This window comes from Lepidochelys kempii, chromosome 2, assembly GCF_965140285.1.
Source record: "Lepidochelys kempii isolate rLepKem1 chromosome 2, rLepKem1.hap1, whole genome shotgun sequence".
Taxonomy (NCBI): domain Eukaryota; kingdom Metazoa; phylum Chordata; order Testudines; family Cheloniidae; genus Lepidochelys; species Lepidochelys kempii.
In genome coordinates, this window is record NC_136381.1 from 158,326,822 (window position 1) to 158,615,179 (window position 288,358).

The 288,358-nt window shown below is 43.1% G+C and overlaps 2 protein-coding genes and 1 long non-coding RNA gene across 15 annotated transcripts; 2 read left to right on the forward strand and 1 right to left on the reverse strand.

Moving 5' to 3' along the window:
* Positions 1-36,356: 36,356 nt before the first annotated feature.
* TPPP (tubulin polymerization promoting protein) lies at positions 36,357-146,090 on the forward strand. Of its 6 annotated transcripts, XM_073332591.2 has the most exons (7): positions 36,569-36,620; positions 52,505-52,617; positions 59,218-59,529; positions 101,232-101,309; positions 120,175-120,328; positions 134,347-134,537; positions 144,124-146,090. In XM_073332591.2, exons 3-7 carry the CDS (start codon positions 59,222-59,224, stop codon positions 144,170-144,172), a joined length of 780 nt encoding a protein of 259 aa, XP_073188692.1. In that variant the 5' UTR covers positions 36,569-36,620; positions 52,505-52,617; positions 59,218-59,221; the 3' UTR covers positions 144,173-146,090. The 6 variants fall into 6 exon arrangements, with proteins under 6 accessions (XP_073188694.1, XP_073188695.1, XP_073188692.1 ...); XM_073332593.2 differs by lacking the exon at positions 52,505-52,617 and having other exon boundaries at positions 36,357-36,620; XM_073332590.2 differs by lacking the exons at positions 36,569-36,620; positions 52,505-52,617 and adding an exon at positions 36,790-37,485 and having other exon boundaries at positions 138,895-146,090.
* On the reverse strand, positions 122,656-202,232 carry CEP72 (centrosomal protein 72). 8 transcript variants are annotated; one of them, XM_073332584.2, is made up of 15 exons: positions 202,155-202,232; positions 195,321-195,448; positions 193,573-193,765; positions 189,749-189,863; positions 184,878-185,056; positions 184,016-184,119; positions 181,084-181,135; positions 180,209-180,421; positions 177,495-177,802; positions 174,749-174,887; positions 170,708-170,910; positions 160,868-160,994; positions 156,520-156,631; positions 152,887-152,978; positions 122,656-123,764 (listed from the first exon to the last, which is right to left on the reverse strand). In XM_073332584.2, the coding sequence occupies exons 1-14, from the start codon at positions 202,213-202,215 to the stop codon at positions 152,927-152,929; spliced, it is 1,986 nt and encodes a 661-aa protein (XP_073188685.2). In that variant the 5' UTR covers positions 202,216-202,232; the 3' UTR covers positions 122,656-123,764; positions 152,887-152,926. The 8 variants fall into 8 exon arrangements, 7 of the variants coding, with proteins under 7 accessions (XP_073188685.2, XP_073188687.2, XP_073188684.2 ...); XM_073332581.2 differs by lacking the exon at positions 122,656-123,764 and adding an exon at positions 153,120-153,317 and having other exon boundaries at positions 152,922-152,978; XM_073332583.2 differs by lacking the exon at positions 122,656-123,764 and having other exon boundaries at positions 150,365-152,978.
* Positions 202,233-221,710: 19,478 nt separating this feature from the next.
* LOC140905984 (uncharacterized) lies at positions 221,711-226,174 on the forward strand. The gene is made up of 3 exons (XR_012157013.1): positions 221,711-221,856; positions 221,936-222,005; positions 225,948-226,174. It is a non-coding gene; the product is annotated as an uncharacterized LOC140905984 (long non-coding RNA).
* Positions 226,175-288,358: the final 62,184 nt, after the last annotated feature.

Below are 288,358 nucleotides of genomic sequence, written 5' to 3' on the forward strand. Positions count from 1 at the left end.
TCCTGCCCATCACTCAGCCCTGGAACCCAGGAGTCCTCTTTGACTCCGAATTCTCTCTAGATCCTCTCATCCAGGCTATGTCTAAATCTTGCGGATGCTTTCTGCATCACATCTATAAGATATGGCATTTCCTACCATCCGCACAGCTAAACTCTCCTCCAGGCTCTCATCATCTCACATCTCCGCTACTGCCACATCCTCTCTCCCCTTAACAGATGCAGTCTTGCCCACCTCAGATCCTGTCATGCTGCTGCAAAGGTCATTTTCTAGCCCATCACTTGGACCACTCTTGGAATCCCTCCACGGTCTCCCTCGCATCCAACATAAGCTGCCTGTCTTCACTTTCAAGGCCCTTCACGACCTAGCCTCGCCCTACTTATCTCTTATTAGTATCAAAAGGGTTGACTCCCCCCTCTGGTGGGCCCATCGTGTCTGTCTCTGTCACCCATTTCTTACATTTTCAAGCAAACATCGTTGCGCTTTCTCCCTTTCTGCACCTTATGCTTGGGAGGTGCTCCCAGTAAACATCCCCAAAGCTACCTCATTCTCATCCATCTTCTAACCTTCCTCAAACTTTCCTTTGCCACAATCCAATGCCTACAAAAACACTTGACAACGGTTAGGTTGCTGGTGCTGAGCCCACTGCCTGTCATGCTGGCCAATGCTGTTTCTTCATTTGCCCCATTCATCTGTCTGTATCCATGTGTTGTCTCTTGTCTTATACTTTGTAAGCTTGTTGAGGCAGGAACTGCCTTTTTGATTGGTGATGGCACAGTGCCCGGCACAATGGCATCTTTGTCTGATGTTCAGTGCAGACTGGTGAGAGGTTGTGTCACCGCTCATCCTGTAACTCGAATGCCTTAAAATGCTCTGCTGTTTTAGCTCTGTCTAGATGACCCTAATGAGCCTACAAGCATGCACTGAGTATCAGTGTGTGGAGCAGCCCTGGTTCAGCAGCCTGCTTGTTATACCACAGTCACACTCTGGTCTTCACCAGCCTTGGTTATTACAAGTCTGAATTTCTGCAAAACCATCGGCCCTGAAATGTCCTGCCCTCTCTTGGAACAGCGAGAAGTAATCAGGTCCATTGCTCTTTTAAGGAGAGAAAAGCACAGCAGCTTGTTGCTTTAACTGGAGTTCATAATCACGTCAGGTCAAACACAGCATTGGGCGGATTTAGAATAAAAATAAAAGAAGTTGATTTTATCAAAGAGAGATTTAAAATGAATCCAAATATAAGGGATAAAGACAAAGGTTACAAGCAAATAAAAGTAAAATATGCTTTCCAGTGGCTAAGACTTAACATAACAAGTCAAAGTCTTATGTAGCACCCCCATCCACCTGGTTACGTCCTTTAGCACCAATCTGCTTACGGGTTTTGATGGACAGGCCTGGATACTTCTGGATCCCGCCACCCACTCAGCAGGGTGTAACTTTTTCTTCCCATATGAATTTATTTGCCAGTGCCTCCAGTCCCCATTGCTCCATCCTGACAGGGTCACCAGGGAAGTTTGGGAGGAAAATTCTAATCAAAGGGTAACCCCCCGTACTTGCCAAATAGTTGGAGACTTCCAAGAGATTTTGACAACGGTGTGTTGGGTGTAACGAGTATGTCAGGCCTGACAAAAGCTGCTGACAGAGTAATGAACTACCAGTGGGCCTCTGAGTCACACCTCGTCCATGATTAGGACTCGTAAGCACAACAATCCTCTTCACGGGGAATCTCACAGCCCGCCGGTGCAGATCCTGGAACCCTGGCTGAATGTGTTTGCAGTTTCAGAAACCACTTCAGTTTCAGGATAATGTTAAGGTGTAGCCCCAAGTGCAGTGCAGTATCTAATCTTGAGATGACAAAGGAACTCATAACAGTCACAAGGTCCACTTTCAAAAGGAGGCAATCTCCTGGCCATTCATAAATGATAAAAAGCTGACCTGGCCATGTGACCATTCCTGTGTTCCTTAGTAATCAGACTTTCTCCGCTCCAGTGTTTGCTTGTTTAACAAGATCAGTGATTGCATTTAGTTGTTGGATAACATCTGGATGGCTAGCATAAAAGTTTGAAATAATAAATATTCAGCTGAACAGTTCTAGCTTTTTTTCCAACTCCTGTGCTGTATTTGTTCCTGATGTCATTCTTCATTGCATCAGTTTCCAGCTTTAGCTGAGCAATGGTAGCACTGTCTCTCTCTTTCCCAGAACAAATTCATGGTCTGATGGATTGCATGTGAAAAGGAGAGCTATGTGCACCCTCCAGTTTTAGAGGCAAAATAACATCATCTTTTGATAGACCTTAAGGGAACTCACATAATGTGTGGCTAGTGATATTCTGGGGAAAACTCTAAGCAAATGGGGTTTTTTTTAGGACTGTCAGTTAATCGCGGTTAACTCACACAATTAACTGAAAAAAATTAATCGCAGTTTTAATTGCACTGTTAAACAGTAGAATACCAATTGAAATTTATTAAATATTTTGGATGTTTTTCTACATTTTCACATATATTGTGTTGTAACTGAAATCAAATTGTATATTATTTTTATTACAAATATTTGCACTGTAAAAATGAGAAACAAAAGAAATTGTATTTTTCAATTGTATTTTCGCCTCATACAAGTACTGTAGTGAAATCTTTGTTGTGAAAGTGCAATTTACAGATGTAGATTTTTTTTGTTACATAACAAAAACAAAACAATGTAAAACTTCAGAGCCTACAACTCCACTCAGTCCTACTTCTTGTTCAGCCAATCGCTCAGACAAACAAGTTCGTTAGCATTTACAGGAGATAATGCTGCCCACTTCTTTTTTTACAATGTCACCAGAAGTGAGAACAGGCATTTGCATGACACTTTTCTAGCTGGCATTGCAAGGTATTTACATGCCAGATATGCTAAATATTCATATGCCCCTTCATGCTTCAGCCACCATTCCAGAGGACATGCTTCCATGCTGATGACACTCATTAAAAAAAAATGTGTTAATTAAATTTGTGACTGAACTCCTTGGGGGAGAATTGTATGTCTCCTGCTCTGTTTTACCCGCATTCTGCCATATATTTCATGTTATAGCAGTCTCAGATGATGATGTTCATTTTAAGAATGCTTTCACTGAAGATTTGACAAAACACAAAGAAAGTACCAAAGTGAGATGTCTAAAGATAGCTACAGCGTTTAAGAATCAGAAGTGCCTTCCAAAATCTGAGAGGGATGAGGTGTAGCGCATGCTTTTAGAAGTCTTAAAAGAGCAACACTCCGATGCAGAAACTATAGAATCCGAACCACCAAAAAATAAAATCAACCTTCTGCTGGTGGCATCTGACTCAGATGATGAAAATGAGCATGCATTGGTCCACACCGCTTTGGATGGTTATTGAGCAGAACCCCTCATGAGCATGGACGCATTTCCTCTGGAATGGTGGTTGAAGCATGAAGTGACATATGAATCTTTAGGGCATCTGGCACCTAAATATCTTGCAATGCTGGCTACAACAGTGCCATTAGAACACCTGTTCTCACTTTCAGATAACATTGTAAACAAGAGGCGGGCATCATTATCTCCTGAAAATGTAAACAAACTTGTTTGTCTGAGTGATTGGCTGAACAAGAAATAGGACTGAGTGGACTTGCAGGCTCTAAAATTTTACATGGTTTTATTTTTGGATTCAGGTTTTTTTGTACACGATTCTACATTTGTAAGTTCAACTTCCATGATAAAGAGATTGCACTACAGTACTTGTATGAGGCGAATTGAAAAATACTATTTCTTTTGGTTTTTTTACAGTGCAAATACTTGTAATCAAAAATAAATATAAAGTGAGCACTGCACACTTTGTATTCTGTGTTGTAACTGAAATCAATATATTTGAAAATGTAGGAAACATCCAAAAATATTTAAATAAATAGTATTTCATTATTGTTTAACACTGCGATTAATCACAATTAATATTTTTAACCGCTTGACACCCCTAGTTGTTTTTTTTTTGCACAATTATTTGATCAATTGGAGAAAAATGGTTCATATTTGTAAAATGTGTGTCAGGGATGCTTCATCCATCATTCAGTTTCCTGCCACTCATTGTCTCCTATCAAATTGCCCAGCTTACTCCCTGTTCTGACTTTGTGGGTTTATGTGGTGGCAGCAGTATCACATCTTTCACAAACCTTAGACTCAGTCCATATGCCTATTAAATTCAAAACCAATTTATCTGGCTCTTGTTACAGAAACCAAGCCAGTATTCATAGGAACAAAGGCATTGCCGTATTGGGTCAGACAGTGGTCTACGCAGTCTGGTATCCCATCCCTGACAGAGGCCAGTGAAAAATGGAGCAGAGCAAAGTGTAAAACTTTCATAATGGACAATTATGGAATAAGCAGCTGCTCGAGGTAGTGTCTTCCTAATCTTCTTCCATCGGTGCTTGGTTTTTGCCCTGAAGCCTGGGGGTTTATACCTTTGACACAGTGAGTATTCTAATTACCCAAGCAAATGTCTAAGAGCCTTATGAAACTTTTGGACTAAACGGTGATTTCTGGCACTGGGTTCCTATGATTAAGCGTTATGTGGGTTGGGTGTTTCCTTTTGAATTTAAATATGTTGCTTTTCAATTTCACTGGCTGTGCCCTTGTTCTCTTGAAATGAGAGTGGGTAAACAGGAGCCCACTGTTAACTTTCTGTGTGCCATTCATTATTTAGTGCACTGGTTCTCAACTGGGGGTCCATGTCGGACTGCAAGCAGGTTTCAGGAGGTCTGCCAAGGACTGGGCAGCAGAGATCAGGGAGCGAGCGCCACCTCCACTCCCTCACTCACCTCAGTGGGCCACCTAGCCTGTCTGGGTTGGGGGGGGGGCAACCAAAATTTGCAGCATCACTGCGGAAGAGAGATCTCTCCCTGCCATCAGAAGGGGTTGCCTTACAGCCACTGACTCCGCAAGCAGGCAGCAGTTAGCCAAGGAGAGACACCACTGCTCTGTCCTGCTACATCAGCACTTCAGGGAGCAGAGCCAAACGGAAGGCAGAAATCTGGGGGACACGTGACCCCACATGCTCCCTTCCCACATAGTGCCTCTGGTTGGGGTCTGCAGGTTTGTCTATTTAATTTTCAGGGTCCTTGGGTAAAAAACGGTTGAGAACCACTGATTTAGTGTACCTCTATCATAGAATCATAGAATATCAGGGTTGGAAGGGACCTCAGGAGGTCATCTAGTCCAAGCCCCTGCCCAAAGCAGGACCAATCCTGAATTTTTGCCTCAGATCCCAAATGGCCCCCTCAAGAATTGAGCTCACAACACTGGGTTTGGCAGGCTAATGCTCAAACCACTGAGCTGTCATGTCCTCTTCTGTTTTATATGCTCTCTTAAACAGGCCTAGGGACTTAAATCTCTCTTCATAAGAATCTCTCTGTGATTCCATTTGTTTTGTTGTCCAGCTCAGGTTCCATTCTATTTCTGCTCTGTGTCTGAGGCAGGGTGATCAGAACTGTCCCCACTATTCCATGCGAAGGCTCACCACTGAGATCTATAATGGGGTTATAAATGTTTCCATTATTTCTTACTGCCTCATTCTGTCTACATCGTAACACCATTTTGCTTTTTGACTACTATTGAGCAGGCATATCCATTGGAATGGTGCCCCGGTGTGTCTATTTCCAGACCTGCTGCGGTTAATTCAGACCCCAGCAATCTGGATGGGCAGTTCAAATTCTTTCTTCCAGAGCAGTACTTGCATTTGTCAGCAGTAAACGTTATCTGATGTCTTGGTACCTGATCATCCAGCTTTGTAGCTCTCTGGACTTACAGACTCTCACGATCCTGGCAGACTGCAGTGTTGGTATGCTTTCCCTATATCATATATATTGGGTGACATCCTGGTCCCATTGAAGCCAATGGAAAACATCGCTTTAAGTTCAATGAGACCAGGATTTCACTGATGATGGTCATCTATGTGTGTTATCATTATCTTGGATTATTTGTTTCAACAATCCACCTGGTACCAAAATAAGACTCTCGCTGGCTTGTAATTCTCAGGACTTCTCCAGGCCCTCTTGTAAAGACATGCGCATCATTTGCTGCCCTCCAGTCCTCTGGCACAGTAGCTGATTTTAAGGGGAGAGTGCTGAATTTTTAGTAGCTTTGGCCACTTCATTCTTAACTGCATTCAGAACTCTTGAATGTATACAATATCTGGTCCTGGTTGCTCTTTATCAGTTTGTTCCTGCACAATCTCTGATAGTGCCTCTTCTTACCTGGAAAGAGAAGGGGAAGGCATCTCTTCAGCATCATCTGGGGTCCAGAAAGATGCACAGAAAACATTTAGCTTTGCTGGAGGGTGTTTATCCTCCTTAATTGCCCCCCTGGTCTTTGGTATTACAGCAGACCCACTGATTCATTCAGCACTGGGGCAGCAGGAGAGCATAGTAGTCAGAGACCACCTTACAAAAGACCACTTGGAGCAAGGGTTAAAAAGTAGGCTTGGGTCTCTGAGTCAGAGATCTGGCCATAGATGTGTCAGTCAGTGGTGAATCTCATAGAATGCTTTCTCCCTGGCAATTGTAGTGCACTGTATCAACTGTCCTCACTTTAAGGTTTTCTCTGTCATTTCTTTCCCCCTCTTAACATGATTCTACCAACAATGGATCCTAATACACAAATACATGATAAGGGGATGAAATTTCCATGCTTATCAGGCTGAAAATAAATCTTGTGGGTTTATTTTACTCTTGCTTTTAATTTTGGAATTCTTGGGTTTGAAAATCCCACCATTTCCCAATCCAGAAGAGTCATTTCAGACACGTTTGGCTACTCTGGGCCTATCCGTGGCTATCCTGGCAGTAGGCTGACAGTCATACAACATTTGTTGACCGATGTATCCAGACTATTTTGCTCTGAGTATCCACTTGGTTAGTGGTGTCTAATTACAATCCTGTTGATCTCAAAGGAACTTTATACGTGTATGGAACTAAACCGAGCCCTAAAACTACATGAGTGAATGAAACACCGTAATGGGCCACTCTCTTACCACTTCAAAAGTTATTTCTCCTCCCTTGGTATCCTGCTGTTAATTGATTTATCTCGTTAGACTGACCTAACACTTTGTAAAGCAACCCACATCCTTTCATGTATTTATACCTGCTCCTGTATCTTTTACTTCATACATCTGATGAAGTGGGTTCTAGCCCACAAAAGCTTATGCCCAAATAATTTTGTTAGTCTCTAAGGTAGGGGTGGGCAAAAAAATACAGCCCGCAGGCCACATCCAGCCCGTGGGACTGTCCTGCCCGAACCCTAGGCTCCCGGCCAGGGAGGCTAGCCCCCGGCCCCTCCCCCAATGCCCCCTTCCCCCACAGCAATGCCGCTGCATGTCCTTGCCCACCTCCCAGGCTTTCAAATAAGCCTCTCCTGCCACTCTGAGTGGCATGGTAAGGGTAAGGGGGGGTTGGATAGGGGGCAGGAAGCCCCGGGGGGCAGTCAGGGGACGGGGTGGTTGGATGGGGCAGAGGTTCGGGGGGGGGCAGTCAGGAGACAGGGGGGGTTGGATAGGGGGTGGGGTCCTGAGGGGTTGGGGGGGACAGGGAGCAGGGGGTGTTGGATAGGCGTGGGAGTCCCGGGGAGCCTGTCGGGGCGGGGTTGTGGATATGGGGCGGGGCAGTCAGGGAACAGGGAGCAGGAGGGGTTGGATAGGGACGGGGGTCCTCGGAGGGGGCGGTCAGGGGACAAGGGTCCTCGGAGGGGGCGGTCAGGGGACAAGGAGTGGGGGGGATTGCCGGACGAGTTGCATCCGAGAGTGCTAAAGGAATTGGCGGCTGTGATTGCAGAGCCATTGGCCATTATCTTTGAAAACTCGTGGCGAACGGGGGAAGTCCCGGATGACTGGAAAAAGGCTAATGTAGTGCCCATCTTTAAAAAAGGGAAGAAGGAGGATCTTGGGAACTACAGGCCAGTCAGCCTCACCTCAGTCCCTTGAAAAATCATGGAGCAGGTCCTCAAAGAATCAATCCTGAAGCACTTACATGAGAGGAAAGTGATCAGGGACAGTCAGCATGGATTCACCAAGGGAAGGTCATGCCTGACTAATCTAATCGCCTTCTATGATGAGATTACTGGTCCTGTGGATGAAGGGAAAGCAGTGAATGCATTGTTTCTTGACTTTAGCAAAGCTTTTGACACGGTCTCCCACAGTATTCTTGTCAGCAAGTTAAAGTAGTATGGGTTGGATGAATGCACTATAAGGTGGGTAGAAAGTTGGCTAGATTGTCGGGCTCAACGGGTAGTGATCAATGGCTCCATGTCTAGTTGGCAGCCGGTGTCAAGTGGAGTGCCTCAGGGGTCGGTCCTGGGGCTGGTTTTGTTCAATATCTTCATAAATGATCTGGAGGATGGTGTGGATTGCACTCTCAGCAAATTTGCGGATGATACTAAACTGGGAGGAGTGGTAGATACGCTGGAGGGCAGGGATAGGATACAGAGGGACCTAGACAAATTGGAGGATTGGACCAAAAGAAATCTGATGAGGTTCAATAAGGATAAGTGCAGGGTCCTGCACTTAGGACGGAAGAACCCAATGCACAGCTACAGACTAGGGACCGAATGGCTAGGCAGCAGTTCTGCGGAAAAGGACCTAGGGGTGACAGTGGACGAGAAGCTGGATATGAGTCAACAGTGTGCCCTTGTTGCCAAGAAGGCCAATGGCATTTTGGGATGTATAAGTAGGGGCATTGCCAGCAGATCGAGGGACGTGATCGTTCCCCTCTATTCGACACTGGTGAGGCCTCATCTGGAGTACTGTGTCCAGTTTTGGGCCCCACACTACAAGAAGGATGTGGATAAATTGGAGAGAGTCCAGTGAAGGGCAACAAAAATGATTAGGGGTCTGGAACACATGACTTATGAGGAGAGGCTGAGGGAACTGGGATTGTTTAGTCTGCAGAAGAGAAGAATGAGGGGGGATTTGATAGCTGCTTTCAACTACCTGAGAGGTGGTTCCAGAGAGGATGGTTCTAGACTATTCTCAGTGGTAGAAGAGGACAGGACAAGGAGTAATGGTCTCAAGTTGCAGTGGGGGAAGTTTAGGTTGGATATTAGGAAAAACTTTTTCACTAGGAGGGTGGTGAAACACTGGAATGCGTTACCTAGGGAGGTGGTAGAATCTCCTTCCTTAGAGGTTTTTAAGGTCAGGCTTGACAAAGCCCTGGCTGGGATGATTTAGTTGGGGATTGGTCCTGCTTTGAGCAGGGGGTTGGACTAGATGACCTCCTGAGGTCCCTTCCAACCCTGATATTCTATGATTCTATGATTGGATGGGTCAAGGGTACTCAGGGGGGCAGTCACGGGACGGGAAGTGAGAGGGGGCACAGCCTTCCCTACCTGGCCCTCCATACCATTTTGCAACCCTGATGTGGCCCTCGGGCCAAAAAGTTTGCCCACCCCTGTGATACAGACTAACACGGCTACCACTGAAACCTGAAACACCATTGTGAGACAACAGATCCAGGGTTTCTTTCTAACTCCTTTTAACCCTGCTTAAGAAGGCATGAGATCCTCAATTTTTTTTAAGATTTACATCTGTCATAAAAGGGGCTTTGAAGCTCCCACAGTGACACAAACGCATGAGTACCCACTCCAGGGCAGACTCTTTAAAAACCAGGACACAAATCCCAAACTGGCTGTGAATTCTAAACTTAGATTTCATCATCTGACTGCACCCAGTGAAAACTCAGGCATTTTAATAACCTTAACACAGAGTCACAGACAGGCCCTTGGATATTCAGGCCTCTGTCTTGCCACCTAGGTAAGCATCTCTCTATAGATGGCCCTTTGCACCCAGAATCTCCGCAATATTCATGTTACTCCAGATCCCAATGGACCACTTACTCCAGCTAAACTGTGCTTTAGGTCTCACACCAAAGAAAACACTTGCCACCAATCCTATAATAAACTATATGAAGATTCCTTAAATAGGAAAAGGAAACTAGAGAGTGATTGCTTTAACCTTGTAAATAAAATATAGACATGTGAATGAGTTAGTCTTAAATTTCAAAAGGTAACATGAGCTTCTATAATCAGCAAGCTCTATTTGACTTTTAGAGCTAAACCAGGCTAAGCAGCCGGGGATGTCTTACTTATTGCCTAGGAACCCCTTACTCCCTCCTGCCCCCTGAGTCCAAGCAGCATAGAGATACCTAGGTCCTTCTGTTTGCGGGTTTTATTCCCCTCCTGCCACATGCTCTGCAAACTCAGCTGATGAATGGGAATCCACTTGCATGATTTATCTTCCCAGGGAGGACAGCAGAACAACAAGGGTTTTAGTTCTTTTGTTGATGGTTTCTCAATCCAGATGCAGGGAGTTTTCAGTTGTAAGATTCACCCATCGCTTCTCTGGCATTGATGCTCTTTTGGGAGGGGTATAACAATTTCTGTAGAAAAGCAGCTCTTGATGCTTTGTGCCTCTCTCCTGTATGGTGATTCAGACAGTCACAGAGACTCACAATATGCCCACTTAAATCTTACATTAAAATGTGTGATGGGGTCCCTGGGCGCAACCTGGACTGTGAAAGGTCCGTTTGGCTCATTTTGCTGTTGGGACAATGTTGTCTCACAGCTTTAGTTAACGTATCTTTTGCAACTAAAGAGTATGGATGCACTGAGTGCATGGCCAACTTGATTGTCTTTCCTTCCTCCTTCTCAAACTGGCACTGACTGGCAGCCAAGCACAGCACTCGTTCTGTCACTAATAGCATGACATAATATGCTTTCAGCTCTGGTATGAGTCAAAATTGAGGAAAGAAAAATCTGGCGAGCATTCCTTTCCGAGGCATGGGATCAACCTTTCAGTAGGCCTATTGAGGGAAGGGAAAAGACAGTACTTTGTAGTCCATGCACTAGGGTTTAGAGCCACTTAATTTTTCAAAGAGCCATCAGGTGAGAGCCAAAGAGGAGATTTCACAAATTTGAATTCACCACTCCCCTATACAAGTGCAATCTCCAGTAAGAGGGGCAGCTGCACCTGCAACATTCAGTAGTAGATGTACCAGTCCATGGCAGTATCTACAGCCCACTTATCTAGGCACAAATGGCATCATATGTTATTGTAGAGCCTTCATTGGGAATAAGTGTAAGCTGGCAGTTAAGGCTCTCAAGTATGAGAAGGGATTCCCTCCTCTATGGAGAACAATAACTGCATTATTTCCTGATGTGTGAAAACAGATTCCTTGTGTTAAATCTGGAGTTTGGAGGAGAATAATGAGGTATTATTTCCCATGCCTTCTGCTGAGTATCCTACAGAAATGTCTTTCATCCTTCCCACTGAGATTTGCCCCCATCCCTAATCCTCTGGCTTGTTTAGATGAATGTATGCTTCCCAATCTTTCTCCATTTCTTTATAAAAGAGAGGGCTGATTCTTTTCTCTCATCTTGGAGCCAGTCTGATCTATCCCTTGCCTGACCAACTGCTTTTTCAGTTTGCCTCAGAGTACTTCTGTATATAACTATGGCACAACAACAGGAATTGCTCCCTTCCTGGGTGCAGAGAGAAACTGGTGCTCCATGGACATTACGTAACATCAACTCGGATTCAGGTCTCTAGGCTTTTTTCCTTTATAGCTCCAGAAGCCAGTACTCTTACAGGACCCACTCTTTTCTTTCCCTACTCCTTGTGGCTTCAGGGTGTGCTTTTGTCTAGGACCCTGATCTACGTATTTACCGGAGCAGATCAGCAGTGACTACAGGGCTGTGGGTGAAGGAGTAGGGGCACAGGTTTTGTTCTTGTCCATCTTCCAAGTTCAGGGTAAGGCCCCATGCAGGGACACGCACATCCTGGAGATGAATGCATGGCAGTGCAGATGGTGTTGATGGGAGGGTTTCAGCTTCTTCACCCATGGGATGCTGTTCTGGGAAGAGATGGGATCCACCTGACCAAGAAGGGGAAGAGCATCTTTGTGCACTGACTCACCAATCTAGTGAGGAGGGTTTTAAACTAGGTTCAAAGGGGGAAGGTGACAAAAAGCCACAGGTAAGTATAAAAAAAGGTGACCTTAACAACAACCTAGATGTTGGTGGGGACATGGAAAATTACTGTATGGTCATAGGAGCAACAAGAGGGAAATCAGTGGAGAAATCTGCTCAACAGCTCAGATATCTATACACAAATGCAAGGCATTTGGGGAATAAGCAGGAAGAATTAAGTCATAATTTAGTTTATATACTAGCTGCCATCACAAAGACTTGGTGGGATAAATCTCATGACTGGAATGTTGGTGTAGAGGGGTACAGCTTGTTTGGGAAGGACAAGCAGGATGAAAAGGGAGGAGGTATTGCCTTACACGTCAAGAATACGTACACTTGTAAGAAGAAGGTAGGAGGCAGTTGAAAGTCTCTAGATATAGATAAAAGGGGTAAAAATAGGACTAATGTCATGACAGGGGTCTACTACAGACCACCAAATCAGGAAGGGGAGGTGGATAAGGCATTTGTAGAACAAGTAACTGAAATATCCAACACACAAGACCTGGTCATAATGGGGGACTTGAACTACCCAGGAAAAGTAAGATGATAAAACACAAAATTTCCAATATATTCTTGGAATGTATTGGAGACAACTTTTTGTTTCAGAAAGTGGAGGAAGTAACCAGGGGAACAGCCATTTTAGACTTGATTCTTACTATCAGGGAGGAATTGGTAGCGAATCTGAAGCTGGAAGGCAATTTGGGTGAAAGAAACATGAAATGAGAGATTTCATGACTCTAAGGAAATGGTGGGGGGACCCCTGGGGGGAGGACACTGGGGGAAGGGACATAAAAGACAATAAAAGAGGGTTTTTTTTAAATACATTGGGGCAAGAGAAAGATGAAGGAAAGTGTAGGCCCTCTACTTAGAGGGAAAGGAGAGCTAATAACTGGTGACTTATAAGAAGTCAAAAAGGCTGAGACATATAATGCCGATTGTGCTTTAGTCTTTACTAAAAAGATTAATGATGACCAGGTACTCAACCCAATTAATATTAACAAAAAGGGGAAAGAAATGCAACCCAAATAGGGAAAGAACAAGGTAAAGAATATTTAGATGTTAGATGTATTCAAGTCGACAGGGCCAGCTGAAATGCATCTTTAGGTACTTGAGGAACTAGCTGAAGCAATCTGGGAACCATTAGCAATTATCTTTGAAAACTCATATAGGATGTGTGAGGTCCCAGAGGACTGGAGAAGGGCAAACATAGTACCTATCTTTGAAAAGGGGAACAAGGAGGGGCATTATAAACCAGTCAGCATAACTTCGATACTTGGAAAAATACTGGAACAAGTTATTAAACAATCAGTTTAAACACCTAGCGGATAACAGGATTATAAGGAATAGCTAGCATTGATTTGTCAAGCACAAATCACACCAAACCAAACCTAAATTCCCTGTTTGATAGGATTACTGGCCTAGCGGATAGAGGGGAAGCTGTAGCCATGATGTATCTTGATTTTGTACAGCTTTTGACACAGCCCCACATGACAGTTTCATAAGCAAATGAGGAAAAAGTGGTCTAGATGAAATTGCCCAAAGATGGGTGCACAACTGCTTGAAAGACTGTACTCAAAGAGGAATTAGTTGTCAAACTGGGAGGGCGTATCTAATGGGGTTCCACAGGGGTCAGTCCTGGGTCTGGTACTATTTAATATTTTCATTAATAACTTGGATAATGGAGTGGAGAGTAGGCTTATAAAACTTGCAGATGACACCAAGATGGCAGGGGTTGCAAGCACTTTGGTGGACAGGATTAGAATTCAAAACAACCTTGGCAAATGGGAGTGTTGGTCTGAAATCAACAAGATGAAATTCAATAAAGAGAAGTATAAAGTACTTCATTTAGGAAGGAAAAATCAAATGCATGACTTGAAAACTGGCAATAACTGGTTGGTGGTAGTATTGCTCAAAAGAATCTGGGGATTACAGTGGGTCAAAAATTGAACGTGAATCAACAATGTGTAAAGAACAGGAGTACTTGTGGCACCTTAGAGACTAACAAATTTATTTGAGCATAAGCTTTGGTGAGCTACAGCTCACTTCATCGGATGTGATGCAGTTGTGAAAAAGGCTAATATCATTCTGGGGTGTATTCATTGGAGCGTAGTATGTAAGCCATGGGAGGTAATTGTCCCTCTCTACTCTGTATCGGCGAGGCCCCAGCTGGAGTACTGTGTCCAGTTCTGGGTACCACACTTTAGGAAAGATGTGGACAAACTGGAGCGAGTCCAGAGGAGAGCAACAACAATGATGAAAGGCTTAGGAAAGATTAAAACCTATGAGAAAAGGTTAAAAAATTGAGCATGTTTAGTCTTGAGAAAAAAAGGGCTGAGGGGGACTTGATAGCAATCTTCCACTAGGTGAAAGTCTGTTCTGAAGAGGACAGTGATCAGTTGTTCTCCATCTCCACTGAAGGCAGGACCAAAAGTCATGGGTGTAAGCTACAGCAAGGAAGATTTAGGCTAAATATTAGGAAAAACTTTCTAGCTATAAGGGTAGCTAAGGTCTAGAACAGGCTTCTAAGGCAGGTTGTGGTATCCCCATCTTTGGACACTTGTCAGGAATGGTCTAAGTTTATTTCATCCTGCCTCAGTGCAAGGGGCTGGACTTGGTGACCTCTTGAGGTCCCTTCCAGCCCTACTTTTCTTGTTCTTTTATGGTGCTTAGCAGCATCTAAACTGGGGTGGTCAGTAGAGCGACTCCTCTTTAAACTTCTGGGGCACCCCTCTTCAGGCCCAGACTCCAGTAGCTCCAGCCTCCTACAGCTCTGTTAGAGTTCCACAGTGGTTAGCGTAAGTGACTGTTTGCAGCTGGCTAATCTTCACAGACTTCATTCGCGTGGAGGGACTGGAGCCTTTTGGCCTGCCATTGTGCAATGCCAAAGCTCACTAGGTGAGGGCTCCATCCTGCTTCATTGTTCCTCACCAGTGTCTCTCCAATAATAAACCCAATGCCTATGACCAAGCCGACCTGGTAGCAGGCTTCATCTATTGGGTAGATGGCAGGCTTGCTCTTAATTTCCCACACCCTGGTATGTAAGAGATCAAGACTGAGATTTGCAAACCAATCTAGAAGATTTGGACACTTCCACAATTAATTTGATTGGAAAATGTCTAAATCCCTTAGACTGCTTGAACATCTCGACCATAGAGTTCTAAGGCTGAGGGAGTGGGGGGAAGTGATTTGGTTTTGGAGCGAAAGGAATTAATTGGTGGGGGAGGATGACAGAAGGATGGTCGTTAGATATATACACACAAAGCAGGCCATGCAATCCGCATTGATCAAGACTAATTGGTCAGGGGTTTAAATAAGAGCAAAATTTAACCTGGTCACGTTCAGATGTCGTCTTACGGCAAAATTATGAGGGCTGCGTAGATGATATCATGCAGGCTGCCTGAGACTATCAATCTGGTCCTGTTCACTGGAATTGCTGCTGAGTTTATAGCATAGAAATGGATTCGGTTGCCTTGAAATGTCGCTTGCACACCTTCTGTCTCTGTTCAATGCTGATTGCAAACCCTGTGTCCATAAATCAATTCATTTACTATTTTAAAATACAGAGAAGCCATCTCCTTTAGGATGGCATGCCATTACATTTGCAAAGGGAGTTTAATTTAGGCTAGTTTAGAGAAGATGGGAGGGATGTAAAAATACAAACTGACATGCAAAATTAAATGCTCAGGAAGTCATTAAGCAATGTAGCCCCAGGAGATCTGTGCTTGCAGCTTTCTTTCAGTTCTATGTACTGTGCATGCTGAAAAGACTAATGAACACTGGAGCCTCAGATGCTTCTCAATTCTCTGTAACCTCACTCTTGTCTAAATTCCAGTGTGATTATCAAAGAAGATGAAATATTCCCTTTCCTAATTTCCTGCTCTCGCCTTTCCCTCCTGCCCTCCGCCCCCAACAACTCCCCATGCAGGACGTTTCTAGTACGCAGTTAAAATGTCAACACTTCTGGTGATCATTTTCAAAGGGTACGGTTCTTGAATAATAAGGTCGTAGCACTCTCAGGAGTCTTCTGGTGCCATCCAAAACCATACACATTAGGGTTCTGTGGTTTAATGTGGTTAGTGGCCTGCTGTAGTAGTAAGGGCTGTTGAATAATTGTGGTGCATGTAATTTTTTAATGACTGATTAACACAATACAATTTTTGTTTATTTGGCACCCTCTCTGCACAGCATAGCTCAAAGCAGCTGAGAAAAGAAATACTGATAGTATTTGTTGGCCTCTTGTATTGATGTTTATAAAGTATTATGCCCAGCATTATAGAAATCCAAAGTCTGGTCATGTTATTTGAGATAGCACCCTTCATCCAAAGGGTTTTACAAAGGTGGATAAATATCATCCTTGTTCTACAAATGGGGAGACTGAGGCACAGAATTTTAAAGGTCTGATTTTGCAAGGACCAGCTGTTGTAGGCTTTTGGGGGAGTTGCTGGCTTCCACTGTGGTCTATTCATTATATTCTTGCTGTTTATTCTAAGTTCATGTTTATCCCATAACCAACTTCCTAATAAAATTAGAGGAGTTAAAGGCCTGTATTTTCACTTAGTTAAGATACAGCCACAAGTTTCTCATGCTTAATACACTAGAGAACTTTTTTTTCTGATAATACTGAAAAAAGCATGTTTTTAAAAATTCTTCTTTCCTTCTTTGAAAAGCAAAAAATTTGTCTCTGTACACATCATGGTCTTGTAAATTTATTCCACCTTTTTGATGGAGAGCCATATTTTAATATTTTTGGCATTTTTCCTAATAGCTATAAAGATGTTTGTGCGTGCATGTGCACACTGTTAAATTTGATCTCAACAGAGAGGAATATCTTACAATCATATGTGGGCGGATGAGGGGAAGGCATACAGGCTGAGAATGAATGTATTGTGAAGATCACCAACTCATCTGACAGGTCTGGCAATTACTAAGATACTATGTGCTTTGCTGCCAGTGGCTATTCCTAAATGAAATTTAATAGAATTAAAATTTTAGTCCAGATGTAATCTGTCCAGATTCTTAGACATGCATCTCTAACTACCTTATGCGTCCTCATTATTTATTTCTCAAAAATGGCTCTAAACTAAACATTTGAAAGAGGCACAGACTCAGAAATCCTCCAGTGCTCTTGGAAATCATTTATTAAATTGGAAATCATTCATTATACTTACTCATCTATAAGTTTGTATGACATTTTACTAAATGCCTGACCGGGATCATAGAAAACAACTAGATCCAATTTCACTTTAGTTTTAAAAAAAATCCAGCTGTAATTAAATCTAACTCTTCTGATTAAAGATGTCCATTATGCTGCTGCTGTGGAAAACTGGTTCGCGTGGTAGAGAACTGGATTGTTTTATCAGGGACTGGAATGGCTAATGAGGAGAAATAGATTGACAGCATTAAGACTTGTATTGTGTGCTGGGCCTTAATTCACTGTAGTATGGGAAATTAGGGTGCACTGCAACAAAGCAACCCACCACGCAGTGGACCATTTAAAACAATCTAATGATGGACATCCAAAAGAAGACAGGGTGGGGAGAAGGAGACTGAGAGAGAATAATAATTTTCAGATCTTACTTCAAGCAACTGAATTGCTTGGGAACAAAGATTTTCAGCCTACTTTGCCACACTATAAATTCAGAACTAGCTAATCTAATTTTGTTAGGTAGAAAAAATTTCCATCTCCTTAGGCCACAATGGAAAATGGGCCCTTCCCCCCTGTTGACTGTATACAGTAATGGTTAACTGGGGAGCTGGGAAAGGGCAGATCTGCCTACAAACTTCTCACAAATAAAAACAGTTATAAAATCCACCAGGGACATAGTACAGTCACACAGTTCTAATGGGCCTGCACTGTTCTAGATGCCAATCAGTTTGCCAACTGGGATATAAGGCCAGAATCTATGCATGCTCTGGATAGAGGAGGCAAATCCTACACCAGTGATATCAGTATGGGTAAAATACTGTAAGGAGAATCTCATGAGATTTCCTTCACCTAGATTTCCTACCTGTGATGATTATACTCCATGGGTTCAGTCGTAGCTTCACCATTCCTATTCCTATCAACCAGTGCAACTGCTAGCAGCAAATATGCCCAGCAGGCAGCGATGGGTCACTAGATGGGGAGGGCTCTGAGTTCCTAAAGAGAATTATTTTCCAGCTGTCTGGCTAGAGGGTCTTGCCCCACGCTCAGAGTCTAACTGATAGCCATAGTTGGGGTTGGGAAGGAATTTTCCCCTGGATCAGATTGTCAGAGACCCTGTGGGGGTTTCGCCTTCCTCTGCAGCATGGGCCACTTGCAGGTTTAAACTAGTGTAAATGGTGAATTCTCTGTAACTTGAAATCTTTAAACCATGACTTGAGGACGCCAGTAACTCAGCCAGAGGTTAGGGGTCTATTACAGGAGTGGTTGGGTCAGGTTCTGTGGCTTCCAATGTGGAGGAGGTTAGACTAGCTGATCATGATGATCCCTTCTGACCTTAAAGTCTATGCGTGCAGGCTGAGCATGCTGGTTATGCATGACTGGGGAAATCTGGCTCCTCCAACCACCTGATTCACAGTGTTATTACTATGCCAGCGTGATAAAGGCCATGATGCCAGCGCTCCAGTGGCAATTTGTACGAATAAGGTGGGTGGCTTGAATTAGAGCAAAATCACTTTGGAGTTCAGAAAAATGTTTAGGAGTCATCCTCCTCCCTTGTTACATACTTACCATTCCAGCCTTAGGGACTGTAATCAGAGTTTGTATTGCTATAGTGGTTTAGAAATCAATACAAAGTGGTACAGTCCTCCTAGCTCGGACACAGTTGTACATGTTTAAAGGTGCATATATTGGTATAGCTTATTCCCATTCTGGAATATGGACTATATAAGCACCTTTAAACTGGTATAGCTGCGTCCACACTAGGTTTGTACCTCTTTAGCTATACTGGCTTCAGACTGATATAATAGACCAGCCGTTAGGTGGTATGGCTCAGTTTGTCAGAGAAGGGGGAAACGCACCATGTCTTATCACTGAGTGGTAAACCTAATAACCATTGGAACTTCACCCAGTCTTCAAAAATTGTGAGTCCATTTATGTCACTACACACACCTAGTTCTCTGTTGTGTACAGGCCATTTTGGGTTCTCATGCACTAGCATAATGCTGCCACATTTGAGTTGCAAATACAGAAGGAGAGTGGTTTTTGGTTTGTTTTTTTTTAAAGTGTTTCCAGTGGAGTTAAAACAATTCTGTTAGTTGTAGCCTTTGTAAAATGTTGTTTACCAAATGTATTTGGCATCAAATTTCACCTGACTGTTCCATTAAAAAAATGATGATTACTCACATCGTTTTGCATGTTTCACCTTTGTGCCCTGTGACAATGGAATTTGTAGGCCCAAAGGGAGAAAAAAAGTGGCACTCAGCCCTAATATGCACAAGCCTGGGGTGGTGGGCCTGATTCCATGTTCCTTATTCAGGCAAAACTCTCATTGCCTGCAGTGGGCTTTTTATCTGAAAAAGGAGCACAGAATTGGGTTCAAAACCATGATTTGGAACTGTGTTCTGATGCTGTCATCTCTAGCATCTCTCTGGGTTTTTAAAACTTTCTCTCATCTTATTAGTCAGTTATATAGAGCAGAATTGTTTTGATCTCAAATGTTGTTTACTAGTAACCATTTCCCCCCCATTTGGTGCCATGTTATGAAATATTAGAGCCTGATCCTACAGTCCTTCTTCAGCAAATGTCACATATCACCCCATGCATCTGGCTTTCCATGCTTTAAATTCTGCTCCTGTCAGTTGTGCTAATTGGAGAAGAGTTTAACATGAAGGCACCTGGATCAACCAATGAGTAGTAGGTCTGTGTTGCCACTTGTGACACCATGTGCTGTACCAATATTTCCCAAACTGTGCAGTTTAATCCTCCACCTTTCCTTTTTATCTCTTGTTATGTTTGCCTGCCTACATGAACTTTTGGGAGCATTCGATGGCTAGCTTTGGCAGGTTATGTTTTGTTAACTTTCCATTCTTTCTATTTTGTTTGTGCAAGTGAGGTGAATCAGAAAAGATCAGAGAAAGTACCTCTCTCCTGCTTTCCAGTCCATTACCAATATGCAGGTGGCTTATGTGTAAAGTTTGCTTGGTTGTAGACTCCTGTGTAAAGTAATTTTTCTGTGTACATGATTGTGTTGTATAGAGAAAAAATTTGCATCATTTTGTCTTCCAGAGTTTGGCGTCTTACATGTATACAGATAGTTTAACTCTATACATTGTTTTTTTATAGCAATTGGTGTGTCTATCTTATAGTAGTTTATCTAATCTGCATTTCTCACCACAGAGAGTCTGGGATATACAACAGTTTGTTCAGAGGAAGGAAGGCCTGTGGGTAAGACTTGGGACTTTCAGCCAGGAGACCTGGGTTTTATTTCCAACTCTGCTAATGAGTCACTGTATGACCTTCAGCAATTCATGTAATTCTCTGCATCTAAATTGTTGTAGGCAGCGCAGGGAGTTGCACCTATAGTTAAGATGGCCTCATACTTCCTACTTAAGACACTCTATTCAATTGTTTATAAAACTTTGCTAAATTTAAATTATTTGGACTGACATTTTCCGTGCCAGGTTTCTGCCTCAGGCTGAATTCTTTGGGAAAATGTCAACCAAAACCGGGTCAGCTGTTTCCGAGATTAAGATTAGGAAAAAATACAATTTCCCAGTCAGGAAAAAAAAATTCTCACAAGCTTTTCTTTGAGAAGCTCTAGCATCTCCATGTGTTGAAAAAGGGACTTGAAATTTGGCAGGGTGTGTGCGTGTCAGCCTGGTGTCAGGAATGTGTCTTTTGCTCTTCCTTTGAAAAAAATGCTCAAATTTGGCCAAAAGTCTCAGTTCGCATATGCTCAATAGAGACTTGTTAGAGTTCAGCAGCTAAATTCTCCAAAGATTATGTCTGCACTGAGCATGCTCCAGTTTAGGGTTGCAGGATCTGAGCAGGACTTTCCCTGCAATTGCCCCTCCCAGCTGCTAGGGGGTCCATGAGTTCCTAAGTAATTCTTAGGGTTTTGTTTTTTAATCAGAGCTTTTTATTTCACCCTTATACATGATACCAGTGCCCAGGTATATTTGTTCACTGAGAAATATTTATGCGTTATCTGATATGTAGAAACTAGCCTAGGCTGCCTATGACCTTACTCAATTTGAAATGGTTAATGACCCTTGCTGTTAGAAATTTGTCCCTTATTTCTAATTTTAATTTGTCTGGTTTCAGTTTTCAGCCAGTGGTTCTTATGGTTTTCTGCATTATATTAAAGAGCCTTTTTACATCTGGTATTTTCACTCCTGAAGGTACTTATATATTATAATCAAGTCACCTCTCAATTTTCTTTTTGATAAGCTACCCACAGTGAGCTCCTTACATCTCCCACTGTAAGGCATTTTTTTCCAGCCCTCAAATAATTTTTGTGGCTCTCTTTTGCACCCTTTCCAATTTTTCAACATCTTTTTTTAAAATGTAGAGACTAGACCTCGACACAGCATTCCAATATTGGTCTCACCACTGCTGTACACAGAGATAAAATCACCTCCCTACTCCCCACTTTATACATCCAAGGATTGCATTAGCACTTTTTGTCACACTGGGAAATCATGATCAGTTGCTTGTCCACTACGACCCCTAAATCCTTTTCAGAATTAATGCATTCCAGGGTTCGGTCTCCATTCTATATGTATGGCCTAAATATGTGCCCCAGGGATTTGTTCCAACACTTCCAAGTCCCCTAGCAACCTCAATCACTCCAGTTCTTCAGTAACTCTACAAGTTTCAGAGTAGCAGCCGTGTTAGTCTCTATTCGCAAAAAAAAAAAAAAGGAGTACCTTGTGGCACCTTAGAGACTAACAAATTTATTTGAGCATAAGCTTTCGTGAGTTACAGACTCCTAGTTTATTTCAGGATCCATTTCAAAATTGCTATCCTTGTTTTTCAATCCCTTACTTGCTCCAGTTGACTTCCTAGAGCTAACATAGCTTCCCTTACTACTGTCTGTATTACCCGAAGGCCCCAGTCGAGATAGGATCCAACTGTGGCTAGGTGCAGTACAAACAGAGAATAAAAGACAGTCCCATGCACTGCAGATGTTATAAGCTAGAGTTGAGACAAGCTGCTACAAGTAGGTTTGACATGCAATAGGCAGGAAATGCTGGGGGAAAGATGAGAGTAACACTGCTAAGATTTATACGATCTGAAGAGAAACCAGAGTATGAACAGGTTTCAGAGCAGCAGCCATGTTAGTCTGTATTTGCAAAAAGAAAAGGAGTACTTGTGGCACCTTAGAGACTAACAAATTTATTTGAGCATCAGCTTTCGTGAGCTACAGCTCACTTCATTAGAGTGAGCTGTAGCTCACGAAAGCTGATGCTCAAATAAATTTGTTAGTCTCTAAGGTGCCACAAGTACTGCTAAGATTATGCTTTTACAGAGGGTAGCTGGCATAGGCAGCATGTAATGGACGCCAGGGGAGGCTAAGCCTCCCCAAACCTCACACCACCTGGGGGAGGGGAAGAGGGGAAATGGTGGATTTGCGGCCCCTGGAAAAATCTCCCCGGAGCTGCAGTGGGGGCACAGAGCTTTTCCAGTCGCGGGCCGCAGAGGGGGTGAGAGGGTGGAAGGAGCAAGCGGGGGGCAGGGCCTCAGGGGGGAAGAGGCAGAGTGGGGGCTGAACAGGGCAGAGCTGCGGGGAAAGAGCTGGAACTGGCGAGGGACTCTGGGCTCTAGCCAGGGCCGAGAGAGCTCCGGCGTGCTTCGGCCAAGCTCTCAGCCTCCCTACTCCATGGCCCCGACTGAGCTCTCAGCCTGCCCAGCTGGAGCCATGGTGGGAGGGGCTGAGCTCTCAGTACCTCACCCCCCCCCCGCCCGGGGCCATGTGGGGCTGAGAGTAGCGAGCAGGGGTGGGGGCTACCCTCCCCAAGAGGAAGCTTCACCCACTGCCCATAGTAGCTGGTGCATGACCTGATTTCTGAGTCAGGTATTAATATTCTTTTTATTTTATTTTATAAAGACCTCTCTGCCTCTGATTATTTCTCAAGTTTTATACATACATATTCTAAAATTTCTTTTATGGCCTAATTTTGTGAATTAAAGCAGACAAAAGGGAGAACCGTTGCCACCCTGTGTCCTCAGCTTTTCTAGTACCGATCTCTTTTGGAGCCCTTCATGGACTCTTGACACTGTACCTTTGCATCGATAACTGAGGAGAAGTGAAGAGAGGAAAGGAATGGGAAGTAGTCACATGACTGGGATGACAAATTCTCAGCTTGCTTGCTTTTGAAAAGCTGAAAACTCTGCTGATGGAAGTGCCTATATTGGCCTACTCTGACTACAGTTTGTCCTTCAGAGTCTACATAGATGCTAGCAATAAAGAAGGGGGACTGTATTCGCCCTAGAGCAAGACAGTATAGAGAAGTGACTACCTATGCTAGCAGAGGTTTACATGGGTCAGAACAGAAAGATGAGAGATACAGCTCTTTCAAGTTGGAGTTCTTGGTACTAGTCTGGGTTATCACTGAAAAGTTTAAGAATTATCTGACGGCAACCACCTTTGAAGTGCATACTGACAACCACCCATTAGCACATTTAATACAAAAAGAAAAGGAGGACTTGTAGCACCTTAGAGACTAACCAATTTGAGCATAAGCTTTCATGAGCTACAGCATCACGATGCATCCGATGAAGTGAGCTGTAGCTCACGAAAGCTCATGCTCAAATAAATTGGTTAGTCTCTAAGGTGCCACAAGTCCTCCTTTTCTTTTTGAGAATACAGACTAACACGGCTGCTACTCTGAAACATTTAATACAGCAAAGCTACAGGCGTTGGAACAAAGATGGGCCTCCAGATTAGCCAACTTCAATTTTGTTGTGAAATGTTGCCCTAGGAAAAATAATGCCAATGCTGATGCACCATTCAGACTGCCTACCATGCCAGAAACAGAACATCATGATGAGGTGCAGGAGGATTTAGAAGTGCCACCTTTCCTTAATGTACCTTTAAGAAGTTGTACCGGCTTACTGTCAGCATTGTGGTGTTCCAAACCATGAGATGAGAAAAGAAGCAACTGAAATTGAGGGGTCTCAAGATGTATGGGCATGATTACAATCTGAAAGTCGGGTGTTGCAAAAGATTAAAAGGATGCCTTTTATGAGGAGAGGCTGAGGGAACTATGAGGAGAGGCTGAGGGAACTGGGATTGTTTAGTCTACAGAAGAGAAGAATGAGGGGGGATTTGATAGCTGCTTTTAACTACCTGAAAGGTGGATCCAAAGAGGATGGATCTAGACTATTCTCAGTGATAGCAGATGACAGGACAAGGAGTAATGGTCTCAAGTTGCAGTGGGGGAGATTTAGGTTGGATATTAGGAAAAACTTTTTCACTAGGAGGGTGGTGAAACACTGGAATGCGTTACCTAGGGAGGTGGTGGAATCCCCTTCCTTAGAAGTTTTTAAGGTCAGGCTTGACAAAGCCCTGGCTGGGATGATTTAGTTGGGGATTGGTCCTGCTTTGAGCAGGGGGTTGGACTAGATGGCCTCCAGAGGTCCCTTCCAACTCTGTTATTCTATGATTCTATGATGCTGATTGAAAGGTGCAGGGTTACCCCTGAATACAGAAAACAGGCATCTGATGTGATATTAAAGCTGTTGAAACAGAGAGTATCTCTGTGAAGAACTGGGAAGAATGGACAGGGAAACTTGAGATCCACAGGCTAACGAGGAGCTAACCCAGATAGTGTTGACAAGAGTGGTGTGACCCGAGGTGCTTAGGGTAGCCCACACTGAAAATGTCATGGGCAGGGCAGGCTGCAAAAAGGAGAGCAGATTCTCCCAAAACTAGTGGTTAACACTGTAGTTAGATTTACCAACCAGTCACAAACTGTGCTCCTGATCTCCCACACTGGTTGTCAAGAAAAGGAGTACTTGTAGTACCTTAGAGACTAATAAATTTATTACAGCATAAACTTTCGTGAGCTATAGCTCACTTCATCAGATGCATACAGTAGAAAATATAGTGGGGAGATTTTATATACACAGAGAACATGAAACAATGGGTGTTACAGACTGTAACAAGAGTGACCAGGAAAGGTGAGCTACTTGATTACAGACCTAAAAGTGGCAATTCTTCAACAAAAAAACTTCAAAAACAGACTCCAAGGAGAGACTGCTGAACTGGAATTAATTTGCAAACTGGATACAATTAATTTAGGCTTGGATAAAGACTGGGAGTGGATGGGTCATTACACAAAGTAAAACTATTTCCCCTTGTTTATTTCCCCTCCTACTGTTCTTGTAAAGTACTGGAAATGGCCCACCTTGATTATCACTACAAAAGGTCCCCCCCCACCGCCCTGCCCCGCCCCTCTCTCCTGCTGGTAATAGCTCACCTTTCCTGGTCTGTATGGTAACACCCATTGTTTCATGTTCTCTGTGTATATAAAATCTCCCCATTCTATTTTCCACTGTATGCATCCAATGAAGTGAGCTGTAGCTCACAAAAGCTTATGCTCTAATAAATTTGTTAGTCTCTAAGGTGCCACAAGCCCTCCTTTTCTTTTTATGGATACAGACTAACACGGCTGCTACTCTGAAACTGGTTATCAAGAAGCTGAAAAAAGAAATCAGACAGCCCCCTTTATTGCATTACAGTTCTCTGGCTCCCAATCAGCAAATAAGTCCAGTAAGTTGAGGAGTTATTTAAAACTGTTCACTATACAAAATGTTCTTCTGATCCCCAAAGGGCCAGTCACGTTACCAGATCAATACTAGTTTGGATCTTACCAAAAATACATGCTGCCAGCCAATCCTTTAGTATCTAAAACTAAAGGTTTTATTATAAAAGAAAAGAAAGAGAAGAGAGCTGTTAAATGGTCGCAGCAATCAGATTCATACATATGACTTCGGAGTCCATATATCAGGGCCTTAGCAGCACTGGCGAGTTTGCTGGCTTTGTGAAGTCCCTCTGAACACATCCACAGCTTGGATCGGTCTGTCAGTCCTTTTATTCAGAGTTTCAGTTTGTAGAGAAGTTACTCCAGAGGTGAGAAACACGACTGAAGACAAAATGGAGAAGATGCAGCTGCCTTTTTATATCCTTGCCATGTGGCTTCTACATTCTTTGTCCCAAACCCAAGCTCACAGCACATGAGCATGGAAAAGCATTTGGAGTCCGCTGTCCACCAGCATGTCCCTACATGTGCTGCTGACTCATAGGTGTAGCCCCCCCCCCCGCTTCTTTTAATGGTTTGTTGTCAGCTGATTGCCCTTGATGGGCCATCCTACAGGCTAGATAATGCTGATGCCAATCTGTCTGGGGTGTCACCCAGAAACACAGCACAAGTTTGAGATATCAATATGCCATACATATTTATAACTCACTCACAAAGATGATACATATAAACAAGATTCAGAGTAACAGCCGTGTTAGTCTGTATTCGCAAAAAGAAAAGGAGTACTTGTGGCACCTTAGAGACTAACCAAATAGCTCATGCTCAAATAAATTGGTTAGTCTCCAAGGTGCCACAAGTACTCCTTTTCTTTTTATAAACAAGATTATCATGCTTTGCAAATCATAACTTTTCCACTGATACCTTACATGGCATATCTTGTAAAATTCATTGCAATTTTGCAATATTGGTATCAAGAATTTGGTCACCCAAATTCCATACAGCATCACAAGCAAATTCAAAAATCATATTGGAAGCATACCATAATTCTTCTGGGCATTTTGGATGCTGACAAACTGAGCTGAACATTAGGGGTAGGGTTAAAAGATGACATTGTTCAGTGGTCAAACTGTCAAATTGTCAAATCTGCAGTGCGAAGGACAGCAGCCAATGCACTATTAACCTCTCTGGAAAGTAATGCACCATTAGAACTGGTAGCGCTGGATCACTTGAAATTGGAACCCAGCAGAAGTGGACCATCCTATGCATTAGTGGTGATAGATCACTACATCAAGTTTGCAGTAGCTGTTCCGGTAAGGGGACATGACCACCAAACCCATGGCAAAAGTGTTCTGGAGACATTTTGTGCAGCTCTGTCGGTATCCAGTGCAGGTATAGACTGATCAAGGACCTGCTTTTGAGTCACAGTTGTTCCATGAATTGTGTAGCATGTATGGAGTCACAAGCTCAGAACCACTGCAGATCATCCCCAAACTAATGGCCTGTGTGAACACATGAACCAACCTATCATCCATATGATCAGAAGTCTACAGGAGGACCATAACATGGACTGGCCTGAATTGCTCCCTGAGCTGATTTATGTGTACAACACTACAAAACAGACTTCCACCCAGTATACTCGATATTATCTCATGTTTGGCAGACATGGCAGGTTGCCTAGGGTTATTGTTATTTGGAGTGACAAATGAGCCTCAATATAAAGAAAGGAGAGAGGTAACCAAATGGGCTGAAGAACATCATAAGAGGATGAAGGAATATGGAACAAAAGTAGCTCAATACCTAAAGAAAGCAAAACAAAAACAAAAGGAACAATGTGACTTTACAAAAATGATGGTTGGAGAGCAGGTGTTGCTGAGATGACAGAGGTGCAATAAAATAGACAGCAGATGGAATCCTGAACCATATGTTGTGGTTGCAGTTCCCTATCCTGAGTTACCAGTCTACAGAATACAGATGGAATCTGATATGGCTGTGACCAAAGTGGTACATTGCCACCTGCCGAAGCTTGCTGCTTTGACATGGATCCTGGTGCAAATGGAAGCAAGGCTGACCATGGAGCTAAAAAGGAGAGGCACAGGCAAACGGGAGGGGAAGCAGTAATGCTAGGCGTCCCAATTGTGCAATGGGACATTGTGTCAGGTTTCTTCCAGCTCACAAGGAATCTATAAGTCTAACAACTGACACAGATGAGGTACCTAGATGCTCTGAATGCACTACAAAAGGGGTACCTCCAAAAGGGTTGCTACAAGAGGCAATAAATGCACAGTAACCAAAAGAATGGGAGTGGTGGAACCCCACCAACCTTATGACTGTATGGTACCTATGGGGAAAGTGAACAATAAATAGAATGGTTCTAATCGAGAGTTAACATAAATGATGTTAGGAGTATAAGTTAGTTTAATGGCGTGCCACCTAAGTATACATGGGGACATGTACGTTAAGGGGGTGATGAGTGTAGTAACTCACATCCTGGCACTAGCACCTGCTGCAGTTGTGATGCAGCAGCACAGAATGCTGTCCCGGGGAGAGAGACGTCCAAGGAGAGCGCAGCTCGAGCTGGGGAGGGCGCTTGGAATCCACCCGAAGGGGCAGTCAGAAAAAGCCGTTAGAGAAGGGTGGAGATGCTGAGCGAGTGGAATGAACTACAGCTGGGGTAGGAAGTGAGGGGATACGATAAAAGAACAGGAGAATAAAAGCAGGGGACTTGGAAGTGAGAAGGAGGAAAGAATACAGTTCAAAGGTGCCTAATGAGCAAGTGAGGGCCACAAAAGAAACCCCGCTTGTGGACAAACTCGGTGAAAAGAGGGACAGCCACAGGAACACTGAATCTAAGGAGCACTTCAAGCAGAAGAGAAGCTAAGAACGGGACAGCAAGGCTTTGTCTACACTGCCAGTTGAACAACAAAACTTTTGTCATTCACAGATGCTTAAAAAAGCCCCCCCGTCCCCTCCAAAAAAGACAAAAGTTTTACCACGGCAAGTGGCAATGTAAACGGCTCGTTGTCGGCAGGAGAGCGAACCCCGCTTGTAGGGGGTGGAAGTATTTTGTCACTAAAGGCTGTGTAGTGTAGACAAAGCCCAAGAGTGGAGTTGGATTTCCAGCCAAGGAGAAGAAAAGTTGATTCTTCTCTGAAGCGACACAATATGCTGTAATTTCTTTTGTTCATTTTAATAACAATGCATGTGGTACTAACTGCACAGCACAGAATCATAGAAATGTAGGGCTAGAAGGAACCTTGAAAGGTCATCAAGTCCAGCCCTCTGTGCTGGGGCAGGACCCATTAAACCTAGACCACAGTTTATTATTAAAAGTCAGCCAATCTTTGGTAATGTTCTATATTATTTATGCTTCTGGTACAATTTTGGGGGTTTCCCTTATAAAAGTTCTAAAAAATTAAAATTATTGCTTTTGTCTTGGTTTTCCTCAGCCACGCCTCACAGTTAGCCTAGCCTAGCTAGGTAACTGCACAGCATCCCTGAAAATCTGGCCATTTATTTAGGAGCCTAAATCTAGGATTGTGAGGCCAGATTTTTAAAGGTATTTAGGTACCTAAAGAAACAGACAGGTGCTTAGTTGGATACCTTTTGAAAATCCCACTTCAGGTATCAACATTTGGTCTAAATCAAATAATGCTGTAATCTATTAGAAGGTTTTCAACATGTGGATAAATGTTATTGTGTACAGCTTTCTGATTTCTTATTAAATGGAACCACTGACTCTGAGAAAGATACTTTGCAGTAAAAGATGAAATCAGTTTTTAATACTTTGGATTTCCTCTGGCTTACATTTAATAGCAACACAAAACACTGAAATAAAATGTCACTGTAGTAAATGAACTCTAGCCCATACAGGTTTGTAATGTCATTAACCTATTTACACTCCATAAAGTTACAAATGCTAAAACATGGTAAAGCCTTCACAAATGTGGAGGTAAGGGGTGGCTACATATCAAGGATGAAATCCTGGCTTCACTGAAGTCAATGGCACTACTCCCAAAGACTTCAGTGGGGCTAGGATTTCACCTGTGTACCTAGTTTCATCTACAGTAAGCCCACTTGCTGTATCAGTGTACACTCATGCTGAAGGGATGAGCCCTAACAAAGCTCTATTTGTTTTACCTCAAAAAGAACACTGAGAAGTAACCAAAGGTACAGAACAGCTTAGCTAAGAGTTCTGGAGGTGGTTGTGGGATATCTTAAAAAGGAAAAAAATAAGATGTGACAAGATAGCCGTTCACAAAACAATGAATGATTTAGTTTAAAAGTACTCCACAAAAGTACTTCCATCCACTTCATCCCATCTCATAAGAACAAGGAGCACTTAATAACAATTGTCTGCTACCAAATGTAATATTGAAAGGATACTAATTTACACAGCATATAGGAACATCTGTGGAATTCAGTGCCAAGGAAAATCAGTAAGATTTGAGACAAAGAAATTAGTGGGATTGGAAAGAACACTTTTTGTATATATCATAAAAACAGATTATTGTAGGCTAAGATGTTGAATAAAAAGGCAGTCTTCTCATGCTTCAGGGTAGAGCAGCTAATTGCTCACAGTGGGACAGAAAGACTTTTTTTTCCTCTGTGAGAAATCCTGGTATATTTGGGAAAGTGCAATTATTTTCTTTTTTCCACCTTCCTTTGAAGCATCACATATAGGTCACTGTTGGAACAAGGTTACTGAATGAATGTCTCCACTATAGCAATTGCTGTGGGAAGCTTGGTGTGCTCATTTGCATATGAATGCCCCACATATTTGTCCAGGTTCTGTCTATTGTTCCAACACAGCTGATGCCTAAGTTCTGGCCAGGGGACTTACACTGATGTTCACTCTCCCTCTATTGGCTTGGCAAATTCCAGGGCTGCTATTTCTCTTTCCAGGTATAGGACTGCAGGAGCAAAGACATTTATGGCTTGCTTCTCTCTAACTGATGGTAGTTTGACACCTGCAAAACATAAACTCCGAGTAAACTAAAAGGTGAGGGCATACTTGTGAGTGTGTGTAATGAATCAGATCCAATTTACCAACAAAAAGCTACATGAAAAGATTCTTCAGGTTGCAAAGTGAAGCACTCAGAAATCAGAAAATTACAAAGTTAAAGTAGCTGGTGCAAACTTAACCATTAACCTTTGTGAAATATGATACAGGGTCTGATTTTCAAAATGCCTAAGTGACTTGTACAAATCCCATGGAAAGACATGTGCTCCTAATTCAGTAGGTGCTTTTGAAATTCCACCTACAATCTTTAATCACATAACTACGTTATTTTTTCCAAAAGGATGCCTGCCATATTCAGAGCACAAGATGAACAATGCTCAATGAATGAGGCAGCTGTTCAATATTTATTTTTATTTTCATTATTCAGTGGCTGGTCTTGTACTCTGCACAACAGCCAAGTTCTCCCCTGAATGAGAAATTTTTCTCTATAGGCTTTTCTGTAGTATCCATCAGGGTAGTATCTGAGTGCTTCACCAACATTTAATGAATATATCCTCACCCAACCAGACCAATGGGAGATAAGGGAGGATTATCATCCTCATATTACAGATGCAACACTGAGGCATAGAGAGATTTAGGTTCAGATCCACAAAAGTACTTAGGGATCTAAAGCCCAGGCTTAGGCACCAAAGTCCCAGTTTGGCTCCACTGCCATCCAGAAAACTCCCACCTGAACCCTGTGGTACCTAAACTCACTCAGCACCTAAGTTCCCAGGATAAAGGATCCCTCGGTGCCCAAGTTTCTGCCTCTGGGCATTCGCACTGCTGCCTCCCCCTGGGTGTCCAGATGCCTATCTCCTGCCTAACCCCCAGAGTGATTCACAAATGGGGGAAAGATAGGGTATGTGGGGCCCAATCTGGTAGGCATCCTCAGTGGGCGCCTACCGGATCAGGTTCCATTCAAAATCCAGTTGGAGGAGGAGGTAGTGGTGGTGGCAGCTACCTTATAAGTTTTAGCCAACTGGTTAGGACACTTGCCTGGGATGTGGAAAGCCAAGGTTCAATTCCCTCCTCTCTGGCATAGAGGGAAGAGAGGATTTCAAAAACGGTCTCCCACCTCTCAGGAGAGTGCTCTAACCACTGAGCTATGGGATATTCTGATGAGGGGCTTCGTCAGTCTCTCCTGGTGAAGCTGTTCCACTGTGGACAGCTACTTAAATAGTCACTGGGCCAGAGAGAAAAACACTTAAGCCCCTTAGTGGATCCAGGCCTTAGTGACTTGCTCAAGGAAGCATGTGCAGATGCAGCACTAGAATTCAGATTGCTTGATCCCAGGGTATTGTCTAAATCACAAGACTGTCTTTTCTTTTCTAGAGGATCTCTGCCTTGCTCAGTGCACATCACAACTTGTGCACTCAGCCACGGGTGTCATGGACTCCAGACTAATTAGTTACACAAATGTGCATCATTCTGTTTCCAGTGTACTCAGTAAATTAGATGGGTCTCTGAGGAAACAAACAACAAAGTATGTGATCATAGATTCATGTAAAGATTATGTTGTCATACATATGCATATCAGGGCAGACAACAGTTCCACAGGCAACTTTAACTTTGTCAATTTCTAAGTTTTGCATGCTTCATTATTTTTAATGTCATTTTTCGTATGGACATTCCAACCTATTTTTAAAAAGAAAATTGACTAACCAGAAATTCCACCATGTTCAACTATTGTGCTTTGTACTGCTCAATATGTGCAATGAGTGAGACAGAAGCCTATACATTATTCCATGCACACCTTTCTGTACCACATGGAAAAAAGGCAGGACTTCTTTACAGCTCCACCTCCCCCATATGCACCTTAATTATTATTAATGAAAAGTAATTACTTATTTGCATTGCAGTACTACTGAGGTTCCAATTGTGAGCAGGGCCTCCTTGTGCTAGCTGCTGTACAAAGGCATAGGAAGTTGCAATCCCAATATAAAGTACTTTTGATACTCCAAATCCCCCTGCTTACGAAAACTGTAATTCTATTCCATTTTGTTATGCATTGACATCTACTGGAAGCCTCAGACACTATTCAGTTTCCCATTCAGTTTACATGTGTATTGCAAACTGTTAGTTTTACCATTTAACATAATCCAGAGTTCATGTTTAAAAATCCTTACAACTTGGCCACAACATACCCAATTTTCACCAGATCAGTGAAAAATGCATAAACCCAGGGACTGTTTCTGATAATTTTCAAGTATATATTACCATTGCCAGAGGTGCTAGAAGATTTTCAGAAACTGATTGCAACACATTTCCTTAGCAGAAGAATTACATATTTGTTTTTCACTTCCTCTGTGATTTAAAATGTCTCAACCATTTTGATGGAACTTGCACAAAAACATTTGCTCCCTGACTCAAAATCACAAATTTTAGCTGTAAAGGGAAAACTTGGAGAAAGTTATAAGCAGCTGAAAATTACCCTTTCGAATAGAAATACTTAGGCAATCTTCACTATAAATTTCCCTACCCATGCCATTTATATTTCCAAAGATTATTTAGAAGAGGAAAAGAATTTAAAAGAATTTAAAATACTAGGTCAGACCAATGAACGATCAGGTTCAGGTATCTTGATTTGTGCAAGGGCCATGAATGATTTATCAGAGAAAACATTCATCCTCCAGCTACATTTGTGGCCTACAAACTCAGCTGTGATCCTCTGGGAAAATGCATTTTACAAAGCCCAGGCTGAAGATGGTGAGAGATGGAAATAAAGATTTTTGGGATTTTGGCTATGGAATAAACTTCCAGAAGGGATCAGACTAATCCAGAGTCTGACCACTTTCAGGGCTTGCTGCAAGATCCCCCTCTTTGACAAAGCATTTCCACCAGAATTAGCATGAAACTAACCAAATACATTCTTCCCTGAATAGGGAAGAATTCTTCCTACCTTATGCAGCGAGGAGAGAACAGAAAACTCACTGACATTTTAGGGACCTCACCATGTAGATTTAATTTAGCTGGAACATATTTGGATGCTAACATTATGGGTGCTACAGGAAACCATAATAAAGATACATGAGTTTGCTGCTGGATTTATCTTTATGCTTTGATTTGAGTATTTTAAGAAATTTCAAAGGCACATAAAGCCTAGGATAGCAGCCTTCTTATATTCTAAATCTAAAGGACTAAATAATAAATGTAACTGCTTCCTTTGACAGTTCTAGATTTAGAAAGATAGTCTAATCTTCTGGCCTCAAGGATGGGAGGATTTAATCTGTTTAGTGTGGAAATGATCTCATGATTACATCACTTATTGCAGCAAACTTTGAGATATCCCTTAAAATGGATTTTCTGGAATTTTCTATGTTTATTTGGAGAGGGCAGAAGATCAGTATTCAGATTAGCAAATTTGGGTTAAAGAAGGAGAACAGAGCCTTAACCCTCTTCTATCTACTTTATTATTAATATTATTGTAAGGTTTCTGTCCCTTGAGGGTTAGCTTGCTATCTGGCTAGATGGTTGTGAGAGGAGTGGGGGCTAGCAAGGATTAGACTGGCAGAACATGTTTGTCTTGAGGTACGCTTGATCACTCTCCTATTGATGACTCACCTATCTTCCTCAATTAAAAACTGTCTGGTGGTACATCCTTCAATAGCATATACACTTAAGATTTGCTTTGTGAAAGGAGGGAGGTTATCTTGCATGGCAACTCCTAGGATCCTTCATATTTGTGGGTAGGAGTTTTCAAAGTATGGTCAAAAAGTAAGCCTATTTTTGTTTTAAAAGGTTTCAAGGACAAGGAACTACTCAACTGTGATAAAATGAAATAAAGTGGGTTCTTAATGGGGGTTCAAGTATATAGGCTGGATCAAATTCATACCTGGCATTAATTTATGCCAGGGCTTAATCTGCCCCAAGCACTACACTTCTGTGGTTGATCCTAGAAGTTGAGGCCACGGATCTCTGCATGCTGTGGAAAGTCCTATTAGAGAAATATAATTTACCAGAACACCAGGTATACTGGCACTTGACTGGAAATAGGGATAGGATCAGCCACAAAGTCAATCAAGTAACAAAATCTAAAGGAGGGAGACTGGTTTGATGCTAATAGGGTCCTGATCTGGCACAGATCTAGAGAATTACTGGCTTGACTGCTATAGCATTACCTTCCCTTGCTGTAACCCTTCTGAAAATAGGTTCTCAGCATTACTAAGAATAATGACCTCCCTTTTATTAGACCTGAGGTTCCACTTTCAGTCTTCTAAAAAGTGGAAGAAAACTTTTTAGAGTAGAACAAGGGTTTACTGGCTCATTTTATGTCCCAGTTCTAGCAATCTATACCCAGAGGTTAAAGCAGATTGAAACAGGAGGGGGAGCTCTCACAGTACCAGCTGAAGGGGAGCTGGAGCTGTGAGGCAGCACTGCTTACCCAAACCAAATTTTAGTAGATCAGGGAGAGCTGTTCTAACCCGCCCCTGGGACACCTTACTTCAACTCCTGCCTGTCCCAGAGTCTGGTCACTGGTCTATTAAAGGAACTACAGTGCAGTCTTGGAAAAATTATCAGCCAACCTGCCTGGTAGGGAAGAGAACTTTGATCAGCAGTGCACAGTCTTCTGGGGTTTTATTAAGCATTAAGAGAACACCTCCTTCAAATGGTGATTTCTAGGATGCTCTCTGTATCCCATCTCTCTGCTATTCAATGGCATTTCTATAGGGATCATATGGCTGAGTATCCTCATTATATAGACTTCCTCTACACTTGCCCCTTTTCTTGCCTTTGCATTTAAGGGCTCCAGCTCCAGGGTGCTCCTCCCTGAGTACCTTTGTTGTTTAATCACACCTGTGATATATGACCTCTCCTTACCCCTAGCTAGTGCCTCTGAGACTAGGTTCCCTGTGCCCATAATGTGAGGAAGAGAGGTCCAGGCTAGGTCTACCTGGATCCTGCCAAATTTTAGACCAAAGTTCTCAAACTGTACTGCCAAAAAGAAAAAACAAATGTAGTCACCCCCTGCTGTGTTCCAGCACAGCAGTACCACAAAATCCAGGATGTGGCACCTGGATCCTGCCAATTTTTGGCCCTAATGGCATAACTTCCACTGCTTACATTTGTTTAGCTGCTTCTGCTGCATCTTAAAAATCCTGACCCCAGGGCACAAACTCCAGATTAGCCCTTTTCCCACCTTCCAGGTACCAAAATGTGCTGGGGGTGGGTGGGGGAGGGAAGGTGTTTGGTGATTTTCAGAGGAATAGGAGAAGCAACACTTGTTCTGGAGATTGATGGAACCATTTCTGCATTTGTGGCCAAACTCGGCCAGGCTCCCGAGGCCAGGTCCCTGCGGTGCTGGGATTCTGGGAACATCCAGGGTCAGATTTCCAAGGCGCTGGGAGCAGCAGCGGCTAACCAGGGTCCAGCGAGGCCGAGGAATTTGGCCGGCCCCAGGGCAACGTGGCCCCCTCTGCAAGGATAGACTTGGGGGTGGGGGTTGCAGGAGCAGCTCGGCTTGCGGCCAGGGGGCGCCGATGCCGTGCGAGGGCTAGGATGCAAAACGCAGCCAGGGGCGCCGAGCTCCAGCCTTCCCGCAGCAGAGCCACCGCCCCCGCGGCGCTGTGATTGGCCTCCCGCTCGCTGCCTGCCCCCTACCTGCCCGGGCACCTGCCGCCGGGCCCCGGGCGCAGCAGCAGCAGCGCCGGGGAGGCGCGCGAGGGGACAGCGAGCAGGCGCGGCGGGCCGGCCCGCAACCAGCCATTTAAGGCAGCGGCTCTGGGCGCGCTAATTCATTACCTCACACCCGACGGGAGCCAGGGCGGGGCCCGCCCCGCTCAGCCTGTGGGGGCGGGCGCCGGGGCGGTCACCAATGCCAGCCCAGCGGGGGCGGGGCGGGGCGGCGGCGCCCGGCTCGCGGTGGCTGGGCTTCCCTGCGTGCGTCGGCTCCCGGGTGGCTGCCAGGCTGGGGGGGACCCGCTCCCGCTCAGAGCCGAGGGGTAAGTGGGCGCCTTGGCAAGGGGGCGAGGGCAGCGCGAGGCGTCCCCGCGGCCGGCGGAGCGCAGGGCGCTGCCGGGGGCTGGCGCTGCGGGTGCCGCTGAGGCGAAGCGCGGGCTGCAGCCCCTCGCCATCCCCCGGCGCGCCGCGGCGAGGGCGGCAAGTGGAGCCGCCGCCGGGCTCCGGGACTGGCTGGTGGCGTTAGCGGAGCGGCCCGGGATGGCTTCTCCTGGGCTGCCACCGCGCCGGAGAGCGGCGTTTGCGGTGGACTTTGCGCCGGAGCAGCTGCAGCAGCCTTTGCGCCGGCTCACCGGCAGGATGCGGTCGCTGCGCGCAACCTGCCCGAGGCGCCTAGGTGCGCTTGTTGCACGTTCCCGGCGTTATGGAACCATCTGCCCCCGGGGGGATAGAGAACCGGGCTGGGAGCTCGTCTTTAGCACCCTCCCAGCCTGGCCTTTCGCCCTCTTTATTGGGGCGACGTTCCCTCTCCCACTGGGGTAGGAGCAGGAGAGAGGCGCAGTGTGAAGCTGTTTCCCTTCTCTGGATCGGCCACCAGACCAGTGCCAGGCAGCTGGGATCTTGCTCCAGCTGCATCTTGTCTAACAGTGCAGGATGGAGCCCGTGAGCGTTGGTAGCTGCATCCTTGAGTAGGACGCCTCCTCCCGCTCCCCTGCTTGGAGGACATGTGACAGCACCTGCCTTGGAGGGAGCTGGATTCTTGCATGGTTGATGTTAGTAGCACTCCCTGGGTGACTGTTTAGCCCGCGTCGAGCAATGCTCCCTTCATTCCACGCTGAAGAGAGCGCTGCCTTCACCGGACTTGTTCACCCAAATGTTCCAGATGATATCTGGCTCTGCATTAATCGTGTAAATGTTTTAATTTTATTTCACCTTACTAACGTAAAACTACCTATTCCTGTTTCCCCAGAGCTTCTTAAGTCCCTCATTATGAAATCCCTTGTGTTTTGATACAAGAACAGGCAGTCGCCTTATAAAGTGTCTGGTGGGTAGAAAGCATCCAATTATTAAAAACATTTCAGTATTAGTTCGAGCTTTGTCATATAAAGCTACACAAAGCAGATCTAAACAACCCTCCAAAAATTCCAGCTTCCAGCATACAAGAATGCTCCCAGAGAACAGACTGACAGCAGGTAGAAAAGCAAAATGCCGTATATAAGAAGGAAAAAAGTGAGAAAACACACAATATTTTAAATTAGCCAATTACCTTTTTCAGAGCTAGTTCATTATAAAAGTAAGTAGTTGAAATTAATACTTCAAACTCTGGTAAAACTAGTGGTTTGTGAATGGCTGCAGCTCTACTTTGGGCAAGTAGGATTTTTTTCTCCCATTAGTATTGCAAAATATTAGTGTTTGAATATTCAAGTATGAAAACAGATTTTTTTTAAGTTCAGAAATTTGGTACAGTGCATACTTTTTTAATTGTTCCCTGGGAAACACAGCTTTTTCACCATGAACGCTTCAAAATGTCACTGGGGCAGTTTGTGCAAAGACTTGCCTTTCATTTTGACATAAACCAGGAAAACTTTGAAATGTGATTACAAAAAACGATTTTATTTTCGCTGATCTTGCTGCCAGGGGAGAATCTTTTAACACAGCTCTGTTTATGTCTTTAGATAACTTGTCCTTTATAATATTTGCATATCCATTCTCAGTGGGATTTAAAGATTCATTTTTTCTGTTAAAATGAAAAATTGAGAACAAATGGGGAAGTGCAAAGAATTTTTATTGTAGGCTGTGTTTTCAGGCTTAAATGATTGTTAACAAGAGCACAGATATGAAAAGTTTCAATTTTGGTTCTTAACATTTCAGCAATCGTTTCTTCTTGCCAGTAGCTACATGCCTTTCAAAATTAGTTACAACTTTTTTTTGTCTAATGGCTGTATTGAGCTCTTTTGTGTCTGTGACCACAGCCATATGACTGCAACCAGTGTGTCACTTGTGACTGCCTAAGTGCAATGTCCACTGTTAAGTATTAAAAGAGCGTTCGGTTTTATGGAGCCATGCATAGAACAATTCACAGATAATGTAGATCCTCCCCCTCACTATTATTATATTTAAGATTATTGTAACTGGAAAAAGGTCATACATTGAAGTTTATGTATGGCAGTTATTTATCGTTCTATCTTAATACATGTTTTAGGCTACAGATTGACTGACTGTGCTGAAAATGGAGCTATTTTTATTTATGACATTCTAGCTACACTACATATAGCTAAATGCAGTGTGGCTTTTCCTAAACATTGTTTTGTTAGAGCCCTCAACTTTGTACTAAAACAACAAAGACAAACTAGTACTCTTAAGGAGGAGAGGCCACTAAGCCTATCTGATGGTTATGTGTATCATCTGTGCACAGACTAAAAGACTTAATTGTATGTCAAGGTATAGACTGACTAAAGGATAAGCCATCTAATGTTTCAATTTGGGTAACTAGCTGGACTGAAATGTGCGCTCCGAGAGGAAAAGCTCAATACAGTTACCAGGTAAAATAGCAATGCACCATAGAAATTCAAGCATTCTCTTGTATTACATAGTTTACTTGTCATACTAGTCTGATTTTTCTGCAGTATATGGATGTGCCAATATTTGCAAACCAATTCTGATTTTCTTTGTGATGGTTCCCATAACAAGAACATCACTTTCTTCAGCATAATAATTGGCTGACTTACTTCACCCTCTTACTCATGCATACCTGCTGACCCTATTTAAGGAAGAGAGACATAGTGTTTAGCAAAGTATTTTTAATTTTTCCCCTCTCTCTCTCTTTGAAAAGACCTTCTCATGCAGTGGATTTCAATGAAATTAAACTAGTTTGTCTCTTTTTCACTTGAAATGCCTCTCTTTGTAAATATGGTATGTGTGTCATTTTGGTGGGTCAGAGCAACAATTATCACCTTTTGCTTGTCATGAATAGACAGTTCTCTCAAACTAGTGTTTTAAATGCTTGCTTTAAAAGTGGAGAAAAGATTGATATTAGTTGACCTGAAGACCTGCTATAGTTAAGTGTCTGTTACTATTGTTCATTTTAGAAATCTCATGTGCTCAGACATCTCCCCAGTGAAAGTTATCTTTGGCCTCAAATTGGCACAAGTCTGGAGTAGATTATGTGCAGTAGGTTGAGGAGGAACTTTATCAGATTGAAAATGAAGATCATTGTGTACATATAGGCAGGAGAGGTTCTTACATGCTTCTACTAGCCAGTTAAAATGCTTGAGTTTAACAGCTTTCATGATGGGGATGTGCATGTGCTGGAATCCAAAATGGCTCTGCTTTCTTGTACACCATTTCTGCTCTGTGTTTGGGTTTTTTTTGCTTTTGGATTGTCAGCTGCTTTGTTCCTGGAAATGAGATCTGCTGGTTTTCTGGGTTGGGTGTGTGGCTGAATATCGGAATGCACAGGTACTAGCAAGCCTTGCCAGGCTGCAAGGGCCTTTTTCTACCTAAGGGGATTTATCTACAGTACTAGTGATATAGTGTCTCTCAGGCTGATTTTGTGCTGGCCTTGTTTTCTTGGCATGCAGTAATTCAAGATATGTTTACTCTCTAAGGACTATACCCTAGGGGTATGCTGGCATAACTCTGTAGGGTAGACAAAGCATACAGTGATGGATGGGTTTTCTGTCTGTGTAGGAACACCACTTTTCTGAGCTAGGTCTATGGAAACATTCTTCTATTGACCTTGTTTTGTCTACATTGGGGATTAGGTTGGCAGACCTATGTCACTCGGGTGCGGATTTTTCACACACCCTGATCAACGTAGCTATGTTGACCTAAATTTAAAATGTAGATGAGACCTAAGTTTGAGTTCATCTGAACAAGTGGAAAATCATTCTCCGTGTGCTTGTGGTGCATGAGCATGAGACAGAGAGAGGCGGGTGGGGCAATTAAATCAGCTTTTCCCAAGAAGAGGAGCTGTTTCAGGACTTTAGACTGGGCAGCAGGTATACAATTGGATTTTTAAAAGATAAGTAAATAAGAGGGAGCCTAAACTGTGCCGCTCTTATAGGTTTCTTTGCTGTTCCTTCTTTTTCTGCTATTCTTTTTGCACATATGTGCATGTGTGTGCATGCACATGTCTTTTGTGTGGTCTGGAAGCATGTAAACATGGACTTTATCTGGTGCTGGAATAATGCCAAAGAGCAAGAGTGACAACCCAGACTTCTTCAAGGTCCGTGTAGTTAATGCAGATGCTGAAGCTTTCCCTGCATCTACAGTGCTACTGTCCTCCCCAGTGGTTCTCAGCCAGGGGTCCGGGGCCCCCTGGGGGGCTGTGAGCTGGTTTCAGGGGGTCCTCCAAGCATGACCGGTGTTAGACTCACTAGGACCCCGGGCAGAAAGCCAAAGCCCCACCGTACAGGATTGCAGCCCGGGTCCATGAGCCGTATCGCCCGGGGCTGAAGCCAAAGCCCGAGCAACTTAGCGTCACGGGGCCCCCTGTGGTGTAAGGCCCTGGGCAATTGCCTTGTTTTCTATCCCCTAACGCCTGTCTTGGCTTTTATATGCAGCAAAACAGTTGTTGTAGCACAGCTGGGCTGTGGAGGTTTTATAGCACGGGGGGGGGGGGTGGCTTAGAAAGAAAAAGGTGGAGAACCTCTGGTGTACTACAGCTGTCATAGAGCTAATTGCTGGCAAATATTACTTTCTTCAGTGTACTTCTGTCTCTCAAAGTTTAAATGTAGGGGACATCAAACAAAATGAACATGTTAGAGAGATGTTTGAAGAAAACTGACCATATAGTGAAGCCCCTGAAGGTAACAGCCTGTTTCACTGAGGGAAGCGCATAGAAACAGTATGCCTGTTCCTGTCAAGATATTAAAGGCAAATTTAAAGTACAGCATTGAATGGAGTATTTAGCCTAATTAGTGCTTTGAAAGTGCAAGTCCTAACAAATTCTGTTGACAAAGGAATCCGTATATTGGAAGGACCTGAGACCTTTTGGTTTTGAAGTTAAATGTTAAAGACTCTGTTTATCTTGAAAGGACTTAAAGGAGCACCTGGTAAAGACAGTGTCTGTAACAGGTAACAGTCTGAGTTCCCTCTCAAAAGAAAAGGACTGGAACAGAATCCCTCAGGGAGCCTTTATTAGGGTATGTCTGTACAGGTAACCCAGGGAGGCATAACCATGCTAGCTTTAATTTAGCTAGCCCAGGGAACGACAGCAGCATAGACGCAGTGGCAGGGGCTAGCAACCATAGTACATACCCATGGTTGCTGGAGGGCTGTACTTGCACTGCTAGCCTGTATTGAAGCCTGTGCCGACACATCTGCATGATGTGGTCATCCACACTAGCTAGACTAAAGCTAACACAGGCTATACCTACCCCATCTATGATCATGCCTTCACTTGCAGTGCGGACATACCTCCCCACTCTCCCAAGCTAAGCAATGTTGGGGTGCGCCAGTCACTGAATGGCTAATCTTAAAGAAACTCACAGGTGGTTTCAGAAAGCACTGCTGATGATTCAGTGATGTCTTCCCCCCGCCCCCCATCTTCTTTGGTACTGAACCACTGCCTGCACAGTATGCTGCTAGATGTACTTGCTCTTATGGATTAGCGGTAAAACTGATGAGGCCATTCATTCATAGAGTTTAAGTCCGGAAGGGACCATTAGATTATATAGTCTGATTTCCTGTATATCACAGGCCATTACATTTCACCCAGTTACACCTGTTTTGAGACCAATAACTTGTGTTTGACTGATATACGAAGGCATTCAGTCTTGCTCTGAAGAATCCACTGCTTCCCTTGGTAGTTTGTTCCAATGATGAATCGCCCTCACTATTAAAAGTGTGTGCCTGATTTCTAATCTGAATTTGTCTGGCTCCAGCTTCCAGCCATTGGATCTTGTTATGCCTTTCTCCACTAGATTAAAAAGCCCTTTATACTTAGTAACTTTTTCCCTTGAAGGTACTTATACACTGTGATCAAGTCAGTCACCTCTTGATCTTCTTTTTGATAAATTTTACAGATTGAGCTCTTAGTCTCTCACTGTAAGGCATTTTCTCTAGCCTCAAATCATTTTTGTGTCTCTCTTCTGCATCCTGACCAATTTTTCAACAGGTCATGACTGGCCATTAAAAATTCCACGGTGCTTATTGTAATAATAGGGCTGTTAACTCCATTTTCCTGACCAAATTCCATTTCTGTTAATTACATTCTGACTGATTTCCTGCTAGATTTTTAGTTGTTCACAGTATTCCATGTGCTAACTAGTTGTATAGAATTGCTGTACGCTTTTGAACAGCTGCTGTGCTCCTCCCCATTTTAGTGGTGGGTGAAATGATCTCTTATCTACCTCCTGGAGAGCTGAGTCCTCATTAGGCAATGTTTTGGAAAAGTGTTTTAAGATCCCCAGATGAAAAGGTGCTATAGAAGTTCAAAATAGTAGTATACTACAGAAAAGAGGTCAGAACATGAGTGGTTCAGGCTGATACGGAAGCTCTCCCAAGGTTAGTGGCTTGACTTAATTTGGCCCAGGCTCTTATCTGGAATTAAAGGCTACTGTTGCTGGAACTCTGGAGCTGTTTATTTAATGAAATACAGGAGACAGTTGAGAAGAGCTACCAGGCTAAAATAGAAAAAAAAAACTTTGAAATTATCACTTTGTATGACTATTTTGTCCAGCCGCTTCCTCACAGCATAGCAAGGAAATGACTGGACTGAATAGTGGTGGCTCCTTTCATGCTGTATTGTAATCAAGTGAATTTGGACCCAGCCTTTTCATTGCAAATAGTGGAATATTGTTCATATATTTCTGTGAAACCTGTAGTGGACCTGTTGGCTTGCTTCCTTCCTATGCATGGACAATTGCAGAATATTGTGGGCTTGATTCTTTGTTCCACTACAGTCCGTTGGAGCTACTTTGCCAGCAAATGGCAACCCAGCAGATCTGGGAATAGACTCAATGTAGGAGGAATCCTCAGGTGATGCAAAGCTAGTAAGGTGGAGAATAACTCATCATACAATTCACCTGTGTACTGAGGTGCTGATGTTGCCGGTTGGAGTAAAAAATTCTTGTTACAATGTGATTGTGAGGAATGTTGTGTGTGTATGATATTACTGTACATGCCAGAGGTGTATGTGACTTATTTACAGAGCGGTGGAATTTAGCTGTGTGTGTATGTGTATGTGTGTGTTAAGGTATGTTAAAGAAGGATATCTTAACTGGATATAACCTTGCTTTTAAGGGTTAATATTGTGGTGTGTTCCCCCTTTAAGCAACCTGAGGAAGTTTCTGTTTTCTTTGTGGAAATTGAACTTACTTTACTTTATGTACATCAGCAATCTTGCAACATTTATAAATTATAAAGGTAGTTATCTTTGGTTTTTGTAATAAAACAATAACAACCATTTGGTTCTCAGATCAGAATCAAGTCTCTTTTTTTTGTTTCTTTTATCTAAAGCAGTTCTCTTGAATGGCATGTGTAACTTCATAAAAGTCTGAAATACTATTTTGCAAACTAAAAGAAGCATTAGGAAAGGTGTGTAATCAGTATTATTATTATTTATTATTATTACTGTGTATGTAAATTGGCGGCAATGAGCATTTCAACAGTTCAGGAATGAGGAAGGGACAATGTGGGAAGAGAATGCTGTACTTTGAATGGCCACTCTAAACCTACATGCCCTTGACTTCATGCCTTACGGACCTGTCCTTTTGCCTCCATGGTGAGTGGTAGCACTTCAGCTGGTGCCTGACAGCCAGCCTAGCTGTTCCTCCAAGGAAGGGCAGCCTGGGCATGTGCTGATGTATGATCATTTATACCACAGGGTGGGAGGGGGGGGGAAGCAAGTTGCCTTGTGGGAACCTATTCCACCCTCAGGGTCCTGTGGGTGTAAGGACCCAGGGACTAGAACCCAGTTCTGCAGAGTTTGGGGTGTCTGATATTCCCACAGTGCCACCCCACAGCCAGGCAGAGCTGCATCCAGGGATCACTGCAGAGACTAGGCACTGCAGGAAGTACCACCCAAGAGACCAGGAGTGACAGTACCCTGTGGCCTGGTGATTTGTCCAAGTGCCCTTCCTTAACCCCAGGGGTTGCCCCAGGAAGTTGTCTGGGCCACCACACAGACTTCAGACTGCTTCAACGCCGGAGTTTGCCTTGTCTTCTGATCTCCGGTCTCTCATTCCAGTCTGGATTCAACCCCTATTCCTGCCTCTTGATGCTAGCCTGGTACTGCCTCTGATCTCCAGTCTTCGACCTTGATCAGACTCTGACCTGGTTGCTTACGGGACCTGGCCTTGCCGCTCCTCCAACGCCTGCCTGGTGACTCCCATCCCTGGTGGTCAGACATCATCCCACCTGAGACTTCTGCACCAGACTGCCTAAGCCTGGATCCCTTACAGTGGGTTGGATGCTGGGGATGCTCTCAACCAGTAGGGGACCTGGGTCTGCTGCTGGAGATCTGCTGCCTAGAGTTGCCCACCTTGCTGTGGACAACAAGGATTATTTTTTGTTGGGGTTTAGAGAGCATGGCCCCTTTAAAACTTTGCCCTGAGGGAGAGGAAGGGCTGTTTATTCCAGGGGGAGGGAAGGGAAGGGAAGATAGAAGGACCCACAGGGGCATGTGTGTGCCAGTAGCTTCAGCCAAGAGGGCCTACAGTGAGCAGACCCTCATTTAGCAAAGCAGCCAAGCATGGACAACGGGTGTTGTAGGCCAGGGGAGGCTTAGCCCTGTCCACGCTCCACCCCTGAGGCCCTGCCCTCATTCCCCCACAGGGTGGCTGAGGCAGGCAGGCTGGGGCTCCTTTGGCCTCAGGGGGAGGTGGGGCTTGGGGATCCTCCGACCATGCGGGGGGGGCCTCGGGCAGAAGGGGTGGGGCTGGGGGCTAGCCTCCCCGAGGGACCGGTTCACTCACCACCTATGCAGCTAAGAACTGATTCAAAGCCCAGGAGGGACACAGCAGCTGACCAGGGATGCCCCAGGATGGGAGCCAGATGAGCACTGTGCCAGGGAGGAATCATCTGAGAAGGATACTCTGGAGCTGGACCCAGTATCACTATCGTGCACAGCCGTACGCGGCTGTGAGTACTGGGGGTTGTGACTTGGCCTTGGGCAGAGACAATGTGTAACTGTTGATAGTGGGAGGGCCAATTTAAAGTAGCGGTTTTCAAACTTTTTGAGCTAAGCTTCCCCTTTGTGTTACAAATTTTGGTTATGCCCCTCCCACCCAGACAAAAAGAGGTGAGTTGGGGGTGGACGTGGCACTCCCGCCCCGAGCCCCGTTGTGCTGGGCTGAAGCCTAAGCCATCTGGCATCACCGCTGGCTCCCCTGAACTTTCCTTTGTGCTCCCCAGGTGGCGTGCCCCATAGTTTGAAAACCTCCAATTTAAAGGTTCTGGTGGTATGCAGCGCGGTTTAGGGCAATGCATATAAACCCTGGCAGAAAGCTGGGGAAGGGGGAGCACGTGACCCTCCTCCCCCTAGGCAGCACCTCTTGGGAGGTTGTTGCTCTGTGTGGGTTTGCAGAGAGCGTTTGAAGAGGGCACTGCAGGGTTTTGCTGGAGAAAGTTTACTGGCACCAAAGACAGCCAAGACTCTGCAGGACTGGAACTCTGCCCAGTATTCCGGAACGCTGAGTCTAGATGCAGGGCTTAGTCTCCGCAGGTCCTCGTGTTGGATGTTACCTTGTTCTACCTCTCCCCCTATCTTCTACCCCTCTTGTTTTTCCCCATTTATGACTCTGCACATCTATATTTCCCTTCACTATATTTGTACTATATTTGTACTATTCAGGGGTGTGTGTGTATATATACTCCGGGGGCTTAGGAACAGGTGCTGCTGGGGCGAAAAGGAGCTTCTTGGGAAGGAACCGCCCCGCAGAGCAGTCTCCGTCTTGGCAACAAGGGCACTATAGTTACAACCAATTAAAATCTCTCTTGTATAAACAGCATGTAGAATGCTCTGTTAAAAATTGTGTTTCTGCCTTTTGCTTAGATTGCTCGGAAGGATATAAGCAGTGTTGGATGCACCTGCTAATTGTGCCGAATATTTTTTAAATGAGGACTGACTAACGTGATGTTTTGATCACTATTTTGCTTCAGAATTTGAAAAATTTGAAAATTCTAGCCTATACGTTCCACAAATTGCCCAAAAATATGGGTTCTGATCCTACTTGCATTGAAGTCAATGGCATACCTGCCAATACTTGAAAATAAACAAGATTGTAAGGAACATAAAACTCGAGGGTCATACACTTGGCTACTGATGAAGGCTGAGCACTGTGTATTATCCAACTTAAGTACATATGGCTTTTCAGTTTTAAGGACCAGCTGAGAAGGTATTTGAGGGGGAAGAAATCTTTGCTTGGCTGGCCTCAGAAACTGACAGTGTAGCTGTGGCAGGTGAGGCTGGAACTGTTGTGACAGTGAAATCAGACAAGAAGAGGAAAATTCCAAGCAGACTTGGATGGGAGTAAAAATGACTTGTGAAGGCGAGGTGAAAAATGTCCTGACAGAAGATTATGCACTCCTTGTTTCTTCTGTAGGCTGAGCTTATTCCATACACTGGGGCTCCTTGCATCCATCCGTTCCACTCCCCCCCCCCCCTCCAAAAACAAACAAACAAACCTCCCTCTGTGCAGATACCTCCCCATCCTCCTCTGTTTCAGGGACTCCCTGCCATGTGCCAGGGGCTCTGTGTCCAGTACGCCACCTGCCCCCCTCATTTCCCCCTTCCCACTATTCTCCTCCCTGCCACATACAAGGGGTTCTGTGTCACCCCATGTCCCCTGCCCCCCATACTATTGTCCCCCATTCATCCCTATTTTCCTTCATACCAGGGTTACCTATTTGTCTCCTGCCCCATGCCAGGAGCTGGGCCACTCTTCCCCCCACAGCGCGCCCCCCCCCCCCCTCCTACCGCTTTTTTTAACTCCCTTTCTGAAAGAGAAATGTTTCATGGTGTCAGCATGTTAAACTAGTGGAAGGCTGGGCAGATATTATGCTGGAAGGTGTTAATGGCTGCCATCAACCATTTCTTTGATCTGTAGAGAATTACTGAGATGGCTGAAACTGCTGGCTCTGAGGGTGTGTTCACATTGCAATTGAAAACCTGTGGCTGGCACCTTTCAGCTGCCTTGGGCTTGTGGGGCTTTGTCGAAGGGGCTGTTTAATTGCGGTGTAGACATTTGAGCTTGGGCAGGAATCTGGGCTCTAAAGACCCGGGGATGTGTGTGTGGGGGGGGGTCTGTCTACACAAGCCCCGTGAGCCCCAGTCAGCTGGCATCACAGGGGTCTACTTGCAGTGTAGACATACCCTATGCGTGTCCTCCCCCCTCATTTCCTACCTTTTGGTTTTTCTGATTTTTCACTGAAATTGAGTTCAGCTCACTGATACCTAGGATATTCCCTACCATTTTGGAATTGATCTCCGGCAGTGTTCAAAATTTGTCATGCTACAGACCGAGAAATGCCACCAAGTTGCCACTCAGCCAACTAAACAAATATGCATATAGAAAAGGAGTACATGTTTTCATTGATCTGCATAAAGACTGTTCCCATTTATCCTATTTAGCAGGCAGGGAAATGGGGCAGCCAATCAGATGGGATTTCCCCATAGACTAGTTTTTTTCCTCTCCATAAACTCATAGTAGGGTCTGAAAACTCAGAGGGTTGGTATCTATGCCTGGCAATTTTATCTTCAGTGGAAGTAAAAGAAGGCCTATGATCTGAGGCTTACAGTTGTTTGGGAGGCATACACTGACTAGAGGTGAAGTTGATAGTAGGAACCTATTGCCCCACAAATTAGAAAAAAAATGATCACCCTGGGATATAATGCTTGAAGGAATTGTTGCAATCTGAGATGAAGTTTTCCAACCTGTAGGGAAATAGATTTTCTTATAAATGTAATCTTTTCACTGTGGGCTCAACTCTTCCTGTCCCACTCTACAGGCATGGAAGGCTCAGAATTGCCACAGTTCTCTCCTTTGGGTGGGAAGCAGGCTATGTAGAGGCCAGTCAAGGGAAGCTGCATCTTTGGTGTCCCATGGAGCAGTGGTTCACAGTGGCTCCCATGGAGCAGTGGTTCCACATCTGTGTCATTAAAATTTAGGGTTTGGAGTAAGTAGGGGCTGGAGGCAGGGTGGATAAGCTCATGGCAATTCCTTTGCAAGGGAGAATGTAGCTGGTAAAACTGCTGATTCTTTTTCTCCCAACCTCAGTGGAGAGTCCAACCAGGATTTGTCCCTGTGTGCCTGTCTTTAAAAATGTCTTCTGTTCCTGTAAATAATGTGGACTGAAAACTTTACTTATTTAGTTCACAAGACTTTTGACCTTGTCGCAGCCAGCTGGTGAATAGTTTTAGAGGGAAAAAAAAATTACTGATCAGCGAGGAGAGTAATAATTCAAAACTGTTTTAAGATACACAGCTCTCTCTCAGCTTAGCTGGATTGTGTCTAAGAAATTGAGGCTGTAAATTATACACTGCATAGTTAGTAGAATAAATTGGCTGGATTGCTCTAACCCCTTGACTCCTCTATCCTAGAATGTACATTTCAGTTGATACAAAAGCTAGTGTCTCTCCATAGTTAATGTTGAAGCAAGGCTTCCATTATAAACCTGTGGTGACACCCATTTGAAAGCAAGCTACTTGAAATCTTAGGTGTGGTCCGGTGCCAGGCCAGAATATTTCTGGAAAGCTGGAGACAAATTGGACAAGGCATTTGGGAAAGGAAATAGGGAGGTTCGAAAATGTAGGTGATCTCACTTTAGAGAGTTTTCTAATGCTGTGTTGTAATGTCGTAACTCAGAAATGGTTTGGTGTAGATATCTTACATTTGAGTTAATAGGCTGCCATTGGTGAGGAGTGATACCTTTGTCTAGTTCTGTGTGGGGTGGGAGAAAGAACAATACTTACACTAGAAACATCAATGTTCCGAATGCTTCATGCTGGCTCGTGCCTCTTTTACACAAAATATACTGACTTGCTCTGCTGCTTCCGAAGCAATGTCAGGGCCTTGGTGCAGCAGGTCACAAGGGGCTGGGCTGGACACCGTCTGCAGTAACTGCTTTAAAACATGCAAGACCCACAGATGTTTCTGTAGAGTTTATAAACTACTGAAATTATAAACCCCACAGGAAATTTAAAGCCAGTGAAACCCACAGGTCTTCCATATTTGAGGGTTGGTAAATAGAAAAGACAATCTCTGCTTTCATTTAAAACATCCCAGGGCTCTAGCCATAAGTGTACAGCCCTCTTTCTAGCAAAATAAACAGATGCAAATCATTGTAAACTGATCACTAGGGCTGAAAGTTTGTGTCCTAAAGATCACAGGGTATTCGTGCGTCTTCTAAGGCTACCCAGCACTGGCAGTTGGGATGCACGGACATGTTAGCTGTAGGTTCCTGCATTTTTGGGAGGATTCCAGATCATTATGCAGCTTCCATTGATGGTACTTGGATAACTATGCTCTGGGCTGGTTGCTTGCAGCTGAGTTGGCACCTCTGCAGTGACTAATCTGGGCAATCTGTGACCACAAAGAAAGGCAGTTCAGTAACATGGGAGGGAACGTGATCTAGTGGACTAGGCATGGAACTGTAAATAAAGGACGTCCACATTATAATCCTAGTTCAAACCTGAATCTTTCTGTGGCCTTGGTCAAATCATTTAACTTTTACAGCTTACTTTTTCCATCTCTATAATGGGCAATAATGTTTACCTACCTCAAACTGGAAGGGGGAACAACAGTTTGTAGTTTGTGAGAATGAAATAGTATTTATAAAGCACAGTATATGTACGATTCACTGGGCTGCACACACAATCCTCCAGTTGTTTGGGCCAAAGGCATCCTGGAACCCCAGTTCATTTGAACAGTTATTTCACAAAGCTTTTTTAAAATGTTGGCAGCTGTGCAAAGGCTTCAGCACAGAGATGATATCCAGCAATGGGAGGCTTAAAGGAGCAGAGACCTAAATGCACATAATGTTTTTATGAACATGAGTCTGTTACATTTGTGGTGCATCCCAAAAACTAACCTTGTTTCCTCTCCTCCCTGTCATCATCCCCCCCCCCCCCCCCCCCCCCCAGGCTGGCTCCAGGCACCAGCGTTCCAAGCAGGTACTTGGGGCGGCAGTGTTTCTGTGGTGGTGGCAATTCGGCGGCAGCCCCTCAGTGGTGCTGGCCGGGGCGGCAGTTTGGCGGCAGCTTCTATGTTCCGCCGGCCGCGGTGGCAAATTGACAGCAGCTTCTCCCCTTTGCCGTCCGTGGCAGCAGTTTTTTTTTTTTTTTTTTTTCAGTGCTTGGGGCGGCAAAAACTGTAGAGCCGGCCCTGCCCCCCCCACACCCCTCGCAAAAAAACCCAAACAAACCCAAGAAGGGACAAAAATATCCTAAGGCCATCTTTGTTGTGTAGTAGTGTGAGCATGGTGGACTGATGTTTGGGTGGGGTGGGGGAAAGAGAGTGGTGGCAAAACATTGGTTCTCAGGCCTGCTAAAAAGTGCTCAGGCTGGCTCTGTGGAGTTTATAAGTTTTAGATGACTCTCCCCCCCCCCCCCCATAGTTCAGTAGGCTTTTTGGGTGGTGTTGAGGGAAGAAAAGCAAAATTACAGTTGTTTGGGTAACCTTAATTATATATTTTCATATTTTGTATGTGTGTATTTAATTCAACCTTTATTTAGAATTTCTTGACTTTTTAATGTTCAGGTTTTTAAATATACAGTGCTCTCAAGTTCTTCTTCCCTTAAAATTGCACAGAAGCTGGTGTTTTTGTTTTCCTTTTCCGCTGCTTAGAATGTAAAGGAGAATCAAAATCCTTTTTAGTTAATCCTAAATCAGAGATGGGCAAACTACAGTGGCCCGCGGGACCGTCCTGCCCAGCCCCTGAGCTCCCGGGTGGGGAAGCTACCCCTGGCCCCTTCCCTGCAGACTCAGCACGCTGTGTCACTGGCAGTCTGGCCCACCGCTCCCGCCAGGCAGGGCAGTGGTGTGGCTGTGAGCTCCTGCCGCTCTGAGCAGTGTGGTAAGGGGCGGGGAGGGGTTGGATAAGGGGCAGGGGATCCTGGGGGGCAGTCAGCGAGCAGGGTGCAGTTGGATGGGGTGGAGGTTCAGGGGTGGTGGTCAGGGGACGGGGAGCAGGGGGTTGGATAGGGGGTGGGGGCATGGATAGGGTCAGGGCAGTCAGGGGACAAGGAGCAGGGGGGGTTGGATATGGGGTGGGGTCCCGGGGGCAGTCAGAGGGCGGGGGTATGAATAGGGATCGGGGCAGTCAGGAGCAGGGGGGTGGTTTGATAGGTGTGGGAGCAGGGGGGCCTGTTAGGAGGTGGTTGGATAGGGCAGAGGTTCTTGGGGGGGCAGTTAGGGGATGGGGAACAGGGGGGTTGGATAGGGGATGGGGTCCTGGGGGGCAGTCAGGGGGCGGGGGTGTGGATAGCGGTCGGGGCAGTCGGGAGACTGGGAGCAGGGGGTTTGGATAGGGGCAGGGGTCCTGGGAGGGGGCGGTCAGGGGACAAGGAGCAGGTGAGGGTTGGATGGGTTGGAGGTTCTGAGGGGGGCAATCAGGCGGTGGGAAGTGGGAGGGGACAGATAGGGGGTGGGGTCCAGGCTGTTTGGGGAGGCACAGCCTTCCCTACCCGGCCCTCCATAAAGTTTCACAACCCCAATGTGGCCCTCGGGCCAAAAAGTTTGCCCACCCCGTCCTAAATTCATAACCATGCTTGACTTTTTAAAAATATACAACTAGTCCATATTCACTTTGGAATATAAATCTCGTTCCCATGATTGTGCTGGGTTATATAGTTTTTGATAAGTTAAATTGAAATTATGTTTTTGATTAATGGGAAATAATGTAAAATTAATGGAGTTAGTTTCTTAGCTTTCATGTTTTGCTATTCTGTGCCTGATTAAGTCTCTTAATTTTTGTTTTCAAGGGGTTTGTGAACATTTGTCCTTGAAAGCTTACTGAAGTATTTTATTTGTATTGCTTGGAAGGATGTAGCTTCAGTTGATGATGAATCAGTGTTTTTCCTAAACAAGATACAAGGTATTCTTTTTTGCTAAGCTTCCTAGTGTAACCAAGGATTTGTACAGATAAATTATAGATAGGGCTATCAAGCGATTAAAAAAAATTAATTGCGATTACTCTCACTGTTAAACAATAATAGAACACCATTTATTTAAATATTTTTGGATGTTTCCCACTTTTTCAAATATATGATTTCAATTACAGTGCTCACTTTAGATATATTTTTGATTACAAATATTTGCTCTGTAAAAAAGAAACACAAGCAGTATTTCAATTAACCTCCTACAAGTACTGTAGTGTAATCTCTTTATAATGAAAGTTGAACTTACAAATGTAGAATTAAGTACAAAAAATAACTGCACTCAAAAACAAAACAATGTATAACTTGAGAGCCTAGAAAGTCCACGCAGTCCTATTTCTTGTTCAGCTAATTGCTAAGACAGACAAGTTTGTTTACATTTACGAGAGATAATGACACTCATTTAAAAATATGCGCTAATTTGTGACTGAACTCGTTGGGGGAGAATTGTATGTCCCTGTTCTGTTTTTTAGCCGCAGTCTGCCGTATATTTGATGACCCAGCACATGTTGTTCGTTTTTAGAATACTTTCACCTCAGGTTTGACAATACACAAAGAAGGTACCAATGTGAAATTTCTAAAGATAGCTATAGCACTTGACCCAAGGTTTAAGAATCTGAAGTGCTTTCCAAAATCTGAGAGGGACGAGGTGTGGAACATGCTTTCAGAAGTCTTAAAAGAGTAACACTCTGATGCAGAAACTGCAGATCCCAAACTACCAAAAAAGAAAATCAACCTTCTGCTGGTGGCATCTGACTCAGATGATGATAATGAACATGCATTGGACTGCACTGCTGTGGATCGTTCTTGAGCAGAATGCATCATCATCAGTATGGACACATGTCCTCTGGAATGGTGGTTGAAGCATGAGGGACATATGAATGTTTAGCATATCTGACGTAAATACCTTGCAACGCCGGCTACAGAAGTGCCATGCAAACACCTATTCTCATTTTCAGGTGACATTCTAAATAAAAAGCAGACAGCATTATTTCCTGTAAATGTAAACAAACATGTTTGTCCTAGCAATTGGCTAAATATGAATTATGACTGCGTGGACTTGTAGGCTCTAAAGTTTTACATTGTTTTGTTTTTGGGTGCAGTTATGTAACAAAAAATCGACTTTTTTTAAGTTGTACTTTCATGATAAAGATATTGCACTACAGTACTTGTATGAGGTGAATTGAAAAAAACTATTATCATTTTTACAGTGCAAATATTTATAATAAAAAAATATAAAGTGAGCACTGTGCACTTTGTATTCTGTGTTGTAATTGAAATCAATATATTTGAAAATGTAGAAAAAATACCAAAAAATGTAATAAAAACTAAAAGATAGAAAACAAAGGGTAGGAATAAATGGTCAGTTTTCAGAATGGAGAGACCTTACAAGAAGTGGAAGATTGGACAAATGACCAGGGAAGAGTATAAAAATGTTGCTCGGGCATGTAGGAATGAAATCAGAAGGGCCAAATCACACCTGGAGCTGCAGCTAGTGAGAGATGTTAAGAGTAACAAGAAGGGTTTCTTCAGGTATGTTGGCAACAAGAAGAAAGCCAAGGAAAGTGTGGGCCCCTTACTGAATGAGGGATGCAACCTAGTGACAGAGAATGTGGAAAAAGCTAATGTACTCAGTGCTTTTTTTGCCTCTGTCTTCACGAACAAGGTCAGCTCCCAGACTGTGGCGCTGGACAACACAGCATGGGGAGGAGATGACCAGCCCTCTGTGGAGAAAGAAGTGGTTCGGGACTATTTAGAAAAGCTGGACGTGCACAAGTCCATGGGGCCGGATGCGTTGCATCCGAGAGTGCTTAAGGAGTTGGCGGCTGTGATTGCAGAGCCATTGAGCATTATCTTTGAAAACTCATGGCGATCGGGGGAAGTCCCGGACGACTGGAAAAAGGCTAATGTAGTGCCCATCTTTAAAAAAGGGAAGAAGGAGGATCCTGGGTACTACAGGCCAGTCAGCCTCACCTCAGTCCCCAGAAAAATCATGGAGCAGGTCCTCAAGGAATCAATCCTGAAGCACTTAGAGGAGAGGAAAGTGATCAGGAACAGTCAGCATGGATTCACCCCCAAGGGAAGGTCATGCCTGACTAATCTAATCGCCTTCTATGATGAGATTACTGGTCCTGTGGATGAAGGGAAAGCAGTGGATGTATTGTTTCTTGATTTTAGCAAAGCTTTTGACACGGTCTTCCACAGTATTCTTGTCAGCAAGTTAAAGTAGTATGGGCTGGATGAATGCACTATAAGGTGGGTAGAAAGTTGGCTAGATTGTCGGGCTCAACGGGTAGTGATCAATATCTCCATGTCTAGATGGCAGCCGGTGTCAAGTGGAGTGCCCCAAAGGTCGGTCCTGGGGCCGGTTTTGTTCAATATCTTCATAAATGATCTGGAGGATGGTGTGGATTGCACTCTCAGCAAATTTGCGGATGATACTAAACTGGGAGGAGTGGTAGATACGGTGGCAGGTAGGGATAGGATACAGAAGGACCTAGACAAATTGGAGGATTGGGCCAAAAGAAATCTGATGAGGTTCAACAAGGATAAGTGCAGGGTCCTGCACTTAGGACGGAAGAATCCAATGCACCGCTACAGACTAGGGACCGAATGGCTAGGCAGCAGTTCTGCGGAAAAGGACCTAGGGGTGACAGTGGACGAGAAGCTGAATATGAGTCAACAGTGTGCCCTTGTTGCCAAGAAGGCCAATGGCATTTTGGGCTGTATAAGTAGGGGCATAGCCAGCAGATCAAGGGACGTGACCGTTCCCCTCTATTCGACATTGGTGAGGCCTCATCTGGAGTACTGTGTCCAGTTTTGGGCCCCACACTACAAGAAGGATGTGGACAAATTGGAGAGAGTCCAGCGAAGGGCAACAAAAATGATTAGGGGTCTGGAACACATGACTTATGAGGAGAGGCTGAGGGAACTGGGATTGTTTAGTCTGCAGAAGAGAAGAATGAGGGGGGATTTGATAGCTGCTTTCAACTATCTGAAGGGTGGTTCCAAAGAGGATGGATCTAGACTATTCTCAGTGGTAGAAGATGACAGGAGAACGAGTAATGGTCTCAAGTTGCAGTGGGGGAGGTTTAGGTTGGATATTAGGAAAAACTTCCTTCCTAGGAGGGTGGTGAAACACTGGAATGCGTTACCTAGGGAGGTGGTAGAATCTCCTTCCTTAGAAGTTTTTAAGGTCAGGCATGACAAAGCCCTGGCTGGGATGAGTTAATTGGGGATTGGTCCTGTTTTGAGCAGGGGGTTGGACTAGATGACCTCCTGAGGTCCCTTCCAACCCTGATATTCTGTGAAATAGTGGTGTCTCCAAGGGGTCTGTACTGGGGCCAGACCTATTCAACATATTCATAAATGATCTGGAAAAAGGGGTAAACAGTGAGGTGGCAAAATTTGCAAATGATACAAAACTACTCAGGATAGTGAAGTCCCAGGTTGACTGCAATGAGCTACTAAAGGATCTCTCAAAACTGGATGACTGAGCAACAAAATGACAGGTGGAAATTCAATGTTGATAAATGCAAAGTAATGCACATTGGAAAACATAATCCCAACTATACATATAAAATGATGGGGTCTAAATTAGCTGTTACCACTCAAGAAAGAGATCTTGGGGTCATTGTGGATAGGTCTCTGAAAACATCCACTCAATGTGCAGCGACAGTCAAAAAAGCGAACCAAATGTTGGAAAGCCTTAAGAAAGGGATAGATAAGACGGAAAATATCATATTACCTCTATATAAATCCATGGTATGCATGCAGATGTGGTCACCCCATCTCAAAAAAGATATATTGGAATTGGAAAAGGTTCAGAAAAGGACAACAAAAATGACTAGGGGTATGGAACAGCTGCCATATGAGGAGAGATTAATAAGACTGGGAATTTTCAGCTTGGAAAAGAGATGACTACTGGGGGATATGATAGAGGTCTATAAAATCATGACTGGTGTGAGAAAGTAAATAGTGTTGTTTACTCCTTCTCATAACACAAGAACTAGGGGTCACCAAATGAAATTAATAGGCAGCAGGTTTAAAACAAACAAAAGGAAGTATTTTTTTACCACACAATACCCACTCAACCTGTGGAACTCTTTGCCAGATGACGTTGTGAAGGCCAAGAATGTAACAGGTTTCAAAAAATAATCAGATAAATTCATGGAGGATAGGTCCATCAATAGCTATTAGCCAGGATGGACACGGATGGTGTCCCTAGCCTTTGTTTGCCAGAAGCTGGGAATGGACAACGGGATGGATCACCTGATGATTACCTGTTCTGTTCATTCCCTCTAGGGTACCTGGCATTGACCATTGTCAGAAGACAGGATACTTGGCTAGATGGACCTTTGGTCTGACTCATTGTGGCCGTTCTTATGTTCTTATTAGTATGAAGACCTCTCCTTTTTTAGTGTAATTTATTTGGCTCTCTGAGTCTTTATTTAAACCTTTAATATTATACACTGCCGCTTCACAGTCTGAGCAATATCCCTTATGGACACATTATGTGGTGCAAGTTTATTATGTAATGGCAATACAAAGCTCCCTTTGTTGTAGTAGTCTTTGTTACAAGATTGCCTATAGTGTAGGGCTGCAAAATTCTAGCTTCAAGAAGTTCATTATAACCTCCTACTTCACAATAGATTGCTCTCTCAGCTCTCAATAAGACTCCGACAGAGAGGATGCACTCTGTTGAAAATAGGTAAAGATATATGCAATAATTGTGTATGATTTTTTAAGGGAGCCAATATGATGTCTGGAAAAACCTGTGATGGTCTTGAGAGTTGTGTAGAACTAACCTAGGTGCTTTATTAAGAGTATAAATTCTGAAAATGTATTGTCCTGCTGGTAAATGTGAAATAATATAGTGATTTCTTAAAGATTTTTGTCCGGGAAGTAACTTTAAGAACGAGTTAAGGTAGAAAATTCAAATGACAATTACGTTACTATAGTTTACACAACAAATCTCAAATACTAGAAAAAAGGAAATTTACTGTTCCGGTACTAAACTTTGTCCTTCTGTTTTCTCCCCTCTTCTGCCTAAGAGTGGGAGATGCTAATCATTGGCCACATGAAATTTATGTGCCTTATTGAGAGTGTGAATTCCAGTGGTACAGTCTTTAGTTGCATGTTGTTACAACCTGTACCCACGCTACAAGATTGAATACAGCCTGGTTTCTGCTATGCATCTGGTGGGTATTGGGGCAGGTTAAGGGTATGTCCTTGGGACCCAGGTTCTATCCTGGAAAATGCCCCAAATAGATCAGCAGGTGTTGCACAACAAATAGCTTATGGTCAGCTGCGGTTCCAGAGTGCAGGACCCAGGCTGAGTAGGAAAAGGAGAAATATGGGTATGTCTGAGTCCTCTGAGGTTACATCAGATAATTTGGTGACTGGCCTGAGGGGAGGCAGAAACTGAGCCAAAATCTAATCTAGGCATGATATCATATTCATTGCTGTCACATGTGAGCACTGGGAATCAAACAAAAAGAATTTTGCACGTAATTCAGAAGTAAAACGCACACTTGGGCACATGTGGTATTCTCTACACAAACTAACTAAACTGTGTTAAAAGGATGTGGTCTCTTACCCATTTCAGAAGCAAACACACAGTTAGTACAGAGTTTTCCGCCCATATCCAGAGAGGGTTGGACTGGATTGGAGTTGTGTATTTTCCCCTTTCCACTGATGAGTGCTCTGATGAGTAATCAATGTTGGAGGATTCTAATTGTAAGAAATTGTACTGCTTTTTTGTATTGTTGCTTCTTCTTGATGCTGCCTGCAAACAGCTGTTACGCTAACTAGCAGCGTGCTAAAATTTCTCCAGAAGGGCATATCAGACATAGGTGCTGGAAGTAGGGGTACTGTGGGTGCTGTCTCACCCCCTGGGTTGAAGTAGTAATAACAACCCAGATACATGGTTTCCACCTTCAGCATCCCCACTATAAAAATTGTTTTAGCACCCCTGATATCAGACTGTGAGTGAAAGAAAGTAAAACAGATGGACCAGATGAAATCAAATCTGAATGGCGTCACCTGGAATAGGAACATGCTTTTCTAGTGCTACTTCCTGCAGGTGTTGAATCCAACATACTGTAGCAGGTCAGTTCAGATTTTTTTACCTCGTAGTAGTTTTGCTAAGAGAAGGGTACCGTCCAAGAATTTAACCAGAGTCTCTGGCCATGTGGACCTTGCTTCCAGGCACTAAAATTTCCATAGTGTGTTTTGATGTACTACTGTTTCAAATATTTAGTGTGCAGTAGCAGGGTCCATGCTGCCATTTAATGTTCAGCTAGCGTGCTGTAGATTTGCACCCTGGATTGTCCCGCACTAGGTCTCCATGTACATAAACACTACTAGAAAGTGCCAAGTTACTACTAACTGTGTAGCATAAGTGCCCTTCACAGATTGTAACATGGACTGTAGCATGTGGAAAGTCTAGTTCTCAAGGGACAACCTAACAAAGAGGGTAAACTATGCAAATTAAACTGCAGGAAATGCAATGATCTTTTTTCCCCTCCTCTTTGCAGCACGATGGCTGACAAAACAAAGTCCACTAAACCTGCAAACAAGACCCCTCCAAAGTCTCCTGCAGATCCAGCAAAAGAGAGAGCAGCCAAAAGGCTATCTTATGAGTCCAACAGTTCCCACGAAGGGGCTATGGCAGCAGAGCTTAGTGCTCTAGAAGAGACTTTTAGAAAATTTGCCATCCACGGAGATACCAGAGCCACAGGAAAAGAAATGCATGGGAAAAACTGGTCAAAATTATGTAAGGACTGTCATGTGATAGATGGGAAGAATGTGACAATCACAGATGTTGACATTGTCTTCAGTAAAATCAAGTAAGTTCCTTCCCTTTTCTCGCTCCCTTGTCTTGTTATACTTTGCACCCACCTCCAGGTTTATATTTATATTCCCCTCACCCCACAAAGCTGGCGTGACTTATAGAATTAACATTTTATTGAGCAATAGCAGGTACAGCACACAACATGTACCTCTGCCACAATTACACCCTGGCTCTGGTTCAAGTCAGGCTATAGTCAGTGGTAAGTGAGGGGTTAACCCATGCATAATTCTACAGGTTTTAAACACACTTGTAAGCCAGAGGGCAGATTCACCAGCTGGGGCAGTCCGAAGAGCTGCCACAGACCCTCACTAGTTTTTGGGTTTTTTTCCCACCTTGGAGGCTAAGAATCCAGTTTGACCGAGGTAATAAATAAGATTTTCTTGGTGGTCCCAAACTTGTGTGGCATGGGCATGCATCTACATCGCTAATACGCCATGCATTTTTTTGTGGCTGAAGCCTTCTACTTATCAGCCACCAAAACTTGGATGGTGTACTGGTAATGAAAATGCATGTGCATGCTGCCCATAGATTGGCACTGCCAAGCAAATTTTATTTATTACCTTTTACCAATTACCACCAAATTGGAATCCTAACCTCCCAGGGGAAAAACTAGTCAAGGCCTGATCCAAAACCCAGTGAAGTCAATGGAAAGACAGTTAGTTCAGTGGACTTTGCATCAAGCCCTAAAATTGCTATCTTACTTGCCTCCCCCCTCCAAACTGCTTACGTTTGATCAGATGTAGACACACAAACATATTGGCTAATTAGGCCCTCTACTCCATTACCTTAGAAGTTGTTTAAGTTGCACAACACTTAGTTTTATTTAAGTACAAATTTTCAGCAAGGTTCCTTAATTGTGCTAATAGTTTTCAGGAGTATATGTTTGGACATGCCCTTACCCACAGTTTCATGTGTAAATGCTGGTTTGAGGCCATGCAAACTGAGGCAGCTGCAGGTTCAATTAGGGAGACTTGCTGAAAATTTGACCCTTAGAGCCCACCAAAGATAAGAAATACAGAGAAGAAAGGGCCCTTTACCCTTCACGGGTTGTCCAATGTGATGTACACGAGTCATAGGACATCATGTCATTAATTCTTGAATGAATCCATTGTTTATGCTTGAACAACCTCATCCACTGGCTTTTTCCTAACATTTGTCATTTTCCAAGAGGGGAAAAAATGCTGTTTGTGGTGAGTGTGTTTCCTCTCATGGCTGTTTGCTTCTTGCTCTGTCTTCAGCTGACAAGCCAGCGTAGGCACTCGAACCCTTTTGTTCTTGGGTTAGCCTCTCGCCATCTCTGCTCCCGTGACAGTATTTTTCTGGAGATTCTGTTACTATAACCAAGCTCTGTATTTCAAGTGGAATCTTATCAGTGAACTAGCCCACTGTAGTGGATGGCTAAGCTTGGAGGTGTTTGGCCTTTCAGTTTTGTGTTTTAATTAATTTTGATGGAAGATGTCAATGTTCTATTTTCAAGTATTCTTTGGTTTTGATCAACTTAAATATTTATTTGTTGCTAGCCTAACAGGAAATGACAAAGGACTACTTTCTCAGGCCAGTTTCCATGCAGTAAATGATGTGATAGGCCCTTAGTATTGCAGAAACTGGCTGTGCACAGGATTGATGGATCCCGAGGACTCAGAACTGATGCCTCCTGGGGTGGAGTGGATTCACTTATGCTCTGTGGGAATGAGGTGTGGATCCAGTGGTGCAAGTAGGGTGATATGGTACGCCATACCACTAAGCTATTTATAGCCAATACGGGGTACCGGAAAGACACAGGAGGAGCAGAACGTGGGGCCACCGGGTGGCCCCAGGCCAGCAGCTCCTCTGGTATGCTTGTACCGTCACCAGCTGTTCCACCCAGCTGCATGCATGCATACATCTCCTCCTGTCCGGGGTCTATACAGCAGCCCCATTGGAGGACAGGACTGGGGGCGGTACAGCTGTGCTGGAAGAGTTGCCGACATGGGGCCTCTTGGTGGCCCCAAGTTCTGCTCCTTTCACCGCTGCAGTTCCCGGGAGAGCCCTGAACCTCGGGGCTCTCCCGGGAACCACAGCAGCGAAAGGAGCAGAACACGTAGCTCCTCCAGCGCAGCTGTAGTGCCCCCCAGCCCTTCCACACAGCTGCGTGCCTGCGTCTCTGGTCTGGGGTCTGTACAGCAGCCCCGCTGGGGGCGGGGCTGCCGTGCCGGAGGAGCTGCCAATGTAGGGCTGCCCAGTGGTCCCATGGTCTGCTCCTTTCGCCGCCGCGGTTTCCAGGAGAGCCATGTGGTTCAGGCCGTCAGCGCCTTCGGCACGGCTGTACTGCCCCCCACCTTGTCCCCCCAGCCCTGTCCTCCAGCAGGGCTGCTGTACGGACCCCGGACAGGACTCAGGAAATGCAGCTGTGTGGAAGGGCCAGGGGAGGGGCTGGGGGCAGTACAGCTCTGCCAGAGGAGCTGCCGGTATGGGGCTCAGTTGCCAGCGTGTCTGAAAAAAATATTCTTTGCTGTCAGAGGGAGCTGGTTTGAAGCTCTTCTGCTGGCAATTCCCAAAGCAGGTGTGACTGTGAAGTGGCTATTGTTCCAGGAGCAAGCCCCCTCTTCTCTTAGCAGCCCACACAGTAGCTGTGCTCTGTCCACCCACTGGGAGCGCTCCCCGCCCAGGTAACGTGGGATGGATCATGAGGAGGGGGAGAGTGCATGGCCCCGGGTTGAGGGTGGATTGGGTCACGTGGGGAGGTAACGCACCCTCTCCCCCTTTAGCCGGTGCTGTGTACCTCTAAGACCTGAATTCTACTTGTACCACTGTGTGGAGCGTTAGGGACATGGGGCAAGAGCAGGGGTCTCAAACGCAAATGACCATGAGGGCCACATGAGGACTTGTACATTGGCCCGAGGGCTGCACCACTGACCACCCTCCCTTCCCCCCGCCACGCTGCCCTGGCCCCGTCCCTGCCCTGCCTCTTCCCACCCCTTCCCTGAAATCCCCATCCCAACTCTGCCCCCTCCCTGCCCCCAGGGGGTGCAGGAGGGGCGCAGGGTGCGGCAGGGGGTCGGGGTGCAAGGTAGGGCAGGGGGTCAGGGTGCGGCAGGCAGCTCATGGCAGGGGGTTGGGGTGCAGGAGGTGTGCGGGGTGCAGCAGGGGGCTCAGGATGGGTGTTTGGCTGCAGGAGGGGTTTGGGGGGCGGGTTTGACCCTCCCTGCCTGCCTACACTGCCCCTGTGCCGCTCCGGGAAGCGGCTGGGACCTGGGGGCGGGGGAGGGAGGGTCGGGGCACAGGAGTCTCTGTGGTGCCCTGGCCGCTCCTCCAGGTACCTCCCCCCAAAGCAGCCTGGAGGAGCAGCCAAGGCAACACACAGACCCCTGTCCGTCCCCAGTCCGTCCGTCCCCCCCCTCAGGTCCCGGCCACTTCCCGGAGTGGCGCAGGGGCAGGGCAGGCAGGCAGGTGCGTGCCAAGCCGGAGCCGCTCTAGGTAAATGCTGGGGGCGGTGTAGGGGGGCCACGGGGAGCTGGCAGGCCACAGAAAATAACCCCTGGCCCGCGGGCCGTGTGTTTGAGACCCCTGGGCTAGAGGGAGAATGCACTGATATAAACACAGGCCACTTCCACTCCCCTGTGATCCCTATTGTCAAGGAGGTAACCAATACATTTTTTTGTTGTATAAAAATAGCCCAGGAATTCCTGATTTTTCAACCTTTGCTGGAATGACAGAGCTGCAGTAACTCCCATGCAGCTATTACAGGGTTAATTGCTTCCCCCTTTAGGAATGGGGATCACTGGGTTCTTCCTCTCATGACTGCCCTGGGGTGCTGGCTCTTCTGGCTCAGAGGGCCCTGTCTTCCGTCTTTTTTCTCCTGGCTGGCTGCTTCCTTATGGAGCTCTGCAGTGTAGTTGTAGCCGTGCCAGTCCCAGATCTATTCAGAGTGGGTGAAACCAAACAATCACTATGCTCTCGAATGAACTGACACAGAAAACTGATAAAAGACAAAACCACCCTCCCACCTGTGGGTGAACACATTTCAGCAATCACTTCATATATGACCTCTCAGTTCTCATCCACAACATGTTCCAAAGACAAGCCTGGGAGCTTAAACTCCTAACTCTGCTAGACACTAAAAATCATGGACTGAACAGAGATGCTGGATTTATGGTTTATTACAACAACCTATAAGCTACTAATTGCCTCCTTTTGTCCTATGACTGCAGAGGTGTCAACGAGCCACTTTACCTTGAATGGTCCCTTAGCATATTCGCTAACTACTTATGCTAAACAATCTGTTCCACCTTGCATTTAGCTGTCACACTCTTGAGTGCCTTTCCCAGCCCTGAAGGAGAGCTCTGTGTGGTTCGAAAGCTTGTCTCTCACCAACAGAATTTGGTTCAATAGAAGATACTACCTCACCCACCTTGTTTCCTTTTGGAGCTGTCAGCCAAGGACAGTGCTGAAACAAGGGAACTTAGCCTCTTACCCCCCTGTCAATCAACTGGAGAAACCAGTCTTCCATTATCTTGGGAAACCGTGTGCATACTCATTGCCTCTTTAATGTCATTCCTCAGTGCCCAGGTGAGGTGGAGTCATAGTAGGGTGTAAGTATTGAGCAGTGACTGCTGGTTGGGTGGCTTTCAGAGGCTCCTACGCAAAGGTGCCAGGACCCAGGATTAGCCTTCAGGTACTGTTTTCTGTTGATACCTGAAGTCACTGCCTTTTTAATAGTTGGAAGATAAAATAATTTATTTTAGAATATTAATTTCTTATTAACAAATTGCCCACCCATTGTCGGCAAGTGCAGCATAAGTTTTGAAAGTTCCCTCTGTGTAAATTAGTATTTTTAGCTATGACATTTCTTTGTATTTTATCGGTGGAGAGAGAAATAAGCAAAAACTGACATTTAACTGTGAAAACTTCAATATTTCAAGCCTTCCTTAAAAGATTCTACCACATCATTTTTGTACACCCTTTTCAGTAGTTATTTTTCCAACTTGTTTTTGTGTTTTGTATTTTTTTTGTTTTGAGGAGTTGGTTCATTGTGATGGAAGCTTTTATTTTCACTAGAGATCACATACATATTTCATGTAGCATTTTAATTATGATGGGTGTGTTAACAGGATCAGTGAAAACATCAGAAATGCTGAACAGTGCACACATTTAAAAAGCGAAATAAAAACTCGAATGAAATCTTATGTGTAGAAGGCTAACAGGCTCAACTGCTAGAACACTGTCACTGTATTCACTTTGTGGACACCTGGGAGACATGTGCGAGCTTGGTGTATACTGAATGTACTGGTTGTGCTCAAACAACTGCAATGTCTCCTTTCCTTCTCTTCCCCTCTATACCCAACCAAAACATCAATGGGCAGATTCTGTGACCCTTACTCATAGATTGAGTAGAACTGTAGTTTGTTGTGAATAGTCCTGTTTTCCCCCAGTGGGATTATTTCTAAAGAAAGGTAATAATAATTAGTGTAAGGTACGTGGGTTCTAGGCAGAGTTGGTTAAAATTTTTTAATCTAAACTGTTTTTCAACAGAAAATTTCAACATCAAACACCTGAAAATGGAAAAATTTTGATAGAGGGAATACCACTGTGGTGCCTCATGGGAGTTGTAGTTTAGGTGCCTAAAGATCCCATTCTCCTCTATGGGTTGGGTTCCCCAGATGGACTACATCTTCCATGATGCATCATGGCCAAGGACTGCCAGGGTGCATTATGATGGCTCAGCAATAGGGAAAGCCATGATGCACCATGGGAGATGTAATCTAGTCAGAGACCTAGGCCTATAGAGAACAATGGGGCACCATGGAGGCATTTCCAAATTGGATTTTCAGATGAAATTTTCAGGAGGGACAATTTTCTGATCCAGCCATACTCTTAGGGTATAACTGGAAAACTTTGTGGAATCTGGAGACAATTTAAGCTTAGTGAAATCAGTCTTCAGTCAGAATCACTATATCCTACATATGTATGGCTGTAGTCTGGGATGAGGGATAGCTTCTGAAAATAAGGAGTAGGTGATCACTGCTGACTCCTTTGCTCAAAGTCATCTGAGTGATGCAGTTGGTTCCCGTTCTTCAGAGATACTTTTTACAAAAAAAATCACAGTAAAGCATTTTCCCTCCTGCAGAGTGCTGGTACTGATAGAACACATTGGAACTTTCCCTGGGAGGTACTGAACACCTTGTAGGATTAGTAATCTTTTCTCAACGTGAACAGCATTTATTAGTCTAAGCAAACTTAATCTATGCAAGTTATAGTGAACCTACACAGTTTGAAAGGCTGGAAATGTCTGTCTTTCTTTCCTTCTAGCTTTTAAAGGAAGCTCAGCTAAGGTTCATTATATTACTCAGCATTGGTGATGAAGCCATGTGGTAGCTTAGTTACACTATTTGAATTAAAATGAAAAATTCGGAGTCACTGTCCGTCTCTAGATGGGAACATAAATTCAGACTGGATTGTAGCTATGCTGGTGGCCTCTTGTGGGAGGATTATATACAGGGTAGAAGAGAAATTGAACAGATCTGGGAGTGTATGGCTTCTGAATGTACATTAAGGTAAGAGGAAGCATAGGTATGAAGAACACACAAGTTGAGATGATTGGAAAAATAAAAAAACATGTGTGTTACAAGAAGACGTGAGTTGAGTTAATTGTTATTTATGGGAATGTATATTTTGTTTGATAATCATCCAGATATTTGAAGACACTTAAGAAAACACTCACAAATCCCAGATGTTTGATGGATTTTAGAACAAATTACTATCATCTAAAATTTCATTCCAGAAATGCATTATTTGTAAGGCCCTACTTAATTTGTGATATTGCAGAAATTGCAGATTCCTCAATATTAAGTTTCCACCGCACTTTTGATTTTTATTAGCTTACTATGCAGTCCACAATTTTGCATACATTTTCAGGTTTGCAACACACTTTTTTCCCCATTAGTGCAATAGAACCCCATTTATCCAAATTGATAGCCCTGTTGCTGGCGGTGGCGCTGCCTTCTGAGCTGGGTGGCCAGAGAGCAGCGGCTGCTGGCTGGGAGCCCAGCTCTGAAGGCAGAGCTGCATCAGCAGTAGGGCAGAAGTAAGGATGGTATGGTTTGGTATTGCCACCCTTACTTTGGTACTGCTGCTGTCGGGGTGTTGCCTTCAGAGCTGGGTGCCTGGCAGAGAGCAGTGGCTGTTGGCCGGCCGCCCAGCTCTGAAGGCAGCACACAAGTGAGGGTGGCAATACTGTGACCCCTCCCCACACACCTAAGATAATCTTCAACCCTCCTGCAAATCCCTTTTGTGTCAGGATCCCCAAATTGAGAAGCACTGGTTGCCCCTGTGAAATCTGTATAGTACAAGGTAAAAGCACACAAAAGACCAGGGGAGACCAGATTTCAAGGTCCATAATGTATTTTTTCATGGCCATGAATTTGGTAGGGCCCTATTGATGAGATCTTTTCAAGGTCATTGAATCATGACCATGTGAAAGTGCCTGAGCCTCCTGGGTCAAGTGGCGTCATGCACACACGTAGTGCAACACGTGAGACTGACTTAGACCTCTACAAGCCTGGCTAGCCACTGTCTGCTACCCTTCTTGCCATCACCGGGACTCAGTGATCATGGGTCTGGTACAGGTCCTCAACTCGCTGACATGGCGGCTGGACAGCCAAATAGTCTGTGTGGGGATACCCTTCTCAAATCCCCAGTCATCCTTATCTCTGATATGCAATGTGTCGGCCCTCGGCTGGGGAGCCCACCTTTAGTCCCTCAGAACTCAAGGTCTTTGGACCCAAGAAGAGCTCTCCCTGCACATCAGTGTCAGGGAACTCGGGGCAATACGTCTAGCCTGCCAGGCATTTCTGCCCCACCTGGTGGGAAAATGAATTTTGATCCTCTCAAACAATATGAGTGCTATGTTCTGCATGAACAGGAAGGGCAGGGCACATTCTTCCCCCGATGCCAGGAAGCAATCTGCCTGTAGGAGCTCTGTGTCAATTACTCCATCAGCCTAGAGGTATCTTACCTTCCTGGGACTCAGAACCAGCTGGCAGATCTCCCCAGCTGTGGCATTCTCCTCTCACCACAGGTGGTCTCTCCGTCTAGACATCATGACGGTCATCTTCCAGTGGTGGGGGACTCTCTTTATAGATCAGTTCGCCACCTGAGCCAACAGGAAATGCTACTAGTTCTGTTCTCTGAGAGGTCACAGCCCGGGGTCTCTTGCAGATGCATTCCTGCGATCCTGGGCAAGGCACCTATACTCTGCATTTTCTCTTATCCCGCGGATTCACAAGGTTTTGATGAAGATCAAGCAGGACTGAGCACAGGTCATCCTCATAGCCCTGCAATGCCCCAGGCAACACTGGTTCCCATCCTCCTAGGCATGTCCGTTGAGACACCACTGCAGCTCCTGCTGCACCCAAACTAGATATCCAGGAAATGTGGCTGGCTGCAGCATCCGAACCCCACATCCCTTCATCTGACGGCTTGGAAACTCCAGGGCTGAATGTGGAGGAACTAGTTTGCTCAGAGCAAGGCCGTGAGGGCCTAATGGGCAGTAGAAAGCCATCCACCAGAGCCACCTACCCAGCAAAATGAAAGCAATTCTCCATTTGGTGTTCCCAACGTTAAGTCCTGCCCTTGCAGTCATCTCTGCGACTTGTTCTAGATTACCTCCTTCTGCTCAGACAACAAGGACTAGCCCTTTCTTCAACTGCTAAATGGACCTTGACTATGTCAGCCTTCCATCTCAAGATTGACAACTGTTTGGTCTTTTCACATAACATGGTCATCCAGTTTCTCAAGGGTCTGGAGAGGGTATACCCACAGGATAGGGGTCCCACCCCTACTTTCTCTCCGGGAAGGTAGCTTTCCTGGTGGCCATAACTTCAGCCAGGCAGGTTTCGAAGATCTGAGCCCTCACCTTGGAGCCCCCATATACGGTCTTTTTCAAAGACAAGATCCAATTGAGACCACACCCATCATTACTTCCAAAAGTGGTCTTACAGTTCCATTGCAATCCAGCAATTTTTCTGCCAGTGTTCGACCCTAAGCCACATGCACATAGAGAGAAACATTTGTTGGACGTTCAGCATGCCCTGTCTTTTTAGATACAAACTGTTCCGTGGATCCACTCACCTGTTCATAGCGATAGCAGAAAGTATGGAAGGTCTCCGGATTTCTGCACAAAGAATCTCATTGTGAATTACTTTGTGTATCAGAGCATGTTAGGAGCTCATGGATATTCTGCCCCCCCGGCGAACCTAACAGCACATTCTACAAGGTCTCAAGCCTCCTCCGTCGCCTTTTTGGCATAAGTTCCAATTCGGGACATCTGCAGGGTGGCAACTTGGTCGTCGGTTCACATGTTCATGACCTGCTATCCCATTACACAACCGACCAGAGACCATGCTGATTTCAGCAAGGCCGTGTTACGGTCGGCCTGTCCTTAATCTTGGAACCCACCTCTAGTACTGGTGCTCGTGTGTCACTTACATTGGAATGGACACGTGCAAGCACGCAAAGAAGAAAAATGGTTACTAATCTTTCTGAAACTGTTAGTCTTCAAGATGTGTTGCACGTGTCCATTCCAAAACCCACCCTCTGTCCCCTCTCTCAGAGGTGGTCGGCAAGAAGAAACTGAAGGGGAGCAGGGTTGGTAGGGCCCTTTATATCAATGGTATGAGTGTGTGACACCTGGGGGCACCAGAGCTGACCCAACAGATACCAGTAAGGGGGGAAAAAAGAATTGGCATCTGTGCTCAGAGTGTGCGCACACCTACACTGGAATGGACACGCGCAAAACATCTCAAAGAGCAACATTGCAGAAAGGTTAGTAACCATTTTTTTCATTGATTTTTTTTTTTTCTAGTCTTATGTCATGTCCTCAATGCTGACAGTTGATTTGTAAAATCTGTTCATCTGCATTTATTGTAATGGCTAAACCATGTACCTGCAGGGAAAGTGTGATGAGTTTGGTGGCCCTAGAGAAAGCTGGCCAATTGATGACTGACTAGAAGTGGAAAAATACAAAATGTGTCTGGATTTCATGTTGATCCACCAAAACATTGAGGCTGTGACAGAGCAGGTCTGGGAGTGTTGTTTTTTCATGCCTTGGAAAGCAAAATATCTAAGAAGAATAGATGTGATTACCCTCTGACCAGCATTCCAACGTGTTGCTTTGGGAACATAAATTTCTTTGTTTATTGGGATCAGCAACTGCTCAGGGGAATTTGATACAGTAGATATGCCATACACATGCTCCACTTGTTGGATGCAGCTAATGTGGTGTTGGTAATAATAGCCCTGATATAAATATCTTTGCCCTTATTTTAGAAGTGCAAGCACTAAACACTGTAAGAAAATGGTGTATGCACTGCCATAAAATTGCTAATTCTATGATATTACTTTATAGAAAAATCAAAATATTTCTGTTTATACTGGCATGTTACTATGGATGCAGGCAGGCCTGGGTGACGTCATGCCTTGGCTCTCTTGTGAGCATTTATTTAGGTAGTTGTCTCCATGGAAACATTTGTTTGTTTTGATGTTACTATGTGTTAAATTTTTTAAAAAAATTTGTGTGTGGTTCTATACCAGTTTGTTACTGAAGACTCCTTTTAAACTAGAGAAATCCTGTAAATATACTTTACCTCTCCTACCCTCCAAAAATATTGTGCTGCAAAATATCAATCAAAAGCATAATTGTACTCTTAATTCCAGTAATAGCTTCTGACATTGCTTTGACATGTTTCATTGTTGCTGAGGAAGCCATGTATTCTAAAGACCAGAAAATTCTCCTCCATGTTTTTAAGAAAGGAATTCTTTTGTTCCCATGGAGAACCCTCACAATATACTGTGCTATGTCCTGACCTGAACAGATCCCACCCATGTTCTAACATACTTGCAAGTCAGCTGTTTAGCCTAGTTCCCACAGTCTGGGTCAACTAAGTCTCACAAGTAATGCTTCTACCTGAGGCCAGCTGGGTTTTAATTCAACAGTAGCTAACTGCTGTGGTAAAATCATGGAAGAATTAAACCAGATGTGATCAGCCTACACAGCTACTTAGTTCAAACTCCTGGCAAGGATGATAATATGCTTTTCCCACTTGACAATCGGAATACAACCACAGCTGTCGTTTATTTTCATTGAAAAGTATTACTTCAAACACTTGTCAAAGAGCAGCACTTTGAAACCTGTGCTCATTCAAAAGTCCTCCCAAGAAGCTGGACTGAAGTACTTCCTGTTTAACAAACACTTTCTGATGCCTCTTGTGGCTTTTTATGAATACATTGTGCAATGCAGTGAGACTTCCAAATCAACTCTCCTAGGTAAATGAAGCATATTTATCGTAATACACAATTGAAAATTGTCATCTTTCCTATTGGAATTATTCTCAAAGTGGTATTAGTATTTTGATTTTAGAATCCCACCTGATAACTGTTCTACCTGTTTTATGTGATTTTTGCACATTGTATCTGACTACATGGGGAAATGAGTACTAATTGGATTTGGAATGGTACATAGGGAATTATCTGTGTTAATCAATCTCTGACTTTCAGGCTGAGTGAGAAAGGGCACGACTTAAGGCTGAAAAAGCAGGTCAAATTATAGCAGGAAGTGATTCGAAACAGTTATTTCTTCCTTCAGCACGCATCAGATATTTCTTTGTTAATTGAAATTACAATTCAGATGGGGCTGCCTAATCCACTGTAGTATCCAAGAAACCAAAGACTTAAATGAAGGTTGCTATTATGTATGTATACCAGCAAATGGTGGTGGTGGTGATGGGGGTTATTGTTTTAAAATAAAAACCCAAACAACCTAAGTATGTACAAGTATAGAAGTGGGCAGTTCTGGGAAAGTAGATAAATATTCACATACACTGTCTAATTTGTACAAATGTAAAATGTATAGGTCAGTAATGTATGGTATTTATGATTTTAAAATCATAGGATTTTGTGTAAACATATTTCACATGAATACTTATCTCTGGCAGTATTTGTGTTTTCTTGGAACTTCCCAGCTCCTTTGTGTGCTTATATGACATCACATATAGTACGTATTGTCCAACAGCTTTGCTGTTCAGTACAGTTTGCATGAAGCAGTTCTGGATTATAAGGGCTTTTTTTTGGTTTGGAATACGAATAGGGCTCTGATATTAGACAGTCTCTCATATAGCTCTCATCACTTCAAGTAGAACTTCATTTTCATATTACTCCACTTAGTCTGTAACTTTTTTCTTACCTATTTAATCAACCAAATCAAATGTGTTTTTAACTATAAAAGCTAAAAGCTGGAACCCTGTTTACTGATAACAAATAAGTATTTTCTAGATCTATAACAAGGTTTGTGTCCCTCCCCTTCTCCATGGAAACAAAACGAAAACAAAATAAGATATTGGCCAATCTATAAGGAACCTAGCAGGATTAGTCTACCTGTAAGGAATTTAGCAAAACAAACTCTGCCTGGATAGCCTGTCTCTAACATTTTGCTCCTTCCTTAAGCACCTTTTTCACAAAAGTGTTGGTTGTTTTATGGATAAATGTAGGTAGAATTCGTATACCTAGAAAAGGAAGAATCCTCAAAACTCACATTGCTCCCGAATCCTGATTAGAATCTTAATAAAAATGTTTACTCTAAAATCCCCTCAGATGACTTGCTGAGATCCTCATAAGGTATGACTATAGGTGGTGGGATTTATTATTAGCCAGATTAATGTCTTGCATTTATACCTAAACCTAATAATGCAGAACTTCATACAACACACTATACTAGATATGAAACAAAGTTTCTGGCCAGTATGTATTGCATGTGCAACCGAAGTTGCAAATATTCCTGATTATATGCTTCACACTATTCCTGAAGGTTTGTACAAAAGGTTAAGTACTGTCTTGAAGTTATTGGAGCTAAATACATGTTGTTTTTTTTTAGATGAAAAACATTAGTGGAAGAAAGATATATATCTAATGTTTACGCATCATAAAGTAACTAGATCAACTAGGAAAGGTTACTATAACCACCTGAAATAGATACTTTAAATAAATTCCACGTTACTGCTCTAATGGTATGTTAATCTGCCTTTGGCCAGATAGCCGCTAAAAGAAATAAAAGATATGGTCCTGCTCTTGGGAAAAAGTGTGTTTCTGTACTAAAGGAAAAATGCATGTGCTAACCTGAGTCAGTGGCACAGCTGTTGTGCTGTTCCTGTTATCCAGAGCTGCTTCAGGGGTTTGTAATAGAACCAGAAGACGCTGCATGGCCATGCTTAGTGAGGGAGGCTGTGTTGTACCTCTATTTTCAAATGTATTTCTGAACCCATCTTTAGATATTGATAGCACTCATAAACTGAGGAAGGATTAGCCAAAAACCCAGCTTGAGTGATTGCTGGAGCTTCTGTGTTACATGGTCTCCCACGTCCGTTTCTGTCATGAATGAATGTGAGGATCTCTTGTGGAAATAGGTTGGCAGAAGAACATTTTCAGCTATCAGGTTTCAGAGGAACAGCCGTGTTAGTCTGTATTCGCAAAAGAAAAGGAGTACTTGTGGCACCTTAGAGACTAACCAATTTATTTGAGCATGAGCTTTCGTGAGCTACAGCTCACTTCATCAGATGTTACTGATGAAGTGAGCTGTATATATGTATGTATGTATACAGCTATATATAAGCTCACATTAATCATGCTATTGGAACCCTTGGTTTGTAACTGGTTGGGATCTTGGGATACTTGAGAGCAGGAATCTGGAGCTAGTGTTACAGAGGAGGAATGGAAAAGTTCATTTGTAAATGCTAACTGTGCAGGACATGATCTGGCCCTTAGAGTTGTATACTACATGACCTTACATCTGCAGTGTTGGATGTAAGCCAAATGAGTAAAGTGTAATTTATTAAATTCAGCATGGTACTGGAAGTGATTGCCGTCAAGAAGATACCTTCTTTCCATAATTTGGTCATGTGCTAGCTTGGCTACTTATTGGTGAGAAGTTTTGGAGGCTGTATATAGAATTACTTACAGTGCTGAAACACTGACGTTAATGTTACTTGAAACCATTCCTGAGGGTGTTTGCACTGACTTTAGTAAAATGGCTAATTCTTACCCTTTTCAAGTAATTTTCAAGACTTCAACCTTATGCAGCTGTGGTTTATTTTTTAAAAAGCATGTACACCTTTTGTACGGGGCCCTGATAGAGCTGGTCAGAAAAATGGAAAATTTCAAAAATGTTCCATGGGGACAAAACTTTCCTAATTTTTGATCAACTCTAGGCCCTGGTTATTCACTAAGGTTCCTTGCTGCTATTGTAATATAAATAATTTAGTAATAATAATGCTGATATTGCTTGCACTTATACAATGATGGTAATCCTGATAGGTCCCAGAATACTTACACTGTGTATATGAGTCTCCGTGACAACCTGCTCTAGGGTAAAATACAGCAGCTGTTTTACCACTGCTAAACAATAGGTTTAGGGCAGCAACTGGCGGAAGCTATTGAATTTAAACTTAATGAGGAATTTAGGTAGATTGCACACAATTACTAGAGCTGGAATGTAGCCAGGACACCTGGATTAGCATCTCTCCTCTCCCTGAAAAAATGCTATGGGGTTTTTAATGACCGCACTATCCAAAATCAGCATTTTCAGTCCCAAATAGCACCATGCTGTTACTGTGCGATACAGCACTGTTCCTGGGTTAAGTGTTACTTTGGGTATGTCTACACAGTGAGCCTCCCAGGCTGACTTGACAGACTTGGACTTGCAGGGCTTGATCATCGCGCTAAAAATAGCTGTGTAGACAGAGCTTTGAATTTGTGGCTCAAAGCTCACCCCTCCCCCCCTTTTTTTTGGGGGGGGGGGCTGGAGCTTGGGCTCAGAAGCCCAATCCAAAACATCTACACAAGTATTTTTAGTGCAGGAGTGTGAGCCCCACCACGAACAGGAGTCTGTCAACCTGGGCTGGGAGTCTCACTGATGCGGGCTGTGTAGACGTACCCTTAGAGGAATAAAACCACCTATTGAGTAGCCAGTACTGCATCCTGCAGCTTTCCCATCCACATTCTAATTTAGCCAACTCTCTTTATGCTGTGAATTTAAAAAAAATTTTTTTAAATTTTTTGTTATATCCCATAAGCTAAAGTTTAAAAGGTGGTATATGTATGCAGGTCGCTACTTTGGTCTGACTATAATTCTTGCCTCCACTACTCCATTGTTAGACTCCTTCTTTGAGATTGAAATGACGTTTGTTTGTTTGTTTGTCTTTTTAAAGCCAGAAGGAACCATGATGATCATATAATCTGACGTCCTGCTTAACTGAGGCCAAAGAACTTCTCCCAGTAGTCTCTGCATCAAGCCCATAGCTTCTGTTTGAGCTTTGGATAGCTCTGAAAAAGTGTTTTCAGTCTTGACTTAGACTGCAAGTGATGGGGAATGTACCACATCCCTATGGAATATGTTTTAATGGTTAAATGCCCTCACTGTTTTAAAAAATGTGTCCTATTTCTAGCCTTCATGTGTAATATTATTGTAGTCCAACACCTTCTAACTCTAGACTTCTGAATTAGTTACACCAGTATTAACTTCTAATATACACAGGTACAATTTAGTTTGGGAAATTACCAGATTAAGCTGTACTGAAATCAGAACATGTTTTCCTCACAGCTTCCTCCTCCCCATCCCACCCGCTTTCTTTTTACTTTTAGTCCCTTTGCAGTAAACCTTTGAGTACATTTCTCAAGGCTGATGAAAACTGAATCTCTCACCCTGCTCTGCCTTTCCAGCCTCCTCCTCCTCTGTTCGTTTATATCTTGTCTAGAGGTGGAGAGGATAATAAGGAAGGATTCTTTAAGCTTAATCTCCTATATTGGAAAAGGAGATGGGGGGGAATGTCTGTGACACGGTTAAAAACTTCTTTTCTTCTTTGACTAGTGTCCCTGTCATCCACTCCCAGCTTCTGGCAAACAGAGGCCAGAGACACTCAGAGCATGGTTTTGCAACCCTGACTGTCCTTTTAGTTTAGAGTTGTTAGTGTGTGTTAGTTAAGGTGAGAGGACTGTTTTCCTTCTCTTTTCCCCCAGGAGACTTGTCCTCTCCTGGCAGGATATGCCTAGTTTGCTGGGCTTCACATACTGCCTGTCTTGCCGGGAGGCTATACCAGTGAGCAGTGGACAGTCCAAGTGTGTCTGTTTCCTGGGGGAGTCCCACATCTCATAGAAGTGCTCCTTTTTTATGGCCCTTAAGTCTGGAGCTAGGAAGAGCAGGGAGATAAAGCTCAGGATGTTGACGATGGAACATTCACTGCTCTCTGAGCCAGGTCAGAAGACCCCCAACTGCCCTCTGCCCCATACATCTGTCCCTGAACAGATCCAGTGGCCAGTCAGCCTCGTGGAATGCTTCTCCTAAGAAAGAGAAGCCTTTGGCATACCCTGGGAAGACTCACAAAAAGAGGAATCTGTATCTGAGGAGTCTGCTCCAAAAAAGACCAGGTCCCTGGTTTTCAAGGGTACTGTTGAGGCCAAGGACACTTTTTTCTCTGGTACCTATGGGCCTGTGAAGCCCCAGAGATCCAAGTAGAGGAAGCATGGCTCTAATAAGGTGCCTGTACCCTCCACTAGTAAGGAGAGTAAGCACAGGGTGTCATTGAGCTCAGTCCTGTCGTCAGTACTGAAGCATCCCCCGTTGATCTGTTGTGTGCTTTAATCCAGCCATTAATGCCAATGCAAGTAGCTCAGCTGGGGATGCCTGTACAGGTGATACCCTCGGTACCTAGTAAGTTTGTCTGACAAAGCTCATGGTACCTTTATTGTTACTGCTACTGTCAGCTTCTGCCACGTTGGTGTTGGTACTTTGGGGTTCTCTCTGGTAATGCAGGAGTTCCAATACTCCAGGGATCTCTGTGTCAGATGAACCGGAGTCCCCATTGTTGTCATGGTACCAAGACCTTGGACTCTGAGTTGGCACTCTGTAGCACAGGACTCTGTTCTCATTGGCTGCCCCCCAATGTGAGGATGTGGAGGAAGAACAGGACTCCCAGTCGGTCTCCATGATTTCTGTTAGTGGTTCCCCTACATACTCCTTTGGGAATGCCCCCTTCCACAGGGAGGACTTCCAGCTCATCCAGGATGGTGCTACCTCTGCTCCTTTATGCATCTCTGCAATGGCCATATTGTGACCTGTGGGTTGCCTATTGGCAACAATTCAGTAGAACACCGGTACCATCCCTGTGGGAGACCAGGGTTTCACATCCTCCCTCTACCCTTTCACAGCAGAAGAAGATGTTTGAGGAGTTAGAAGCTAGTGTAGATGAGGAAATCATCCCAGAGACTCCCATTTCATCGTTGTCACCAGATGAGGTGGGATTGGGAATACCTCCCTTGCCTTCCATTGCTGATGATGTCAGATGATTCCAGGACCTCATTAGGTGGGTAGCTGACACTCTGCACATCCCTCTGGAGGAGGTCAGAGATCAGCAGCACAGACAGCTTGATATTTTTCAGTCACCAACACCCTCCAGAATGGCACTATCTATTAATGAGGCTCTCCTGCATCCAGCTAAGTCTCCATGGCAGATGCTGGCCACTATTCAACTAACATACAAAAGAGCTTCCCTGAACAAGAGTGTAGGAAGACCCCTAGGAGGACACAGATTCAAAACTAAATGAGAGAAAAATTAATCCTCCATAGTCACTTATTTCTTTGTCCTTGCTGAGCCTGCCAACAAGGATGACAGTTAGTGCTATTTGTGATGGTTAGCAAATTGGGATAGATAGGCATCAGTGACTGATGGATGCAAGGCTGTGCATCTCATTACAGCTACTCACTGCACCATCCAGTGTTCTAACAAAACATCTTTGTTCTCATGCTCTCCATCTGCAAATATTGTAGTTCAAAATAATGTAGACTAATAAGAGAAGTAGTTGTGGAGTCAATGGATGTATTTTTCTTAGGCTCTATGGATCCTATCATCAATAAAGATGGTAAATTCTATCATCATCAGCAAAGTGTGTCACAGGATAATGGTTTCTTGCAGCAAGCAATAGCAATGAATCCATGGAATGGTACTGTAATGTGACAGCTGCTCATTGTGCCATTATTGAAAATCTGAGTTCTGACTGGTTTAGAAAACAGACTGGCTGTGTGCTTAATAATCAGAAGCGGATTATATATACAAGTACAATGTCTTTAGATATACTTACCATTAAAGCGCTACAGGGTAATGCCAGTTAATCCACAGTTTGGCTGCCTGCTGTGCCTCAGAGGAGTTGATTATTAGGCATTACCCCAACCCTTCACCCGTGGTAACTGCAATTTTCACTAATAAATGAGTGTGAAATTATGACTTTGAGACCCAGAGTGATGTGGAATGTGAGGCGGCCTACCACATGAGCAGTAGTGGCCAGAGGCATTTGGCCTGCAGAGGACAGCGATGGGCAGGTGGCTTCAGGAGTGCTGGGGACAGCCATGGGATTGTGTCCGATGTGTACTAAACCTTTAAAAAAGGGCTGAATATGCTCTCCTCCCCCAGTGCAGCCTTTTAGCTTTTGTCTCAGGACAGACAGTGCCTGAACTTGTCACCAGCCTGCCTGATCATTGCCCTTTTAGAGTGCTGAGTGTTGCCTTGCCATGCTTGCTCCTCCTGCTTGGAGAACATATCAGCCCCATTCTGGCTTCTTCCCTGGGAAAGAGGCCCATGTGCTCTTATCACCTCATGTACCCAATCGGGACAGCGAACACATAGCCTTTCTTCCAGCTGTGCATTCTTAAGTTTACTGTAATTTCAAAGTGGATGGTGCCTGGATGCTGGGAGTGTGCCTGATGCCTGAGGCACATGGTAGCTAGGAGGGGAGTGGTGTGTGGTGTGGGTAGGTAAGTGAGACAGGCATGTATGATATCTGGTTGGGATATGGTTGAGGGAAGGCTTTGACAGCTGGGAGGATGTGGTATATTGATTCATGTTGATTACTCTGAGGAGTCTCTATTTAGAAACTATTATTGCTTTCGCCAATCTAAATCAAGATTTTTAGATTTATTTAAAGTACATCTCTTTGAAGAGGCTGTTTCCTTCAATTTTACCAAGTAAATAATCTTGAACCGGTTAGGAATTTAATTGAAGACACTGATTTCACTTAGTATAATCATAAATGCACCCTTTGAATTACAAACCACCTTTATCCTTTACTGCTGGTAATGCCTGTGTAGTGGCTGCTCTTAAGCTTTTCCCCAGGGCACTCTGTGCGGAATCACAGAGGAAGTATGAGTTGCCAAATTTTGGATTGTCTTTTTCCAGCTCTAGCTCTGCAAGGGCTGTTTTTAATATCTATCTTAAATACTTAATATATTAGCCCTGTTTTACAAATGGGCAACTGAGGCACAGAGAGAATGAGTGACTTGCCCGATCACACAAGAAGTCTGTGACAGAGCAGGGAATTGAACCTAGGTCTCCCAAATCCCAGGCTAGTTCTCCAGCCAGTGGACCATCCAGTTACTATCCTCTTTCACCTGTGATAGCCCCAAAATATACCACGCACTGTGCCATTCCAGCAGAGCTTTCTAGTGTAGCCGCTCTAAGTTGACAGGAGAGAGCTCTCCTGTCAATTTATTTAATCCGCCCCTAATGAGTGGCGGTAGCTATGTTGGCGGGGAAAGCTCTCCCACTGACATAACTCTGTCCACACTGGCGCTTAGGTCAGTGTGACTTATGTCGCTCCGGGGGTGGCTTATTCATACCCCTGAGCAACGTAAATTATACCAACATAAGTGGTAATATAGACATAGCCTTAGTGGTCCATAGAAGCAGTTACCTAACAAACAGTGCCACTAGAGAAAGGAGGCACAAAACATTGAATCCATAGAAATGTGTTAGTTACTACAGCTGTGCACATTTCTGCTGACGTCCCCAGTAATGCGACAGTGATAATGTGTGGGTATGTTTGTGTCTGCAATAGTAGTACAATAAACTCCCCAAACCATCTTGGTCTAATCTTCTGTTGCTAAAAAGAAAAACAATGGAAACGTTATTAAATTGTGTGAGTCTTCAAAGAGGATTTTGCAAACAAGAGTTTGTCCTGTGATTAAGATTTTTAAAAAATTCATAGTTTTAAGGAAAATGTTAAGTGTAGTTGATAGTCATTTTAAGCGAAGATGGGAGATTCTTATCTAACTTTAAACAAGGATCCATTATTAAAATAACACTGCTGCCACAGTCCAGCAATGATTTTTAGCAATGCAGCCAAGATTTTCTAAAATAAGTCTACAATTTCAGGTTCCTAAATTCATATTTAGAGACACAGATAAGTAGCCTGTTTTTAAAAGGGCTGAGCACTTAGCAGTGCCCTCAACGTTAGCGGGAATAACAGCTCAAAGCTTCCACCACTCTGGGCCAAATTCTGAAAGGTCCTGCACACCTGCAACTTCCATGTCTTCCACTGAGAAATCACAGGTGCTCAGCACTTTTCAGAATTTTGTATTTACAGTTTTACTATGGGCATCTCCATGAAAAATACTTTCTCTTACAGAAATGTGCTGGCATTTCTTAAGAGGGCAAATTAAGACACAGATAAAGGAGTTCAGAAGGCAGTGCAGAGATCATTTGTATTTCCAGATTAAATGAAAAAGAAAAATAGATGCTCTGTACATGTGAATCACATTTGGATGATATTCTTCAGTGTATCCAAGCCCATAATTAATAGGTTGTAAAACTTTTCCATTTAGTTAGTAAATGGTATCTGGTAAAAGTAAGCAGAAAAGAGAAGGATGCAAGCTTAGATATTGCACCAATGTGGATTAGAAGGTGGTATTGATTACAGTAGAGTAGACTGGGAAGGGAAGTGGATCAGTTTAGCAGAAAAAAGATATTCTGGGGCTTGCTGTTGGGAATCTAATGCCAGTGAACCAAGAGAACTTTGAGTTCATAATTTTCTAGTTTGTAGGGTGGATTTTTTTGGGGGGGCAGGGTGCAATCTAATGGGTAACACAGAAAAGAATAAATTTTAGGGAACAAAATCTTTTCTGCATGGGGAGATTCTTTACTCAGTCCAGCAGAGATCCTAGTTTAGAGGAACTAGGAATGTTAAAGAACCAAGCGGAGGATCACTGTTGGCTGGGGTTAGGGATGGAGGCCTGCATGTGGGATTTTGGTTGTACCCTCTGCACCTGATTCTCCATTTCTTTGCACGTTGAAGTGATTTACTCTTATGTAAAGTGGATGCAAAATACTGCTGAAGAAGAAAGTTACAAAATGAGATTTCACTTCAAGTTAATAAAATTATTTTAAAAAGTGAAAAGTAGAGCTAATAAAAAAATTTCCCATAAATTAACATTAAAAAATTAACTTTTTTCATTTTTTGCAAAAAAAAAATTGAAATGAAATTTTTAGAAATAAACTTCATTTCAAGTTTTGATTCTCCTTTCTTTCTTTTTTTAATTTCAAAAGTTGTGGGAAAATTCGCACTTTTAAATATTATTTTTATTCATCCCCTTTTTATAAGTGGAAAAGTATGTGAGTATACGAGCATGTGTGAAGTTTCTCAAAATACAAAGGATAAGAGAAAGTAATGCTCTTATCTCCCTTCCCATTTGGAAATAATTTTAAAAAAATAGTGTGGGAAATTTTGCATAATTTTAAAAAAAATTTCATTGCAACATTTTATATAAAACTGTAAATAAGTAAATTCACTTTTTTTCTTTTTCCTGAGGTGGAGGAAATTTTTTTCAGAGTGTTTGACTAGCCTTAGTACAGAGAAACACATTGATTCTGTGAGTTGGACGAGCCTAGAAAGCTCTTGCTGAAATATTTCTAGGAGGGGGTGTTAGCGAAAAGCAAATTTAGAAACTAATTTGCAACCTGAAATAGCACTTAAAGGAAAAAAACGTTAATTATGGATTGCATACAAAGCTTTCTGTACTGGTCTGGTGAGATTCCAGCTGGAATCTCTTATTTATTTCTTAGAACTACAACATTAGAAAGAAATTGTCAAATTAGAAGTTCTTTAGAGAAGAGCAACAGAATTATTAATGAATTGAGGGACTGAGTTAGGAGGAAAGAAGAAAAAGCTGAGCTGTGTGTATTTAGCTGAAGAGATTACTGAAGAGGGGATGATTAGACATTTCAGGACACGTTATTTTATCCAGGGTGATGTGTAAATTAGTGACATTGCCCTCAACCCACTTCCCCCAAAGAAAAAACCTGCTGTGAATTTCATCAGATTTGAAAGTTGGATTGGGATGAGTGGGTACTATAAAGCAGATCAGATGGACAGAAATAAATACTCCATCATTGATAACCATGTTGGATGATATTCCTGAATGTATCCAAAGGTGAACAGGTTACTTTTTCAGGCACTGTGATGAAACCCCCCTTTTTAAAATCGGGATTCTGTGAAGTTACATGGTGGTTTGTCTATGGTTGGATTTGTGGCTTTTTGCCCCATTAGTTAAAGGTGGTAAGGCCACTGATAAACACACGTGCAAATCTGAGCAAGATGCCTATTAAGTGGTTGAGTAGAAGGCAATCTGCTTGTGGCTCACATTAGGAAATGGAAGTGCTGGTACTAGTTGAGAATGCATTGCAGTGTGTGTTCAGTTTGATAACTGATGGGATTTTGACAAAACCAACCAAAGCATTCTGTTCCAGTGGGCCAGTTTTTACTAGTATGACCATAAATGGTTTGGGTCTATAAGCTGTCATTTGCATTTTGGTGAGTAGTTTTATCGTACAGATAAACAGAATTGTTGATGATACAATTGCTTCTTTACATAAGCAGATGAGGGGGAAATGTCAGATCTTCTTTGAAACTTGCATCTCCCTTTCATCAGAACTTAAAACAATTCTTAGTAATCAACAAAAGGAATCATCTAGTCATATTTAGAAGACACGATTGCCAATTTTGGAGATAAACTGCATTTTCCTAGTAATTGCCACTGCAGATACCTGTATACTAATCCAACCATCTCCAGAGAAGAATGACATGGGAGAAATGTAATTTGTTAGGAGAATTACACTTCACATCACGATGAGTATGATGAAGGAGTTGGTGGTTATTAAAGCAAAATGCAAAATTAGCTTGGTCCCAGTTTCTGCCGAAACAACTGTGTCTGACTTATTGCCTGTCCTCCAGCCCAGTCAAGAAGGTCTGTAGAAAGGCCCCAGAGCAGCCAATTAAAGAAGCTTCTTTGCTCTCACCCTGTCACACTACTTAGAAGAAGTCCGTGCTCCCTGCTTTGATTTCTAAGTCTGTTTTTAGAGTTTGACCTCCTAACCCCTTTGGCTCCATCCCCAAATCACAACTTGGTCACTTTAAACAAAGCCATTTTGCCTGGGTTGTATCATTCTGCTTAGAATTTGATACTTTATTCTAAAGCCAACAGCACAGATGTCCAACACACACGTCAGTCATTGGTTGGTTTTTCCCTAGTTCTAGGGATAATAAATATTAACATTGAAAGGTGTGGTGAAGGAGGACCATCTGGAGTGAGGGGGGAATCTGAATTTCTTCTGTTCTGGGGTTGCTTTGTGTTTCTGCTGGGGACAAACATGAAAGTTCACCACAGCGTCAACAACTGCCCAGGGTATAAGGATTGCCTATAAAGAATAGGGTTTCTTTAGAGGGGAGGAGTTCAACAGCTGTGAAGCAGCTATAAACTTGGAAGTGGAATGTTGATTTTATTTTAAAAACATGTCTGAGCCATCTTATGTACAAGGCGCTTTTCATTTTATCAGTTTCATTTTGTGCTTTGTATATGTCATGGCATTTGTGTTTAAAAATGTTTTCATCTGCATTTGTCAGTGCTGAGATAATAAGATGATGGTATGAAGCGTTAGGATACGTTTACCCAAATGCTTTCTTGTGTAATAATCTCAAATATTGTCATTTCCTAGAAAAACATGGTCACATTTAGTGAACAGCACACCTTCCTCGGGACACAACAGGAAATTCAAATAGATTTTTTGGTGGCTAACTATTCCTTTGGTAACTGTTGCTGTTGGGTTTCTCTTTAACTTAAAACTTTATAATTTAAAGGAAATTAAGAAAGTAACATGTGCTTGATTTGTCCTTCCAAAAAAATCACTTTGGAAAAAAATTCTGGCTCTAATTCTGCTCGTCTTCCACACGTTGGTCCCTTTGGAAATCAATGGGACTATTTGGGTGAATAAAAGTAACAGAACTTGACTTGAATAGTATTACTGTATATGTGCCTTCCCTCCTGGGATGTTATGTAAATGATTTACTTCTCCCAGCGCCTCGGATGGTTTGGCTTCACTACAAAATGAAGGTGTGATTGTAACATGGCAGCCACACCCATGCTAGCTTTAATCTAGCTAGCACAAATAACAGTTGTGTGAAGAAGGGGCGTCATGGACTCAGTGTGGGCTAGCAACCCGAGTATGTATCCGGAATCCCTGACTGGCTTGTGTTTGGGTGGTTAGCCTAAGTACAAGCCCATACCACCATATCTTCACTACTGTTGTTACCCATTCTAGCTAGATTAAAGCAAACATTGGTGTGTCCACCTGTGCTAGACACATTGCCGTGTTGACATACCCTGATGAGGTAGGTAATTTGCCCATTTTACAAGTAGGTAAAGAGGCACAGAGTGTGACTTAGTGATCTAGCCAGGGTTACAGGGAGTGAAATTCATCTGTGGTACAGAAAGCCAGAATGAGATCCTCTGCAACACTTCATGCCTTCATTGGGGCCGTGTGATGGCGATACTGCTGCAGTGGCCACACAAGAGTGCCTGTCTACCTCCTCCACCCCCTGTGGAAGGGGTTTCTGCACTAGCCTTGCATAGCCTGATATAGAGTCAGTTTATGCAGACCCACTGAACCCAACATCCTGCACGATTGAGAAGGTCTGTGGTTGCCACTTTGGCCCTGTCATACCCATACAGCTAAGGCATAAAATCCCTCCTTCACCTGTAAAGGATTAATCAGTTCCATTTACCTAGTTGGCACCTGACCAGAAGGACCAATGGGAAAAGAAGATACTTTCAAATCTGGGGGTGGGGAAGATTTTTGTTTGGGCTTTTGTTGTTCTCTCCGAAGACAGAGAGAGACCAAGCAAGTAATCCAGCTCCTACAGAATGATACATCTAAAATTACAGAAATAGTAAGTAATAGCAAGGAAATGCATTAGAGTATCTTTTGTTTTAGCTTGTGATTTTTCCCTATGTTAAGAGGAAGGTTTATTCCTGTTATTTTGTAACTTTAAAGTTTTGCTTGGAGAGGAATCCTCTGTGTTTGAAATCTTATTATCCTGTAAAATTATCTTCCAGTCTGATTTTACAGAGGTTTTTATTTCTTTTTTTTCTTTGTAATAAAAGTTCTGTTTTTAAGAATCTGATTGGGGTTTTTAGTGTCCTAAAAACCCAAGGGTCTGGTCTGTGCTCACCTTGTTTACTCTCAAGCCTCCCCAAGAAAGGGGGTGAAGGGATTTGGGGGGATATTTTGGGGAAACAGGAACTCCAAGTGGTCCTGTTTCCTAAATCTTTATCTAACTCACTTGGTGGTGGCAGCGATACCGTTCCAAGGACAAGGAAGAATTTGTGCCTTGGGGAAGTTTTTAACCCTAACCATGTAACCTATTAAAATTCTATCAGTTAAACGTTTAACGGGGGAACTAGGGTGTGCGGGGTGCTGCAGCACTCCCACGTTTTACACGGGGCCCCGCTGCCAGCTCCGCACTCAGGATCCCCACTGCCAGCCCCATGCCTTGGGCTCTGCTGCCGCCCAGCAACCCGGCATAGGCTATAACCGCTACGCTTATATACAGATAGCTCTGTAACAAAATCATCTGATGCCCAAACGCTTCAGCTGCAAGATAAGCAATAATAATTAATAAAGGCTATCTTACCAGTACTTTCCACTTTAAAATGCACTACAACTGCCATGTCTGCTGAACAGTCAGTGTCAACTTCAAATATTTATCCAATTAGCAACAGTCTTCTCCAAACTCACCTCAGAAGCGAAGCTCTTGTTGAAAATGGAAAAGTTGTTGATTTGTTCATCGCTCTCTGGAGCATCACATGAAACCCAACAATCCTGCCATAACTGCCAAACCTGCATGGATTGCCTTCTGGTTAAATCCACGCCATAATCACATGCGGTTTCTTTCGCCTGTTGTCCAGATTGCTGCTAAATCAAAGCTTCTGCAACTTGCATCGATGTTAGAAATAGAAGAACCTCCACGTGCCAGAGCTGGACTGAGACGTGCTGAACCGGATGAGCCAATAAAGCCAGCGCCGAAAAATATGCGTGAAACTGAGAAGAGTGCTATAATGATGCTTTTAGGTGAAGATTACACCAAGCCTTGGAAAACTCGCAAAGAGTTGCTTGTGCATTCCAGAATTGTCTGTGCCTGCAGAATGTGTGTTTTCCAACGCTGGCTTTACTGTTAATTGGCTGCGCACAAGACTGACACCAGAGCGTGTAAACATGTTAATGTTTCTTAACAAAAATCAGCAGTAGAGTTGAAATTCTAATTAGACTTTTTGTGTTTTTGGATGGCTCAGGGATATTTATGTAAAAAGTTAAAAAAAAAAAAAGTGGGTTTTAATTTTACACATAAGACAGTTTGTTTTTGTTGTTCATAAAGGCACTTGACAAAGATAATATATGTGTGTGGTAGATTCAGTGTGATCCAGTGGCGCGGAGACATTTTTAGTAGTGGGGATGCTGAAAGCCAGCCCCCTCCTATTGTCCTTCCCACCTAGCTGGGGCTTGGAGCAGAGTCATTTCTCCAGGAGGGAGGACAGAGACAGAGGTAAGGGAGTGGAGGCTGGGGCCACCGCTAGGGGTGGGCAGGGGCCAGGAGCGCAGGGTTAGATGATTTATTGCAGTGATTTTTTACTCACATCCATAGTATTAACTGATTGCTATATATGGGGCGGGAAAACAAGGACATAGTGGGAGGACCATTTTCATGTTCCAAAAGAAGATTAACCAGAGATCACAAGATCAATTTCCGTTACAAGATAAAGACTCTGGTCACTTGTGCTTTTTAGTTTCTCTAAAAACCCTGCAAGATAAGATCCCATAAACTTCACCAGTAAGTAATATATCTGAATTGACTATGTCTATTTATCAGAACATATAAGGGATCCAGTAGGGCAGGCAACAGAGCCCCAGGCTGGGCAGCAGCCAGAAGGGATTCCGGGCCCGGGGCTGGCAGCTGGGATCCCGGGCCGGGGCAGCAGCCAAGCCCCAGGGCCAGCAGCCGGGATGCCAGGGGGCAGCAGAGTCCGAGGCATGGTAGCAACAGAGCCCTGGGCGCTGAGCAGCAGCTGGGATCCTGGACGCCTGGGGCCAGCAACAGAACTGAAATGGATAAGCATCAAGCTTGTCGGTTAACCGGTTAAACTTTTACATCCCTAGTTCCACCCACGAGGAGCCAAGTTACTCGGGCTGTTCAAGAGTGGATATCACTCCGGTGGCGATAGCAGAGTTGGGATACTAGATTAGATTTGTGACCCGCCTTGCAGTAAATGCTACTAGATTGAGTTCAGAGTAACAGCCGTGTTAGTCTGTATTCGCAAAAAGAAAAGGAGGACTTGTGGCACCTTAGAGACTAACCAATTTATTAGAGCATAAGCTTTCGTGAGCTACAGCTCACTTCCTCAGATGCATCTGAGGAAGTGAGTTGTAGCTCACGAAAGCTTATGCTCTAATAAATTGGTTAGTCTCTAAGGTGCCACAAGTCCTCCTTTTCTTTTTACTAGATTGAGTGATGACCAGCCCAGGTAAAGAATTAGACTTCAGAAGGAAACAATCGGGAGGTTCCACATTCAGATAATTTTGAATGAATCAGACATTTAAATGTGTAAGTATAAAGAATAATGGGCCATATTCTGCTGTCAATTACACTGGGAATAAATATAGAACAAATCCATTGATAACAGAGGAGTTACTTCGGTTTAGTCCAGTGTAATTGACAGTTTGGCCCAATGTATCCAGTCATTCCACTGGCTCTCATTTTATATCTGACATTTTATATCTGAGAGTGAGAATGAGCCAACTGAAAAATGTTCAGCTCTGAATAGACACATAATGACTGGAAATAAGAGTTCTAGTGGAAAACTACTGACCCACAGACTGAAGTGAACAAGAGGACTATGAAGCCATTACCTTGGTAACAAAGATGCAGTGTTTGTAGTCTAAAATGAAGTTGGGTGGGTTTGGGGTTTGGTTTTATTGTAGTGAAGGGAAGTGTGTAGGCTTTGTTGTGTACTAAATCCAGCTCCCATAATTCCCTGCGGGAGTCACTTTTCAGTCTTGTTATATAGTATGTACCAGTGCTCATAGACCTTTGCCTAATGTCATGTCTTAAAGAACACACAGAGATTCACGACTGAATGCATGAACTGAATGCAACCTTATGTTTTATTTTAGAATTTTTATTTTGTTTTAATTGCAAAACATGATTATGGTTGATGATCTCATTCTAAAATTCAGTGGAATATAAAACAGCTGCAGCATTTATGGCCTGGACAAATTGGCCAGATTTGCAAAACTAGAAACTACTTTCCAACCTAGGATTCTGAATTACAGTTAATTTGCATAGAAAAAGACATGCATGCATGGAGTTAGAGGGTGAAAGAAAAGAGAGCCTTTCTCTTTGGTCAAGAATCTCTCTTATGAAATACAGGCTAGGAAAGTAGGAGGCAAATTTTGTACTTGCATGCCTGCGCATAAGTTCCAATGAGCTCAATGGCAGTTACATGGATATGCATGCACACAATTGAGGGCAAAAATTGGCGTGTCAGATTATAGAAAACCAGCTTTTCCACAACATACTTTAAAGCCTAACTGTGAGAAGTTTAATGTACCATAAAAACCTTCCTTCTTTCTAACAGAAAAGGACTCTCATCCTATTAGTAGGTGATTGGTGCAAACGTAAGTGAGCTTCAGACACTTAAGTTCACTAATTTACTAATGCAATCCCTGTTGTGACTTGTTGCTATTACAGTAAGGTTTATTGATTTTAAATTTCATTTTTTAAATAAACCACCATTTTAGTGGGCTTTATGCAATATATGCTTCCAGTCTGAAAACTTTGTTCCTTGTCAAATAGGAGGGAACAGGCTATGAACACCACTTATTTACTAAAAAAGAAAAGGAGTACTTGTGGCACCTTAGAGACTAACAAATTTATTTGAGCATAAGCTTTTGTGAGCTACAGCTCGTGCCACAAGTACTCCTTTTCTTTTTGCAGATACAGACTAACATGGCTGCTACTCTGATGAACACCACTGATTTACTGTTTTGAACATATTCATCAATTTTTTCTAACTCTTTCATTTTGATGTTCTATGGACTATTTTGGATCTCTCTCCCTGCCCTTATTCCCAGACTTCTAGCTGGCATTTAAGCCGGAATTTATCTTCCAGCAGTCAATTTTAACTCAGTCTTTTATAAAGTTTAACTTCTGAATATTGAGCATCTCCTGGGTTAGCTTTTTCACTAGAAAATTAGTTAAAAGCAGCTGAAAGGGCAACACACTTGAGGTAAGTGCTTTGTGGGAAGGGGCAGTGTCAAATGGTAACCTCTTTCACCTCCTCACCATAAGCTGCCTCAATGCTTGCAAATTACAAATCACAGTTTGCAGAAATAATATTTCACTAGTGCCATCCATGCCGCAAAGCTTCTTCCTGCAGGTGATTTGTGGGAAATCATCTATCTTTGCATATATGTCTTTGAAAATTTTGTAAATCTTTTCTTTCTGATTTTGCATGGTAAGGAAACAACCAAGAGTGGTTGAATATTGCTTACAGCTCCATGGCAACCAAACAGGAAGTGCCCCTTGTGAAAGCCACAAGTGGAGAGGGCCCTCAAATATCCTGTCAGTTTGGACTAAAAAAATGTTCTCTTGTTGGGATGGAAACCTGAAGGGCAGTTTGTGCTCTTCCTCCATTTCAGTTCTTTTGAGGATGGTAATTCCTGTTTAGCCACCAGGGAATTCAGTGCTGTTAAGGCCCTAAGGATACTAATGGAAATGACACTGCAACAAAATGTCTGTGGGGAGAAGTGGTCAATTTAACTCTTGAAGAATCAGCCTCTGCCTCAACCCTACCCCCTGTTTCCCAATAGATTTGACAGCAGATGTAACAAGGAGGCTAAACTTGCCAGAAATTTCCCATAATAGTTCAGTAACCCTAGCTGCTTCCTTGGTGCAGTCACTGATGTCATGTCAGACGCTTCCAGAATTGCTGGAATCTTTTCTGGCATTGACTTGATACCTTCCTTCAATTGCTGGTGCCCTAAATAAGTCACAGAATCCCACAAGAATGTGCACTTGTTCTTCTGCGGTCTCACCCTTACTTTCAGAACGCATTCCAGCATCTTCTTGGAGGCTTCCAGGTGTTCCTTGTCATTTTAGCTCCTGATGATGATGCCATCAAAGTAGATGGCTGTATAACCTTTGTTATCCTTTCAAATGCATTTATATGATTCTGAGAGGCTGTCTGGAATAAATAGACCTTTATGTCTGTGCTTAATTGTTGTAAATTTCCTCAAAGTTTGTCCAATTGTACTTACAACTATTCATAGTTCAGCTCCAGCTGGAATGGGAAACAAACATTAATCCAGGGGAAGTGACACTGTGCTAATTTGGAAATGGGACTAGAGCAGAGTGCATTAACAAACTTTTAATGCACATCAGCAGGGTCCGTACAGTTAATATCCGGTAAACTAGTGTGGGTTGATTCCCACCCCCGCTTGCCACAAACTAAATGTTTGTGTGGACACACCTCTAATGAAACTTGTTCACTGCCTGTTTGTAGTCTTCACAAAGTGTCACCTGCAAATTCTCTTTATACAAGGAAGCCTTCCGTTACCAATCTGTGAATTTCTGTTTCCCTCTTTGTCCACAAAGAAGACAGGACCAACATCTCCTTAAAAAAATCCAAGGACTGCACCAGAATCCAGATGACTTTTGAAAAGGCTTTGGACCTTGAATGGTCCAAAATTTGTTCTTAAAATAGGCTCTAGGACTGACTTTGCTGTAGGTTGCTTGGTCTATCTGATAAACTAACTCTTTCAGATCATGTCTCACTTTTCTAACCATGCCCCGTAAAGAAATGCATCCTGATTATAATAGGATGTGTCTTTATCTATTTCAATTGAAGTGTTCCTTGTCAACTTGTTACATTATTTGTGGGTGAGAAGTCCATACAAATGAGCAGTTGACTGCTGAAATAAGTGTAGTAACTAAGTGGGCAACTTTGTTAAAATAAATTAGCTCAGCATTTCAGAAGAAGTGGGTGTCTTCAGGAGAGATTTAAATGAGGAGCAACATTGCTGGCTTTGTGGGGTAGCTCAGGAGAGGGTCATCTGTTCATGGTGGGAGGATGGATGAAAGTGTGCTGACAGTAATGGGAGAAGTGGGCAAATGGGAAAACAAGGCCAGCATTGTTAGAGCAGAAGGCCCGATGTAGTAAGAGATGAAGACAGATGAGTTTGGTAATTTCTGTTACACACGTGATTCAGAGAGAGCTGGAAATGCCTCAGTATGTAATGCTAGCAAGGGCTTGTTGCTACTTTTGAGGACTCAGTCTTCCACATCCAAAACCACATACCTTCCAACTATCCTGAGGTCATGCTCACATGGTTATTTTACTACAGCTCCTGGAGACGAAGGGTGGGGTTTTTTTTGTGTTTTGTTCCGTTTTTTCAAAAACGCTCAGCACTGCCCTAATTCTGCTCTCATTGAAGTTGATGATAGAACTCCCATTGATTTCTGTAGGAGCAGTTAGGCCAATGTTGAATGCATTGGAAAAGCCCACACAAAATGTGTGTACAGACATTTTGTAATATGGTTCAGTCAAGGTTTTCCAAGGAGTACAGCATATGCCTGACCTCAGAACAAACAAAGCCAAATTTGCTTCTCTGATCCAGAAAAGAACAGCTAAATACCACTGCTGTTTAACGTCTAAATAAGTCTTCATTTGACATCAAGACCCTTTTTTTACATTATCATTTGATTTGAATGGAAGCAGCTTTACAATTTTTTGTAGACTACTTCCAACTGCTGTGTAGACTAGTCTTTTGACAGTATCTTTCATAGAGATGTGATTTTAACTATTTCTGATTTGTCTTTTGATTTGAGATTAATGTGCAGGTATTCTATGATCTTGCTTAAGAAGAATTTAGCATGGCTATTCTAAAGACCTACTTTCTCCTCTGTACTGGTACCAATGCAGTATTCACTGTGGTTAGGACTCTTCATAGTTCTGATTAAACTATCAGAAAATAAGCAAACTGTACATACTTTGATATTTAAAATTTGTTTTCTGAAATACATTTTTTTAAAGTAAACTCCCAGGGAGCACTTTTCAAAATGACCTGTCCATTTGGATCACAGTATTACTTATGCAGGTTTTGGGGTGTTCAGTGAGTAATTGCAATGCTGCACTTGTTCCAAAACCTAGATTTATATAAAGAAAAGGAGGACTTGTGGCACCTTAGAGACTAACCAATTTATTTGAGCATAAGCTTTCGTGAGCTACAGCTCACTTCATCGGATGCATCCGATGCACCTGCATCCAATGAAGTGAGCTGTAGCTCACGAAAGCTTATGCTCAAATAAATTGGTTAGTCTCTAAGGTGCCACAAGTACTCCTTTTTCTTTTTGCGAATACAGACTAACACGGCTGTTACTCTGAAGCCTTGCTGTAGACGTTTACATTAAGCATCCTCTTCGCTTCAGAACTGCTGAAATGGAAAGCTGATGACACAGTTTTTAAAGGATTGGGCTTAAGCTGCCAGTTTTCTGTCCTCTTCAGATCAACATTAAGGATGTCTTCGACTACCTTGAGTGTTGCAGTCTACATCGTTAGTGCCAGGCTATCAGAATAAATGAACTTGCAGCATGTCGTTTATGGGAACATCATTTATAAAGGTATGGTGTTAGTAGTGATCCCTGTGGGAGGCCATTGTGCAGACTCAGCTTTTTGCTGACCTGACTTCTGAGATGAACACACAACGTTCTGTCTGAAAGCATTGATCTGTGAGTCAAAATGTCTGGTCGCACTGAAGTAGTGTGGATAGCTTCAGCAGTAGGCCCTTATGGCAGACAGTGTCATAAGTTGATGACAAGTCACTAGAAGCTGTGGTCGTTTTAAGCTTCTGCTGGAAACTAGCTTCAGAATGTGTAGTCAGTGCAAGCACTTGGTCACAGCAGCTTCACCCTGCCCTAAAACCTGCCTGTTCTGGGAGGATTGCAGTCTCCAGAATGGAGGTAAGCCTTGCCAGGATCACCTACTCCAATAATTTGTATGTTGTACAGAGGAGATATATAGAATGAAAGCTTTTTGGGTTCTCAGGCAGCTTTCCAGGTTTTAAAATGGCCATTACCTTTAATTCCAAGTTGTTGGGAGTTCGTTGGTGGTGATGACTTCTGTGACAAGTGCTGCCATCCATTTGTGTCCTCTCAGCCCAAAATATTTAAGGAAGTCCAGAAGGATGCCACAACTGCCAGCTGCTTCTCCTGTTTGGTAGCAAAGAGGGCAGCATCAATCTTGAGTCTTGTGAAGTACTGACAGAGATGATGAAGGGAAACTTTTTTTGCAGGATTCCTTAAGAGCTGTTTTCACCTCTCTTTTTGTCAGCTTACAGTCATCTTTGAATTTCTTAGCCAGAAGCTGGCGATGCTGTCAGCAGTGACTTTGTGGTGCTTAGAGAAAAGGAGTACTTGTGGCACCTTAGAGACTAACCAATTTATTTGAGCATGAGGTTTCGTGAGCTACAGCTCACTTCATCGGATGCATACTGTGGAAACTGCAGAAGTTTCCACAGTATGCATCCGATGAAGTGAGCTGTAGCTCACGAAAGCTCATGCTCAAATAAATTGGTTAGTCTCTAAGGTGCCACAAGTACTCCTTTTCTTTTTGCGAATACAGACTAACACGGCTGTTACTCTGAAATTTGTGGTGCTTGTGTGTGTCATGGCGCTGCTCCACCTAGGTGCCACAGAAGGGCCCATGCAGAATGGCTTTAATGTCTGAAGTCTGTGGCCTCCACCATTTCCGTCCATCATTGTTGTCTTGTAGAGTGCAGTGATTGAAGGAGAGCAGTGGCTAAATCCAGGTCACCAGTAGCTTCATGATCCCTTAGGAATGTTTTGCTCTTTAGCCTCCAGCGGGGAATAAAGAGGCTCCTGTAACCATGGAGGAGCTTACGGAGTGATGGTGGCAACCTTCATGTGGTCCTCCATGTTAAGTACACTTTAACCGATGTGTCCAATGTAATGCCACCACTTTGGAGATGGAAGATCATTCATCGACCTCCTGGTCAAAATAGCAACTATTCCAAGAAAAAGGCTCTTTTCAGAGCATTAGGGGGCTTATTCCTTCACCCACTTCCTTCCCTGGTCCTTCTCGCATGAACAGAGAGCAACAATACCCAAAGTCCAAAGGTGCAAACAATTTGATGTTTATTGGGGTGAACTTCCAGCAAGCATGATTCCAGTTTCCTTCCTTAGTGTCCCCCTTCCCAGCTCTGACGCCACAGAGCCTTATCTGTGTCCCTGTTCCCATTTCCCCCCCTTAGCAAAACATGATTCTAATTCCCCACTCCCATTCCTTGTTCCCATTCCCCCCCCAACTTCCTGATTGACTGCAGACTATATAGTAAAACTTGAGTTCTGCTTAGCTATACCTTAACCAATCATTTTACTGAAATTTAACTAACCAATCCTAACATATTGTAACATGATTATTTAACCAATTATATCCCACCACCTTAATTAGTTTACACCCAGCAAAATTAATTATACAGCAGACAGAAACAATCACAGAACCAGACAGAGACCATGCAAATAAACAATAGCAAAGTGGGAACTATAATGACAAAACAATACAGAAGTGAGGATTTCACATCCCAGCTATTGATAAGTGAGTTCTTGCCAGACAGGATGCTATCAAACTGAGTTTCCTTTTATATTTTCTAGGCACTTCCCTTTCTCTGGAGGTGATAGGCATTATCAGGACAGGATTGTGTTCCTAACAGCCCAATAGCACCTTATTTCAATGCGACTAGTTTGGAATGTAAGGATGTGACCATTCGTTTCCCAGTTTATGTCTGCCTCTGCTGCTTAGCCAAAGATCTCAGCCTAAGAACAGGGCCTCAGACTGTCACAGTAAGAGAAGACCCTTATACCAGCAGACAGTGATTTTGATTCTTTCTTTTATGCCTCTATAACTAGCTAAGTGATCAGAATACACCTAAATTATTAGAGTATAGGCCTTTACAGACAGGCCTGAATATCTATATCCTAACACAGAGCCACACTAATCAAAGAATAGGCCCTTTGAATTGTCTGTGCCAACAATGTAGAGGGCCTATCTCATTCAAAGGCTGATGTCATTGCGAGGCTGCTGATGGACAATAACATCAACATCCTGGCGCCGCAAGAAACACATATTGCGGAATAAGACTCAGCACACCTCAAGACACCAGGAGGCATCTTTCCCTCCAAACAAAACTATCCAAAATGGCATGGCCACCTAAAAGACATAGCCAAAGCACTACCAATTCGACACTGGAACCTGAGATGGGCTGTTTTTTTACAGTGGTGGAGAGACCCAGCAATAGAATGCCACCAAAGCCTGAAAATGTTGACTGGTTCACGAGGCTTATTATTAAAGCTGCAAAGAAGAGCTATGGAATGATAAATTATTCTATAATAAACCAAATAGCAAAACAAACTTGGTCAGGGTACCCATCTGGACTGATGGACAGCTGTGTTCCCTCAATTCCCCAAGTTGGGGTGCCTTCTATGCTGCTTTGCTGTGAAAACAACCACTCCTGGTCTGCTCACACACACACAGCCTACAGCATGTAAATAACTCCTAGCTACACTGTACAAGTGCTATAGCCAGCCATGAATTACACTGCAGAGCAACACCAGCAAATTCTCCAGTCCCAGAATTCCCCCAGAAATGTCTTGTACCTCCCAGTGCCAGCCTGGACAATACAAGCTCAAAGTCTGTCATTTGTTAATAGAATATGATCTGCACAAATCTTGTTATCCCAAATGGAGCTTCCCAAAACACTTCAATCCAAACACATTGGTTTAGAGAAAACAACAAAGCAAAGTTATTAACTACAGAAAGATAGATTTTAAGTGACTATAAGTAGTGAGGCATATAAGTCAGAATTGGTTACAAGAAAATAAAAAGTAAAGCTAGGACTATTGATTAATCACAGTTAACTCACACGATTAACTAAAAAATATTAACCGTGATTTTAAAAAATTAATCACGATTAATTGCATTGTTAAACAATAGAATACCAAATGAAATGTTTTAAATATTTTTGGATGTTTTTCTACATTTTAAAATATATTGATTTCAATTACAACATAGAATAAAAACTGTACAGTGCTCACGTATTTTTATTACAAATATTTGCACTGTAAAAATGATAAACGAAATAGTATTTTTCAATTCACCTCATACAAGTACTGTAGTGCGATCTCTTTATCTTGAAAATGCAACTTACAAATGTAGAATTTTTTTATTAGATAACTGTATTCAAAACCAAAACAATGTAAAATTTTAGTGTCTACAAGTCCACTCAGTACTAATACTTGTTCAGCCAATCCCTAAGACAAACAAGTTTGTTTACATTTACGGGAGATACTGCTGCCCTCTTCTTATTTACAATGTCACCTGAAAGTGAATACAGGCATTGGTGTGGCACTTTTGTAGCTGGCATTGCAAGGTATTTACATGCCAGATATGCTAAACATTCATATGCCCTTTAATGCTTCAACCACCATCCCAGAGGACATGCTTCCATGCTGATAACACTCATTTAAAAAAATATGTTAATTAAATTTGTGACTGAACTTCTTGTGAGAGAATTGTATGTCTCCTGCTCTGTTTTACCCACATTCTGCCATATATTTCATGTTCTAGCAGTCTCGGATGACGACCCACCACATGTTGTTCATTTTAAGAACACTTTCACTGCAGATATGACCAATACAAAGAAGGTACCAATGTGAGATTTCTAAAGATAGCTACAGCACTCGACCCAAGGTTTAAGAATCTGAAGTGCCTTCCAAAATATGAGAGGGACAAGGTGTGGAACATGCTTTCAAAAGTCTTAAAAGAGCAACTCTCCAATGTGGAAACTACAAAACCCGAACCAGCAAAAAAGAAAATCAATTTTCTGCTGGTACCTTAGAAGAAGATAGATAGATAGATAATGTATATAAAGGAATATATATCTTCTTACTATATGTTCCATTCTGTGCATCCGATGAAGTGGGCTGTAGCCCACAAAAGCTTATGCTCAAATAAATTTGTTAGTCTCTAAGGTGCCACAAGTACTCCTGTTCTTTTTACAGGCAATTTAGACAGAGTGAAATTAACAGCATGTCTACTATAATTTTGTTTGCCCTCTGTGCTGTACCTATCTCTTCCCAACAGAGCTCACTTGCTGGCAGTGCACCAAGTATGTCTTTTAATTTCTCTTTCAGTTTTGTTGGTACTTTTGTTGGTACTACCTATTGTAAGGACTGTGGAGCTGGTTTTCAGGGTAACTAATCTGTTAAAGGAGCTTAACTTTAAAAGTTGAGGGACTGGAGGTCAGATGCTCCCCTGGCTTGTATTCTGTTCTTACATAGTCATATCTCTATTTTTCAATGAGATCACATTGTTGACTGAAGAGAACTTAAAAATCAGTACAATGTGACTAATAGCCTGAGACAAACTGTTCCTCTAATGCCTAAGCTTCATTTTTGCAATCCAAAGTAGAGAGGGCCTTCTTCAGTATTTTTGCACTACACTTTGCTGTGCCTGTTTGCAGTGCACTGGTCATATCGGAGAGGTGGCCTTCCACTTTAGGGGCCAGCCAGCCCTGTTCTGATCTGGCCCTGTTGGGAAGAGATCAGGAGATCCCTATAAAGGGCTGAAAGGGCTCCAGTGGAGGAGAGCTGCAGGAGAGAGGTTGGCTCCTGTGACTGACCCTGGAGCAGAGAGAAGGGGACAGTATGAAAGGCCTCTGTTCATTGGGGATGGCTTTGTTTTGTGAGACTTAGGGTATTTTTTGTTTGATTTTAATAAATTGTCCTGAGGGAAGGGCCTACGGTTGCCCACCCTCCAGGATTATCCTGGAGTCTCCAGGAATTAAAGATTAATCTTTAATTAAAGATAATGTCATGTGATGAAGCTTCCAGGAATTTGTCCAACCAAAGTTGGCAACCCTAGAAGGACCTGAAAGAGAGTTGGGCATGGTATTAGTCCTTCCTGGGCTGTGGGAGGCTGGCCAGCAGCCCGACATCACTATTCGTAATTCTCCTTAGCTGTATCATGGTCTTTGGCTCTTTAAGAGTACATATGGATCTTGCCTGAGGAGCCATCTAGGAAGTAAATCACCAATGAATCCTCCTGGCAGCAGCTGTGCTTGTGAGCTCTCTTTTGACCATGCACCCCAGCGTCCAACCGTAACCTCCCACTACAACTCCGTAGGAAGCTCTCAAGATGTCCACAGAGCGACAGGGCTTCTGGGAATGGACCAGGACCAAGGTTAATCTCCTTCCCTCTGTGTATACAGCAAGCATAATTTCACAGCCCTCTTTCCTTATCCTGTGGGAAGGATGCCCTTGGCTTTAACACTCTGTCCCTTCATTCTTTGCCATCAGCAACCCATGCCATCTCCTCTTTACCCCGTCCTCTTGTCTGCTTTCCCCTCTTGTATCACAAACAGAATGTGCTTATGCTCCTATGTATAAAAGTTTCCCTTGCTGTCTCTTTTCCCAAACTACACACAAACAAAAATAATCAAAGATGGCTGTAATCCCACTTAATATTTTGGGAGCATTTTGTTGAGAAGTTTGTTTTCATGCTTGCATGTGATTTTTATATGAAAAATATCCATCCCTCTGACATCCTGTGAAATGTTGTGGGTGTAAAATCAGCTGGAACAGAAACACTTATATAAAACTTCAAAAAAAAATCCTTAGTTTTGTACCACTAAAGGTATTTTATTTCAGGATACAGGTCACTAAATTTGAAAAGGAAATTCAGTGCTGGATTAGACCAAGGCACTGTAGTTTTGGCTGTAAGATTTGTTATAAGCAATGAACTCACAAAAAAACACAGTCTGTGGGTATCAATCCGTGCTAATTCATTTCTGCATAAAGTTTTCAAACTATAATATTCTATGGAGTATTTTGGGGAAGGGTGGCGGTTATTTTACACGTAATGTTAATCATTGTCCTTATACTTATGTTCTCAAACAAAAAATGGAAAATTAAAATGAAATTAAATTTACAAACTAAAATTAAAAAGAAAAGGAGGACTTGTGGCATCTTAGAGACTAACAAATTTATTTGAGCATAAGCTTTCGTGAGCTACAGCTCACTTCATTGAATGCATTCAGGTTCATTAAGGGGGAAAAAAATTGATCTTGGTCCACTCAGCTAGTTTCGTTCACATCTCTTGAGCATGAAATGTGAATAGATTTACTGGTGCATTTTGGCAGCAGTTCCTTGACCCACATCAGCAGTGGCTGAATAACAGAGTGAATGTAGTGTATATGAATTAAAGACTTCTTTTTTCCATCCCCCCCTCTTCATTTTCCTTGACTTCGGCAAATGATTTTTTTTTTCTTCATACCAAACAATGTGACTTCTGCGGAAAAATTGGAGTTTTGTCAAAGGCCTTGCTGGAACCAAGGGTTCCAGGCATTTTTCCCCCCATGAGAACAAACTTTGCTTTCTTACTCTGTGTTGATCTTGACCAATACAATATTCAAATTGACCTTGCAGTTGTATTTGTCATGATTTGCTTCAATTAAAAATACATAAATCCTGGCCTTGTTTTTTCATATCACTCATATTGGAATGGGTTAACACAGTTACAGGCATAATTACCAGCGTTGACAGATTCTAAGGGCTAGTCTACACTAGATGGGCTTCAGCAGTGCAGCTGCACCACTGTGGCATGTATGGTGAAGATGCTCTAAGATGATGGGAGAGAGCTCTCCTGTCGACTTAATTACTCCACCTCCGTGAGTGGTAGTAGCTATGTCAGCGGGAGAAGCTCTGCTGCCAACACAGTGCTATCTATACCAGTCTTCGGTCGGTGCAAGTTACATTGCTCAGGGGTGTGGATTGTTCACACCCCTGAGTGATGTAAATTATACCAAAGTAAGTGGTAGTGTAGACAAGCCCTAAGACCCTTCATGGGGATGTAAAGCTCTTCTGTTGAGTATCCTGATGTTAGATGTTTGAACCTTGTATGGTGATGTGGGGCTATTTTTGCCGAGACACTGAAGTTAGATCAAATCTATCCAATGAGCTCCAAGCAAGGAGTTCTATATAGAAACACTGGGAATGTCTTTCTGAGGCAGAAGGAGCTAGGGATAGAAATGATGTTCTTTAGGGAAAATGCTAGGAAGATCCAGATTTGGGGAGAAAGTATAGGGTGATGTCTGGGGGGGAAGGGGGAAATGTTGTCTTTAACTTGATGATAATACAAGCAAACTACAAGAAGGAGGTAAATGTGTGATATATACAGTGTGTATATAATCTGTGTGAAGTAGAATAGGAATCCCACCTGCTCACAGTGCGGAGCAGAATTTCATTATAGGTCTCTTGAGGGGAGGGCGGTTAAAGACTTACGGACATTACACCAACAGTCTTGTGGGTCCAGAGTAGGCTGATTAGCTATTGTCTGCTGTTTCGCATTGATTTGTGCGTGCTCTAACCAAATGCTTTTTTTCCAACCATTTGAAGGCTTAAGGCACTCTTTAGGGAAAATGAAGCTCTTCCTTCCCAGTTACTTGACCGAGCTGTATACATCTTCAGTGGGCTCCAGCGAGTCCTGGGATGAATGCATCCTGCCCTTTGAGAAACACTGCTAGAACCCCAGGATTGTAGCAGTCCAAGCCATAGGCACCGGCTTCCTCATTTCCCCCCTGGGGTGCTCAACCCCCAAGTCCCACACCTACTCCACTCCTTCACCCACTTAAGATGCCCCACCCCGCCTCTTCCTGCCCCTCTCCACTCCTGCCCTGCCTCTTCCAGCCCTGTTCCGCCCCCTCCCCCCAGCACCTTCTGCATGCTGCTGAAAAGCTGATCTTGGTGGGTGGGAGGCTCTGGGTGGGAGGGAGAGGAGCTGGTCCATGGGACTGCCAGTCCCACTATTTTTTCTCCATGGGTGCTCCAGCCCTTGAGCTGAAACCTTGCTGAAGCTGGTGGTTGTAATAGGTGTCCTTCATTCAGGATAAATGTAAAAAGCTGTTAACCATGTTTGTGGTAGATATCTGAGACAACTGGAGCTGGAAAGGCCAGTTAAGAATCTGAGCTATATGGAGGGAGGGGTTTCACTAGGGAGCACTGAATGCAAACACAGACGGCTGGATATTGTTTGAAGGAACTGTGCGTGTGAGTGAGAGAAAGAGAAAAGTAGAAATACCACACAAGCACACACAGAAGGTAGCATGCAAGCCAGTCCTAGAAACAGACGGACAGTGCTTGTAGCATGAGTCTGAGAAAAAGATGAGCGAGAGCCCCTTTGGGTAGAGTGCTGGCTAGAAAGAGGTTTTGACCTGTGAGCAAAGGCACCATCTCCTGTTGTTTGATTTCTACTGTGTTGAGAGAAACAGGACTTATATACGGGTTTCAGAGTAGCAGCCGTGTTGGTCTGTATCCGCAAAAAGAAAAGGAGTACTTTTGGCACCTTAGAGACTAACAAATTTATTTATGTACATTCTTTTAAATTAACAGGATTGAATCAAAGAAATACCTGACTCCATCCTCCATTTCTCCTCCAATGCAAACAACACACAAGACCCCAAATATTAGGTAACCGGGGTAAAACAAGTGTAACTGATTGGGATGTGGACAGTTGTAGCAGGTAGGTGCTCAGCGCAGAAGCGCTGCATTAAGGTAGGCAACGGTACTGATCATTAAAAGTCTGAAGTGCCGACACTGCTATTAGTGATTGAGGAGCTAGGTCTTTTCCATCTCTAATTTACATGTATCCATAAAATATACAGGTTGATAAAAAACAGAAGTTATGAAAAACAGTTGATGATCAGACTTTTTTGTTCTGAGAATTTTATTTCCTGTTTTGTTTACTTTTAAGCTGTTTTTTGTAGTCTGTTTATTTGATAGTTGACTGTTGCTTGGGGCAAAATGCATTCCTTGTTACTGGAGAACTCAGTTTGGTTTTTCAAAGTTATCCTTAGTCAGCCTGTGATGGTATTCCAGCTTCCTTTCAGCAGTGTTTGTGTTGAACATATTTTCACTAGTATGTCGACTGGGCTCCTTTTTAAACAAATATTTTCACACTGTTGTGGAGAGAGAATCAAAATGCACTTATTAACCTGTCTTTATTTTTTCCATCATAGGGCCGTGATTTATCAATTCCCATTGAGCTGCTCATTAACACTAGAAGGATTCCTTATTTGTGGCTGCCTACCCTCTTTCCCTATGCATTCAGTGTAGGAATGCATGTACTATTTGATTGGCAGACAAAGTACAGATGTTGGGTCTTTAGTCTGTCATCTGCCCTGGGATTTCAGCTATTCTATTAGGAGTAATGTCTTTTGCCATGATCTGCTTTGTAGCTTTCCAGTCACAGAAAGAGCAACCCAAGTGCATGGTAACAGTATTTGTCTCTTAACTAGTTAGCACAACACTTTGAAATGTAAAGTGCTGTATGTCTGAGTTTCAGGGTAACTGCACCTCTGGTTCCCCTCCATAGTCCCTCAAGGGCACCCACTTAAGATGTCCAGCTTCCAGCCATCATCTCTTGGGTAGACACCCACGTTTCTTTCTCTTCTGATGGGGTTTTAAGGCTGCACAGCTCCCTGCCTTATATTGTGATATCCCCAGCAAGCCAGTCTGTCTAAAGGCCAGCACCTGTGCTTTGCTTTCTCTCTCCAAGGGCTATGAACAGAGTACTGCCAGCAGTTATGAGTTATCACACAGATCTTACTAAGCAAGCACATTTATTCTTAAGGTAAAAGCATTACAGACAAAAAAATCCCCAAACCAATACAGTTTTAAATCAATCCATGCCCAGAACCACCCACTAGTCTTTTGGGCCCTAGTAAGCCCAAGTCTTTCCAACCCTTCCGCCCGGGTGGGGCCTCCCTTGGATAGAAGATCCTGTCCTTTGCTAGTTCAGAAAGAAGACCCTATGTGACCTCAAGCTCATCATTTTACACCAAAATCCCTTTCTTTGTGTCCTAGTCTCTGGAAAACCCAGTATGAATCTCTCCAGGGGCTGGTACCTTCCTAGAGTTGTTTAGTTTCAGTGACTTGCCTTATCACACCTCTGTTTCTTAGTTCCTTGGAGGAACTGTGACCATCCTCTCCCCATGGAGTAGAGCACAATCAGACATAAACAATTCATACATTTAATACATTGGCTCCCAAAGACGCCAAGGCTGCAATATCTGTCATACTATATAAGTGCTAAGTAGTAGTATTATAAGAGAAGAGTTTCTTATCACGAACGCATGTAGGAACTAGTCAGAACTTGGCCATTGTGATGCATACTGAATAGTAAAATGATTAGCTGTTGAAAGCAGTCTCCACCACTGTCTTTATCTGCATGGGGCACCATGACTTCACCCTTTTGGATTTTCATATTTTTGGTGTGTTTAAAGATGTCTCTGGCAGCTGTCACCCTGGTAAGTTGTTGGGTCTGTGCAGTTTACTAACGCTGCCCTCTTTTCCTGCAGTCGACATGTGTGTTCCAGACATGGTGGAGGCCAATAAGAGCACTGTTCTTTTTGTTTCTTGCTAATAATGGAGGATGACTGCGCTCATCTCCGCAGTGGGACACAACAAATGCCTGATTTGCCACCACCCTTCTCAAACCCTGAAGCACCCAGTCTCCTACTTAAGAATCCACCTAAGAGCCCCCATCGCACGGCAAGGTCCTGCTGCCAGTCCTCTCTCTTACTTGTCTAACTCTCGCACAGTCTCCTTGACAAGTGAGCCTACCAAACTCTCTTGTGACTATCAGCCCCCCGGCATGCACACTGGTCTGAGTGCCTGCCCTCCCAGTTGCACCAGCCAGCGATGCCAGCCCTCCTTGCTCCCACCTTCCAAATTTCCCCCTCCTGATGTGCCCAAAAGAACATGCCATTTCCAGGACTCATGCACCAGATCCTAGGCAGCATTTTGAGGATTCAAGTGACGTACCCCAGACAGCATTTGTAATGTTTAGTCTTACAACTTCCTTATTTGTATGTGTCCCTCTTGTTATTCGCAAGTGTTTGTTTTCTTTGTGCAGTTCTCGCATGCCTCTCACTTGGTGGAAATTTAGGAGAGAGAGGCCAGAGTGATGGGAGCCAAAATGTCGTCTCTTCACTTTTTTGAAGATTGGTGCCATATTTTCTTTTTTCTCCCCCCACCTCCCTCCCCAACCTTTTGGTACTTCCCCAGGTCAATGTCTCTCTCCAAATATAGGTTAGGGTCGAGTACAACACTGGTGCAGTACATTAATTAGCAAATCACTTTAGCAGCAGAGCTTCATGTATATTCCCTAGTCTACCTTACATTTGTTTCAGCCAGTTTGGAGTCATGGGTTTCATTTCGCAACCACTACCCCAATCATTTAACTGACCTATTTTCTGCCTAGGCTTCCTTTTCACTTGACAAGCCCTCCTGATTCCCATTAATCTTTTTCACTGAACTCAGTCTGCATTTTGCACTCCCTTTGTTTTTCCTAGCATGCCTTCACAGACTGTTCTTTAGTTGCTTTCTTCCATCTCACCCATCTCTGGTGAACATGTATTTTTAGCCTTTCATTTTAATGAAAATGAACGTTTAATGTGAACAAAGGACAAGGGAAGGAAACTCCAGAAAAGTGAAGCAGAGAAGGGGCTATAGGAGAATCCTCCAAAGAAACATCCGCCTCCTGTTTTCCCAGCTAGGATGAGAAAAGCATACAGATCCCTACTGCTATTGGGGGGTCCCCAAAATCCATTTGGGTGATCTGCTTCAAATTTTTCCAAGCTCTTTCTCATCTGCTATGAGCCTGCGTGTGACAATTCACAAGCCGAAAGAAGTTTTTAACACTACTAAAAGGGGTTAAAACATATGGATTAGATTGGAATGGGTCTTTCAGCCTTACCATTAGAATGACTCCATTGTGGGAAACTTAACATGTCAGAGGGCGCAGTACTTTTCCTAGCTTCAGAGGGCAGGGACGAAACAATGCCATGATGTTTGGTGCCTTGCTATATGGCATCTGTTCTCCGGCCTGTGCTGCTCGGTCACGGACCCCAAAGGGATTTCTGCATCACTGATTCTATCCTTGTGATGTTCCTCAAGAGCCCTTTGCATCTAGGTCAGGAATTCAATAGGTAAAGGAGAAGCTTCTTACTGTATGCGCTAACATCCTTGTTAAAAATACAAATGAGGATCTCCAATCCCTTTATCGGGGATGAGCATCGTACATTCCTCCCACATTCTACAGTTCATCCTGATGCCTCTCTCCTCTTGTGCAGTGAGACAGCTGGTGGAACTGCACAGTGATAAGGAATGCAGCCTTTTTATGTCCCTTCCAGGTCACAGCACCTTATCTCTGACTTGGCAGAGATGCTGGAGCCAGCGAGATCACATGTGTATAAAGAAGCAATAACGGCTTTATGTTCTCTAGGCCAGTTCTTCTGTTTGGCTGCTGTTCATCTTGAGTGACTTATTTTAGCAGAAAATTACTGGTTCTGGCTTTATGAACCCAAGTCGGCTCCTGGAATCAGTTGTTGAGGTGCCTTCAGGATGACACCCATTTGTCCCCCCAGTACTGTCTACCGACACATCCAGACTCCACAAGCCCCAGTGTCCAGGTGCCCAGCTTCAGAAATCCAGTTCTCCACCATGGCTAGACTGGGCAGAGGCTTTTGGTTGGAGGCGATCCATTGGTTTTGGTTTTTGTTATCCTTTTGATTTTCTTTATATTGCCTTCTTTGACTTGTTCCTGCCTGCTGATCTATCTGACAGCCTAGTCTGATCTTCCAAGGAGCAGTAAAGGGTATTGCCTAACCAGGTCTGAGAGGGTTATATCACTAGAATAGTTTCTTTTTCACTTCTGTCTGTTTTGTTTGTAAGCTCTTGCTTAGAGTGGTTTCTGCTCTGATAGGTTTGAACACAGGAAGTGTACAATGTTACCTCTTCTCATTTGGAAATGTTCATCTTTTCTGACTGTGGCCTTTGTACTTTTTTGTGATTTACTTTTTGGCGGAAATACAAAATGCAGCTTCACGGGATGTATAAATACAGGCAGTCGAGATAAACTGCATTGGCAGAGTAACTTATCTACACCGAGGATTTAACTAGCTCTCAGGAAGAGTATCGTTGATTCTAGCAGTCATAGTTGCTGTAAAAGTACTGAGCGACTAACCTCAAAAAAGCTGAAAGTGGAATGTGTAAGCCACAAAATGAAAAGAGAAACAGAACAAGGTGGGTAGATGTATAATCTACTTCCTTCTACAGAAACAAATTAACCTTGGACTCCATGCCAGTGCCACTAAAACAAATACCCCTGACAAAAAGAATAAACTTGCCAAACAAATGCTTGCATTATCCACTGATCAATACAACTCTTTTCTTTCAAATCCCATTTTGATGCCAGTCAGTCCAGAACACCCTCACAAAGTAGTGGTTCTAATGTACTTTGTGTTTATAGATGACATCAAGGAGACTCACTGCTCTTGGCAGTAGCAGGCTGGAAAATCTCTGAAGGAGGTACGATACTGATGAATGAACAGAAGTTAGTGCCTTTAGCACACTGTAAAATACTACCAGAGGGGATTGGTCGTGCTACTGTAGATAGGGTTGAAAAAAGTTGCACTTTTAACTCCTGGATTTCATACAGGGATAAAAAGTCAAACTCAGGCTGACAAATGTTTGAGCCCTGCTTAAAGATGAAAATTTTCTGGAACGTTTGAGCAAAATCCCTTCAGCTCTTTAGTTTGCTGAGGATGGGAAAGAAAAGCCACTATTCACTTTAAAAAACAACAAACAAACAAACCCTCAACCAACCAAAAACCAACAACCAAAGCCCACATATGTACCCTTGCCACATTTTTTAGGCAAGGCTAAAGCAAAGAGAGCTGAAGTTTGGAATCAAGCTTGAATGCTGTCCTCACTGAGGACTTGTGCCTTTGTTAGTTGTAGGAGAAAAAACAACAGATATTATTGCCTACAAATTACATCTTGAGTGCACACACTGAAAAACAACATTCCTTAGGTCTAGAATTTCATCAGTTGCTGTTAAACTTGCCAGATGCCTTGGATAACTAAATAAAATTACCTATTTGTTTTATTCCTTGGGCTCTCATTACATTAAATCTAGGGAATACTCCAAATACTGATGTACCTGGGAGCATGACAATGGGGGCAGGCAGGGGCACGGGAGGGTCACAGAGCTTCTCTGCCCCTCCCCCCACCCCCCTAAATAATCAGCAAGGACACAGAACTTCTCTGGCCCCAGGGCCACGGAAGGGTCACAGAGCTCCTCGGGACCGGAGAAGTGCTCTCTCTCCCTGCCACAGCCCCAGGGTCAGAGGAGTTCTGTGGCTCCACCGCAGCCCTGGGACTGGAGGAGCTATCCACCTCCTCTCTTTTGCTGTAATGAACTCTTGGCAATAATGGCCAAATGGCTTGGATCCTCAGGGGTTCGTTATAGCAAGGGTGTACTGGATTTCCTCATAACATCGTGTGTTTAAATGCCTCTCTAAAAGCGGTCAAATTTAAATTCCTGCAGATGCCCCCTGAACGTACCTTTATTTATTTATTCAAGGCAACCCTGACAAGTTTTAACAGTGACTGCAGAACAGACTTGCACACACAACCACAGTAGTGGATTTAGACTAAATAGGATCATAGGATATCAGGGTTGGGAGGGACCTCAGGAGGTCATCTAGTCCAACCCCCTGCTCAAAGCAGGACCCATCCCCAACTAAATCATTCCAGCCAGGGCTTTGTCAAGCCTGACCTTAAAAATATCTAAGGAAGGAGATTTCACCACCTCCCTAGGTAACGCATTCCAGTGTTTCACCACCCTCCTAGTGAAAAAGTTTTTCCTAATATCCAACCTAAACCTCCCCCACTGCAACTTGAGACCATTACTCCTTGTTCTGTCATCAGCTACCACTGTGAACAGTCTAGATCCATCCTCTTTGGAACCTCCTTTCAACTACCTGAAAGCAGCTATCAAATCCCCCCTCTTTCTTCTCTTCCGCAGACTGAACAATCCCAGTTCCTTCAGCCTCTCCTCATAAGTCATGTGTTCCAGTCCCCTAATCATTTTTGTTGCCCTCCGCTGGACTCTTTCCAATTTTTCCACATCCTTCTTGTAGTGTGGGGCCCAAAACTGGACACAGTACTCAAGATGAGGCCTCACCAATGTCGAATAGAGGGGAACGATCACGTCCCTCAACCTACTGGCAATGCCCCTACATATACATCCCAAAATGCCATTGGCCTTCTTGGCAACAAGGGCATGCTGTTGACTCATATCCAGCTTCTCATCCACTGTAACCCCTAGGTCCTTTTCTGCAGAACTACTGTCGAGCCATTCGGTCCCTAGTCTGTAGCGGGGCATTGGATTCTTCTGTCCTAAGTGCAGGACTCTGCACTTGTCCTTGTTGAACCTCATCAGATTTCTTTTGGCCCAATGCTCTAATTTGTTGAGGTCCCTCTGTATCTTATCCCTACCCTCCAGCGTATCTACCTCTCCTCCCAGTTTAGTGTCATCTGCAAACTTGTTGAGGGTGCAATCCACACCATCCTCCAGATCATTAATGAAGATATTGAACAAAACTGGCCCGAGGACCGAACCTTGGGGCACTCCACTTGATACCGGCTGCCAACTAGACATGGCACCATTGATCACTATCCGTTAGGCCCGACAATCTAGCCAACTTTCTATCCACCTTATAGTCCATTCATCCAGCCCATACTTCTTTAACTTGCTGGCAAGAATACTGTGGGAGACCGTGTCAAAAGCTTTGCTAAAGTCAAGAAACAACACGTCCACCGCTTTCCCCTCATCCACAGAGCCAGTTATCCCATCATAGAAGGCAATTAGATTAGTCAGGCATGACTTGCCCTTGGTGAATCCATGCTGACTGTTCCTGATCACTTCCCTCTCCTCTAAGTGCTTCAGAATTAATTCCTTGAGGACCTGCTCCATGATTTTTCCAGGGACTGAAGTGAGGCTGACTGGCCTGTAGTTCACCAGATCCTCCTCCTTCCCTTTTTTAAAGATGGGCACTACATTAGCCTTTTTCCAGTCGTCCGGGACTTCCCGGGATTGCCATGAGTTTTCAAAGATAATGGCCAATGGCTCTGCAATCACATCCGCCAACTCCTTCAGCACTCTCGTATGCAGCGCATCCGGCCCCATGGACTTGTGCTCATCCAGCTTTTCTAATTGGTCCCGAACCACTTCTTTCTCCACAGAGGGCTGGTCACCTCCTCCCCGTGCTGTGCTGCCCAGTGCAGTAGTCTGGGAGCTGACCTCGTTCGTGAAGACAGAGGCAAAAAAAGCATTGAGTACATTAGCTTTTTCCACATCCTCTGTCATTAGGTTGCCTCCCTCATTCAGTAAGGGGCCCACACTTTCCTTGACTTTCTTCTTGTTGCTAACATACCTGAAGAAACCCTTCTTGTTACTCTTAACATCTCTTGCTAGCTGCAACTCCAGGTGTGATTTGGGCTTCCTGATTTCACTCCTGCATGCCCGAGCAATATTTTTATACTCTTCCCTGGTCATTTGTCCAATCTTCCGCTTCTTGTAAGCTTCTTTTTTGTGTTTAAGATCAGCAAGGATTTCACTGTTAAGCCAAGCTGGTCGCCTGCCATATTTACTATTCTTTCTACACATCGGGATGGTTTGTCCCTGTAACCCCAATAAGGATTCTTTAAAATACAGCCAGATCTCCTGGACTCCTTTCCCCCTCATGTTATTCTCCCAGGGGATCCTGCCCATCAGTTCTCTGGGGGAGTCAGTCTGCTTTTCTGAAGTCCAGGGTCTGTATTCTGGTGCTCTCCTTTCTTCCCTGTGTCAGGATCCTGAACTCGACCACCTCATGGTCACTGCCTCCCAGGTTCCCATCCACTTTAGCTTCCCCTACTAATTCTTCCTGGTTTGTGAGCAGTAGGTCAAGAAGAGCTCTGCCCCTATTTGGTTCCTCCAGCACTTGCACCAGGAAATTGTCCCCTACACTTTCCAAAAACTTCCTGGATTGTCTGTGCACCGCTGCATTGCTCTCCCAGCAGATATCAGGGTGATTTGAAGTCTCCCATGAGAACCAGGGCTTGCGATCTAGTAACTTCTGTGAGTTGCCGGAAGCAAGCCTCGTCCACCTCATCCCCCTGGTCCGGTGGTCTATAGCAGACTCCCACCATGACATCACCCTTGTTGCTCACACTTCTAAACTTAATCCAGAAACACTCAGGTTTTTCTGCAGTTTCATACTTGAGCTCTGAGCAGTCATACTGCTCCCTTACATACAGTGCAACTCCCCCGCCTTTTCTGCCCTGCCTGTCCTTCCTGAACAGTTTATATCCATCCATGACAGTACTACAGTCATGTGAGTTATTCCACTAGGCTGGCGTCCAATCCAAACAAGACTCCCTCCCCACTTGCAAAAGTGTTTATGGCCTCCCAGCTCTACTAGTGCTACCTCCTGGTCCCCAATCCCCATGTCACACTGTGGTGGTGCTTCCCTCAGAACCACACTTTGTGGGTTGATGAGCCCCTTCACATCAGGGCAAGATTCATGGATCCTGCCTTTGCATGTACAGTGAATCTCTGTGTAAGTGTGCACTCAAGCCACAAAATGTACAAGCGTTGCTGGTTTTGAGAGAGGAACTTGTGAACTGTGCAATGTAGAAACCTACAGGGTAATGGGAAGCTTCTCTGATTGCTCCCAGATTTTCTTTGCCCTCTTAAAACTAGGAAATTAAATGCAAAACCTACCATTTATGAAATATTAAATTTGCTAGATCAGGCACTAAAAGTCAGGACATTTTAAAACTAAGATTGCATTGGAAAGTGTTCATGCCAAGGTGAAATGCATCTGTCTGCTTAATTTCTCTCATCTATTAAGTTGAACCCTTAAATAACTGAAATTAGATTCTTTATTACAGGAGTTGAGAAAAGAGTGGAAATAGTATGTGAATAGTTTGAGAGTAAATTTTAACATAGTTGTTCACATCCTGTGATGTGACACTGCTCAGGCATTATACTAGTGTAGATACTTTCAAAAGTTGAAAGTTAAGCTTGGATAATCACTGAAATAAAATTTGCAATTGCAATCTGCCCTCTACCAGTTCTTGATCTTTTTACTGATGTCAGGAAGCTGAATTAAGATTTTCTCTGGTATAAATTTAGATCCTAGAAAACCAGGTGAAGGATCAAGGCCTAAATTCAGAATCTGTCCTTCTGAGCACACTATGTTGGGTTCTCAAACTGGGAGTTTGGACCCCTCAGGAGGTCACAAGGCTCTTACATGGGGGGTCGTGAGCTGTCAGCCTCCACCCCAAACCCCGCTTTGCCTCCAGCGTCTATAATAGTATTTGTTTTTTAATTTGGGGGGGGGGGGGGTTTGCACTCACAGGCTTGCTATGTAAAAAGGGTCACGAGTACAAAAGTTTGAGAACCCCTGCGCTATGTAGTTCATCCATTAGAGGAAGAAAAAATTAATGAATAATTTTGAATTACCAATTTTAAGAATGTATAATCTGTTCACAAATGGGGATAAAACCGGCATTTATCAAATGTATTGTGAATTATGTGCTCAGCTATACTTACTATGCACCAGGGTGATATATGTGAGTGATTTAGCTTGTGTAAGAAGTAGAGCTTAAAATAGAATGGTATGTAAGAATGTATCCTTCCTAAAGATAAAGGTTTCCTCATGTCATAAACAAGCGCAGAGAGGTTTTTAAGTTGATGATATTCATGATCCCTTTCATGACTCTCTTGTTTTCTTAATTGAACACCCCACCTCTACTGTTTCAATATTTTCATAAAAGCCTTTGTGTTTTTACACACCCCATTGTAAAGATTTTCCTGTTGGTTTCATTTTCTGGTCAATGAGTTTCAATTTGCATTTCCTCTATCCGAGTTTGTCATTGTGTTTTATATTGTAATGGGTTGTTTAGACTTTCTTTCCAGTGCATTCCTCTTTGTCCTTTCTTTTCAGTGAGTATTTTATCTTCTTCCCCAGACTTCCATTAACCCCTTTGAAGTAAGAAACCACAGAGAAGAGACCAAATTGTTCAGATCTCGTCTTTGGGATACTTAATTGGAGTCAGCCCATTTGGAGTGAGAAGAGACAGTCCTATGAACTTTTAACACATGGAAGTTAATGCATTTGTTTTGTTATTCCCATGGAAACAAGATAGTTATTTTGTAATGAACTCCTAAAAACAAGTTACAAACATACACAGGGAGTCTGATTCTTTATAACAATTGCTTAATGGAAACTTTCTATTTTTGTATATTAACTCCTTGGCTCTTGTGCACTTATGGATGGAAATGGTTTCAACCCTATTGTGTGAATGAGGCCTTTAAAAGAGCAGGAACGACCCAGAGGCCCTGATTGTCTTGTACATTGTGCAGTACTTACAGCCTCAGAAAACAAATCTTGAAACTTCAGAACTAAGTCTTGGTAGAAGGACAGCCAGTTCTGCTGGGTCATCTCTAATGTCCTCTGAAATGTAAATAGAGAATCTGCAGGATTGGGGTGACTCACCAGTGTATATGCATCAAGTCCTATCCAAGGTTGTTAGCAGATCTGTTGACCACTTGAGTCTGACTGGTTCTGCTTGATTTGTTTACTTTGTATTTCACTGTGTGGAGATTTATCTCTGTGTGTGTGTGTTTGTTTCAGTCAGGGATGGATCAGACAAACCTGGGCTCCTACAATTTCATTTGATTGGGACCTTTATCTGTAAGGTTCAGAATCAAGTGTGTAACTTTCTTCTACTCTCATCTTTCACAACCTAGTATGCCATGGCAGCTGAAAGAGGCTTAGTTCCATTGGATGCACCAAAATAAAAAGTGATTTGTTGTGTGTTGTGGGTGGGAGTGAGAGGAACAGTAGATGGAAGTTTCCTATTAAATAGGTGGTGGGGAGAGGACACCTGAGATGTGTCCAGCCAAGGCTAAGATAAAGGAAATGATATTCTGATTCCCCAAGAAGCTCAAGTTATTGGGCCACAGTCATCCCTGGTATAATCCCAGTTACTGTAATAATGTTATACCTGGGTTGAATTTAGACTTATACCATCAGATACCCCACCATAAGCATGAAGTGGCTTGTGCTTAACACCACCAGCACTGGTCCATGAGCAGTAAACCTAGCACTGACATTTAATCTTGTCCACAGAGTGGAGGCCGTAACCCATAAACCAGGAGTCACAGTACTCGGTGCTTCTGGATGATAAACAATACTGCAGTTTAAGGACTCCGACACAACTCCTACTGAAGTAAATGGGGGTAGAATTAAGCCCTAAATCAGTAAAGAAAATAACATGTTAAATTTGTTCTTAATCTTACATTTTCTGAGCTAAAAATGAGCAAGTTTCGTTTTAGACCCCATGTGTATTTAACTTACAGGCATTGCACATAATACCTAAGATTACCACTCTTGAAAAAGATAAGAGAAATTATTTGGCTTCTTTGGGGTCTTTTTTCCCCTCCTTTGTGCATTTGACAACAACCTCTATTGTCTTAGAATCCTAGAATATCAGTGTTGGAAGGAACCTCAAGAGGTCATTAGTCCAACCCCCTGCTCAAAGCAGGACCCATCTCCAACTCAAATCATCCCAGCCAGGGCTTTGTCAAGCCTGACCTTAAAAACCTCTAAGTAAGGGGATTCTACCATCTCCCTAGATGACCCATTCCAGTGTTTCACCACCCTCCTAGTGAAAATTTTTTTCCAAATATCCAACCTAGACCTCCCCCACTGCAACTTGAGACCATTACTCTTTGTTCTGTCATCAGCTACCACTGTGAACAGTCTAGATCCATCCTCTTTGGAACCCACTTTCAGGTAGTTGAAAGCAGCTATCAAATCCCCCCTCATTCTTCTCTTCAAAAGACTGAACAATCCCAGTTCCCTCAGCCTCTCCTCATAAGTCATGTGTTCCAGTCCCCTAATCATTTTTGTTGCCCTCCGCTGGACTCTTTCCAATTTTTCCACATCCTTCTTGTAGTGTGGGGCCCAAAACTGGACACAGTACTCCAGATGAGTACTCCAATGTCGAACAGAGGGGAACGATCACGTCCCTCGACCTACTGGCAATGCCCCGACATATACATCCCAAAATGCCATTGGCCTTCTTGGCAACAAGAGCACGCTGTTGACTCATATCCAGCTTCTTGTCCACTGTAACCCCTAGGTCTTTTTCTGCAGAACTGCTGCCGAGCCATTCGGTCCCTAGTCTGTAGCGGTGCATTGGATTCTTCCGTCCTAAGTGCAGGACTCTGCACTTGTCCTTGTTGAACCTCATCAGATTTCTTTTGACCCAATCCTCTAATTTGTTGAGGTCCCTCTGTATCCTATCCCTAGCCTCCAGCATATCTACCTCTCCTCCCAGTTTAGTGTCATCTGCAAACTTGTTGAGGGTGCAATCCACACCATCTTCCAGATCATTAATGATCTTCTGCTGTTTTAGATTATTGCTCTTTGGGGCAGGTACTGTCCTTTTGTTCTGTGTTTTTATAGCACCTAGCACAGCGAGGTCCTGGTCTCTGAGTCGGGCTCTTAGATTCTACCACCTTGCAAATAATAATAATGATAGTAATAATAGTGAGCTTCACTCTTTCCTCTGTATAGTGACTAGGTCAAATTCACAGAAGCTCGGATTTTCATAGTCTAAGGTGCCCAAATCCCACTGGGCATCTAATTCCCTTATTTTCCTTTGAAAATACCATCCACAGTTTTTTGTGTTAGTGAAGCTATTAGATATAACTGAATAATATCAGGAGTGGTTGTGGGGTGGTGGAGAGTTTCACGCAAGACACTACAGCTGAACAGACTTTCTGCCAACTTTTAATAAAACAAGAAGTGTGGAGGCAAAACGGCTTTGGGACTGAGAAGAAAGCATAATGAATTCAGACCAGAAGTTAATTTGGTGGGGAGTTCCTTAGAAGCCAGTTGTATCTGCCAGTATTGCATAGACAAAGTGGGTGAGGTAATATCTTTTATTGGACCAACTTCTGTTGGTGAGAGACACGAGCTTTCGCGCTATATAGAGCTCTTCCTTAGGTCTGTGTACCTCAAAAGCTTGTCTCTCTCACCAACAGAAGTTGGTCCAATAAAATATATTATCTCACCCACCTTATCTTTCTAATATCCTGGGAATGACACAGCTACAACACTGCATAACATATAGCATAGCTCATAGTGCCAATCATAGGTTAATTTCTTCACTGTTTATATGGAATACATCTAGCTAAATTAAACTGTTTCATTTTTTCAGGGCACCTGTTTGTGGTGGCTCCAGCATGCACTTTTGAGGTGGAGAATTTGAATATATGTTGTGGTTATGTCTTCAGTGTTCCTTGTTTTATAATCTGAGAGTGAACAGTGCAGACTTTTTGAGATAAGGTTGTCCATTTCATGGATTGGAAGGAATCAGATCTGCATATCCCTTTCCCCACTACTCCCCATTTAACCAAACCAAAAAGGTAAATCAGTGTCACTCTCTTATCAGCTAAGTGCAGCTGTGAAAAAACTGTAATTGATAAAAGTTCTTTTCATGCCAGAATAAAACTTGTTTGGCAGTCAGTCGACATTATTAATTTCCATGGATTATACTGACTATATGCAGTCATTCCAACTGGGGCTGTGATTCTGTCAGACCTCATGAGCTAAGCAGTACTGGCATGGTTGGATGGGAGTCCTCCAGGTATAACTCGCATAAAACGTAGGGCTGGAAATTCTGTCGGCAGCCCCTTTTGCTATGAGTCAGTGCTGAACCAATGCCTTGGTGTGGCATTATGATGGGATACTGCATTGCTGTAGGTGCTGCATTTTTAGATGAGACACAAGACAAGGTGCTGACCTATTGTGCTCATTAAAGATCCCTTGGCATTTCTGATAAGAATAGGGATGTTAATCCTATTAACGAGCTTCCTGGCCAAATTCCAGGTGGATAATTGCAGTATATTCTGCCTGCCTTATTCCCTTGCAGTCTTAGTTAGAGATCATATTCTTCTTCACTTCCTGTCTTTTAAAAAACATGCTATGTAGCGTTACTGTGTTCTGTTAGCATGTGAGTAGTCATGAACAACTACTGTGTTCTATTGCAAAGATGGAGGCTGAAGTCATTTTGTGTGTGTTTGTGTGTGTGTACATAAAGCAGAACTTGGCCAATATTAAGTGCTTTGGGGTTCTCTTGAGATGAAAGGCTCCCTATATAAAGCAACTATTGTAAAATATTATTGCATAAACATATTCACTTTTTGTGAACAATTTATTCCTCTTTGCTGTAAAAACCCTAAGGGTTTTATATGTAGTCACTAGATAACACCATCTTTACAGCATTTATTCTTTCGGCCTATCTTTGCTCTTTTCTCCTCTTTCCCTCCCCCACCTCCCTTTTGGAATCACATGCACAAATCCTGTCATAGATGCTCATCTTCAATGCCTACCAGAGGAAGAGCCCCGTGAATATGACAGGATAGGTGAATCAGGCGTGACAGGTTCTTACATGCTTCTGCCAACTACCAACATCTGTGCCTTCAAATGCAAAACACGTTAATGAACATACAGACATGTGAAGTGAAAAGCCACTGTGTGCGCAGGGAGAATCAGGCCCAGGTCCACAAAAGGAGATTAGGTGCTGAAGTCCAATGTTTAGGTGCCATCAAGATCAATCCCCTGCTCAGCCACCGCCTAACCATGGAGGTGCCTAAAATCCATCAGTGCCTAAATACCATGAAAGTCCCCATGGCGCCTAAGTTTCTGTGTGTCAGTATGTGCACAACCCTTAAGTCCAGGTGCCTGGACGCCTGTCTCATGCCTCAGCTCCAGCATGAGCCTCAAACCACGTGAACGTAGGCATTAGCCAAGTTTCCCGCCTCTCGGATGACTGCCCCAACCGCTGGACTATAGAGTCATTCTCTCTCTGTCTGGCCCAGTGAGTAGTTAGTTATTTATGCACAGATGAAGAGCTTCAACAGCAGCACTTGAGGGAGTCCCACATGGGAACATTCCCTAGCACGGTGGGTAAGTCACTCATCTGAGAGGTGGCTGTTCCCTGTTCATATCCCCTCTCATCAGGCAGAGTGGGGAATTGGACCCACATCCCAGGTGAGTTCCCTAATCATTGGGCTAAAGGTTATAAGGGGGAAGTCACTGTCCTCCCTCAGCTGATTTGTGTAGAGTTAGATGTCTACTGCTGCCTTCTTACAAGAAACTGCTTTGGTGCCTGACCCCAGGAGAGGAATCCCAGCTGTGGATTGTGAGTGGATATAGGTGCCTAACTACCTAGGGGAGGAGAGCTTAGAATGAATCTGCTCCTTGGCATCTGCTGTTGGCTAGCTCAGGCGGCTCCCGACCTAGCACGCTGGCTTTTATGAATCTCATTCTCACTCTCCCCATGCATTGTATAGGGAGCCTGGGAGCCTTAACTTGGGGTTTGTGGATTTCACTAGGTGGCTATGCGCCTAAAAGTTAGGTGTTGTAAACTTTGTGGGCTCTGGGCCTCAGTTCAGAAAGCTTTTCTTCATGCCTGAGGATTTCAGATTTATTTTATATCAAATAGTACTAGAGTGCACAAAAGTGAAATGAGAATTTTTGCTGTTTTAGGTCCAATGCGCTGAATCTTAGATTCTCACCATTTGTTTTGTTGTTGGGGGGAGAGGGGTGTTCATTTTGAGTTTTTGTTTTTTGCCCTAGGAATACATTAAGAAACTGCCTTCCTTAATTCAGACCAAAATCTAGCTTCAATTTCTTTATGATCCCTTCTGATGAGAGACAACTGGAGTGCATGTTTACAAATCTGCTTATGAATTGTCCTCATTCTACCATGCTTGCTTGTGTCAGGCATGTTACATAGCAGGATAGTTGCACATAGAATTACATTAGCAGTTGAATCTGGTATGTTTGCCAACATCTTTTTGAGGTCCTGCAAAGACTTAACGGTATTGATGATGATGATGATAATGACATCTAGTCATTAAAGTCAAATTAGATTTTGGAGTGCAGTTTGTCTAGCCTGATTTCTCTGTTGCCAGCACACACTTTCCCTGTCCTCACCATCCATCACCTACACCTGTATAAACAGCTGTCGTCACTGAAAGGACTCGTCTGGTTTTTTGCTAATTTTGTCAGGACACTTCTTTAAATTGGTACAAAAAGAAACACTTCAGCTGTAAACAGGACTGATGTTGCCAAGCAACACAGATCTCTGCGTTGAACAGTTTTGACTTTGAGAGTTTCCTAACTTTGTAAATGGATCCCTCTGTATTAGAGATGCTGCTTTTTGGGATTGCATTAACAATACTGTCAGCTTTTCTGGCAAGGTTTTATACTTAAGCCTGGTATACACCTAAAACTTAGATCAACTTAGCTGCATTGCTCAGGGCTGTAAAAATGTTTGCACCCTGAGCTCTGTTATTAGGTCAACCTAATCCTCTGTGTAGATGTAGTTAAATTGATGGAAGAATTCTTCTGTTAACTTAGTTACTGCCTCTTGGAGAGATGGATTACCTGCATCGATTGAACAATGTCTTCTCTTGATGTAGGAAGGATCTGTACTACAGTGCTACTGTAGCGTAGACATACCCTTAGTACGTTAAATTTTAGCCTGGGATATGTCTATATGGCTAAATCTCAAAGGCAAAAAGTGTAAATTTTGGTCTAAATGTTTGGGGATATTAAATTAAGCAAGTGGAAAGATATATATTTATATCCTCTTTAATTATATCCTTAATAAGTTGTTGTTATTAGCAAAATTCAAAACAACCTCCATACAAATTAAGCTATGGCAAGTTAGTAATTTCCCCTTGCTATGGTCTTTGCTATTAGAAAGAAAGTGATTTGTGAACTGAAGTTATGCTCTCTGTCTGAAATGCACTTTTATTTAGACTGCCAAAAGGCAGATTTACATAAACTCCCTTTTGACTAAACACATCTTCGGAGTGATTATTCAGACATTCTTGTTAAGAGCTTTCAGAGCTCTTCTAAATGGGTCACTATGGTCTGTCAGGTGTATAATGTATAAAAGTGTCTAAATATATACTGACTTCTTTTTAAAAAAGGTATTTTCAGAAGCAACAATCTATCAAAATCTACCCATAGGCACCTCTACAGCACACTTTTCTACTCTAGCAAATAAAAACAACCAAGCAAGTCACCAGACTGGAAATGTGGTGCACCTTTCCCTTTTAATCATTTATCAAGACAACACAAAGACTTAATGATAGAGTTTCAGCTTCAGCTATGAATTTCTGTGCTTTTCATGAATGTCAAGCTCTCAAATAACCTTTTCCATAAATTATTATTTGTGAATGTTGTCTCCTAAATGGGACAGTCACAGAGAGAAGTAAAGTCCTATTTCACAATAAGTTTATTATTTAACTTGCTTAATAGGTCATGATATCAGACATGCAGTGCTACTGGGTTGTATGGTGCTTTTTGAGGAGGAGGAGTTCAAAGTGACGTGTTTTCTTTATGGTTTAAGCTTGATTTCACAGTGCTCATATCACAAAACAAACGTTGTACGATTGGGTAGGTCGTGGTCATCGTTTCGAAGAGGAGACCTATGCAATATCATCTAAAATCACCTTTTGAGTTCAACACTAAGGCTATGTCTATGTTCAAACCACTGCAGCTGCACTGGTGTAGCACTTGAGTGGAGACACTCACTACAGTGATGGCAGGGGTTGTCCCATCGCGGTATTTAAACTACCTCCCTGAGAGGCTAGGTTGATGGAAGAATTCTCTGTTGACCTAGTGCTGTTTACAGCAGGGGTTAGGTCGGCTTAACTACATTGCTCAGGGCTGTGGATTTTTCACACCCCTGAGTGATGTAGCTTGGGTCCACCTAACTTTTTAGTGTAGACCTGGCCTAAGCTGCTGTCACTCATTTCATTTATGCAACTGAGTTTACAAATAATTACCCAAATGAGATTACATCTTCAGCTATGTCTACACTACAAGCACAGCACAGCAATGGAAGTGGTTTTTCTTCTCACTGTAGTAAATCCACCTCTTGAGAGGCAGTAGCTAGGCTGACAAAAGAATTCTTCCATTGACCTAGGGTTGTCTATACCCAGTCTTAGGTCGTCTTAAATATGTCTCTTGCGGTACGAGATTTTTTTTTCACACCCCCTAAGAAACATAGTTAGGTCAAGCTGAGTTTTAGGCCTTGGTTTAGACATTCTGAGAGAAGTATGAGCAGTAGTCCAATTCCTTTAGTTTCTCTTTCATTCTGTAGCCAAGCCAAGCGAGGTTCATTACTGTTATGGTGACATTCAAAAAAAGAAAAGGAGTACTTTTTAGAGACTAACAAATTTATTTGAGCATAAGCTTGGGATGAAGGGCAATTCCTTTTATGTAGTATTTGTATGTTGACTGTTCTTCACTATTGCAGACCACATCTGTTATCTTTCTCTTGGAGTACTGTGTATCCTTTCTGTAATTTCTTCTGATTTTTGTGTGTGTGTGTGTTTTGCCAGGGGGAAATCTTCTAGGACGATTACTTTTGATCAATTTAAAGAAGCTCTTCAAGAACTCTCCAAGAAACGATTTAAAGACCAGAGCAATGAGGAAGCAGTTCAAGAAATACATAAACTAATAGAAGGAAAAGCCCCGATCATATCTGGAGTAACGGTACAGTAGTACTTTAGTAGTGACATACAATAAATCTCACTCTCCTTTCCAAAGCTGTTTCTTTTTAGGAGCCTAAACACTGACTCAGAGACTTTATTTAAGATCAAAAAGGACTATTGTGATAATCTAGCCCAGTGGTGAGCAACCTGTGGCCCATCAGGGTAATCCACTGACAGGCTGCCAGACAGTTTGTTTCCATTTGCACGGTTGTCTGCAGCTCCCAGTGGCCACGGTTTGCCGTTCCCGGCCAATGGGAGCTTCAGGAGGCCGTGCAAATGTAAACCAACTGTCTGGCGGCTCACCAGCAGATTACTCTGATGGGCCGCAGGTTGCCCACCACTGATCTAGGCTGAGCTGCTGCATATTGCATTCCACAGAATCTTACCCACCCACTTCTGAAATAGACCCCCAACCTCTGCCTGAGTTACTGGAGTCCTCAAATCACAGTTTAAAAACTTCAAATTACAGAGAATCCATCATTTACTTTAGTTTAAACCAGCAAGTTACCCATTCCCCATGCTGCAGATGAAGGTGAAAAAAACCCAGGGTCTCTGGCACTCTGACCTGGGGGAAAATTTCTTCCCGACCCCAAATATGAGAATCAGTTAGACCCTGTGCATGTGGGCAAGACCCACCAGCCAGACACCTGGGAAAGAATTCTGTAGTAGTAACTCAGAGCCCTCCCTATCTAGTGTCCCATCACTGGTCATTGCAGATATTTGCTGCTGAGGTGAACTGGGCACTGGCATGGGCCTGCTTGAAATGTTTGTGCTGAAATAAATGGCAACAAAGCTCATGAAATATCTCCGTATCACACTATTACAAAGGATACTACATAGTCCTACTATGCTGGCAGAGCTATGCTGCTCAGTACCACCCAATAAGAAAGGAAAATCAAAATAGTCAAGAAAGCTCTAGCATGTGATCTGAGCAGAGAAATATTAGTTATAAGTTGTGCTGCAAGAAAAATGGGAGTTAAATACAAGACTTGTTTAACAACTTTAAAATATTTTGATTAAATCCACAAAACCAAAGAAAGTAAGGACTTAAGTCTTAAAGTAAAACTAGCGCATGATATGAGCCATGTGGACATGGGAATGTTAAGGGCAGAATTCTCAGTTTTATATGGTCTGTTCTTAAATCTATTCTTCCCCCCCCGCCACTTAAGACTGTCAGACCCATAATGTTGTTCAGTGTTTTTGATATTGGTAGAGATACTGTTAGATAGCTTAGTCCCAATAGATAGGTTTTGTGTAACAAAACCAAGTTTTACAAAGCCTAGTGTTGATAGATTTGTTTATTTTTAATATCAAGTTTGGTTGCTTTCCTCCCCTCCACCCCATTTCCCTACTTCTGTCACCCAAACAATGCAGCATCTGGCCCAGTTACACGGGCTTATTTATTTTCACTATCAAAACTGCGTGAAATGCAAAATGAAATAGACAACATACAAGATAAAAAGTAACACAGGACCAGTTTCTGGAAGAGTTTTAAAAACATGCTTCAATTTAAGTATCTGAGTACTCCCGCTGAAGTTAAGACAATGGGACAATTCACTTGCTTAAAGTTAGGCATGTGTTCAACTATCTTACTGAAACTGAGCCCAGGTCTTTTAATTAAAACTTTAATTTTAAACAGTCTTTCCAAGGAGAGGTTTTGGGACAAATGCCAATACACAGTCAGAGTTTCTGGAGAAGAGACAGATTCAGAGAGAGCAATCTTCATAATCCTTATAGTACTTACCAGGTTTTTACAGGATCTTTGAAATCTGTGATAACTATAATGTTGCTGCAGTTCTAAGGTTGGGTTCGATTAATTAAGAGCCAAATCTTGTTTCTGTTTAAAATCAGCAGTAACTTTGCAATTGACTTAAATGGGATGTGTTTCACCCTTTATCGTATTTGACATCTGCCAAAATAATGTTACATTTCAGCCTCGCTGGCATGCTTAACCTTGTGAACTATATTAACTAACTCACTACTTACTTTGATTTGTATACATTCTATAAAGCTTACTCCAGGCCCCTTCTAATCTTTGGTGTTGTCAGTCAGTAGGTACTGAAATGAGCACTGGCTAATAATGCACACATACCTGCTTCCTGCATGTGTTGAGGGGCATTGAGTGGTTTGCAGATGTACAGTGTAGCACTGTGTAAGTGCTTAGTATTCTCAATGAGATAGGCCAACACAGTAGCAGTGGTAGGGAGGCAGAATGACTCTCCCCTGCACTGCTCCCTCTTGTACCTGCAAGTTATTGCATAGATAACATGGGAGTAAGGGGGGTGGGGTGGAAAAAAATCAAACCCGGGGAAACGAGGGCCGATTTGAATTAGTTTTTATTCCTTATGTAGGACTTCTAAATTGATACATTTAACAGTTATGCTCTCATAAGTGAAACTCAGATGGGATCCTGTGGCTCTTAAAATATGCTGTGAGGAGCTCTCCATCATTGCTTTGGGCAGGGTTCTGATCGAGGTGTCGCCCAGTTTTTTTTCTGTTCCCCTGAAGGTTGAAGGAGGGGTCAGAGCGTGCCTGTTGCTCTTGGTGACCATGAGGTGTTAACAGATGCAACAGCCCGTAATATCGTGTAAACCTGAGTTGGAAGCTTTCCACAGTAGTCTGTCTACTAATCTAGTAACTCCAGAGACTTTCCTCAAACATCAGGTGTCTAGGAGAAAAGCTTATTCTGAGAGCTAGTAGCCAGAATGACATTTAATTGAGATACAAAGTTGTTTGCAATGGCACCCAGAAAGGATTTGATCCAGCCATCTCTTCATGCCAGTCTAGTTTAATTTGAGATTTACCACCGTGCAGAGAGGAGCAATACGTTTTAAGACATTAGTAGAGAGGCCAGTGAAATATTTTCCAAGAGTTACTTTTTTGTTTTATGCTTTTGGCTGTTCATGTTTTAACTGATTTTGTGTTTGCGTATCAGGGCTGTGCATTCAGTTCTGCTGAAGACAGAATTAATCTGTATTTCTTGGTATGTGTATCTGATGGTCTTTTTAGGCTTCGGGGGCCATTTTGGGGGCCCAAATAATATTTTGGGCATATCCCACTATTTCAGTTGCTGGATGATGTAAATAATATGAAGTGGGACTCAGGTGTTGGTAGACTTCAGTGGAAGAAGGGCTTTTGATGGCTTACCTTCTTGGGTTGAATTTTGGCTGAGGTTTTTTGAGGTGGGGCACATCTATTTTAAAGGACTGCCCATTCTTGCTTAGGGAGATCTCCGCTTCAGCAGTGAGATCTACAGGTCCTTGCTTTTGAGATTGGAGGGTGCTATAAGGGATTCATTTTTTTTTCTTCAGAATGTTTTTCAAATGACAAAATTATCTGTTGATTGATATGATTGGAAAGACAACAGTTGGCAGCCAGATACTAAGATGAGTGGAAATGTTGATCTGTATCCTGGAATGTGAGCTGCATCAGCATTCCTGTAAAACATTATAAAATGGTTATGCATTGCAAACAGATGTGTTGGAACATTGATTTTTGTGCAGGGGTTTTCCCTCATGTTGGCAGAAGCATGGAAACTGAAATTGCAACTGATGGCTCAGATGTTTGGGATAGTGACGATAACTGAGTGAGGGGAAGAGAGGTAATTCTTGGGAGTCCAGAGAATGTCGTAAATTAATTCCATTCCAATTTTGGTAGTGAAAGACGTATTTTGGGAAAGTGCCTGTGACAAATCAAGATGACCCAGATTTTGTCATGGGTCTTTTGTGTCTCTCAGCACTTTATCTACCCATTCTACACCAAGCAGCTCTCGATATTTCAGAAAATGCCTTAGGCAGCTTAATTTGGCAATCCAGAATGGATTCTCTGTAGAAGGGCTAGAAGTTTAACTCTGCTCTGCTGGAAAATGCTGGATTCAATACTTACTTTCATTTTTTTTTAAAGTGGAGTTCTGTTCAGCTTTGTTCTTTTCCAGGTTTACATGTGCAAATGGTATATAGGTGCAGATATATAGGTACGTGCATGCACACGCTTTTTTTGTGATTGAAAATATTCATTAGGGGCTGGATCATAAAATGGTGTGACAACAAAAGTTCAGTTGTATCTGAACTATTGTCTTGAGAATAATTTACTTGGAGGCACCGTATAAATAAAAAACCAAAGTGTGGCTAATTTATCATCCAATTCAAGCAGTTGGAAGGGTTGCTAAATTAAAGAACAGAAATGTTTGCCTGCTCTTCAGCTAAAAACCATCATTGTGAAGGAGAAGATAGGTGGTTTGCTAGGTGGGTTAAGTAGCACTGTATTTAAAGTAACCACATAGTTAATTCAAACACAGTGCTACTTTTTGTTTTTTAGGCACAGGCGGGGACAAGCACATAACTTCATACCTCTCTTCAAATGTTAGAAGATGTCATTTACATCAGAAACAAACATTGACCCAGAGGCCATACAGCAAGAAGTAAAACTCCTTTAACTTAGCGGGATGGGGAGGTCATTTGGGTGCTCCAGTTGAATAGCAATCCTTGAAGCATTGAAGGAAAAGGGAAATTTAGATGCTTTGGTCTAAGGGTTGGCTTCTCTTCCAAGTTCTGTCACTATAACACCCAAGTATCATACTTTTCAGGCTGCTGGACAACTTAACCCTTTTTCAGAAGAAGGGGTTCCTGTCCACTTTTAGGAACGTGATGATGAATGTATTGGGAAGGTGTGAACTACAGACCTGTAATCCCCTCACCAGTAATTGTAAAGCACTGTCTAAAATTCAAGTTATCAGGCTGAAGTCCTGTTTGAACTGATACCCCTGGCCCATGTGAGATATAAAATCAGTTTACTCCCAGACAAAGAGATACATGGTTCAGATTAAAAAGAAAAGGAGTACTTGTTGCACCTCAGAGACTATCAAATTTATTTGAGCATAAGCTTTCGTGAGCTACAGCTCACTTCATTGGATGCATGTATGAAGTGAACTGTAGCTCACGAAAGCTTATGCTCAAATAAATTGGTTAGTCTCTAAGGTGCCACAAGTACTCCTTTTCTTTTTGCGGATACAGACTAACATGGCTGCTACTCTGAAACCAATGGTTCAGCTTGCATCGTAATATTTTAGACTATAAAATGTTTCCTAGATTGTAAACTCTTTGGGCCAGAGATCATACCTTCTTCCGTATTTCAAAAGAGTCTACTCAGAACAAATAAAGGAGTAGAGTGGATAAAGTTATAGCCCACATGGCAAAACAAAATCAGAGCTAAATAAATTTGCCATCATCTCAAACATGCATGCCATTTACTAATGTGAATTTAAAAGAACTCATACAGAAGAGTCCATACAGGGGCAGCTGTTTCTTTGCTCCATACTGTATAGTGCAGATGTGCTACTAAGAAGAGTACATCTATTCCCACCTATGGTTTATCCATGAACCAATTGCCAGTCCAGCCCTCATACTTAGTTTTGTCCATGACTGAAGAGACAACACTTTGATAGAGCAAGTTGCGTACACAACAGCGCATATAGGGAGTTCAGTTGAAATTTGAAACATCTCATAAGCCAGCTGAAGAACCTGTATAAATATCCTACAGGTTTACTTGTAACAAACTAGTGTCCACTGGATCCCTGTCACAGGGTCTATGCCGGCACTCCCACTTTTGTGCCTGAACTCTGTGTTTAGGCTGGTATAATAAAGAGTCCCACCACCTTCTTCAGTGGTTTCACCTTTGTGTCTTTATTTACAGTGTTCTTGTGCAGTCCCAATTCCCTCAACAACAATCACACCACAGACCCCTCCCAGGGTCTTCTGGCTCTTGAGGTTCCTTCCAGTAGGTAAGGAGACAGAGAAACAGCCCTCCTGTCTCCTCCCAGGCCAACAACCCCTCACTGAGGTTTTCTCAGGGCTTTTATAGCCCCCCCCCCCCCCCAGTCTTTAGCCCAGCTATTCCCACTCGGCCCATCTTGTTGCTCTGAGCTAGCCCTCATTAGGGCTTACAGCTGGGCTCCCTGCTGCATACCTATGTCTCTCTACCTGGCTTTTTGACCAGAGAGCTGTCTGCAGCCAGCATTTTGGTATTGCTTTAAAGGGGGTTTTACCCCTGACTTGCCACAATCCCTTTCATTTGAAGGCAAGATTTCCTCTTTTCCTTGCTTGCATCAGAATAGCAGGGATGAAGAAGCAATATGAGGGACGCAGTTTGGTTTTCTGGAGGCTAAAATAAGTCTCTGTAAACAACCACATGCTTGCTTTGAAAAAAATCTTCCCATTCAGGCCCCCTGCGTTATGGGTACTTTGGATATTTTTTTTTAGTCCAGGCTTAGTATAAGTGTAGTTAAGTCAGAAGCCTAAAAAGTTATTGAAGATCAGTATTTCTGTTGGACAGCTTAATTCTTTTAAATACCTGGATATATAAAGAACAGTTGACCTTAATCAAATCATGCTCTGTGGTATCTCCACTGATCTCTGACAGAAGAGACCTGGAAAGATGAAAGTCCTTGTCTTTGTAGGAAAACAGACCTGCTTGAAATGTACATCTTACCATGATAGTTTTGTCCACATCCTCCCAATCTCACAGTCCACTGCCATTTGTTTCATGGATGTAGAAAAGTATTTTATTCTTATATTAACCAAGAATTCATTAGAAGTAAATGAGTTTGGCCAAAGGAGCATCTTGCATTTCCTAAATCTGTATAGCAGCGAGTCTGAAATTCTCTGGGTTGATCTTTTGATAAGGATGAGAAACCCATTCATTAATCACTACAGAGTGAGAGCAAATTAGATTGTGGAAGGAACTAAATCTGCCTATGCTATCTGCCTATGTTTTCAAAGACATGGTCTACACTGAACTTCACCGTTTCTTTAGTGTTCTGTTAATGTAAGCAAAGCATTTAGAAAACTAGTAAGTGTAGTGGGAGTAGTATCGTCTGAGTGTTCATCTATCTGAGCATCTACAAATTTCACAATCTGTGAACGTATCTGGACCAAGAAAACCTGGAAGACAAAGAAATGGAAACTGATGCTATTGTATTATTATCTCTAATGTCTTTTGAACAAATCCAAAAGAAATATGAAATTGCCAAGGTAGAATTGTCTGTCTGGATGTTCACACTTCTGGAAGCATGGTGGACAGTTTGTCTCTTGGGAAACTGTGCTAACAGAAGGCCAGACAGGCTTGTCATCACCTGCTTATAGTACAAACAAGGGTGGGATTCTTCTCAATACCTTCAGATACAACTGGCAAAAAGACCTTTGCATTACTCAGTTAATTTGCAAAAAGAAAAGGAGTACTTGTGGCACCTTAGAGACTAACCAATTTATGCCACAAGTACTCCTTTTCTTTTTGCGAATACAGACTAACATGGCTGTTACTCTGAAACCTGTCAGTTAATTTGGAGAGACACTCTGTCAGTCTCCATGGATGCTACTTTTATGTTTCTTACATATACTTCTTGAAGCCCCTGGTGCTGGAACTGTTCTCAATAGATGGCTTCAGCTTGTGATGGAAATGCACATAATGGGTGGGATCACTATTTTCTTCGTTCTAAGATTGTGAAATTGATACACTGTTTTGAAGGCTTGTGGCCTGATTTTTCAGAGGTAATGAGCATCCTCATTTTCCAATGGCTTTACTGGGAATTGTGGTTGCTTGGTGACTTTGCAACATGAGAGTTTAAAATCATTAGCAAGTTGATGTGAAGGCCAATAGCAAAGTCCACATATCTGAATTTAGTGGAAAACGAGATCAGTGGTTTTCAAACTTTTTTTCTGGGGAGTTGAAGAAAATTGTTGATGCCTGTGACCCAACAGAGCTGGGAATGAGGAGTTTGGGGTGGGCTCAGGGCTGGGGCAGAGGGTTGGGGTTCAGGAGGGGGTCAGGGCTCTGGGCTGGGGGTGCGGGCTCTGGGGTGGGGCCGGGGATGAGGGGTTTGGGGTGCAGGAAGGGGTTCCAAATTTGTGGGGGGCTCAGGGCTGGGGCACAGATTTACCTCTGGCAGCTCCCAGTCAGTGGCGCAGCCGGGGTGCAGAGGCAGGCTTTCTGCCTGTCCTGGCACTGTGGACCATGCTGCTTCCCGGAATCAGCCAGCAGCAAGTCTGGCTCCTAGGCAGAGGAGCGTGACTCTCACCTGCAGGCACCGCCCCCCTCTCTGTCCCCCCCTCGGTTTCCAGCCAATGGGAGTTCGCAGACGGTGCTTGGTTGGGGGTAGCACGCAGAGCCCCGTGGCCCCGCTGCTAGCTGCTTTTGGGCGCAGCGCAGTGCTGGAACAGGTAGGCACTAGCCTGCCTTAGCTGGGCAGCACCGCCGCGGGGACTTTGAATGTCCTGGTCAGCAGCACCGACCAGACTGACCCAGCGCTTGACATGCTGCGACCCAGTACTGGGTCATGACCTGAACTTTGAAAAATGCTGAACAAGATGATTAGAGAAATGAGGAAGAGTTGCTAAATTGTAGGATGGGGCTGTTTTGTTACATCTATTGTGATCTACCACACTTTAGAGAGAGTATTGCTACAGCACTGAAAACGGGTTTGACCCTTACTGATGAAGTATGGACCTTTCTGTTGATGTGCATTAGACCTAGCATTGGGGTTCTATGAGGTAACAGTAGAAAATTGTGTAGATACCTGGGGAAATAACTCACAACATGAAGCAAGTTCCCAGATAAATGACTGGCAACTTCTGAAAACAAATGTAGCAATATTGTTTGTGCATTGTAACATTGACATTGGAGAAATTCTGCACTGATGTACACTTTCTGCAGTCCCATTGAAACCAATGGGATTAAATAAATTGTACATCTGCTCAGAAATTGACTTTGGGTGGGTGTGTTCCATCTGAACTTCAGCAATCACAGGGCTGGAATTGGGTTATATGGACAAGTCTGCTAAATCTCTACTTATCACTACTGGGTTTTTTTTGGTGGGGGGGAGGAGGTGGGTGCGGGGGACAGAGTTGGGAGTGGAAGGAAGAGAAAAAGTTGGAGAATATCATTTTTCATCCAACTCTTTAATTTGAGATGTGCCCTTACAACCCATCAGAACTGAATTCTGTCCTGCGGACTGATCTGCTGAAGTTTAAGGAAGTCACCTAAAATGTAGAGGGCGTCTCATGACATGAGAATGTATAACTTGTGGAAAACCGAAGTTCGGCAGAGATGAAGATGAGGCAAGTGCTACACAATGTGTGTGTTTTAAAACAGGGACAGTGATCTTAAATAACTTCACACTGCAAAGATTGTGTCTTGCATGGGGATTATTTCTGTTTACAAAACAAACAGCCTTAATTGTTGGTAGCATCCTGTGGTGTGCGGGTAAAGAACTATTTTAGCAACAATGTTCTATAAACACATATGGGAAAAAACTAAGTTTACCCAATTGACTACTTACTAATAAGCTTTGCTTTTTGCAAGTTTCCAACCCTTACAGCCCTTGCTTCCAGTGTCTGGGGAGATTGAAGAATACTTTGGCAAGCATCACAGCTTGATTAACTTTTTTTCTGCTTACTTGGGGTCATTCGCTCATCCTACAGACCATACAATCTGCTCTGGCTTCTTTATATTTTTAATAAGCTTGGGTCAGCACTGTCCAAACAGGCAGGAGGTGCTTGTAGCAGGAAGCTCCTGGCTCTCACTTACAGAGAGGGAATTAGGGATCTATAAATAAACCTAACCAATAAATGCCCCAAATGTATTTTGTCTTACAACCTGCCCTTTGCTGATATGCTGCTGCAACTGTTGTTCTGAGCACCCAAGGCGCTGAGATGAGGGGGTTCTCCCCTCCACTTCCAGCCTATATAACAGATGGGGACACATGTTGTTGCTCACCAATTGCCTAATTTAGCTGTTCCTTAGACTGAAAATCATGTGTCTATGGGTGGCGGAGGATGGAGAGGAAAGGGCCAAGTGTTTTGCATCAAAGCCCTGACTAACCCTTTGCTCACACCCGTTGCAAACTCCATGCTCTGTGTAATTACATTGGTATTTTAAATTATTTTTTGGCAGTTATCAATGTTTTTTGGCCCACTGAACTCTTTACAGCAAGTGATGTGGGGGCTGGAGGGGAGACTTGACTATTCACAGGAGCCTGGGTACTTCACAGTAAACTGGTCCTGAATTCTGCAGCAAGAATCCCAGGCTTTCTGCTGCTCCTGACGGGCATGTCATGTCCTGAGACTGCTGCATTTGCAGTAGGTGGTAATGTATTGTGTATGTGCTGAAACAGCTCTACAAATAATACACATGTATGCAAGCATTCTACATGCGGTGCAAGGTGGATATGGAACCCATAGCCCACACAACGGTCTTAGTTCTTACAATCCCATTTCAAAAACACCATGTGTGGTGGTCTGCCTGGAAGAAAGCAGAACTGGGTTATTTGCTACAAGGAAATTAACAAGCTAACTCTGTGCCTGAGGTCTAACATGTCTCCCATATCAGTCAGCTGTGAATTAGGACAGCTGCAGCAGTGGACAGTTGTGGTCAGCATTAATACAAATAGCTGTGGAGTATCTAAGCTGCCCACACTCCAGCATGTGACTATCTATATACAGAGTACATGTCAGATTCACTAATGCTTTGGGTACATATTAACAACAGTAAGATCCCTGATGGGCATCAGGCCAAGAGTCCAACTCTGCTGTCCCGTTGTCTGAGCTTATTCATTTTATTACACTTTGGTTTTGTCTAGCTGTGCAGCTGAGGCAAGTGCTGATGGGAATGTGTTTCCTACTATCACTGTGACTGCAGTGTACTGGTGATCTGTGATAAATCAGGACAAACAAAATAAAGCCCCATATAAAGGAATGCCATGCCAAAACACACCAATAAAATATACATATTTGCAAGATGGCTTCTTCCCAGCCATCATTTTCATTTCTGTATGAATCCAGGGGAAAAAAAACATTTTGGAAGCTCCACTTTACAAGATAGTAGGGGAAAAAGGCCCCAAATATCTTTCAACAAAATTATTTGAGAAATAAATGCTCCAGAAGCCTCATTCTTGCTGCTGTTACCAATGTTTTCTGTAATGTTGGCCTATCTCCACATCAAAACCAAGCCCCAAAGTCGCACTGTAGAACATCTTATTGTGTACTAGTAGCTGAAAGCCCATCCTGTCTCCCCAGTGTAATTGGTAAAGTCATAAGTATAAAAAAGCTGCAAACTTGAATGATGTTTGGGATTATTGTGTTTGCTGGTTGTGGCATTGTGTGGGTGGGTGGGTTAATTTGTGAGGGGGGTTGTATTGTTTTGGGAGAATTGTGTTGATTTGTGCGGATGGCAGTTGGACCAAGTAATCCACCATCTGTGCAGTCTCCCTCATACAATCAATGAAATTGTTCCATGCAAACTCACTGTAGAGTAAGGGTGGTGATTGGTTGAGCTACCTCTGATCTCGCAATGGTCTGACTCTTGGCATAGCCCAGCTCATGCCTTACTGTAGCTGTATACTGCACAGGTATAATTCATAAAGTCAAAATGGCTGAAAACTTAAAAAGTGGACAATAGCAGACCAGGAATCCCGGTGATGCTCGAACCTGGTGATATTCTGAACAGAGAGCCCTGAACCGCACTTGCAGCAGTTTCCATCATTTCAGTGACTCAACAGACATTTCAGGTGTGTTGGGTTTGTTTGCAGGGAGGGGAGGGGAGAAGTGTATACATTGGTTTATTCAATATCTAACAAAAAGTTTACATAATTTTTAAGGCCACCTCCACTATGTTGTTGTTATGTTGCACGTCCTCATCAAAGGTCGTTAGTCTAAAGCAAAACATAATTTGGAAACATTCAGCTTCACTATTTAATTGGTGATGGGGGCACGTTGCTCTCAGTGGTGGAGGGGCCTTGACATTGGAGTCTGTATCTGCCTTTGGTGTACTAAAACCTGAGTGTGTTGACCTTTAGGACAAAGTGAAAGTAGTGCTTTTCTTCTCTCAGCTCTCTTGACAAAGGGGGTACATATTTGAGTTGTGTTGTATTTAATGGAAGTTGTTTGTCTGCTAATGTGACCAGATAGACTGGTCACATTTCTTCTAACAAAACTATTTTGTGGAGAAATCTCCTTATTTTTCTTTATTAAACAAAACAAAGTTGTCCTCCATTAATTTTTTCCCTTATTTAAAAAAGAAATGGAAAATAACTTTTGGGGTATTTTGGAGGGGTGGGGTGGAGAGATAGAGGGTTGTGAATTTTTTTCTGTTCTGTTTAGGTTTTTATACTGCACTTATTGCTGTAGTATCTGAGCACCTTCCAGTAGTGCATCTAGCAGTGTGATTACACATCGGTCGTGGTGTTTGTTCTCTCATCGGCTCCCCAGAGGGAGAAGCGTGTGTGATGGAGTGTCTTGGTTTGATAGGGTGTTGTTATTCTTAAGTGTACCTGTTGCTATGTGTTTATAGTAGAGAAGGCAGGTGGGGAGATCGTGATGGTCCTTTAGTTCCTGGGAGAGTTCATCCCAGGAACTGAGACGACCCCTAGAGAAGGTTCTGCACAGAAAAGCTTTCCTCTTGTTGTTGAGAGTTCCATTGTACCAGAGGAGAGTAACTGTCAGTTACGGCCGGCAGTCTTGTAGATATCCTGAGCCCACACTATGGCGCTTTGAAGATAAGGACTGAGACCTTGAACTTGATTAGAAATGCTCTGGGAAGCCAGTGTAGAGGGCGGGTCTGGTATGCTGTCAGTCACCTGTGCACTGCAGCATTTTGTGCTGGCTGAAGTTTCCTAAGGGCTGAAGGTATATTGCATTGCTGAAATCTATCCAAGAGGTGGGTTTTTTTGGTGATTTTTATCATTTTTATTCCCAATGTTATCAAAATTATTATCAACACTGGTTTGCTGAAAAGTGGGTTTAGATAAAAAAAATGTTTGATTTTTTTTAAGTCTTTCAAAAACTGCAAACAGAAACAACTTTGAAATTATGAAATCTTTCGTGAATTATTTTTTTAGATTTTTTTTTTACCAGAATGTGTTTCATGTCAAGAATCCTTTGTACTGTAAGTTTTTGTAAATCAAGAAAGAAACCTAAAAGACAGCAAACAATTGCTTGTTAACTATTCTCTTTTGTCCTGAAGGGGGCTTTGTCTCAAAGAAAGCACTTTCTTTCCCCTAACATGCACTGGACCGCACAAAAATAGTACTGGCACTTTGTCTTTAAAATACGGAATAAACAATTACTAATTCTGCAGCACCCGCATAAGAGAGGTGAGCAGTATTATTGGACATTGATCATCTTAGTGCCAGGTGCATCAACTGACCACACCAAAGATGTCACACCTTCTCTGTCTTCTGCCACAATGCAAAAACCACAGAGGTGTAAACTGGGGGTTTGTATTTTTTCTCTTCTCCTCTGACTTAACTATAAATCTACAAAGCTAAATTGTCCAAGATGGCCACTATCTCACCTCCGCTTCTGGTCACAAATGAAGTTCTCATGATCCCGCATGGCTTTGTGAAACACCTTTTTCTCTCCTTTCACCCCGACTGTTGAGTAAAAGCCAGTAAAAAAATATTTCTTGCCCAAAAATGTGGTTTTTCGTGGTACCACCCCCGCCTTTTGCCCAGTAGCCAGAGCACTCACCCAGGACGTGGGAAACTGAGGTTCTCCTAGTCTCATGTGGAGCAGGGATTTGAACCCAGGTCACCTATCTCCCAGGAGACTACCCTAACCATTGGGCGATAGGATATTCTCTCTAAATCTGTTCTGCTGAAGCTTTTCCACTTTTTAAAAAATAATTATGTATTAGGCCAGAAAGAGTGTGACTCCATCGCCTGATGGGTAGGGCACTTATCTGGATATTCATTGGAGTAGGGACATGAATCCAGATGTTCCACCCTTCCCACCCCAAATAGGAAGCCGCTTTTGAAAATTCATGCCCAAAACCATTCTGTACTCCAATTTGTAACTAATGAAGTCATTACATCCAGTGCCACAAAACTAACATTTCTCATTTATTTTTGGTCTGTTAAAAGGCATCACTACTCTGCAGTTCCGATATCAACAGTAGTTAATGATTTATAACGTTAAAAGTAGTTTTCTTTTCAATGAAAAGTATTTTCTTGTGTTGTCTTTCTCCCAATAGAAAACCATTTCATCTCCAACTGTATCACGACTTACAGACACGACAAAATTCACTGGTTCCCACAAAGAGAGGTTTGATCCAAGTGGGAAAGGAAGAGGCAAAGCAGGACGAGAAGACCTGGTTGATGCGTCGGGCTATGTGCCTGGGTACAAGCACGCAGGCACATATGATCATAAAGTACAAGGAAGCAAGTAAGCCTGGGGGGGTTAAAAAGAGAGAATATACCTGTAAGAATGATGTAGATGAATCCCACATGTTTCAGTTATCATGAATGTGAAGACTATGTTGGCGAGAAGTGTTTTCAGGAACTGGAACTGATTTCAACATCCGCTGAGATACTTGCAAGCACAGCAACACTTCATTACATTCCTCATGCTTACATTGGCAAAAATATCAAATACAAAGTTGTTGAGCTTTAGACAAGAAACCAAATGCAAGGGCTGTTCTACCACACTTAGTCAATACTGGTAAAAGATCTCAAACATTCCTAAATGTCCAGTTCTTTCTTGGGTATAGAAGAAAACCACTCTCCAGATAGTTGAAAAGAGGGTCACTGTAAATTTTCCTGTGATAGCAGCCTTTCCAAAGAGCACCCCAATATTTATGTAGTTTGATTTGAATACTTATTTATTTGAAAGATGTCTTAAAGAGGATCCAGCTCTGTCCTCAAAGACAAAAATTCAGTATTGTACTAGTGGGAAGTAAATGGTTGTAATATAACAGGTTGCTATCCTGAAAAGAAATAGATTTTCCTAGACCACTGGTGAACAACGAAAGACTTATTCCTCCTTGCTGAGACTATTTAGGTTCCAATGTATTTGTCAGCAGAAAGATGTGGAAGATACTAGCCTTCGTCTCTTTACCCCCCAAAGCCCAGGACTTCTCAAAACCAATACTGTACTTCCTGCAAGTTACCGCATGTATTGGTAGCATGGTTCTAACTGAAACCACAGGACATAAAAGGCGCTAATGTACTAACATGATCTATGGAGGAGCTAGATATATTGCTAAAGAAGTCGTGATAGAAATATTAATCTTGGTTGCAATCTGGTTTTTGGTCTGCACAGGGCAAGTGAAGGGGGCATTAAGATGATGGATTATACGTTTTAAACTTTATGTTAAGTGTGAACTAAACACCACTGATCAGAGTTTCATTGAGCTAGGCACATATTCTCATGCACATGTACACACATACACAGGCACATGCTCCTTTTTAAGTTGTGACTGCGTTAAGGAAGGTCTGGGACAGCTCTGCAATACAGAAGTTCAAGTAAGGACAACTAAATTATCACCACAAAATAGTAATTTGTTAGTCCTTTATTTTACAGTTAGGTGCGTCTCACCCCCTCTAAAGATATATTACGAACGTTAGCTACATTATTTGTTAAGTGTTCTATGTTTGAAGCTAGGGGCTCTCTTCTCCTCTTATTTGGACTGTCCAGTGTAAGTCAGGAATAATTCCTTGAAGGCAATCAATTTCCACTGGTTTAGAGCTGCTGTAAGAGGAGAATCAGGACCACAGTCTTAATGATCTAACAAACTGGCCACAAGTATCCCATATATGGCCACCATAACAAGTGGTATTAATTGATAAATCACTGAAAAAAACCTCACTCATTTGATATTGCTTAAAAAGTAAGGAGAAATATCCATACAGAAAAAGTGCAGGGGCTCATTAGCTGATCTCTATATCCTACATGTGGTTATTGATATTCCACAAAGCAGAATAAGCACCACAATGTATAATATAAAATGATAAAGGAGGACTTTTAGTTGGGTATTTGATTACAACCATTTAAAATTCTGCTTTGCTTTCTATTAACTGAAGTTCAAGCATTAACTTTATAACTCCAGATAGTACAGGGTAATCACTTCTGTTGCCTCTCTGCCACCATCTGTGTCAGGGTTCTAATGTACACCGAACAGGTAGCGTTAGTGAGCTACTTATATACAGTAAGCAGTAACATATGCTAGTTTTTCATGCAGGCCAATACCCTGTATTTGGCACATATCCAGACACTGAACACAGGTTCTCATCCTTTGAACAGACGGTCTTTTATATTCTGCTGACTTTCTATAGAACTCTTTTTTGTAACTTTGCCACCACTGACCTTTCAAACCAACACATGAACGTGAAACCAAAATAACAATAAATAAAGAGAAGAAGTCCCTCATGGGCTTGGAATTTTTTGTTTGTTTGTTTGTTTGATTATATGTTTCAGAGTAACAGCCGTGTTAGTCTGTATTCACAAAAAGAAAAGGAGTACTTGTGGCACCTTAGAGACTAACCAATTTATTTGAGCATGAGCTAGCTCACGAAAGCTCATGCTCAAATAAATTGGTTAGTCTCTAAGGTGCCACAAGTACTCCTTTTCTTTTTGTTTGATTATAGTTTGTTTTGATTTTGGTTTTCAGGAGAGAGGGAAGTCTGCGCAACCCAGTGCATGCTTTTAAAAGGTCTTGTTTGTGTGTTTTCCGCTTTAAGCCCTCCTTGGTGGCTCTGGTTACCTGACACAATTTTACAGATACACCAGGACTGTCAGTGTGTGGAAGTACTTGTTTGTGAAGCCTTTCCAAGCGTTTCAAAGTTATCCACTTTTCCTGAACCATCCAGTTCCTGGAAAAGGAAAGGTTATCCATTTACACATCATACTGGCTACCTGCCTTCCCCTTCAAGGAGAAGTAACAGCATAAACCCACTTTCAGATATTTGTTATGGCCAATTAATTCCAGAAAAGCAGTAGAACACAGAGTAACTGGTAAAGTGTAGACTAGAGAACACATTCCTTCCTGAAATGTCCTATAAAGCTTCAAATCAGGATAGTGCTCAAGGACAGTCATTTTATTGCAACGGATGTGTAACAAACCTTGAATTATTTGTAAAACACTATCAAAGCTGAATATCGCAAAGATCACATTAGCGCTGTCAATTCATTTCAGTTAACTCATGCGATTAACCCCCCAAAATTATTGTGATTAAAAAAATTAATTGCGATTAATCACACTGTTAAACAATAGAATACTAACTGAAATTTATTAAATATTTTTGGATGTTTTTCTACATTTTCAAATATAGTGATTTCTATTACAACACGGAATACAAAATGTACATTGCTCACTTTGTTATTTTTGATTACAAACATTTGCACTGTAAAAATTATAAAATAGTATTTTTCAATTCACTTCATACAAGTACTGTAGTGCAATCTCATTAATCGTGGAAGTGTAACTCACAAATGTAGATTTTTTTTTTTTGGTTACATAACTGCTCTCAAAACAAAACAATGTAAAACTTTAGAGCCAACACATCCACTCAGTCCTACTTCAGCCAATTGCTCAGACAAACAAGTTTGTTTACATTTATGGGAAATACTGCTGCTCGCTTCTTGTTTACAATGTCACCTGAAAGTGAGAACAGGCATTCGCATGTCACTTTTGTAGCCAGCGTTGCAAGGTATTTACGTGCCAGATATGCTAAACATTCGGATGCCCCTTCATGCTTTGGCCACCATTCTAGAGGACATGCTTCCATGCTGATGACGTTTGTTAAAAAAATGCATTAATTAAATTTGTGACTGAACTCCTTGAGGGAGAATGGTATGTCTCCTGCTCTGTTTTACCCGCATTCTGCCATATCTTTCATGTTATAGCTGTCTCGGATGATGACCCAGCACATATTCATTTTAAGAACACTTTCACAGCAGATTTGACAAAACGCAAAGAAGGTACCAATGTGAGTTATCTAAAAATAGCTACAGGACTATACTCAAGGTTTAAGAATCTGAAATGCCATCCAAAATCTGAGAGGGACAAGGTGTGGACCGTGCTTTCACAAGTCTTAAAAGAGCAACACTCAGATGTGGAAGCTACAGAACCCGAACCACCAAAAAAGAAAATCAACCTTCTACTGGTGGCATCTGACTCAGATGATGAAAATGAACATGCATCGGTCTGCACCGCTTTGGATCATTATCAAGCAGAACCCGTCATCGGCATCGACGCATGTCCTCTGGAATGGTGGTTGAAGCATGAAGGGACATATAAATCTTTAGTGCATCTGGCACGGAAATATCTTGCTACAACAGTGCCATGCGAACACCGGTTCTCACTTTCAGGTGACATTGAAAACAAGAAGCAGGCAGCATCATCTCCTGCAAATATAAACAAATTTGTTTGTCTGAGTGATTGGCTGAAGTAGAACTGAGTGGACTTGTAGGCTCTAAAGTTTTACATTGTTTTATTTTTGAGTGCAGTTATTTTTTGTACATAATTCTACATTTGTAAGTTCAACTTTCATGATAAAGAGATTGCTCTATAGCACTTGTATGAGGTAAATTTAAAAAATGCTATTTCTCTTGTTTTTTACAATGCAAATATTTGTAATCAAAAATAAATATAAGGTGAGCACTGTACACTTGGTATTCTGTGTTTGTAATTGAAATCAATATATTTGAAAATGTAGAAAACATCCCTAAATATTTAATGAAATGGTATCCTATTATTAAAAGCATGATTAATCGCGATAATTTTTTTTTAATCACTTGACAGCCCTAGTTCACATGGCTGTTGAGAGCCTGACCTGAAGCCGATGGGATCTGCATCAAGCCCAAATTGAAGGCCAAGTCCTGCAAGTTGCTGAGCCCCATCAACTCCTGTTGACTTGACTGTTCATCACTAGGAAGTTGCCTCAGCTAGTGTGACAGGCTGTACCCACCTCCTGCAGGGTGAGGTGTAGGAGCTATTGCATCTTTGAAATGCTGCGGATCCCACAGAGTGTCAAGGCTTCAAAGAGCACTGCTGTGCTCTACTGCTGCCCAAATGTGGCAGGGCACAGCAGTGAAGAGATTTAAAGTTGTGGCTCTGGGTGTTTGAGAAGCCTCACAACCTAAGGGTCTGACTGTGTGCAGGAGTTCCATGTCTGGAGTGTGTGTAGGTCCTGACCCTAAGGCTAGTGGGTGCAGGTCCAGTTACATGATGAAAAGGAACAGACCTATTGCACTACTCCTTGTTGCATAGACAAGCTTGATAGCACCAACAACACTATTGCTATAGTTACTGCACACTACTTCTGGCTTACAAATAGGCTTGGCAGAATTTGATTTTTATTTTTTTCTAATTTCATCAGATATCAATATTTATTTTAAAGCATCCCTCTCCCCCCAATTTTTATTGATTTTAAATTTTCCCAGTTGGGGGTGGTCAGACCATTATTTAATGACAGTTGATGTTGCAAGTCAAAAAAGTTAGCTTTGCAACCATTAAAACACAAATTGTAAACATCATATGTCATAATACGCAAAGTAAATATCCTTAAATCAAATTCTAGTAAGTTCTCAAGCAGCATTTTTCTTACGTTGCCTATTGATAAATGTTGATGATTATCTATGGCAATATTTTCTGTTGGTTTGTTTGTGTGCAGTAAAATGGATGTTTACCAACATTTAAAGATAAAACTTGAATCCTTCCAACCCTACCAAAAGTTCCTACCAAAAGAAACATGCTCTATAAGGGCCTTATCCAAAGAGCACTGAAGTCAATGGAAAGTCTCCTATTCACTTCAATGGGCTTTGGATCAGGCCTTAAGAAAATAACACCAACAGCAACATTATCGGTTGACAGAAGCATTTCTATATTTCCTATTAAAATGTTAAATGGATATTTATTTTAATATTTTTTCCAATTGTCAATTTTTAAAAGCCAAATAGAACAGGTGAAGAAAAGTTACTTTGAAATGAGGGTGAAGAGGGAGGATAGTAGGAAAGAAAATCTTTTGTGATCAGTCTTTTCTCTGCTGCTAACTGGAGGTGAGAACACAACAAAAGAGTGACACTTACTTTCTGAGATTCAGTGTCTGCCTAGCCCTTACAGGCTGGGAAGGATGCAAAGAGCCTGCCCCTTGTGTAGCCTGCATGAGGGCTAGGCAGTGGCAGCCCCTGCACTTGGAGAGCAGGGTGTGCGGAGGATAACAGCCACATGTGTAGGAGGCAGCAGGCTGCACCCCATTAAGCGGTGTAGAAGTAGGTGTGCTTCTATTGTACACCATTACTCTAGGCTGGGTAAATGGCGTGGTCCCTAGGCAGGATCTGTGTACATTGCAGGTTTTCTGCTTGTGATCTTTTTCCATGCATCTAAGTCTGTTACATCTGACTGCATTCTTGTCAGTTTGATTTGAAGCACCCAATGCTTCTCAATTCACACACACACACACACACACACACAAGTCACTGTACAAATCTTGCAGTCCTCATCTTTTGTTTTCATTTATAATTTGATTTTGCATCCTTTGAAGCTCATAGTATTGAAACATGACAAGATACTTCAAATGTGGTATTGCAGATATCAAAATCTATATTTTAAAAACAAATCGAACACAATTAATTTAAAAATAAATTCCATTCATAGGTGTAGTCTGGGGGGACCAGGGGACGTTATCCCCCTTCCCCCCCGAAAACTGCAAGCCTGGGGCAGGCACTGTTGGCCTGACTGGAGGTGCCCCTCCCCACCCCCAAATACAGAAGTCATAATATGCTTATGATTACGTTAACACCAAGGCAGGGCCCAGTCCTGCAAAGCCTTACACATGTGCTTAACTTTACACCCTGAGTGCAAAGTTAAGCACATGCATTATGAGTCTTTGCAGGATCAGGGCCCAAGAAATTAAAGTGCTGACTGGGGGAAACAAATGGATTTTTAAAAAGTGAAGTGACACAAAAATCAGATTTGATTCTTGCTTTAGTGCTAGTTTAATAAATTATTTTGAGTACATGATGTGCTTTAATGTTTAGTCAGTGTAGTTCTCTCACGCTTTAGGATTTTTCCCCAGTAATCACATTTATATAGAGCATTCAGTAATGGACGTTTTTGTCCTTTTATTTATGGCCACGGAAGCTCTAACAACAGCCTTAAAATAACGCATGCATTTAAAAGGGCAATTTTGCTTTAACAGCTCTTCTGCATGAGCTATTACATGATGAATTCTAATAAAATATTTTTAGGAGTTCAGATTAAGTAAATATTTTACGCGGGGGAGACTGGCCAGGATAAAGCCACCAGATTTAATATTTGCAGTTCACCAAAATTTCCTAGTAACTGTGTGGTTTCAGTAAGAGATTTATTGCTGGTTTTCTGTTTGGTATCTTCAAACTCAAAAGCCTCTTCAAAGTTCATAGTTTTCAGAAGCTTAGGGATTCCCATCTGAAGATATTTTTGGCTAAAGCATGGCACCGGCGCATGCTATTGATCTATGTCAACAAGAAAACGTGCTGGGGTTATAGGAGGCCTAAACCTTCAATAAATATTTTGAACCATGCTTGGTTTTTTTCCTCCGCTCACTCTATTCACTTTTTTTTAATTTACAGCACCTGACATTTCATTTCATGCTTCAGATCTACCAGTAATTTTTACTGACTTGGTTCGCGGTGCTGGGTGTACCCCCATATACTTGACCCTTCCCCAAACATCTTAAAACTAATTTGAAAACCAATTTTTATTTCTTTTAGGCTATTAACTATTACAAACTAAAGTTTGATTCTTTGTGCCTCCGTGTGCAATGCCATATTGCTTGATATTTAAAGCATAACCCTGCCTTACAGTGATGTATGGATGTACTTGTTGGGGGCATCTATCTGTGTCCTGTTTGTAATCATGAAGAGGTGTTCTCTGCCCTCCATTGGCCAAGAAACAAACCATTTTGAACTCATAATAAGGAGAAAATGTAATGTGTTGCATGCATTAGCACATGCCCTCCAAACTATTAGCCTTGAGTGTGTGCCAAAGTAACCACACCTTTTTGTACAGCAAACTGGAAGTACTTTACGTACCCTGCCAATTGCTCAGTAGTGAGTAATATAATACCCAAGATTTGTACATGTTTGTTAGCAGGTGTGTATGTGTGTGTACCGACGCTGTAGATGTAACTAGTATTTGTGCCATATGCGTGCTGATCCAAAACTTAAAGCTACCAGGGCCAAATCCTGGCCCTTCCACAAAACCGGACCAGAGCTGTGTGGCTCTAATGCTGCAAAGCCCTCTCCATACAATGGAGGACAGAAATCCCTGTCAGGGCAGCTCTATAGCTCCTGCACAGAAGTCTAACCCGTTCCTGGTTCTGGAGGGCAGCGTCCACAACTCTGTCCCTCGCTGAACTACGTTGCAGGGCAGCTACAGAGTAGAGGGGGGTAACATCACAGGAGCACGCCTCCCTGATGTTCCACCAGGAAAGGAAATAGCTATCAGTCAGGGCGAGGACAATAGGTCACCAGAATGGATGCCCTCACATGCCCGCCAGGCAACATTTTACAATTATCCATGGCAGGGAGTCCCAATTCATACCCTGAGCTCTTTGGCCTCATGCACTTTTGCAGCCCTTTTTCGTTAGGCGGGTATGTAGTTACTGTACAGACCACTACACCAGGCCAGCCATCCTCAGCAACAATCAGGTCAGTGCAGAGCCCATGTATTTCTGGGGGGGAAAGGACTAAAAATGTGTCCTTTTATTCCTGTGGAACTGGGCCTAAGGTGTTGGCCCATAATGATTACACAAGCCCAAAAAGTAAAAATATGAAACATCAGTGCAGAGAGCTCAAATGTGCATTAAACTCCTAATAAATGCTACAAGCCACGTAATCAAACTGGGTGCCTCAGTTGGACACCTAAATAAATCCCACATTGGCACTTGATGCCCACATGACCATTGGAGCACCCAAATATTTGAAAATAGGGCCTAGGCTGTTTTCATATTTTTATCCATAAAGGCAGCAAGAGACACTCTACTACCATCACAATCACCTGCTAGATCCCCAAAGCAATGGGAATATAAGAAGGAAGCTCTTGAAATGTTGCCTTTCAAACTAGTGATGGGGTAGCCTCCGAAGGTTTGGATGCACTGCAGACAGAACCTCCGTTGCCCAAGAACTGATCATGAGATCAGGAGCCGTGGGGATACTGCAAGGACAGCTGTTTTTTCATAGTTTTCCAATATTTCCTCATCTATATTGCACTGAAGCAAGAGAGGTGGATTTCAAAACAAGGTAAAAAGACAAGTTTAATTTTAGTTTTTGTTAACGTTGGAAAAAAAGGATTGGAATTAATTTGGGGTTTGGATTAGCTCTTATTTCATTCAAACTACCTTACCCCACATAAGCAGGAAAGGGGAAGTGGATTTTTGCTGTAACACAAGGCAATTTGATTAAAAATAAGGAAAATAGTGAGTGCATTTGCTGGATATTGACACATGCATGGTGGTATTGAAGTGTTCTAATGCCGCTCTGAAATGGATATTATACTGTACCACCTTTTCTCATGCATACAGATCTATTTGGGCAAATGTAAACAGTATACAAACAAATGCCAAGATTATCCAAAGTTGGTGTCTAAAGTTAAGCTCCTAAATTCCTATTTAAGTATCCAAATAACTGGCCTGATTTTGAAAAGTGCTGATCATCCAGCACTCTCCACTGAAGTCAATCACTCATCAGGTGATGAGTTAATTTTTGAAATACATGTATAAGCATCTGTTAACTTCCTGAATAACTGAAAAGTACATGGCACTTGAAGGAAGCCGTTTTCATTGTACTGTTAATTTTTTTCTGAATATATGTTTTAAAGAGACCCATCACTCAGTGGTTATTTCAGCCAGTGTTCTTAATAATGCATGCTCAAGATTCAATTACTTTTGATTTTTAGTGCCACATGAATAAAGTTATATTCAAATTAACTAAAAATACAGCCTTGAAAAAATATACTCACATGCCTCACATAACTCTCCATTTTAACTAGGAGTTATTCTACGGATGGTTTAAAAAAACGAGGCAAGACAGAAGGGTGATCTACTCCCAGATGATGGTGCATTATTTCAGGTTCCAGTTTACAGTAGATGAATTTGTGTTGGTATTTGCTCAAGTGCTATTTTAAACATATGAAATAGTTCAGCATGGGCTCGGTTAAAGACTGTTGGTGTTAATGCAGTCATCAAATACAGCCTTTTATTTTTCTGTGGTAAATTATTCTTACTAACTATATAAAGGCCTTGTGTAAAAGCCTGGACACACACAGAAGAGCTTAAAGCTGTTGACAAAGTACAGTCACTAAGCAGTGAATTACATGAAGTTACAAAGTCAAAAACAACAACAAATTATAGTGTGTAACATGAGAGTGTTTTTCTCTGTGCTGGCTTCAGAATATATTCGCCTCAGCAGACAAATCCACCGGGAGGTTTTCCCCCATACTGCCAATAGTATAAAGTGGTTTGTTTGGCTCGAAATGCTGCAGATTAAAAAAATGGTCGATGATGGGTATATAGGTTGAGGTTTATCCTCATCAAGATTTAATCATGTCATAAATTTAAACATCACCGGAAAAATATATATTTATACAGAGGAATATTTTTTGAATTCAGTTTCTGGATGTTTATCATTCATTTTCAGCCATAGCCATTTATTTATGCATATTATCCTTTGCTCTTTAATTACATCTTTTATCTGTCTCATCCTGTTCCAATATACACATCTGATTTGGCTTATATTGTCTCAGATCTACATATGTCTGGATGTGCTTACTGTCAGGACCTGCCCACTGGTGTGGAAGGAGAATTGCTTTGGCTAGAGTAGTAGCCGCAATCTGTGTCAGATAGTTGTTTGCAACATGGAGATAGGTCTTATTCTCATCTTCCTTGGAGCCCTGTAAAGCCTGATAAATAGCTAAAATTAATCTGATCATTTCTTGTTCCTTTTTATGTCTTTCATCTTGGCCCAGAAAACCAGGAAGCTGCTGTGTGCTTATGATTACCTTATAGTCAATGTTTAGTATTGCAAACATTAACATTCATCTGTACTAGCATACTGTGTCCACTGTGAAATTTTCAACATTGTAAAAAACTAAGATCATTTAACCTTACAAGTTTACTTTTTTCTGACTAATTTATCACTGATTTTTTTTCATTATTGCAAATGAACAATTTGAGTGTAGCATCTCTTAATGTTTACTGTAGTGGCTAAACATACTGCAGTATTTCACCTCTTGATGAAGGGAGCCATGCATTTTTCATTGCAGAACACACCGGGTGGAATGCTGGCCCCATTGAAGTCAATGGCAAAAGCCCCATTGACTTCAATGGGGACAGGATTTCATCCGCTGGCTTTAATGGCAGGAAAGATGAACCCACCAGTGAGCCAAGGGGTTAATAGCTATGACAGAGGTTATGAGGGAGCACATCAGTAATTCTCTGTTCCCAGATCTTAGTTTCATTTCAACTACTATTCAGTCTAACAAAAAAAATAAAGACAGACACTTGAAAGGGAATCGTATACTACTAGTTTGTACTAGGTTTTTTTCAGGAAAAAGGAAACAAATATATATATATGCAATATATTTTTACACTGTTTAATAATGCTATAAAGTATTAAATATATCACTTTATCAGTGTGAATGTTAAAATAATGACAATGTTGTGGATGTTTAAACCTTTTAAAGTTGTCCGGCTGATTTCTAAAACCACGTTAACCATGGACAAGCTACTTTGTCAAGTAAACAACATTATTCCTGATGTTTAGAGGAAAAGTTCAAGTATGGCAGTAGTCTGTTTAGCACTGTAAAAGCTTGTTTTGAAAACTTTTAGTAAACTTCATATTGTGTATGCCATTGTTTCTTAGGAGTATAGCTTTTCATAATGTATGCTACTGCTGCTGATTGTATAAAATTGTATCTTAAGGCGGTTAAGTGATCAATAAATCTGTTAATACATGTTAGCCTCTTGTTTCCATAAAGTAAATGACACTAACCATTAGTTAAACTGTCTGTTACAAGTCATTTTGTAATTTAGCTGTTAAGGTAACTGCAATAAACTACCGTTAAAAACACTTCACTGACTGACACCCCCACTTCTAGCTTTGAAAGACACATTTCCATTCAGCCTTAGTTAACCCCATCTGTCAAAAGGGGGATCATTATTCCTATTTATTTATCTTACTCGTGGTGATGTGAAGATAAGTTAATGATTGCAAAGTGCTGTGAAAATGAAAAGTGATGCTTAGTGTAAGAGCTAAGCAATATTATGATACTAGGACTATATAATGAGCATTCTCGAGTTCTGAAAATATAAAAATGAATACAAGTTCATTGTGAACAGAAGTTTGGATAGTCACAGTACTTAAACTGGGCTCTGATCTCAAGCTCCTAGGCTGCTACTCTACTGTTGACAGAAAGCATTGTGACAATAAATGCTTTACTCCCAGGAAGAGCCGTCAATAAATATAATCCCTTCTGGAAAAGCAAACGCATTCCTTTCCTGGCGGAGCAAATGGCCTCTGGAGAAAGTAACTGTCCTGCCTGTTGGATGATTGGGCAGATGTAACTATCAATGGTGCATTTGCTCACCCTCAATGACTTTTGAACCTTGCAACATCTTGTTTTATTATTTTAAACAAAAAAAGAAGACTGTACTCAATAAGGTTTTTAACTTAATCACAGACCCTTTATCCATAAGTATAAATATTCCTCAGTGCCTCAGAGCTGTATGATAAAAAGTAATAGAATGAAGCTATTTCATCAGAACATACACTAAAATAGTATTAACAATTAGCAGATAATATCACAATAACTTTGTGCTGTTAAAGAGCTGTAGAAGTACTATGTTGGAAGCTGTACATGGTACTTTCCTACTTTATCACAATACTACTATCAAACTGATTGAACATGTTATAGTGCAACATACCACCGAACTGTCCCATACATACTATTTGCACTCACTCACTCACTCAACACACCTATGGAAATGTCTTTGGCTAAAATCTGAGAAGTAGAACTGAAAACCTCCGATGACCTTCATTTCTCCATAGAGGCCTCCGCCTGTAGCCAACACGACTGCCTCAAAGAACTCTGTTATTTGTGAAGTTGTGATCCCTGAGCATGTGTGGTAGGTCACCCGAACAGCAGCAATCAAATAAAACATGATTTTTTGGAGCTTTTTTAAAATTTTTTTTTAATAGGTCAGTTTTTTAAACTCAAAAACCTCTAAAGAAAGGGTGTTTTACAGTCCACTATTCTACTTTACTGGGAACCTAGAAATTAAGGTTAGGGTTTTCAAAGGAGTCCAACTGAGCTGAGTGTCCAAATCCCACAGAATTTCAAGAGAATGACCTGCAGCTATTTCCTTTGGGCTTTTTTGACTGACACAATGAGCCTGGGATTTCCAGTGACATAAACGCAGCCTCTTGAAATGGGTATTTGTGTAATTCCATGTATATATCTTTGTACACACAGTATATGTATGCTGTCTATGCAACATAGTATTATTTAATTAAAATATGTAAAATTATCTTGGCCAGATTCTCTGTGCTCTAGCTTCTGTGAGCTGCATCAGAGAGGGGGGTCTGTCAGAGAGCTGGTTATGGCTCTATGATTATCCCCCTGACTCCAGCCCCAAGTACATCTTAGAGCAAGCTGGGGGCTAAGCCAAACCACACCTGGTAGCTCCAGTGCTCTAGGGTCCATTTGCCAATTCATTTTCAGAGCGCATTATGTTCTGGTCCCTCTGCCTGCCCCACCATGCCCCTACTGTACCGGGGTTGTGGGTAGGAAGACAGAGGTGCTAGCTGTGCTGGATCTAAGACTGAAGAGGATCCCCCACACTTGCTGTACCCCTGCCAAGAGATTTGCATTGGAGTAGGACTTAGACTCTGACTCCTTAATTAGCCTGATACTGAAAAATCAACTCAAGTTCATTATGGCAGCGGTTCTCAAACTTTATTGCACCATGACCCCCTTCCTACAACAAAAATTACTCCACAAGGGGGTGACCTGAGCCTGCCCAAGCCCCACTACCCCCAGTTGGTGGGGGAAGGACCAAAGCTGAAGCCCGAGGGCTTCTGCCCTGGGTGGTGGGACTCAGGCTTTGACTTCAGCCCCAGGCAGTTGGGCCTGGGCCCCGGAGTCCAGCACGTCTAACACCAATCTTGGCCACCCCATTAAAACAGGATCATAACCACTTTGGGGTCCCGACCCACAGTTTGAGAATCCCTGCATTATGGTGCACCAATCTGGTTGAGATACAGATTGTATAATCCTGAGATGTGTATATGAGACTGTCATTATCTGAGACTGAAGGCTCTAAAACTAGCCAAACATCTTTTAAGTGGTTATGCTAACAGCATAGTAACCACAGCCCCAATTCACCAAAGCACGTGTGCGCTTAACTTAAAGCATGTTCGTAACTCCATCTCTAGTCAGCAAAGCACTTAAGCATAGGCAGGTTCCAGATCTCAGGAGGGAATGCTAGACAGAGGCTCTGTGCTCTGGGACCCGAAGACTGAGGCAATGACGGGCCTCCAGGCGTTTAAAATACCTGGGAATCCAGAGGTTGGGTTCCTTCGCAGCAGATTAGGGGTTAGCCAGCAAAGGAAGCCTGCCTGGGTCTGTGGCAAAAGCATTAAGCCAGATCCTGCCCTCTTGTACAGCTTTACAAACACTAGAACTTCAGTGGGATTGTGCAGGCGTAACTGAGAATTTGGCCAGCACAGACTATTTCCTTCACAACTAACTAACTACATAAATATTTCTGTTTGCCTGCTAATTAAATACTGATAAGGCAAAAGTGGTGTGTACTGTTTATGTATCCAAGGCAATGTGGCAATAGAAGCTCACTCTTAGAAAAATGAGAACGTTTCAGTGCTAAATGGCCTTCATAAGTGAGGTATTTTTATACAGCACAGAGCAAATAAGCCCAAACGAAGTCCACACTGCCATTCCTAGTCAAAGGGCATTTGGTGCCTGTAGTGAGGCCGGGGGGGGGGGGGGGGGCCCTCCCAAGGACCCAGAGTGAGAGGGCCCCTGCCCTGAGTCACTACAGGGCCAAAATGTGCTTGTATGTGCTTGTATCTGATAAGAAGCAAATGCTGTGTGTTATCTGAAAGCTGATTTAGCAAACTAGCTCCTTTGCTAGAGCCCAGTCATCTTTTGAGCTCAGCTGCTGGTTTATTTATAGTCAGCTTAGCATGCCTAGAACATGTAGGGGTTACCCGGTTGGTGTATTTGTATGGAATCATTTAAAAGTAGGCTGGTGCTGTAGTACACCTGCCTCCATTTCCAGACAATTTGGACTATTCAGTGAAAGCTTCTCCCATTAATGTGATTTGTGCTTGTGAGTTTCTGCAGCCACGAAAACATTATGCACATAGCACATTTTTGGCGGTTTGTTTTTCCACAATGTAAAATGAGTTAGTGTACAAAACTTGCCACCACAGCTGGTATACAAGCTTCTGCACTAACTGCAAATACAAAAAATCATTCAACATCAAAGGATGCTGCAAGCACAAACACAAAGGTAACATCGTCGTTGTTACTGTAGCTGGAACACTTTGGGCAAGTGTACCTAACGCCCCCGGTCCGCTGCACCTTCTTGTTTGTCCATTTGTATATCCCTGGTCTAGTTCCCCAAATCAGTCCATGGAGTTATGAAATTACATAGATGAGATGGACAAGACCAATTTCCTTTCCTAAGCCATGAAATGATAGCAGTAAATAGTGCTTATGCTACATCTCACCCTGGCTTAGATGCTGATTCTTATTTTTCTGTTTGTTTTCATACCATTAACATATGTCTTCATGACACAGGTACCCTAAGTGATCAGCACTTGAGTCTGAGGCCCCGAGTTAGTGTAGCCCAGGCGTGAGCAGCCACAATGCAAAGCCATACCTCAGTTACTCTGTCATCAATGATGCTGCACTTCTCCATTTGGCACTAGAGCTTCTGGGGGCATATCCCATGGTTCTTTATGCTGCAGTAAGTGCTAGGATTCTTTCCTAGTGAATTATGGGCAAGCTTGTTTGTCCTTCTGGGCATATGGGGGGGAATTGTGGGAAGGCAGTGGAGGACTCTCAGTGCTGAAGTGAGTCAGTTTGTATGCTCACAGCAAAGTCAGCTGGTTACCACTCAGAATGAAAGCAGGCTCTAACCCATACTCCCAGCTGTGCCTGAATGCAAGCACCACTAAATTCAGGTGAGATGTTTGGGTCTGTGGATGAGAGGGGGCTACAGGGGCAACACGTGACTAAGAACCTGAGCTCACTGTACTGTGAGGACATACCCTCAGACGACAGGGGCAATTTCTATGCTTTGAGACTTCTTTTCTTCCCTAGTTTCTCTTTTGCTCCTGTTCACTTTTTGTGCTTTTCCTTTCCTCCCTCTGCCCTTATTTATGGTAATTGAAATGACTTCTGTTTACTTCAGTTTCTTATATTCACAATCCTTTTCACCCAGCTAGAAACCCAAGTCCCTTTCCCTCTCTAACAGCAACCATCACTGGGAGCTTACAAACAGGGTTTTGGCTAATTTATTGCAAATGTGTTTACATCACTCTCATGGATAACCCCTCCTTCTTCAAGCTCTGTCCATTGTAAGAGTGAGCTCCTTGGCCTTACCTCTGCCATTTAGGGTGTAAATATTATGCTAATATTAAGGTGGAAATTTGCACCAGGAAAAAGTAATGATCTGCTGGCTTTACATTATGTGCACAATCTCTTAGTATTTACAATGTATTTATACAATACTATGCATTATGGAGTATCACCAAAGACTTTATCATTTATATTTATGCTGTGTTATTGGAGCTGTGTTGCTCCCAGGATATTAGAGAGACAAGGTGGGTGAGGCAATATATTTTATTGGTCCAACTTCCGTTGGTGAGAGAGACAAATCATTTACAGGAGTCACTTCAGCCACCATTGAAATTGGTCTATGGGGGTGGAAAACAGTACATAGCAACACTACACATCCATTTAAAACAGAAAGTGAAGCATACTGTAACCAAAGGAGATGCAAGGGGAATTGTCCTGATGGACAGAATGGACAATGATTCAAACTGGATTTAACAAGGAGGCTGGGGCTAACACTTCAACCCTTGCATAAAAAGGTTCATAGTATCTACAGTGAGAGTAAGCTGGCAGGATATTGGAAAGGAAGCTTCATTCCCGTTAGAGGCGCTATTAATGTTATGCTAACACAGAGGTTCAGGACCAGCCAAGGGGAAAGGGCAACTTTCTGAATCACCTACAGCCTTTCTTGCAGCATGGGCATGTTGGCAACTTTTTTTTTTTTTTTAAATTGAGGGGTCGGGGAGAAGCTAGAGGTTTTTAAAACAAACAAACAAAAACCAGCTGTTTAATGAATAGTTTTGTACCATGACTAAATCGGTCCAAATTTTAATAAAATTACATAAATGAGCTTCTGTTCCAAGCTCAACGTTTCATTCCTTTATTAACCCGATCCCACAGCCTAGCTGTCTATATCCAGGCAGCGTCATTGGAATTTGTTCCACAGCTTCTATCTAAATAGGAACTAGACCCAACCCTGCTTATCATATTCAGACTGGCCATGAATCGTGCCAGTCATGACCCAGTGACAGCCCACATGATGAATATGATTAATGAGAGCTTAAGTTACCATGAATGTACAGGCGACTGCTATTAGTACATAGGTATGATTTTTGTTTTAGGTTTGTTTATGTATTAAGTTCCTTGGAAAGAGTCCAAAAAGGAAAAGCATATATAGCGGTCTCCTGGGAACTGGCACATTCAAATGTTAAATATTAATTAAAAATACCGGTCCTGATTATTACATAATTTACAATCTCTTACTTATGGGAAGTCTCAAGTACAAGAATCCTTTTGACTAATCCAACTACAAAAAAACCCTTCATTTTTTAAAGTTACATGTACACTTTTAATATTGCTTAACTCAAGAATAGCTGTTAGTAAAAGTGACTTGTATTTACTATGTATCAGAACTGAGTAATTAGTAGGAGATCAAATAATTTCAATTTCTTTTATTAGAAAAAGATAACGAGAAAAATATTCAAGAAAGTTATGAATCAGACTACAGTAAAAAACAGATTATACCTGATCCATTTATATTGCAGAAGAGAGTAAGCTGCATCACATATTAACTGCTAATTATTTTTTAAAAATCCGACAAGATTATTTACTGCACATTTGACAGGGGAATTTTCTGCTGACTAGAGTCCACCCTCTTTGTGCTGCCTGAGAGTCCAGAGAGGGTGGGTCTCAGTAGAGAATGTGACTCTTACTGTTCTTGTAGGTGAAAGAGTACAGCTCATACTCAGTAAGGTTATGGAGAGTAAAATAAAAGCTTTAGACAATAATGGCTGTATAGGGAAAATGTTTGATAGTGTTATTTGTAATGGAATAACTAAAGTAACTATCAATCACACATAGGCCAAAGGACTATCACAGATACATTCTTTGTAAAGTTTCACCTCTTGTTACAGGTGCTCATCCACAGTGAAATTGAAAGAGCAAGCAGTAAATATTTTCTTTCCCTAAAATGTTTCCCTTCTAAACCATGTTTAATATTACATTTGATAATATGGACGGCAGTACCCAGTGCATAAGTACAGATCAGTGCTATAATTCAACTTATGTTACACTACATTTATATATAAAAAATATGTGCTATGTCCTTCTGAACTAACTCAGCCATTGGCACTTATGGCCCTGATTTCAAGATAATAGTTCTAATTTTGAACTCACATTTAGCTTTAGGTAGCTCTGACTTCTGGACTGAAAGTGCTCAACCAAAATTTCTGACTGGGTTTAAACTGCCCTCATGCACATCCATGTTTCTGTAAAAAAGAAAGTGAAGATTTGTTCTGGAAAGTCTCTGCTGAACAATTTCTATGCACAAAGACAGAAAAACAATTTTGAATAAATAAAAGGTATCAAAGACATCAGCTCATGGTGTAGTCGTAAATGTTTGCTATCACCTCTTATAAATCATTTTACAACAAATTTCCTTGTATTGTCACTAACACCTGCTGTTGTCCATGTTGCTATGAGGATGTTTATCCATTGTTTTTTTTAACTGATTGTAATTCCAGTGGAGCTGCTCAACTTCAGTCCTGTGTCGGGTACGCGTCTCTGCTAATTCTTGCAGGAGATGCTCATTGGTAGAAACCAAAGTTCTGCAAATAAACAATCCAAACAACTAATTGTGCTTATTATTTCAACCATTTTACTTCTTTTAACTTCCTTTCACGTTTCTATTGGGTGCTACTATTTCTTTGTAATTCTACTACAGAATAAACTATTGTGGCTATTTTTTTCCCACTTTGAATGTGGAAAAGAAGAGAGACATCAATGAGAGATTTTTAGGAATAATTTATGACCAAGTAAACATTCCCTACTGGAAAGAATAGTCTCAATAATACATTTCAAATAGAAGTGCTCTCCATATGAACAAGTTTGCCTTCACTGGGCCAAATCCTCAGCTGATGTAAAATTGTATTTTACATTACTGAAGCTCTGGCCAACTAGTTTTTAGCCACTGAAACAACTATAAAATAAGCTGTTGTGTTAATTCTGAAATCCTTATAACTGCCAAGATATAGACATACTGTATGATGTTATCTTATTATGGTAACCCTCCCCCTTCAGAGTCACAGCACAGACTCTCACCCCATATGTTTAGGACACAGATGGGCAAGACCAAGGTTGCTTTTGTTTTTCCAAATCCAAAATTGGGATTTACATTCCATTTTATCTGAAGCTGAAGATTTCCCCCCTAGTTTTGTCCCATCTCCAGACCATGCTGAAAGGAAGTTATATAAAGCAGCCTTTCAGACATTTACTGACACTGATCCTAAGAACAAGTGCCAAAAATTATAAGTCATATGAAAACAAAGTTTATAAGGGGAACTTCTTCTAGCATCTCCCCAAAACAGAGAGACAGAGAGCAACTTACTAAAGCACAAAAACACAACAAAAAGGGACTGGGGTCATGCCCCTTCTATCCTTTCACCAGATGAGTAATTCTATAACTGGACAGAAACATTAATTTCTTATTAGTAGATCACATATCATGTATTACAAGTTTATAATATAAAACTGTTAGCTATATTACAGATCATAAAAAGATGACCATTTAGTGGCCAGTAGAACTTGTTTCAGGTGATTTATACTGGGGACAAAGGTCAGTACCAGAAAATGCCAGAATTGGCTCCTAGCCAGAGTTTCACCATCAGCCCCTGGAGTCCATAGTCCATCCACCGCAAACAGAGTGGATAGGTGTATTTTCTTTAGTGTTGGCTTGAGTTCATCACGATTCTGGGAGTTGATGTTTTTTAGATTATCACACCGGGACATTCTGACTCCAGCAAGTTGTGGTTAACAGGAAAGCTCTATAGGCTGCTGAAGAAGATTCAAATCCTTTGTGAGGGATGCTACAGCCGCATCAATAGAATGTAGAATAGCAGGGCCTGCTTAAAGTGAGTTGTTTCTATGAGACCCTGTGGGATTTTTGCCACAGTATCTGCCACTGGTTATCTTACCATTGGGCAGAAGGCCTACATTACACTGAAATAAATTGGTTGTTTCAGTCCATCTCCTCAAATAGCATGTAACTATATCACAAAAAAACACATAGTACTCAACCCCTCTTTGCTGACTGTTTTGGCAGACAGGGCAATGTTTAAATGGGCATGGAGACTAAGATATTCTCTGCTCCTACGAGATGATCCCGCCAGAATATGGCTGAAACTTATTTACTCGATTTAGAAAATCGGCCATCTAATCCCCAGGGTACTGTTCAAACATAACACATTAGTAGGCCAGTGTGTGTGGCACTTGGCACTGCCAATACCTCTGCTGCTATCTCTTCTGGGGATAAACAGCGTACTTCAGATTCTAGTTCTCCCAATTTGAAAGAGCACCACTATTCACTTAATTAAAATAAAACAGACAGCAATATTTACACCTTCGTAAAACACGTCTATAGTATAGTCTCTCTTGTACACCCCCTCTCCAGTGAGTCAGCCCAAGTCATGGGTCGCCTTTGTGCATTGAAACTGGAGGCAGCTCAAGCTGTTGCTTAGCAACCCATCTGCTCTGTCCTGTCTTCTTCTTGCTGCCCAGCTATTTTCCACCAGTGGGAGGGCCAGCCTCAATTTCTCCCTCTCAGCTCCTGTCTTTAAATACAAATTTAGTTTTTTTCCCCCAAGAGGTATGTGTGCAGAACACCAACATTCCAGCTCAATTATACAGGACCTAGAAGAAAATCCATCATCCGTTTTCCACCCCCCCCCTTCCACACAAAATGCCTAAGATCTAGCACATTCACACCTCACTAGCAAAATGGATGTAGTGCTGCATCAGAGAGGCACACAAGGCCTCTAACCAACTAATTCCAGGGGGTATCACAGCACACTGTACCAGTATCAATGGGCAGATTGATCATCACAAGATGGCTAAAGGAACAAGTAGAGAATGCACTTGCATTCCCAGAAGAAATCTGAAAAGCAACAACAAGGTCATCCCTGTGTACTTTTATAAAACATTACAAGATAGACTTCAATCCCCCCCAGAGAGCCCTCCTCTGGTAGAAGCATACTTCAGGCAGCGGTCCTTATATAGGCCCAGGTCCTGCTTTCCATAGGGGGGAGGAATTCTATATTTTGGGGGCTGATTCAGCCTAGCATTTCAATTTTAATGCCAGGCTAGCTCAATTAATTGACTTACACTAGTGTTAAGAAACACAGTGTTAATTCAGGCCCGTTATTCCCCTCTTTCCCCCTGCCCATCTCAATTTGTTGCTGCTTGTTACTTCCCAATATTATGTACTGGTGGAGATGCCATGAAGCAGAATGGAAAATTTGTTATCTGATCATTTTCCTTCTGTAATTAACATTTTAATTCATCCGCCCCACCCTCCTCCAGGATAGTAAGTTATTGAAGTTTCAATTGAGTATAAATCTATGCAGTTTAAAATTTGAAAAAACAAACGAAATGTTTAAAATGTTGCTCCTGATTTAGTTGTATAGTTTGTCAATTTAAGAGGTAGAGAGCTGGCTGAGCAGACTGGTTGCTAAGCATCATCTTGTGCTACCAGAATCTAGAGACAACTCAGTACTATGGACTAAAAATTTTACTATGGAGCAGTAAGGAAATCATCAATTAAACTTTCACTTGTTCATTAAATACTGAGACTAAAAGGCCTACTATGTTTACATTTGAAATACACTGAACATCTTCCACTCATAGTAAACATTTAACTGAGAAGCTCTGGTACTTTAATACAGAATTAATTTAAAATTTCGAAGTATTCAATATGCCAAGGATCTGGGTTTCTTATGTCATTTCTTTTATTTCTGACCAGGACCTTCAATATACCTATGACTTTCCTGCAACATCTCAGTGAGCTCCTGAATCTGATCATAGTGCTGAAGACGCTGTTTCAAGTTGATGTTTTCACTTCTTAACTGTTGATTCTCCTTTTGCAGATCTAAAATTCAAAGAGACAAAATATCTTAAGGAGGCTATATCTCTTGATGAAAATTCAACCTAACCTCAGAGGGGTAAATATTGCACAGTAGCATAAAATAAGACTGAATATCCATCCCTTGGATGAGACCTACAGTTGACAGCCTGACCTTTTGTGCCAGTTAAAGATCCCAAAATATTCTTCATGGGCCTGAAGTCATGTCAATAACAGGCTTTCCACTGATTTCAGTGCAGTTGGGTCGATCTCCAAAATTAAGGGCATTAAAGCCAGTGCCCTGGCCAAATTTAACTTACATTTTAACTATAAACCTCCCCTTGCAGTTTCCATCTGGCTGGCCCCTGTGAATGAAGCAGGTCCAGCTCCCTTGTGCCAGAGCAAGTGTTCCCATTTTGCCAATTAGGAGGGTAAGGCAGCTATAAAGGATCAGAGAGAGAGCTGATGAATCAGAAGCTGTGAAGATGAGGGTAGGTGAGGATTGCCTGGCGGTGAGGAAGAAGGCAGGTAAGCTGCTGCAGACTGTACATTTGGGGGCTGGGAGAAGGCTGAAGGCCAAGAGAACAGCAAGAGGGATTTGCTGGGTCTTGGTGGGAAGATGAGGAGAAGGAGAAGAATAAGCAGAAGCAGCCTGCTGGCTCAAGCCAGAGAGCTGGAGCCAAGGGCTGGAGAAGGTTGAAGACAAGGGAGCAGATTACCTGCTGACATCTCCAGACCTACATAGCTGGACCCAGAAGAAAAATGAGTAACTCAACCAGAGGTTAGGGGTCTATTACAGGAGTGGGTGGATGAGGTTCTGTAGCCTACAATGTACAGAAGGTCAGACTAGATCATCATGATTGTGTGAGGGATGCTCCCTGGCAAGGAAGCTCCCAGCAGAGAGGCTGTGGGAGTTCCACCAGCTCTCCCTAGAAGGCACTACAGTTGAAAGGGTTATGGGGCGGCCTGGTGTAAGGTCAGGAGAGAATGGCACTGGAGAGCTGGGACATAGTGAGGGATGCTGGACCGGTATGTTGCAAGTACTGTTTTTGACTATGGTGGGAAAATATGGACTATGGCTGTGGGACATCTGTTATAATTTATGTTTGTGGGACTTTGGGAATAAGTGACCCCACAAGGGCTATTATTACAATTGGGATGATGCACTGAACTATTTCTGGGGAGTCTGAAGAAAGGAAACTTAGGCAGCTGCCTGTCATGCTGTGGCCTGCAGCAAGATGGTGCTCAGGCAGGACTGCCCTATGACACCATTGTAAGTTGTATTTTCACCATCTGTTTTAAACTGTTTATAGTAGTATAATATAGTAGCTTGTTAAGTTTGTAAAGTGCTTTGGGATCTTCCAGGCTGAAAGGTGCTATATTAATATAAGAGTATTATGAACTTCAGACACATTTTTATTTCCCTAAGCCAAAGTAATGTCTTCTGGTTAGCACCCCAAAATCTTCAGGCTCCAAAATGCCAATACAATGCATTATATTGGTGGGAGGAGGGGAAGAGGATCAGGAAACCTTATTTTTATAGTTTTAGAGCTAGCGACGATGAGCCTTATTTACTGCAGATCCCTCTTCTTTACAGATAAGGTGAATGCTGGCAGTGGCCATTCCATAGTTAACTTGGAAGCTAGCCTAACTTACTCCTGCCTCCCAAAATAAACTTATCTTTCTGTGATTTTGAAGAGTTATATGGCACAGGGGACCTGTTTGAAAGTCAACATTTGGGAGATCCAGACTTTTTGTGGATGTGTGTCTGAGTGAAAGTACAATTTTTCTAATGGAGGTACAATTTTGGAGAGTGCTTTTTAGCTGGACTCTGCTGTTTAGCTCTCAAGGTCCCTTCCAGCCCTACATATCTATGATTCTCTGAAACACGCTTTCAGATTTTTTTTTTTTTTAAACTGAGTAGGGCTTTGTTTTTTGGAGGTGGATAGGTGGGCGTTCAAGTAAATTGTTTCCTGCTCTTCGATACTGAAATAATTAAATAGTAAAAGTATCTAGATGAAAAAAAGTATGAGAAATGTATTGAATACTAAGGTTCAGTAACGCACCAAATAATTTTAAAAAAGGACTCTGTCAATCATTTTAGACCTAAAATGCAGGTACCATAAAAATCTAAAGGGACAACTTAATAAATTACCATTGGTGTGCGCAACACAATCATCTGTAATAAATGCCCTCAGTATTAAACTGAGCAAACGAAAGTTTCCTAACAATGAGTTCTAACTGCTGGAAACTCATCATGTAGAAAGCATTGGTGAAAAGCACTGATGAATGTTGTTGTAGTGAACAATGCTGCACTGACCAGGAAGGATGGACTGGATGATTTTCCACCAGTTATTTCTATGAGTTTATATATGCCTCTTCCAGACGGTATACAGCTACCATTGTCCTATACATGAAAATGTTTGTTTGCCTGCAGAGATGCTGATATTTGCTAATTGGCTGGTTCCTGAAAAAAGTAAACGAGAGTATTCATTCAATTAAAAACCAAAGTTTACTCACATGGCATTTCCAGTCCTCTTTCATCATTTTTATGAACATTTGTCCAAATAAATTATGATTTTAATGTTCACAGAAAGGAAAAAGGTCACAAATTCTTCTGCAAATGTGAATTTGCGTTGAAAGCGCAAGGAGGAAGTGTGAAATTGAGTGACAGGTAATATACTGGCTCTAGTGCTTTAAATAGAGACAGAGTTCATCAGTGTAACAGTGGAGCAGACTCAGACCAGGTCTACGCTATAAACTTACATTGGTAAAACAGTCGCTCAGGAGTGTGAAAAATCCACACCCGAGTGACCGTTATACCAACCTAACACCAGGGTAGATAGCACTACGTTGATGGGAGGGACTCTCCCATGGACATAGCTACCACCTCTCGTGGAGGTGGATTAATTCCACCAACAGGAGAAACTCCCGCATTGGCATATTAGCATCTTCACTGAAACACTGCTGCAGCATTTTAAGTGTAGACCTCAAGTTATTAGTGCATTCATACCTGATTGGATGGGTTCCTTGGCTTCCCAGGGACTAGTGGGGAGAAATGGTCATAGTAATTGTAAATGGTAATCCCTGCACAACTGGTGTTCTTTATCCCTTATCCCAGATTCTGGGCACTTCAATGTGTTGATACTAGACTGATGTCACCAGCATGTCAGGCTTTGTGTTACATGGCACGCCTCATTGTTGTCCTGATACTTACTCATGAGGAAAGGGGAGAGTGGAGTTTGTGAGTGGATGAAGTGCATCTTTTGTTTGGGCATACTGGAACTTCGTTGATAGGGCTACTAGAGGGAATCATGTCACCAGATTAATAGTATGATCCACAGTTTAACACTAATAGAATTATTAATAAGGTTGCAGTCCGTGGACTTTAATCCATACTTGTATGCCATGTGTCCTTATTCTATTCTGGTTGGTACTAAGCAAATTTAGAATCTATGCTGGATATGCAAACACACACTAAATAAGTAAGCATTAAGAGAAAATTTGTCCACTTTAAATGTGGTTTGGCTGAGAAATTGTTGATTATATCTTTAAAATAGTGAGCTACATCCTCCACTCTGCTGTAACCCCACTCTTTGAACCCCTCCATTGGCTTCCCCTTCTTTGTCACATCCAACATAAGCTGCTTCTGTTCACTTTCAAGGCCCTTCACAAATCAACTACCACGTTACTTATTGTTCGCTGTCAATCTGTTCATGCTTGCCTCCGATCAGCCCATGATGCCAGTCTCCACTGCCCAATTGTTAAATTTTCAAACAAGCACCTTTGTGCCTTTTACCACGCTGCCGCACATGCTTGGGAGGCACTCACTGTAAACATGCACAAAGCTACCTAATTCGCTACCTTCAAATCCCTCCTTTGCTGTGATGTCTACAAAAAAACTTGACAATGGGTAGGCTGCTGGTGTGCACAGACCAATGTTGTCTCTGTTTCCTTGTACTCCGGTCTATACTTATCTATTGCCTCCTAGATAGTTTGTAAGAACCTTGCGGCAGGGATTGTCTTTTTGTTTGCTGTTTGTACTGCACCTATCACAATGGGGTCTTGGTCTATATCTAGGGCCCCTAGCCATTAAGGTAATACAAATAATAATTGCCATGGAAGTACTTATGGAATGTGGCAGTACTTGGTGTGAGTAAAGGCATCATGATATACAAAACAAATTAAACCGAAAGATAGAACACAGCCAAGGGTTTGCCTCTGACACAACAGTTATTAAAACAAGTGTTTTTAAAAACTCACCAATTAGTTGCAAATGTAATGAACTAGAACTGTCTGCATTTTTGACATTCTGTTCCACATTTAACAAATGAGCTTTTAAGTTAGTGTTCTCTTCCAACAACTGGTCTAAACGTTGCTTCAAGATATCCTAGTGACATTTAAAAAATTAAGAAAAACAGAACAAACCTTAAAAAGGAAATTGATAACTGAACATTTTCCCAGTAAATTATTCTTTGACAGTCTAAACATGATTTTGTAACACAGTAAATCATAAAGCAATCATCACTGAAAATGAAAAAGGCAAGACCTGGTATTCCTGCTTTATTTTGTTTTCTGTGACTTGGTTTCATGGAAAACAAACATTACACCAGTCATTGAATCACAACAGTCCAGAACTTGGGAAAGCCTGGTATTCCCCTGGATGGAAAGATATAGACAGGGACCCAGATTCACAGCCTTTATGGTATCTGTGAGCTTCTGACTGTCCATAGCAAGAGGGATTTTCCAAAGGGTGTGAGTGCATATAGTCACAATGGTAACTACTTTCTTCATGGATCCATGGCTCACAGTGCTGTGATGTGAACTTATTTCACAGAGTAATTATAACTGACCATTACTGCCTCGAAACGGCAGTCTAACAGCCAAGCAGAAGAGACAACTTTTTGCCAAACTTATCTATCTTCCTGGATTCCTTGTCAGATGGAGTTGTTTTGGATTGCTCAGCAACAGCTGAAGCTGCTGAAGATCAAGGACTGAATTAAGTCCAAAAAAACCCCGTACAGTGCTGTTCACACACATGGTATAATTAATCTGGCTTCTTGGCCATAACAATTCTCCATAGCAGAGAATTGCTTGTGTTCTTTCATGTTGCTCTCAGGCACGGAGGATGAAGGTACAGGATGGCACAGGGATCCCATATCCCAGGAAAGGAAAGACTCACAAGTCGAGAAGGAAGGTAGTATCCTGGATTGACCTACAGTGCCAAGTGAAGTCATGACAGAATAATCCTGGATTGGATACAGACCACATAGGAGGCTGCGATGGGACACACTGGCAGGGAGATTAATGAGGGCCTGTGGACCCATCCAGCTGCATCTGCAGTAGATGTCAGGTGTGGAGTGGAGTTAAATCAAATTCTAGTTCTCTTCCTGGCTGACCAGGAAGGGTAACAGAGCTCTGCTTCTCTCTCTATGAAAGAAGCCTAGTTACAATCAAGAATCAGATACAGAACCATAAAAATGTAGGGCTGGAAGGGACCTTGACAGGTCATCTAGTCCAGCCCCCCTACCTCATGCTGAGGCAGGACCAAGTATACCTATACCATCCCTGATATGTTTGAATAACCTGGTCTTAAAAATCTCCAATGACAGGAATTCTAAAACTTTCCTTGGAAGCCTATTCCAGTACTTAATTGTCCTTATAGTTTAGCAAGGTATTTTTCCTGATATTTAAACTAAATCTCTCTTGCTGCAGATTAAGCCCATTACTACTTGCCCTACCTTCAGTGGGCATTGACCGCAATTAATTACTGCCCTCTCTTGTAACGCCTCAACTTGTCTCAAGACTTATCAGGTTTCCCCTCAGTCTTCTTTTCTCAAGACTGAAGATAAAGTGTAACCTTTCCTCAGAGGTCAGCTCTTCTAAACATTTCATTTTACTTGCTCTCCTCTGGACTCGCTCCAATTTGTCCACATCTTTCTTCCAGCGTGGTGCCCAAAACTGGACACAGCTGGGGTCTCACCAGGGCCAAGTAGAATGGGACTATTATCTCCAGTGTCTTACTTACAACCCTACTGTTGATACACCCCTGAGTGATATTAGCATTTTCTGCAACTGCATTGCTGCAACTGCTCATATTTGAGATCCACTATGACCCCTTAGGTCCTATTCTGCAGTACTACTGCCTAGCCAGTAATCCGATTTTGTAGTTGTGTATTTGATTTCCCCCACCCCTTCTTACGCGTAGTACTTTGCACTTGTCTTTATTGAATTTCATCTTTGTTTTCAGACCAATTCTCCCATTTATCAAGGTCACTTTGAATTCTAATCCTGTTCTCTGAAGTGCATACCACCTCTCCCAGCTTGGGGCCATCTGCAGATTTTATAAGCGTACTCTTCACTCCATTTTCCAAGCTGGGCAGGGATGCAAGCATCTTGGAGGACAGGACCTCATGAAGGATGGACAAGTCTCCCACCAGATGGGATGACTGGGCACAGGGAAACTGATCAAAAGGAGTGGTCGTTTGAAGACAATCCCTGAACAGAAGGGCAGAGTCCTGCTGAAGACTCTCAGATGACCCTGTTTTGAGTTCTTAACTCTTAGGACTCGAGTGCCTTAGCCAGAGGGCTAAAGCACCACTGCATCAGATTCTGTGAGAGATGACAACTGACTGTCAGAGATCCCCATGACAAAATGAGTAGTGTCACAAGTAGGTACCACTGAGATGGGAACTGTCTGAGGGGACGTCTACACTGCAATTAAAAACCAGCAGCTGGCCCCGGCAACGGACTTGGACTCACGGGACTTGGGCTAAGGGGCTGTTTTAATTAGACTTCTGGGTTCAGACTGGAGCCTGGCCTCTAGGACCCTGTGACGTGGAAGGGTCCTAGAGCTAGCCTGGTAATCTACACTGCAGTTAAACAGCCCCACAACCCAAGCCCTGCAAGTCCGAGTCAGCTGAGGGTGCCTAATTGTAGTGTAGACATACCCACAGAGGCCTACGACAGAATGGCGTAGGTGTACATATCACCTGATAAGACTGGATATCTATGCTGGATCTAGTTCAGAACATGGGAAGTGTATTCCATTAAATGGAGACCTCACTTGATACCAAAAGCCTCACCCAGTCAGAAAAAACCTCTGGGGTCAAAGGAAAATGCTCAGTCACTATGCATGGAGCAGATGATGGACTAGCCTGGAAGGGACCAGAAGATATGTTACTACATGGATTTCCCATTCCTCTTGAATGTGGAAAGAGTAAGTTATGACTGTCATGGCTAATGCAATAATGGCTACAAAGGAGTTGCAAAGCCACTCCGCTGAACAGGTGAGTGTTCCTTCTGTCAAAGCTAGGACCAACATTCAGGCTGACTGCTGGCAGGCAGGATTTGGGTCTTAGATCTCTATCTTCTTCCACCTATAACCCCTTAAACACCCCTTTTTCCTTCTGAGACCCCAAAGTCACTCCATGTTTCTTCCATTACCCCTATATTCCAGAATTCTTTGTGCTTTTAGCCAAAAAACCCCCCTCCAAACCACTCCCCCAAATCTCCCCCCAAAACCCCCCAAACTAAAGCAAATAAGTGTGCAATAATAAATAAGAACTTAATTTAAAATTCATTGTGCCATACTGAGCCAAAGCAGATATTTACCTTCAGAAGATAAAGATGACAAATGGCACACTTTAAAATATATCAAGGTAAAAATTACACACACTGAGAACTTTGAAAATTGCCTAGTCCTGAAAACTGTACACTCAAACCTTATTACCGCAACCATTTACATTCAGGCAGCTAATTTTACAACCAACCAATAAACATTTTAACATCAAGTTTAGATTATATAGAAAACAACTCTTGCCATGTGGGGGGAAGGGTTGGCAACCTACTTTTGGATCATGAGCCTAAAATTCAGAACCATTGTTTTAAGAGGATAATGGAACAACCAGGAATAATCCAAATGGATTCACAAAAAGAACAAATTCAGACAAACCTGAATGCTTTTTTGATGGAATTACAAAATTAAAGGGAGGAAAGAGACACATATTTGGATTTTAGTAAAGCATTTGATACACATGAAATCTTACTCTTATTATTATTTCAGCAAAAACAACGAGGAGTCCTTGTGGCACTCTGTTTTTGCTGATACAGACTAACACGGCTACCACTCTGAAAATTATTAATTCAGTTTAAGTATGGGCACTGTTAAATTGGCTAAAAGAAAATAAGTCTCTTCTCGATTCCATGAAAAAGCTGCCCAGTGGTCAAGCTTAAAAATGTGTCAATTGCCATAAATTACCTTCTTTAATACTTGCAGTACTCCCTATACTAAGCATATGGATATACAAGAAATGCCACAAACATCAAAGTAACATTATCTAGGCAAAACTGCAAAGAGATTAGGCATGATCACTGATAAATGCTCAATTTCATAGGATGAAATTATTAAAAATTTGGGGGAGGAAAAGTGGTTCAAGCCCTCTAAAACACACACAATATATTTCATAAACATACAGGGAATTAGACGTTGTTTTTAAATTTAGTAACTGTTTAGTCTTGGCATCAAAATATTTCACTTGAAGAGGAAAAATGTTGATACAAGCTGCTTACACAGTGCATGCTAATGAGCACAGAGAAAATTAGCTGAATCATTCCTCTGAATTGTCTGACCATTTGATATGATAGGATGCTACTGGGAGTTTGATCAGAAGGTAAGTGCAATTAAACCTACATTTCCAAAAGAGTTCAGGTTACATAGCCAAGCAGGAGCTTTGGTATGCGATTTACAAATATTTTGAAGTATTTGTGGACTCACTTGCCTCTCCATTGCACTCCTATCCTATCACACTATGAAGTAGAATTATACAAGACTTATTTTTCTGTTTAACCTGCTTCCCTCTTTATGTTGCTGTTTTATTCTTTGTTTATTCTAAAGGCAAAAGCTGTTTTCATAAAGCATGGCCTAAGGCAATTGTGCATTTGAATGCCAACTTTTGCATGCAAATCAAGTTTTTATATGCACAATAGACCTATAAATACCCACGCAACAGCATGTGCAAACAGCTGATTGCCTGCTCAAGTGTGCATACAACCTTGTAAAATTTTACATGGAGGCAACAAAAACATCTGCATAAACTGAATAATCACAAAAATAGATGGGAGGTGGAGGAATTGGACAATAAATCAAGATTAATATGGTATTGGATACCCAGTTTGTAGCTGTGATATCCTGGGCTGAAACTATCAGTGAAATGCCCCAGAGGGAGAGGGCCAAGGACAGAGTCTTGTGGCTCTCTGTAATAGAAAGAATAGCTGGTAGATGTGACGCTCTCTCCAGAACAAGAGCAACAGAAGAAACCCACTTTTTCCCAGAGGCAAGTAATTCTAACAGAATAGCAAAATATCAAGGATGACCTGTTCAGTAGGTCAAATTTGATGAGAAGATAGGGGGATGATATGAGGCAAGGCAGGTAAATCACCAAAAGGGCAGTCTCACCGTTGTGAGATTTGCAAATTAGTTAGCTAGATGTTAGAATGAAGAAAGAAAAGACTGCCTTTTCTCAGAGACTTGCTGAAAAAAGGAGGTTGGAAACAAGATGGTCATTAGCAAGTGGGGAGGTGCTAGTCAGGATATTTGAGTGAGACAGGAAAAGGTGTCTTGTTGAAAGTGTGACATGCAGGGTTAGAAAGGCATGGCGATCAGTGATTCCAATCAACTGGATGCCAAGCTGAAATCTCTAATTGAGAGAGAGAATGGAGGTGCCTGGGCTTGAACCAGAAACTGCCTTTTTTTCATAAAGAGAATGTTGCAAATTCTTTCAAGTGCTCACTGGGGAAAGGGATAAAGAAAGATGTTTGTAGGAGGGTACTGATTAAGGAGTTGCCAGTTCACAGTAAGCTGTGAGCTCCTACCAGCCTTAGGCCCTGTCTACACTGGCAAGTTTCTGCGCAGTAAAGCAGCTTTCTGCATTGTAACTTCCGAGGAGTACACACTGCCAAGCCACTTCGTGCGCAGAAACTGCGCAGTTGAAGCACTGTAAAATAACAGCCGAACAAGAAGCAGACAGCTTTCTGTGCTGGGGGTACAGCGCCATGGTGCCAGTGTAGACACCCCAGGCTGATTACAGCGCTGCGATTGGCGTCTGAGAGATGTCCCACAAAACCTGTTCTTGCATCTCTGGTATTTGGTTTGAACTCTACTGCCCAGCCCTCACGTGACCAACTATCATCCCCACACCATAAATTTCTTTGGAATTTTGAACATCCCCTTCCTGTTTGCTTGGTGATGTGTGCAGTGGTCTCCACGCATCCTACCAGGTGACCATGCCTGCTCCACGCACCAGGTGATCCCCCGCTTGGAGCGATGCTGACTGCTGGACCTCATCAGCATTTGGGGAGAGGAAGCTGTCCACTCCCAGCTGTGCTCCAGCCATACGAATTATGATACCTATGGACAGATTTCACGATGCAGGACAGAAAGGGGCCATGACTGGGACACACTGCAGTGCAGGGTCAAAGTAAAGGAGCTGTGGAATGCCTACCACAAGTCGCGGGAGGCAAACCACTGCTCTGGTGCTGCGCCCATGAGCTGCCGATTCTACAAAGGGCTGGATGCTATACTTGGCGGCAACCCCACCTCCATCGTGAAGGCCACTGTGCATACTTCGTTGGCTCACATGCCAGTCGAGAGTTGACCGAGCCAGGAGGAGGAAATCTTGGATGAGGAGGGGAAGGGGGACCCAGAAGCAGAGGATGACTTGGAGGTCAGAGATGCATGCAGCCAGGAGCTCTTTTCTACCCCGGAGGAGGCTGTCAGAGCTTGGCAAAGTGCAAACTGGAGAGGAGGCCCCTGGTAAGTGGATTTGATTTTGGTAATTGCTGAGGCAAGTTGTTGGGGGTAGGGGGGTTGCAGAAGCAAGCTTGTGTCTGTATGATGCATGTACCACCACATGCCAGTGGAATAGGGTGTAGATTGACTCCCTCACTTCACAGAAATCTGCTTCAGATCTCCAGGAAACGCTCATGGAGATACTGGCCAATCCGCTGCCGCAGGTTCTTTGGCAGCACTGCTTTGTTTCTTGCCCCATTAACTGTAACTTTCCCATAGCACTGTGCCATCACAGAAGGGGTGGGTTAGAACCATTTCTGCACACAGGCAAGCCACAAAGGGACAGGACAGAAGCTGCAGTCTTGGAGAAGACCCTCCCTTGATTTCCTGCTCACCCTCAGCGGCGAGATCTTCTATAAAGATCACATTCTATGGAAAATGTGGGGACAGGAATGATTATCAGGCTCCCCCTATCATGCTGGCTCTCCCCAAGAGAACAGCAAGGTCCGGGAAGGGTGATTTACCCTGCCCCTGCTGCTACTCACCATTTTGGGAGTCGTGTGGCTCATGTGTGCTTGCTTAGGGCAGCAAGTTAGTGACAGGTGTGTGAATACTGAATGTGTTTTAAATCACTGAATCAGCATTTCGTGTGTTGCAAACAATACTGCTTCTGTAAAATGTTACGTTTAAACTTCACAGAGGTGACCTTGGGAGCCCAGCCTCCCTCGTTGTTATCACCAGCTGAGTGGCTACGCAGAATTAGAAAGCAGGCATGAAGAACTAAGGAAGACTTTCTGCGTGACGTTATGATGCACTCAGTGGCTGAAAAACAGGAATCGAAGGAGTGGCGGGACAGCGAGAAGAGGGACCGAAAGAAGAACACGGAACGCCAGAATGAAGCCACGGAGCAGCTTTTAAACATGATGGAGCGCCAAGCAGACACACTGCAGGAGATACTAGCACTGCAAACCGAGCAGCTCCGCGCCCAACTTCCCCTTCAGCCGCTGTCGCAAAACTCTTTCCCATGCACCCCCCAGACACTGCCAACACCTTATCAACCTCCTGGCTCCAGTCTGTACCCGCGGCATTCCACTCCTCCCTGTCACAGTCCAGCATTGTTGACTCCCACTATCCACTGCGCATTGTGACTCCCAGTACCCACTGCACACAACACCCATCCCTCTGCAGTTTGGCCCTGCTGAAATACAGTACCCCCTGCATTGTAATTCAAAGGAGGTTTGACCCCCGGACATGCACAAATCTTTAGCCGTCCCAGGACCGCACCTCCTCCTGGGACCTTCCCTTCCCTCATCCCTCAGTGCTGATGTGTTGTTTGTTTGACTGACTCTCTCCTCCGGTGTTGTTTTTTAATAAAAGAATTGTTGGTTTGAAAACTATTTTTATTCTATTAATTGGAAACAAACAGCCCTGCAAAGCAACAGACAATTGTGTTAAACCTTCATGTTGCATCGTTTGCACCAATCACCTCCTAGCATTACAAGCACTGCACTCGTGAGCACAGCAATAAATATTAATGGCTTTCAGCTTCAAATTACTGCCTCAAGGCATCCCTGATCCTTTTGGCCCTGCGCTGCACCCCTCTAAATAGCCCTGTTCTCTAGATGTTCAAACTCAGCCTCCAGGCACTGAGTCTTAGCAGTCCAGCCCTGAGTGAAGCTTTCACCCTTCCCAAATATTATGGAGCGTACAGCACAATTGTCATGGACCAGGTCCAGCTTCCCATATAGGCAGCGCCAGCAGGCCTTCAAACGGCCAAAAGCACACTCAACAGTCATTCTGCATTTGCTCAGTCTGTTGTTGAACCGCTCCATGCTGGTGTCAAGGTGTCCCATGTATGGCTTCATAAGCCACGGAATTAATGGGTAGGCAGGGTCTCCCAGTATCACAATGGACATTTTGACTTCTCTAACGGTGGTCTTCTGATCCGGGAAAAAAGTCCCTGCTTGCAGCTTCCTGAACAGGCCAGTGTTCCAAAAGATGCATGCGTCATGCACCTTTCCGGACCAGCCTGTCTGTGAAACGCCCATGGTGATCCATAAGCACTTGGAGAACCATTGAGAAATACCTCTTCTGATTAATGTACTCAGTGGCTAGGTGGTCTGGTGTCAGAATTGGAATATGCCCCTCTGCAGTTTGGGAGGCCCATTTGTGCAAAGCCATCCACATCACACACGTTGCCCAGAGTCATGGTCTTTCAGAGTAGGATGTGATGAATGGTCCTGCACACTTCTGCCAACATGAGTCCAATGGTCGACTTTCCCACTCCGAATTGGTTAGCAACCGATCGGTACCAGTCTGGAGTAGCCAGCTTCCACAGCGCAATCACCACACGCTTCTCCAACTGCAGGGCTGCTCTCATTCTCATCCTTGCGCTTCAGAGCTGGGGCAAGCTCATCACACTGTCCCATGAATGTGACTTTTCTCATCTGAAAATTCTGCAGCCACTGCTCGTCATCCCAGATGTGCATGACAATGCAATCCCACCACTCAGTGCTTATTTCCCGAGCCCAAAAGTGGCATTCCACTGTGGGCAGCACCTCCATGAATGCCACAAGCAATTTCATGTCATACCTACTACATGTGGCAAGATCAATGTCGCACTCCTCTTGCCTTTATAGTTTAAGGAATAACTCCACTGCCACTCGTGACATGTTGGACAGAGCGAGCAGCATACTGGTCAACAGTTCGGGATCCATTCCTGCTGACCAAAGAGGCAGAGCCCGCAGCACACAAACTGTTGAAAGATGGGGCCAAATGCAGATGGAAACACAGGGATTGCTGGGATGCAAAGCAATAGATCACAGAGCGAGGGGATAGGACCCAGGATGCCCCGTGACCTCCCCCATCTTCCCACAACTCTTAGAGGCAGAAGAGGAAGAGATGCTCTGTGGGATAGCTGACCAGAGTGCACCGCTCCAAATACCGCTGCAAGTGTGAATACGCTATTCCACAGGCAGCTGATAGTGTGAACACACAACAGCGGTTTCCCTTCAGGGGTCTCTGAGCGGTGCTGTAACTCTGCCAGTGTAGACATACCCTTAGTGATGACTGACAAACTAGCTCTCTGTAGTCCAGAGAGATTCAGGCTTTTCACATATTCCAGTGATCAAAATCAATTTGAACTCTGATCAGCACAAATTGAAAGCTAGTGTATTAACTATACCCACTAACAAGATCTTTCCAGTTTGAATTAGAAACTCAGATATGATTAAACACTTAAGTTTTACCACACATGCATTCAATTTCATCCACACCACAGAATCATTAGAAGAAAACAGAAGTGCCATAATCACCATGTCTTTTTGAGTAGTGCTCAGTTCTGACATCAGACTGTTAATCTTTATGTTGTATTGTTGATCTTGTTCAGACAAATGACTTTGTGAAGTCTTTTTCTCTAAGAGCAGATTATTCACCTCCTGACACATTGTTTCAGAATCTTTTTGTTGATCCGCAGGTGCAGATTTCTGCATTGCAGACAAAACAGGCCCTGCCTGAGCTGTGAATTAAAAACAGAACAGAGCAGATTAGGCAAGGGTCTCAAACAATGTCTGTAGTTAGTGATAATGGTACAAAATCTGATCAGTGATTTCTATTGACTTCAATTGAGTTAATCTGAAATTACGCTACAGTAATTTATTGCAGAACTCAGCTCAGTAAGTGTAACTGGACTGAAGAAAATTGCTTTCCTGTAAACTTGATAACACATCCTACTCCTACATTTCTGCAATGGAAAGGTAATATCAAAACTGTATTATGTCATAAATCAAGTACTCAAAATCCAGGAAATACAAATTACATGTTTGATGGCTAATTTTTAGGATTTTAAGTTACTCCCATTGCCAACCAGCAGCAGTGTCTCATTCAAGTGTGTGCAAGAGCTGCACTTAGGAGAAAGTGATAGCCATGCCAGGCTTGAGGGCAGGGCACTGCTGCATGAATGTATTGGGGGTTCCAAGAAAACTGTAACCAGCAGAGGCAGCAGCTCCATTCCTCATGGCAGATGATAAAGAGAGTTCCCAAACAAAATAGCCTGCAGCACCTACTCCCTTCAGTTTACTGTACTGTGACATATCATGCTACAATCCAGACTAATGGATAGCTGTGTCATCCCAGACCTCTAACCTACGGTGCCCTTTGCAATGCTTTGCTGCTGTTGCCTCCAGCATGCAGCTCGCTCCCAGCTATGTCTGTCTGTGTGCTGCAGCCAACCAGCCACACCTTGGCTCTTACCAGCCTTGGTTATCCTGCAGGTGACGCCAACACACACCCCGTCTTAGATTCCCCCCAGAAATATATGCCCTGTACAACCCAGCCCTCTCCTGGATACTACAAATTCATATAAAGCCTGTTATTACTTTAATAGAAAAAATATGCACATAACTTGCTACCCCAAATTAAGTTTCCCAGATGCTTCCATTTAAACACACTGGATTAGATCAAACAATAAAACAAGTTTAACTATAAAGAGACTTTGAGTACAAGTAATGGGGCACAAAAGTCTGAAAGGGTTACAAGAAAATAAAGTTAAAACACTGCTGGTGCCTAACTTAATCTAGATCAGGTTCAAGCAAGGTTTCTCACCATATGCATTCAGCAGTCTTACTGACTTAATTTCTTAGGTCAGGATCCCTTCTCTAGTCCAGCGAATGCTTCCTTTGTCACTTCTGGTGCCATGAATACAACGGGGGGGCGGGAGGGGGAATTCTCTTAGGGTGTTTGTCCCTCCTTTTTATAGTCTCCCTCTTGAAAAACACTTCCAGCTAAAATTCAGGAAACAAAGAGTCTAACGAGAAGGATGTTCCCTACTGCTTTTCCTAGCCTGTTTAAGCACCCTTTGTTTCCCCTTCCTGCTTGATTACTCTGTTTACTGCTTAAATGCAAATTAAGCAGAGCACACATTCCTTTGTTTGAGAGAGAGAGCTGTTTGCCAATCTCAGTTTGGAACATGTGTTAATAACATACAGTGAAATCTTGTAACTTCACATGCAATGTTGCCACACACATTTTATTGTGACAATAATGGCCAGCAAATTGTAAGTTTTCAAATGATACCCAAATGATAGCATACATTGTACGAAGATTATTACAATAATGTGTAGGGTGTGGACATGGGTACATTCTGTCACATATACAAAATGAATTTTTTAGAAAAATACCATGCTCAGTAGCCCTACCTGTTGCTTAATTATGCATTCTCGTAACCTTCATCTGGAAATTCATCTCCACATGGAAATTCTGATACTTCACAGAACACAGAAGTTTTGATCTGTAAAGATCTGAGTTGCATCACTCCTTTCCTATTTAATATTGTTCATTCTACTTATAGAAGAATGGCCATATTGGGTTAGACTAATGGTCCATCCAGCCCAGTATACAGTCTTCCAATAGTGGCCAATGCCAGATGATTCAGACCTCCACAACATCCCCTGGCAACAAGTTCCACAGGTTGTCTGTGTTGTGTGAAGCAGTACTTCCATTTGTTTATAAACCTGCCTCCTATTAATTTCACTGGGTGACACACCCCTCCCCCAGTTAGTGTTTATGTGAAGGGGTAAATAACACTTCCTTATGCACTTTCTCCACACTATTCATGATTTTATAGACCTCTGTCTGCAAAGGTGAAGTTAAGTAACTTAGGCACCTTAGCAATGGTTATAAATATTAAGGGAAGGGTAACAACCTTTATGTATACAGTAACATAAAATCCGTCCTGGCCAGATGTACTGAATCACTTTACCTGTAAGAGGTTAAGAAGCTCAAACAACCTGGACCAATAAAGAAAGATGATACTTTCAAATATGGGGGGGGAGGTTTTGTTTGTGCTCTCTTTGTTTGTTCCCTCTCTGGACAGAGAGAGAGACCAGGCAGGTAAAACATCTCCTGAAAGCATACCTGAAATGACCCATCTAAGATTACAAAAACTGTAAGTAAGGGCAAGGAAATGCGTTAGATTATCTTTTGTTTTAGCTTGTGAATTTTCCCTATGCTAAGGGGTAATTTCATTCCTGTTTTGTAACTGTGAAGCAGAGTCAGAGGGGAATCCTCTGTGTTTTAAATCTTTTTATTTACCCTGTGAAGTTACCTTCCATCCTGATTTTGGAGGTGTGATTCTCTTACCTTTTTTTTTTTTTTTTTTAATAAATAAAATTCTTCTTTTAAGAACCTGAATGATTTTCAGTGTCCTAAAAACCAAGGGGTTTGGTCTGTGCTCACATTGTAACCAATTGGTTAGTATATTATTCTCAAGCCTTCCCAGGAAAGGGGGTGAAGGGGCTTGGGGGAATTGGGACTCCAAGTGACCCTTTTCCTGAATTTTCGTCTACATCACTTGGTGGTGGCAGCAATACTGTCTAAGGACAATGAAAGGATTTGTGCCTTGGGGAAGTTTTTAACCTAAGCTGATAGAAATAAGCTCAGGGGGTCTTTCATGCAGGTCCCCACATCTGTACCCCAGCGTGCAGAATGGGGAGGGAACCCTGACAGCAACACAGATAGTAGTAGATCCATTACAGCAGTACCGCACCTAAGGTGGGGGTAAAATAAAATGTATGAATTAATTTCCTTTTTAATAGGTGATTGTAGCAAAAGGAGTTTCACTAATTCACTGTGCCAGGTTTATACCCAGCTCATCATATATTCCCTGACATGCCAGCACAGCTATACTAGCCTGGATGCGACAGGGTGAGGAAGACAAAGAGGGAAGGGAAGCCAAACCTTCACCCTACTCTTCCCCCTCCCATCCATTTGCACAAGGCAGAGGACATAGTGGTTCTGAAGAGCCTGCTTCCCTTTCTGTGCTGTTCCCCATTATGTGAGTATCTGATGCAGAAAAAACAGAGGCATCTTGTGCTGCTGGGTTGCAACGTAGCCCTAAATTAAGATCCAAGCTAGTTGGTCTAACATTAGTGGTGCAACATCTTACTTCTGTCTGGCCTGAGACCATCATTCTAACACTGTATTTTTATTCACTTCTGGTTTTCATGTCCAATTAATAAGTAAAATAAAAGCCACCTTATGCACTGATGTGGAATTGCTTATGACTGTCTTCTGTTCATAATGTGTTGAGTGGATTATTATTATTATCGGATTAGGTTCTGGAAATCTGATTACTAATTATCGTGCCATAGACATAGGCTAAAATCTATCATTTAAATTACACTACTCAAGATAGAATTATATCACAAACTCACAAAACCTGAAAACACTAATCTGTTAATCCAGGAAGCTCCTGTGTTTTCAAGCAAGCCTCAATAAATAATGATTTTTCTATACATCACTTATATAAATCTTCGGTTGTTCACTAATCCCTGTTAAAATATCTTTTTCCTACTTACAAAGAAATTTCTCATTGCAGTGGAGTGATTTATAACCATTCCAATATTTGTCCACTAAGTCCAGAAGATGTTCCATAGGTGTTGCTTCATACAGATGTTTATTAGCTGATTGAGTTGCTACTTGATGTGTTTCAAACACCTGAATTAAAAAAAAAAATTCTTTTTCATGCATTAGAACTGCAAATGTTTTCAATTTGGTCCATATAACCTTTAAAACTACAGAAATGTGACATGCAACAAAGAGAGGAATTTAAAGGGACAGAGTCAGGTAGTTTTGGCCCAAAATTGGTGTTGGTTACTAAAAAACAAACAAACATAGAAAACAACACTAATATTACAGTGGTGGCCTTATAGTACCAGCTAATTTTAAAGATGCAATTTCCTTCATAGTTCCCAGTATTCTCACACTTTTATTTCTGAAAACTTTTGGTCTGAAAATACCTATGCTTGGTTTCTGCCTGAAGGAGAACTGTCTAGGAAAAATTCTGACCACAATTTTGTCAACATTTTTTATTTACGTGAGGGTAAAATATCATTACATGCAGGGCTGGTAGTACTGTACTGCCTATTAAGGTTGCCTGACACTTCCCACTATAAGATCCGGTTTTCAGTTGCTTATAACTTTGCCAAACTTTAACCATTTCCATTGAAATTGTACACGTTGGGTGTTTTTGCCTGGTTTTTTTTTTTTGGCGGTGGCAGGGGGAAGAAGAGGGGGTTGGGGGAAATTGCAGCCAAAACAAGTCATTTCCAAAAACCCAGCTAGAAAAAATACATTTTGCCCATGTTAATAACTTCTGATGATCTTTTCTCTGAACAACTCTGGCATCTCCATGCTTTGCAATCGTGACTTGAAATCTGACAGGGGAGTGGCCTTTTTGTCAGGCATGTGTTGTTTGCCCCCTTATATAAATTTGCCCAAATCTGGCCAATTTATAAGCCGGGGGGGGGGGGGGAGACGGACGGACGACGACACACACACCAGTCTGCACATGCTCAGTAGAGGGTTCCTAGACTTCAGTTACCATAATCTCCAAAGATTTCATCTTCACTGAGAATGCTTGAGCCTCTCACAGTTCCTAATGCTGACCGGACTGCCATGCACCATCCCCATCACTTGGTTAGTCACTTGCCTAACACTGCACAGGAACTCTGTGGCACAGGCAAGGACAGAATCCAATACCGAGGGCAGAATTCAACTGCCTTAACCATGATACCATCCTTTCCCTTCCTGCAATCCCCTGCCTCATTCACTACACACCTTCCAACTTCTGCAACAAATGAGGCAGGGGTGATCCAGACAACAGCCTCCTTCACTTCACAATCCTGATTCATCCCCAGAGCAAGCTCCTTTGCACTGAATGAGGAAATGGATCAGTGGGGGAAAAAAAACAGCACTTGATCACATAATTAGAGAACACATAATTGTATTATTTATAACCTGTACATGGAAGGGGCCAGGCAACATTAATTCTAACATTTTCTAACTTTTTGAGTACTTGAATTTGCAAGCTTAATGTTTTTAAATGTAGTTTTTCTTGTGTAATATATACACATAGAGGGAGAAAAATGTGTTTTCTCCAGGACAACAACTGTAATTAAACATTTTTGAATAGAGTTACAGCAAAAACAAATGGAATTTGAAACACCATACACATACAGTACTGCTTGGTTTGGGCAGTGGGAAAGTAAAAAGTTGTAAGTGATTGAAAGTTTTTTTGAGCTTTCAGATCAGCATCTACTAAATTTCAGCAGAGCTTAATGAAGCTCCATCTCCATCTGACACTAAGTCCCTCTCAACTTAGCCAAGGGTCTCGTGCCCAGTTACCTCAGTCTGCTCTAGGACAATTTTCAGGAGGGAGATAGAAGCTTTTACTAAACATACACAGAAAAATCTTCTCTCAGACAACCATTACATCAGGGAGAGCTGATACATATAAAAATGAATCCTGCAAGAACAGGGTCTTTTTGCAAGGTTTACTGACTACTGCGATATTCAGTACATTGTAATTTTTCATTTTTAAAAAGTATATCTCTGTGAAGTTGCAGCCACTACAGTATAAAACTTTCTCCTGCCAAAGAATAGCAGGAGCAAAGATGGGAATTTATCTCCCAAATTGTGAATAAGCATGGGGTATTTGCTTTTTATTTTAAAAAAAAAAATTTTTCAAAAAATTGACTGTTGCCAACTCCCAAAATTTTAATCATAATTTCTATTTACTGTAAGGAACAAAACAATCCTGCATTTTTAGGGAGCTGGAGAGGATGATCTAACAATTTTTCTATTAACTAACTTGAAGCTGCTGCAGAAATTCCAGGGCAACACAGAATTCTGCGCTGCTATGCCACAGAAGTCAGGAGGCCTTGCTGCAAAGGTTAGGTCCAGTAAACAACAAAGCACACAGGGCCTTGCCATAAACTGTCAGTATGTCATCTTGACAATCCTCAGGGTTTTTTTTACTGCATCAGTGAGATTAATAGTCACTCCTAAACCATCTTCCTCAGTGGTAGCATTCTGCAGTGTCAGATCAGATAATGACCACGCTAAACTACTGTGGATGTTATGGGCACCCATTCATGGAAGGATAAAAAGAGTGCACCAATGACAAATTGGTATTGGTTGAGGAAAAACTAAACACTTTTGTTTTGTCTTTAGTAATTGTCCATTTTAATAGTTCAGTCTAATAATAAATAATGAAACTAAACATTTTAAAGAAATTACCAACTCTTCTGTTCTAGCATTTACCTCTCTGACATCTGTAGTTTTGCTATTTGGCCTTTGCTCTTCAGGTCCAGGTCCCTGAATGGAAGGGGGATGGTTTCTGCCACTCTCTTGCATGGTTTCTTGTTTAGACACATTCACATTAACATTAGGTTGTCCATTATTTTTCTGCAAAGCTGCAGGGTAAGTTTGGTTCTGAACTGGTTGGTTTCCTCCATTATGTGATATTCTATTGCAAAGTAATCTAGATGCTGATAATGTATTAAAAATCTTCTGAGCCTGTGAATGTATCTTTGGAGAGGAGAGGACTGGAGAAGAAATTTCTTGAGAGTCTCCAAAAGAAAAAATACAGAGTCACTTAAACAGAATGACCTTGTTCTTTTAAATTAGCATCAAAAGTCAAAATTAACAAAACATGAACATTCCATTTTTAAACAAGGGTTGAATTATTTTTTTCTGAATACTGGTGAAGAGATTATAAAGTTAATTGGTTCAGAGAACAGGTTTATTACTAGGATGGGTCAGGAAAATTTAACTTTTTTCAGCTTTGAAATAAGCATGTTTTCACTGAATGACATCTAAAGGACATATTATATACATTATTTCAAAATGAATAACAGATTTACCCCAAGTCTACTAGTCATTCAATATTATGTACAGTGCCACTCAGTCTTACAATTATATGTTATTGAAAACAAATGGCAAGCATTATGTAGAGATATTATTCTAATAGTTACAGTAAAATGTTTGTTTAAAAAACTAGAGGCAGGTTAAGATTGAAGCCCAAATTTAAATTTACTGAATTAAAAAACAAAAACAAAAAACACCTCTGTCCTAAGCGTAAGCATGATAAGCTACATGGAAGACTTAATATCAAAATTAAATTTCTAAGGGAAACTGTCCAAAAAAATTTAACTACAGAGCCACTACTTGGGCGTAGTACAAATGTCATTCCATGACAGTAGCATTTAGAACTTTTAAAGTACTAATGTTCATGATAACCTAATATGCTATGGAATCAGTGAAGACTGAGTAAGTCAAACCAAGTAATATTTGGCTCCAGTGCTCTTTACGTGAGAGCTGTTTATGATGTGGCCAACAACAGTCCTTTGTACTTAAATTGAAAGACACTAGTTGAATAAAAGTATTTCATTACTATAGTCTAGAATATGGGTACATACTTCAGGAAATGAGTGGAGAGTTCATTTATTAAACAATCCTTGTAAAATGGCAAACATACAGCAGTATTAGAAAAATCCACTAGGTGGGGCCATTGACATGGACCAGATATTAAATCAGAGACCTTCCAAGAAGATTTCAACCAAAATTCCTTCTGGGGACTGTGGTTGCTGCACAGTCCTCCTAGAGCTAATTTAAGACGATGTCTTCACTGCAGAAGAAAAAGGTCTGGGGGGTTTATTTACTTTTTATCTTGAGATGGCTGTCCATATAGTGGAGACAACACACTGGTACTTTTCTACTCGAGCTGGGTGAAATTTTTCAGTCCAATACCTTATTTGCCAAAAAAATGCATTTTCAGGGCAATTAAATCTATTTACAAATCTGGGTTGATTTCAGAAAATAGTTTCAGCTCAATAAATGAGAAAAATTCAAAAGAAAATTGTTCGTATCAATGTTTTTTAAATGAGACATTTCAACGTTTCAAAACAAAGTTTCATTTTGATATCTAGCTAGACTTGTTTAAATTTTAAAAGTAACAAAATATTTCACTTTGTTTGACCTCTAACAAACTTTGTTTTCATTTCAGTCACTAAACTGAAAAATCAGTTATTCACTCTGCTCTACTTTTTACTTCGCAGCTCCCTGGGGGGCATAGGCTTGACCTCTACTAGCTACGGTATGCCTTGTCTCTACTATGATTTCTCTCTGAGCGCTCACTCTGTTTTCTCTAGAAAAGAGGAGGAGAGGGAGAGTTAGTCAGAGGCTCCCCCAAATAACTGAAATAAGCTATTGGGCTAGATTCTGTGGTGTATGTCTCAAGAAGCTCAGCACAGATAGCAGCGCTCCAGGCATCTTTGGGTCTACCAGATTGTACCTGTTCTAAGGGCCATTACAGCCCTTAGTGTAAGTCAAAGTGTTTCCAAGGGGTTCTTTAATTTATGGCAACCTCTCCAGCTATTTTGGGTTGAAGAGCAACCCCTAGTAATGTTGCTCCAAATGCTATGGCCAGTCTCCCTTCTGCCATGCCCCTATGCCGGGTACTGTCAAATTGGGAGGGGCAGCACGGAGCCATGTACGCTGGTCCCATGCTGGTCCTGCACCAGGGAAAATTCTCTCTGGGGCCCTTGCAGTTCCATTATGACTCCTATATGCCACCGGATGTGATGTGCGGGAGACACACTCGTCTTTCACCAACCTGTGAGTAAATAAAAATGTACGCAAGTCACATCTTGACTAGAATTTCAAAAAGTTGTTTATAATCTGATTGAGTAATCACATCTGACTGTACACTATGCAGACTTTGCTGACTAACGAATACAGAACACACGGAAATTCACTGGATTTGTAGACAGTTTGGGGTTTGTTTGTTTTTTCATTTGGATTTAACAGAGGTCTGACTAGAAAGATTAGAAATACACTCAGAAAACCACAAATGAGATAGCAGAACTGCTGTAACCAGACACTTCCATATAAATGCACAGGGGACAATGAAAGTTTGCATTATAGAGGTTAACTGAACAACTCAAGAAAGAGCACAACATTTCTGCATTTGTTACCTGGATGGGGTGTGAAATTGGCATGGGTTGTAATTTTTTTATAAGATTCAGCCTCATCTTGAAATTTCAGATTAGGATCTCTCTTAAGAAGATCTTCAGTCTTATTGTCTGAAAATGTAACTTTAGTGCTATTTTTCCTTTTCTCATTCCCTTGCTTAATGGTATTATGTACAACAGGCAGAGTTGGTGAACAATCAGGCAAACTTCTGTACTCTAGAAACAAATTATATTATGTTTTAAAAACTTATTTAATCCCCTTAAATTAGATGGTAGGAAGTAACATAATAAACACACATCTTGGAATTTGTAACATAGAATACTCGTTGGTGATCCTCTATCAGAGTTAACTTTTTTTAAAAAATGGTAAATAAATGTCTGTTTATTTTTGCACTGAAATTAATCCACGTTTTAAATCTTTATTCAGGAAACTGAGTGTGTATAGCTTTATAAATTTCTAATTCAACATTCAAATGAGTCTCCTGTAGGTCTCCACACAATAGCAATACACAGGATGCAGAATTATTGGCATAAGGTATGAACCTGAAATATTTTCAAATGCTATTACAGGGCCAAGAATGAGTAATTTTATTGTTGATAGAAGCATCTGACACAAACATGAAGTCAATGATTCAAAACTAGAATAGATTAAATTATTCTCTCAGTGCATGTTGAAGCCCTCAGCTTTTCCGTTATTTGTCAGTAAAACTCCCATAGCAGTAAAATTAATGGTAAATAGTCCCATTAAATTGGAATATCCTATAATTGACAAATTAGATTAAAAACTACATAATCTTTACTCATTTGTTGTACTACAGATTGTTCTTTGTACACAGACATAATATACAGCACAAGGTTAACACACAAACAACTGTTACCTTTGTCAGTTTCCTGAACTTTCAACGCATTTCTGTTTTCTGAACTACCATCCTAGATTTAAAAATATCAATACATAATCAGTATGAAAACATAGCACTCAGGAAACTATACTGCAAATCTGATAAAGTGCTTCAAATCAAGACTTATGCCTTGAAAGCCTTATTCTGCTTCTTAAAATCATATCATCAGCTATTATAGGAAAAGCCACAGAATCCAGGACTCAGTACAGGTAAATAAAGGAGGTATGTATTTTAAAATAAGATTGTTTTTAAAGTGCAAAGATAGTTGCACTTTTGAGCACACATTGTAACTGGTTTGGTATGCTGAATAATTTATTAAGAAAACTTTCTAAACTTTAGTTCATCTTTACGTAAAGTGTATTGCCACTTAGATCCCAAACCCATGAAGTCTTGTATGCAGGTGCTTAACTTTAAGGATCTGCATAAATCTTTGCAGGATTGGGGCCCTAGAGTTTACAATTCAGTAGAAATTTTGGCAGGCAATGTCTTCCCTGAATTAACTGTACTTCCTATTAAAAGGACATGTAAGTGAATAAATACATTAACAAGAAAACATTTTGAAAGTGCTTGTCTAGAATTCTCCTTTTCTCCCACTACTTTTTCCCCCTTTCAAAAGGGAGATAGAAAACAAATGTTGAAGCCAATAGTAGATTTTATAGATACAGAACAGTACTCAGCTTATTATTTATTACTGGACCAGAACATTGAAATATTTAGCAAGATGGTCATGGCACCTTGGGGTGTGAATCTGCCACACACTAAACTGTCCAGGTGGACCCTGCTGATGGGTGTTAACAGTTTGCTAGTGCACTTTGATCTAGTCCAGAGAACTAAATCAATGCACACTAACAAACTATTAATATGCAAAAAGAAAAGGAGTACTTGTGGCACCTTAGAGACTAACAAATTAATTTGAGCATAAGCTTTTGTGAGCTACAGCTCACTTCTTCGGATGTATTAGCAGGGTCCACAGGGACAGTTGGTCCATAGCAGGCTAGGGCAGGGAAGATTCACACCTCTGTTTGCCGCAAACTAAATGTTCACATAGACAAGCCCTTACCATGCATTAGTGCAAAATTCTAGGGAATAATTTAAGAGTAATTTCTGAAACTCTATTCTCACTTTAACTCATATCTTACCTTTGAAAAAAAATTTTTTTTTATTCTGGGCCAGACTCAGGCTGTAGGTGCAAATATAAATTTTTCTCCATGCCTCAGAAAGCACTCGCCTACTTAAAGTAGTGACTCTCTCACAAAAAAACAGATGGGCTTTGCAATGTGACCCAAAGATTAAGAACCTTAAGCCCTCTCTCTCCCAAAGAAGGGAGCAAGATCTAGAACTGAGGAGTCTCCTCTGAAAAACACTCTGCCATGAGACCCCTCATGTAAATTTGGGGCCAGTCAATTTAAGAAGACTTGATGGTCTCAACAGTTAGACAAAAGTATAAGGAGAGAGGTGGCTGCTTAAGCAGTCAGGGCCCAAGCAATAATGAATTTCTGACAAAAAAACCCCAATATCTTGAACTGTACCCAGATTAAATTGGTAGCCAATGAAGTCTCGGGAGCATAGATTTAAATGGTCCTTTTCTAAAATACCACTGAGTCTGCAGCACATTCTGCATTAGCCTCTCTTTGCATGCAATACTACTAAGCAGTGGACGTGCCAAAACCAGAAATAGCCTTGGTTTAAAAGGGAAGGGGCTGCCGATAGGGCCTTCTCCATGAAGGAAACCTAGGCTTTGGAGCTCACTCTCCTCCTGATCCAAATTACTCCAAAGCTGTTTACCTTCAAGACACTGAAAACACCTCTATTTGCTCAAGATTTTGGAGAAGGATATCTTTATTTTTCCTTTTTTAATTTTGGCTAAATGGGTAATGTTAGGTTACTTGTCTTGATTAATATTTTTCCATTACCTGTCAAAGGCACCTACACACAAAAGACACTTTGTGAATGTAAACTGAAATCTATTCAGGCAAAAATGGTCATTATATATGGCTCTGAGCATTAACATTTAAATTCCTTGGATTTTGGCACGTACCAGGTCAGTGCCAAATGGGGATTGAAACCAACCTGCACATTAGTAATTACATGTATTAATGGATACTGTGTTGGTTCTACGACTGATTTTAATCAGCATCCACCCATTTCTGCCAAAGAGATTTTGCCTGTCAGGCACCTAGCATTCTTTTGAAATTATATTAATAAAAACAAACCAACCACCCAATAAAAGCAGCGCTCCATTTTGAACTTTTTTTCTACTAACCAACTCACAGAACACTAAGGTTATGTCTACACTGCAATAAAAGATGCATGGCTGACGTGGGTCAGCTGATTTTTGTTTTTTGGCTCGTGGGGCTCTAAGACCGCACAAAGCGGGAGGGTCGCAGAGTCTGGACTCCAGCCCGAGCCCTAACGTCTACATTACAATTTTATAGCCCTGCAGTTCAGTACCAAGTCAGCTGACCTGGGCCAGCTGTAGCAGTACAGATTTATGCAATGGGAGTCCTAAAATTTCCCACTGTTGCTACCACTGGTGGTAGCATTAGAATGAGAGTTAGTATAGTCTAACTGCCAGCATTTTAATCATTGTATTACCTAACCGTACTCAGAGCAGGACTGAATGTGATTAAAATAGTGGTAGCTACAAGAGCTTTGAACCAATAGTGGTAGCCATCCCAGTTTTGAACCAATACCATCAACTGAACTAAGCTGAATATACCTGACAAAGACTAGATTCAAACATTTAAGATTACTTCATTTACAGCCAGAGGAAGGGCATTCCTACAAGCCTGCACTTGTGTATCTAGTGTTTCTCCTAAAATCTGTATGGTAGCTTACAGGTTCAAATAGTTAAAGACAACACAATACAAGTTTGTCTGTCTTGGGTTTTTTGTTTTTTTTTTTTTTTTACCATAGGCATATTTGCTTGTTGCTTCCACATTTGTAGGCTCTTGGGTCTGGTTTCAGATTTCCTATTCATAGTAAAGCCAACATTATCTTCCATATTGCGAATACCTTAGGAAATCAGAGACTGGATTAAAGTTTAGTTGTTATATAAAACAGGCTAAGTTTAATAGGGTTGCAACATAATACATCTAAGTGTGAAGAGAGGGTAGTTAGAGAGAGCCACAGGGCCTCCCTGGATCTTGGAGGATTGATCCACTAGTTTGAGGCGTCAGTCTTCCTGTTACTTTTACAGGGGTCCAGTCCAGCCCTACCCCATTTCCAAATGCAAAAGGAAGTCCCTCAAAGCACTTGTTCTTTCCAATATGTGGGAATAGCTCAAGGGGGAGGTGACATGGCCCAGAATTCTTAGGGCTCCAGTATAAGTTTCTGGATATAGTACTTGCATGGAGGGAAAGTACTACTACTGCACCTCTACAGAGCTCTTTTGGACTTATGTTATGATTTTTATTTTATAATATTTTTCAAAGTTTCTACTAAGGGATGTGTCACAAGATAATGGAGGTTTTACTCAATTTCTCTTCCACATAGCATGTTTCATATAAAATATGATGCATAATAAAGACTTCAGTGGAAAAGTAAGCAAAGAATATCAATGTTTACATACAGTTCAATACATAAAAATCTTTAATTTTAGTCTTATTTTATGCAAGCAAAGTAAGTAGACTGCTTTAAAAATGCTAAAGTGATAATTTGAAAATATTCAAAAACAGAAAAGATATGGCCCCTAAACTCTGAAGATCTCCTTTTTAAACTATTCACTAATTACCTAATTCTTATGACAGATTTTTAAATGTATATCAACATACTTTGTAAACTGTGAAATTCTACTTCAGGGTCCTTTTTAGCAGATCCAGTTATTCCAAGAGGTTTGCTCAAGTCCCATTCACACTTTGTAATTAGGTTTAGCACTGCTTCATCTTCTTCATCCATCACTGAACACTTCCTTGACATTGAGTTAATATATGCTATCCGTGGCTGACCAGATCTGTTAAGGAAAATATGTCGTCACACTGTCACCTTATTTTAATGTTGTGGTTTCCTGTATTTAAAGATCCTTTTTCTGTTGATAAAAATCAACTTTACTTATTTTACTGAGTATCAATGTTAGTGGACCAGCCCAGTTTTTTATTCTAGGTAAAACAGTTGTTTTGTTACAAGATATTAGATAATGGATAAAGCACTAGATTGACTCGGGAGATCTGGTTTTAATTCCTAGCTCTACCACAGATTTCCTGTGTGATTTTTAGGCCATTCGTTGAATCTCTGAGTCTCAGTTTCCCATCTACGAAATGGGAATAATACATTCTTTCTTCCACCTTTTGTCTGTGTTGTGTTTTTAGGCCCCAATCCTGCAACTGACTCCAACCTGTACTGTAATTATTGGGGGGGTGGGGGGAATGAATGATAATATGTTGAAAGGAATCTTCCAACATATTTTTAGAAGTAAAATTAAAATGCTCTGATTTGTATGCAACTGCCAGCTAATTTAAGGTTGATTATAAACTTTTAAATCAAATTTGCTGTAAGTTTCAAAATATTTCGTGACTGATTATTGAAAGAATTCAATTCTTAAGATTTAAAAAAAGCAATAACAGCACATGAAATTTACAGCATAACAAGATTAACACCTGCTAATACAGGTAAAGTTTGTAACAGTGGTACTATGAATAAGTTTCTTCCATTAAATAATATCTTTGGAGATATGTGGTCAATCACACCAGCTCCTGAAAAGTAGTTACAGCTGAACTGAGGTTGGATGGCTCAGCCACCAAAGGAAAAGGGAAATTTCCACAAAGGGATTTAGGTGCTTAACTGCTACTTTAGGTTCCCAAAAATACAGATCTCCAAAATCCCATTCAGCTGCTGCATAACCCAGTAGGTGCCTAAATTCCCTAGGTATTTAAGTTTCTGCCAATAAAGTCCCCTACATTTCTCCTGCCCAGTTAGGTGTATAAATTTCTTTGAGAGGTGGGGCTTAAGCAACACCTCTCTCATACAGTATAGGCTGCTCAGCTTGTTGGCTTTTGTGAATCTCATTCTCAAGTGCCTAGGGAGCCCGATCAGTGCCCCATTTGCTAGGCACTGTACAAACATACAACAAAAAGATTGCCCATTAACAATTTAATTACATCTTAGGTTAAGTAAGAGTAACTAAACTGCTTTTAAAATGAGATCCAGAAGGGCAAAAGGCATTTTGAATACAAGAATCCTTCTACCGTAAATCCATTTGTAATGATATTCACTCTCAGAAAATGAACTGATGTCCAGCTCTGGAGGTAGAAAGACAGGCCAACAAGCACTCAGGGTGGAATCCACAAAGGGACTTAGGCATTTCAACAATCAGTGTCATAGCACCTAACAACTCACAGTAACACTGTGATCCGCAAAACATGAGATAGGGTCCTAGGAAGAGATATGCGCCTTCAAAGATGATCCATAAAAACCAGCATGCTAAGCAGGGATCCACCTCAGATATCCCATGGGAGATGCCAAAGCCAGGTATGTGCTAGCCACCTATCTCTGGGCGGGGGACAAGGCTGAAGTCCAGGCTGCAGTGTGGTTCCTTGCTCTGCTTTGGAAACCAGCTGCCTGGAGTCAGGTGGCTTTAGGCACCTCAGCAGTTTCTTGTAGGAATGAGTTAGGCACCTGCCTTACTCTACATAAAACAGCCAGCGGAAGAGGGGATACCTCTGCCCAAACTTTACAACTTTTAGCCTCATGATTAAGGCACTCACCTGCTCCCCCATTCTCTCCTGCTGAAGCTATTCCACTGTAAAAAAATAATGACAGTCACTGGGCCAGAGAGATAGTGAAAGAGTGGTGGTCCAGCGACCGACCAGTGGTTAGGGCACTTACCTGGGAGGTGGGAGACCCTGCTCTAGTCCCTCTTTCATTATTTACCCGCAGAAGAACAGCACCAACAGGAGAGACTGAGGGAGCCCACATCAGAATATTCCATAGCTCAGTAGTCACAGCACCAGCGTTCCCTCTAATTTTTTATGTCCATGTACGGAATGAATTTTGTTATGTGCACCAATATGGAGGTGATGTGTGACACATCACCTCCATATTGGTACACTTAACAAAATTCATGTGGTGGGGGTGGGGCCAGGGCCAAGGGATTTGGAGTGTGGGAAGGGGCTCAGGGCTGGGGCAAAGGGTTGGTGGGCAGTGGGGGTGAGGACTCTGGCTGGGGTGGGGCCAGGCCGGGGATGAGGGGGTTGGAGTTCAGAAGGGGGCTCAGGGCTAGGGCAGAGGGTTGTGGGGGGGGGGGATGAGGGCTCTGGTTGGGGTACGGGCTCTGGGGTGAAGCTGGAGGTGAAGGGTTTGGGGTGCAGCCTTCTCTTACCACAGCAGCTCAGGGCCAGGTGAGAGGTACCTCTCACTGGCCCTGGCAGCCCTGGGCCTGGGAAGGGGCTCCTCTCCCCAGCCACGGTAGCTCTGACGGGCCTGGACCGGGAAACGGGCTCCTCTCCCCAGCAGCGCCGGCAGGCCTGGAGAGACTGCTGCGCAGCCATGCAGCTCACAGGGAACATAGCACAGCACTCTTCTGAGAGGTAGGATTTGAACTGGGGTCTCCTTTCTCCCACTCCAGCACAGGGAGGAATTGAACCTGGGCCTCCCATTGAGACCCTTACTATTGGGACAAAAATTATAAAATGGGAGGCACCATCACCACCTCTTCCAACCAGATTTTGAATTCTGATCTGGTAGGTGGCCTCTCAGAATGCTCCACGTGCAACTCAGACAGATGAACACCTTGTGACACTGCTTCCCATATTTTTCAGAGTAATATTATATGATTGTGTCAATCATAATGTATTTTATGCAAGAAATCATGTGATGTATCACTGGAAAGGTTATTTACTAAATATGATTATCCTATTTGTGGGAATGTATCCTTTTTGTATCTAAAGTTAGGACTATTGACAATACATCTGTACTACAAAAGTGTTTGCACCTAGGGAACGCCCACCAGACAGAATGCAATCAGTCTGGCTGGCTAGCTGGGAACAAGTCAACAGACCATTAGGGAGAACAATAGGTCTTTGAAGATGCTAATCTCCCACCTTCCTGAGAAGCTTTCCTGGGATGCTACCAAAAAACCCTCTGATTTATGGCTGCTTTGACACTGCAGAGTCATATGAAAAAGTCATCTGGTCCTGGACTCCACTATAGAATACCAGTATTTTTTCGGGGTGGGTGGGGTGGGCAACCACACTAGAAAACAAAGGATTCCCGCTATATGTAAAACCTATTTCAGGCAGGGGAGTGACATAATCAGGGTCATTCTTCACTGAATCCCCAGCCAGGATGGCTGCTGGAAATATCTAAGAAACAAAGACAAAGTGGGGGAGAAGAGCTGAGCCCATGCTAGAAAGGGGTCTGGCCTGTGAAAGAAGAAACCTTGAGTTTTAAGTTGCAAGTAAGAGCACCTTGCCTTCAAGAACCACCTCAATCTAGCTAAAACAACATTTCAGGTGAGAAATTACTACTTGTAACCAGTTTTTTTTTTTAGTATCTTAAACTTAAGTTTGTATGTTTGTTTCATTTGATAGTTAATCTGCTTTGATCTGTTTCCTAAACCTTATAATCACTTAAAATCTATCTTTTGTAGTTAATAAACTTGTTTTTGTTTAGTTTGTGGCATTCATAACTGGGGGGGGGACAAAAACTGTGCACATCTTTCACCACACTGAGGGAGGGAGCAAATTTCATGACCTTACACTGTACAGATTTCTGTGCAGTGCAAGACAATATAATTTTGGGTTTGCACTCAAGTGCTGGGCAATTCCCTAGCTGAAGTCTACTCATGCAGTGCTGATTTCAGTGTCTGTGTCCTTCTGCAGCTGGGTGTGTCCCTACCTGTGTGTGTGTTGGAGGAGGCTTGAGGGTCTGGCTCAGCAGGACAGCATAAGGGAGTCCTGCCTGGTGGAACAGGCGGGCTCAGTGGTACCCCAATACATCAGGTGGCACTGGGGCGGGGGGGGGGGGGAAGAGGAACCTGTCACACACCTATCTGTCTGGGGTGTCCAAGAGCTTAGAGTTGAGCAGCAGTGTGCCTACCTAGAGGCGGGAACGTTTACTCTGAAAAATTTGGCATCGACTGAGTTGATGCCTCCACTGTTTGGCAGGCATTTTGTGGATTGCAGCCAAGCCGAAACTGGGATGTACGTGCCTAAGTACCTTCATAGATCGCACACTCAGATACCAGAGATTAGTGCCATTATAAAAATACAAATTGATGGGCACAGCACAGAGAAAGGCTTATTTATAGTAAGAGATCAACAAAGACAGAACTGAATATGAACAGCATTAACTGACAAATGAAGAAAGAGGAATCATGTAACTGGTAATGAGGCAAGAATTCCTAAACCAGAGACCTGTGGTATTCAAAACACATAGAAATTTGCCTGGAGGAATTTAATGCACAAGTAACAAATAGGTAAGGTTTGTCAGACACGGACTTGAGTAATTCCCCAAAGTAACTCATAACGTTTACACTGACGGGACAAGAGAGCCTTGAAGATTTTCCATATGTTTTCACAGCTGCACTTTTTGATTCTTGCACTAAGGATGTTTATAAACTTGCCTGAGTGCAATATTTGCTTTAGAATTAAGCCCTAATTGCCTTTCCAACACTTCAAAACTACTGCTTCTGTTACTTTGTTCATACCTTTCAATTTCATTCACTTTTGCTGTTGGTGAAGAATCTTTTAATTCAAATGCATGATCTGTGGTGAAATGCAAAAGGGATGCTTTTCGTTCACTATCTCTCACTGGTCGATCATCTAGAAAAAAATCCCCACAAAAAGGAATCAATGTCATTAATATTTTTCACTATAGCTTTTAACTCAGGAAATCAGAACGGTATCATGGCACCTTCAAACTGACTACATTTACAGAAGATAAACCTCTGATAACCAGTGAGGGCACAGATTTCATCATGTCAGTTTTAAGGAAAATACATAACGTGCTCCTAGTGGAGAAAAAAAGGCCAAAAGTTAAAAATATATAGATTTCTGAAAGTTCCATTCATTGTGAAAACAACACGTGCATATGTCTAAGCTAATGTTATAGAACATAATTGCTATTCCAGAGCCAACATTTGTAAACCCAACCCATTCTGTAGGGGCTTAAAGTTTTGTGTCTGGGTTTTGTAGGCTTTTTATCTCATAATTCATTTGTAGGAAAACAACCCCTTCACATTTAAATAGACTGTAACAGAGAGGATGATTCTCCTCATTCTGATAGCAGGTGTTGGAAGCCCCGTCAGGCCAGGTATAGCTTATTAGATTCCACCCAGATATAAGGGAGAACGGCAGACAAGAAAGGAAGCCTGGAAACAGCCACGTGGCAGCGGGTATAATAGGCCAGGGAAGGCTGAGCCTGCCCAGGCACAGCTGTGATCTCCTGACACTGGTTGTGTGTTTGGAGGGGGAAGTTTTCTCTTATCATTATGCCCCATACAGGTCCCGGGTCAGCCAAGGAGGTGGTATCTGCTATTCCACTTCCTGGGTTAATCAATAATCTCCCTGGACTCCAGAAAGATTACTGATGAAGCTGAGTAACACATACCTCCTCAGCCACCCCAGAACCTTCCATGGAGCATACCAAAAGCTAAATGAATTCTCCCGGAAGAGAAGAAACAAGAGCTTTTCACGCAGGGCAGCTTGGGGTCTGGGAAGACAGAGTGCTGTGGGGGGACTCCGGCTGGCCCAGGGCTTCTCTGACCATGTGGGGGGGCTCAAGGGCTCTAGCTGGCCCAAGGATGCTCTGACTGGGGGGGAGGGACTTGGGGCTCCTCTGGGCAGAGGAGAGAACTCGTAGCTCCGGCCACAAGGGGGGGGCATAGGGCTCTGGCTGCAGGGGGCTTGGGCAGAGGGGCACAGCTGGGGGCTCCACCCACCGCTCATGGGTTCATGTAATATGAATTTGGAATTACAGAAGAACACCTTGGGAATGGAGGTTGTTCATAACTCTGAACAAAACGTTATAGTTCTTTTAAAAGCTTACAACTGAACATTGACTTAAGACAGCTTTGAAACTTTACTATGCAGAAGATAAATGCTGCTTTCTCTTTTTGATATTTTAGTACTTTGCATTTAACACAGTACTGTATTTGTGAGATTTTCATTTTGTTTTTGTCTCTGTTGCTGCCTGATTGCGTACTTCCGGTTCCAAATGAGGTGTGTGGTTGACTGGTCAGTTCGTAACTCTGAAGTTCTACTGTAGCTTTTCGTTAATGAAACCAGAGGCCATGAGCAATGATCTTTCAGTTGAAATCTTGACTCCACTGAAGTCAACAGCAAAACTTCTATTGATTTTGAGTGGGACAAGATTTCTCCCTTTGGCTCCGCAACGAAAACAGAGCTTTATATTTGGGGCTGACTGGCAACTCCATTCACACAGACATAAGTGAATTCTGTTCTCAGGCTAGCAGAAGGGGAAGATGGCCTCAATGACAATTGTCCTAATTTTCTTTGTATAATGAACTACTCAACAAAGAGACAAAAGTTAAAGAGGTTTGTATTTGGCATGGTTTTTTTTTTTTTTAAGTTAATATCTTGCTATGGTAGTACAGCTGTATGTACCCAACATTCCCTTTTAAAGGATCCTGATACTTAAATCTTTTAACTTACAAAGCCACAAACTACACTATTGACAGCAAAAGATATGCAAAGCACTACTGAAAATGGGTCACTGTTCTGAACAATTCTATGGGAAGGGGAAAAGACAAGTTCTCAGAGTGATATTTTAAATAGTTAGTTCTTCTGTTTTAGTATAACTGTTGGATTGGTTCACAGAAGCTAACAGAATCCTACAGGGAGCAGGATACGGTTTTCTTCCCTATATATCCACTAGTCATAAGTTAGTTGTGGGCAGAAGTCCTGATAAGCATTATCAGAAAGTTTGAAATACAAATAAACGCAAGGAGGAAATAGTAAGCTTTCTTATCAAAACATTTACGTATACAGTTAATTTGTGTAATAGCTGTGTGCATATTTGTGTCTCTAATTAATCAAATCATATGTTCATAGAAAATATTAATACAAAAGCATAACAGAATAGAGCACCCTTCATATTACAAAATGTTTACTCTAAACCTTTATTCAAAATGTCTTTATTCTGAAAAAATATATTGCATTTTCAAAACACAGTCAACCTTGGTAATGTTTTTTTCAAATTAAACATAGGGTGGGATTTTCAAAACCGCTCAGTGTTGGCCTTATTCTTCTACTACTGAAGACAAGGGGAGCAAAGCTAGACCAGTGGTGAGAACATTAGAAAAATCACATCCGTAAAGTCTATAAAACTGTTTGTACTAAAAGAACATCTGCAATGGGATATTTGAATGATCTAAAATTGTTTAATAAAGTACTGAATACCCTAAATAATCATGTTACGAAGGTTAATGCACATCAGCTTTGAACTTCATTATGTATTTAAGTTCATGCAACAGCCAGCCCTGCTGCTGATAAATGGCATTGGCTCGGTCTCAAACCCTAGCATGCACTAAGTTGGTAATGTACATCAACCACAGAAACCTGTTGGAGTGATGGGCTAAATCTGTCAATTCATGCTACTGGTACAGGACATGGTTCCTACTGATTCCTGAACCAACACACAATTTAAAAAAAAAGATCCTGCACTAAAGAGCTTACAGATTAATTTAAGACAATTTGCATTCACAAAGAAGCACAAGCATGATGATAATAAAAACATGCTTTAATGTGCACAGGTAGATGGTCTCCAGTCAATCTATCTAGATATCTTAGGTACATATACAGCCCCCATTACCATAGGTATTTGAGCATCTGACAATCTTTTATGTATTTATTCTCACAACATCCAGGGAGGCAGAGAAATACTATTCTCTCTCTATTTCCCAGCTACAGAACTGAGGCATAGAGACTAAGGCTCGGATTCACAAATGTATTTAGATTCCTTACATCCACTGATTTCACTGGTTACATACCTTTGTGGATCTGGACCTAAGTGACTTGTCCAAGGTCACCCAGGAAGCCTGTGGCAGCACAGGAAAAGGACCCTGGGTCTCCTGAGTCCAAGGCTAGCTCTTTAGTCACTGGCCTATCCTTCCTCTCTATCTAATCTAATATTCTTTCATATTTTTTAAAAGTTATAAATAAAAAGGGTATCAGAAGTCCTACTGACCATTTAGCTAGCCATTATTATGGTAACAAAGGTATCCCTCCACCTGGAAAGCCAGGTGCAGGGATACAACATTTTGTTCCATACATTTAAGAAATACCACCAAAATAACATTCTTAAAAGTACATATATAGCCTTTAAAGAATAAATATGGACATGGTATAAAGGTTTCATTGGCACTCATATGGAATAAATTGCATAAATCACACACCACAGACACATTCTTGATACATACACATATATATTTCTCTTTCATACAAAATACCTAACACTATATCTAAAATTTCAAGAACTCAATTAAGTTTTGAAGTTCTGAATTGTACTTACCTAAGCGTCTAAGGTTAGGAAGCATGTGCACAACAAAAAGACGATAATCAGACTCATTTTTAACTACAGGGTTGAGACGGAGGTCCACATCCTTGAGTGCAGTTAAACTATGAAGTCGAAATATTTCAGACAGTGATGAAATGTGATTGTAATAGAGATTGAGCTTTTCTAAAAATATCAGATGCTGAATGCCCTGTTAATGTATAGAAAATAGAAACCATATTAGTTTGTACTCACATATGACTCCAATAAACTTTACGTTTTCATAGAGTGAAATACACTAGGTCATTGATATAAATCAAAGCCAGGCAACCAGTGACTTAACAGTCTTTACCAGCTGCCTGTAGCTGTTTGGTGGCCTATGTGAAACGAGTTGCTGGTCTCAGTCCAGGTTCTAGTGCACACATGAACATTTTTAAAAACCTCACAAACAAAAATCACAGGTGACATTATTTGTTATTCTTTTTGGCTGTATCAAAACTATCCACCAAGAAGATGTTCCTTCCAGACAAGGATTGTAGCTGAGTGGTAGAGCACTTGGGGACAACTTCATAACCGCTGCCCATGCCATACCTGTTCTGTGCATATAAAGCCCTTCTGTCTTCTAGTGGCATCTTTAAATATTTAAAATTTTCTAGTGACACTTAAAACATTTTTGAAGTTAACATTATTTTGCTGAGCAAGATGAACAATTAGTTAAGAGTGGTGACACTTAAATGTGAATTGAGCACCTCTTAAGTATTGACATTCATCAATTTGAGCTCTTCAAGCTATCAAGAAATACTACAGATATTATGTAAAATAAAGTAATATAGCATATTGATGCTGCTTTTCACCAAAAGGGTTGAGGTAAGCGATTATGTACTTACACTCTGATCCTGCAAAGATTTAAGCACATTCTTATTTCTACCCATATGAAGAGTCCCGATGACACTGGTTGAACCCGTGTTTAAATTAAGCATGAGTGTAAGTCTTTTTAAGATCAGGGCCACAACCTGAAAAAGGTGCTGGATTGATAGCACTTGAAACTAAAATCCTCCTTCAACTACAAAGGAGCTATAGCACAGGCATGGCAATGCATGTTTCCGCATACTAAACCATTGAAGTGCCACAATCTCCGAGAAAGACAACCTGTAAATTTAATACATTAGTTCAGACTCCAAGCCAGCTTTTGCTGAGACTACAACCAAGGGTGCCAATTATAATCTGGACTCCAGTCCACTTGGAATTAGACTAAAACTACAAAATCATTTCACACAGTGCTCTGAACAGCCACCAGCAAATGATTTTTGACCACTAACCCAAATTAGATTCAAAATGGTCATTTGGAGATAAAACACTATTCTGTTACCAATCCTCCAAAGCTTCATTTACTTGTAAAAAAAAAAAAAAAAAAAGTACTCACAAGTGTTTGCAGGATCAGGGCCTAAATCAAGATCTGCATGCTGTGCTGGTGATGGAGCAGGTAGTGAGGCTGCTCACAAAATACTTATTTTCTTTACAGATACTGAATTTCAAGTTTATCGGAAGGTAAACTGGTGCCCCCTCCACCTGTACCCTCCATTATTTTTCCATAAGGTACCGGGCTTGCAAAGCACAAAAAAGTCTGATATTGTTCCAACCTCCATAAAACCTTCAATATGACTCCCCCAATCCTCTTGTCCTTTCTCCATGACTTCAAGACCTAACCCAGTTCCTGTTATATTTATCTTAAATAACCATTTAAAAAAATTAAACAAAGAACGTACCTCCAAGCTAACCAATGCATTGCGAGAAAGGTCTAAGGATTTTAGGCGAGTGAAATTTTTCAGAGAATTTCCTAAATGAGTAATCTTTTCATGATAAGTTCCAGGAAGAGACAATGATCGGACATCAGCTACAATGAGAAAATGTGAAACCTGAATATATTTATCTAAAGACAAATGAAGTTATTGAAATTATTCTAATTATGTTAAATACACCTGATATTGAAGTGACAGAAATGCAAGATATATGTTTAAATTTTTTTGGTGATTTTAGGGTTGTGCATGTCAACGACCTGGAGAATATTTATCATCGGCAAGTAGAGCTAACAATCACAGCGATTGGCCTCCCTGTGCCTATGAGGGCAGATTTTAAAAACTGTCTGCAGATATGCTGCGTGGTAGAACTGCAAAGAGGACCTAGAGGGAGATAATACACCTTCCATCTGTATTGCTTCCCACCAAGCTGTCTGCATGGAAATTGAGCCACAAAGGCAGAGGATAGAAAGCAACACTTCCGCTTCCATTCTCAAAATTCTAATAACATTCACATGTGGCCAAAGAGGGGTGCATTTGTAAATTATGTTTCTTGTCGTCAGATTACATCTATATCAACTTGTGAACACAGTATACCTATTTCAACTAGATAGATCTGTAGCAGTTTCTTAAGAAGCCACTAAATTATTACACTAAAACCTAGTTTCTAACCAAACAGTTCTGCCACATTCTAATGGATTTATTGGCATGTACCCAAGCAGCCTTTTTGTACTTGTCTTCTGGGTCTATGTGATGAAACAAAACTTTTTCCGTAGTTCTTTTAGCAGAAACAGCTTGTATTTCATCAGATAAATAACCAAATGGCAAAAAAAAAAAAAAACCCACAAAAAAAAACACAAAAAAACCCTGCAGGTCATGTGGGGCTTGGTTGTAAGCACCTACTGAGCATACACTGTTCCTATAAAAGAAAAGGAGTACTTGTGGCACCTTAGAGACTAACCAATTTATTAGAGCATAAGCTTTCGTGAGCTACAGCTCACTTCATCAGATGCATATCGTGGAAACTGCAGCAGACTTTATATATACAGAGAGAATATGAACCAATACCTCCTCCCACCCCACTGTCCTGCTGGTAATAGCTTATCTAAAGTGATCATCAGGTGGGCCATTTCCAGCACAAATCCAGGTTTTCTCACCCTCCACCCCCCCACACAAATTCACTCTCCTGCTGGTGATAGCCCATCCAAAGTGACAACTCTTTACACAATGTGCATGACAATCAAGTTGGGCTATTTCCTGCACAAATCCAGGTTTTCTCACATCCCCCCCACCCCCATACACACACAAACTCACTCTCCTGCTGGTAATACCTCATCCAAACTGACCACTCTTCAAGTTTAAATCCAAGTTAAACCAGAACATCGGGGGGGGGGGGGAGGGGGTAGGAAAAAACAAGAGGAAACAGGCTACCCTGCATAATGACTTAGCCACTCCCAGTCTCTATTTAAGCCTAAATTAATAGTATCCAATTTGCAAATGAAATCAAATTCAGCAGTTTCTCGCTGGAGTCTGGATTTGAAGTTTTTTTGTTTTAAGATAGCGACCTTCATGTGATTGCGTGACCAGAGAGATTGAAGTGTTCTCCGACTGGTTTATGAATGTTATAATTCTTGACATCTGATTTGTGTCCATTTATTCTTTTACGTAGAGACTGTCCAGTTTGACCAATGTACATGGCAGAGGGGCATTATAGAAATCAATGGGACGTGAGGGTGCTCAGTACCTTGCCGCAGACATTTAGCACCTTTTGGATCAAACCCTCACAGTTAAGAGCAAGAATGTGCTTTACGAGATATTCCTAGATCAAATAACAAAAGTATTATTAGTGATGTGCTCAGGGCTGTTCTGTAGTGAGGTCTGATCACGGCAGAATGGTGAATTGGCACTTTTGCTGCATGGAGGATGTCATTTATCCATCCTCAAAATGGCATGCTCCACATAGCATGATGCATTGCAAGGTCATGCCACATGAAAGATGGCATTTGGTATAGCAAAATGCCATCCTCCGCACAGCAGGAACTCATGTAAATTGTACATGCAAGGTCACACCACATGGAGGATGCCATTTTAGGGCAAAATGGCATCCTCCACACAGCATGACCCTACTATCACCGTGTGTGAGTTCATGCTGGTGGGGGCATTCTGAATAGAAAAGGTGGCACAGTCACTACTGTAAAAAGTCTGCTTAGTCATACAAAAGCAACAGTGAGCAAGAAGATTTCTATGATAGACAGGGAGCACAATGCCATTGTGATGTTTGCCTCACACAGATGGTGAAACAGTTAATGTGGGCTGGCAAGGCCAATTAACACACCTGGTTTCACCTACAGGGTGGGCCAGGCTTATTTAAAAATGAAGCTCGGTTAGGGAGGAGCTGGGTGGTTTCTGTAAAAGGAGGAAGACTAAAGCAGAAGGGGGCTATATGGAAAGAACTCTGCAGTCCCTCTCTGAGTACCAGAGACCGTATGCAGGACGTACAGAGATGTCACTGGGGTGGAGCATGCTCTGCCAGTGAGCTCTGAAACAAAGGGCAGGACCTGGACCTTCAGAAAAGAAATCCAGCCAGGCACTCAACTGAAGAGCTTCAGGAAGGAGTTTATGTGCCTGGGCCAGGCTCTGATGGTAGAGTGAAAAGAACTCCTAGAGTGGACTTGATAAAAGCCAACCGATAGGCAGACAATGTTAGGGATAGACAGAAGTGGAGGATTCAAAGAAGAGGCAAGGCTCCAAGGAAGTAACTTGTGAGAGTGAGCATTCTCCAGAAGAACAGAAAGCTGGGGGAGACTCCAGGATGGATTAAAAATTTAAACCTGAGGGAATGGGCAGAAGTTGCTATCGTTTTGGTTTGTATTTCGCTTTTGAATTTGGTTAAAATACTCCAGGGAAAAGTCCTAGGGCCAGTATTCTGACAGAAAAAAGGAATGGAAGAGAAGCTCTGGAAAGGGCAGGAGATGTCATATTGATGACCAGTACTGTGTGGGACAAGGTCCCTTAGGGATGTTGATACTGTGGAAGAGGAGAGCTTTAATGTGACCTGGCTGGAGATCTGAGTCACAGGAGAGACAATGTAGTGCCAGAGTGGATGTCAGCAGGAAGCGCTAGATGAGCAGAGTTAATACCCAAACCCAGCCATAAGGAGGTACATCAGTAATGAGTCCACTCTTCTATAGCCATCAAATACCGCAGAATCCAGGCTTGATTTGAAGGGGGAAAAAAGAAAAAAAAAAGAGGGTAGAACTGAATGCTGTGGGTACAACCCACACTAAGGGCTAGTCTACACTATCGTGCTACAGTGCAGCACATCTGGTGAAGATACTTTCCCATTGGCATAATTACTACATCTCAACGAGAGGCGGAAGTTATGTCAGTGGGAGAGCATCTCCCTGCAACACAGTACAGTGTAGACACTGCTTTAAGTCAATGTAACCTGTGTCACAAAACGGTGACTTTTTCACACCTCTGAGTGACATAAGTTACATCAATTCAAGTGGTAGCGTAGATAAGCCCTTAGTGGAAATGTGGTAGCACACCACACTAAAGGAAACATTGGGAGCTTCTGAGCATAGCAATGCTGAATCAAACATCCTTACACCACTGGAAGTTCCTAAGCATATAGATCAGAGGTGGGCAAACTACGGCCCACGGGCCAAATTCTGCCTGGCCCGGGAGGCTCGCCCCCAGCCCCTCCCCTGCTGTTCTCCCTCCCTCGCAGCCTCAGTTCACTGCACCGCCGGCACAATGCTCCAGGCGGCGCAGCAGGGGCTGCAAGCTTCTGGGGCAGTGCAGCTGCAGAGCCTGGCCTGACCCGGTGCTCTGTGCTGCATAGTAAGGGGGCAGGGAACAGGACGGGTTGGATAGAGGGCAGGGATGGTCAGGGGGTAGTCAGAGGGTGGGGGTGGATAGAGGTTGGGGTGGTCAGAGGGCAGGGAACAGGGGGGGTTGAATGGGGGCAGGGGTCCTGGAGGGGCAGTCAGGAAGGGGGGGGTTGGATGGGGCAGTGGGGGCAGTCAGGGGACAGGGAGAAAGGGTGGTTGGATGGGGCAGAGGTCCTGGCAGGGCAGTAAGGAAGGAAACGGGGGGGGGGGGGGGAGTGGTTGGATGGGGTGGCGGAGGGCCAGGCAGGGGTAGGGGCAGGGGTTGCGGGGGAGGTCAGGGAACAGAGAAAAGGGGTGGTTGGATGGGGCAGGGGTCCCGGGGGGCCGTCAGGGGGTGAGAAGCAGGGAGGGCCATGTCCCCCTCCCTTAACCAGTCTCCATACAATTTTCGAAACCCACCCCGATACAGATGCTGCATGCCCACTATTACATTTCTTTGTAGGGTGCAGCTTATGTCCTCCTCCATCTCGCATATGGCCTGACAGTGGTAAGCACTGGTAGATCTGTCTACCACGCACAATGCATCCCTGAAATGTTACATGCCCCTCAAGTACAGCAAATGCAATTCTCCCTGATCCTTATGTGGACCATGCAAGAGCTAGCAAGGGGAGGCTCTCTGTGCCATTTCCCATATTGCACATTTGTTAAGCGGCAAGCAGAATCTGTCCCAAAGTTTCTAGCTGATATCGTTGCAAGAGAACCACACAGTACTGTCTTTGCACATCTGAAGTCAGGTGACTGTTGCCCAGAGCTTTTCCCAATTTACAACTGAATTAAAACAGTCTATTCTTCCAGGCTACCCCTTTTCATGTCTAACATGCCAACTTCTCGTTCTCGACACTCATACACTCCTTAAGACATGCTTTTCCTAGGGGTCTTTCAATGTCAACCCACTTTACGGAGAAATGCATTGGAAAACAAAGGAAGATATCTGCATCCATTTGAGTTTGGATCATCACTTAGTAAGTCCATGTGCTATGTTTTATCCGTGCTAGTCTAATCAGGATTGTGAGGTACTCAAACCGGCAACTGATCTTTCTCTAATTTCACATAGTACCAAGTGCACAGATGGTGTACCAATTAAAGAAAAAAGAATAGTCTGATTACACTAGCCTGACTGGAAGCGAAGTGAGGAAAGAAAGGTGCTTTTACCGGTTAATGGGCCTCCATCTTAAGTACTCATCTACTGATTCCAATTTTGCAGAGCTTTATACTCACTTTGCACTGGAATAAATGACTATGACTTGCAAAGAAATGGAAGATTATGCTCATTGTGACATGAGCTACTACAGCTGTTGGGCTATATACTGCTCTGAGATACACTGGTGTAAGACCAGAGTAACACATTTAATTTTAGCAGAGTTACTTTGGATTAAAACTAGTTTAAGTGAGAGCAGTACTGGACTCTGCAGGTACATCTACTCTCCAGTTAAGCACCCGTTGCTGGCCCAGGTCAGCTGAATTGGGCTCTCGGAGCTCAGGCTGTAAAACTGCTGTGTAGAGGTTTGGGTACAGGCTACAGCCCAACCTCTGGGACTCCATGCGGGGGGGAGAGTCCCAAAACCTGGGCACCAGCCCAAGCCCAAATGTCTACACAGCAATTTTTAGACCTGCAGCCCAATTTAGCTGAGCTGGACCAGCTGTGGCTATGCTGGGGTCTTTCATTTCAATGTAGATATACCCTAATACTCCACTTTTTTCTGCTTGAAAGTGGGCTTCCCAGCAGCTTTTATAACTGGCATAAAGCAATGGTCTCTGACTCTAATAATTTGGGGGCCTCCACAGATATTTATGGGACAAGAAACAGGACAGGGGGCCAGATCCCCCTACACAGTCTACTGTAAAATCACCATCTTTCGGCTAACTGGGGATTCCCCTAACCATTGATATATACCGCCTCCACAGTCCCTACTGTAGGGAGCATCATGAAGGGAAGAGGGGCATGGCCAGAGCGCAGCTTGACTATGACAGTTGTATCTGTCTGCCACTCAAAGGACCAGCCCCCTGTGTACAATCAGGGAGCTCTAAAGGTGATACAAAGTCATTTCTGCCCCCTCCCTTATGATGTGGGATTCAGGCTGCTCCAATCACAACAGCTGCCATTTTAAAATCCAGGACAGTTTGAACATGTGGGTGGGCTCAGAGCAAATACCTGTGAAACCAAGCATGTCCACACTGCCACCGCCAGGATCACAGGCAGCAATCAAACCCTGACCAACATCGCCAAGGTCCCAAGCCTCAGCCACTTGGGGCGGCGGTGGTGATGCCCTCCCCCTGCTGTGCTGCAGCAAGAGGCCAGGCAGCCACTAGCAGCTGACACGGGCACAGCCCTGTGACAGGCAAAGCCGAGTGCTGCGAAAAGGGCTGGGCATTGTGGCCAAGCTGACAGGCTCTTGCCTCCTAAGTGTTCTTGCCGCATGCCACATCCCTGCTAACCAACCACAGGGCCCATCCGTCACCAGCAAGGCCAGGGTGATGGGGGACCCCAGTAAGCCCCGCCCTGCCCTTCCCAAGCGTGGCCACGCCCTCATTCCCACACCGCCATACGAGGGGGCGGGGCAGCTCCTGACAGGCGCATGCACCGCGTCTCAGCCCCGCCCCCCACAGCCCCTCCCGCCCCGCCAGCGGCCCGCCTGAGGCAGCCACACCGGGTGGGAGAGGGCGGGAAAGGGGAGCTCCAGCTGCTGTCAATCGTCTCCTCCCGTTGGTCAGCGGTACTCTGGGGGCGCGACCACTACATAAGCCCCGCCTCTTGTTTTCCAACCCGCCGAGTGGCGCCGGACTAACGGTTTTAACCGCCACCGAGGGGGGAGAAGCTGCTGTCTTCGTCTCCAGGCTCCTGTCCCCGGCGACCATCCCTGCCACCCTCTCCTGGAGGAGTGGCACCGCCAGGATGGGAGCTGGTTACCGAGGTTCTGGTGCCGCAGATTGACTCTCTCCCGAACCGCCTCCTCCGTAAGCGCCGCCATTGCTTTCAAACAGTGCGCATGCGCCCTGACGTCCTAATGCTAATACCCGCCTGACGGGCCAACCAGACACCGCCTGCGGGCGGGGCTTCCGCGGGGAAGCGCGAGGGCGGGGGCGGGGCTTGTCGCAGGCGGCAGCCGCTTGAAGTACTGGGGCGGGGCTTAGGGTTGCAGCAGCAGGTTCCCCGACGTGTCTGTGTCCAACCCCGTGCTGGGTGCAGCCTGTCGCCCAGTGTCAGTGCTGTGAACGACGCTGGTTGAGAGCTTGTTCCAAGGCCCATTGAAATCAATGTGCAGCAGGCCCCTAGACCAGAGCCTTACCTCCCCTACCTAGCTGTGCTTCGCTTGTTGGCTTTTTGGGCATTGATTGGATTTTTACTTTTTTTAATAGAGGGAGCAACACTGAATTCCCAAAAACAGTGCTTTGGAGAATGAAAAAATCCAAAAACAAAAATCCAAAAGGGAAGTCCATCTAAGACCAGTGATTAGGTTGGAAAACTACCTGCCCTGCTTCTGGGCATCTAAATACCCTTGTGTGTGAAGATAATCTGATTAATTTTTTATCAGACTAAGTCGTTCCTGCTCATGAAACAATTTTGTCCTCTGACAATTTTAATATTAAAAATCAATTTCTATTCTTTATAACAATAAATAGTGATGAGTTACCAACACATAATTTGTACAAAATAATAGTTTCCAGGGATAGAAAAAATACACATAGCCAAACCTGTGTTTCCTAAGTCTTTTAGCTAATTTGAAATAATATCCAATATTTTCAAAATAGAGCTTTCATCTTCCTCTTGAGATGTGATGGAAACCATCTATTCTAAGAGCAAAGACATTCTTGTTTCTTTTTTTTTTCTCACATTGGTTTTACATGGTCTTAGATTATGCAGTGTCACAGTTAGGACAGTACCTTTGTGGCCATTATACACAAACCACATTGTTGTACGCACTAACATGAGATACAAGGGAAAATGGAATCATATTTCATTGTCTGAAGAAGATCAAGAAGAAAGATAGCGGAACATCCAGTTCATTATCTTCACAGTTTTCCACAAGAAAATCTTAAATAGATATTACTGGATACCAGACTGTCAAAATGCCTCAGGTTTAGCTAATCAAAGTAAACTGTGCAGATGCTACCAACTATCAGCTAAAAACTGTCCCACATAATATTTTTGTCACAAATTACAGAAGAACTGTTGCAGTAAATGCAAAGGTAACAATGATGAATAGATATGACTGCCCCTGCCTCCTGGTCTATATACTAGATTTAGTAGATTAATTAAATCTTTCAACATATGCCAAGAAATGGGCACTAGTATGCCTGTTAGTAGCAAAATGAGAAATTCTCATAAAATAGAAATCTAACACATCTCTAGCATATTTGGAATGGTTAAAAGAATTCTCAAAATACAACTTGGATGGAGAAAAAAACTTTACATCAGCAACAAAATGAGAAAAAAATATACTAAAATTCAGTGTCATATGAAGGTATTGATGTAATTCTGCATAATATGGCTAACACAAGATTAAGATTTTGCAATGGGCCTTTCTTTTATTAAAAATCAAATAATAAAGGAAAAGAAAATAGATGCTGAAAGCAGAAACCAATAATCTTGTCTGTTTTCATTCCTCTGACCCTCCTGATGTCCTGAAATACAATAAAAAGAAAAGGAGGATTTGTGGCACCTTAGAGACTAATAAAATGATTTGAGCATAAGCTTTCGTGAGCTACAGCTCTCTTCATCAGATGCATTCAGTGGAAAATACAGTGGGGAGATTTATATACATAGAGAACATGAAACAATGGGTGTTACCATACACACTGTAACGAGAGTGATCAGGTAAGCTAAGCTATTACCAGAAGGAGAGCTGGGGGGAAAAAACCTTTTATAGTGATAATCAAGGTGGGCCATTTCCAGCAGTTGACAAGAACATCTGAGGAACAGCGGGGGAAACTTACTGACTACTATGCCTACCTACATGCCTCCAGCTTTCATTCAGACCACTCCACATGATCCATTGTCTACAGCCAAGCTCTACGATACAACCGCATTTGCTCCACCCCTAAGACAGAGACAAACACCTACAAGATCTCTATCAAGCGTTCTTACAACTACAATACCCACCAGCTGAAGTGAAGAAACAGATGGACAGAGCCAGAAGAGTACCCAGAAGTTACCTACTACAGGACAGGCCCAACAAAGCAAATAACAGAACGCCACTAGCCATCACCTTCAGCTCCCAACTAAAACCTCTCCAACACATCATCAAGGATCTACAACCTATCCTGAAGGATGACCCATCACTCTCACAGATCTTGGGAGACAGGCCAGTCCTTGCTTACAGACAGCCCCCCAACCTGAAGCAAATACTCACCAGCAACAACACACCACACAACAGAACCACTAACCCAGGAACCTATCTTTGCAACAAAGCCCGTTGCCAACTGTGTCCTCATATCTATTCAGGGGACACCATCATAGGGCCTAATCACATCAGCCACACTATCAGAGGCTCGTTCACCTGCACGTCTACCAATGTGATATATGCCATCGTGTGCCAGCAATGCCCCTCTGCCATGTACGTTGGCCAAACTGGACAGTCCCTACGTAAAAGAATAAATGGACACAAATCAGACGTCAAGAATTATAACATTCAAAAACCAGTCGGAGAACACTTCAATCTCTTTGGTCACTCAATTACAGACCTAAAAGTGGCAATTCTTCAACAAAAATACTTCAAAAACAGACTCCAATGAGAGACTGCTGAATTGGAATTAATTTGCAAACTGGATACATTAACTTAGGCTTGAATAGAGACTGGGAGTGGATGGGTCATTACACAAAGTAAAACTATTTCCCTGTGTTTATTCCCACCCCCCCCCCCACTGTTCCTCAGACGTTCTTGTCAACTGCTGGAAATGGCCCACCTTGATTATCACTACAAAAGGTTTCCCCTGCCCGCCCCCCACCCCCCGGCTCTCCTGCTGGTAATAGCTCACCTTAAGTGATCACTCTTGTTACAGTGTGTATGGTAACACCCATTGTTAAATGTTCTCTGTGTATATAAATCTCCCCACTGTATTTTCCACTGAATGCATCCAATGAAGTGAGCTGTAGCTCACGAAAGCTGATGCTCAAATAAATTTGTTAGTCTCTAGGGTGCCACAAGTCCTCCCTTTTCTTTTTGTGGATACAGGCTAACACGGCTGCTACTCTGAAACCTGAAATACAATGGGTTTCCGTCTCCATTGGCTAACACTCCCTGCATCTTCATTCATTTTAATGAGATAGTACCAGGTGTGAATCAGTGAAGAATTTTGCCCTTTATCTTTCTGCCTTTTGATATGCTCTTACATTTTTTAACCATCTTGTTCACTAACCTTTGTAAATGATTTTCCTAAAACATTTTCTCTGTTGACTAGAGAAAGATAAGCTATCTAAGAAGTAATTAGCCATGGAATATTGCTGTGAGAGACATATTTTAACTTTGAACTGCACTGATTTTGAACTGGAACAATACGAATGTGACTCAACATATTTTTTATGATCTGTGAATTTAGTACAGATGAATGCTTATAAATCTTACTTTGTTGAATACCTCGGGTGAAGTTCAGTCTTACTAAATTCTGATTTGGAACAACACGTTTAGTCTCAAGTTTAGGTAGATGAGATTTTGAATTTTTTTTGTTACTTGATCAAATTTTTAATTTCATTGCAAAAGAAAAGCTGTGTGACCATCTTAAAGTAGCTAGCCTTTTCATCAGCATCCTCTTCCATCCCTTTCTAAAGTGAAGTTAGACTTACTGAACATTGATTGCCAGAACAGCTCTTTTATTCTTTTTGAGGTTAGTACCACATTTGTTTCAGTCGCCCCTTTCTGTATGTATTTTAAAAATTAGTTGCCCAATACTCTGTAAAGACTTTGTTGGGGACACTGTGGCATGGCCACTAGGTAACTCGAGGGGATGGAAGACCACAAGTGTCAATGAAGCCCCCTCGCACTAGGCCCAAGTGTCCTTGGCTCCCCCCGGAGGCACTCACAGCAGCTCTGTGTACTAGGCCCAAGTGTCCTTGGCCCCCCCGCCTGGAGGCACTCGCAGCAGTTATGCTGAGGATCTGCAACAATATGTTGCAGAGTCAGACTGCCTGAAACTAAACAAGGCCAAACAGGGCAGATATGGAAGAAAAATGCTGAATAAAGCAGCTTTATGTATAGTTTAACAAATGATACAAAAAACAAGGGAACTAGCTGGTAACTGGATTGGCTGGCTATATGGATACTTAGGGCAGCTTGCTATTGGATAAGTATGCTGAAGAAAGGATATATAAAAGCCTGTGTAACTTCCTGCTCTGGGTGCAGGATTTGAGATCTTATTCTCCCTGTACCTTTTTGCAGCTGCAAATAAACTTTTCTGCTTCTCCACCCCATTGTGATTATTGAGTGAAGCACACCGGGTAGCGAACCAACCCCTGCTGTTGTTTTGCCTCTCAGCACTGGGTGCCGGCAACAGTTTTTGACGTCCCTGGGTGGGCGACGAGGCTGCTATTTAGCCTTGCCCGGACCCCTCCTGGAGGTCGAGCATTGCGGCGAGAACCGACGCCCAGCACGCACCGGTGAGTTCATCGGGGGCCTCAGAGGAGACGCAATTTGATCGACCCTGGAGGGCACAACAGTGCAACACACTCATATAGTGGAGAAGCAGCTGTGGACGACAGTGAGGAACCGGTCCCTTGAACATGGGGGAGGAGCAGCTGCGGACGACGGTGAGGAACTGGTCCCTTGGATAAGGTAGGAACCTTTTGAAATCCGGATTGTATGCTCTGTTGGAACCTGGGGACGCCCAGAGTTGCCCTGTAGGTATGGGACAGGGACAGAGCTCAGGGGTTAGGGCACGGTGTACGCCCCTAGAATGCATTCTAGCAAACTGGAAGGTATTTGGTGTGGATCCGATGACTAAGAGTTAATTAAAATGATTCTTTATAGTTGACTGGCCTCAATATCAACTAGAGGACCAGGAGTGGTGGCCACCAGGAGGGTCAATTAATTACAACACGATCCTTCAGTTACTCCTGTTCTGTCAGAGAACAAGGAAATGGAATGAACATATGTATGCACATTTGTTTCTGACTTTATGTACTCAACCAGATATTTTACAGCGCTGTAATCTGACTCCGACTGGTTCGGTAGCAGCTAATGTTAGTCCCCAGACCCCCACCCCCACTGTAATGGCAGAGCCGGTGTCCCCTTCGGCCCCTATACCCACACCTTGTAAGTCCCCAATGGTTGGCCTATACCCCTTAATCACCGAAACTAAAGTCGCCCGGTCTGGATCGGACAGGCGTCCGGCCACGACTATGCGGGTTTATACTCATGTGCCCTTTAATCTTGTGGATTTGGCTGCTTTCAAAGCATGGGCAGGAGAGTTTTCTACCAACCCAAGCAGGTTTATATCAGTCTTTGAGGGGTGCCTCAGTAGTCACAAGCCAGACTGGGATGATTGTAACATCCTCCTGCGAACCCTATTGTCTGAGGTTGAAAGACAACAGGTTGTGTCCAAAGCAAGGGAGGAGGCACAGAGACGGTACGACCGGGATCATATTAATGTCCCTGACCCGGATGCACAAGTCCCCCGAGCAGACCCCAGGTGGGATCCAAATAATCATGGGGATATGACCCGCCTTACCTCCTATAAGGAGTTGCTTTTGCATGGACTCCGTCACTCGGCTGTCCGACATAATAATTGGGCAAAGCCATATGAAGTAATGCAGGATTTAAAAGAAAGCCCAGGGGCCTTTCTACAGCATATTCGGGACACAATTCGACAGAACACTAATGCAGACCCCGATGATCAGGCAACCGAGTCAATTATTAAGGGAATTTTTACGAGCAGAGCAGCCCCTGATATTAAGAGAAAGTTACAAAAAAAGGAGGATTTAATGGTCATGACCATGGCACAAATCTTAGAGACTGCAAACCGAGCTTATAGTCTGAGAGAGACAGAGAAGGAGAGAAAGCAAGTGAGTCTGATGGTAACAGCGGTACAGGCCGGCTCTAAGGGAAGTGGTCGGGGAGGAAGGGGCCGTGGACACGAACGTCCGGGCTCGCAGGAGAGACGACTGGGTCGCAACCAGTGTGCCTTGTGTCGACAAGAGAGACACTGGAAAAATGAGTGCCCAAAGAGGAAGGAAAAGGGGGGTGCCTCTATAATAGCGATGGCGGAGCAGGAATAGGGGTGTCAGGGGAGACGGACCACCCTACCCTCGGAACCCTGAGTAAAGATGCGGGTGGGAAGCTCAGAAATAGATTTTTTTAGTGGACTCTGGAACGGCACGAACTGCTGTAAATCGACCCCTTCAGTTGCCAGTAGCAGATTCCCTTACTGTGGTGGGAGCCACAGGCAGGGACACCAAGTGCCCAGTGTATGCCCCAGCAGAATGCGCTTTGGGAAATAGGACTATATCCCACAAACTGGTATACCTCCCTGAGTGTCCAACACCTCTGCTGGGACGGGATCTGCTTTGTCGCCTTGGTGCCACCCTGCATTTTACTGAGGATGAAATAACCCTTACCTTACCCCCTGAGAATGCATGGATCATGACCCTTGCAGTTGAGCCCTCAGCCATGCAAGCCCCAGAATGGAGCCCGTGGGAAGACCAGGTGTACCCCCTCGTGTGGGCATCAGGGATTCCAGGAAAGGCCACCTACCAGACCCTCATTACTATTCAGCTCATACCAGGGAAAGGCCCAGTGCAAGTAAAACAGTATCCAATCAAGAGGAAAGCCAGAGACGGTTTACAGGAAACTATAGATCGATTCCTAATATATGGTATTCTCCGGGAATGTCAGTCAGCCTGGAACACTCCCATTCTACCCGTACAGAAGCCTGATGGCACGTATCGGCTGGTACAGGACCTAAGGGCAGTCAATGAACAGGTTAAGACTTTGCACCCTCTTGTCCCTAACCCGTATACCTTATTGGCTTCTATAGGGGGACAGTGTACCCATTTTTCAGTTCTCGATTTGAAAGATGCTTTCTTTACCATCCCAGTTGCCACCCCGTCACAGGAGATCTTCTCCTTCAAGTGGGAGGACCGAAAAAGCGTTAAAAAGCAACTTTGCTGGACAGTGTTGGCCCAGGGATTAAAAAACTCCCCCACCCTCTTTGGCCAGGCTCCGGCCAGGGACCTGGAGGAGTGGGATAATGAGGAGGCCCTCCTTCTGCAGTATGTAGATGATTTGTTAATTGCCACTGTGGGCCAAACCCCCTGCCTTAAAGCCACTGTGAGCCTCCTGAATTTTATTGGACTCCGGGGATATCGGGCAGCACGGAGTAAGGCTCAAATCGCCCTCCCAGAGGTACAGTACCTCGGGTTTCACATACGGCAAGGGGAGCGTCAGCTTTCAAGCGAAAGAAAGGAAGCTATCTATCAAGTTCCTACCCTAAGTAATCGTAAGCGGCTCAGGGCATTTCTGGGTATGGCAGGCTTTTGCAGGATATGGATCCCAGAGTTTGGACTGTGGGCTAAACCCCTGTACAACTGTGTAAAAGGAGCAGATCATGACCCCTTCTATTGGACCCCAGAGGCTAACAGGGCATTTAAAATCCCGAAAAGAAAATTGATGGAAGCCCCGGCTCTGGGCCTGCCGGATCTCTCTAAGCCGTTTCAGTTGTATGTACAACGAAAGGGGGTGGCCCTAGGAGTGCTCACACAGCTGTTAGGAGCATGGAGACGTCCCGTGGCTTATTTTTCTAAGCAACTGGATCAGGCTGCAAAGGGTTGGCCGGCATGTTTACGGGCGGTCGCAGCTACTGCCCTAGTGCTTGAGGAAGCCGAGAAGCTAACATTGGGAGGGGTTATGCAAATCTATACTCCCCATATGGTCCGAGCCTTATTGGATGCAAAGGGAGGGCTTTGGCTCACCCAGGCTCGGATTGCTCGGTATCAGGCTAAGCTGTTAGAGAACTCTGAAGTCACCTTACAGCCTTGCCCCTCCCTTAACCCAACCACTCTCTTGCCAGAAACAGAGGAACAGAAACATGACTGTTTAGAGATCATAGATGCCCAGTACTCCAGCCGTCCGGATTTAAAGGATGTACCCCTCTCTTCAGGGCTATCACAAAGTGCTTATGCAAAGTCCTATTGTAAAAAAATAAGTAGCCCAAGTGAGAAAACTCAGAGCCAAGGCTGTTAAGTGTTCTCAAAGGAGGGAGTTGTTGGGGACACTGGGGCATGGCCACTAGGTAACTCGAGGGGATGGAAGATCACGAGTGTCAAAGAAGCCCCCTCACAGTAGGCCCAAGTGTCCTTGGTGCTCCCCCCCCACCCCCCGCCTGGAGGCACTCACAGCAGCTCTGCGTACTAGGCCCAAGTGTTCTTGGCCCCCGCGCCTGGAGGCACTCGCAGCAGTTATGCTGAGGATCTGCAACAATATATTGCAGAGTCAGACTGCCTGAAACTAAACAAGGCCAAACAGGGCAGATATGGAAGAAAAATGCTGAATAAAGCAGCTTTATGTATAGTTTAACAAATGATACAAAAAACAAGGGAACTAGCTGGTAACTGGATTGGCTGGCTATATGGATACTTAGGGCAGCTTGCTATTGGATAAGTATGCTGAAGAAGGGATGTATAAAAGCCTGTGTAACTTTCTGCTCTGGGTGCAGGATTTGAGATCTTATTCTCCCTGTACCTTTTTGCAGCTGCAAATAAACTTTTCTTCTTCTCCACCCCATTGTGATTATTGGGTGAAGCACACCGGGTAGCGAACCAACCCCTGCTGTTGTTTTGCCTCTCGGCACTGGGTGCTGGCAATAACTTGATCCAACTCCCACTGGTGTCAGTGGGAGACTTTCTGCTGACTTTAATGGGTGTTGGAGCCGTTTCTAAATTACGGTTCAGTTCTGCTGCCTGTTGATAAAATAAAGGTAGAGAAGCTAGTGCTGGGCACTCAGCTTTTTCTCAGCACAATCAGAAAAATAAGTTTCCAAATAGGGCTGGATCCTGCTCCTATTAAATTCAACAGAAGCAAGACTGGGCCTGTAGTGTGGAAACGCGCACTGAACTAAAGTAACATAGTAAAATTTTATGTTTTCACTGAAATAAGCACTAGTGAGTAAGAATGAAATAAGCCTTGGTGCAGTGTGTGAACAGAGGCCATGGTCAGGACATAGTGTCTTAAAGTATAATTATGTTAAGGCACAAATGTATGTATAATAGCCTTTTTCCTTATTTCAAGGTACTCTTGAGGCGTACACTTTAGAATGCTTTTAGTATAGAATAGCTAACCTTAGGAGAAAGTGGGAGACAAGGCTATCACAGTGACAGGTACAGACAAAAAATGCTTTCAACCAGTCCCATGCAACAGTATTTCTTCAGAGCCAACTACTCTGGCTCCAGGCAGTTCTCACAACTCTCCCTATACCCTTGCAGAATTGAGTCCTTATTTAGATAATATCCTTATCACTTTGGGACACCTATCATTTGAACCCAAATGTTGATGTGTATATATTTAGTTTCTGCAGGAGTTCCTTTACGTGCTTTTTACCAACAGCTGTCTTAAAGACCTTAATTACATAGTGATTGTCCTTTCCTCTTCATTTTTCTTATAAAAGACCTTTAAAAATTTTTTTATTTATTAATGTCTACCTTCTTGCTTTGCATATCTATAAACTCTTCTTAAACATTCGGCCCTGATTCCCCTCATTTATGTTGGTTTTACACCACTATAGGCAGTTGTGTTTTCCCCAGGAATTGAAATTAGAGGGGTTTTCGAATTTACTGGGGGAAAGGCAGGGTTGGAAAATGACTAAATTGACAACACTGGATGTAACTAGGTGACCACCGTGGGTTGGGGGGGCAGTGGGAGGCAGGGAAATCCCCTTGACTTCAGTGGAATTACTTCTGCTTTAAGCAGTGTAATTTGAGGAGAATCAGGCCTTTTGGCTACCACATTGGTGCTTTAAATGTGACAAAGGAACCAGAAGTTGGTTGACAGGTGTGTGTCCTGGAGTAGGTTCATTTGTCTGATTAAATTTTGTCTACATTTATGATGATATGCCTTTCTTGCACCTGGGGGCAGTTTGGTTGCTGACTTTCTAAGGCTTATTATGCTGGCGTTTTTCTTTTATTTCAGGTGGTGTTTGCCCTCCCACAGTTCTGTCTTGCATACCTAGAAAGCAACTGACCAGTCACCAACATTACTTAACTGTCCTAGGTAGAATGGGAGAAATGACAAAAAACCCAGAACATTACCCAGAAAAAAACCCAGCAGTGCCACTGTTAGGCTCAGTAACAGCATGGTTAATTGTCTGCTGGAAGACACAATGCAACTCGTTAATTAGCCACAGTGCTGCCATGCTATTAACAATACCTGTATGGCATTGTTTGCTCATCCTTCCATTTTGCTGCTCTTATATTTTCCCTGCAATCCTTAACTAGCTCTTTATATTTTTCTGTTGTTTCATCTCCTCGCTCACACATCCATCCACCATGGTCTGTTATTCTTTGTTGTGTCTTCCTCCTAAAAGGCAGAGACCATGTCTACTTACACTTTGGGTCAGATTCTTTATTCTTTTCTGGCTCCCTTGTGTCACAAGGGCCATTCAGAGGGGCCCTAAAGCCAGTTTAACCAGCCACTCCCTCTGCATAGGCCCTAACCAGACACTGTCCAACTCCCACATGCGGCTGATCCCATAATTTGAGAAAACTTCTTTCCAATCAATCTATCAAGGAAAAATACAGGAATCCCTGCCATAGAGAGCTGTTTACTCTTTCAGAAACATGTACATTCCATTCCATCCTGGAGATGTCAGCTGTATTTATCAGAATATAATGTTCTCCTGCTTGATAGAACTATGTTAATATGTTTTTTAGTTGACATCTCTGGATTTCTCAATGCCCTTTAAGTGGCTAGAGGTTCTTTTTAGACAATCAGCAGGAATGCCTGCTGCACTTAAATGCTGCATACCTTAGAAAGTGTGCATGAACCCCTGGCAGACCTTAAAATGGGCTTAGAACACTGATCTGAAACCTAAAATAATCAGAAGTGTCTCTTTTCTTAGTTTGGAAAAAATATTTGGAAATAAATCTTTCTTTAACAATTATAATGGTTAGAATGTAGGCAGGACTGTAAATCCTTGGTACAGACAGACCTCTCAATGGAGGAATTATGGCCTAAAGTTGGATGATCAAACAACATATAGACATTTGAATAGATAAAAACTGAAAGCTAGGTTCCTGGGGATTTGTTTCAAAAGATACTTATGTCTTCTGAGCAAATGAAAAATAAGTATCAACTAGCAAACACTGATTTTTTAAAAAATTCTTTACAGTTACTAACAAACTTTATACAGCCTTCCAATCAAAGGATGCAGTAGCAGAATCTTAGGGCTTGTCTGCATTACCAGCTAGATCGACAGGCAGCGATCGATCCAGCAGGGGTCGATTTATCGTGTCTCATCTAGATGCGATAAATCAACTGCCGAGCACACTCTCGTTGACTCTGGTAGTCCACCAGGGCGAGAAGCAGAGTCGATGGGGGAGCGTCAGCCATCGACTTACCACAGTGAAGACACCGCGGTAAGTAGATCTAAGTACGTTGACTTCAGCTACATTATTCACAAAGCTGAAATTGTGTAACTTAGATCAGGGGTCTCAAACACGCGGCCTGCGAGGCTATTTCCTGTGGCCCGCCAAGCTCCCCATGCCAGCCCCCAGGCCAGGGGTGGGCAAATTACAGCCCACGGGCCGGATCCAGCCAGTGGGATTACCCGCCGTGGCACCGCGAGCCCCACACTGCTCCCTGAAGCAGCCGGCAGCAAGTCCCTGCGGTTGGGGATGGAGAAGAGGGCTCCGTGCATTGCTTTTGCCTCCATGCACCGCCCCCCACAGCTCCCATTGGCCAGGAAGGGGGAACCACAGCCAATGGGAGCTTCGGGGGAGGTACCTGGAGGAGCGGCAAGAGCAGTGCACAGAGCTCTCTGTCCCTCCCCCCGTCCGGGCCTTAGGGACGTGGTTCCGGCTGCTTCCCGGAGCGGAGCCGGGCCAGGGCAGGCAGGCAGGGAGCCTGCCCTGGCCCTGGTGTGTGCCGCTGTCACCCCGGAGCCACTCAAGGTAAGCAGCGCCGGGCCGGAGCCCGACCCTGAACCCCTCCTGCAGCCCACACCTCGATCCCCTGGCCTGAGCCCCCTGCCGCACCCCACACCCCTCCTGCATCCCAACCCCCTTCCCTGAGCTCCCCGCTGCACCCCAACTCCCTGCCGTGAGCCCCCTACCGCATCCCAAACCCCTCCTGCACCCCAACTCCCTGTCCTGAGCCCCCTGTCACACCCTGCAAACCTCCTGCACCTCAACCCCCTGCCCTTAGCTCCCACCACACCCTGCACCCCTCCTGCTCCCCCTGGGGGCAGGGAGGGGGCGGAGTTGGGGTGGGGACTTCAGGGAAGGGTTGGAATGGGGGTGGGGGAGGGGCGGGGCCTCATGGAAGGGGTGGGGTGGGGGTGGGGCCAGGGGCAGCGAGGGGTGGGGGTGTCAGTGATGCGGCCCTCGGGCCAATGCACTCGTCCTCATGTAGCCCTCATGGTCATTTGAGTTTGAGACCCCTGACTTAGATCAATCCCCCTTCCTCCCCCGCAGTGTAGACCAGGCATTAGAGACTTTGGGCCACCTCCTCAACTTGTGTACATCATTGTGGCTTCAACAGAGCTATGCCAGTTAATGCCAACTGATGAACTGGCCCTTTAACTCTGTATTGTTCCATATAAATGCTTGATTCTGGCTCATATCTTCTGTACAGCCAATGGGGTGAAAAGCTGGAGATGAATGGAGAATGAAAGACCTAGAGTTAAATGAAGAACAATGGAATTCTTATGGGAGAACAATATGAAAGCAGTGCTTAATTAGTAATGAAAGAGATGCCAGGGCACAAGCAGTTTTTTTACATTCACAATGATGCAGCAAGCCCAGAGGTGTAGGGGCTATGAACTGCTAAGCCTAGAGGTGCCTGACACAAATTAAGCACTGTATGAAAGCCTTAAAAATAATGAGAATTAAACTATTTAATTTGAGACTTCAGCCCAGAGCATATAGTATTCCCAAGATAACAGGGAAAATTACAGAAGGGATGTCCAATTTTTACTAGTAATGCCCACAAGCAGTTTGCAAGTGATGCCATGTGATGTCATGTCTGTTCTCATGTTGTTCCTCTGTGGAATGTTGCATTTCAAGAGTTCTTGCAGGAACAGACTGCAGCTACTCTTAGGATGGCTCTTTTGGATGGATAGCTGATGTCAAAGCTTTTCTCAGCACACAGAACAAAACATTACTGAACCTACTGTTAACCCTGTCAGTTATGTTGCAATAAGGTATTAGAAATTAAATGTTTATGGAGGAAGAATGTTTCAAATTGTTAGCAAATGCAATGAATTACAAAACATTGTGAAATACCATCCAAATCACACTCCAAAATTTTTCTCTCTTTCATTGATGATAATTAAAAAATCTGTTAATCAACTTAGGCTCTATGAATATTTGGTGTGGCCATGCCTCAAACTGGATCCAAATAAACACAATCAGAAAAACTTCTCAGATTCTGGAAATGGTAATATTTTACTCCAGTATGTTCTTGTCATCAACCAGTTAAAAATACAGCAGAGTATGCTGAAATTAACTCTACCCCAGATGCTTCTATTGACATTTTATAAGATGCAGCAAAATTGGTTCTGAAAGTCAAATTGGAAAGCAGCAGAAACCACATGAATAAGCGGGAACTTCTAAAAGAATTTTCAAAATTAGGGGCAGATTCTGCCTCTTATTCCATGAGGAGTCCCATAGACTTCAATGCAACATATCTGACAGTGGTTAACAGTAGGTTCAGTAATGTTGTATTGTGTGCTGATGAAATCACTGACTTTAGTGGGACTACTCACTGAAGCCTTGTCTACACTACAGAGTTTTGTCGACAAAAGTTATGTTGACACTCAAAAAGCGCTATAATAAAAATCACTTTGCATGTTCACACTCACTCCCTCTGTCAGCAGAGCACGTGCACACTTGGGGCACTAGTATCAACAGTGTGAGCAGTGCACTGTGGATACCTATCCCACAGTCCAGCTTGGCACCTTCTGCCGCTAGGTCTTGTGGGAAGGCGGCGTGGATCTCGGCACATCTTGGGACTGGGCTCAATGTCTCATGATGCATTGCTTTCTGTCCCAGCATTCCATGGGCTTCCGGCTTTCTTTCACAGCATTTTTCAACTGCCCTTGTTTGCTGTGCGCCCCAGCATCTTTGTGAGAAGGGATGGATCCCGCATGGCTCTTCTATGCTCTGATAACTGTCATGAATATGTCGCAGACAGCAGTATAATTAATCACAAAGTTCCTAACTGAAGAAGACTCCCAGTTGCCTGACATGCTGCATGATATGGATAGGAGCAACTTTAGATTGCTTTTGGCATTCACAGAACAGCTGCAGAGGGTGGACCATCGCTTCTGGGCTCAGGAAACAAGCATTGAATGTTGGGATTGTATCATCATGCAGGTGTGGGATGACGAGCAGTGGCTATATATCTTTCGGATGCGGAAAGCCACCTTCCTGGAACTGTGTGTGAAGCTCATCCCAGGACTGCGGCACAAAGACACCAGAATGAGAGCTGCCCTATCGGTAGAGAAGCCTGTAGAAATTGCTATGTGGAAGCTGGCGACTCCAGACTGCTACTGGTTGGTCGTGAATCAATTTGGGGTTGGGAAGTTGACTGCTGGGGCTGCATTAATGCAAGTGTGCAGGGCAATTAATCGATTCCTGCTGCGAAGGACTGTGACTCTAGGAAATATGCATGAAATAGTGAATGGCTTTGCAGAAATGGCTTTCCCTAACTGGAGGAGTGATAGATGGCACACATATTCCAATTTTGGCACCAGACCACCTTGTGACGGAGTACATCAATATGAAGGGCTACTTCTCCATGGTGTTGCAGGCGCCTATGGATCACAGGGGGCGTTTCACTGACATCAATGCGGGGTGGTCCGTGAAGGTGCATGACACCCGCATCTTCAGGAACACCAGCCTGTACAGAAAGCTACAAGCAGGGACTTTCTTTCCAGACCAGAAGATTACAATGGCTCATGAAACTTTACATGGGAAATCTGGACAGCAGTAAGGAGTGATTCAACTACAGGCTGAATAGGTGCCAGATGACAGTGAAATGTGCCGTTGGCAGATTAAAGGTGTGCTGCCGATGCCTTTATGGCAGGTTAGACCTTAATGAGGATAATATTCCCCTGGTCATAGTCGCGTGTTGTATGTTGCATTATTTGTGAAACTAAGGGTGAAAGCTTTGCTCAGGGGTGGAGTGTTGAGGCAGACCGCTTGGTAAGCAAATGATTAAACTGCCTGTGTATGTATTGGTAGTGTTTGCTATCTCAATTTGTAGGAAACAAAAAAGATGAGTTACCATTCCAAAACTTTGCTTTTATTGCACAAGAAACAACACATGCCCACAAAACGATGCTTGGTAGGAAAGGAGGTACCAGGAAAGGGCAGGTCCAGCTGTCATTTTGAAAGTTGTCTGAGGGGGTCGAGTGAATGGGAGACTGAGAAGTCACGGAAAGCAGACAGGACTGTGTGGGCGGAATTTGGGGGGACACGGAAAAGAGTTCTGAATGTGCTGCAGGAGAGGGCAGCATTATTAAGGACTTCAGCATCTGTGTTTGCTCCTCCATTACTATAATCATCTGCTCAGGAGTGTCCTTAACAAACACCTGATTTTCTTTTCTGTCCTGCCTTTCAGCTTCCTTCCACTCCTTGCGTCCCTTTTCTCTGCATTGGAGAAGTGCAGTACTTCCCAGAACACGTCTTCTTTGTGCCGTCCTGGGCACTTTCTTATCTGGCTGAGATGCTCGGCCGGTGCGTGTGGGGTGTTCCTGAAGGCCACATCAGCCAAAGCAGAAGGAACAGTGCACAGAAGCACAGTTGTTAAGTTCATGCACAGTATTGAAACATTTCAATATAATACACCTCTGGTAACATAACAATTACTTTCTCACTGACCCTTGGCAAGCACACATCTCTGCAAACACTGAAAGCATGGTGAGTGGTGGCTGGGAGTGGGGGCGCGCTACATGGGGAAAAGAGCACTCTGCAATGGTTGCAGTATAGCCAACTAGGAAAAAAATTCTTAAAATTCTCCCACACTATTCCACAGGCGGAGGTCATTGTAGCAGATATCTGAGTCACTGCTGAGGGTAAGAAGGGAAGAGAGGGTACATCTACACACTTGTGGCTTCTGCCCTGGTCCCTATGCTGCTCACGTATGTGCCGCTTTGGTCTCTGCACAAGCGATCGCCGAATGGCGTGGGAAAATTTCCTACAATGGGGGAAGAAACAAAGCAGCTCTGCCAAGGAACCTTCAGCAGAGGATTGCCAAGTATGTCCAGGAAACTTTCCCGGAGATCTCTCTGGAGGATTCCCATGAGATCTCGGTGTTCATCAACACCCTGTTCCGCTGTACAGATTAGCTACAAAGGGAAATGTCCTGCACACAGAAACACAGCCAGCCTTCTACATTTCTATATCCTGAACCCACCTCCACACTACACAAACCACAGCCACTTCCCAGGCAACTCCTCTCCTGCTTCTTGCTCACCAGAGAGCAACTGCTGAGACTGGCTATATACCTCTGGAGTGGTGAACAGTTCCTGGCTGCCTGCCCCACTGGGAGACCCCTCCGGGAGCTCCAAATCATCGTCTAACTCCACCTCATCATCAGTGACTTCATCCTCTGGGTTAGGTCCTCTTCCGCTGCCTCCAAGCCTGCCGAAGTATCCACGGGGCTCTTGGCAGTGGAGGTGGGGTCGCTACCGAGTATAGCATCCAGCTCTTTATAGAACCGGCAGGTCTTAGGTGAGCACCAGAGCAATGGTTTGCCTCCCTTGCCTTATGGTACGCCTGCCATAGCTCCTTTATCTTCACTCTGCACTGCAGTGTGTCCTGATCATAGCCCTTTTCTCACAAGCCTTGAGAAATCTGCCCATAGATATCCCAATTCCTATGGCTCAAGCACAGCTGGGACTGCACAGACTCCTCTTCCCATATCCAGTACTGAGCAGATCCAGCAACTCTGCAGTGATCCAAGCTGGAGAGCATTTGCTGTGATAACCTGCCATGATCACCTGGGAAGATGCAATGAGACTTCTCCATGCCGAGCAAACAGGCCATGGAATTCCAAAAATTCCTGGGGCTTCTAAGGGGGAGGGGTGGATGGTTATTTACCTGGCTGCAGGGCAGTGGAGTTCAAATTGCTGACCGGAGCAGTCAGGATGGACATTGTGGGACACCTCCTGGACGCCAATTAAAGTGATAAAAACAAGAGTAGTGTCTACACTGGCACTTCATCAACAAAAATTTTGCACAAAAAGCCTTATGTCTCTTGTCAGGGTGGTTTTATTTTGCCACCAAAATGGCATTTTTGCTGCCAAAAGTCGCATTGCAGTGTGAACGCATCACCTGTTTTGTCGACAAACATTGCCTTTTGTCGACAAAACTTTGTAGTTTAGACAAGGGCTGAGTAAGGTACTACTCAGTGTGAGTAAGGATGGCAGAATCTGGTCCTTGGGGAAAAATCAATAATGTGGTTAAATTCTTTTTAAAGGCATGAAAAAAAATGAAAGTCAAAATTCCTCTGATGACTACAGTTCAGAAACACTTCTGAGTCCTACAGAATATTTCTTTGAAAATGGAGACTGAGTCCACACATTATAAGTAGAAATGCTGTATAGGCAACAAAAGAATTAGTTGCATCCACTAAGAACATAGAAGGCCATTTAATTCATGACCCTGACTAAATACATAAAATATTTGCCCACTACAAAAGGCTTTATACCATGCTTTTCAATTAATTGACAATAACTCACTGGGTGAAAACTATGTTTAAGAAATAATTAAACCAAATGTGGAAGAAATTGATAAGGAACTATTCAAAACGCCTATTGCATAAGACAAAATAGAGAATAATGAACGTGGTATCGAATAAGGCTTGATCCTGTGCCCACTGAAGTCAATGGCAAAGCTGCCTTAGACTTCAATGATACAATGTTTAGACCCATAATGACTTGGGTCTGATGACTTTGCTGTTTTCAAAGCACATAAATATTTATTTTCCCAAAATTAGCTCTTTTATTTCAAAAACTTATCAGGACATTAAATTGCCTACTTTGGCAAAACATCCATTCCTGGTATTTTAAACCCTGATAAAAATCCAATTTTCCCCCTTCATTCTGCTGATTTTTTACTAAATATTGGTAGAAATATTTCACCTACCACAGAATTTTAGCCATTTGAATGGATAATTTAGTATCAAAATTAATTTATGCAGATTAATCAGGCCTTAATAGGGGATAACATGCCTCAAAAAACGTAAGAAATATAGGAATTATCCATTCACTTGGACTGACCAAGACAAATTACATCAATCAAAATGAAAGACGAATCAGGTTCTATTTAGCGGGCACAAGGATAACATAAAAATAAAGTATGTAAATACTCACACAAGTCAGGGGAGAGGAGAAAGAAACCAAAGTGTTATTGTGGGAAAGGAGGGTGTGGAGAAGACCTGAAATTGACTATATGAAACAGAAAACCACCGGAGTTGATTACATATGAATATCAAAGCTGCCTGGCCTAAACATTTTGTCCTTTTGTAATAAAAGAAGAAAGGAGAGCCAGTGAGGCCAAGATCTATGGCATGATTCCAGGAACAATAGAAGGCTTTCTCGAGTGGGACAAGGTCCAGTCATGAATTGGTCTAATGTCATCATGTGGGTGTTAATTTAGATTTCTAAAGACTGATAATAACTCATTTTGCCATCAATAAAGATAACTGTACAAACCTTTCCATATGGCACTATAAGCAGGGTTTCTTAGCTGGTAAAATGTGTGATACATTTGATGTATTATCACTTTTTCTTTTAATCATTGTAATTGATTTTATAATGAAATGTTGTGTACAGACATTCTGGTTTTGTCTACACTCCAAAACTTCTAGTTGTTATCAGAGAAAGTCATTGAGTGACCTTGGCTTTGCAGATGGCAGAGTAGTTTTGGAATCAAGTTGCTGTATGAAGTGTTTCTTTACAGGAAGAGTTACAGCAAGTTATTTGCCAGAGATTAAATTCTGTCAACTTGGCCCTTGCAAGTTTCACTTAAAAATCCATTTACCTCCCATTCCTAGTTAGGTTCATGTTGGGATACTACTAAAGCACTGCTACTAACATGGGTCTTAATAAGAAGTCAAGAAACAGGGCATGTGGGAATCAGTAATACAGATCCTTTGTGGTTCACACTATAACCCGAAACTGTTTGGTTTAAGGCTTTTTTTTTTCTGCACATGCTCCAAGTTTGCCAAAGTGTTTTTTAAACCTTCTAATACTCATTCTAATCCCAAATTTGAAGTTAAACTATGGGAGTGCTAACTCAGATCAGCTGAAACAAAGTCAGCTTCACTGGGATCGCCAATAACCAATCAGCTTCAGTTCATATGCATTTTGTGCCAAAGTACTGAAAGCACTTCAATCTGTTATAGACAAGAGAAAATCAAAGGGCCTCAAAGAGTGATAGCGGAGAGTGAATATTCATTCAGGTAAGCATGGGATGAAATTTGGTTTGAGAAAATAATTTATGTGAAATTGCCAAAGAGCTGATTAAAAATTACTTTGCAGAAAGGACAATTACCAAGAGCTATCGTGATGTTGACAGGGAAACAAGCGGACCGAGTGAATGGAATTCAAAGTATGTACAGTGTTTTTCTTCCCCCCTTCCAACCTATTTTATCTGTGGATGGGGAACTGGGAAGCCCTCACAATGTAAACTTTTAAAAACTGCATTTATTTAAAGGCACATACAAAAGCAAAATGTCTCCATCACTGCAGAATTTTGAAATATAAATAAGATATAATAGAAAAACTTTCTCTCAGTCACAAGATTTAAAAGATGATCACAAACTTATAACCTTAAACTGCAATCAACAAATCTTCATGAGAAAATGTAGATATTGCCTTGAATTTGATTAAAATGGTTAGTGTCTCTTTAATGCACAGTCCCACTTTGTAGGTCTGATGAAAATGTATCAACTCCCAGAGGCATTGAGCCTAACATAGCCACAGTGGCTCCCAGAGCTCCAGCTACTCTTAAGGCAAAGCTCACTCTGCTGTCTGGGGGGATGTAATCTGGACGTAATAGAATACTATTCTAGTTTTGGGAGGCTAATCCTAATGCCAGCCTTGCATCAGGCAAGCACAAGGAACAGATTGTGCCCTACCCTTGCATGAGGGTTTCCCTCTTGATTGAACTGGGGACCTTCAGGATTAAAAGCATGAAGAGCTACACCTTGAGCTAGAGATCCAAGCCTCACTATGTGTGGCTATAGCAGACTTATCTTATATAGATTCAGCACAGAAGAGGTTCTAGAACACATGCTCACCAGCATGTTACACTGGCACAAGGGCATATATAAGGAGGAAGGTTCCTTGTGTCTTCCTCCCCTTGTGCACACATGTAGTGCTGGACATAATACAGCCCTCAGAGTCAGAACAGAAAATTCAGTACACACCTTCTGAATAAATGGTGGCCAAATAGATATACATCTTAATTATGACCTTATGTTTCTTCCAGAAACACATTACACACTTAATGTGTACACATATCTCAACCCTGATAGTTGTTAATGTCACTAAAGTTATAATTAAAGCTTCGTGTCATACTGTGTGGGAGATTAATGTGTAGTGTGTTTCCTAACTGTTGGAGATTGAAGGAAGCTCCTTGTGAAAATATGGAGTCTGTTACTCTCAATGGAAATGTTCTGTGTGGGCAATAGGCTGCAGTTTAAGAGATGTCCCAGAGCAAGGAATTTTCTTGCTTCTTAGGGTATATCTACACTACGAAATTAGGTCGATTTTATAGAAGTCGATCTTTAGAAAGCGATTTTATACAGTCGATTGTGTATGTCCCCACTAAGCGCAGTAGGTTGGCAGACTGTGTCTTCAATACCAAGGCTAGGATCGACTCACGGATTGGTGCACTGTGGGTAGCTATCCCACAGTCCCCGCTGCCCATTGGAATTTTGGCTTAAGCTCCCAATGCCTGATGGGGCAAAAACATTGTTGCAGGTGGTTTTGGGTACATGTCATCAGTCTCCCCTCTCTCTCTCCCTCCCTCCTTGAAAGCAACAGCAAACAATTGTTTTGCACCTTTTTTCCTGGGTTACCCGTGCAGACGCAATAGCACAGCAAGCATGGAGCCCACTCAGCGCTGCTGTTGTGAGCATTGTAAACACCTTGCGCATTATCCTGCAGTATGTGCAGAACCTGGCTAGGAGATGCCAGCACGAGGACAATTGTGAGGAGGACATGGACACAGACATTACTGAAAGCATGGGATGTGGCAATTGGGACATCATGGCATCAGTGGGGCAGGTTGATACAGTGAAACACCGATTCTGGGCCCAGCAAACAAGCACAGACTGGTGGGACTGCATAGTGTTGCAGGTATGGCATGATTCCCAGTAGCTGCGAAACTTTCGCATGCGTAAGGCCACTTTCATGGAACTTTCTGAGTTGCTTTCCCCGACCCTGAAGCACAGGAATACCCAGATGAGACCTGCCCTGACAGTTGAGAAGCGAATGGCGATAGCCCTGTGGAAGCTTGCAATGCTTGACTGCTACGGTCAGTCGGGAATCAATTTGGAGTGGGCAAATCTATCATGGGGGCTGCTGTGATCCAAGTAGCCAAGGCAATCAGTGACCTTCTGCTAGCAAGGGTAGTGACTCTGGGAAATGTGCAGGTCATGGCTTTGCTGCAATGGGGTTCCCTAACTGTGGTGGGGCAATAGACAGAACGCATATCCTTATCTTGGCACCGGACCACCTTGCCAACCAATACGTAAACCGCAAGGGGTACTTCTCAATGGTGCTGCAAGCCCTGGTGGATCACAAGGGCCGTTTCACCGACATCAATGTGGTGAAAGGTGCATGACACTCACATTTTTAGGATCTCTGGGCTCTTCAAACAGTGCAAGAAGGGACTTACTTCCCAGACCAGAAAATTACCGTTGGGGATGTTGAAATGCCAATAGTTATCCTTGGGGACCCAGCCTACCCCTTGCACCCATGGCTCATGAAGCCGTACACAGGCAGCCTGGATAGTAGTAAGGAGCAGTTCAACTATAGGCTGCGCAAGTGCAGAATGGTGGCAGAATGTCACTTTGGATGTTTAAAAGCTCGCTGGCGCTGTTTGCTGACTAGGTTAGACCTCAGCACAACCAATATTCCCATAGTTATTGCTGCTTGCTGTGTGCTCCATAATATCTGTGAGAGTAAGGGGGAGACGTTTATGGTGGGGTGGGAGGTTGAGGCAAATTGCCTGGCGGCCAGTTTTGCACAGCCTGAGACCAGAGCAATTAGAAGAGCACAGCTAGGCGCGCTGCACATCAGAGAGGCTTTGAAAAACAGTTTCATGACTGGCCAGGCTACGGTGTGACATTGTGTGTGTTTCTCCTTGCTGCAAACCCTCCTCCTTTGTTGAATTTACTTCCCTGTAAACCAGTCCTGATTCTTCCCTGTAAACCAGTCCTCCTCCCCCCTTTGACCACAGCTGGCAAAGGAAATAAAGTCCCTATTGTTTTGAATCCATGCATTCTTTATTTATTTTTAAAAAAGGGAGATCACTAACAAGGTAGCCTGGGTGGGGTGGGGCAGGAGGGAAGGACAAGGCCACATTGCTTATTGTAGCCACACTACAAATCAAAGCTGTTTGAATAACGGCTTTGTTACTTGGGCCATCCTCTGGAGTTGAGTGGGTGGGTGCCTGGAGCCTCCCCGCCACGTTCTTGGGCATCTGGGTGAGGAGGATATGGAACTTGGCGAGGAGGGCAGGTGGTTATACAATGGATGCAGTGGCAGTCTGTGCTCTTGTTGCCTTTCCTGCAGCTCCACCAGATGCCTGATCATGTCCATTTGCTCCCCCATTAGCCTCAGCATCTCCTCCTGCGTGTTCTGATCATGCTCACTGAATGCTTTCCTGGCCTCTGTCACTGAATGTGTCCATACATTTAGCTGTGCCCTATCAGTGCAGGAGGACTGCAGGAGCTTGGAAAACATGTCATCGCAAGTGTGTTTTTTTCGCCTTCTGATCTGCGATAATCTCAGGGACAGAGTTAATTCAGGGAGCATAGAAACATTTGCTCCTGCAGGGGAGATAAAAAGGGAGAGTAAAATTTAAGAAGATACATTTCTGAGAACAAAAGAGAGACTCTTTCACAGTGAGTCAAGCAATTCATAGCAGACAGCACATGTGCTTTAGGTACAAGGTCGCATTTTGCCTTTTATATTGAGCACCTGCCAGTATGGTGACACATCACACATGGCTGGGCAACAGAATTTTTCGGTTTTTAGGCAGCCATGGTAAGCCAAAAGGTACATGGGGTTGGCTTCTTCCACCTTCATAACATGTGGGAATGATTTCAAACTGCAGCACTCTCCTTTCCCATAGCAAGCAATGCCAGTTGGGTTTGCTGTTTAAAAGGAGGGGCTGCGGTTTTGGGTTGGATGTGCAGCACACCTCTCCCCCCACCACGTGATCATCTCTGGGATGATCCCTTTTAGCCAAGCACAAACAGCCCAGCATGAATGGGGTCCTTTTACTGTTCCCTTACAAAAATTCCCCTATTTCAACCAGGTGACCATGAATGATATCACTCTCCTGAGGCTGACAGAGAAAGATAAAGACCGAAAGTTGCATGAATGCGACCAAAACCCAGGACCATTCGCTACCATGCCTTGTGCTGCAATGATTCCAGACTACTTGCTACTGGCTTGGTGTGGTAAAGTGTCCTACTGTGGAGGACGAAATAAGGCAGCCTTCCGCAGAAACTTTCTGCAAAGGCTTTCAGAGTACCTCCAGGAGAGCTTCATGGAGATGTCCCTGGAAGATTCCGCTCCATCCCCAGACACATTAAAAGACTTTTCCAGTAACTGTACTGGCCGCGAATGCATCTCAATTGTTCAGGGCAAATGAAACATTAAACACAATTGCTTTTAACCCCTGTAGTGTCATTACAAATGTGCACTCACCAGAAGTACCTTCTCTGCCGTCAGGGTCCGGGAACCTGCCTTGGGAGGGTATTGGCTCCAGGGTGATGAAAAGGTCCTGGCTGCTGAGGAGAACGGATTCTCCGCTTGCCTGCTGCGCATTCTCCTCCTCCTCCTCTTCCTCATCCACAAAATCCTCCTCTGTGTTGCGTGAGACTCCTTTGTCTTGTAGTACACTTGTCTGAGATCCTTAACTTTCACACGGCACTGCTCTATGTCCCTGGTGTAGCCTCTCTCCACCATTCCCTGTGTGATTTTGGCATATATATTAGCATTTCTTCTTTTTGATCAGAGTTCTGCCTGCACAGATTCTTCTCCGCATACAGCAATCAGCAGTATCTCCTGTTCGCTCCATGCTGGAGCTCATTTGCAATTCTGGGACTGCATGGTCACCTGTGCTGCTAAGCTCGCCATGCTGACCAAACAGGAAATGAAATTCAAAAGTTCCCTGGGCTTTTCCTGTGTACCTGGCTAGTGCATCAGGGTTGAAAGTGCTGTCCAGAGTAGTCACATTGGAGCACTCTGGGATGGCTCCCGGAGGCCAATACCATTGAATTGCATAACACTGCATCTGCACTACCCCAAATTCGACCCAAGAAGATGGATTTTAGCACTATTCCCCTCGTCGGGGAGGAGTACAGCAGTTGATTTTAAGAGCCCTTTAGGTCGACGGAACAGGGTTGGTTGTGTAGCCGCATTGCTTATAAAAGCTACCTAACGTGGCTAAATTCAACCTAACCTCATAGTGTAGACGAGGGCTTAGAGTTTGTGTTGGAGGGACTGTCACACATATGCAGCCTTAATCTTTTTTAATTGAGGTTTTTGTTTATGGAAGATATACATGATAGGGAAATCAACCATTTGAAAGAATGGCTATCTGGAGCCAAAGACAAACTAAAGTTTGAAGACTGAAACTTTTAGAGGAGGGGTATCAAATATATGGCCCATAAATAAGGTGTATTTATGTGGCCTGCCTGATAGATCCAGATTGTGCAGAGTCTCAGCTTGCATTTAAAAAAAAGTTTCTGTCCCTCTGTGTTAGAGGAAAGGACAGAAAGACAAAGAAATATATGTGGGCCTATGCTTCCTGTTTCCTTAGATTGGACCCTCCCTGTCCAGCGTCTGTCAACTGGTAGATTTGATTTTCCCATAAAGGGTCCCTTCCACCTCAAATAACAAAGAGTCAGTTGGGATAAGGTGAAAAATAACTAAAGTGTAATGAAGAATTGGTGTACAATGAATAGGCCAAAGAAAAGGAGGGAGTAAACAGTAAAATTATGCAATACAGTGATTCCTCAAAACAAACCCTATAAACAGGTAAGTAAACCCCTCAATAGAAACCTTCTTCTATAGATTAAGCTTCGATTGTTGTCTGGGACCTCAATCCTCCGGCTAGTTGAAAGCCATCGGAGAGGAGCTCCAGGGAGTCCCTTGGTGTTTCTCTGGATCTGAAGAAGAGTAGATGGTATGTCGGGGGACAGCAGCTGCAGATGGATGATGGTAAGTGGGATGTGGCTGTCTGTCCTTCTCTTCTCCTTGCAGGTGATGGCAAATGCACATCCAAGTGGAGGCAGAGCTTTGAAAAGAAAACCCTAGCCCCCTCTACCACTAGGATGGGTAGGTAAGTGCAAGTCAGACCTGTGATAGTCCCTTGCTGTCACTCGGATGGACAGCCTCTGAGCAGTGCTCGGGACAGACTTATCTAACCTTGCCCGGGAAACTCCGTAGAAGGAGCAGGAAACCCCTTCTGGGAAACCCCATGGAAAAGGCAGTAAAAAACCCCAGTTTTATCCAGAAGTTGTTTACCACTTCTGAGGAGAAATAAAAGGTGGGAAAACTGTGATCAGCTGGGTCGCGTGGGCATAAATTCCATTTTGGGAACAAATATGGGTTCCTGAAATTATACAAAACATACAAAATGGACATAACCCAACATCTGTGATGGGGTATACAGATCCCACACTGACTAAGAAGGGATTAATGAGTGTCTGTGGGCCCATTCAAGCCCACCCCATTACACCTGGGTGAGGTATCAAACTTGGAAGGAGGAGTTAAAAGAGGAAAAGCCCATCTCAGTAGAGGCTGATTGGGAGAGGGAGTGGACCTCTTGAGTTAGTCCTGTGAAGGAAGGCCTCTGGGGCCAGAGTCTAACCAGAGATTCCTAAATGTCAGAGCCCCCTTGGGGTAGATACGTCTGGTGTGGGACCTTTTGTTCTCCATAACTAGTGTGGTTTCCCTTATTGGGATCTACGGAACACTCAGCCTGGAAAGAGACTTTAGGAAAAGCCTAGTTGCAGGCCATGGTAGGAAGCAGCCAAGGGATACAGCAGAGGAGCTGACTAAACAGACCTTCTCCATTCATACAGGGTCCCTGGACTGGAGCCCCGACTAGGGTGGTGGTGCAAGGACCCTGGAGCCAAGGACTTGAAAGCCTACAACTCCTGAAGTTGGGCTGAAGCTCTGGTGTGGCGCTGTGTTGTTGGACTCAGTTTATCCCAGAAGGGGTGGGACTAACAGTGACCTGGCCAGAGGGTTGAGCCACAGGATAAGGCAGACAAGCTAAGTGCCAGCGAGGCTGTCAGCATGGGGTGACAAATGAGAAAAGGCTGCTATGGAAGGCTTTGCCTTGAAAGACCTGCCTATGGTGAAGAGACTCTTCCAAACCTCTGCAGAGAGAACCTTACAAATGAGAACCAGCTATAACTGACACAGTGGTATCTGCCCGAGTCGGCAATCAGCCTAAAACAATGAAATGGAGCAAACTCCCCCCTTTGGTATTAATCTTAGTGGAGTAACATCTCTAATGATGACAATTGAGTGTCAACATAAATATTTTCTTGCTGATCATTTTAGCAGATGGAATGGGAGTAGGAGGTGGGAGTGAAGTACACTAGGCTAGGAGTTACTATGGGGAAGGAAATGCAGAGAAAACAACAGATGAAACTCACCATAACAGGGAATGGGGAGAGGTACAGGGAAAGGAGGATGGAGAAGTTAAAAAAACAAAGGGCTGAAATAGCAGTTCCCCAAAAAGGGCAGATATTCCCACTAAGAGCTGAACAAATAATAAATAACTAAACTAAACATTTAGTTACAATATAAAAACCTCATTCTTTTCTTGATCTCTGTGAAAACTTCCGTATATTTCACTGTATATTGTGCGGAGTACTTAGTCCTGAGTTTATAACCTAGTCCACAAACCATGATTAAATATGGAAGTTGTCCCTCTCCTCCAAAATGAGCTTGACACCTCTGATCTAGCACCTGTCATATAAGCATACACATACCAGAGCATCTGATTCCAGCTGGGTGGTAATTTTTTGACAAAATGTTTTTTGGGCTTTTTGGTCAAAAAACACCAATTTGTTGAAACTGAAAGTTTTTGCAGGAAAGGGTTGGTTTTGATGAAACTTTTGTTAGGAAGACAACAAGGAGTCCGCTGGCACGTTAAAGACTAACAGGGCATAAGCTTTCGTGGGTAAAAAACCCACTTCTTCAGATGCATGGAGTGAAAATTACAGATGCAGGCATTATATAATGACACATGATGAGAAGGGAGTTACCTCACAAGTGGAGAACCAGTGTTGACAGGGCCAATTCGATCAGGGTGGATGTAGTCCACTCCCAATAATTGATGAGAAGGTGTCAATTCCAGGAGAAGCAAAGCTACTTTTATAATGAGCCACCACTGCCAGTCCCTATTCAAGCCCAAATTAATGGAGTTAAATTTGCAAATGAATTTTAGTTCTGTAGTTTCTCTTTGAAGTCTGTTTCTGAAGTTTTTTTGTTCAAGGATAGCTACTTTCAAATCTGTTATAGAATGTCCAGGAAGATTGAAGTGTTCTCCTACTGGCTTTTGGGTTTCTCAGGTCTAGGCTGAAATTTCCAGTCAAAAATGAAAGTGAAAGAAACTCCTCCATAGCACAACCACCCCACCTGTCCCCTAGAACAGTGGTTCTCAACCAGGGGTACATGTACCCCTGAGGTTACACAGAGGTCTTCCAGGGTATACATCAACTCATCTAGATATTTGCCTAGTTTTATAACAGGCTACATAAAAATCACTAGCGAAGTCAGTACAAACGAAAATTTCCTACAGACAATGACTTGTTTATACTGCTCTAAATACTATACACTGAAATGTAAGTACAATATTTATATTCCAATTGATGTATTTTATAATTGTATGGTAAAAATTAAAACATAAGCAATTTTTCAGTACTAGTGTGCCTTGGCACTGTTGTATTTTTATGTCTGATTGTGTAAGCAAGTAGTTTTTAAGTGAGGTGAAACTTGCAGGTACTCAAGACAAGTCAGACTCCTGAAAGGGACACAGTAGCCTGGAAAGGCTGAGAGTTACTGCTCTAGAATAGCCAATAGCTTAGTGGTTAAGGCCTTCACCTGTGCTCTGGGAGAGCTGTGTTCAGGTCTCTGCTCTTCCTGTTTTGGAGCAACAACTTGAACTGAGGTTTCCCATATCCTGTGTGAGCGTCCTAACCACCCATCCTGGGGTGGGTCTCTCGGTTTTTTGTGAAAATTTTGAAAACGTCTCAGTTGCATCCTGATGTGGAATAGAAACGGTTTTGAAATCTCAAACATTCCCACAGTGGGAAAAAATATTTCCTGCCCAGCTCTACTTCACACATGGCTGGACCCAGTTATGATGCTATGTGTAAAATCAATATACTTGAGTGTCACAACTAGAAAAAGTACCTTGTCCCAAGCCCACAGGCATCAGAGTACAGACTGATTGAACAGTAACTCGTTGAAAGGGAAATGCCACTGTCCTAAATCCTTTCTACAGCCAGAACTACAACACCCATAGTGCAAGCACACACAAAACACAATAAACATAGGCATGGGAAGGTTTTAGATGGGATGTTCAGACTTGTTGGTGAACAGAGATTCACAGGAACTCATGTCAAGAAGATTTTGCCCAAAGTATGGTTTGTTCAGAGTAGAATATATAGCCAACCTGATCTGTACATGTATGCATGCAAATTCCAAGCTGCTATTCCATGGATTAAATGGTTAAAGAGTCTTTTATCCAAAGTCTTTTTTTATGGTTCTTGGCAGAGTAACACAGTAATCATAGTTAATGCAGGTTTTGAAAGAAAGGGAGTGAATCAAAACTTTGTTATTATGTGAAGCAAGCACAGGGTAAAGTATTTGGATGTTCTGCCAGTTTTCTGAAGATTCTCCTTAAATTTAGTTTTAAGATAATAATAGCATTCAGAGCAGGGGCTGTTTACATTACTTTTATTAGGATTTTACAACAAATGTATACAAGTCAAAAAGGCTACTCATTGAATTAAAACTGGCATTGTAATTTCAGTGCATCAGGACTTTGTTTTTTAACAGTAACATCACTTCACAGCAACATGCAGCTCTGGTCAAGACACACAAACACTTTTCAAAGCACTATACAAACACTATTTCTCACAACACTTTGCAACGTAAGCCAATTGTAGTACTATTCCTTTATGCAGCTAGGGAAACTAAGACAAAAAGAGAGAAAAAAGCCAGAGTCAATATTGCCTGAGTGACCTAGAAGATCAGCATCGGACTTAGAACTAGAAATTCCTAAATGGCCTTGTGGATAGATCAGTAGACTGGGGAACTTGGATTCTATTCCTGTCTCTGCCACTCCCTGATGGGTGACCTTGGGCAAATCACTTCAGCTGTCTGTGCTTTAGTTTCCCAGTAAAAGAGGGATTATAATGTGTACTTCTTCATAAAGCTCTTTGAGATTTACTAGATAGACGGTATTATTATTTCTTATCTTGAATTTACTACATCCTTGGTTAAGATAGCAAGGCCTGATTCACTATTCCCCTGCACCTAGTGTAGTGACTTATACCAGGGCAAAATAGGTGTAAAATGCTACCATTCTGGCTTGGTAGTGTTACATGTCCACGTTACACATTGCTGTGAATTACCCTACAAGGTGCTGAGTCATAGTGAATCAGGTCCTATGTAATTTGCTAAACGACACAGTCAATTAGTGGTAAAGCCCAGGTTACAAAATTACAGTCCTCGTCCCATGGCCTGTGCTTGATCCTGTAAACCACATTGCTTCTCAGTGAAGCCCAGTTGTTGGGAAACTGACTTTCTTGAATAGAAGACCTTCTGTATCACCTTCCTCAGTTCATCTCAAATGTGAATAAGGACATCTAGACATTGGCAATGAAGCTTCTTGTCCTGTATCTGTCTCTTTCTCTCTGGATACTAGCTATCCAGCATCATCTTTTGGATATCAATTCTGAAGCACTTAGAGGAGAGGAAAGTGATCAGGAACAGTCAGCATGGATTCACCAAGGGAAAGTCATGCCGGACTAATCTAATTGCCTTCTATGATGAGATAACTGGCTCTGTGGATGAGGTGAAAGCAGTGGACGTGTTATTTCTTGACTTTAGCAAAGCTTTTGATACGGTCTCCCATGGTATTCATGCCAGCAAGTTAAAGAAGTATGGGCTGGATGAATGGACTATAAGGTGGATAGAAAGCTGGCTAGATCGTCGGGCTCAACGGGTAGTGATCAATGGCTCCATGTCTAGTTGGCAGCCGGTATCAAGTGGAGTGCCCCAAGGGTCAGTCCTGGGGCAGGTTTTGTTCAATATCTTCATAAATGATCTGGAGGATGGTGTGGATTGCACCCTCAGCAAGTTTGCAGATGACACTAAACTGGGAGGAGAGGTAGATATGCTGGAAGGTAGGTATAGGCTACAGAGGGACCTAGACAAATGAGAGGATTGGGCAAAAAGAAATCTGATGAGGTTCAACAAGGACAAGCGCAGAGTCCTGCACTTAGGACGGAAGAATCCCATGCACCGCTACAGACTAGGGACTGAATGGCTAGGCAGCAGTTCTGCAGAAAAGGACCTGGGGTTACAGTGGACGAGAAGCTGAATATGAGTCAACAGTGTGCCCTTGTTGCCAAGAAGGCCAATGGCATTTTGGCCTGTATAAGTAGGGGCATCGCCAGCAGATCGAGGGATGTGACCGTTCCCCTCTATTCGACATTGGTGAGGCCTCATCTGGAGTACTGTGTCCAGTTTTGGGCCCCACACTACAAGAAGGATGTGAAAATATTGGAAAGCATCCAGCAGAGGGCAACAAAAATGATTAGGGGACTGGAACACATGACTTATGAGTGAACTGGGATTGTTTCGTCTGCAGAAGAAAAGAATGAGGGGGGATTTGATAGCTGCTTTCAACTACCTGAAAGGGGGTTCCAAAGAAGATGGATCTAGATTGTTCTCAGTGGTAGCAGATGACAGAACAAGGAGTAATGGTCTCAAGTTGCAGTGGGGGAGATTTAGGTTGGATAGAAGGAAAAACTTTTTCACTGGGAGGGTGGTGAAACACTGGAATGCGTTACCTGAGGAGGTGGTGGAATCTCCTTCCTTTTGAGGTTTGTAAAGTCAGGCTTGACAAAGCCCTGGCTGGGATGGATTTAGTTGGGGATTAGTCCTGCTTTGAGCAGGGGGTTGGACTAGATGACCTCCTGAGGTCCCTTCTAACCCTGATATTCTATAATAAGTGAGCAGCTAATTCTATGGCATTGCTGTGGTCTCTGGGATCTGGTCTAAATTCAGCTGAACAAACAAATGGTAATTTAGAGAATGCTGTCAATTTCTTGTAATCTGAGAGCTGTTTAGAAAAGCTGTTGGGAAGACCCACCCATCCCAGAAACAGTACAGCATGCTGAAAAGGGATTGCCTAGGTCATGTATATGTTTTCTGCTAAGGATGAAGAGAGAGGTTTGTAGCATATATGTAGTCCCGCATAGAAAAAATTGTTAGGCCTAATTCTCCTCTGTTTTATGCTGGTGTATCTCCATTGACTTAGTGGAATTTTTCCTGATTTACTCCTGATCATAAGCTCTTGAGCAATAAACTTCCATATAGCATCTATAGCAGCTTGTAGCCAGCTGCATTTCAACAAGAGACATTTTGCAATCTCAGAACAAAATATGTCCCTGATGATTACCACTATGCACTATGGTGCTGGTGTACTTGATACTGTTCCTTGGAGTAGGAGCATACATGTTCAGCAGATATTGCCTAACCCCACTCTTTTTAACAGCAGATTGCATCCCTGAATTGTTGTGGTTCATATCTTAGATATAAGGAGGCAGTGTAGTCTAGTGGCTAGATCACAGGATTAGGACTCTGGGTTCTATTCCTGCTACTGGCTTGCTAGATGATAGTGGGCAAATCATTTCACCACTCTGTGCCTCAGTTTCCCCATCTGCAAAATGGGAACAATACTGACATTCATAGAATCATAGAATATTAGGGTTGGAAGGGACCTCAGGAGGTCATCTAGTCCAGCCCCCTGCTCAAAGCAGGACCAATCCCCAATTAAATCATCCCAGCCAGGGCTTTGTCAAGCCTGACCTTAAAAAACTTCTAAGGAAGGAGATTCTACCACCTCCCTAGGTAACACATTCCAGTGTTTCTTTGTAAAGCGCTTTGAGGACTATGGATGAAAGATCTAGGTATTATTATTAGCTACCAGCAGGATGCCGCCTCCTCCCTTAGTCATGCCTACCTCCACCCTTTCCCCTCCTTCACACTTGCACAATCAAGGGCAGGTTTGAGCCCATAGTGGGAGACTTTCAAAGGCACTCATGGTAGTTAGGCTCCTACCTCTCACTGACTTTCCATGGGAGCTGGGTACCTAACTGCCATTTATGCCTTTGAAAATGTTCCCCATACTGTTTATAAGGGGGCTGAGGAAAAAAGATTTGGATTTTGAGCCACACTAAACTGCAGAGGGCACAGTGTGTCCAAGAGAAATTACAACATGTGGATTTGAGAGCAATGCTCAAGCACGATTATAAAAAACAATAAGGAAGACATAAAATTAGAGCTGATTGGCTGGAAGAAATGTAAAGATAGAGGAATTGGAAAACATTAAACAGGATAAAACAAAGCCCATAAAAATAGTCCAAAAAGATAAATAAGTAAAAACAGCTAAAAATATCTTACCTTAATTTCAGGCGCACTAAAATAATATTTGGAATCATCTCAGCTCATGTTCCAGGAAACAGTTATCAGTCTGGACTAAAAAAAGAGAAGACAGGAGGAGGATTAAGGAGACCTAAAAATAGAACACACTGAATGATAAATAGGAGATAGGCATAGGAATAGTAGTAGTCATATAGGATTGGGTAAGGGAATGGAATTTATTTCTGCCTGTAAAACTGGGGTTTCAGAGTTTCTCTGTACCAGACCCACCTTCTTGCTCAATAATGTCAAGGATGGTTCTTCCTAGATCATTCTTTTTCTCCAGTGATGGGTTTATGGTTTTCTAGGGTTTTTCTACACAGTGTGTTGCTACTTGAGAAATTCTGAACTGAGTAGGTATTTCACTGATTAATTAGATCTCTGACCTCAGTCTCCTCTGCCTTGCACCTTGTATAGTTGCCATGTGTATGGCAAGTGCCAAGTGGCTATAAAATGCTACCAAGCCAGAGTAGTAGCATTTTACATGCACTTTGCACAGGTGTTAATGATTGCACAGGTTCCAGGCACTGGAGAATCAGGCCCATAGACTAATATGAAAAGTCCCCATTGCTGGTGCAAGGATGGGCCCAAAGACAGAGTCTGGTATCAGGAACAAAAGAGAAGGTGTATGAAGAAACTACATTAGTCATGAGAAATGTGACCATCTCAGATATAAACTAAAGAAATATTGTAAAAGGGAGACATATTTTAAATTACTAAATGTTCTAGGCAGGAATGCAGTTTATATCATGAATTTAATATTGTGTACATTGTTGGTTCTGATGCATCTTTTGACTTGTGGCAAAGGAACATTGGATTTTTCATAACAAATCAGACCACACATGTTGGTTCAGTGGCAAATAAAAAAATCCCAAAATGCATCTAGCTAACTGTAATACTGTACATGGTGCGGTGAAGGAAGCCCCATAAGTGAGCAGTTTGCTCTGCAGCATGAGATTTGATTACTCTTATTTTAGCTTGCTGCCAAGTGTGACTGTTATTAAAGGTCACAAAATTAATTAATTCTTTTTTAAAATTCCGTTTTAAAGTATTTGATTCAGTGGCATCCAGTGTAGTCTACAGACTGACTACACATCATATGGAGAATTACAGTCCATTTCAGTTCAGCAGTTACAAGGATCAGTCAGTTACATTGACCAATTTCTGCAAACCCTAAGCGGCCACATATTGTCCATGCATGGTATAGATGGGCTGGCTTCTGATCACTTGGCTGCCAGTGACAGGGATCAGACTGCACCATGGTAGTGCATTGGAACAATGGCAGCACAACTTCACTCAGCCTGTTCTGAGCTTTCACTGCACCAAAAGGTGAGGATTTTTCAGACCATTGAAACAATGTAAAAAAAAAGCCAGAAGGAATTGATGAGGTAATTCAGAATCCCTCAGTTGGCTGTCATCTTGGCCTTGCAAGTACCATATTGTGTGATGGGGGGAGGAGTCTGTAAATATTGGAGACTGATGCTCATTTCATAACTTGCATAGTTTGGCTTTTCATTCTGTGGAAGAAAGAAGCAACAGAAAGTTACTGGAGTTGTTGTTTGAGGATGGGGGAAGAGATTGGAGCTGGTAATTTATGGTTTATTTTCCATATAATGCTTTTGTTGTATGCTTAATGTTTCTGCAATTTTGAAATTCTAATATTATCTATTGGCCAAGATTTTTTTGAACAGGCCAAGGAGCACTCGGTGCAAGTCTGGAGAGGGGAGGGAATATGGTAAAGTGATTATAAGCCACCTTGTGCCTCCCAAATCCTGGGGACAGTGGGCACTCGTCCAGCCCCTGTCCTAAATTAACGTGGTCTAATGGCTCCTCTAATCTATACCAGTAGTCAATGAGCTCTAAGAGCAGTTCTAGCAGCCAGGGATCAACCAGTTGGAGGGGATGTCCTGGTAACACCCCCTTTCCTGGCCATGCCCCTTGAACCAGTGGCAAGGAGTGAGATGGCTTCAGACTGCTGCAGAGGCTCTATGACACTCAAGGATTCCCCTGTGCAGGAGTATCTTCCAGTGTTGTTTCCACCAGCTACAGAGCTATTTTCTGCCACTGGGGCAGTGCAAAGCAGACACAACTCACACAGCTCATATAGGGTTTCCTATAGCACACTAAAGTGTGGTGGTTGCTTATAGTCAAATAAGAAGTTATGATTTCTACAGGTTTTGCAGGCAGAGTACACCAGCAGTGCAGTGCAAAACACCTTGTAACCCCAGGATCTGGTCTGGAATGCTGAAACATATAACACAGCAAAAGTCTTCACGTTATACCTTATATTGCTTTAGGCCGATCTTTGCCATGGAGTCAGGCATCTAACTCCCACTGAATTTCAGTGAGATTTGTACACTTAACTCTTAGTCCCTTTTGAAAATCCCAGTCTTAAACTGTCACTACAGTCGTAATAAGTTAGATACCATGGGATCCCTTTAAGACAACAGCTGTAGATTTAGCTACATTCACCATTGTTTGTAAGCCTGAATTCACAGAATCATGGAATCATAGAAGATTAGGATTGGAAGAGACCTCAGGAGGTCATCTAGTCCAACTCCCTGCTGAAAGCAGGACCAACCCCAACTAACTTATCCCAGCCAGGGCTTTGTCAAGCTGGGCCTTAAAAACTTCTAAGGATGGAGATTCCACTAACTCCCTAGGTAACCCATTCCAGTGCTTCACCACCCTCCTAGTGAAATAGCTTTTCCTAATATCCAACCTACACCTCCCCCACTGCAACTTGAGACCATTGCTCTTTGTTCTGTCATCTGCCACCACTGAGAACAGCCTAGCTCCATCCTCTTTGGAACCCCCCTTCAGGTAGTTGAAGGCTGCTATAAAATCCCCCCTCACTCTTCTCTTCTGCAGACTAAATAATCCCAGTTCCCTCAGCCTCTCCTCATAAGTCATGTGCCCCAGTCCCCTCATCATTTTCGTTGCCCTCCACTGGCCTATCTCCAATTTGTCCACATCCTTTCTGTGTGGGTGGGCCCAAAACTGGACACAATATTTCAGATGTGGCCTCAACAGTGCCAAATAGAGAGGAATAATCACTTCCTTCGATCTGCTGGCAACGCTCCTACTAATGCAGCCCAATATGCCGTTAGCCTTTATGGCAACAAGGGCACACTGTTGACTCATGTGCAGCTTCTCATCCACTGTAATCTCCAGGTCCTTTTCTGCAGAACTGCTGCTTAGCCAGTTGGTCCCCAGCCTGTAGCTGTGCATGGGATTCTTCCATCCTAAGTGCAGGACTCTGCACTTGTCCTTGTTGAACCTCATCAGATTTCTTTTAGCCCAATCCTCCAATTTGTCTAGGTCACTCTGGACCCTATCCCTACCCTAAGTAATGACTATCAAAGCAAAACATTATCTCATACAGGCTAGTTAAAATATCCAAAGAAGTCAGGAGTGAAAACTGAATGATGGAAACAATTAGGGAGAAGATAAGGGCATTCTATTTATTCAGGTTTTTTTAGAATCAAGAACATAGTGAACATCGGAGAAAGAAGAAAGTTGATATGTTTAGCAAGAATGAAGAATAGAGAACTAGGAGGCCATGAGATAACTGGAGTATTTTAATGCAAATGTCCTAAATAGTTTTACTAGATAAAAATCCCAAGGAGGGTGTTCTCTAAATCAGCAGCATACCTGGGAGTCTTACCTCCCTCCTCCATGTCACTTGGACAGGAGCTCTAGTTCATTTAAGGATAGTCATAACAACAAATCTCTGCAGGCTACAACAAATTTCATATTACAGTGGGTTGTTTTTTTTAAATAAAAAGAGGCTGGGAAAGAAGAATGTAGGTAACTGAAATTATGAAAAATCTTCTTAGATATAAATATGGTCCTGGAACAAATTATCATAATACAAGACAGGTTTAGCTGGCTCAGGAATTCATGGGTCATTCATTTATACAACTGGCTAGGAACGAAGGGTCCTTCTGATTAAAAAACAATTAACATTGAGGCCTTTATTTCTAATCAGAATGTCGGTCTGTGTGGAAGAAATGACAGCTTTGCTTTTCTTCTTGTTTTTTATGTATTATGAATTTGATATTCCTGAAGAAGATGACCTAGTCATATTCTCACCTCTGTGCCAGCCCTTTTACTGCCCAGATCTGGCTGGGGGAGAGTTCCCCCAGGACAGGCACTGTGGCAGATAGCTGTAAGTCTGCTTCCAAGAAACCCTTTGCTAGTACTAGTGTGCGGGGAGGTATCTGGGGTGGGGTGGGGCCACAGCACATAATGCTGAAGAGATTCTGGGCAATGCTGTCACCCATAGGAGGACATTTCAGGGGGGCTGCTGGAATTTATACAGGCCCCCAGGACTATCTAAATTATTCTGGAGGCCACCCCAGTCTCCAGAGCAGCCCAGGATTTCTGTGCTACACCTCTTAAAGGCACAGCACAGAATCGCATCCTTCCTCAGTGCTGCCCGTTAACTTCAGTCCCAACACTCTACCATGCTAGATGTTGGTTCACACATTTCTATTGCTGCAGCTCAGTCCCAGCATTCAACACACCTGATATTCGCATCCTGGGCCCTTGGGTACAGGCTTCCAGTCATGCTAAATTCTGCCCAAAGCTATGTTCCCTGCACTGCTTTAGTGCTAGAGATACCAGGCCATATCATGCCTTATATAAAGTCGAGGGGACAGGATTGGAAAAGTATAAGTAGGTTCAAAAAAGGATTAGATAAGTTCATGAAGGATAGGTCCATCAATGGCTATTAGTTGAGATGGTCAGGGACACAACCCCATGCTATGGATGTCCCTAAACCTCTGACTGCCAGAAGATGGGACTGGATGACATGGGATGCATCACCCAATAATTGCTCTGTTTTGTACATTCCCTCTGAAGCATCTAGTGCTGACCACTGTCAGAAGACCGAATACTGGGCTAGATGGACCATTGGTCTGACCCAGTATGGCTATTCTGATGTTCTTAAGGTGTTCAGAGAAATCATTTTAATATAAGAAAAGATACTGTTTGCTACTGACTAATTATGTCACTGAGCAAGTGACTCAGCTCAGCAGCAGCTGAAACAAGAAGGTGACGCTTTTGGTAGTTTGTAAAGTGGTCGGACCTATTGGGATTTGTCTGAATTATTTTGTTAGAACAAGTGTTAACTAACATGATGTTAAGTACAGCTTTGCACTCAGTGTGGATAAAAGCTATTATGTCTAACATCATGTCAGCTGTGTGTGGTTAACTCTGGAGTGGACCCTAAAATTAACCATGACCAGATGACATGATGCATAACCTTGTACCTGACTGTCTTTGTCTACAGCGAATGTTTAACTAGGGTATGTCTACACTTGAGCTGGAGGTATAATTTCTAGTCTGGTACACACATGTGCACTAGCTTTAATCGAGGTAGCATGCTAAAAATAGAAGTGTAGCTATGGCACTTCAGGTGAGTACTGATTCGGGCAGCTGGCCCAAGCCACCACCCATGCTACCCTGGCATTCTAGCATGCTAGATTGAGCAGAACTAGCACATATAGGTCAACATGAGCAGGGAATCATGCTTCCCAGCTCAAATGTAGACGTACCTTTAGTGCTAGTTAACACATGTTCTCAAATAGTATCATTTCCCAGTATAGACAAGGTCTTGGTGTGTGCTGAAAGATAACAGTTAAATACTGAACGCTAATGTAGCACAGCTGGTTGTGCGAAAGTAATAACGGGCGCGCTGCAATGTAGTATAGGCCAACATAAAGGTATAACAAATGCATGCAAGAGTATTGGCTGGTAAATAGAAAACTGTGATTATTTTGGTCCTCTGCTCAGTGTGTGTTAAAAAACCTCTCTGCATGTTTCCTTCAGGAAAATAAACATGACTAATGGCACCAATTCCTCTATGCCAGGGGTGGGCAAACTATGGCCTGGAGGCTGCATCCGGCCCTCCAGAGGTTTTAATCCAGCCCTCAAGCTCCTGCCAGGGAGTGGGGTCTGGGGCTTGCCCCGCTCCAGCCAGGGAGCGGATCTTGCCCCGCTCCGTGTGGCTCCCGGAAGCAGCGGCATGTCCCCCGTCCAGCTCCTAAACGTAGGGACAGCCAGGGAGCTCCACCCCCTACCCCTCGCCCCAAGTGCTGCCCCCCCCCCTGCAGCTCCCATTGGCTGGGAACCACAGACAATGGGAGCTCTAGGGACATCACCTGCGGACAGGGAAGCGTGCAGAGCCACCTGGCCACGCCTCTGCATAGGAGCTGGATGGGGGACATGCCGCTGCTTCTGAGAGCTGCTTAAGGTAAGTGCCACCCGGATCCTGCACCTCTGACCCCCTCCCACGCCCCAAACCCCTGCCCCAGCCCTGATCATCCTCTGAAGCCCTCAGTCCCAGCCTGGAGCCCCCTATTGCACCCTAACCCCCTCATCCCCAACCCCACCTCAGAGCTCCCACCCCCAGCCAGAGCACTCCCCCCCAAACCCAGAGCCCCCTCCTGCACGCTGAACTCCTCATTTCTGGCCCACCCCAGAGCCCGCACCCCCATCAGAGCCCTCCCGCATCCCAACCTCCAATTTCGTGAGCATTCATGGCCCGCTATACAATTTCCATACCCAGATGTGACCCTCGGGCCAAAATGTTTGCCCACCTCTGCTCTATGTAGTGATTTTGAACATTACATGCAATACTTCAAACTGGAGTTATTGTTACGTGAACAAACATTTCCTGCCCTTTCCAAGCAGGAACAACAATTTCGAAATATCAGTACAAACAGGAGGCCAAGTTTTGGCAGCTGCAACAGCCAGTGATTAAAATAAAGTGCCTGTGCACATCTGTGCCCCCTCAGCCAACCGTTCTTGCGAGGAACATAAGACTAAAATTTTCACAAATGTGTGTTCTTTACAGTGACTGATGCTGCAGCTGCAAATCCTGCCTCTCTGTCAGCTGCTACAGATTGTTCATAGCACCAACCTGTGGTGTTTAAAAAAGAACCACTAAAACCAGATAAATTTTCTGAGAAACAAAGGGGTCTTTTTTTCAAAAAAAGTCGAACATATAAATCTCTCCAGACAAATCCACATTAAATTATGCTGGAAACTTGGGATGATTGACTATTTACAATTATTTTCTTGGGGAATGGGATAGGGTGTGCATACCCCACAGTGGTTTAGCAAAGGTTAAGGAGCTGCTGTGGGTTCATTAATCCCACCCTGGTACACCTGTACTTGTGGTCAGGCTTAGAGGGGCAGTTAAAAGGAGAAGGCTCCTGGAGGGAAGGCAGGCCTGCTGTGGGACTATTGTGTATGTTTTTACCTGGGCTAGGTTTCTGGTCTGAATGAGACTGCTGCTGGTAATGCCCACTCAGCCAGGAGTGACCACTCTGGATAAAACTCTTTTTGCACTCTCCCAGAGTCCATGCTGTGATTCTTCCTGAGCCTAGAAGTACCTCGGCCATAGAAAGCTAGTAGCCATTTTTAAAAGGGCTTTCAGCAGACCCTGCCTTTTCAGAACTGATCATATGTGACGTCCCCCACCTAATCTGGTGCTAGTATTTATGTAATGAGACTGAGGTTTCAGAGAAGCAGGAGCATGTGTCCTGTATGCTCTAATCCAGTGGTTCTCAAACTGTGAGTCGGGACACTGTTTTAATGGGGTTGTCAGGGCTGGTGTTAGACTTGCTGGGGCCCAGGGCTGAAGCCAAAGCGCAAGGGCTTCAGCCCTAGGTGAGGGGCTCAGGCTTTGGCCTCTCCTGCCTGGGGCAATGTGGCTCAAGCAGGCTTCTTCTTAGCGACGAAGTCATGAATGCACAAAAGGAGTTCACTGTGACAATCAGCATCAAAACATCTAACTTTTAGGTGCCTATAAAATCACTGGTTTCAGAGTAGCAGCCGTGTTAGTCTGTATTCGCAAAAATAAAAGGAGGACTTGTGGCACCTTAGAGACAAACAAATTTATTTGAGCATAACCTTTTGTGAGCTACAGCTCACTTCATCGGATGCATTCAGTGGAAAATACAGTGGGGAGATTTATATACATACAGAACATGAAACAATGGGTGTTACCATACACACTGTAACAGGAGTGATCACTTAAGGTGAGCTATTACCAGCGAGGTGCGGGGGACCTTTTGTAGTGATAATCAAGGTAGGCTATTTCCAGCAGTTGACAAGAACGTCTGAGGAACGGTGGGGGGGAATAAGCATGGGGAAATAGTTTACTTTGTGTAATGACCCATCCACTCCCAGTCTCTATTCAAGCCTAAGTTAATTGTATCCAGTTTGCAAATTAATTCCAATTCAGAATTATCCATTTATTTATTTAAGGAACCTATCCTTGCAACAAAGCCCGTTGCCAACTGTGCCCACATATCTATTCAGGGGACACCATCATAGGGCCTAATCACATCAGCCACACTATCAGAGGCTCGTTCACCTGCACGTCTACCAATGTGATATATGCCATCATGTGCCAGCAATGCCCCTCTGCCATGTACGTTGGTCAAACTGGACAGTCTCTACGTAAAAGAATAAATGGACACAAATCAGACGTCAAGAATTATAACATTCAAAAACCAGTTGGAGAACACTTCAATCTGTTTGGTCACTCGATTACACACCTAAAACTGGCAATTCTTCAACCAAAAAAACTTCAAAAACAGACTCCAACGAGAGACTGCTGAATTGGAATTAATTTGCAAACTGGATACAATTAACTTAGGCTTGAATAGAGACTGGGAGTGGATGGGTCATTCCACAAAGTAAAACTATTTCCCCATGTTTATTCCCCCTTTCCACCCCCCACTGTTCCTCAGACGTTCTTGTCAACTGCTGGAAATGGCCCACCTTGATTATCACTACAAAAGGTCCCCCCCCTCTTTGCTGGTAATAGCTCACCTTAAGTGATCACTCTTGTTACAGTGTGTATGGTAACACCCATTGTTTCGTGTTCTCTATGTATATAAATCTCCCCACTGTATTTTCCACTGCATGCATCTGTTGAAGTGAGCTGTAGCTCATAAAAGCTTATGCTGAAATAAATTTGTTAGTCTCTAAGGTGCCATAAGTACTCCTTTTCTTTTTATAAAATCACTGTCATTCATAAAGCCTAAGTTAGGCCCTTAGGCTCCCTATTCAACGAAGGTGGAGATATAGGTGCCTTAGAGTGTGATTCACAAAAGACTGCATGCTAGGCAGAGATCCACTTAAACTAGCCAATGGGAGATGCCAGCAACAGGTGCATGCTAAGCCCAGCCCTGTCTTGGAGATAGGTGCCTCCCTGCAGTCCAGACTTAGCCACTTATCTCTGCCAGCAATTCTCAGCTGCAAACCCTCTCTTAGCATTAGGTACCTCTGCTGTTTTAGCAAGAAGGTGGGGGGAAGGGAGGCCCTCCATCATAACTTTTAGCTGAGTGATTAGAGTACTCACCTGGGATGGGAGAGACCCTGCCTGTTCAAATCCATCTCCTCCTGAGGGGGAGAACAGATCTGAATAGGGATCTGCTACTTCTCAGGAGGGTGCTCTAACCACTGGGCTATTCTGATGTGGGGCTCTCTCAGTCTCTCCTCTTGAAGCTCTTGCATTCTGGGTAAATAATGAAAGCATCATTAGCACAGAGGGACTGGATCCTGGGTCTCCCACCTCTCAGATGAGTGCTCTGATCACCATGCTATAGTGTCACTCATACCTCACTCTCTCTGTTATTTGAGCCAGAGAAAGCAAGAGTGCCCTCTGAGCACACCTATCAGATCAGGGCCCCCATGTGATTTAGGTGGCCAAATGCCTGTCTTTTCCTGGTTTGTGAATTGTTCAGGGGCTTAGGCAGGAGGTTGGTGCCCAGATGCCTACAGGGAGGCAGCAGTGTGTGTGTGCTCAGAAGCAGAAACATAGGTCTCTGTAGAGCTTTTACTGCAAAACTTAGGTGGTGATGGAGTTTAGGCCCATACAAGGTTCAGCAGGAGTCCTGTCTGTTGCAGTGGTCCCAAAACTGGGACTTGAGTATCTAACTCTTTTTGTGCATTCTGGCCAAAGTGCTTTGTGTTTGGTGCCTGTCTGGTGCTTTCTGTTTCTTCACCAATGTCTGTCACTTTACTCACTGCTGAGTTGACTGCTTGTGCCTCATCACAAGCTTAGGATTTGCAAATATTCTTGGTGGATGGTGGCTCTGGTTCATCTTCCATTTTTCATATTCTGCTGTTTGTTGTCCTATATGTACAGTGTGGTCACTTAATGTCCAATCCAAAGAAAACATTAATTCTACAATGTATCAGTGTGCCAACCAGTGTCTCCAGAACGTAATTCTTATTCTCTGCATGGGAGATGTTTCAGATGTATTCCTTCTCAACACTTAAAAGGTTCTGTGTTCGGGTGTACCTGCTGGGAAGAACTTCAGCCTCTACAATTGTATTTGATCATCATTGTACCATGTTTCCTCATCCTTCTTGTACCGTGTCCTTCTTATCCTCACTGGGTGACAAGTCCTGGAAGTGAGTTTCTATGGGGGAATAATTTTGCTCCCTCTCCATAACTTTGGACTGTTCCTCTTGATCTGGGGATTAAAATTTTAACAGTAAATCGCTGCCCTCATTATTACCTTTTGGGTTACTCTGTTGCATTGATGCAGTTAGGACAGGTGCAACGTTATTTACATTATTAGTTTCCTTTGGGCTGGATGAATATAAGAGTGGCCATATTGGGTCAGACCAAAGGTCCATCTAGCCCAGTATCCTGTCTTCCGACAGTGGCTAATGCTAGGTCCCCCAGAGGGAATGAACAGACCAGGTAATCATCAAGTGACCCATTCCTAGTCCCAGATAGCACTCTGTAATGGCTGTTATGGGGCTATCATATCGCTGGTTGTGCTGCTGGTTAGCAAACTTTGAATACCTGGATGAGTACTTCTGGAGCAGCTGCCACTCAGTGCTTACTTGCCTCTCACTTGGTTTTTATTTAATAGTGACACACAGACTGACACTTATTTCGAGGCTGCCTTGCAGATATCCACTACATCTTGCCTGTCAGACCATAGGTGTGCAAATTAGGGGTGTTGGGGGTTGCTGCAGCACCCGCCGGTGGATTCCATCACATACAGGGTTTACAGTTTAGTTCAATGGCTCTTAGCACCCCCACTATAAAAATTGTTCCAGCACCACTGTGTCAGACTTGACCTGTGTTTGGGGGGTTGAGGTGACTTGCACTCACCTGATTTTGGTACTTGTCCCCAGCCAGTGGAGCATTTAACAGAAGCAGAGCCACTTTGACTAAGGTAACAGTAAATAATTATCCCAGCAATATTTATATATTAGCCTGCCTCATACTTTAGCTCAAGCAAAATGTGAGATAAAGATGATTTTGAAAGGTTTTCAACAGAGTTTAAAAAACACAACACATACAAATGGCCAGCCAGAAGCATGTACTTCAGTGCTATACCAGCAAGTGCCTCTATGGCATGCAAGAGTTAATAGCTCAGGAACTGCTATATGAATTAAGATCCACCCATTATCTGACTGTTCCTGGATCTTTACATTAGTAATGTGTGAATGATTTGTTCCCCTGCACAAGTTATGGTAGTTAAACAAAAGGCCCTTTCTCCAAACATTTTGATTCCCATAACTTTGGCTTGGGAAAATTAACATTTAGTCATTCAGTACACTAGTAAGTATTCTTTCATTTAAATTCTTAGAGTTTTAGCTTTATTGCATACTACATAGGGCAGAAAAAATGCAGAGCAAGGTTAAATCCAACACACACATTGATTTGAGGCTTTCCTATGCTTCCTAACTGTCATACATTACTTTGACAACAGGACTAGCTGAAATGCATGTCTGTAAAAAAGCAGATACGTCACAAATGCTGTGAGTTTTTCATTGTTTAGAGCTATAGGAAATGCCATTCATTTAGAAATATGGTTGTTTTAGAAAGCAAATATTAGTTCAGAATATTTCCATTCTTATCATTTCAACTAGAGTTCTTCCTGCAGCACATGGCACTCTGTTGGTATTAGAAAATGGACAGTCGAAGGCAAATTGTCTATGTTGATATTATTCATGTCTTCTTTTACTGCTTGGTGTTTACAAATGAACTTTGAGTGGTCTGACTGGTGAATGCTGTTGTCATCCAAACAGTGAACTGGTAGGATGACTTTTTCTACATAATAAGAGAAATGCTGATCTAAAACATGTGCTCTTGAAGATCCTCATAAAACAACCAACTGTAAAACACATACCACCATATGAATGCATATGAGTGAGGAATATGAAAACCAGCTGAGTATTAGCAGAGTATACAATCAATTAATCACAACGTTGTACAGCTATTTAGCTGCTCACACTTGCAATTATAAATTCATAGTAAACTAATGTAATTGCATAAATGCGTGAGCTTTCATGAAGCATGGAAAATTAGTAGATCGATTGCACTAACACAGAGTTTTCTTGAACTGTGATCTGCAAGCTCCATTTAGGTGGTCTGCAGCTAGTTCCCTCTAAGGTGCATGCCTGGGCAGCCGCACACGACAGAATGAAGGGCCACCCACCTAATTAGTGGAGCCACACAGGTGTGGCTCCACTAATTAGGTGCCTGGACCCTGGAGAAGACACACATGTAAGGTGAGGTGGTGGCTGGGGGGGAATAGGGGATAGGTGGGAGGAGCAGTGCGGGGCAGGCAGGCAGGTGGGAGGGAGGAATTTGAATCCTGCTGGGCTGCTGTGGCCAGAGAAAGAGGCGACTTTCCCCAGCTCCCGGGCTGCGGCTGCCAGGGAGAGACGGCCTTCCTTCCCAGCCCTAGCTCCGGGGCTGTTGTAGCAGGGGACAGATCCCCCTCTTTCCCAGTCCCAGTTTGGGGGCTGACACAGCAGGGGAGAGAGGACACAGCCATCACATTAGAAAGGTAACACCTCTGATATAAAAATATGAGTTGTGTTTTTTTTTATTTGTAGAACAAAATAATGTTCATTATTAAGGTTTTTTTTATATAGCGCTTTTATCCAAAAAGCTATTGTACTATTCTTTACAGTAGTTAGCTAATGGTACAAACAACATTTGGAAAAAATCATTAAGTGGTCTGCCAAGACCCTCAGCAATTTTCAAGTGTTGATGGCAGAAGCTGCTGTTCCACAATTGCTAGGTTATGATCTCAGGCAAAAGCTCTGATTTTTCTCATGGTAGTTGTGTTCAAAACACCCTATCCTCTTATGCTAGTGTGAAGACACACTTGTCAGCATGTAGATGCAATCCCGGAGAACATTTTTTGCTCTTTATAAGGGTGATTTAGCAAGGCTGTTTAATTGCAATCAACCAATCATTGTATTGTTTGAATACATACAGCTCCTTTCAGAATAAGATTAGTACATTATCATGTTGGTCAGATAACTAAGTATTTGTGTGAGGCTGAAGAGTGGCAGTACACTATTAATTAGCTAATGAAATACCTTGATTTATTGAGTATTACTATAGTAACTTTGCAATAGCTGCTTTGAGTGTCATGTATACATATAATTGCCTGTTAAGCATGCTTCCTATAGGCATTGTAAAAAGTGCTTGCAAAATGAGTAGTATGATAGTCTAGTAATATACTGTTGAGAAACTGCTGCAGTAACCAAATTTTAATCTTGATTTTAGCTTTCCCTGAGGAATGTTGTATTTGATCCCGTGTGCCTTGTCACTGGTTTCATTGCATCATTTTCACTCCTAGATTTAAGGCTTGAAGAGACCATTGTGATCATCTAGTCTGACCTCCTGCACATCACAGGCCACAGAACCTCACCATTTATTCTAGTTCAAACTATCAAGGGACCCATGCTGCAGAGGCAGGTGGAAAAAAACCCAGGGTCTCTGCCAATCTGAGCTGGGGGGAAATTCCTTTCCAACCCCAGATATAGCGATCAGTTAGACCCTGAGCATATGGGCGAGACCCACTAGCCTGACACCTGGAATTCACTGTAACTCAGAGCCCTCCCCATCTAGTGTCCCATCTCTGGCCATTGGAGATACTTGTTACTGACAGTTGGTGATGGGCCACATGCCACTGTAGGTGACTTCATCAGATCACCCCCTCCATAAACTTGTCAAGTTCAGTCTTAAAGCCAGTTGGATTTTTGCCCCCACTGCTTCCCTTGGAAGGCTGTTTCAGAATGTCACTCCTTTGATGGTAAGAAACTTTTCCCTAATTTCAAGCCTGAATTTGTTTATGGCCAGTTTTATCTGCATTTGGTCTTCAGCCAACACTGGCCCTTAATTGAAATAACTCCTCTCCCTCCCAGGTATTTATCCCTCTGATCTATTTATAGAGAGCAATCATATCTCCCTTGAGGTGTTCGTGCCAGCTTGGTTTCTAGTCACTAGTACTATGTTAGTGACTCTTTGCTGTTTACGTTTTGTGTTTTGCTTCTTTAAAAATGTGTGTAGAGGAAGCTAACCTTGACTACACCAACAACTTCTTCTATGGCCATTCTGATCATAGTAATGGGGAAAGCTATGCAGGAGACTTGGAGCCACTGCATCCAGGGTTTGCTGCCTGAGAATAAGGGTTCCAAATGTTATATGTAATTAAATATGTTGCCCAGAGAGGCATGCTATCCCAATATTACTTGTTCCAAGGAGGGTTCTCATTGGGGTGGAATAGCAGGTGGCAGCAGGTGTTGGATAGCTACATACTGGCAACTGAGGGATGCTGAAGGTGCAGGGCCTTGCACCATCCATAGTCACATCTGTGCAAAGTGGGTGTAAAATGTGTCAAGCGTGTTGCACCTACTCTGCCCAGTATAACTGACTACGCAAGATAGTGGAGAACTGAACCAGGAGGCAGCAGCATTCACTGCTGTAGAGGAGTATGATAGTCAAAATGGAGGAACTACAGCTACTGATGCAGGAAGTGAAACCAGATATTCTAGGGATAACAGAAACATGGTGGGATAGTCGTCATGACTGGGCTACAGGTATGGAAGGGCATGTGCTGTTTAGGAAAGACAGAAATAGAGGCAAAGGTGGTGGAGTAGCATTGTATATCAAGGATGAGGTAGAGTGTAAAGAAATAAGAAGCGATGGAATGGATAAGACAGAGTCCGTCTGGGCAAAAATCACATTGGGGAAGAAAACTACTAGAGCCTCCCCTGGGATATTGCTTGGGGTGTGCTATAGACCGCCAGGATCTAATTTGGATACGGATAGAGCCCTCTTTCATGTTTTTAATGAAGTAAATAATAATGGAAATTGCGTGATCATGGGCGACTTTAACTTCCCAGATATAGACTGGAGGATGAGTGCTAGTAATAGGGCTCAGATTTTCCTAGATGCGATAGCTGATGGATTCCTTCATCAAGTAGTTGCTGAACTGACTAGAGGGGATGACATTTTAGATTTGGTTTTGGTGAGTAGTGAGGACCTCATAAAAGAAATGGTTGTAGGGGACAATCTTGGTTCAAGTGATCTTGCGCTAATTCAGTTCAAACTGAACGGAAGGATAAACAAAAATAAATCTAAAAATAAAATTTCAAAAGGGCTGACTTTCAAAAATTAAGGAAATTAGTTAGGGAAGTGGATTGGACTGAAGAACTTATGGATCTAAAGGCAGAGGAGGCCTGGGATTACTTTAAGTCAAAGCTGCAGAAGCTATCAGAAGCCTACATCCCACGAAAGGGGGAAAAATTCATAGGCAGGAGTTGAAGACCAAGCTGGATGAGCAAGCATCTCAGAAAGGTGATTCAGAAAAAGCAGAAAGCATACAGGGAGTGGAAGATGGGAGGGATCAGCAAGGAAAGCTACCTTATTGAGGTCAGAACATGTAGGGATAAAGTGAGAAAGGCTAAAAGTCGAGTTGGACCTTGCAAAGGGAATTAAAACCAACAGTAAAAGGTTCTATAGCCACATAAATAAGAAGAAAACAAAGTTAGAAGAAGTGGGACCGCTAAACACTGAGGATGGAGTGGAGGTTAAGGATAATCTAGGCATGGCCCAGTATCTAAACAAATACTTTGCCTCAGTCTTTAATGAGGATCTTAGGGATAATGGTAGCATGACAAATGGGAACGAGGATATGGAGGCAGATATGGTAATATCTGAGGTAGAAGCGAAACTCGAACAGCTTAATGGGACTAAAAATCGGGGGGCCCAGATAATCTTCATCCAAGAATATTAAAGGAATTGGCACATGAAATTGCAAGCCCATTAGCAAGAATTTTTACTCAGTCTGTAAACTCAGGGGTTGTACCATATAACTGGAGAATTGCTAACATAGTTCCTATTTTTAAGAAAGGGGGGAAAAAAGTGATCTGGGTAACTACAGGCCTGTTAGTTTGACATCTGTAGTTGTGAGGTCTTGGAAAACATTTTGAAGGAGAAAGTAGCTGAGGACATTGAGGGCAATGGTAATTGGGACAAAATACAACATGGTTTTACAAAAGGTAGATCGTGCCAAACCAACCTGATCTCCTTCTTTGAGAAAGTAACAGATTTTTGTAGACAAAGGAAACACAGTGGATCTAATTTACCTAGATTCCAGTAAGGCATTTGATACGGTGCCACATGGGGAATTATTAGTTAAATTGGAAAAGATGGGGATCAATATGAAAATTGAAAGGTGGATAAAGGAATTGGTTAAAAAGGAGACTACAGCGGGTCCTACTGAAAGGTGAACTGTCAGGCTGGAGGGAGGTTACTATTGGAGTTCCTCAGGGATTGGTTCTGGGACCAGTCTTATTTAATCTTTTTATTACTGACCTCGGCACAAAAAGTGGGAGTGTGCTAATAAAGTTTGCGGATGATACAAAGCTGGGAGGTATTGCCAATTTAGAGAGAGAGACCAGGATATCATACTGGAAGATCTGGATGACCTTGTAAACTGGAGTAATAGTAATAGGATGAAATTTAGTAGTGAGAAGTTAAGGTCATGCATTTAGGGATTAATAACAAGAATTTTAGTTGTAAACTGGGGACGCATCAGTTAGAAGTAACAGAGGAGGAGAAGGACCTTGGAGTATTGGTTAACCACAGGATGACTATGAGCCGCCAATGTGATATGGCCATGAAAAAAAGCTAATGCCATCTTGGGATGCATCAGGCGAGGTATTTCCAGTAGAGATAAGAGGTGCTAGTACCATTATAAAAGGTACTGGTGAGACTTTACCTGGAATACTATGTGCAGTTCTGGTCTCCCATGTTTAAGAAGGATGAATTCAAACTGGAACAGGTACAGAGAAGGGCTACTAGGATGATCTGAGGAATGGAAAACCTGTCTTATGAAAGGAGACTCAAGGAGCTTGGCTTGTTTAGCCTAACCAAAAGAAGGTTGAGGGAAGATATGATTGCTCTCTGTAAATACATCAGAGGGATAAATACCGGAGAAGGAGAGGAATTATTTAAGCTCAGTACCAATGTGGACACAAGAACAAATGGATATAAACTGGCCATCAGGAAGTTTAGACTTGAAATTAGACGAAGATTTCTAACCATCAGAGGAGTGAAGTTCTGGAATAGCCTTCCAAGGGAAGCAGTGGGGGCAAAAGACCAATCTGGTTTCAAGATTAAACTTGATAAGTTTATGGAGGAGATGGTATGATGGGATAACATGATTTTGGCAATTAATTGATCTTTAACTATTCATGGTAAATAGGCCCAGTGGCATGGGATGGGATGTGAGTTACTACAGAGAATTCTTTCCTGGGTATCTGGCTGGTGAATCTTGCCCATATGCTCAGGGTTCAGCTGATCATAGAATCATAGAATATCAGGGTTGGAAGGGACCCCAGAAGGTCATCTAGTCCAACCCCCTGCTCGAAGCAGGACCAATTCCCAGTTAAATCATCCCAGCCAGGGCTTTGTCAAGCCTGACCTTAAAAACCTCTAAGGAAGGAGATTCTACCACCTCCCTAGGTAACGCATTCCAGTGTTTCACCACCCTCTTAGTGAAAAAGTTTTTCCTAATATCCAATCTAAACCTCCCCCACTGCAACTTGAGACTATTACTCCTTGTTCTGTCATCTGCTACCATTGAGAACAGTCTAGAGCCATCCTCTTTGGAACCCCCTTTCAGGTAGTTGAAAGCAGCTATCAAATCCCCCCTCATTCTTCTCTTCTGCAGGCTAAACAATCCCAGCTCCCTCAGCCTCTCCTCATAAGTCATGTGTTCCAGACCCCTAATCATTTTTGTTGCCCTTCGCTGGACTCTCTCCAATTTATCCACATCCTTCTTGTAGTGTGGGGCGCAAAACTGGACACAGTACTCCAGATGAGGCCTCACCAATGTCGAATAGAGGGGAACGATCACGTCCCTCGATCTGCTCGCTATGCCCCTACTTATACATCCCAAAATGCCATTGGCCTTCTTGGCAACAATGGCACACTGCTGACTCATATCCAGCTTCTCGTCCACTGTCACCCCTAGGTCCTTTTCCACAGAACTGCTGCCTAGCCATTCGGTCCCTAGTCTGTAGCTGTGCATTGGGTTCTTCCGTCCTAAGTGCAGGACCCTGCACTTATCCTTATTGAACCTCATCAGATTTCTTTTGGCCCAATCCTCCAATTTGTCTAGGTCTTTCTGTATCCTATCCCTCCCCTCCAGCGTATCTACCACTCCTCCCAGTTTAGTATCATCCGCAAATTTGCTGAGAGTGCAATCCACACCATCCTCCAGATCATTTATGAAGATATTGAACAAAACTGGCCCCAGGACCGACCCTTGGGGCACTCCACTTGATACCGGCTGCCAACTAGACATGGAGCCATTGATCACTACCCGTTGAGCCCGACAATCTAGCCAGCTTTCTACCCACCTTATAGTGCATTCATCCAGCCCATACTTCCTTAACTTGCTGACAAGAATACTGTGGGAGATTGTGTCAAAAGCTTTGCTAAAGTCAAGAAACAATACATCCACTGCTTTCCCTTCATCCACAGAACCAGTAATCTCATCATAAAAGGCAATTAGATTAGTCAGGCATGACCTTCCCTTGGTGAATCCATGCTGGCTGTTCCTGATCACTTTCCTCTCATACAAGTGCTTCAGGATTGATTCTTTGAGGACCTGCTCCATGATTTTTCCAGGGACTGAGGTGAGGCTGACTGGCCTGTAGTTCCCAGGATCCTCCTCCTTCCCTTTTTTAAAGATTGGCACTACATTAGCCTTTTTCCAGTCATCCGGGACTTCCCCGGTTCGCCATGAGTTTTCAAAGATAATGGCCAATGGCTCTGCAATCACAGCCGCCAATTCCTTCAGCACTCTCGGATGCAACTCGTCCGGCCCCATGGACTTGTGCACGTCCAGCTTTTCTAAATAGTCCCTAACCACCTCTATCTCCACAGAGGGCTGGCCATCTCTTCCCCATTTTGTGATGCCCAGCGCAGCAGTCTGGGAGCTGACCTTGTTAGTGAAGACAGAGGCAAAAAAAGCATTGAGTACATTAGCTTTTTCCACATCCTCTGTCACTAGGTTGCCTCCCTCATTCAGTAAGGGGCCCACACTTTCCTTGGCTTTCTTCTTGTTGCCAACATACCTGAGGAAACCCTTCTTGTTACTCTTAACATCTCTGGCTAGCTGCAGCTCCAGGTGCGATTTGGCCCTCCTGATATCATTCCTACATGCCCGAGCAATATTTTTATACTCTTCCCTGGTCATATGTCCAACCTTCCACTTCTTGTAAGCTTCTTTTTTATGTTTAAGATCCGCTAGGATTTCACCATTAAGCCAAGCTGGTCGCCTGCCATATTTACTATTCTTTCGACACATCGGGATGGTTTGTTCCAGTAACCTCAACAGGGATTCCTTGAAATACAGCCAGCTCTCCTGGACTCCTTTCCCATTCAAGTTAGTCCCCCAGGGGATCCTGGCCATCCGTTCCCTGAGGGAGTCGAAGTCTGCTTTTCTGAAGTCCAGGGTCCGTATCCTGCTGCTTACCTTTCTTCCCTGCGTCAGGATCCTGAACTCAACCAACTCATGGTCACTGCCTCCCAGATTCCCATCCACTTTTGCTTCCCCCACTAATTCTACCCGCCATATTTGGGGTCAGGAAGGAATTTTCCTCCAGGGCATATTGGAAGAGGCCCTGGGGTTTTTTGCCTTCCTCTGTAGCATGGGGCACGGGTCACTTGCTGGAGGATTCTCTGCACCTTGAAGTCTTTAAACCATGATTTGAGGACTTCAGTAGCTCAGACATAGGTGAGAAGTTTATTGCAGGAGTGGGTGGGTAAGATTCTATGGCCTGCATTGTGCAGGAGGTCAGACTAGATTATCATAATGGTCCCTTCTGACTTTAATATCTAGGAGTCTACGAGTAGAGAAGCAGCAGTCAGTGCTGCTGTCTCTGCTACTGCACCTGAGGCCTCCAACTGGCCAAAGCAAACTGAATATCCACCCTGAGACTTTGGCTTTATTTGGGACTGAGCAAATGCCACAATTTATGTATTTATTCAGGTTTATACAGAACCCAAATATTCCACCCATTAATGGAGTTCATATGGTGATGTCTTAAGTGTCCCAGCCCTACAGAGTTTGCTTATTAAGGGCTTGATCCAAAGCTCATTAATTGGAGCCCTTCCACTGACTTCAGTGGGTTTTGGATCATGGCCTCAGTGACTCTTCACTGATTAGATCTTTTGACCTTCCATTACCTTTTCTACACCTTTAAGTAGCTTTCGAATTATTTCTTATATAAATATTTAATGTATGTGTCACCACCATTTATTTATTCCATCAAAGCTGTTTTAAAACAATCCATCATATTACAAAAGACTTGGAGATTATAATTCCAAAGTACAGTACTCACTATCAGAGTGACCTCCCCATTAGTTCTTGCACTGTACATGTCAAAGATTTCAAAAGGCTAGTTAAATGTCAACTGCAGTCTAAGAGGCTCTCTGGTTTTTAGCAACCTGACATACCTGTTCCTGTTGAGGAGTACACTGGTTACATTGTATCAGCACATTGGCAGTATTGTGTCTTGTGATCTAAATTCTATTTGCAGTTTGTAAAGTTCTTTAAGGAATTGAAATGGGACTGTTCAAGGGATTGGTAGTTAAATGCATAGGCTGGATTACACTTAGAAATGCAAAGCTGAGGGTGCTGTTAACCTGGATAGGTCCTCACCAAAGGTTAGCCAAGGAGGAGGTCTTTGTTATCTGGGCCTGCTTAATCTTTGCACTTGTGCAAAGCTTGTCACTGACAAGGAAGGGAGGTAGATGCCTGAGGGACAGTTAACCACCCCCTGATCCAACTTCACCCAGATACCAAATGCCTCTACGATGTGTCTTGTAGCAAGTGGAGAAATAGCCAGAGCACAGGACTGCCCTGACCAAACTTCTCCCATCCCCAAAATGCTATCTGTGAGGAGACGAGGGAGTGCAGAGCCAGTGGACCTTACTCCATAGCTGACAGGGAAGGCCTTCTATGCCAGTGGCTTTACCCATGGGGCCAACCCTGACTCAGGCTCTCTTTGAATAGAAAAAAACACAGCTGCATGCTCTGGGTGTGGGGGTTGTCAGGTGAACAGGGTTGGTCTTGTTTTGGCACACTAAGGCCTTGTCTACACTGGCAAGTTTCTGCATAGTAAAGCAGCTTTCTGCGTTGTAACTCCTGAGGTGCACACACTGCCAAGCCACTTAGTGCGCATCCCCTGCTTGGAGCAATGCCGAGCTGCGGGACCTTATCCGCATTTGGGGAGAGGAGGCTGTCCAGTCCTAGGTGCTCTCCAGCCTTAGGAATTATGATACCTACGGACAGATTTCACAATGTATGACGCAAAGGAGCCATGACTGGGACACATTGCAGTGCAGGGTCTAAATGAAGGAGCTGTGGAACACCTACCACAAGGCGCGGGAGGCAAACCACTGCTCCGGTGCTGTGACCACGAGCTGCCGGTTCTACAAAGAGCTGGATGCAATACTCAGTGGCAACCCCACCTCCACTGCGAAGGCCACTGTGGATACTTTGGTGGCTCGTGTGCCAGTCGAGAGTGGACCGAGCCAGGAGGAGGCAATCTTGGTGAGGATGTGGAGCAGGAGGGGGACCCAGAGGCAGAGGATGACTCAGAGGTCCGAAATGCATGCAGCCAGGAGCTCTTCTCTACCCTGGAGGAAGCTAGCCAGTGACGGCTGTCAGAGCTTGGAAAAGCGCAAACAGGAGAGGAGGCCCTGGTAAGTGGCTTTGATTTTGGGAATTGCTGAAGCGAGTTGTTGGGGGCAGGAGGGTTACAGAAAGCAGGCTTGTGTCTGTAAGATTCGTGTACCACATGCCTAGTCTGAGCGGTGGAACAGGCTGTTGACTGACTCCCTCACTTCACAGGAATCTGCCTCAGATCTCCAGGAAACTCCCATGGAGATACTGGGCAATCCACTGCCACAGGTTCTTTGACAGAGCTGCTTTGTTTCTTGCTCCATTAAGGGTAACTTTCCCATGCCCCTCTGCCGTCACGGGGGTGGTGGGGACCATTGCTGCACACGGGCGAGCCGCATAAGGGCCAGGACAGAAGCCACAGTCCTGTGGAAATATGTCCCTGCTAGTGACTGCTTCTCCCCCTTAAATGAACCCAAGATATGCCTAACTTGACTTAACACAGTGGCCTATGCCGACCCCCTTAGCAAGGAAAGAATCATAGACTTTTGCAGACCATCACCCTAGCTGCTGTATGCTTCATACTCTCTCTCTCTGGCTGACAGCTATGGTGTGGTCAGGCAGGGAGAGGCAATGGGACATTTGGCTATGTTTACCAAAGATTTCCTCATCTCTCCCTGGACTGACATTAAGCGGCAGAGGAAGCCATGTCTCACAGCAGTGATGTAATAGGGAGTTCACCAGTCAGAGCTATTAGCCCCTCCTCAATACCTGACAAGAGTAATCCCTGGCGGAAAGGGCCTCCACTGAAACTAACTTCTTTCTTTTTTTAAAAAAAAAATGAAGAATGTGCACGGTTGTGTCAGAGAGCGAGGGACTGACTTCTGGTTTCTGAGACCTGGGATGATTGGTGCATGAGTGGTGAGGTGCTCATTTACACAGCTTCTCACTCCCAGAATAGTTCAGCACTTCCCACATTGAGGGGTGTTTTTTCCCTCCTGCTAAATGTCTGTCTCCAAAGGCTACATATTTTTGCTAAATAGTTCCTAAAATTGATAGTGAACAACACGTCTTACTGATTGGTGACTATTTGACCTATGTAAAATGAGCCAGTGGGTCCAGATGCAGCTCCTGATGGGCAGGAAATTAGCAATCAATATCTGTTTCTCCTGATTGTCGTCCTTGTTTGCAGTCTCCTTTTAGAAGCCAATAATTAAATGAGCTATAGAGACTGAATTACTTCCTTTCCCCTGCCACACGCCATGAGCGTGGTCCCTCCAGAACAGCTTGTGGCACTTTGCTCAGACAGTGTGGGGATGCTGGCCCTGCCACAATCCCAGCTGTACATATTCTGGGGATAAGTACAGGACTTCAGTCAGCAGGGCTGAAGGAATCCTCAGGCCTGTGGGGTTGTATTTAAATACTAGTGCCAGCTGCACTAATATATTTCAAACTTCATGCAGAGAAAAAAGAGCATCCATTTTCTAACTTCAGATTGTGCTGCAATGTCTTAGGGTTTGATTGTGTCCTGATCCTACCTGGCTGCACAGGGAAGTAAGGTCCCACCCTCAAGGCGCTGACCAGCCACGTAGGACCCTCCAGTCTCTGGCCTGGGTGTGGTGGGAGAGAACGGCGGCTGCACACTTGATACTCCCCTTTGCCAGCAAGTGGGTGGGGGGAGTGGAAAGAGTCTTGGTTCTTCCCACCTTTACATGCTGGCAGCAGGAGCAAATTCTCTTGAGTCACTATTCATTGCTAGGCTTCCTTCTGGGGTGGTGCAGTGATACAGGGCTGAGACTAAAGGCAAATCTAGCCCTTGATATCATAGTCTTGCTTATGTAAGGGGACCGTTGCCCCCTTACTAACATTCAGTGGGGGTGTTTTAGTTGCTAGCTCCCAGTACTAAAAAGGGGGAAGGGTCAATGGGGAATCAGGACCCTGAGACTGACAGCCCCCAGGAACAATGGGGAGACGCCAATGCTCCAGGTCAGCCTGAATGACAGGGCGAGCAGGCTAATCAGGGAGTCAGGAGGCCAGGGAGGTCCCGTCCTCCATGTGAGCTGGATTTGCCTGGGTTGGACAGAGCGGGGCCAAGCTAAGGAGAAAGCAGGGGCCCAAGCTGAGCTGGGGGGCAGAGCTGTGCCAGATCCAGAGAGAACAGATCCTGTCCTGGGAGCAGAGCTGCAGCCCCAAAGCCAGAGGCACAGCCCAGAGAGAGCAGACTTGCCCTGGGAGCAGAGCTGCAGCAACCAGAGCCAGAGGGGCCAGAAAAGCAGCCCACGAAGCAGGTCAGTGCTGGGAGCAGAGTCTCTCAGAAGCAGCCTGCAGAGCAGACCTGTCCTGGGAGCAGAACTGCAGCAATCAGAGGCAGAGGGGCCAAAGAAGCAGCCCAGGGAGCTGGAGGCAGAGCAGCAGCAGCAGTGCAGAGACCTAATGGTGGAGCTGGGACTGGAGCAGTCCGGAGCTGGGTGCGGTGAGCAGCTGGGGAGAGCAAGGGGGACCCTGGGCAGCGGGCCCAGCACAGGGAGACGCCTCAGCCAAGAGGCTCTGCAGGCCAGGCTTGGATCGTAACCCGGACAGGGCAGGGGCGACACTGGGAAGAAGGGTCCTACCACTTAGAGCCTGAGAGCGTGTGGCCACCACCAGAGCAAGTGTCCAACCCGCAGCATCCCTGCAGCACAGCCAGGGCCTGAGAAGAAGGCCTGGGACTTACAAGGAACAGACTATGAACTGCCCGGACGTTCCAGAGACACTGTTTGTGATGTTCCCTGCCATAGGGTGGGGTGATGTGTTTCCTTTAACCTTTCCCATTATTCCTTATTCTTTTTAAAATTAATTGTTGATTAAATAACTTGCATTTGCTTTAACTTGGATGTAATGGTCAGTGGGTCAGAGAAGTGCCCAGTGCAGAGAGAGTACCCCAGAGTGGGGACACCCTAGCCCCTGTCCCAGGTGACCACAGCAGGGTTGGGGGTCGAGCCCCCTAGGAATCCTGGGCCCAGTCTTGTTGGGGTTACGAGGACTCTGCCAGACAGGAGAGTGGAAGGGGAGTCCTCAAGGGCAGGGAGGCCACTGGGTAAAGGAAGTGGGAGCGAGGACTCAGGTCCTTTTGCTAGCCCACTTCACTGGGGTAGTGCAGAAGCCAGGAAAGTTCCCCACAAGAGTGGGACTATTCCCCCGCTTACACTTAGTAAGCCTCTGCTTACCAGTGAAAAACAGCTAAAGATGAAAAGCCTGAGAAGGAATTCCATCCATTGATGGTATACGCTGAATTGAACACAGCAATCTTTTATGTTTGCTTTCTATTTTGAGCAAGACGCACAAAGTAATCTCACATTAAGCTGCGTTCCTTTCTAACAGGGGCAAAGTCTGTGTCACACGGCTCACACGAGCCGGCTTTAAACACCTATTGCTTCATAACTGTTATGAACAGAAGTAGTAAATAATAATCTTAGTTCATGCCCATAGATCTATAAATAAGGGGAAAAGCAGAGGTCATGAGTGGTTTTGAGATCATTACTAGATACTGTAGTAGTACACGGCTTTGACAGACTCCTCCTCCCATTCAAATGCTCTCACTTATAACAAGTGTCCTGCATTCTCCCAAAGAAGTTAGGAACCAGCACTGAAGAGGGGACTGGGGACCTCCTGGGAGAGGTCTCTCACCTCCAGCACTGCATTAGGAGGTCAGGGCTGCAGAATTAAGGAATCAAACAACAGACTCCATCAGAGACAGCGCAGCACTACAAAAGGGAGTGCCTCGGGGAAGATAGCAAAAAGGGTTAAAAATTGGACCTCAAGGAAGCTAGAAGCAAAGCTCTGAAGCCCACATAGAAGAAGAGCTTAAAATTAAGCCAAAGCGGGGTACTAGAAAAGAAGACAGAGAGTTTAAAATCAAGCAAAGACATTCCTCCCACTTCTGATAACGAGAGCAGGAACACTTAACCTGTATTCCTCTGTGCTCCTGGCATGGTTGGCTTGCCGTCCAGGAAGCCTGGCTGGAAGTGTCCTCTCTGAACCCACCATTCCAAATATGGCTTTTGAAACCTCTCAAGAGACATTAAGAAAAGCTGTAGATATAAGCAACAGCAGCAGTGGGAGCAGCAGCCAGGGATACCAGGTAGTCACCTTTGATTGGCTTGCGGTTCATGTGCCTTATATCATTACATTCTGGATCCTAGTGGCGGCCTCTTCTCTAATTGGTAAGTAGTCTTGACTAATTGAAGTCTATTTTAATATTATGCATAGAGATGGTCAAAAATGCAGGAAAAAGCTTTTTTTTTCCCCCTGAGTGCTTTCATCAAAATTCCAGAAAGATCAACTACTTTATTAGCTGGCTGAAAAAAATTGTAAAAAACCATAGGACATAGAAACATAGGTTTGGAAGAGACCTCGAGAGGTCCTCTAGTCCAGTCCCTTGCGCTGACGCAGGACCAAGTAAACCTACACCATCCTTGATTGATGTTTGTCCAACCTGTTCTTAAAAACCTAAAGTGAGGGGATTCCACGACCTCCTTGCAAGCCTATTCCAGAGCTTAACTATCCTGGTAGTTAGCTTTTCCAAGTATCTAGCTTGACTTTCCCTTGCTGTAGATTGTCCAAGAAGTAATGATCACCATTTCCAAAATTTGTGATTGGCTCTAGTGCCACGCACCTAAAGGAACCATGAAGCAATGAACTAGTGATATGAGAGCTATAAAGGTTTCCCTACTCCGAGGAGCAAGCAAATTTGACCCTCCTTCAGGAGCAAAGGGAATTCCCCCAGCTTAGCAGCCTTGAGGAGGCAGAGGGTGGAAATCACCCCACACCCTTCTGTTAGCTTGTGGGGAGAAGAGAAGATAATCCTTCCATGAGCTTGGTCAGGGTAAGGGAAGGGAATCCCCCTATTATTTCAGCAGTCAGAATGGAGGAGGAGGGGATAAATGTTGCATCATTGTAGTGTGACACTGTCACCATATATGATCTAGGTGTACTTGGTCCTGCCTCAGCACAGGGGGGCAATCCCTTCCAGTTCTACAGATCTATGATTCTGTACAATGATGCATTGAGTCAGCATAAAGTGGTGTCATGTATCGAGCTGGTAGAAAGGGGAGGGGAATTCTGTGAAACTATTCCCCCCCACCACCTTTTTTAAATTTGTGAACTGATTCAGCAAGCTGTAGAACTGGTCAAAAATGGCTGAAATATTTTTGTTTTCATGAAATGTTTTTTAATTAAATTTCATCTTGCTCTAATGACCTATTAGTAGCAGTAAATATTTTTACTCTGGTAGCACGCAGAGGCCCCAATCGGGAATGGGTCTCCTTTGTGTTGTGTACTGTTCAGACAGAAAAGTAGTGATGCCAATTCAGAGAACAATGTAATGTGAGGACAGAAGTATAGTGCCGGAATGCCACAACCTGATGATGTGAGTGTGAGCTATTGTTGTGCACTCATGGGCCATGGCTTTGGTAGGGGCCAGAACAATTCCATTCTGGTAGCATGTGCCAAATCTACACCAGTGAAAACGTCCCAAATGGTGGCGCACTGGTGATTCCAGCACTTGGTAAGAGAGTTGAGTATTTCCTGCGGTGAGGAAGTTTCAACCTATGTCATAGATAAAATTGACTGAGTTACATCAGTGGTGGCTGGTTTCAAGGGCACAGTGCCAGAAATGGCACCATCTGCCCTGCTTGAGTTCTGCTCGTCTTTCCTTATTGACGTGTTGCATGTGCTGGGAGAGTAGCATCTACTGACTGTGATCAGATCCCATGCCACTTGTGGCTGGTGAAAAACTGTTCAGAAGTTTTGGGTCTCTTATTTATGTTTATTATTTAAATTATTGTGGGGACTAGGTCCTGAGTTATAGACCAGGACCCCATTGAGCTAAGCGCTGTACAACCACGGATGCCACTTTCTTGAGGTAAACAAGATGCCAATTGCTCTTCAGCAAGCAGGGATTAGTCCCTTGCTCAAAAACTCCTCCCTGGACTTTAAGAACCCTGTCAATTATCATCCAGCATCAAACGTGCTCATTGGAGGAGAAGTTATCAAGAAGTTGATGGTGGAACAAGTCCAGTTACAACTAGATTCCACAGATTTCCTAGATTCTGATCATTCTGGTTTTAGCCATTGGTATGGCAGAAACTGTAACAATATCAATGTCTAATGATCCACTTCTAGGCCAAGCTTTTCAAAGTTACCTAAGAGAGATGCTGGCGAGCTCCCATACAATGATAGCCTCAAAAATCCTACTGCTAGTGCTGTTCCATTGTGACTGTTGATTCTCAAGTCATTTCCCCAAATCGTCTTGTGTGTGTATTATGACATCCCCCATTTGCTGCCCCACACAGAAGATAAAGCACCTAGCATTACCACTAGTGAACGGAGATCTTGTTTAACCTAAGTGGTCGAAGCCTATGCTTTTGGAGTTAAAGAACTAGCAATCTAGTTCCAGCTGAATTTGATTGTGTGTGTGTGTGTGTGATGTTGTATATACACCCACACACAATAATTAATATATATGTTATATACGTATAAATAGTAACTGTGTCCATTGAGCGAAATGCAGAGTCTTAGGAGAAATGCTAAATTATGTCATGAACGCCAATCATTTACACATTCTACTGCTTAAGTACCCCAAAAACTACTCTGTACCTTGTTTCAAATGTCTAAAAGCAACTCTCTGTAAATATTTGTATTATGATTTGTAGGTATGCAAGATCTCCTTGATCGTAAGACTTCCGTTTATGAAAAGGATTATAGTTTTCATGGTCATATAGCTTGAGTCATAATGAATAATCACTGGTTTTGTTATTAATGAATCTAGTAATAAAAAGGAATTAAAAGGTAGCCTCCTTTTTTTCCTTTACCTGCACTCTGAATTCTTTACCAGTAAAACATACTAATTACTTTTTACAGAGGCACTCACAAATATTACCTGTTTAAAAAGATCAGAAGCTTTACAGTTGCTTTCCTGATTTCAATTCATGTTACTGATTCTCTGATACAATTTCTCCTTCAATGTAATGTTTCCTAATATGAAGAGGTTTATAGTTTTATAGTCATGCAGTTTATTATAATCTCTTTGTCTGTCCTCCGAAAACATTTTAATTGGCTTTATAGAAGCAATTTATTACTACCTTCTCCCTCTAACATCAACTAGACACGTCTAGCTTAATTTAGGCTATATCTACACTACAGAGTTTCCAGCAGCGCACCTGCACCAATACAGCTGTGCTGTGGTAACACTGCTGTGCAGACACTCTAAGTCGATAGAGAGCTCTCCTGTCGACTTAATGAATCCACTCTCAATGAGCAGCTGTAGCTATGTTGGTGGGAGAAGCATTCCCACCGACATAGTGCTGTCTACTCCAGTGCTTAGGTTGGTATAAACTACATTGCTCTGGAGAAGGTGGGGGGCGGCAGCTTATTCACACCTCTGAGCGACGTAAGTTATACTGACACAACTTGTAGACAAGTTCTCATTTATACTCAACTTAGTGTAACAAGATTTCAGGGCATGTTAGAAAAGTGTGTATTACAATGAGCTTCATCACACCACTGTAAAGACAGGTAAATATTACCCCCCTTTTATAGTGGAGAAGCAGAGGGGAGAGGCTGGGTCCCATAGAAAGTCTGTGACAGAGCGATGGAAGTCTCTGGTTTTGTTCTCTAATCACTACAGATACTATTCTTTTGTCTAACCTTTCATAAAGGAAACAAACAGATTCAAATATCCTGTAGAAAATATTGAATTGTGGTCATACTCCTTTCAAAGGCTAAGTTTTATATATGCACATTTTCAAGTAACTAAGTGGGGAAACTTCTGTGTACAGAACTAGGAGCAAAGGGTGAAGTCAGGCCTGCTGTAATTGGGAGACCATGAGTTTGCTTGCTTGTAGGCAGCAGCTATAACCTAACCTGGTATTGAAAACTGACTTTTACCGATAAGGACTTCATCACAATTGGCAGCCAGTGTTTCTACAAAATCTAACTGCCTATACATTTAGTTAAACAGAACTTTAAAAACTGGTATTTTTCACAAGTATTCACTTCAGGGGAGATTTTCAAAGGCACAAATAAGCAACTAGGTGCCCAAATGCTACTGAAAGCCAACGTGTTGTGAAAAAATGCTAGCTTGACAGCACCAAAAAGTGAACTGTTCTTATATATCCTCAGGGAAAGTACAGAATAGGGAACAGCAACTCAAGTCTCCATACACTAATGTGCTATAGCCCAGGCCTGGGGAATGAGAAAGTAGTTCATGCTCCATCAGACAGGCTGCGGATGGTAAAACCTTTTGCTAACTATCTACGAAAGGTGACAAACGCCCAATTCCCTGCAACCTTTATTCAGGCTAGGCTCCCAGTTCACACCCAAAAATGTCAAGAGGAGTTTTGCCCCCAACCTAAATCACCAATCCCCTGAGCCACTGACTCCTTTTAATGTAAACCGATGACCCTGTCATAAATATAAAGGGAAGGGTAAACATCTTTAAATCCCTCCTGGCCAGAGGAAAAACCCTTTCACTTGTAAAGGGTTAAGAAGCTAGGATAACCTTGATGGCACCTGACTAAAATGACCAATGGGGAGACGATACTTTCAAAGCTGGGGGGCGGGGGGGAAGGAGAAACAAAGGCTCTCTCAGTCTGTGTGCTGCTTTTGCCAGGACCAGAGCAGGAATGCAGGTCAGAACTCCTGTAAAGGGTTAATAAGCAATTTAGTTAAATATGCGTTAGATTCTGTTTTGTTTAAATTGCTGATAAAATATGTTGTGCTGAATGGAATGTATATACCTGTTTTTGTGTCTTTTTGTAACTTAAGGTTTCGCCTAGAGGGATTCTCTATGTTTTGAATCTGATTACCTTGTAAGGTATTTACCATCCTGATTTTACAGAGGTGATTCTTTTTCTTTTTCTTCTATTAAAATTCTTCTTTTAAGAACCTGATTGCTTTTTCATTGTTCTTAAGATCCAAGGGTTTGGGTCTGTGTTCACCTATGCAAATTGGTGAGGATTTTTATCAAGCCTTCCCCAGGAAAGGGGGTGTAGGGTTTGGGAGGATTTGCGGGGGAAAGACGTTTCCAAGCGGGCTGTTTCCCTGTTATATATTTGTTAGATGCTTGGTGGTGGCAGCAAAAAAGTCCAAGGGCAAAAGGTAAAATAGTTTGTACCTTGGGGAAGTTTTAACCTAAGCTGGTAAAAATAAGTTTAGGGGGTTTTCATGCAGGTCCCCACATCTGTATCCTAGAGTTCAGAGTGGGGAAGGAACCTTGACAGACCCTATCAATGCTGTGGTTATTAGCACAGCTGACCTTAGCAGCTCCGCCACTGTAAGTCAGGCAACACTTACTAGGGGAAAAACTTGTTCTGCTCACTCCGTTAGAGTTGCAAAAGCTCTCCAAATGTGGCTTGACCACAGTGGTTCTGCTGCAGAAGGGGAGTAGTTCCCTTCACATGGGCACAAAGCTCCAGGTGAAGGAGTGCTCCACAGCCAGGTGCTCCAAGGCAGAGCAGAGAGGAAGCAGAGCCAGTGAGTTTATGACTAATCAGACTGATGGATCAAAGCCCTTGCATAAAAGGAGATGTCAGCTGCAGCCAAATTCTTATGTAGAAGTCAGCCCAGTATGGCAGCCATTAATAGATTCCCAAGGTGTGACTCATGCTGAACCTACAAAGAGCCATTCTGCCAACTCTCCACCACAGGTGGGTCCTCTTATACCTAAGTAATCATCTCATAGCTCCACCAGCTTTAGGGCTGCCGTGCACTGATGATGGCATAATGATGGCAAAATGGCATAATGCCCCATGGGAAAAGCTGGGACTCTGAATGTATGTTTCCTTAAAGAAAAATAACCATTTTACGACTTGTTTCCAAACCTGCAGAAAGTACACAAACTGTTCCTTGCATTTGGTGACGTGCCAAGCTATAACGAGTAAGGATAACAGAGATTCCACTTTCAAAAGCACACATTGTTCACTGTCTGCTGAAATGGTTTCATTTCCCAATTAACTATTTTCTTCTGAGGGTTTTGGGAACCACTTATTCTAAAAGATTAAAAAAAAAAAAAAAGACTGCAGGGATTTCCTGGGAAGAGACATTGACATTGCTTCATGGCAAAGGATGTTGTGACACATTGTTCTGATTTGAGTAATATGTTCTTCAGCAAGGGATTTCTTGTGCAAGCTGAGAAGTTGCTATCAATATTCTGGCATAGTCTCTGTAAGAAAGAAGTCCTATTCTGTGTCATGCATATTTTGGGAAACACTTAATGAAAAAAATTACTGTGCTTTAGTGTGCAGAACTGGATCAATTATCTAAAGTTAGGGTTGGCAAACATTTTGAAGAAAAAAGTGTTCTTGCGTTTGTTTTTATCATAGAATATCAGGGTTGGAAGGGACCTCAGGAGGTCATCTAGTCCAACCCCCTGCTCAAAGCAGGACTGATCCCCAACTAAATCATCCCAGCCAGGGCTTTGTCAAGCCTGAACTTAAAAACCTCTAAGGAAGGAGATTCCACCACCCTCCCTAGGTAACGCATTCCAGTGTTTCACCACCCTCCTAGTGAAAAAGTTTTTCCTAATATCCAACCTAAATCTCCCCCACTGCAACTTGAGACCATTACTCCTTGTTCTGTCATCTGCTACCACTGAGAACAGTCTAGAGCCATCCTCTTTGGAACCCCCTTTCAGGTAGCTGAAAGCAGCTATCAAATCCCTCCTCATTCTTCTCTTCCGTACACTAAACATCCCCAGTTCCCTCAGCCTCTCCTCATAAGTCATGCGTTCCAGTCCCCTAATAATTTTTGCTGCCCTCCACTGGACTCTTTCCAATTTTTCCACATCCTTCTTGTAGTGTGGGGCCCAAAACTGGACACAGTACTCCAGATGAGGCCTCACCAGTGTCGAATAGAGGGGAATGATCACGTCCCTCGATCTGCTGGCAATGCCCCTACTTATACATCCCAAAATGCCATTGGCCTTCTTGGCAACAAGGGCACACTGTTGACTCATATCCAGCTTCTTGTCCACTGTAACCCCTAGGTCCTTTTCTGCAGAACTGCTGCCAAGCCATTCGGTCCCTAGTCTGTAGCGGTGCATTGGATTCTTCTGTCCTAAGTGCAGGACTCTACACTTGTCCTTGTTGAACCTCATCAGATTTCTTTTGGCCCAATCGTCCAATTTGTGTAGGTCCCTCTGTATCCTATCCCTACCCTCCAGCGTATCTACCTCTCCTCCCAGTTTAGTGTCATCTGCAAACTTGCTGAGGGTGCAATCCACCCCATCCTCCAGATCATTTATGAAGATATTGAACAGAACCGGCCCCAGAACTGACCGTTGGGGCACTCCACTTGCTACCCGCTGGCAGCTAGACATGGAGCCATTGATCACTACCCGTTGAGCCCGACAATCTAGCCCGCTTTCTATCCACCTTATAGTCCATTCATCCAGCCCATACTTAATCTGTAACTATGGCTTTTCCACACTCCTCAAACTTCTTCACACGTAGTTGGATGGTGCCTTAAGTGCCGTTTCCCCACTTCAGTGAATTCCGTGTCACTTAAACATGTGCCTAGCTATAGCTTGTGAGAACTCAGTAGAAAATAGGCTATAGAGAACAATGGAGAGAGAAATTAGACATGCCAATACTGAATGTCAAAAGTTAAATGGGGAAATTTACTCTGATCCTTTGGTTGAATCAGGAGCCTATATGCTGTGTAGCACCTAAGTGGTCTGGAGTTCAGTCTTGCTGATATTTTTACACACCGGTTCTGTGTATGAAAATTCCTTATATTCTACAAACTAGATTCACAAAAGGACTCCAAGTACTTAACTGCCACTCTAGGTGCCTAAGTCCAAAATTCAGATCCTCAAAACCCTGCTCAGTAGCCACCTAATCCTGTAGGCACTCAAAAATCCCTTTTTGCCTAAATTTCTGTTGGTTGGTATATACAGAGCTGCTTCTTTCTCTATCCTTTTGTAGGAAAGGACTTCAGGCTTGTCTACATTTACATTTTATAATGCTGTAACTTGCTGGTTCAGGGGGGTGAAAAATCACCCCCCTGAGCGTAGCAAGTCTGAGTGCTTTAAAGCGCTAGTGTGGACAGGCTGCCACTTTGAAGTTTCCAGTGTAGCCATGACCCAAGGCACTTAACTCCAATAGAGGAGTCACAGCTTTTGACTCCTGTGCAAAGGTAGGAGCCTCCTTGTGACCCCAACTCAGGTGCCTAATTCCCTTCCAGGGGTTGAGCCCAAGCCCTCTCCCTCCTACTGGCCAGCTTAGGTAGCTCTCAGCCCAACAAGCTGGCTTTTGTGGATCCCATTCTTGAGGGCCCAACTCTCCCCATGCATTGTAAAAGAAGCCTGGGTACCTATCTTGGGGCTGTGCATTCCATTAGGCCGAAGGGCACCAAAAAGTTAAATGTTGCAGTACTGAGGACCTAACCCTTTAATTTCAACTCACATATCCCCAATGCACATTCATGTTATGACAGGGTTAGAGTTTATCTATTTTGCTGTCCATCTAGTTCTTTCAAAATGAGTTAAATGAGTGACCCAAGTGATAAAATGACTCTTCCTTTCATAGTCACTGAAATGCTTCTCTGGAATATATTGAATGGCAAAATCTACCTACTACTATTTGCTACAACTTATTGTGAAAGATTTATATAAAACGCCATCATGTAATGTTGCAAAACTGTAGAGGTAAGACTTTGCAAAAGGTCTGAGCCTTTAAAGCATTATTTTTTTTATGAAACAATTAAATAAAAATAGGCAACTTTAATGAGAATATTTATCGTATGATAACTCCACCTTAAGGTGATTGCACAAAGATTTGATTTATTGACAACTTTGTTATTAGCATGATAAGAAAGGAAATGTATTCACCTCTGCACTCCATCCTTTTCTTAACTGCTGAGCGGAAGGAAATAAAGCAGTAAGTGATCTGCAGGGTCACAGGAGTTGATATTTCCTAACTAATTGATGGCTGTCAGCACCACAGCATTTAACACATGTCCTGGTGTTTACTTCACTTGCTAAGGGAAAAACTGTTTTCAGTATAGATATACCTTAAGATACTGAACACTCTTTCCAGCGGAGTGTAGAGTACATACACTATGCATACCCTTAACGCAGCTCTAAATGGCAGTGTAAGTGGTGAGGCACCACTTAGGTGAGTAAAAACATGCCTGAACCCTGTGGGTGTGTACCCCACCTGGTTCACCACATGCCCAAGCAATGCCTCCCTTGTCCACACTGCACCTTTTAGGAAGTGTAGTGTCCTGCTCTCTCCCTGCTGCCAGAGTCTTGCCCCACCACAGCAAAAGACTCTCTGCCAGAGAGTAGCAGAGGGGAAAGACTCTGGCAGCTCCCTGCTGTTGAACATTCTTCCTCCTCCTCCCCCCCCCCCCCCCGGTGTAGCTACACACCACAGTGTGGACACAGCCTACTTTTCACGGTGGCATGTAGCTACACATACCCTACATGCCACTGCCCATGGGGTGCAGTATCAATTGAAGCCGTACAGATAAAATCATGTGAAATGGTTCCATACCACTGTACTACCTGGTGTTGTGATCCTAGCAGAACATACATGCTAAGCGGGGTCAGGACAGATCAAACCTCAAATGGGAAGCCTCTAAATAATACTGACATGCTGTATGAAGGAGTGCTGGTCATTCAGCATATGTCACCTGTTTCTGGGCAGGGACGCTTGGCCCACTCCCTTCTGGCTGGGGTTCAAATGCTGCATAGCTCCCTGCATACACTATGATATCCCCAGCAAGTCTGACGAACATCCAGCCCGTTGGTTTGATCCAAAGGAAATGACTTTTTTTTTTTTTACTAGTGACCACACAGTTCTTCCTAAGCAAAGTACATTTATTAGAGCAAAAGCATCACCAGAGGAAAAATGTAAAATAAAGTTAAATGCTCACTAAACACTCCAAGAATTGCCTGTCTTTCATATAGGTGTCTGGCATGCCAAAGTCTTACTAATCCGTCAGCAGGGGTGGGGACCTCGGAGGTTCTGTCCGTTTGCTGTATCAAAAAGATTGTGTTCTAGGGCTTTGTGTATAAAAGTCTGAGTTTAAACAGACAATCATACATAAACCATTCACAAATTTAATACAGTAGTCACCAAAGATACTGCATGGGCTTGCAATATCTGTCTTTGGTACTGAACTAATAACATGTAACAGGACATTGAATTGCTTTCTTTAATTATACATAAAAACAGGTCCTGATGACAACTAGTTGGAGAGTAGGGGGTTATTCTGCAAAAAAAAAAAAAAAAAAAAAAAAAAAAAGGTTTTCTCAGAAAAATCAAACTGCTAAAACTTTCAGCTATTAACCAAAAATTTCAGTTTAGAGATGGTACCACAATGTTTCATGGGAGTTGTCATTCAGATGCCTAATAGCATCCATTTTCTTCTATGAACTAGGCTTCCTGACTAGACTTTGTCCCTCATGGTGTCCCTTGTTCCTGATCTGCTATAGTGCATCCTGGGAGTCCCTACCCAGGCTGCATTATGGGAGAAGTAATCCAGCTGGGGAACTCGGTTGGAAGACAACATGAGGCAGCAAACTACAGTTCTTATGAGTCACTGCAGCAACATTTCTCTACATTTATTTATTTATTGGCTGACATTTTTCAGTTTTTAGTGGTGGTAGTAGTGCTATTGACTCAAAGTACATAAAGTTAAGCATGTGCATAAGTCTTTACAGGATTGGGGAAGGTGGGGCATATATTGTAGTCTTAATTCGTAACAGGTTCTTTAATCAATGCACTGAGACTCAGTATTGAGATACCTAAATATCAGTGTCATTACTGGCATGAGTATCCACACATTACTGACTTAGGCCAAAATTTTCAAATGTAGGTGCCTAACCAGGAACCTACATATGAAAATCAGGTCATGTATATAGGGCCCAGTTGTGGATTTAGGAGCCTATATGCAAGGGTTTTTTTTAAATATTGGCTCCCACTTTTAGCACACTTTCCAACCTGTTTTATCTATGCTCAAGTCCTTTCATTACTCAAGTTACAGTTTTATTACTATAGATATATAATAATCACAGTTTTACTATCTTCCATCTGTTGATCCTAAAGCCCTTTACAAACATTAATTAGTTAAGCCTCCCAATGTCCTTATTAAGGTAGTTAAGTATTATTATCCCTATTTTACAGATGGGAAATGGAGGCAGAGAGGTTAAGGGCCAAATTTCAAAGGTGTTTGGACAGATAGGTGCATAGTGGGATTTTCAAAAGCAGCAAGGTGCCTAATGGGAGTTAAAAGAAAAGGAGTACTTGTGGCACCTTAGAGACTAACCAATTTATTAGAGCATAAGCTTTCGTGAGCTACAGCTCACTTCATCAGATGCATATCGTGGAAACTGCAGCAGACTTTATATATACACAGAGAATATGAAACAATACCTCCTCCCACCCCACTGTCCTGCTGGTAATAGCTTATCTAAAGTGATCATCAGGTGGGCCATTTCCAGCACAAATCCAGGTTTTCTCACCCTCCACCCCTCCACACAAATTCACTCTCCTGCTGGTGATAGCCCATCCAAAGTGACAACTCTTTACACAATGTGCATGACAATCAAGTTGGGCTATTTCCTGCACAAATCCAGGTTTTCTCACATCCCCCCCACCCCCATACACACACAAACTCACTCTCCTGCTGGTAATAGCTCATAGGCACCTAAACTCTTGAAAATCCCATTAGGTGCCTCTCCTGGATCTTTTAGCACCTGAATACTTTTATAAATCTGGACCTAAGTGACTTAGCCAAGGTCATACAGCTAATCGGTGTGAGAGCTGGAATGAGAACCCTGATGTTCTCACTTCCACTCTAGTTTTTCATCCTTTTCACTATTTACACCCTTTAGATACATGTCCTGTCTTTTCTTTGTCATACTTTTGCCAAACAAAACATACTTACTTCCTTTAGTCTTTTCTCATAAATCAGTTCCTCTAGCCCTTCAATCATTTTTGGAGATTTTTGTTCAGATCCACAGCTGTTGGCTGGGAGCCCTACATTTACTGGATTTTCTGCTCACACCACCCACTGAGGAGCAGTGCTTAATATAAAAACTAATATTAACAATAACTTCCTTGTACATCTAGGGCAAAAAATTTTAAAGTGCCTACATGACTTGGGAGCACAAGTCTCGCTTTCAAAAGTGACTCAGGCACTTAGAAGCCTACATCTTAGTGAAAGTCTTGGGAACTTACAGTTGTAAACGGTTTAATTACAACCTACACAGGAGAAACTCTGGTATAGAAAATAAAATAAAATGTTTCAATCAGTGCTAAAAAGCAGCTGCCCTCACTGATTGTAAAAACAAAAAATATAATAAAAAAATGGATTATTTCAATCATTACGTCATTATGACTTGTCAGTTGTCGTAATAGTGCATGTCATGCACTACCAGTAGGGCCTTGGTATGAACTAATGTAAATATGGAGATGAAACAAATCCATAACATAAAATTCAAAATTACATTTTGAAATTCCAAAATGAAAATTTTCTGTAACCAACATTTTTCTGAATTTCTGATTTGTGGAAAATGTATAAAGCATCTGCGTTTCATTCTTATTTGAACTGAAAACACTTTTCAAAATCATAGAACTGTAGGCCTGGAAGGGACTGTCAGAGATCATGTAGTCCATCTCCCCACTTGCTGTGGTGGAACTAAGTATGCTTAGATCATCCCTGACAGGTGTTTTTCTAAGCTGTTCCTAAAAATCACCAATGGTGGGGATTTCACAACCCCTCTTATTAACCTATTCCAATACTTAACTATAAGGATAGTTGTTAGAAAGTTTTTCCTAATCTCTAAACCTTCTTTGCTGAAGGTTAAGCTGATTACCTCTTGTCCTACTTTCAGTGGACATGGAGAACAATTAATCACTGTCCTCTTTATAACAACCCTTAACATACTTGAAGATTATTATCAGGTTCCCCCTCAATCTTCTTTTCTCAAGACTAAACATGCCCAGGTTTTCTAACCTTTAGTCATTTTTGTTAATCTCCTCTGGACTCTCTCCAGTATGTCCACATCCTTCCCAAAATGTGGTGCCCAAAATTGGATACAGTAGTTCAGCTGAGGCCTCACCAGTGCTGAGGACAGCAGGATAATTACTTCCTGTGGCTTACGTATGACACTCCTGTTAATATATCTCAGAATGATATTTATGTTTTGTTGCAACTGCATCATATTGTTGGCTCATATTCAATTTGTGATCCATTATAACCCCCAGATTCTTTTCAGCAGTACTTCTGCCAAGCCAGTTATTCCCCATTTTGTAGTTCTGTATTTGATTTTTCCTTCCTAAGCATAGTACTTTGCCTTTTGTCTTAACTGAATTTATCTTGTAGATTTCAGACCAATTCTCCAATTTGTCAAGGTCCTTTTGAATTCTTATCCCGTCCTTCAAAGTGCTTGGTGTAATCCACAAATTTTATAAGCGTGCTCTGTGTTTTCATTAATGGCTTGGATAACGGAATAAGTAAACCAGGACAGACTCCTGAAGGACACCCTTAGATACGATCTCCCAATTTGATAGCAAACTATTGATGACAAGTTGAGTGTGGTTTTTCAACCAGTTGTGCACCCACCTTATAAGTTATTTCATCTAGAGCACATTTCCCTTGTTTGTTTATGAGAATGTCATGTGGAACTCTGTCAAAATCAAGATATATCATGTCTGCTTTTCCTCTCTTTTTCACAGGTTGAGTAACCCTGTCAAAGTAGGAAATTAGTTTGGTTTGGCATGATCTTGACAATTCATGTTGGCTATTACTTATCACCCTATTGTCCTCTAGATGCTTACAAATTTACATTAAATAATTTGTTCCAGTATCTTTGCAGGCATTGAAGTTAAGCTGGCTGGTTTACAATTCCCTGGGCCTCTTTGTTCCCCTTTTTGAAGATAGGTTCTATGTTTCCCCTTCTCCTGTCATCTGGAACGTCACCTGTCATCCATGACGTTTCCAAGATAATTGCTAATAGTTCCAAGATTTCTTCAGCTAGTTTCTTAAATAGCCTAGGGTGAATTTCATCAGGACCTACTACCTTGAATACATCTAACTTATCTAAATAATTGTCAATCGGGTCTTTCCCTATTCTGGCTTGTGTTCCTTCCCCCTTGTTGTTTAATATTTAATATTCAGTCACAATTAAGAATATAAGAATGGCCATACTGGGTCAGACCAAAGGTACATCTAGCCCAGTATCCTGTCTTCCAACAATGGCCAGTGCCAAGTGCCCCAGAGGGAATGAACAGAACAGGTAATCACCAAGTGATCCATCCCCTGTCACCCATTCCCAGCTTCTGGCAAACAGAGGCTAGGGACACCATCCCTGTCCATCCTGGCCAATAGCCATTGATGGACCTATCCTCCATGAACTTATCTAGTTATTTTTTGAATTAACCTTTTAATCTAAGACTGAAGCAAAATAGGCATTAAACACCTCCGCCATCTTGGTGTAGTCTGTTATTAGCTCTTCTTCCCCAGTAAGTAATGGACTTAAACTTCCCTTCATCTTTCTCTTGCTCCTAATGTAATTATAGAACCTCTTCTTATTATTACCTTTTATATCCCTTGCTAGATATAACTCAAAATGTCTAAAACTTTCTGCAGATTGGAAATTCCAAGGTTTAATGAGTCATATTGCTGAAAAGGGTGTCAGCAACAGGTGCTGTTGAATTAGTGGGCTGAACATAGTTTAGCTGCAAGTATAAATAAAGAGAAACTATATTCCGCACTGTAGCAGAAACCATGGTTAAAACCTGCAGAGGAATGGGATGAAGTTGATGTCCTAATACCTTAAAAGTCAGTTTTAACCCTATTTCCTGAAATGATGCCAAATTACGCTATTTGACTTTGTCTGCATATCCTCAGCACTTATCCATACACGCCCATTGCTACTGCCCACTGTCAGCAACGAGTCTCTTTTGAGATATCCGCAAAGCTTAATGCAATACTGAGTTTTTTCTCCTAGAAAGGATTTGGGGTGTAACAGTCTATCTCAGACACTTAGTTCTAAGACTTGTTTATCTGATCACTTTACCCATTAGATGGCAGCAGCCACTTATCTATTGTTAAGCTATAGTGGGTATGGCAGTATATGCAAATAGAAAGCTGTAAGGAAAGCAGATGTTTGGTATGTACACAATATTCCACCTTTTGGGTCTCAGTGTAGTTTGAGTGCAGGTCACCCCTTTCTCTCAAAGAGCTACATTCTCAGGTGGTGTAAACAGGGAGCTCTATTAACTGAAAAGAATTTTCCTTCCTGTATGGCAGCAGATTTATTTTGGTGCTGTTCAGAAGAACTCAGACTTGAACTGAAACGCTTTCCAAGTTTCAGAGGAGTACGTGCATTATTGGCTTGTTCAGGATTACTGGGATGCTGGCATCCAATATAAAAATAAGACACCCAAGGCAGCACCAAAGTAGTTATCTGGTATGTGGATCAAAGCACACCTCCAGTGGTGTGCCATACACCAGGTATGCCACCTACCTAAATCCTTTGAAATCGAGTGATTCCGCATATGTTGCCTTCTGCCACAGCAGATCATTTGCAGTGAGAATGAGCAGTGCATGGGGTTTTAACGCGGTGGTTTTGGAAATGAATAGGAGTAGGTGTAACCCACACACATCCTGGGTGTGATGCTCTGTCCCCTCTACTAGCACCTGAGACCACTTAGAGAGAAAGATTGAGTCTGCTCTGCAGCCTTAGCTAAGGTGCATGTGGCTTTTAGCTCTTGCAGTAGAGGCTCATGCATTTACCTCCAGAGGTCCCAGGTTTGATCCCACCCAATGACGACTGGGGTCTGTCAGTGTAACATAGGCACATCAGCTGAGCTTTGGTTTTTCAAGATCAAAGACATTCGATGAGAGTTGGGTGCCTAACCTGCTTCGGCATTTTTGGCTCTCAACACCTCTGTGCATCTTTAGGTGTTTCAGTATTCTTGTAAATTTGGCTCCTAGTCTGAAAAATGCATTCAGTAAGCTTCAGGACTGCAGTTGATCTAATCTGAGGATGAAGATCAGAGTCAGTGCTGCCTAGATCAGAGTCCAGGGCTTTTTTTTTTTTTAATGCCATGTTAGCTATCCCTGTGTTGCTCTCATTTTCTGTTTACATCAACATCCCTCTCTAAAGAATATGGGCCTGATCACTAAGATCTGGGTAGCGGGGAACAAAGATGGATGTAAAATTCCTTTGTTACCCTGAGTTCAGGGCCACCAGGTGCTAGTCTGATCTCGAGAAGAAACTTAAAGGAGCATCAGAGTTGCCCTAATTATATTGGCTGCCAACACACCAAGGACTATTCCAGTAGCCAGTGATGGGCTGGGCCAGAAGTGCGTGGTGCCACTATGCCAGCCTTATGCCACTTGGGTCTTCCCTCACACCAGGGAAATCCTCAACTAGCCAGCTGTGTGCTAAGCAACCATAATAGGGACAAGGATCTGGCCCCATATTGGTATCAAAGATACCCAGTGTCTCCCATTCCTTCTCTATTTGTATCCACGGGTAATCTCTGCATACATGGCACATTTTGAGTTTAATTGTTCAGCCATTATTGTGCTATCCTCTGCAAATGTCACTATGGTACTTTTTTTTAAAAAGGGGGAGGATGTCCTTCCCCCTCCCTCCTGCCCATTACTCTACGAACTCCAAATGCTACAACATTGACACAAGCCTCTCCCCATACCTTGTTCACTCATCAAAAAGGCCCTTAGACTTTGAGAGACACCAAGCTTGGAAAATGTCATGTAGTGAGGCGGTGTGGGCCCCCGCCGTCCCGGAGAGGGAAGAGCCCATCCGGATGCCAGACTAGGCAGAGCTAGGGAGCTCTGAGCCCGCCCCTCAGAGGGTCAGGTGGCAACCCAGAAGTATAAAGGCTCGCCCTCAGAGCTCACTGGAGGGCCAGCCGCCAGGGAGGCCAGACGCCTGCAGCCTAGCCCACGACTGGGAAGCCCCCACGGCCCAAGGGACGCCCCAGGACTGGCCCAACCTGCCCTGTGCCCGCTACCCGGAGGAGTTGCCGGGCCTGCCCTGCACCCGCTACCTGGAGGAATCCACAGTGCTGGACCCCCTGGAGGATGCCATCATGACCCAGGTACCACAAGAGGGGGAGTCAGGAAAGTAGTCCAGGGGCAGCCGACCCTAGTCTGGCTGTAGCACTGCCAGAGCCCATGTCAGTGTGTTGCGGCCAGGATCCTCACTGACACAGCAGTGGGTCTTCTGCCTCTGCTAGGGCCCCGGGCTGGGACGCAGTGGAGTGGGAGGGCCTGTGTCCCCCCGGCCACCCAACTTGTGGGTGGCAGTCTCCCCCTCTTCCAGGTCCTTTGGAGGCCTGGGCTTATTGCTACTGTTTGCTACCGCTCAGCCCCTGCCTGAGGGCCTGAGCACCTGACCCACTGTTGCCCTGCCCTGACCCAGGGCCTGGGCTTATTTCTATATACTGCTGTTGCTCAGCCCCTGCCTGAGGGCCTGAGTACTTGACTCACTGTTGCCCCGCCCTGACCTAGGGCCCGGGCTTACGGTGCTTATTTCAGTTGCCGCAAGGGCCGCCGAGGGAGACTCTCGTGGCCGGACTAATTTCCTCCAAACAACAACTGTGTGTAGTGAGGCGGTTTAGGCCCCTGCCACCCTGGAGAGGGTCGAGCCCCGGCTAGCCTCTTTACAGTCATCTCCAAAGGTGACTGACTCAAAAAGTCATGAGCATCTGACAACAGAGAGTTAGAATGTAAACTTTTTTCAACCTTAACTAAATCAAATAATCTATTATAAAAGTAGTTCTCAGCAGCTGTAATCTCCATAACCCTTCCTGGTGCTAGATAGTATTTTCTGCATATGCATAGTCTACACTTTCATCAAACAGCTCTTTTTTCAATTAAACCTCCTCTCAATCAGGAAGGAACTGATTCACATTTCTTTGTAGATAATCTATAATGTAATCTACTAGCTACTTTGCATGTATAGAGTCAATCTACATTTGAACAGGTAATGAACATGCAGCCAGATGGTAATATACTTACGTTAATAAAACTGACTCCTCTAAATGCTCAAGGTAAAGGCATGGTAAAGCACAGAAGAGAGCCATTAATATTGCCCAAGAACTATTGTCTCCCCCACCACTCCACCCAAGAATGCCCAGACAACCAAAAGAGAGAACTATGGAGGAAAACTTACCAAAAATACTTCTTTATGCTAGGGGCTCAGAGGAACTGCAATAAAAGTAAAAGGACCTGAGGTGAGGCAAGTCTCGCCTCAGGCAGAAGTTGACGTGTGAATTCAGCATTAAATCTCTGGTAAGTATTGTTAACTGGCAAATGCAAGGAGATTATCACAGCACGATAAACATAGTGGATATACTGGTTCTTTGCTATTAGGTAACGTCTTCCATCTGCGAATCTCAAAATATGTTATAAATATTAGCAAGCAAGCTTCACTCTACCCCTGTGAGACAGGCAGATAAGTAGCATTATCCACGTTTTACAGCTGGGAAAACTGAGCCAGAGAAAGTCAGGTCATTTGCCCAAGGTCACAGCTTGTATGCTATTGTTAGTCTTCTGGAAAGTACCTGTCTTTTCCTAAGCCAATGTACATCCTGTATGTGAAATGTGGTCCAAATGGCCCATTTGATTTCACTTAAAATCATTGCCCTCTGCAGCCTCCGCTATTGGAAGTAGTATAAAGCATTGGTTTCTACCAAGCAGGAGGTTCCAGTTGTAAGTGTTGTTATAAGGTTTGTTTGGACAATGCTATCTGAGGTGCAATCATGGATTTCACACTTTTGTTTTTACTGTCTCTGTTTACACGCTTTGAAAATCTATCCCATCAACCTACTGTACTTCAGGAGCATCAAAACACAATGCAAAATGTTTTTGCTAAAATGTTCAGGCCATGCATAACTATCTCCGGGAGTTCATCGTCTGTATACAGTCAATGGCCCTTTTCAAGGGAGCATTGAATAATTAAAGCAATTGTGTAATGAAGGGTATGTCTACACTGGCCAGGTAATAAGTAGTCATTTAATTCATTCCAGTGGCACTGCAGTGGTATGACCATCAGTGAACATTCATGGGACTCTCTCTTCTCTGTTAACTCCTGCATGCCTTCATCTACTGGTGACACAGGAGTTTGAATGCATGTGAGCCCTGAAATTGGTTAGTTCCAATGGGTGGAATAGGTTGTCTGTCCCAAACGAGTGATTGGTATCTCTCAAAGGGTCCCCTTTCCTTAATTTTGTTAACACTTGCAGCTAGATCATAATTTCTGCAAAAAAAAAAAAATTGAGTTTCTTCCCCACTGTGACTAACCCTTGTTAAATCTATATTTGTAATATAATGGTTTGTGACCGATGCAAAAAGAGTGGGAGTAGATATGGAGTCAGGTTTTATTCCCAACTATTGCAAATTTGCTGTGTGACCTTGGGCAAGTTCCTTCACCTCTCTACCTGAGTTTCCCATCTGTAAAAGGAGATAATGATACGCACACCCACCATTGTAAAGCATTGAGACCTACAGATGAGAATTCCTGAGTATTGATAGTACAGAGCTGGCTGACTACAGAATAAACAGACAGTTATCTTGAGTGCTGCATTTAGAGGGCCGTTGTTAGTATTAAAACAGCAGATGCATGAGTGCATTCTGGCAAGCATATGTTCAGTAAAATAGTAGAGGCATTGTAGTGCAGACTGGCATCTGAGCAAGGAAATGGCATATGAGGAATTATCCTCTTCTGGAGTTTCCCATCTGAAACTTGAACCAGGAACCTTTAGACCTCTAAGTACTGAGGTAAAGAAGGATCTGAATTAGAAGCCCCTCCTAGAAACAGTAGCTCTTACAAGAATCTATGGTGACAGCACTGCAGTTGTCATTTAGGGTCTGATTCTGCTCCCGTTCAAACCAATGACAAAATGCCCATTGATTTCAGTGGAAGCTGGATGAGGGCCTTATTGTGGGGGCATATCTAAGTTCATGTCATAGTGGGGAGACTACATCACTGTGTGTGAGTGAATATTAAATCCTGAACTGCCTCACCTCTACAAAAGTGTCATGTGAATGCCTGTTCTCACTTTCAGGTGATATTGTAAACAAGAAGCGAGCAGCATTATCTCCTGTAAATGTAAACAAACTTGTTTCTCTTAGCGATTGGCTGAACAAGAAGTAGGACTGAGTGGACTTTTAGGCTCCAAAGTTTTACATTGTTTTGTGTTTGACTGCAATTATGTAACAAAAACAATCTACATTTGTAAGTTGCACTTTCACAATAAAGAGATTGCACTACAGTACTTGTATGAGGTGAATTGAAAAATACTATTTTATCATTTTTACAGTGCAAATATTTGTAAAAAAATTATAATATAGAGTGAGCGCTGTACACTTTGTTTTCTGTGTTGTAATTGAAATTAATATATTTGAAAATGGAGAAAAACATCCAAAATATTTAATACATTTCAATTGGTATTCTATTGTCTAACAGTGTGATTAAAACTGCAACTAATTTTTTTAATCACGATTAATTTTTTTTAGTTAATTGCGTGAGTTCCACAGCCCGAGTTATTATTGGACAAGGTGTTCAGCAATGGTCATCCTGGCTAAGAGTTAGAGCTCTGCCCTAGTTGAAAAGTCTACAGGTTTGCTGGCTCCTTTCCCCTGTCCTCTCCAAAAATCCCTCTCACCTCCACTCTGTGTAGCACAAGAGGGTCTGAGGATTGTGATAATGGTATGGGTTGTAATGAACAATAATTCAAATCCAGGGGCAGAAATCTCTACCAAGTGTTCCATGCTGAGATTTCTCCTAATTCATTCCATCATGGGGGAAGGGTTTTACACACCCTAACATGCTGTGCCCACAAAATCTTCCTGGATCTTGGGAGGATCTGACCAAGCCCAAGGCCATCAGTGTGATATGTCTATGCCTCCACGCTGGCTCTGCATTCCCAGTGCAACCCCCTGGTGCAGCAGCTCCAAGCAAACTAAACCCAGAAATCTAAGTGCACAGTGCATCCTGGATGAATAAATGACAGCAGTCAGAGTAACACTGTTCTTTTACTGCCTCATAACCCTGCTTGTCTGGATGGGTACAGAGTGCAGTCAGGTCCAGTGCGATAAGTATCTAGAACAGTGGCTCTTAACCCTGGGGGTGCGAGACACCCTTTCTGGGGGTGTGAGACATGCCAGATTTTTTTAGAAGGTAAATCATCGAAAACACAAATTAAGCACAGGCATGTAAGTACAACTACTTTGTTTCATCAAACCTATGTATTACCATTATACATTTTTTAACGATTACTGTAATATACAAACAAAAATATATCTAGGTTTAAAGAACTGACCTACTTCAACGATGTTTGATAAGGGGTGTGAGAACATCTTTTGAGAACCAAAGGGGTGCGGGCTGCAATAAAGGTTAAGAACCAGTTCTAGAATGCCTTCTTGTCTCATACATGGTCAGGAACTATGGAGCTGCTTTTGGTGGGACTGAGGAGCTCATATAGATGCTGGGTGCTGGTCCTTGGGTGCTGATTCTTGTGACGCCACACTCTGTCCATGGGATTATTTCAGCCCCGGGGCATCCAAGTGGGGCAAAATCCCACCCTCCATCTTTGTGTATAGGGAAGGGATGGGTGGCCCATGACACAGCAGTCATTGAGGAGGGTCCATCCTTTCCTTTTCAGGTAGGCATAGGTCTCCAGGTCCAGCTGACTGCACAGAAGAGGCAGGCTGGTTTTAAGTAATCTGCCCTAAGCCAAATACTGATTCAGTGACAGGTAAGGTAACAGAACACTGGAGGCTGTGCACCAATCTTGTCCATGCTCCCTCCTGTTCAGCAGTAAAGTAGGTACGACCCTTCCCCATCCAGGACATAAAGTAACATTTTATAAGATCACCTAGTTGTATAACCTAGCTGGTGCATTAAAAACAAAAAGCAGACCTTTGTTCTGCACTGGAACAAAAACAAAATGTTCTGAACATTTTTGTGAAATGATATTCTGTTGAAACAGCTGTTTTCAGATTGAAAATCTGAGCTATTCAATTTGATGTGTTTCTCTCTCTCTCTTTCTCTGTCTGGTCAGAAGTTACCTGAGAGCCTTGGACCAAAGAACCCTTTGTTGACACTGATGCATCTCTATAAAATGTTTCAAAATTTCATTTAATCAAAAATGTTCCAACCAACTCTGCTATGCAGGCATTAGACAGATGATGTGGCAACAACTACAGATAAATACTGGTGTATGTTTAGAACAAGCTGTAATCTTAATTTAATAAGACTCTTCCTTACTGCATTGAATCTTTACTGAGTCATAGATTTCAGGAAGTTCTCATTCCAGGATGAAAAGTATTTTCTTACAGGTACATTGTCTAGTAGTTTAGACCCAGATTAGACCTACCTTAAAATGTATTTGAATTCTTAATTTGCAAGTTCACACACTAGATTATGCTAGCCCATCTCTGATTCTTACTCTGATTTTCAGTATGACCTCCCTGGATTGTCATAAGGTGGAGTCTTGAGACTTAAAGAGCTGGGGATGAAAGCTTTGAACTGGATGTGTGCTAATGCATACCTGCTCTGGGTTGTACTCATTCGTGGTCAGGCATTCATTGAGCAAGATAATCAAACAAGAGAATATCCTTAAAACAATATTTAAGATGTATGGATGTTAACAAATGCAAAAATGCAAAAGTAATGTAGAAACAAATGACAAAGAACCACTAGCAGTGCAAGTAACATTAGATTGTCTGTAGTAAATCTAGAGCAGAAAATACCTAGTAGCATTACACAGAAATACTTCCTCTCCCCATATGGAGACACTCACAAATATTTCTCCTTCTTTCTTGACCTGACATTCAGTTGTACTAGAGTTAAATCATCCCTTTTTATAGCACAGTGAAAACTTTGGCTGGTGCTTTTTCAATTATACACCATGCATCATCTGATTTGCTGGGGATAACCTTTTATCCGTGTTTACTTCATGTAAGCTCAGGACATAGAATCACAGAATATTAGGGTTGGAAGAGACCTCAGGAGATCATCTAGTCCAGTCCCCTGCTCAAAGCAGGACCAACACCAACTAAATCATCCCAGCCAGGGCTTTGGCAAGCCTGACGTTAAAAACCTCTAAGGATGGAGATTGCACCACCTCCCCAAGTAACCCATTCCAGTGCTTCACCACCCTCCTAGTGAAATAGTGTTTCCTAATACCCAACCTAGCCCTCCCCCACTGCAACTTGAGACCATTGCTTCTTGTTCTGTGATTTGTCACCACAGAGAACAGCCTAGCTCCATCCTCTTTGGACCCCCCCCCCCCCCTTCAGGTAGTTGAAGGTTGCTATAAAATCCCCCCTCACTCTTCTCTTCTGCAGGCTAAATAAGCCCAGTTCCCTCAGTTGCTCCTCGTAAATCATGTGCCCGACCCCCCTAATCATTTGCGTTGCCCTCCGCTGGACTCTCTCCAATTTTCCACATCCCTTCTGTAGTGGGGGGACCAAAACTGGATGCAATATTCTAGGTGTGGCCTCACCAGTGCCGAACAGAGGGGAATAATCACTTCCCTCGATCTGCTGGCAATGTTTTCCTGCTAATACAGCCCAATATGGCGTTGAGCTTCTTGACAACATGGGAAAACTGCTGACCCATATCCAGCTTCTCATCCATTGTAATCACCAAGTCCTTTTCTGCGGAACTGCTGCTTAGCCAGTCGGTGACCTTTTTTTTTTAAAAAATGTTTCTTATCTTTTGGAATTCTCCTTTTCAGATCTTCACAATTGCCCTGTTTGTCTATCAGTCACTATATTTTGATAGCAAGGTTGAAAGTTCAGCTTTTTCCAGTTGTCCATAGAAACTGTGATCTTTACACACAGGTTTTCTGGTAGCTCTGGTTCAGTGCAGCTGGTCAAACTCTTGCACTTCTTTCAAAAACATAAACCCCTTTTACTCTTAAAACACAGCTTTTTGCTGATGGAGCCCCATAACATGATCTGAGAGCTCTCCAAGATGGCATTCTGTCCAGTGTACTAACATCTTGGAAACATACTGTATGTTTTGCTTATTTTGTACTCTGCTCTATGGAAAATATTGATTTATTTCCCTCTTTGTGTTTTATACTAGAGATTAAATTAGCATGGTTGTTTTTATTTAAAGGGATATTGGCACATGATTTAAGGTCAATATTTACATTCTGTTTTTTAAAAATGTCCTTCAAAAATCTAATGGCCTCAGTTCTCAAAAGTGACTATGAATTTGGGTGCCTCCATTTTTTTGGGATGCACAATTTGAGTTACCTTAGAGGCAGTTTGGCCTAGTGAATAGAGTGTTGCTCTGCAACTCAGGAGAGCTGGGTTCTAGTCCTGGCTTTGCCATTGGTCTGCTATATGACCTTGAGCAGTCCCTGCTCTGTTCCTTGGTTTTCCAATGGGGATAATGATACTGACTTTGTTTAGTAAAGTGCTTTGAGATCAACTGGTGAAAAGTGTATTTAAGAGGTAGGTATGATTATTATTAAGGGGGCTTTGTTTTGAAAGTTGCTCAGCACTGTAATTTTAGTTGAAGATGTGTATCTAAATAGCCTAGTCAGCTTTGAAAATCTCAGCCAAGGTCTTTGCCCCAAAGGGCTTATAATCTAATACAGATAAAGATGGAAGCCTATTATTCATTAACTGGATTGTTTCTGTATCTCTTGCATCTTTGTTTTTGTTATTAAACTGAATAGCAAATTACAGTGTATTATAATGTGAGCTTGGCTGGAGATTTATGATATCAGGAGTGGATGATATGTGGGGAAACACTTGACTTTAAAAGATAACTTAGTCTGCCATGCTAATTTGTCGGTCATAATTTGTAACAATGGGCTGGTTTAATTTTAATTTTGAAGCACATATCGCAAATCATGTTTGAGACAGATTCTAACTTAGGATACAGAGTAGCACATCTTTTAAGTTACATGATAATGAGTTGTAATGTATAGTATGACTAGGACTTCTAGGTGCTACAGTAATAATAGTCTTGGAAAGGGAAAGGAGGCCCCTGCCTAATGGTAGATTGAAGAAATGCTAAATATTAGTCCTCCACTAGATGGCAGATTGCTATTTTCTGAGTCAGAGAAATAAACTTGCATGATATCTACAGGAGGGACAAAGTCTTACTGCTGCTGAACTCCCACAGTCTATCTGAGAGCCACAAGCATTCCTCTGCGTGCAAAAATAAATAAATAAAAATTCATTTCAGAGGTATTGCATTTGAGCTATTTTTAAATCTTCATTGTTAGGGATTGTATAGGGGTGGTTAAGTACTGAATAAGTTGTAAGCGTTATTGGTTTACTTATAAAGAATACAATGTGGTTTTCCTTTCTTTTGGGGCGGGGTGGGGGGAAAGCAAATAACTTTTTGAATATTGAAACCTAATTTCACCATCCTATTGGACCATCCTCTTTGTTGGTGGCCTTCTTACTCTGAGTCTGTTCACTCAGTCACACTTCTGCACTTTTTCATTCTCAGCGTGGAACGCTTTAACTTGTGTCTTCCAGGTAGCTACAAATCAGATTTAAAAACTAGCACACATTTGCATTCTCTGCCACCCTCAATCCCCCTTAGATTTATGTATAGTCTCTCTGTATCTGAAATTGCAACACAAATATTTATTTCAGCATGGCAGTGGCGATGATGCGCCAGAGTCTAATTTCATTTATGCTGGTGTATATGTTATATGGCTGTCCAACATCTTGACAGAGAAAAGGAGGCATGATTAAGTCAATCCATCAGTGCTGCTTAGCAATGGTATGGGAAAAGAACCTGATGCGGGAGCAGCAAACCTTCCCACAGTGGCTACAGATCCACTCACCAGATGGAGGTTGGAGCACACTCTGCTTCCAGGCTCAGCCGTGAGCCTCAGCCTGGGCTCTCTGGTGGCTCTCCGCAGTGACTGCTCCAGCCTTAACATGGCTTCTCCAAACTGAATGATTTTGGGCAGGATTTTCCTGGTTGTCAGTGGGAATGCTGAATTTCTTGAGGCCTTGCTTGCTCTTGTCGCTGTATTGGCGCTTTGGCCTTTCTCTGCATGACAGGCAGTTCTTAAGTTGGCCATAGAGCACAGCCTTTGGCAGACTGTCTTGAGGAATGTACTCCACGTGTCCCAACCAGTGAAGCCTGCGAACGTTCAGTGTAGCCTGCATAGGCCACAGGCCAGCTCTCTGAAGGATCTTGTTATTGGTGATCCGTTGATTCCAAGTAACTCCGAGAATTTTTCTAAGACAGTGGAGGTGGAAGCTGTTCTATCTTCTCTCCTGCTTGGAGTACATAACCAAGCTTTCACAATCGTAAAGGAGGGTACTAAGGACACAAGCCTGATAAACAGACATCTTTGTGCTCAGGGTTAGCAACTTGTTGTTCCAAACATGTGAGGTAAGTTAGCCAAAAGTAACGGAAGCTTTGCCAATTCTAGCATTAAGTTCCCTATCATGGTTGAGTAAGCTGGTAAGAATTGAGCCGAGATAGCAGAAGTGATCCACGTTGTCCAGAGCTGCTTCATCGACATAGGTTTTAGGTGGAATGTTATACTGATTTAAATCCAGAGTAATTCTGCTCACGTTCAGTAGCTTTTTTCCAGATTTACACCAATGTAATCGAGATCTGAATCTGGCCTCATGCAGCCAAAATGTGGAACTCAAGCTGTGAGACTAGATGTGTATAGTTAAACTAGTACCCCTCCCCACCCCTGGTGTTGGGCACAGTTATAGCAGTATGAAGGTGTTTTTACCAGTATAGCTTATTCCTGTAAATATATGGTATAACTATATTGCGCCCCTAACTGAAATAGGTATACTCGTACAAAAACTGTGTGTAGACCAGATCTTAGGTTCTATCTTCACTACTGATTTCTGCCAGCCTAGCTCTGTCAGTCAGGTGTGACGATCCCTGATCGATAAAGCTGTCCCTGCAGAAGCCCCTACTATAGACACAGCTACACTGGGATAGTTCCCA

Coding starts and splice junctions, on each gene's coding strand:
- TPPP (XM_073332588.1), top strand. CDS start 37,451: ATGTTCCAGATGATATCTGGCTCTGCATTAATCGT. Junction 37,486..59,217: donor TCTGGCTCTGCATTAATCGT/GTAAATGTTTTA, acceptor TCCTCTTTGCAG/CACGATGGCTGACAAAACAA. Junction 59,530..101,231: donor ATTGTCTTCAGTAAAATCAA/GTAAGTTCCTTC, acceptor TTAAATTAACAG/GATTGAATCAAAGAAATACC.
- CEP72 (XM_073332580.2), bottom strand. CDS start 202,215: ATGGCGGCGCTTACGGAGGAGGCGGTTCGGGAGAGAGTCAATCTGCGG. Junction 156,632..160,867: donor ATTACATTTGCAACTAATTG/GTGAGTTTTTAA, acceptor TTTGAATTTTAG/ATCTGCAAAAGGAGAATCAA. Junction 153,318..156,519: donor ATGTTGCAGGAAAGTCATAG/GTATATTGAAGG, acceptor GTTTATTTGCAG/AACTTTGGTTTCTACCAATG.